At 45.1% G+C, this 222006-nt stretch overlaps 2 protein-coding genes and 1 long non-coding RNA gene across 14 annotated transcripts; 2 read left to right on the top strand and 1 right to left on the bottom strand.

Moving 5' to 3' along the window:
• Window positions 1-20967: 20967 nt before the first annotated feature.
• On the top strand, window positions 20968-175079 carry Tmcc1 (transmembrane and coiled-coil domain family 1). 7 transcript variants are annotated; one of them, XM_087196810.1, is made up of 7 exons: window positions 20968-21175; window positions 33978-34032; window positions 34315-34477; window positions 37730-38420; window positions 152242-153176; window positions 169863-169998; window positions 171355-175079. In XM_087196810.1, the coding sequence occupies exons 4-7, from the start codon at window positions 37857-37859 to the stop codon at window positions 171667-171669; spliced, it is 1950 nt and encodes a 649-aa protein (XP_087052936.1). In that variant the 5' UTR covers window positions 20968-21175; window positions 33978-34032; window positions 34315-34477; window positions 37730-37856; the 3' UTR covers window positions 171670-175079. The 7 variants fall into 7 exon arrangements, with proteins under 7 accessions (XP_087052936.1, XP_087052937.1, XP_004870520.1 ...); XM_087196811.1 differs by lacking the exon at window positions 34315-34477; XM_004870463.4 differs by lacking the exons at window positions 20968-21175; window positions 33978-34032; window positions 34315-34477; window positions 37730-38420 and adding an exon at window positions 68765-76038.
• A 9183-nt stretch (window positions 175080-184262) lies between these two features.
• On the bottom strand, window positions 184263-192461 carry LOC106008221 (uncharacterized). 5 transcript variants are annotated; one of them, XR_015445664.1, is made up of 4 exons: window positions 190558-192461; window positions 187743-187850; window positions 186337-186435; window positions 184263-185874 (listed from the first exon to the last, which is right to left on the bottom strand). It is a non-coding gene; the product is annotated as an uncharacterized LOC106008221 (long non-coding RNA). The 5 variants fall into 5 exon arrangements; XR_001182681.3 differs by having other exon boundaries at window positions 187743-192461; XR_015445662.1 differs by having other exon boundaries at window positions 186337-187850.
• A 500-nt stretch (window positions 192462-192961) lies between these two features.
• Plxnd1 (plexin D1) lies at window positions 192962-221118 on the top strand. Of its 2 annotated transcripts, XM_013067709.3 has the most exons (36): window positions 192966-194270; window positions 201960-202136; window positions 202549-202680; window positions 202806-202906; window positions 202976-203105; window positions 203834-204011; window positions 204092-204200; window positions 204483-204585; window positions 205547-205651; window positions 207558-207647; window positions 207799-207892; window positions 208643-208797; window positions 209446-209597; window positions 209874-209973; window positions 210047-210186; window positions 210715-210882; window positions 210971-211061; window positions 211173-211433; window positions 211528-211677; window positions 212259-212373; window positions 213667-213774; window positions 213866-213978; window positions 214655-214759; window positions 215059-215189; window positions 215253-215451; window positions 215824-215970; window positions 216202-216358; window positions 216918-217021; window positions 217113-217176; window positions 217436-217470; window positions 217652-217756; window positions 218019-218182; window positions 218847-218994; window positions 219720-219860; window positions 220025-220099; window positions 220225-221118. In XM_013067709.3, exons 1-36 carry the CDS (start codon window positions 192981-192983, stop codon window positions 220339-220341), a joined length of 5754 nt encoding a protein of 1917 aa, XP_012923163.3. In that variant the 5' UTR covers window positions 192966-192980; the 3' UTR covers window positions 220342-221118. The 2 variants fall into 2 exon arrangements, 1 of the variants encoding a protein (XP_012923163.3); XR_015445660.1 differs by lacking the exons at window positions 218019-218182; window positions 218847-218994; window positions 219720-219860; window positions 220025-220099; window positions 220225-221118 and having other exon boundaries at window positions 192962-194270; window positions 216202-216279; window positions 217652-217732.
• The last annotated feature ends 888 nt before the right edge of the window (window positions 221119-222006 follow it).

Genomic DNA, 222006 nt, shown 5'->3' with positions numbered 1-222006 from the left:
CTGTGGCGCAGCGTACCGGGGAGCCAAAGTCAGACAATATCCCAACAGCTCCTTCTAGTGGGAAGGCATTTGCTTTGAGGCAGTCTCCTATTAGAGCCATTTCCTGCCTGCTGCACAAGCGCAAGGACCCAAGTTCGATCCTGGTACAAAAAAAAAAACAACAAAGAGCCCTTTCCTGTACCAGAGTGTAGTGGTGCATGCCTGTAATCCTAGATACTTGCCTGTAATTCCAGTTACTCAGGAAGCTGAGGCAGGAGGGTCGAAAGTTCTAGGGCAGCCTGGGCAATATAGAGAGTCCCTGTCTCTAAATAAAAATTTTAAAAAGGGTGGGGATGTAGTTCATTGCTCCCTGTCTGGGTTCAATTCCCAGGACAGCAATAAACAACAAAACAAGGACCCCTTTTCTAAAATTTTCTCCCTCAATATCCAAGTTAGCACTTCCCTTCCAAGTGGAATCAGAGTCTGTGTTAAAAACTTTTTGACCAGAGGAGAACAACAACAGAGGTTTGGAAAGAGTGGTCTATGGCTGAGTTTGTCTGGAGTCCACAGCCACATTTAACAGGTGATAGCTGCTATCTTAATGGGCCATCATGGTAAAATTCTTGAAAGGTGCATTTTGAGGGGTGTATAATGCCCACATTTACTTTTAGGAGTATTTCTATAGATGAATTATTTAATTTTATGAGTTATATTAAACAATGTGTGCTTAACAGAAAAATAAAATGTCAGTGAAATACTACAATTTTAATACATGTTTAGGATAAACATCAACATTTCAACATCAACTGTTTACATGCTTACAAAATCTAAAAAATAACAGCAGAAATAAATTCCTATGTGAACTACAATGAAAATACAAACAAAACTCTACCACAGAAATAATCTTGGCTTCAATTATCACACCTAAGGCAGTCTTCACACATGACAACAGCATGTTTCATACACAAGTCTTGCTTACACTGACAACATGTGTGCTTGGCTCTCCTTTCCTGTTTGACAGGCTGTACTTGTTACCTCTCTTGTCAGAAGCTTCCTATTGTATAATGTGCACTTAGCAGGAAAATGAAATGTCAATAAAATAAAATATCAGATATGTACTGAGCGGTTAGAATAAACTTCAGCATTTTCTACATCAACTGTTTGCTTAGTAAATTTAAAAACCCCAGAAATTCCTATGTGAATTAACAATGAACACACAAAACTCTACTACAAAAATAATCTTTACTTCAATTATCACACCTAAGGCAATTTTCACGCATGAAAACAGCATGTTCCATACGCAAGTATCTCTTACACTGATAGCACGTGTTTTGTTTTCCTGTCTTTTTTGGAGGACATACTTGACATCTTGCTGGTCTTCCTGTTTTCTTAGGGGGTTCTTAATGATGTTTCACCTGGTCTGCTCCAGAATTCTTTTGTGAAGTTCTTTGGGCAGATACATATTGCTCTTCTGTTGTAATTGATCGTTTATCAATTCCAGACCCAGTCCTCTAAGAAAATTTCTCTAATATTTTGTGCTTGTTATTTTCTTTGAAAACTGTGCAACTATTTATGCCTGATATGTTTAGGATTGAGTAAAACACAACCATTGGCCAGTGCTTTGTGTTTTGAGTGACATCATAGTTGGTGCATAACTCATCAACAACATCTAGTCCACCTTTTGTTTTGTTATAAAATGTGGCCATTTCTGGCTTCATTTGTGTTGTGGATTCACTATGTTTTTGTTGTTGTTTTTTGTTGAGACAAAATCCCACTGTGTAATCCAGGGTAGCCTTGAACTCACTATGTAGCACAGGCTGACCTTGAACTCACAAAAATACTCCTGCCTCAAGCTTCCCAAAGTGCTGGGATTACAGGCTTGCACCACCACACTGGCTTCACTATCAGTCGTACTATCACAGTGTAATGTGACACGACCAATACTTATTACTTTGTTTTACTGTGCCATATAGGAGGCCAATGTTATGTCTTTTGGAAATCCAAAGATTGTACTATACATTTCTGTTGTGAACTTGGAACATTTTTTTCAGGAATCTCAGCTTTGTTCTTGCCAGGAGTTCCTGTGCTGGTCAACTGGCATTCTTTTAGCAAATGTAATATCAGTGGGGGTAACTAGTGAACCAATTGTCAAATGTGACCTTTGGGTTACTTTTTGAAATAGGTGCAACAAGTCTGTTCACAACTTCAAATGGTTTATTATGACTTGAGTAAAGTCCTGGTGGCTGACTTCCAGGATAAATTTCTAAATTCAAGGTGTGCATCTACCAGGGCATATATTTTTATACCATATTTGGGAGGTTTATTTAGCACATATTGCCAAAAACTTCAACAACCACGAAATGATGCAAGTTGTTCATTGATTGTCACATATTCGGCTGGTGTGTAAATTGCTTGACAGTTTGAAACAACGCTTTCCAAAAAATGAGTGAATAGCAGCCAATTACTGGATTTTTTTCTTTCTTGGTGGATCTCTTTGTCATCAAAGTGTAGGCAGTTTTCAGGGAAACCAAATCTCTTGTGTCATTGTTCTAAAAATCTCGATGCCACACCTTTCACTTCATAAGTCCTTTAGATTCTGACGATTAGAATGATAAGAGTCCAAGTATGAAGACTTTTAGTTCAGATAGGTGTTATGATAAATATATTTTTGAGTATTACTATTGATGAATATAGAATGTTTTACTTATACATTATTAGTGTATTTCACAACATCCTGTAGCATATTGTTCAGTTTGCAACATTGAATTGCAATGTTGGCATTCCATCCAAAAGGTTTCACCCCTGGCAAGAACCTAGTAACATTTTCTGACCTAGTTCTAATGTCAGACAGTTCAGGTAGACATGACCATTTTGAAGCATTTTGACTAGTCAAATATTTATTTACATTACTATTTTCTTCCTCATGTAAATCAAGGTCTTCACTCTGTACTTCTCTGTCATATCTGCTCCGTCTCACTATCACAACTTCTTTGGGTTACGTGGTCTAAGTCATCATTGATAGCTGAATCACCTGATGGCTCACTTTCAACCTCCTCCCAAAGTTGTAAAAGCAGATTTTTATGCGACATTATACTGAATTGGGCTAATTCTATAAGAAAAGTAAAAAGAAAACATTTAATAAAATAAATTATAAATGCACAAAAAATGGGCAAAACTCACCTGTTGACAATTTGACACACATGTATACACCTTGCTATTTGTAGTACCAAGTGGGTGAACACAAAGATTGCTTCCTGTATTCCCCCAGTGCAGCAACTGAGATACACAGCCGGCTACTGTTATGCTAAAGTATGGTCCAGGCATCTGTTACCCACCCATGATGCCCTTAATTAGGAGTTGTACAGTGTGTACAAAAACTAGTAACAGCAAAGTCAATCTAGTTTGTATAGTAGATTCAAACAAATACACACAGTCCTTTTTACTTCTACCAATATTTACTTGAGATAATGAAGAAAACCAATTTATCTGTAGAAGAATTTCAAGTTCTATCAGAGTTGCACTTAAGAATACTTGTTAAGAGTCTTTTTTTTTGGTAAAACGAAGTGGGTTATCATTTGGATAGAAAGCCCATCATAATGAATCAGTTTTTGTTAACAAATTGTTAAAAGCAAGTAGAATAGTTTGTTAGGGATCATCTCAAAAGATTGAAGTTAATTCTTTTTCTAGAATTTAATCCTCTGGGATATCAATCACATAGAATATCAGTAATTACATTTTAGTAATTTGGCTGGATTTGTCTGTTTTGTTTAGTGATGTGTTTAGAATTCCTTGGGCACACATTGTAGAACTACAAACATTTTGGGTACAGACGACAAGAATTAATGCTTATTTACCAACGAGTAACATATATCTATATGTATAAATCACTTCTTAAATGTAGTTTGCACTGTCTTAGTTTTGTTTTTGTTGTTATTTGTTTGTTTATTTTGACACAGGGTCTTGCTATGTAGTTCAGGCTGGCCTTGAGCTCACTATGTAGTCCAGGCTGGCCTTGAAGTTGCAAGGATCCTTCTGCCTCTGCCTCCGAGTGCTGAGATTCAAGTGTGTGCCACTATGCTCAGCTGATTTAGGTTTTTAAGGTGTTTGCAGACAGTACAATTGAGAAAACCTCTTTAAAATAGCCAGTCTCACATTAAAATCTTCAATTGTAAATTTTTTTTAGTCAAGGTCTCACTGTGTAGTTTAGGTGGGTTTTGACCTCCTGTGTAACACAGGCTACCCTCAGACTTGCATCTATCCTGCCTCAGCTTCCTCTTGAGTGCTGGGATTTCAGGCAGGCACAACCGCGCCCAGCAATAAATTCTTTTGAGATGAGGATAAAGCAAGATTGCCCCTTACCACAGAGACATGGCACATGCTGTCTAAAATGACTACAAACAGAATAGGAACTCAGCAGATCAGTTTAGACGTCTCCATAGCATGTGAAGACAATCATGATTGATAGTATTTTGCCGTGAGGCTTTTAAAATTTAAGAATATTTGTATCAATAAAGCAAATCATTGTAAAAATAGTAAATCATTTAACCAGAGTTATAAATTCAATTTCACTTGACTTTTTTTCATTTAAAAGAATTTTAAGACAGATGCTTAAGCCTATTGTCTCTTAAGATTTAGTTTAAGCAATCAAAAATGTAACAAAACAGGAAGTACAAGAAATTATTTTTATACAATATAAAATCTTTTTTTTTTTTTTGCAGTAATGATAGAATCCAGGGCCTTCACACTGAGGTATAATCCTCAGCCCTTTTTAATTTTTTATTTGGAAAAGGATCTCACTGAGTTGCTAAATTGTCTACTCCAGGCTTGAACTTGGGATCCTCCAGCCTCAGCCTCCCAGAGTGCTGGGATTACAGATGTGCACTACCATACCCAGCTCACTTAGTATTGTCTTATTTGTAGATTCAATATTTTTTTCACCAACAAATATTTATATACCAGACAAAATGTCTATGCCATATATAGACATAAACACTACGAATTCATCAAGAAAAGGAGCACAAGAACAACATTATTTGGGCTGTGAAAAGTCCAAGATTTGTGTTTCTCAATTTTGTAGGGTTTCTCTACAAAAACAGTACAAAAATCCCTCTACATTTTAAAGAATCTAATTTAAGCAAGAACCAATAGGAAGACAGCAGCAGCCCACTGATTGCAGAGAAGCGCAGGGTTTCTCAGTGCTGTTAGGACTTGGCATTAGGTCTCAGCCTTAGCAGCAGCCAGGTGGATCCAGCCAACTGTCAGCTGTTTGAAATAGTCTTCATTAGTGGGCCTCACAGCAAAACAAAAGATGTTTTTCCTAATACTGGCTGCTCTGGAAAATAGATGGTAGCCTTTTTTCTTTCTTTATTAACAATTTATTAGATGAGTTGTCCTTACACACATCATTTTCTTTAGGGTATTTTAAAATGGCAAACAAATACGACCCCTAGTCATCCTAAGAGTCACTGCTCAAAGCCTGTTCTCTCCAAATTATTGGCCTATGTTACATGAAAACATACTTTGATTAAAGTTTCATTTCTGGGTATGTATTGTTCCTCTGGAATAGTTGGTCTCAGACTTACCAGAAGATCAGCTATCTCGGTGGGGCATGGTGGCATACACTTTGTGTGTGTGTGTGTGTTTGTGTGTGTGTGTGTGTGTGTGTGTGTGTGTGTGTGTGTGTACCGGGGATCGAACTTGGGACCTTGCGTTTGCCAGGGCATACACTTTTGATTCCACTGGGAGGCTGAGGCAGGAGAATTACAAGTTCAAGACCGGCCTAGGCAACTTAGTGAGTTAGTGAGACTCAGAATACAAAAGGACTGGGGATTAAACTCAGGCTCTGGGTTGGTTCAGTCTTCAGTACTTTAAAAAAAAAACAAGAGCAGCTATCTCGATAGTATATCTCACAGTACAATCTTTGAGACACATTTAATAGATCCATGTACAGATCTTTCATAGATTTTAAGAAGCCAAGAGTACTTGAGTTTACACTTAGTAAATGATGTTTTAATACTTTGACCACTTACCAGTCCAGTTATGTAAATACAGGATGACCAAAAATTGCATTTTTTCCCGTTACTTTTTATAAGACAACAGGAAACATAAAAACAATTTTATCAAATGTATTCAATAATTTTTCTGTGTATGGTATATCTTAAAATATTCAATACACAGTGCAGTGTTACAATCTGGACAATAATATCTAGTCTCTGAATTCTTTTTGCATTATTGTCTTTTTTCAAACAACATAGCTTTACACTGTCGTGTTGGTCTTTCCTTTTTTTCTGTGGGTGGCATAATTTCATTAAAATGTCTGCCCCCTAAATGTAATGGTGAAGATGTCAATGATGGATGTCCTGGTTGGTGTTTCATCATCTGTATTTTTCAGTTATTTGGTCTGGTAGACCTAAATTGTAAATGACTTTTTGATTCCCCTTGTTTTGAATAAATAACAAATGAGTTCCATATTGTTTGTTCCAGAAGGTGCATAAATATTTTATAATAATATTTTTTCCTTGCTTTTTGATTACAGGATAGCTTGTTAGATGTTGGTTAACTCTGTCAACACTACCCATAGAATTATTATAATCATTGACCACTATTGGAATTTTTAGTTTCATTTCTTCTTTCAACTTCTGTCATTTCTGTACTCTGAATAGTGGACAATAAAGAGACATCTTTTTTGTCTTTAAATTTCATAACGTGACTTTTCCTCTCTGATATGCTTATATTTCCCCCTTTTTCATCTTTTTCTTTTGCAGATCTTTTGGCACTTTCTTCCTATTTGGTCTCAGTGTTCCAAATGTGTCTTATTTTATATTGTAAAAGAATATCACTGTGTTCTGGAGAAATATAAAAATTATGTGTAATGTACTTATAAGAGTTTTTATAGATTGTTAATACAAAATTATAGGTCATTTTCACAAACACAAATTAGTGAAACAGAATAACCAGAACTTACTAGATTTTACTAGAAACAAACATCAAAGGTGAATACAACGTTCTAAATAAAGAGTATGCAAAAAATAGTTGATATAAAACAGACATAAGACCCTGCCCGGCCATCTTGGCGGCTGCTTTTGGTTGGGGGCTGTCTCACTCCTACAGCAGGAAGATGGTGGCCGCAAAGAAGATGGAAATCTGAAATAGAGTACTATGCCATGTTGGCCAAAACTGGTGTCCATCACTACAGTGACAATAATATCGAATTGGGCACAGCATGTGGAAAATGCTACAGAGTATGCACATGGGTGATCATTGATCCAGCTGATTCTGGTATCATTAGAAGCATGCCAGAACAGACTGGTGAAAAATAAACCATGCAAAAAACTTTTTCATTAATAAAACTTGCCAGTTTGTTAAAAAAAAAAAAACCAGACATAATAGTGTATCTCAAACAAGAATCTATTGGTTGAAATGACACCTGCCGGAGGGATCCTTGAGATAATATGTAAACAAACACACTGTTCGAGTGACACTCAGGGTAAACTGTTAAGTAGTTAACTTATTTGTAAGTGAGTTGGATGTTCTACCTTTATTGTGTACCTTCATAAACATCCCATGGATATTTACCCATCTATTAACAGTTACTGCTCGATTACCCATGAAATTTGAGATAGTAAAGAGGCATAGTTGATATTTTGTTATTTTGCCAAAGAAAAATCCTGAAAGTTGCTACACTTAAAATATAGAAAGCAATAGATACTTGCTCTTAAATACCTAAAATGTAATCCTGATTGGTTAGCAATGTAGGCAAAATGTAATGTAAACTATTTGATCTACTTATGTTAAAATTTAAGTCATAAGACAAAACAACATGGTAATACAAATTTACTAGCTTTATAAATAGTTAAATGTGGCAAAATGAAACAGGTTAAAGACACCGGATTTTATATATATATATATATTTTTTTCTTTTTTCTTTTTCTTTTTCTTTTTCTTTTGTACTGGGGTTTGAACTGAGGGCATTTGCACTGGTCTTTATCCCCAGGCCTTTTGCTAAGTTGCCCAGGTAGATCTCAAACCTGCAATCTTTCAGCCTCCCAGAGTGCAGGGATTACAGGTATGCACCACTAGGCCTGGCATATTCTTATACAATCAAGATTTTTATATAACAGTAGCTTTTTGTTCCAGAACAGTCTGAAAGATAAGTGTTACCTGTATTCCAGTGAGGGCTGGCTGAAATAAGTAACCTTGAATAACCAGTTATCTTAGCAGAAAGAACCAAATAGCCAGAAACTTCCAGTCAAACAGGCAAATCAGACTGTATAATTTAAGCACACAGAACCAAAAAGTGAAGTTATCACAAAACTGTGAGCTCCAGAGGGCAAAAATAAAGCAGCCATGGTTTATCATTTTATCCACAGTTACTTCTAGGAATCTTGGGGGTGCTGTAGTTTACTTTGGTGGGTTTTATTGAATTTGCCCAGTATGTTAGAGGCTTGTCTGGTGACTGGAGCAAGTCAGTGTCCAACAGTGTCCTGGATCAGTGTGCTGGGTGTAGGCTTCTTTCACTGCCTCACCAGTGGGCCACCAGCCCCTGTGAAGTGTCTCAGAAAGCCTGGAACAGCAAAAGAGGGTGCTTACAGTGCAGGGTGACCACACCTGTGTGCACCTCATGGGTGAGATGTCATTGTTCCTCTCAACCCAGGAACAGTATGTTCTTCCAAAGTGTGATCCTAGTAGATGGACATCTCTGCTTTACCCTGATCACTTGGGGTTACACGGAGTGGGAGGAGTGAGCGTTGGTATTGGTTGTAGTCTGGGAGCTTTAAATACATTTTTAATAGGAGTTTTGCTACTGGCCATCAGGATTGTTTAACCTCTTGTTAAGCCAGTAGCCAAATTGAGATCACAAAAACTAGTTGTGTTAAATCAGAGTTCATTTCAGTTATTATATAGGCCGTGCTGTACTACAATAAAAACCAAAACAAAACGAGTCATAAGTAACCAAAATTCCTCTTGGGAGCTCTGAGATAGAATTAGTGGCTTTTCATTCTCATGTATATCATCACAGAAATTTCCAGACACATTCTAGTTCCCTGTGCCTCTTATGTCTCTTTGCATATTGGTGCCAGAGCACAAAGCATGAAGAACTCAAACTTTCCTGTCAGACAGTTCAGGAGCCTGGAATTGGCTTCCAAGGAGCCCCAAATTACAAGGAAAAGGAGGGTGAGGTCTGGTGTGCACTGCTGGACAGAACCTACCAAGGGTCTAACTTTGGGCCTGTAGGTTCCTAAAAATTCATTTTCCATTTTATGAAAAGTGGCAAGGTCAGTCAACACTGGCTAGAAGAGCAAGACAGGAGAGTCCTGAACAGGGGTCACCCCAAACTTCCGATTCCAGGGCCGACCAAGCCACAGGCACAGCCCTGGGCATCATATCCAGATGGCTCCATCAGAGCTCTGTCCTCCCAGAGTCTCTACGTTCTGTGACCAGAGGTTAAATCTATGTTCTGTCTGTGGAAGCACTTCCACTTAACAGGGAAGAACCAGCACTGCGAAGTGGGAAAGTTAAATTTCAACAGGCTGTGGGACCAAGTCACAGCAGGAGATTGATACATAGAAATTTGGGTTTTGTCAAAACCCTCTTGGTGCCACAGCGGGCAGGGGGTGGGGGGCAGTTTTTGCTTTCAGCATGAGAAGATTGCATGCAGGAAACTAGAGAAATAATTGAGCTTTAAAACCTTGGGCTGGGGATGTAGTTTAGTGGCACTGTGCCTGCCTTGCAAGTGTGAGGTCCTGAGTTTAGTCCCGGTACCAGAAAAAAAAAAAAACCTTCATTGTAAGGGGACCCTGTTCACACTAGTCCATAAAATTTGGAGTTGTCTTTGATTTCTTTTTTACTTCTGAAATATTTCTTCCCCAGTGAACCCTTGGAATGTTCATTTGTTCACTCATTCACTCTTTATTTCTTCTAACTTGTTGATTGAACCCTCTTGGTACCAGGAACCTGGCCAGAGGCCTGGAGCCAGGGCCCCAACTATCTGGATTCATTCGTCCACTTGCCATCAAGAGTACATGAATGCCCATACAAATGGAAAAACAAATTTCCTCACAACAAATTTCCAGGGCCAAACTGGAAAGGCAGCTAGTCAGCCCCCTGGAATGCATGGAAGAGCTTTGACTTACAGGAAGGCTGGAGCAACAGCAGGAACAATCCTACGTGGATTCAGCCAGGCTGTGGCCACCAATGGGCCTGACAAATGTTAAAGCCTGATTCTGTCAAGACTTCGTTGCTCCCAGGGCTGAGGCCACAGCTGTTGCCTGGAGCATGAGAAAGCTGGACAAACAGCTTTAAAAAAATCCTAATTTTTTACAGCTTTTTTTCAACTTCTGGGTTTCCGCACAAGGCGCTGGGATATATAGTGGTCACTAAAACAGACCGGTTTCCTGCCCCAAGTTTTTTGTTGTACTAGAATTGAACCCAGAGTCTTTGCAATTAACTACATCCCCAGTCCTTTTTTATTTTTAAGTTATCTAGGTCCTTACCTGTGTGGGGTTAATTGAGAAATCTTGGGCTGATAGCTCCCAGAAAGAAAGTGTTTGTTTAGGTTACCCAGGGGATTCTACTGCTGAGAAAAGAAGGTACTTACTGTCACCTGGTTGATAGGATTCTGACTATAAATTCATTAAAATATTAGTGCTGTAGGACAGATGGGTGTGAGATCTTGGAGAATATGGCCTGTGACAGTGGTAGTGAACCTATGGCACATGTGCCGCAGCAGGCTCTTTATACAGTGGAAAGCTCTAAACAGCTCGCTGTCACTGGTCTGTGATTTCCCAGTGTAATGGTCATTTTAGTAAGGCTGTATCTAGTTTCTAATTGGGTAATTTCCCTGAGTGAGTGAGTGTGTGTGTGTGTGTAATATATGAATTTTTTTTGTGTCTGCATATTCGTATTTGTGAATGAACATACTTAATGAACATACTTAGTTTCTCCAGGAGTGTTAGTGGCTTGCTCAGATCTAGTCACAGTTTGACTGTGAATGGCAGCTGTGTGTCTTCTTCAGCTCCTGTCCTGAATCTGAGGCTAGCCCAGGGTCAGGAGAGTGGAGAGGAGCAGATGGTCGTTAGGACCTTCAGGCAAAGCAGCACTGTGAGAACGTTAGAGGGAGTGCGTGCCCACCCAGGAACTGCTTCTGCACTCTTTCTAACTTCACCACTAGTTCTGGAGAAAAGCAGTTTTCTTGTTTGAAAACAGGAACAGGTGGGGGGTGTTGGGGATGAAGAGAATATTGATTTTATTTCTCTAGTTTTTAGCCTTATTCTGGGTGATTTGTTAAGTAATGATTGGTTCTGTCCTTTCCCCTTTATTCTTTGATTCTGTGCCTTTATCTTTTTTTCCCGTTTTCAGTAGAATAATCTCAAAATTCAGTCCCAAATCTAACAAAGGTTAGATTCTAGAACAGAATGGGAGATGTTTTTCTTTTTGACTTGTATCAGGTTTAGTTATTTTCTCTGTGCTTGACTCTTGTTACTTAACACAAAATCTGACTCTTCCATCATAATGAGGTAATTCTTTGGAAGTTTTTTTGAACATTTCATTATTGTAAATCAGTATATAATTTCTAGTAAATATACTAGTTAAGATGTATGTGTAGCTCAGTGCACTTTTAGATATACACAGAGCAATATATGTACACATCATCACAAGTCAGACCAAGATTTAGACATCTCATTCCCAGGAAAATTCCCTTAATGCTCTTACCTACTCAGCTCCCTCATTGGATACACTTTGAGTTCTTCCTTATTCACATGAAGCCAATGAAAACAAACCTTGACAGCTTTTGTTTTCTCAGACCTGAATCTTAAACACTGGTAATAAAGTCCAATGTGCAACAAGTAAGGAAGGTCTTAAGTCTTTCAGAAATAGAGTATAATTGGGTTAAAATCTCGTTCTAATAAAACCCTAATCCAGAGTGCAGAGGGAGTAGTTTTATGTTGGTTAAGTGGAATTAGTTTCTAGCATATGTATATTATCTCATAGACATTTTTTCTTGAAAGTGTTTGGGTTGTATGAAAGTACATTTTATTTAGGAGTTTGCGTCTAAGTAGGAAAAGGAGATTTGCTTGGTCAAACGAATGATGATCTTGTTTCAGTTCTCTAAATGCTGTTCTTCTTCCGCCTGTGATATGTGACCCTATGAATGAGGCTGAGTCTCATTTGCTTCCAACTGATACTCAGCATTTAAAAAAAATTTTATTTTATTGGTACATTTTAGGTATGCAATATAATGACGTTCATCATTGGAAATTTCCACCTTTACATAGTCTCTCTTGGTTCTTATTTTTCCCCCTTCCCCTGCCCTCCCTTCAACCCCTCCATCCCTCTCTATTTACAAAGACTTTGTTTCCATTTTTTCATTTTCTCATATTAATTCCATTCCCTGTTTTCCTTTCCCCTACCCCTCCCACTTTCCCTACCCCTTTACTCCTTTTCTTCCTATTTCACATTATCTATTATACCTTTTAGTCCTTACACTTTCAGTTTCTCACACCAGAGAAACTATTTGGTATTTACACGTGTCCTATTTATTTCACTTAAGTGTATCGCCTCAGTGTGCATCCATTTAGCTATAAATGTTTCTTAATTTCTCGTTCTTTATGGCTGAGTAGTACTCCATTTTATAAAAAACCCCACATTTTCTTTATCCAGTCTCCAGTTGATGGGCATTTAGACTGTTTCCAAGTTTTAGCTATTACAAACTGTGCTGTTAGGAACACGGGTGCACATATATCACTGTGGTATGATTCTTTTTATTCTTTGGGGAAGATACCCAGCAGGGGAATACCTGGGTCAAATGGGACTTCCAGTCCTAGTTCTTTGAGACATCGCCATACTGATTTCCACAGTGGTTGCACCAGTCTACACTCCCACCAGCAGTGGAGCAGGGTTCCTCTTTCCCCACAGCCCCGCCAGCATTTGTTATTAGTTGATTTCATGATAGCAGCCATTCTTTCTGGAGTGAGGTGGAATCTCAACATTGTTTTCATTTGCATCTCTCGAATGACGAGTGATGTTGAACATCTTTTCATAATGTTTATTTGCTGTTTCTACTTCTTTGTCTGAGAAATGTCTCTTCATTTCAGATGCCCATTTTCAGATTGGGTCTTTAAATTTGGGAGGTCTGATTTGTTTCAGTTCTTTATAGATTCGAGATAGTAGACTTTTGTCTGAGGAACAGCAGGTAAAGATTTTTTCCCACATTATGGGTTGTCTCTTCACACTGCTGGTGGTTTCTCTTGCTGTGCAGAAGCTTTTTAATAAGAAGAGATCCCACTTGTTGATTGTTTGTGCTAGTTCATGGGCAACTGAGGTTTTGTTCATAAAATCTTTTCCTACACCAATGCTTCAAGAGTTCTACGTAACCTCTGTTCCAGCCGATTCAGCGTTTCTATTTTAATATTTAGATCTTTAATCCATTTCTATTTTAGTTTAGTGCATGGTGAGAGATATAGGTCTAGTTTTAATCGTTGACAAGTTGAAATCCAGTTTTTCCAGCACCATTTATTAAAGAGGCGATCTTTCCTCCAGTGATGGTGTTTGACTCCTTTATCGAAGATGAGATGGCTGAGTGTGTCTGGAGTTGTATCTGCATCTTCTAATCTGTTCCACTGGTCCTCAGGTCTGTTTCTTTGCCAGTACCATGCTGTTTTTACTATATTTTTTATTTTTTGGGTACCGGGGATCCAACTCGGGTCCTTGCACTTGCACAGCAGGCAGTGAAACCACTGAGCTAAATCCCCGACTCAAAGATTGAAAATAATTTTTTTTTTTGGTACCGGGGATCGAACTCAGGTCCTTGCGCTTGTGCAGCAGGCGATGAAACCACTGAGCTAAATCCCTGGCCCTACCATGCTGTTTTTATCACAGTAGCTTTGTAGTATAGTTTCAAGTTGGGGGTTGTAATATCCCCTGGCATGTCTCTGTTACCTAGAATTGCTTTTGCTATTCTGAGTCTCTTCTTGTTCCAGATGAATTTTTGGATTGTTTTCTCAAGGCCCATGAAGTATGGTGCTGGGATTTCAATTGGGATTGCACTGAATCTGTTATAGCAGTTTTGGAAGTATGGCCATTTTCACTATGTTGATCCTTCCTACCCAGGAACAGGGGATGTCTTTCCATTTTCTGATATCATCTTCAATCTCTCTTTTCAGAGTGCTATAGTTTTTAGAGAAGAGGTCTTTGATTTCTTTTGTTAGGTTGATTCCTAGGTATTTCAGTGTTTTGGATGCTATTGTGAAAGGAATTGTTTGCCCTATTTCTGTCTCAGTGAGACTGTTGTTTGTGTAGAGGAAAGCTATTGATTTTTGTGTGTTGACCTTGTATCCAGCTACTCTACTGAATTTGGTTATTAAGTCTAGAAGACTTTTGGTGGAGTTCTTGGGGTCTTCTATATAGAGTATCATGTCATCTGCAAATAATGACAATTTGACTTCTTCATTTCCTGTCTTTATTCCTTTTATTCTCTTGTCTAAACGCCATGGCTAATGTTTCCAAAACTATATTGAACAGGAGTGGTGATAGTGGACATCCTTGTCTTGTTCCTGATTTGAGTGTGAAGGATTTCAGTTTTTGACCATTTAGTATGATATTGTCTGTTGGTTTTTCATAGATGGTTTATCAGATTGAGGTAGAGACCATCTATTCCAATTTTTTGTAGGGTTTTTATCATAAATGCATGTTGGATTTTGTCAAATGCTTTTTCTGCATCTATTGAGATGATCATATGGTTTTTGTCCTTGGCTTTATTGATATAGTGTATTACCTGGATGGATTTGCATATGTTGAACCATCCTTGCATCCCTGGGATGAATCTCACTTGGTCAGGGTGTATGATCTTCTTGATCTTCTGCATTCTATTTGCCATTATCTTATTAAGGATTTTTGCATCTATGTTCATTAGTGAGATTGGCCTATAGTTCTCTTTTTCAGTTGGGTCTTTCTCTGCTTTGGGGATCAAGGTGATGCTTGCTTCCAGGAATGAATTCAGGAGTATTGCTTCCCTTTCAATTTCACTGAAGAGTTTAAACAGTAGTGGCAGTAGTTCCTTTCTGAATGTCTTGTAGAATTCAGCAGTGAAGCCATCAGGACCTGGGCTTTTCTTAGTTGGTAAGTTTTTAATTACGTTTTCAATTTCATTGATTGATACTGGGTTGTTTAGAATTTCTAGGTTTTCTTTGTTCAACTTTGGTAATTCCTGGGTATCTAGGAATCTGTCCATTTCTTCTGTGTTTTCCATCTTATTGGCATATAGGTTCTGGAAGTAGGTATTGATGATCCTCTGGATTTCTGCTGGGTCCATTGTAATTTCATTCTTTTCATTCCTAATTGCATGGATTTGGGCCTTTTCTTTCTTTTTTCTGATAAGGTTGGCTATGGGTTTGTCAATTTTGTTTATTCTTTTGAAGAACCAACTCTTGGCTTCATTAAATTTTGTATCGTTCTCTTAGTCTCCATTAAATTGCTTTCTGCTCTGATCTTTATAATTTCCTCCCTTGTATGAGCTTTAGGTTTGTCCTGCTCTTCTTTTTCTAGAAGCTTGAGGTTCAGCATCAGGTTGTTTAATTGGGCTCACTCTGTTTTCCTAATATGAGTATTCACTGCTGTGAATTTCCTTCATAAGACTGCTTTCATTGTGTCCCATAGATTCTGATATGTTGTATTGTCAGTGTCATTTAATTGAAGGAATTGTCTGATTTCTTCTTTAATTTCCTCTGTGACCCATTGGTTATTCAGAAGTGTGTTGTTCAATTTCCATGTGTTTATGAAATTCTTAGTTTCTTTTGCTATTGATCTCCAATTTCATCCCACTATTTTCTGATAATATACGGGGGATAACTTCACTTCTTTTACACTTACTTAAACGTGTTCTATGAGCGAGTACATGGTCTGTTTTGGAGAATGACCCGTGTTCAGCTGAAAAGAATGTGTATTCTGATTTTACGGGGTGGAACACTCTGTAACATGTTAAGTTCATTTGTTCAAGAGTTCGATTGAGTTCTAGTATTTCATTATTTTTTGTCTGGTTTATCTATTTGTGACAGTGGGGTATTGAGGTCCCCCACTACTATTGTATTAGTGCCTATATGACTTTTCATGTCCGTTAGTATTTGTTTTATATAGTTGGGCGCACTAGCGTTTGGTGCATATATATTTATGATTGTCATCTCTTCCTGTTGGATTGTTTCCTTTACAAGGATGTAGTGTCCTTCTTTGTCTCTCTTAATCAGTGTTGGTTTGAAATCCACTTGATCTGCAAAGAGGATAGCTGTTCCTGCTTTGTTTTGGGTTCCTGTTGCATGGAGTATTGTTTTCTACCCTTTAACTTTCAGTCTGTGATTTTCTTTTAGAATTAAGTATGTTTCTTGTATGCAGCATATTGTTTTTTGGTTTTTTTTACTTCTTTAGTTCTTTTATTGGTACATTTTAGGTATACAATTCGTTTACATTTATCATTGGGTGTTTGTACCTGTACATGATGTATCTTGTTTCTTTTTTTTTTTTCCCCATTACCTGTGCACCCTTCACCCCCTCCGCCCTTCCCTATTTACATAGATTTCATTTCCATTTTTTTTCTTTTCTCATAGTTTTTCCTTTCCCTCTTTTCCTTTCCCCTTCCCCTCCCTTCACTCCTTTGTCTTTGGACCTTTTTTCCTATTTCAAATTATCAATTATTCATTTTAATCATTTTAACCCTTGTTTACACTATCAGTTTCTCACACTAGTGAAACTATTCGGTATTTACACGTGTGTCCTATTTATTTCAGTTAAGAGTATTGCCTCAATATGCATCCATTTAGCTATAAATGACTGTAGTTTTTCGTTCTTTATGGCTGAGTAGTACTCCATTTTATAAAAAACCACATTTTCTTTGTCCATTTTCCAGTTGATGGGCACTTAGGCTGCTTCCAAGCTTTAGCTATTACAAACTGTGCCGCTATGAACATGGGTGCATATGTATCACTGTGGTATGATTCTTTTAATTCTTTTGGGAAGATACCCAGCAGGGGAATAGCTGGGTCAAATGGGACCTCTAGTCCTAGTTCTTTGAGGTGTCTCCATACTGACTTCCACAGTGGTTGCACCAGTCTGCACTCCCACCAGCAATGGAGAAGGGTTCCTTTCTCCCCACAACCCCGCCAGCATTTGTTATTTGTTGATTTCTTGATAGCAGCCATTCTTTCTGGAGTGAGGTGGAATCTCAGCATTGTTTTCATCTGCATCTCTTGAATGACGAGTGATGTTGAACATTTTTTCATATATTTGTTTGCTCCTTTTACTTCCTTGTCTGAGAAATGTCTGTTCATTTCAGATGCCCATTTTTGGATTGGGTCTTTGAATTGGGAGGTCTGATTTTTTTCAGTTCTTTATATATTCTAGATAGTAGTCCTTTGTCTGAGGTACAGCTTATGCAGCATATTGTTGGATTTTGCTTCTTGACCCATTCTGCCAGTCTATTTCTTTTGATTGGTGAATTGAGACCATTCACATTGATGGTTATAATACATATTGACTTATCATTGTCATGACTTTTTCTTTTTGTTGGATTCTCCCTCTTTACATTTAATTTCTTTCTTTCTTTCTTTCTTTTTTTAAATGTTTGGTACCAGGGATTGAACTCAGGACCTTGTGCTTGCGAGGCAGGCACTGGTACCACTGAGCTAAATCCCTGGCCCTACATTTAATTTCTTGTCGTGCCCGATGGATTCATTATGCTGTGCTTCCTGGGGTTGTGATCCTCATTGTCTTTTCCTAGGATATTGTTTAAAATCTTTTGGAGTGGTGGTTTGGTATTCATGAAGTTCCTAAGGTGCTCTTTGTCATGAAAGTATCTTATTTCTCCATCAATTTTGAAAGATAGTTTTGCTGGGTACATCAATCTGGGTTGGAGGCTGATTTCCTTTAGGGCTTTGACTACGTCACTCCAAGCTCTTCTTGCCTTGAGGGTTTGTGATGAGAAGTCTGCTGTGATTCTGATGGGCTTTCCTTTGTATGTGATTTGTTTCTTTTCTCTAGCTGCTTGTAGAATTTTGTTCTTCTGTTGGCTTTCTGGAATCTAAACAATTATATGCCTATGTGTAGATTTTTTTTGATCAAGGCTAGTTGGAGTCCTATATGTCTGACTTATCTGTAGGTCAAGTTCTTTCCCCCTGCTTGGGAAGTTTTCTGCCATTACTTCGGCGAACAGTTTTTTTTATGTCATCTACACTCTCTCCTGTTTCTTCATTGACTCCAGTCAGTCTTATGTTATTCTTCTTTGCATTGTCTACCAGCTGATGTATTGATTTCTCATGGTCCCTTACTATTTTGAAGCAAGTTTTCTTTTCCTGGTCACTAATTCCAATCTTATCTTGTATATCTGAAATTCTGTCCTCACATTGGCTCATTCTGCTCTGTAGACTTTCAGTGGAGTTTTTAATCTCCTGGAAATCTGTTTGCATCTGTTTTATAGATTCAATTTGTTTCCTATGTTGGGATTCCATCATGTCCCTCAGCTCCTCTATTTTTTTATCTGTGTCTTCTCTAGATTTATTAATCATGTCTTGCACTATGGGCACAATCTCTGCTGTTATCTGAGAAATTATTTTTGATTTCATTTTTTCAGATCCTCTTTTGTTGCCAGTTCAGGGAGTCCAGGTGGTTGAGTATTAGAGTGTTTCATCTCATTTCCCTTTGGGGTTGCTGTAGGTGATCTGGAAGTCTGGTTTTGAGACTTGTTTACATGTTTTCTCAATTCAGTGGGGTGGGGGGTGCCATTGGTGCCAGCGTGGTTCACCTCCTCTGAGCTGGGAGTGGTGGAACAGCGGCCTGGAAGCCCCTTCTTGTGCTGTGGGAGTGCTGGAACAGCGGCCTGGAAACCCCTTCCTCCGTGCTGGGAACAATGGTATGGCGGCGGGAAAGTCCCTTCTTCTGTGCTGGGAGCAGTGCAATGGCGGCCCGGAAGCCCTTTTCTCTGGGCTGGGAGGGGTGGTACGGCGGCCCGGAAGCCCCTACCTCTGCGCTAGGAGTGGTGGAACCTATTCAGCATTTTTTGGTGAAGGCACTGTGTGTGAATCTTTTTACAGTTCTGTGATGCTGTTAATCCTTCCTTTCCTTTAGCTATTTATAAGATGTCTCGTTCCCTGATTGTGTGTGCATGTGTGTGTAAATATCTCGAAAGTTGTAAATTTACAGAAAAGTTGCAGAAGTAGTGCAAAGTTCCTGTATGCCATGTCCCCGTCTGTTAGACTATACTCCAGTGGTTTTTAGTGTCTTCAGAATGGCAGAACCACTGCCGCTATCTAATTTTAAGGATTTTCCTGTTCTAGTCACTTCATGTAATTAGAATCATGTGATATGTGATCTTTTGTCACTGGCTTCTTTCACTTCACATTCTTTTAAAGGCTGATCTGGGTTTTTTTTTTGAATCGGGGATCAAACTTGGGAGCTAAATCCCCAGCTCTTGATCTGTTTTTTTTTAAAGGCTGTTTGGTACCATGCTTTGGTAGCATGTTTGGTACTTTGTTTTTTATTCCAAATAATACACCGTCATATGGATATTTGATTATCCATTTATCATTTGATGGGCATTTAGATCAATTCCAGTTTTTGCTTGTTATGAATGATGCTGCCACGAACATTTGTGTGCAGGTTTTGATGCAGACTGCATGCATGTGCCTAGAAGTAGAATTGTTGGATCATAATGGCATCTGAGGAGCTTCCAGACCGGTTTCCAACGTGCCTGGGCCTTTTTACACTCCTGCCAGCAGTGTGTGAAGGTTCCAATTTCTCTACATTCTCTTCAACACTCTCTGTATTATTTGTATATATTGTACTGTATATATTTGTTCTCTTTTGATTTTAACTGTCCTAGTGGATGTGAAATAGGTAGCTTCATTATGGTTTTGATTTACATTTCCCTAATGACTAGTGAAGTGGGCATCTTTTCAGGTGTTTATGTTGGCCATTTGGATATCTTCTTTGGAGAAATGTTATTCAAGTCCTTTCTCTACCTTTTTTTTTTTTGGTATTGGAGAACAAACTCAGATCCTTGTGCTTGCAAGGCAGGCGCAGTGCCATTGAGCTAAATCCCCCAGCCCCCTTTCTCTACTTTCTAATTGTGTTCTTCTAATTATTCTTAAGACTTCCTATAACAGAATATAAGTCACTTGAAAGATTATAAATCACTTGAAAGGTTTTTGCTTTCAGTAGTAATTCTTTAAGTAATTATTTAGTATTTCTATTTACTTTCAACCCCCTCTACCCACACACACAACTTCTCAAAGCACTGGAAGAATGGTCTTAGTTCTGTAATAAATCCATTTAGTTTTTTCCTCCTTACCAACATGTAGAAACAGAGATGGTGGAAAAAGCAGGAGTGTTCACATTGTAATCTTGGGGTGTTTTTTTTTTTTGGTACCAGGGATCAAACTCGGGTCCTTCCGCTTGCGCAGCAGGTGGCAAAACCACTGAGCTAAATCCCCAGCCCCACATTGTAATCTTCACATTTGTAGGTTAGTGGAGTAAAGGTTTTTAAAATGATTTATTGTTTTCTTTTGATACTAAAGGTAATTATGTTTGTTATAGAAAATGTAGAAAAACTCAGATAAATATTAATCAGAATGTTTTTATTTCCATAATTTTCAGTGATAACCAGTGTCATTGTGATATATAAATGTATATGGTAGACTCAGGTGTAAACATACCTGTATACACATATAGATATTTGGATGATAGTGTATGTACTATTTTGTTATCTATCATTTCCTGGTACACTTCATAATGTATTGTGAACATATCTTATTCTTTTAATATTTTGTGAAGTTAAACATGACATCCAGATACAAAACATCTTTTTTATTTTTTGCAAGGGCTTGTGCATGGTAGGTCAAGGTCTTTACTGCTGAACTTCATCCCTGGGCCTTTTGTTTTATTTTTTATTTTGAGACAGAGTCTCACCTTGGTGTCCAGACTGACCTTGAATTTATAATCCCAGCTTCCCAAGTAGCTGGGATTATAGGCATTTTCCATCACACCTGGTTTGAAACATTTTTTTTTCTTTTTGCAGTGCTGGGAATGGAAACCAGAGCTTCAGGCATGCTAAGCAAGATCTCTACTGTTGAACTCCATCCTCAGCCCTTGAAACATCTACCTTCTACACATGGTTGATTTTTTTAAGAAAAATTGAACAGGGCTTTGGTCATGCTAGGTAAGCATTCTATCACTGCAGTACATCCCCAGGCCTTTTTAATTTTATTTTTTATTTTGAGACAGGGCATTGCTAAGTTGTCCAGGCTGGTCTTGAATTTATGATCTCTCTGCCTCAGCCTCTTTAAGTATTTGGAATTATAGGCCTGCTCCACTATGCTTGCCTGTACATGATTGAGCTTTTTTTTGTGTGTGTGTGTGATGAGGATGGAACTCAGGGCCTCTATACTGGCCTACATCCTCAGCCCTTTATTTTTTATTTTGAGACAAAGTCTTGCTAAGTTGCCCAGGCTGCGTTTCTTACATAAGAGAAACCATTTGATACTTGAGCTTATGTGTCAGAGTTACTTCACTTAAGGTTGTGTTCTCTAGTCGTATCCATTCACATAGGAATGCCTCAAGTTTGTCTTTCTTTATGGCAGCATAGTGTTCCATTGTGTGTAAGTAGCACGTTTTCCTATCTGTTCATCTGCTGATAGACATATACCGTTTCCAAGATCTAGCTGTTACAAATTGTGTTCTATAAACATGGGCATGCATGTATCTCTGTAATATAATTTTAACTGTTTTGGAAAGATACCTAGGAGGGGGATAGCTGGGTCAAATGGAATTTCTAGTTCTAGTTTTCTGAAGAATCTCCACACTGATTTCCATAGTGGTTGTACTAGTTTGTATTCTCACCAGCATTGTGGAAGAGTTCCTTTCCCCCCACATCCTTGCCAGCATTTATTATTAGATTTTTTTATGGTAGCCATTCTTTCTGGGGTAAGAAGGCATCGTGGTATAGTTTTAATTTCCATTTCTCTGATGGCCAGCAATGATGAGCATTTTCCCATGTATATTTATTGGCCATTTGTACTTCTGCAAAGTATTCCTTTCTGTTGCCCTTTTTGATTGGGTCTTTTATTTTGGGAGGGAGTCCAGTTTTTGGAGTTCTTTGTATGTTCTTGATGTTAGTCCTCTGAGGAGTAGCTGGCAAAAATATTTTTACCATTGTGTAGGTTGCCTCTTCACTCTGTTGATGGTTTCCTTTGCTGTACAGGAACTTTTTAATTTAATATAATCCAATTTGTTGATTCTTGGTATTATTTCTTGTGTCATTAGGGTTCTGTTCAGAACGTCCTTGCCTATGCCTATGTCTTCATGCATTGTAGGTTTGTTATTGAACTTTCATCCTAAGACATTTGGCCATTTTGGAATCAGAAGAAACAGCTTTTTTTCTCTTTAACTTTCATTATTTCTGTAGAAATGTTTGTCCTTTCCTAAATGGTTAATAATTTATGATACTACAGCTTATGTTTATTACAGGATCTTAAATTTTTTCATGAATTATAATACCCATTGTTTTTATAACTTTTAATTATTGAAACACTATCACAAACTCTTTGCTTACCAACAAAATAGGGAGTTCCTATAAGCAACCGTATCTACACTAAGGCTTTCCAGTAGTACCTTGAAATAGCGTGGGGTTTCCTCAGGCCAAGGACACTATCCCAGAATTTTGTGAGTAAGGTATATTTTTGGTAGATTTACTTTGAGTAATTTATGAGGGATATGGGTAGGGTGATGAAGAGGTTCAGATTTCAAGCCAAATCATGGATTTGTCTTTGCTTTGAGACTTGACAGCAAGGTACCAAAAAATACTAATTATTTTTTAATGAAAACTGTATTCAAACAAATTTAGCTTGTTTTCTTTTAGATTACTGAGTGGAGTTTGAGTTTTTGATGGTTTCTTCATGTAAGAAGCAATCAGAATAAGGCTTGTTGTAAATAAACTTCCTTAAAACAGCCCCAAAGACCTGGCTACAGGAAAGTGAGCATGTTTTTATGGAGCCAGGTAACAGTAACATTGAGGAGGGAACATGCATCTGGGTTCCCTTGTGGGACCTAGGGTGAGTGGGAGTGGGGCAGGAGAATGTTACATGGAATGTTCCATTGCAGCTGGGACCGTGGAGTAAGAGTAGGTGTGGAACAGTACTTGTGTTTGTGAGGTTGACCATTTTGCAAGAAATGATACTGTGACCTAAGGAAGAAAATGCTGTCTTCACAAAAAGAGGAAGGATGGTTGTGCAGACAGATGCTGGGAGGCTCCCAGGCCCTCTGGATGAGGACAGAACAGTGAAAGTGAGGGACTTTTAGGCTTGAGCATGGAAGTGAGCAAAGAAAGCTCATGGTTTGAGGTGGAAAAATAGATTTGTCCTTGCCAGTTTTTTTTTTTTTTTGGTTACCAAGGATCGAACTCGGGTCCTTACACTTGCGCGGCAGGCGGCGAGTTGCCAGGTTTTGCGAGTTGCCAGGTTTTTATGGGTTGTATTACGAAGTTTCTGCCGTTATCGTAAGAGGAATGAGGAGCCATTAAAGGGTTTTGAGCAAGAAAGGGCACCATAAGATGTAACTGTCTAACGAGAACACTTTAAGGTGCAGAATGAGTTGGAGGGGGCCAGAGTGGATGTCAGGTAAGAGATGGTGGTGGCTCAGTTGGACACAAGTGGTGTGGGTGGATGGGATAGAAAGGAGTGGATTCAAGAATATTGAGGAGGTATATCCAGCAGAGCCGGGTGATGAGTAGAATGGAAGTAGAGGAGAGGACTGGTAGGGCCGTGTTCTTCACTGAGAAAAAGGATCCTGAAGAAAGACAACTTGTTTTAGAGGAAGATCATGAGTTAGATTTTAGTTATATCAGTCTTGGGGTTTTTTGGTACTGGGGATCCAACTCGGGACCTTGTGCTTGCAAGGCAGACAGCGGAACCACTGAGCTAAATCCCCAGCCCTCGAAATACCTTTTTTTTTTTTTTTTTTTTGGTACCAGGGATCCAACTTCCTGTATAATTGTCCCTCAGTATCTGTGGGGCCTTGGCTTCAGAATCCTCCCCCTATCAAAATCTGCATGTGCTCAGGTCCTTTATATGAAATGGTGTAGTGGACAGGTGTGGTGCAGGGACACAAAGGTCACTGTGAGTTCAAGGCCAGCCTGGACTACACAGCGAGACGCTGTCTCAAAAAACCAAAATAAGGACATAAATGGCATAGTATTTGCATATAACCTACATGTATCCCTCTGTATGGTTTAAATCTTTTCAGGTTACTCATAATACCTAATATAACATAAATGCTAGGTAAGCATTGTACTATATTTTGCTATATTGTTGTACTATATTGTTAAGAAAATAATGACAAGAAAACACATGTATCCATAGTTGGTACAGACATTCTCATTGTTCCCAATGTATTCCATCCAGGGTTGGTTGACTCCCTCACCAGTGCAGACTGCTGTGAGGGGATAACTGTATGTGAAGGCTTTGTCATGTTTTATAACTAAGTTGCTTGCATTTATGCCAAGTAGAAGTTTGTTTAATAGGGTTTATGTAACAACCTTTCTCTTTTTGCCCTGCTGGAGTTTGAGCCTCTCAATTGGTAGCTTTCTTTTTCTTTCCTCAAAAGCTGGAGTGAGGCCCATAGGAATCGGAGGCGCATATGTGGAGCCAAAGCATGGTGCTGTGTAGGCCTGTGGGTGAGCGTGCTCAGGGACCATGTGATTGGTCGGCTTGGGTGTGTCAGCATGTGTGGATAGCTCAGAGTGTGCACTGATGTCGTTATACTTCAAGTCATGATCCTGGGCATGAATGTGTTGTGAGTATTGTTTGGAAAACTGTTACATGGACTACTGGGATAGGGGAACAGAAACACCAGTGCTGAACAGGTCTATGTTCGCTGACTTATTTGTAGGTGCTGTCAGTAATTAATCCTTTGGAGCAAATGCCAGTATTTCAGATGCAAGTTATTTCACAGAAGGGACGCTGGTAGGAAAACAAGATATGAAAATAAGTATCTGTGTCTTAGGTATGGCCTAAATGTATGCTGTTGTTGTTTTCTGAACCCAGGGCCTCCTGCATGCTAAGCACATGCTCTACCACTGAGGGACACCCCAGTCCCTACACAGATTTTTGCCTACACAGGTTTTTAATATCAGTGAGATGAGGATAAAATAAGCTCTCTCTTGTTTTCAGTAAATATGGGGGGGGGTAGAATTCCTTTCTAATTGCTTATTGATCCAGCTAGGGTATTATAGTGTCTTGCATTTTTAAGACACTCCAGTTGAATTATGTGAAAGGACAGATAAAATAACAGGACCATATTTGAACAGTGTAAGTAGAAGAACATTGATGAGGTAGTAGGATCCTTTCATATTTACTGTCATGATTTACACTTTGTTACAGATTTTCTATCCATCTTTAAGAAAGAAAGACAGACATTTTAATACTAAGTTTTCAGATATCTAATCTAATGTTAGTTGAAGTAATGGATATGTATATACATTCATGTCTGTACATATCAGTGTCTAAGAATATTGTATGTAGAATGCTGTCTAAATTCATTACGTGTAATCCTCAAGTCCTTTTCTGTTAAAGTTACTTTATGATCATGATGTTGTATATGTTTAGTAGTCGTAAAAAATTACAGTGACTATCACTTGTTTACTTTGTGCTTTTCACGCATACATTCCATTTATTTAAAATTAATACTATGGGATGGGAATTGTTTTATTTTTTGAGACAGGGTCTTGCTATGTAGTTCAGGCTGGCCTTGAACTCACTATGTAGCCCAGGCTGGCCTTGAACTCACAGCAGTCCTCCTGCCTCAGCCTCCTGAGTGCTAGGATTACAGGTGTGTGCCACCAGCCAGTGATGGGAAATATTTTTATCCTTACTTAGAAATCAAATTAATTTGTTCAAGAATAGTAGACAAGGGAGCTATAACAGCAGAATGTTTCAGGGATGTAATAAAGCAGGTCATTAGAAGAACGTGTCGAGAGAGGTATGAGTTTGAAGAGTTACGAAATGTGAAATAGGGCCAGGGATTTAGCTCAGTGGTTTCGCCGCCTACTGCGCAAGTGCAAGGACCCGAGTTCGAGCCCCAGTACCAAAAAAAAAAAAAAAAAAGTGAAATAATGTAAGAGACTAGGGAGTGAATAAACTAAGGAATGCAGTAGAGTTAGACAATAGCATCAGCCACTCAGGGGAGGTCAGCGGACATGATCTGAAGTGCTGTTTGTCAGCATGGGCTGTCCATTGACCTCACAAGGCCGTTTCACCATTCTGTAATTCTCCTGCATTTCTCTGGTCTCTTGGCTTCCCCTCACCCCCAGTCCTATGCCTATTTCCAGGAGCTAGGAAAATGTGCTCCGAGTATTATCTTATTTAATTCTCACAGCTCTAGGAAGCATGTCTTGTCGCTGTCTGCCAGTGAGGAAACAGCTCAGCATCTAAGACCTGGTCCCAAGACACTCAGCTGATGAGTGGCCATAAATAACTGGCTCATTTGGAAGCCTATGCTCTGAACCTCTGTGTTGAATGCCTCTTTGTCAATAGGTCAGCTGTCTGCAGGATTAAAGAGGGCCTTCCTCTTGAATGTCCATCAGCCCTGGAGAAGAAATAAGACACACGAACATCCTATCCCCTTCATTGCAGTGTTATTGTGTGCTATACCACGTGAGACACACACACAAATGCGCACTCTGTTCTTTTTGAGATATTCTTGGTTAGGAGAACCAGTGTCATACTAGGAATACTAGACAACACATAGAACTTGGGATTCTCCTGCCTCAGCTGGTCCTGACTATATCATTTCTATTTTTTTTAGTTTTCAAGGTTGTTTTGTGGCCCAAAACCTGGTGTCTTTGTGAATGTTCTGTGTGTACTTCAGGAGAATGTATTTTCAACTGTCATTAGGATGGCCTGTCCTGTAAATGTCACCTAGGTTAAAGGAAGGAGGTAGCGCTCAACTGTTGATCACCTATGTATATCCTTCATCATACTCCTCTTGCTTGTTTTATCACGTGTTGAAAGTCTACAATTACACTTGTGGATTTGTCTGTTCACTTGTTATATCTATCAGTTTTTGCCTTATGGATTTTGAAACTTTGACTGTGCATACATATTTAGGGTTTGTGGTTGTCAGCGTTCCACTATTATTACAGATACCTGAAGTAAACCACTCAGGAAAAAAGTGTCACTTCGGTTCATAGTTTTTGAGGGTGCAGTCCATGTCATGTGGCCCATTGCTTTTCAGGCCTGCCTGCAGCAAGGCAGCATGTGGTAGAGGGCAGTGAACAGCATAGCAGAGCTGTTCAGCTTGGCAAAGGGAGAAAGAGAAGGTGGTCCTAAAGCCCCTCTGGAGGGCTGCCCCAGTGACCTGAATGTCCCAGCAGGCCCACCTCTTAAGGTTTCCACCACCAGTGCAGAACTGGGACCCATGCTTCTACAGGATACAGACTAGCAGGATTGTGTAGCAAGTACTGTGTTTACGCTCTTCCCATTTACTGTTGATCACTAATGTAGCCAGATGAAAGCCTGCTCTTTTGCTGTTATTTATTGTGTTTGTTTCTTTTCTCTTACCTCCTCTGCTGCAAATTGCTTTTTCTTTGAAATTGTTTATTGACTTATGATTTATATTTCTTTAAAAAGGTATCTTAGTGGTTGTCTTTGGGCATACAGTATACATTTTTAAATAACCTGAGTTCACCTTCAATTATTTTATCACTCCACATGTAATGTTATCATTATGGGATGTTCACCCTTCTTCCTCTCTGCCCTGTGTTGTCATGCATTTTACTGTTATGTACATAGTACACACCCAATCTATTAGTACTGCTTTAAATAGTTACCTTTTAGAGCAGTGAAAAATAAGACATTATATTTCACCTTCATTTATTCTTCATTTTGTAGACCCATTCTCCTAACCTTTACAAATTTCTTCTGCCTGAAGAACTTCCTTTAGTATTCCTCATGGGGCAGATTTGCTGGCAGCAAGCTGTTTTTGTTAGTCTGGGAAAACCTTTATTTCTTCTCTACACATGCGGGCTATTTGCTCTAGATACAGAATACTGGGTGGACAGTTGTTTTCTTTCAACACTAAAGTCATGGCTCCACTGTCTTCTTACTTGCTAAGTTTCTAATAGTAGGTTTTTAAAATTTTTTTTGGTACCTGGGATCAAACTCAGGACTTTGCGCTTGCAAGGCGGGCGGCAGAACCGTTGAGCTAAAACCCTGGCCAGTAGGTTTTTTTAAACTCGTCACTCTTCCTCTGTACATAACACACTTTCTCTTTTCTAGCATCCTTAAGAGTTTTCTCTTTGGGTTTTGATCATTTGAGCATGATACTTGTCTTAGTTACTTTTCTTGTTGCTGAAACAAAATACCTGACACCCAAAGTTAAAGGAGGAAAGGTTTATTTGGCTCACAGTTTGTTCAAGTTTCAGTTCATAGTCAGCTGGCTCCAAGGCAGGGTGGCTTGGCAAACAGGCATTGCACAGGAGAAACAGTTCATGGCAGGCAGAAAGCAGCAAAGTAGCAGCAGCAAGTGACAGTAACAGCCCTCTTTCTATCCCTTATATTCTATCCTGGCTACACACCCAAGGTGGGCCTTCCCATTATCCATACCCAGAACTATGCCAAACTAATCAGAGAACTAATTTAGTAATCACACACCCTTGATCCCAGCATTAGATACATAATCCCAGCATCACACACTCTAGATCCAGCCACCTCTGAAAAGCCCTGCCTGTGACTGCATGAGGCTTTGGGGGGATATCTAGACACAAGCTATAACAATACTAGGCTGGTGTTTGGGGCCTTTATCCTGTTTAGTATGTATTTTCAGAGTTTCTTGATACATAGTTTGGTGATATATAGTTTATTAATTTTGGTAAGTTCTTGGCCATTCGAACATTTCTTCTCCTCTGTTCTCTCTCTTCTGCTCCTGGACCTTGAAGTATGAGTGTATAACAGTGTTTGATATTTTCTCCAAGTAGGAAAATTTCTTTTCCTTTTTACATTTCAGTTTGGGCAATTTTGCCAGCCTGTTTTCAACTGTTTGAAGTCTCCTATTTCAGTACATACATACTGCTTGTCAAAAACATTTGTTGTTACTGTGTTTTCTTTTCTAGGATTTATACTTAATTCTTGCTTATGACTTCCATTTATCTGTGAAATAACCTACCTGATCACACGTGTTGTCTGCCTTTTCCATTAGAACATTTACTACATTAATTATATTGTAAATTCTCTGATAGCTTCAAAATTTATGTCATATGTGAGTCTGGCTCTGATTGCTTTGTGTCCTCTCCATCACTGTCTTTAGCATGCTTTAGTCTGAGCTGTGTGTGTTATCTGTCGCAGGAGATACTAAGGTAAATATTTGATATGCTTTGAACTGTTTGGCTGCAGGTTTCCTGCAGGGCAGGGGTTAGGGTTCATAGATTCAGAGGCTTACTGTGTTTGAAGTTTATTACTGCTATGGTTACTGAAATTGACATTTGCTGTTGCCATGGGAACCAGAGGCTTCAAATTTCCCTGCTAATAATTTTTTCCTTGTCTCTGCTTGGTTTTGAATTTCCCTCTGTGCTCTTCCTCAGAGTGTCTCTCGAGGCTCTCCCAGCTGTGGCCCACTATTACTTTTCCTCAAAGATTGTTAATGGTAGTGGAGGCTGAGAGCAGTTCAGTGACATTTCAGGTTTTTTTAAAATTAATTTTATTGGTACATTTTAGATATACAATATAATGACATTCATCCTTGGAAATTTGCACCTTTACATAATCTCTCTTGGTTCTTATGTAAATAAGGACATTCCAATTTAACCTTGGATTTATGTTGGTACTGAAGTGCAGATTTGAGGCTGTGCCCTTCACATAATTCTGCATCTTTCCCCTTCTTTTTCCTTAACTGCAGTGAGTAATCAACAGAATCCTCAGGTTAAGGTTTTTTAAGCCTCTCTCCCTTGCGTATTAAGGCTGTTTTTACTTTACATAGTGATGACTAGGTGCTGGCCTGCTTTCCCTTCCCCTAGATGTAGTAGTATTCTACCAGTGTTCTCAGGGCACAGACTCTGGTGGTGGTACACAGAAAGATACAGTAAGTGGATCTGGAATGGCTTAATTGGCTGCTGTCCACCCCAGGTTCCAGGTGGTGGAAGTGATAAGCTCTCTCCCTGATTTCCAGCTGCGTTGGAGAGCCTTTGAAGGTTCCTGGAGGAAAGCCAGCTGATGGTGAAAAGTCTACTGTGATTGCAACCTCCACAGACTTCACACTCATGTTAGGCCATACTCAGACTATAGCAGTTCATCCCAGTTTCTGGCTTACTCTTCCTCTCTGCAGTGGGATTCTTAAATGCTTTAGGACTATTATTTCCTCTGGGGAGAGAGAGGCCCCAAGGTGCCTGTCCACCCTCAGCTAGGGCTTCGTTCCTGCCAAATTGCCTTCAAGCTCAGGCAGAAGAAAGTGGGAAAAGAAAAAGGGGAGAAGAGTAGGATTTTTTCCCCTCACTCTTGAAAGGATCCATACTATTAGAGAATATAAATGTTATGATCAAAAAGTACAGTGAACATTTGATTTTTAAACTTTTGTAACAGTGAAAGACATGTTGTCATTAATCCCCCTCAAAATAGTACCCCTTGTGGGCTTTTTTACTTGCTGTTTCCTTTTCTAGACTCAAGTGACCACATCATCTGGTATGCCCATGACCTTCCCCGTTTGAATGCTGGAAATCTTGCAACCTGGGTAGTCCTCAAGTTCCAGAAGAGCAAACAGCGCCCCCACACCAGATGTTGCCTGTAGCTTGTACTCTCACCCCTGTCACCTCCTCGAGCCATTGCCTAAGTGTCATACTACACTGAAGTCTCCTCTGCCCACTGTGTGTAATGTGGCAATGTGATTCTTGACTGTCCTGATTACCCTCCCAGATGCTATCTGTAAAGCTGGTTGCTATCTAATGGCTGGTACTTACTAATGTATTTGTCAATTCTTCTGAGAGTCCCACAAGAATTGGGATTATCAGGCCAGGGATTTAGCTCAGTGGTTTCACCCCGTGCTGTGCAAGTGCAAGGACCCAAGTTTGATCCCCAGTACAAAAAAAAAAGAATTGGGATTATTCTAGGGCCTGGTATGCAATAGGTGCTCTGTTTTGGGGTGAGAGATACTGGGGATTGAACTTGGGAGGTGCTCAATTTTTGATGAATGAGTGAATGAATGAATGAATCTCAGGAATGAGTTTGAGCTTTAACTCCAGCAGTAGAAAGCAGCAGGCCAGGTACACCATGATTTTGGTTAAGCCTTGTCCCCTGCCTTCATGAAGGGGAAGGACATATTCCAGGAAACCAGGAAGGAGGTGCCTGCTGTCTAGGATGTGAGGCTGGTGGCAGGGTGGTGGGAAGTGCTGAATAGACATTTACTCTCATTAAAACAAAACAAGGGCCGGGGATTTAGCTCAGTGGTTCTCCCACCTGCCTCGAAAGCACAAGATCCTGAGTTCAATCCCCAGTACCAAAGACAAAACAAAACAAAATATTATACCTCCCAACTTCAAACACACTTATCCCATCATTCTTGCTGCTTTCTGAACCAGTTCTGGGAGCCCCACTTTCCTCAGTGTTTTTAGTTGCACCATTGTGGCTGTCTCATCCTGAATTAATTCAAAACATTTATCTTTCATGATCATTTTGACTTTGGAGGAGAGCCTGAAGTCACATGATACCAGAATCAATGAGTAAGGTGGATGAGGACACACTGTAATTTTTTTTTTTTTGGCACCGGGGATCGAACTCGGGACCTTGTGCTTGTAAGGCAAGCAGCAGAACCACTGAGCTAAATCCCCAGCCCTATAATGTTTTTATTTGACAGAAATTGCTGTAAACATTTTGAGTTGATTTAGGACATCAAGACAGCCACTAAAAGATGTGAAAGAAGGTTTCAGAAAGGGAGGAATGGGGGATAGAAAAGAATAGGACCAAAGAAAGACCAGAACCTATCAGGGCAAACAATAAGTGATCTGGGTCCATGCTGGCATCCAGAGCCCATGGTGGTGAGATGTGAGCCCCAGAGGGTTTGGTGGGCCCATCTCTATGGGCTTTGCTGTTTGTAGCCCACATGGCCTCTCTCCACCTGGGCCAGCTCTCCTTGCAGCCTAAAGCTTTCGGGCAGACGTTCTTCCTTCCCAGATCCTGAGGTCTCTGTTGAAGCCTTGGTTCTACCCAGGTAGTTTCGAGGACTTTCTTCTCAGGGGCTCCTGGCAGGGACTCCAATCCTGCCACATATTTTTGCCTGGCCCCAGCCAGACCTTCCTTTGAAATCTAGGTGGAAGCCTGTTGGACCCTCATAACTTCATTCTGTGTGCCTGAAAAAACAACATCAGACAGTGCCACAGCCCTTGCTGCCAGTGCAAGCAGCAGCCGGGCCACCTTGAGCCACTGCTGTAGCAGCCTCTGGGTGCCTGGATGGCTGGCTGAGCATGGTGAAATGAATCCCGGGGAACCAATTCCCTAGGCAGCCCTGTCAGGCATCTGGGGTCTTTTCTTAAATGAAAAGTTGACACATTTGTACCCTTGAGCCTGCACTAGGTGAGGTTCTGCTGAATTCTGAGATGCCCATGAGGCATCTTTCTTCTTGTCCTGGTTCAGAGTACTTGGTTTCTTTTTGACTGTGCTAATCTCTTCAGCAGCCACACCTGTTTTGCTCTGCTCCCCAATTGTATGGGTGATTCTCTTTGGCCAGTTTTTCTTTAAATCTTTCTGCTCTGCATTTTGCTTCCACTTCACACTAAAACTCTGGCTAAAATCAGCCAGTGGTACTCAACCACAGCCTGAGGGTTATGCTGCCTTGAAATTTTCTCCATCAGATTAATCAGTCCATCGTCCTTAAGCCCAGTCTCACACAGTTTAGAGCATGGATAAAATCTAGACAAATTGTTTGCCAGAATGTAACATGCATGGCCTGTAGTGCAGTTCCCTAAAGAATTCCCGTGTTCCCATCTAAAACTGCATGAACTGGCCTTTACCGCTAGCATTCTGGTCATGTGAGCTCCAGCCAGAATCACCCATCAGATTCTGCTTGCAGCATTTTGAGCTTGCTCTAGCTCACTTCTCCAAACTTTTCCCACAAATGAGTTATAAAGACTTCTGAACCCCATGGTCAGGTATAGTCACAGCAATCACCCCATTTCTCTGGTACCTATTTTCTGTAGTGGTCAGCTTTCCAAAACTTAAAGGAAGAGAATCTAATTTGGCTCACAGTTTCAAAGGTTTCATTCCATGGCTGGCTGATCCAAGGCAGAAGTGTCATGGCGGAAGGGCATGGTGGAGCAAAGCTGCTCACATCACAAAAGCTGGGCGGAAGAGCACAGCGAAAAAGCCTCTTGAGCGGAAGGGGCTAGGGACCCAATAGAGTCCCCAAGGTGCTGCCTCCATGACCCCCTACAGCATACCCAGGAGTGTGCTTTACTGATCCCTGGAGGCTCTCAGTCCAGTCAAGGTGACAGTCAAGATTAATTGGCTCACCAAGACATTTGCCTCTTTCTCTCTGTTTTTTTTTTTGCTACCGGGGATCAAACTCCGGTCCTTGCGCTTGCGCAGCAGGCAGCGAAACCACTGAGCTAAATCCCCGGCCCCTCTTTCTCTTTTTTAAGTGCTGACAAGTTAATATTCATTCTTCCAAAACATCTTTTTATTTTTATTTTTTGGTACTGGGAATTGAACTCAGGACCTTGCATTTGCAAGGCAGGTGTGATACCACTGAACTAAATCCCTAGCTCAGTATCTTTTACCTTAATAATTTTTCTTGAATACGTTTTTACAAAATGAGAAAATATCGCAAAGCACTAGGAAAAAAATACTCTGTCCCTTCCTAACAATGGGAGATAAGGCTTGTTAACATACTTGCCTTTTTGGGTTTCAGGGTTTCTTTTCTGTGTGTCTGTAATAAATAAGTTTTCCTCCAAGTTGCTCACTGTATAATTCTTGATGCTTGTTTTTCAGCTTTTCCTAAAGAACTCCTGTACCACCTTAGAGGGCTTGAGGAGCCTCAGTGAAGGCAAGTATCCAGCTCTTTACAGTCAGTGGATGAATTTGGTTTGTGGCAAATCAAAAAGCTTTGGTTATCATACTGTCAAAACCAAAAAACTGGAAAGAACAATTTAAAGGAATAAAAAGATAGAAAAGGTATAATTTGGGATGATTTTGTAGAGCACCATTATGGATATCTGTCAGATTTTAAACATTTTTTTTACTTATTTCTGATATTAATTCAGAGCAACTTATTTCCCTTCTGTGAACTAATGGCATTTTTTTTTTTTTTTTTTTTTTTTGGTACCAGGCATCGAACTCGGGTCCTTGCGCTTGCACAGCAGGCGGCGAAACCACTGAGCTAAATCCCCGGCCCAACTAATGGCATATTTTTTACCAAAATTGTGACAGAAAAATTAGTTACTGAAAATTCTGAAAATATAACAAAATCATTTGAAACTCTTGGTCTACAGGTAGTTAGTTGCCTTTTCCTTGACTTTTCCCATCTTTCACTCCTTCCCTTTCTTCCCTCTTCTTGTGTCATTTTGCTGCCTTTTCTGTTCCTCTGCTTTTCCTGGTTTACTTATAAGAACTTCACCTTTTAGAGAAGCTGAGTTAACAAAAGAGAAGCCAACACCTTCTTAGCAAAATACAATGGGCTTTGCAGTTATACTTGTTTGCATTAAACCGAGGATCTAAATACAGTTAATTGGGAAATTTTTATAAACTGTGTACAGTTGTTATTATTTGAGCTTTATTTTCTTGGGGAAAAAATGGAGGAATCCTAAAAGCACTTTGAGATTATCCAGTTTCTTTAGTGTTTACATTCTTCCTATGAGCAGATTTATGGAGTTAATTACTAAGCATTACCATCTTTGGTATTTTTTATAAAGATTGCCTTAAAGATCTTTTGCACAGAAAATGGAACTTGGAAACCTCTGACTACATATCTTGTTGGTGCTAATATTACAGTAGTAATGTAGGTAATAGCTATAAGTATGCTACCAGATTATATTTTATAATCAACCTAATAGGTTGGTTGTAAAAATGCTTAAAGCTCGGTGTAGGTTTCTGTCAAGCTCCCTGCTATATGAGTCTATGCCAGTTAGTATAATTAAGATAAGTCCTGCATCCAGAAATCTTGGACTTCATTACATTCTGTTACTTAATCTTTACAGCTGTGAAGAGGGCTTTGGTTTAGAAGCCTTAGCTTAGAAATTCTAAAATCCTGTTTTAGATTTTCCTAGGGAATGCTAGCATTCTTTGTAATCGATCATCTTTTCAGAGTAGTTGAAAATAAATGATATGCAAATACTAGTGAAAGTATTAGTAGTAGTATTAACTACTAGGATGAAGTTATTGATACAGTATTTACAATGTGGCATATTCTCCACTTGTTAAAATAGGAAGCAAACAGATGGTCATTTGATTTGTTTAAGACTCTACCTAAAGAAATAGACTTGCTGAGTTACAAATTCTAATACCTTTGTATATGAGATAAGTAAGTTTCTCAACTAACCTTGACACCATTCTTTTATTCATGGTATCTTTTAATCTCATGGGATCAACTTATTTTATATATTTTACTTACAACAATAACAAAAAGTTAATTGTATGATTTAAGGCAGTGCAAATAAGGAAAAAACTTCTGCTGCTTCGACATAGCCTGTGTTCTCAGAGTCTAAACAGCTCAGTGCAGGAAGAGATTAGTTGAGTATCTTGCTTAAAATTCCTTTTCTCTCTGAGGACATTAGAAATAATTTAGTAATCATTAGTCTGCCAGACAAACTCGTGAGAAAGGAGGAGCATAATTAAACGCACTATTGGCAACATTTCTAACCACAGGGAGCTCACAGAAACTGCACTGTGGACCAATAAATCATTAGTAAAAGTTAAAGGTTTCTTTCCTGGCTTTCCCAAAGGACAGAGATAAAAAAAAAAAAAAAGCAAATATATAATCAGGAAAAGGATGAGAGGCCATAGTGGGACAGCATGATTTCAGCGGGACCACGAAGAATTTGAATGAAAGGAGTGAATTTTCCATTCTCATGGCTGCTCTTCATTTGCCTCATTTAGGAACAAAGAATTTTATAATATTTAGCAGTTGGAAGTACTGTTAAGAGTCAGGCATCTTTAACCTTGTTACCCTGTTTATGCTCCTAAGTCATGAACAAGTCAGAAGATGAAGGAGCAGGTATGAGGGGATATGTGAGATGGTAAGGTCTGAGAGTAGTCATCAGAAAGAAATCTCCAGTAGTTTCCATTTCTGTTCTCTGAACTCTAGCTAATTTATGCTTCTAGATAGCCAGTTGGTGGCGGGGTGCCCTCATATCCCCAGAACTTGATGATCATGGTGCTTCATTGGTTGTGATTTAAGTTGTTCAAAGTACTTTGTAGTGTAGGGAGTTTTAAAGTTTTTGTTTGTTTGTTTGCTTGTTTGTTTTTGAGACAGGGTCTTGCTAGGTAGCCCAGATTGCCCTCAAACTTGTGGTGATCTTCCTGTCTCAGCCTCCTGAGTACTGGGACTACAGGCATGCGCCACCATGTCTGGTCTGGGAGTTTTAAAGTTTTTAAACAAAAAGTTGAAGGAAAATATGGAAATAAAAACCCTCCTATATCATGTTTTATCTTAACAGCTTCTGTACATTTACACAATTTTGTTTTATATATGTGCACAAACTCAGTGAAAAAGACTTTCTATTAAGGAAGAATGTCATCCCCTACCAGCCATCTCTTTGTTTTTTTTAAATGCATGTGATCTCAGTAACCAAAGCTATTGTACTGACTACCTTAGTTTCAGCTTTCTTTTAACTGCCTGCATCTAGTAACTGGTGATATTGCTATTTGACTTTTAATTTTATCTACTTTTCCCTTGTACTCAGTTACTGTGCTGCTGGTTTGCATTTGAGTTTGTGTAGATACATGGGAACCTCTTTCAGGGATGATACTATTAAGAAGAGTATTTCTTTGAATCTCCTTTTTTTTGGTACCTGGGACTGAACTCAGGACCTTGTACTTGCAAGGTGAATCTCCTTTTTTGAATGCTGACACTGAGAAAAGGTCTGCTTTCTCTAAAGACTGGTTCTATCTGAACTGTACATTCCTAGGGTGCCAGCAAGGTCATTTGTGCCTCAGAGAATTCAGCTTACAGTTTTTATTTCCATTGTCTTCTCAGAAGAACAAACCTCTAATTACCAATGAGCTTGATAAATATGAGTGCTAACAAGAAATACTTGTGTTCCTTTAAAAATCACCTGCAGTTAGATTGGGATAGCCACTCCTGCTAGTCTTTGAATTTACTGTTTAATCATGTGCATTAAAAAATGGTGGTTTTGGATGAGAGGAGTTAAATTGCCTCAGCTGAACTTAAACACATGGATGGTCTATTCCCTTTCCTGAGCAATGGCTGTTCTGTCACCTTTTTCTACGGTGTCCACTCCAGGATGGCACCTGAATGTCACACTCTTTATGTATTTGAAATGTGTAGTGATTTTTCTCATTTTAGTATTGCTGTTTTCGTTTCCTGTGTAGTTGTTCTGGGCCTTTTCTTCTACTTTAGAAAATAATCATCCACTGTCTATAGAACTATCTTTCAATCTTCTGATTAAAGATTGCTTAATGATAGTACCTATTTATGGCTAGTGGCATGTTTTTCTTTAACACTGGAGTTTCTGCATGAATTTATAAGTTTCTTTTCTTTTTCTTTTTCTGTTTTGAAACATTAGATAGGCATGAAGTCTCCGTCTCACAGCTGCATGCATAGTCACTGTTGAAAGAAATGCCTACCTAATTTGACAGTCTTGCTGTGTTTAAGCATTTTTGAGTTTGCAAATAAGCCTGTTAAATCTGCTGATGGAGCCTTCAGGCAGTGAACAGTTATATGAGGACCCTGATCCTGGAGGCAGATCCCAAGATGCAGAGGCCAGGAAGCAGACAGAATCAGAACAAAAGTTATCTAAGATGACCCACAATGCTTTGGAGAACATTAATGTGATTGGCCAAGGCTTGAAGCACCTCTTCCAGCACCAGCGCAGGAGGTCGTCAGTGTCTCCACATGATGTTCAGCAGATTCAGGTCGATCCAGAACCTGACATCGATCTGGACAGCCAGAACGCAGGTGCTGAGATTGACGGTGTCCCCACCCACCCTACAGCTCTGAACCGAGTTCTGCAGCAGATCCGAGTACCACCCAAGATGAAGAGAGGGACCAGCTTGCATAGTAGGCGGGGTAAGCCAGAGGCCCCAAAGGGGAGTCCCCAAATCAACAGGAAATCTGGCCAGGAGATGGCAGCTGTGGCCCAGGCAGGCCGGCCCCGGTCTTCCTCCACAACCGACGCTCCCACAAGCTCCACAGTGATGGACATAGCCTGTGCAGCAGCAGCCTGCCTGCCAGGGGAGGAGGCACCCACGGAACGGGTGAGTCCACTGGCTTTTCTGTTTCTGTTGACTCACTGATCTTATGGACTTGTGTGGACTTGTGTTTGTATGTGCACACACAACTCTAAGACAGATGCTTGGCTGATTTTCCAGTGCGTCCCTTGTGTTCTAACCCTTCTCCTTCCGGGCTTTCTAAAGCCACCTATTGCCACCTTAGCTGTCCACCACACACCAGTCCAATTTGTGTGTGTGTGTCTTTCTTTTTTTCCAGTACTGGGAATTGACCCCAGGTGTACTCTTCAGCTGGTCTACAACCATAACCCATTGTTTGAGGCAAGCTCTTTCTAAATTGCCCAGGTTTGGAATCAAACTTAGGAACCTCCTGCCTCAGCCTCCCAAGTAGCTGGAATTACAGTTGTTGGTCACTGCATTATGCTTAGATCATTCTTTTTTTTTTTTTTAAGATATGTATTAGTAACTACTATGTTTTGGCACCATCTAGCTTCAAAGGCTGATTTTACCTACAGTATCATGTTATTTCTCCATTATTGTGTATTGGAAGTTGGTCTAGGTACTTGGGAGATGCAAAAAAGGTACAGGAATATCAGGGTTTACTTTCTGTACTTCTAAATGTTAACTCCATTTGTATATCTAATATGGTAGATACAGTCAGCTAATGACATTTAATTTATAAATGTTTAGGGATAGTGATTCATATATAAGATGGTCTTATCAGACCCTTCTGTCAGATTTTTTAGAATGCTTACATTAAAAAATTGATTCTTTAAAGTTCTTCAGGATGTCTTTGAAAACTTTCTGATCTTAAACTCAGTGAACTTACAGTGTAGCTGAACATGTGGCAAACAATATATAAAGCAGTGTCTGTATGATAATGGTATACAGGTATAGACAAGTTGGGAGAGAAAAATCATTTTGGGTTGAAGTGCATGAGAAACTTAATGGAGGAGGATGTGTGCTTGGATTGGAGATAGGAGAGATTGGATAGAAACACACTAAGTAGGAGAAGGGGTTATATCAGGTAGGAGAATAGTAGAAGCATGGTCAGTGGGATAGCAAATTGAGTCGTGTGGCCAAAGAAGCATGCCTGGCAGCAGCTGCCTGAGGTCCTGTTCAAAATGAGAGGGGTATAAACTTTTCTTTTCTTTAATATCATAGCCATTCAGCATATTTCATCAAACTTATCAGCCCCTGTTCATATACAAGGCATTCTGAGAAAGGCTGCATGGATATTTAGATGGTAACATTTAAGAAGGTATTTTAAACTAGCAGGAAGATAAGATATGTACATATAAGAGAGTAACTTTTGAACTTTGATAAAGCCATTTATCATGAATTATCTCACTTGATAATTTCAAGGTGCTAATGAAGGTATTGTTGTCACTTTTTCCCCCCACAGACTAGAAAAACAAAATGACTTGCTAAGGGCCATACAATTTGTAAATAAGGGGGTGCAGCTTTTGATGTCTGTAGGACAGTTGTTTTTTTTCTATGATGCCATTCTGTCTGTCCAAATATACCACAAAATAGAATGTGATAAGTGTCCTAAGTAGTATTAAAACATAATGGATTTTTGTGGGAGGCACACTTAGTTCTGTCCCAGGGACTCTGTGAAAGCTGGCCTTGGAAGGGTGGGCTCTGGGATATTCATGAGGGTAAGAGGCAAAAGGGTGTCCTGTAAGTTGCAGGCTTTGGGATAAAGCTAATTAGTTAGTGTTTTCTCTCAAGGTATTTCATGACTTTGGATAAGCCTGGGCCTTTTGACTCATATGTTGAGAAGATCCAGAGCTGCCCTTTGAACCTAGGACACCATCACATCTCAGCAGTGTGCTCCAGCCAGCACCTAAGGAGACAGCAGTGTTTACACAATACCTCAGCAAAAATAGCACTGTAGAGTCCTTACCACTAGTGATACATCCTCATCTCCTCCTGTACCTGGGTGTGAGTGCCCAAGGAGCCTAACCATGGCCCACACCACTCTTCACTCCTTTATAAGTGAGAGCTCACATACCTCCAGCCACGCCAAGGTTTGATCTCCAGCAAAACCAATCCCAGCATCTTCAGAGTGTCTAGCTGTCTGTCAGCTGTCTGTACAAGTAATTCAGCTCACCATTTTCAAATTCAGATTCTTCATCTCATAAAACTTTCTGTCATCCTGTATGTATTCCATATTTCCAAACTTGGATGAATACAATAGAAATCCTAAAGAAGCATTAGTTCCTAATAAGATTTCTATGCCTCACTTCCAAGTTTTATTTAGGAGGTTTGAGGTATAACCTGGACATCTGTATTTAGAACCAAGGGCTGAGGTGATTCTGGTGCAGCATTCAGCCATGAGCTTCAGAATCTTTGGATCTGACTTTTTGGAGTCGCCCATCACATCTGAGAGTCATGGCTCCCCTCCCAGCCCCCAGCCACAGGGACCCTAAGGTTGATCCTGTTCTTGGTTTCTAAAGTGCTGTCCTTCTTGGGCCTTCCTCCATCTCATTGCCCTTCAGATTCCTCCTCCAGGCAGTCAGCAGCTGGTGAGAGTAACTAAAGACGCAAAATAGATCACATCACTTCTCTCCATAGCAGTGCCACTGGCTCCATGTTGCCTGTTGGGTGATGAAAGTCCCTTAATATGACATGCAAGACCTTTTATGAGTTAGCCTACACTTCTCAGGCTTAACCCATGCCACTCTCTGCCTCATACAGCAGTCGGCACTCCTTTCTCATGCTCTGTATTCTTCCTGCAAAGCTTCTCATATGCACGGTTATTCATTTAACAATTGTGTATTAAGTATCTGACATGTGGTAGGCCCTGGGGTCACCAGAGGAAACAAAACCAGGTATGGCCCTTACCTGTGAAGTTAATCATCATATGGGGATACATGTTAAATAATCATTTGAATAGATAATAAACTTTCAACTGTGACAAGTGCAGCAAGAGCCTATTTTATAGGGAGATCTGATCTATTAAGGAAGTCAGGTAGGCTTTCTGAGGCAGTGACTAGGGTCTACAAGGTAAGCTGAGGTAATTAGGTAATAGGGAGTTGCAGGGACAAAGGCACTGGGATGGGAGAAAATTTGCTAAGAGTGTGAGTGGGTAGAGGAGTTGCTGGTTAAGGCTGGAAATTTGATAAGAACCAATCACGCAGAGGCTTGTGGACAGTATTAAGGAGCTTTTTGGAATTTCAAGAGGAGTAGCATCCTAGATTTTAAACCGTGAACATCATCAGTTTAGTGATTAGAAAAATGTTGCTGTGCTTACAGCATGGAGAATGGGTTGGAATGGGTTCAGATTAAGTGAAGGCAGATAATCCAAAAGGCTATCATGACAATCTAGTCCTGTTATCCTGAGAGGTGACAGCAGTCTGGCCCAACGAAGTGATGGTAGAGGTGGAAAGAAGAGTTACCTGAGGGCAGGGATTATCTTCATATTTGAATTTCCAAGCTCAATACTTCCGTCTTCAGTTTGTCCATTGAGTTAGTAGGATCAGACATAGGGGAGCAAGAAATGATATCTGTGATTACTGAGTTTGAGAATGTCCATGGGTAGATCTTTGAAATGGAACAAGCTGTCTCTCAGTCATTCAGTAGTAGTCATTAAATAACTTCTGTGTGCGGGGCAGTGTTCTAGGCAGTTAGGGTGCACCAGAGAACAAAGATGTCTGCCCATGTGAACTTGCTCAGCGTTGGAGGGGACAACATGCAGTAGATGTAGATGAATTCTGCACCATGTTGTCTCTGTTCCATGTGTACACCATGGGAAGATTTGGAGCAGGATGACCAAGACCAGGAGAATGTGTGTGTGTGGGGGTAAGTTACATCATGAAAGATGATGAGGGTAGGCCTTATGGGGAAGGTGACAGTGGGGCGCAGTCCTTTAGGATGATGGAGTCAGTCAGGCTGTAGGGGGACGAGTGCTCCAGGGAGATGAAGTAGAGGTGCCTGACTTGCTAGTGGAATAGTGGGGGCCAGTGTGTGGAGCCGAGTAGGCCAGGCGGGCAAACACTAGAGACAAGGGTGGGGAGGGGATGGGGAAAGGCCAGGGAGAGCTGTGCGGGCCCTGGAAGGACTTGGTGCTCTGGGTGATGGACACCAGTGAAGGGTTGAAACATGGGATGGATTTGGTCTGACTTTTATTTTTAACGGATTGCCCTGGATACTGTGAATAGAATGCAGCAGGTCAAGGGTGGAAGCTTGGAGACCTTTTGGGAGATTTTTCTAGAATCCAGGCAAGAAAGGGTGATGACTGAAACCAGGGTGTGAATAGAGCAGTTGGGCTGGGACTGTTGCTCAGTGGTACACTGGGTGCTTAGTCTGTGCAAGGCCCTAGGTTTGAGCCCCAGCACCAGACACTTGTGTGCCCACACATACCAACTAGAGAGATTGAGGCAAAAGAAATAAAAGGCTGAAAAAATTGTCCAGGTCCTGAGTAGGATTTCTCCAGAAGTCAAGTGGGATTGATCAGCAATGGACTGAAGGGTCCTCTGAAGAAGAGAATGATGAGCCTTAAGCTGGGAGGGGTGGTGCACGCCTGTAACCCAAGCACTCTGGGAGCCTGAGGTAGGATCATAAGTTGAACCCAGCCTAGACAACCTAGTGACTTAATGAGACCATATCTCAAAATTTAAAAACAGGACTAGGCATGTAGCTCAGTACAAAGGCCCTGGGTTCAATTCCTGGTACCCAGTACCAGTAAAAATGAATGAATGAATGAATGATGAGCCTAGATGTAGAGTTTGTCAACGACGTAAAACATCTTAGAAAAAATACTAAACTGTCACCACGGGAGGCCCAGTGAAAGAATTGAAACTTAAAGAGATAGCTTTTGAAAAAAAAAAAAAAGAGAGAGATAGCTTTGAATATATTTTCAAGACAATGCATTACAGAGGGGCCATGTTTCAAGCAATGGTAAGAGTCACAGTAGTGACAAGAAGTCAAGTATATATTTCATGGTGTAAATTGAGATTAAGAGTAAATGCTTTCAAATTTTTAATGTATTATATAAATGTGCCACAGCATTAGGATAATGTTCATGTTTAAGCTTGTTATCAAAAGAAGAAAAATTGGATTAGAGAGAAAGGAGGCCTGCACATTCAGAGTATGTTCAGTGGATTAGGTTCCTCAGGTGGTGGTGTCTATATTTTGTTTCTCCTTGAGACATGGTTTCCCTAAGCTGCATAAGCTGGCCTCTAACTTGGGATCCTCCTGCCTCAGCTTCTCAAGTAGCTGGGACAATAGTTGTACATCTCTTGTTCGGCCTCGAGAAGATAGGGGCCGAGAGTGGAGGGCCGCAAAGATACAGAAGTGGGACACAGGGGGTCCTGAAGACCAGCAGGACGTTTATTCTTGGTTCATACATCTCTTCTATAGTACTTACAGCGGTTATTTAAGCTGAATGCATAAACAGCAGGTGTTGTTTAATGTTTTCTTCTCTATGAATGCACTCTAATCTCTACAGAAACGGGCTGAGACACTTCTCAGGATGTTCCCATCCTTGAACTATTCCTTCAAGGGAACCAAGGCAAGACAAACAGGATTGCAGCTATGGGAAGTATGACAGGGGGCATGATCTCTTCTTGGAGCAGAGTCAGCAACACAAGCAAACTATCTCGGGAATGACCTCTCATCCCCTTCGGCCACAGCCTGCCGGGCCTGCAAGATTAGTAAGCTTGAATGCGCGACTCTTTACCAAGAGGATCTTCCCTTAACTCCATGTCATACATCCCTGCACCTGGCTTCCCTCAAGTTTTTCCTTATTGTTTTATATTAAGTCAAACTTTTAAACACTCTCATATGTAGCATCCTAAAGTTAAATTGTGTATCTCACCGTCATACATAAGATTAGAAAATAATTGTTTTAATTTAGCTTGATTAAAATGGAAAAAATTTAAAATAGGTTTTTGTGTAATCCCTTTTACTTGGGAGACTGAGACAAGAAGATCTTGAGGTTGAGGCCAGGCTAGACAACTTAGTGAAACCCGTGTCTCAAAAAAAAGGCAGGGGAGGGCTGGGGATTTAGCTCAGTGGTTTCACCACCTGCTTCACAAGCACAAGGACCTGAGTTCGATCCCCGGTACCAAAAAAAAAAAAAAAAGGCAGGGGAGGGGATTGTGTGCTGTATTTGCCATTTACGAGCCGAGTGTTTCAGCAAATCAGGCACTATAGTCTAATCTTTAGGGCCCTGCCAAATTTGTTCTTCCATTCTACAATGCACAGCAGATAGGGATACAGGTGAGAAGGCCAAGCTAGTTAAGCAGGCCAAAAGCTGGCCTACACTGTCTCAGCCTACATCGTCTTCTGTCACATCTTTCATAAAACACAGTGGGATGAACAGTGTTTCTACCAGTATTTGTTCGTTCATACATTCACTCCACAAACACTGTTTGACCTAGGACTATTGCAAGTTGAAGAGGCTGTGGCCTTCTGTATTAACACTGTGTCTGTGCAGGCCAGCTGGCATGTTTTGCACTGCAGAGTGAAAGCTGCTGGGAAAGGTGGAGGGGCGGCTCAATTGGCTGGGTATAGCCAATTGGCGTGTGGGTGGCATGTCTGGGTGGGTCATGGAGGCATTGCCATGGGGTGTGTCTAGTCCATAGCTCCTTCCTCAGCTCTGCTTCCTAGCTGCTGTGAACTAAGGAGCTTACAGTAGGTAAATGACAGTGGCCCAGGTGTGGCTGTGAGGGTAGCATGTGGGCTGGGGGCCTTTGGTTGCCTGCTCATACCTTGGGTGTTAATAGCATGTGCAAGTAAATAACCAGACAGGAGTCTTTGCCCTTACAGAGTTTACCGTGTCGAAGTGGGAGCTATATAAAAACAAGTAAAATGCAGCATATGAGAGTTGTGAAGAAAAGGAAGAACTCTGAGTTGAGTGGTGAGTGGAAGACCACCTGGGCATATGGCATCTGGCAGACCTCATGCATCTGGCACAAGCAGAGGAAGGGCAGCCTGTCATTGTCTAGAAGTTGTGCTTTCTTAGCATTCAGGGGAGAGGGGGAGAGGGCACATGAAGGCCATGGACCTGGCTCTGTGTGTGTGCCAGATGATTGAGGAGCAGTCCTTGGAGCAGTTCTTAACTAACAGGACTGACCCATGGTGTGTGCGAGTATGCACACATACGTACACTATTGAGACATTTCTGAATGCAGTATATAAGTCTTAACTGTCTTTTCCATTAAATTTCTTTACAACAATGATTTTATCCCATTGATACTATCTCTTAAGTAACCCTAAAGTGTAGGTTAGCACTTCGAGGTGTAAGAGATATGTAAGTCATGTTTCAGCCGTGTTCATAAAGACCACACAGCTCTCGTTGAAGAGGCCCATCACATAAGTGGCCATCTAGGAACCAGTGTGAGGGCTGGGGTGCAGCTCGATGGCGACTTCTTGCTCTTTGACCCCCAGGGCCTCAGAAAACAAAGAAAACAAAAACAATTAGAATCTGAACCTCCTGTCCTTGGAGCTTGATGACAGACACTGTCACCTTTGTTTCTTCTTCTTATTTTTGGGGGGTGGCTTGCTGGCAAGCCCTTCACTGCTGAGCCAAACCCCAGCCATCCCCTCCTCCCTTGATTCTCAGACAGTACCTGGCTACATTGTCCAGGATGGCAGCAAATTTGTGATCCTCCTGCCTCTGTATCTGTAGTAGCTGGGGTTACAGATGTGAGTCACCACACACACCACTCCAGTTTGTTTTTTGTTTTTAAAGATCATTGTGACCTTAAGGACATTAAACTCTAGGTTTCATTTCCTTCAGTTTCAAGATGTCATTTTACTAAATAATATTTAATGTTACTTCTAATTTGAAAATACTAAAAATTAAACTTGACTGTTTTTCCCAATTTTTCCATAGCTCAGAAAATTAAAACATCTTTAGAGAGCAGCGGGGTAAATTGATGAGCTGTTCAGAGCTGAGCAGTTTATCCTGTCAGTCCCAGCCCCACCAGTCCACCTGGAGAGCTGACTTGTGCCCCAGCTGCAGCACAGTCATCCTCTCTCAACCACTAGGACACTGGATGGGGTGCAGCGTGTTGGCAGATGGTACTGAAGTGGAGAAGGTGTCCAGAGGGGGCAGAGCTGCGGTGGGCCCATGGCAGGTGCTTTGTAGGCAGCAAGTGCCTCACGGGGCGTCTCAGGAGTTTGAGGCCAGTCAGTGTAGTCCTTTCCATCACAGGACAAGACAATATGCTGATAATCAGGCTATAAACTTGGAGGTGCAGACAGGAACACCCTATGGTGAGCCTTTGCTGACCACGACCATGCTGCTCTTAGTGACCCATGTGTCCCACCTGGATCCCCAGGGCCTAACCAGTCTGAGAGCTGATCAGACTTTAAGGGGTTGTAGAGATGAGACTTGGAAAATGGGTGGTTATAGGTAGCTGATTTTTTTTACACACATGTGTATCCTATTTATTTCACTTAAGAGTATGGCCTCAATGTGCATCCATTTAGCTCTAAATGTCTCTAGTTTCTCGTTCTATATGAGTAGTACTCCATTTTATTTAAAAAAAAAAAAAACAGTCTCCAGTTGATGAGCAATTGGGCTCTTTCCAAGTTTTAGCTATTACGAACTGGGGCAGCTGATTTTGAACATTTCAGTTTTGGTGGAGCTGGGGAGCATTCTGGGAAGAAAGGGTAATTCCAGGTGCTGACCACCAGATGGTACCCAAGGCCAAGGACGAGTAGGTGCTAGTGCAGAGTGACTGCTGCCGACAGGACATCGAGTAACTGCAGATAGTGTTTTGAGAAACAACCCCCTTCAGGAGGTCACTAGAATGTGGACTGAGCTGGACACGTGCACTCAGCACTTGTGTGAATATGGAAGTGATGGACAGTGGAGGAGTAGGCAGGATTTGACAGCATAAAAATTTTTAGAAATCAAAGGTTAAAAAAACCCACAAGCTTTGTTGGGAGAACCAGTAAGAAAATAATGTTCATTTTCTCAGTGAATAGTCAAAAGATTTGTTTTTGTTTTTGCAGTACTGGGGTTTGAACCCAGGAGCCACTAAGCTATATCACAGTGCTTTTTATATTTTGAGACAGGGTCTTGCCAAGTTGTCCAGGCTGAGCTCCACCTCAGGCTGTCCTCCTGCCTCAGCCTCCAGAGTAGCTGCGATAATGGATGTGTGATTGGCAGAAAAATTGTATTTTTTGATGAAAACCAACAGGGACTGTCTTGTGTATATATTTAGGGTCTGTGGGGTTGCTGACATTGTTGAGGGCATGTCTTACAGGCAGTTAATATGGGACTGGCAGAGTTGTCAGAGGTTGAAAATGAACTATATTTTGGCTTTTTAGTTCTCCCTGGAAGATTCTTTATACAGCAAAACTTTATTACCAAAGCAAGTGACTTCTAGGTTTATTGACTCAAGCTCTGAGAGCCTGAATGTATATGGCCACATCCTTTCTCTAACCCAGTTTCCTTTAGTGTAGTATAAATTGGAGTGTGGTAGTGTTGTGGCAAATCAGAACAGCTCAGTATTACAGCCAAGTGTTAAACAGCTCCGTGTTATAGCTCCAGCAATTTGAAGACTCAAGAATTCCAAGTTACTTGCAGAGCCTTTATTAGCCAGCTGACTCAGTTTATCCCCTCCAAATTCTGAGCCCAGAATTACAGTTTATATAAACTGACTTATATAATTCTAAGGAATTATAGTATTTTACTTTCATTACTATCCACCTGAAAAATGTAGCAGGAGTTGCTTAAAAATAATAACATAAGAAACCAAAGTGATCATAACAAACTGTTATCAGGAGTCAGTTTATATAAAGTTGGAGAAAGGAAGTTGAGAGGAACCTTTTAGGTGAAGTGGGAAAACTTAGGTAGAAACATCAGGTACTAATAGTTACATTATTTGACCGGTACACTTTTGATACATTGAGCCCATGCAGCACACTGGTTACATTTCTGGGACAGAACATCTTGTGGGGGAAAAAAAGAAAAAAAACATGGGGAGGGGGCGAGGCAAAGGCCTGTCTTATTGTGTACTATTGCTTCATCAGGAGCCCTAGAATAGTCTGATTATCCTTAATGTCTTACCTCACCTTTAAATGTGGTGGTTTCACACAGGGAAAAGAAGGTACATAGAAGGTGTTCTTGATCTTGGTAAAATCTGCTACTAAGCAGTTTAACATTAGTTTCATTTCTTTTTTTTTTTTTCTTAAGTTCTTTTATTGGTACATTTTAGGTATACAGCATGTTTACATTTATCATTGGGTCTTTATACCTGTACATGATGTATCTTGGTTCTTATTTTTTCCCCATTCGCTGTGCGCCCTTCACCCCCTCCACCCTTCCCTATTTACATAGACTTCATTTCCATTTTTTTTTCTTTTCTCATAGTTTTTCCTTTCTCTCCTTTCCTTTCCCCTTCCTCTCCCTTCACCCTTCGTCTTTGGACCTTTTTTCCTATTTCAAATTGTTAATTATTCATTTTAATCATTTTAACCCTTGTTTATACTATCTGTTTCTCACACTAGAGAAACTATTCGGTATTTACACATCTGTGTCCTATTTATTTCACTTAAGAGTATGGCCTCGTACAAAAACCCAATGATAAATGTAAACAAATTGTATACCTAAAATGTACCAATAAAAGAACTAAAAAAAAAAAAAAAAGAGTATGGCCTCGACATGCATCCATTTAGCTATAAATGTCTCTAGTTTTTCATTCTTTATGGCTGAGTAGTACTCCATTTTATAAAAAACCCACATCTTCTTTATCCAATTTCCAGTTGATGGGCACTTGGGCTGCTTCTAAGCTTTAGCTATTACAAACTGTGCCGCTATGAACATGGGTGCACATATATCGCTGTGATATGATTCTTTTAATTCTTTTGGGAAGATACCCAGCAGGGGAATAGCTGGGTCAAATGGGACCTCTAGTCCTAGTTCTTTAAGGTATCTCCACACTGATTTCCACAGTGGTTGCACCAGTGCACTCCCATCAGCAATGGAGAAGGGTTCCTTTCTCCCCACACCTCCGCCAGCATTTGTTATTGGTTGATTTCTTTTTCTTTTCCCCATTAACTTTACTGGTACATTTTAGGTATAAAATACAGTTACATTCATCATTGGGATCTTGTACCATTACATGAGTCTCTTGGTTCTTATTTTTTTTCCCCTTCCTTTGCCCTCCCTTCACCCCCTCCACCCTTCCCTATTTGCAAAGACCTTGTTTCCATTTTTTTCCTCTTTTCATATTTTTTCCTTTCCCTTTTCTCCCTTCCCCTACCCCTCCCAACTACCCTGCTCTTTTAGACCTTTTCTTCCTGTTACACAATATCAGTTATACATTTTTAAAATTACAATATTAAGATCTGGGAGACATTACCACAGATTTTATAGAATTTAAAAGGATATAGAAAGCATATTACAAAAATCATTTTTGAAATAAATTTGACAACTTCTAAGAAGTAACTTGGAAGACAAATTAATGAAACTAACTCTGGAGGAAATATAAAGTTTGAATAGCACCTATTAAAGAAAGTATATTCCTGGCTTGAAAACCTACCTATATGACAACAGCAGGCTCATAAATATTTTAACTGATACATTATATCAAACAATTAAAGCAGAAAAAAGGAACACTTCTCCCCTCATTTGAGGAACTCAACATTGTGCTAATCCTAAAACTGGATAAAGATAATAGAAGAAAAAAGTATGAACATAGATAGAAATTTGTTCAACAAAATAAACTATTAGAAGTCAGATCTGGCAGGATGTAGAAAGTGGTTTTGTTATAGGGATGGCAGTGTTGGTTCAGCATTGGAAGATCCACCTCCAAAAATCATCATTTTAACAGAGGAAAGGAAAAAGCCATATGATCCTGTCAGTAGTTGGAGCAAAAGTATTGGACTAAATTCTACAGCTGTTCATGGTAAAAGCTATCAGGAGCCTAGAAGTAGAACAGAAACTTCTCAACAGATTAAAGACATGTATTCCATACTTCCAGCGAGAACACCTTATATGAATGGAGAAGATACAATGCTTTCTCCTTAAGGTGGGGAACAAGGGCAGATATGCTTACTCTTTATCTGTCCATTAAACTTTGAAACCTAGTCCCCACCAAAATAGTCTGGCAATAAAATGACACAACTAGGATAGGATTGGCACGGCAGAAGCAAAATCTTTATATGTTGATGAAATGATCATCTACAGAGAAAATACTAAGAAGTCTCTAGGAGCCCCTAGAACTTGTACTTGAATTTAGCAGGATTAGAAAACACAAGGTATATATAAAAATTCAGGTCTGTGTATACTTGCTATAAATGAGGAATTGGATATTGAAATTTAAAAGTTATTTAGGAGTACAAAGGACCTAGAAAAGTTAAAAACAAAAACAAAAACAGTGTTGGAAGACGTTTAGTACCTAATTTTAAGACTTCTTCTAAAGCTACAGTAATCAAGGCAGTGTTGGTGAAAGGAAAGACATATATATCATTGGAATAAAACAGAGAATCTAGAAATAGAACCACACATATATGGTCGACTGAGTTTTGAAAGATCATTTAATATTAGCATTTTATAGAATATAAACTCAATTCAAGAGCCGAGGAAGAGATAGTATTTTCAGCAAACGGCACTAGAACACCTGGTATCTGTGTATAAAAAATTAACCTCAACCCTTTTTTTCCATACATGAAAATAACTTGAAGGGATCTATGAACCTAAATAAGAAAGCCTAAAAGTATGAAACTTTAAGAAGAAATTATAAGGGAAAATATTTATGAATTCATAAAGAACTAACTACGATACAAAAACATGATGTATAAAAGAAAAAAACTGATAAATGACATTCCATCAATATTTAGAACTTTAAATGACATCATTAAAATGAAAAGTAGTCCGTAAAGAGACCATATTTACAATGCATATAACCTATGACCAGAATATATAAAGAACTCTTACAGCTCATTAATAGACAACCCAATTAAAATGTAGACATAAGAAGATGATAAGTAGCCAGTATAGCACAAGGAATGGTGTGCAACTCTAGAATCAGAAAAATACTAATCAGTACAATAATAAGATTGAATTATACACTCATTAGGGAGATGAAGTTAAAAGTTTTAAAAGCCTTGTCATGACTTTTTCTTTTTATTGGATTCTCTCCCTTTGTTTTTAATTTGTCACGCCCAATGGATTCATTCTGCTAGGTTTCCTGGGGTTGTGATCCTCATTATCTTTTCCTAGGGTATTGTCTAAAATTTTTTGGAGTGCCGGTTTGGTATTCATGAAGTTCCTGAGGTGCTCTTTTATCATGAATGTATCTTATTTCTCCATCCATTTTGAAAGCTAGTTTTGCAGGGTACATGAATCTGGGTTGGAGGCTGTTTTCCTTTAGGGCTTGAAATACATCACTCCAAGCTCTTCTTGTCTTGACGGTTTGCGTTGAGAAGTCTGCTGTGATTCTGATGGGCTTTCCTTTGTATGTGATTTGTTTCTTTTCTCTCACTGCTTGTAGAATTTTGTTCTTCTGTTGGATTTCTGGAATCCTAACTATTATATGCCTGTGTGTAGATTTTTTTTGATTACGGCTAGCTGGAGTCCTATATGCCTCACTTATCTGTACATCAAGCTCTTTTCCCCTCCTTGGGAAGTTTTCTGCCATCACTTCTGTGAAGAGTTTTTTTATGTCATCTGCACTCTCTCCTCTTTCTTCATTGACTCCAATCAGTCTTATGTTATTCTTCTTTGGATCGTCTAGCAGCTGCTGGATTGATTTCTCGTGTTCCCTTACAATTTTAAAGCAATTTTTCTTTTCCTCCTCACTAATTGCAATCTTATCTTCCATATGTGAAATTCTATCCTCACGTTGGTTCATTCTGCTGTGCAGACTTTCGATGGAGTTTTTAATCTCTTGGAAATCTGTTTGTATCTGTTTTATGGATTCCATTTGTTTCCTATGTTGGGATTCCATCATGTTCCTCAGATCCTCTATTTTTTTATCTGTGTCCTCTCTAGGTTTATTAATCATGTCTTGCACCAGGAGCAAAATCTTTGCTGTTATCTGAGTAATTATTTCTGATTTTATTTTTCCCAGATCCTCTTTTGTTGCCAGTTCAGAGAGTCCAGGTGGTTGAGTATCAGAGTGTTCCATCTCGTTTCCCTTTGGTGTTGCTGTAGGTGATCTGGAAGTCTGTTTTTGAGGCTAGTTTATGTGTCTTCTCATTTCCACGGGGAGGGTGTGCTTCTGGCACCCACGCGGCTCACCTTCTCTGCCCAAGGAGCTTGGGATGGCAGCGGGGTAGCTTCCGTCCGGGTGCTGGGACCAGCTGAGGTTCTCTGCCCTAGGAGCCTGGGATGGAGGCGGGGAGCTTCCTTCTGGGTGCTGGGACCGGCTCATCTTCTCTGCCCTAGGAGCCTGGGATGGAGGCAGGGAGCTTCCTTCCGGGTGCTGGGACCAGCTGAGCTTCTCTCAGTTTCATTTCTTAAATTTGTTTGCTGGATGTGATGCTGCACACCTGTAATCCCAGCACGTGGGGTGCTGAGATGGGAGAATCATGAGTTCAAGGCCAAGTTGGACTACAGAGAGCTCCTGTCTCAAAGATTACCCCCCCACACACTGTGCCGCACACAAAGTTTTTCAATCTGAGTTATATTCATTCTCATCAGAAGCAGCAGCTTCTTGATGAAGACTCAACATAATACCAAGTAGAGTTCACTTTTTAAATTGAACCTGTTTTCCTTTGAAATAGTCACAGGCTCTGGGTAATGAGACCCCTAAAGGGTTATACCATGCGGCCTAAATTCTGCATTTCCCTTCTTTTCACAAGGAATGTGGATATTTTATCTCAAATCCTAGGGGCAGAGAGAGAATGTTGGCACCCAGAGCACACTGCTTTTGTTTACCCAGAACACAGAGAGGAAGTCCTGCTTTCAGAGTCTCACAGACAGACCAATGTTAGGTATAGATAGTCGCTAGAACAGATTGCTTTTTTTTTTTTCACACATCACAGTACAGCATTTTATCGCAAGATGCTTTGGCAAGTTAGCACATAATTGAGCTTAGTACATATTTGTTAAAAGTTGACTTATGTGGATGTTGTATCATCATGACCTATGATCCTTATAGTCAGTATGACCAGAGTAGATTTTGCTTTGAACTCTAACACTTTAGTATCACAATACACATTATGCATTAATTTGTGCCTCTCAAGTTTATGCATAGATAGAATTTAAAATAGCTTTTTCCTAAATAGAATTGTTTTAAAAAGTGAATGTTGACTTTTTGTTTTTTTGGTACTGAGGATCTCACTTGGGTCTTTGCACTTGCGAGGCAGGCAGTGGAACCACTGAGCTAAATCCCCAGCCCTGAATGTTTGACTTTTAAAATTAGCCTAGCAAATCTTTTGTAAATAGACTTAGCAAGGATTTATTGGTTTATATGTACTATAAAATACTCATTAGCTAAAGATCAAGTCAAATATTTATTAAGAACTAAGCAAGTACATTTTATCACAGTAACATCTTACTGGGATAAGAAGTCATGGCTCAGATTTTATAATTGTAATCATGAGGAAGCTAAACATTTAAAAAACTTGAGTTTCAAAATGAGTCCCTTGCAACACAAATGACTTTTGGCCAATAGACCACTTGCTGTTGCCAAGTGACTAACGAAGACTCAAAGCTGTTAAGTCTGAGAGAGGATCCTAATCAAAGCCCTTGTTTCACAGGCTTAGAGGTATGGAAACCTGCCCAGGGTTATGCAGCTAATTACTCTCCCTAGACTCCTCTGAGTCTGTGCCGAGCTCCATTTTACCCTGCTCTTCATGGTGGTGATGTAAAGAGCACTAGTTCTGTCAAGCTGGGGGCAAGAGAGGGGAAAGGTGGTTGTTCTTTTTAGATAGTGATTACTAGATCACCTCTTTTGATTGAAGGCAGAAACCTAAGAGCAGTGACAGTCTGTTATCATCACTTTGATTTCTTATGTTACTATTTTTAAGCAACTCCTGCCACATTTTTCAAATGGATACCAATGTAAGTAAAATACTATAATTCCTTAGAGTAATTTTTAATATTGTTTATCACTAAAATATGAGTGACAACATCCTCTTTCTTGGATGTCCAAACAAAATAATAAAAAGATTATTTACAGTCCCTGGAAAAATAAGGCTCTTGTTTGGTGAGATGGCCAATTAAACAGTTTTCTTGGAGCTACTTTTGCACTGTTAGGTTGAAGTTGGGGAGGGAAAGGAAGCCCGTTACTAGCAACTCATGAAAGGGGAATGAAGGCAAGAATCATTTCTCTGTTATCTTTCTGACTTGTGAAACCAAGAAATACTGAATTTCTTTTTTGTTGTTGTTGTTAAATTCTTTTATTGGTACATTTTAGGTATACAACACAATTACATTTCTCATTGGGAATTGTACCTTTACATAGTGCATCTTGGTTCTTATTTTTTCCCCATTCCTAGCCTTCCCTTTACCCCCTCCACCCTTCCCTATTTACAAAGACTTTATTTCCATTTTTTCCATTTCTCAGCAAGAAATACTGAATTTCAATGTACACTACAGAGCTGTGGAGTGTGGATGATCCTAGAAGGGCCACCATTGTCAAAAAGCTGGTAACCTCCCAACTAATTGTCCTAAAACAAAAAAAGTTAAACAGTTGGTCTTAACTAATTAAAGCAAGATTTGAACCTTGATGGTGTTAACACTTAAAGTAGAAATTTGGATAAAGGAAAAAGTTGTTTTCCATTGCTTTTTCTATCCACTGCCAAAAAACTACAATAAAACTGCTATCAGTCCCTACAGTCCCCTTCCACACAGTGCTTATAAGTAGGAAGTCAGGGTAAATGGCTTATTGTCTTTGCTCATGTCTGCTGTTACTGGCAGATTATGTTATCTGGTTATTAGTAGCAGTAATTACTTTTATTTTTTTTTTTTTCCCCTCTACCTGGTTGTTAGCCATCTGGGTGGGTTAGATAAGAGTGCTGGCCTGTTACCTAAGAAAGTTTGATTTTTTTTCCCTTTGAGCTGTTCATTAACACAAAAGTCATGCTTTTGACGCTACTTTCTGCTGTCATGGGTCTGAAAAGACTGATCTAGCCATCTATAAGGCCTTGTATAGACAGCGTAAGGCGAAGGCTCATCTGAGGAATAGTTTACATGTCTAATCTTAGGCCTGAGATCCTGGGATTCTTTGGGATGCTAAATAAATTTGACTTCCCTGGGTTCTACCAGAAAACTCCACATCAAGTAGATTCCTGGCATCAGTGTTTCACAAAGAACCCCAGCGGTCCATGGAAACCATGAATTGCTTCACATGTGTCCAGTGTCCTTGTGTGAGGCCATGATTACTCTTCTCTGTCTTCCTGTTCACATGTACATGCTGCTGAAGCGAGCCCTGAAGTGTCCTTCCACGTCAACATTGGCATAGTTACATTTGGCCACCAGCTCCATCTCAGTCGTGTAGTTTTCTTCCTGAATTGTGGTCTCAGAGCAACACACATGGTCCAGACTGGTCATACTGTTAACAGAAGTGGAGCCAGTGCTTTCCAGAGTCTACAGAGTCAGTAACTTGGTATACTTAGTTTGTCAATTACAGTATTTTTGTCTTCTCTTCATTTCCCTCTAAAAGTTGTCTTCAATGGTTGTTTGGCCGAGCCAGTGATTTCATGATTTTATTAAAATTCACAGATTTTTTTTTTAAAGGTAGTATTCTGAAGAACTGGTAGCTGTTAGAAAAATTTGAAGTTTTTAAGAAAACATTGATCTTATAGTGCAAAGTTGTTGTCTTGAAAGCATTAGTATTTGACATTTGCATGTTGCTTTTCTGTCTTCAGGAAGAATTTTTTATGTAGAAATGCCCATATTTGATTTTTAAGCTGGAGCCTTAATCAGATGCTGATAGTTTAATTTGAGATTAGACCTTTTTAGAAATTGACAGTGCCAGGGGGTATGAAAGATGTTTATGAGGGTTTAGTAATCATGGCTCCAGGGGGGCCCTCTGCTGGTGTCTTCAGGTACTGCTCATGGTGTCCTTTGATGTATCTGCCTGCAGTGTATTTTAAAACTGATTTTCTTGGTAAATCCTAATCCCAAATCTTATTTTTTAGCAACCAGATCTAGAATCAGTTCTTTTTTTTTTTTTTTTTTTTGGTACCGGAGATCGAACTCGGGTCCTTGTGCTTGTGAGGCAAGCAGCGGAGCCACTGAGCTAAATCCCCAGCCCTAGAATCAGTTCTTAATAAATGCTGGCCTAAATCCTGATCTTTACAGATACTCAGTGGTTAGTGAATAAATGAAGGGTTTTTACTTTTGGTCAATAAGGTTGTTTGGGCTCTAAATAATAGCAAGTTGACAATCTGACTTAGAAACTTGATTTAAGTGTGTTTACCTGTTAAAAATTTTAGATATTCCAACTTCACAGAGCCTCACTCTTCATTCCTTTGCTTGTTTTTAAGATATATCTTATGATAACATGAACTCAAAGCAGTTCTTATATCTGGCTATGTTAAAGCATTTTGGTAGTTTTAATATGGTCTAAACAATACCCTTGGAAAGTTGATTTCAGGTAAAGATATTACATTTTAAGTATTAGTTGAAGTAGATGTATCTTCTTGGGGTCACTTCCCATGTTACTCATTCTGAGGAGCCCTCGCACTGAACTTAGCGTTGTGATCCTCCTGCCTCAGCCTTTCAGAGTGCTGGGATTACAGGCCTGTATAGTCATACCTGGCTCAATTTAGACCTTTAAACCTTTAAATGTGGATAAATTCAGTCAAAGTAGGCTTAATTTTTATATTTCTTTGGGGAGGATAATGAAAGATCTCTTGAGATTTTACCCCTCGTGGTTGTATGTATGTGTACATACATGATTGCAGGTTACAAAAGCTCCATGTACATTGTGAGCATGACAGTCTGTTTCTCTTAGGAACTCTGAAACTGACTGTTCTAATGTTTTGAAAGATTACTGGGGCGCCACTAGTGCTTGTGTTAAACATTTACGTATACATTGTTGAGGGTTCACTGATGATTAGTATTTACCATTTGTTGGCTATCCTTTTTGGGTTTTTTGGGGGGGGAGCGGTATCAGGATCGAACTCGGGACCTTGCGCTTGCAAAGCAGGTGGCGGAACCACTGAGCTAAATCCCTGGCCCTGTTGGCTATCCTTAATCCCATGTGTAGACTCTTAGGACCTCATACTTAGAAAATGGAACAAAGGGCATTATTGTATGTCTAGATTCCATCTTCGAAGTTACTCAGTTCCCTGACCTCGTAAGCATGTGTCTAATATTGATATGTTTAGTTATAAATTACATGTTTAATCCACGTATGATTGTTCCTATATGTTATGTACAACAACAATAAAAATTAAAAGGATGAAATAAAAATATAAACGATGGGCCAGGGATTTAGCTCAGTGGTTTCACTGCCTACTGCGCAAGTGCAAGGACCAGAGTTTGATCCCCAGTACCAAAAAATATATATAGTACTTACAGTGTTTTCTTAGCATAACCCATTGGCTTGTTTTGTTGTACACTGTATTTAGACTAAGAAAGAAGTAATTTTCCACAAGGAACTTTTTTGTTTTGTTTTGCTTTTTTGAAACAGAGTCTCACTCTGTAACTTAGGCTGGCCTTGAACTTACTAGGTAGCCCCGGCTGGCCTTCAATTCTCAGCGATCTTCCTGCCTCAGCTCCCAAGTGCTGTGATTACAGGCATGTGCCACCATGCCCAGCTCCAGGAACTTCTGAATAGTACAAAAATCATTTGTATTTGACTTAGGATGTAACACCTTACTTAGTACAAGAACAGATTTTTCAACAGTATTTCCTGGCTTTCAGATAGGCTGACTGGAGTGGTTTCCTAGAGTTCATCAAACAAAGGCTGAGGAACCACACATCCACATACCCATGATTCCACGACAGCTAGACTTCTATAATGATGAAAAAACAGAAGAAAAAAGAATTTTGTTGTAGTAAATATGATTGTTCACTGCAAAACATTTTTAAATAAACTTTCTTCCATTTTACATGTCCCTTGGGGATCATACATTACCTTTACATAATTTGTGATGAAGTACACCAAACATAGAATTAGTAAATATTAGAATTAGATAAATGTTTAAGCAGATAAATATTTGTACTATTAGTGTGTTCTTTAGGAGCTTCATATAGGCTGAACTTGCTCAAGTTTCTCAGGCTGTTTGTGCAGGCACAAGTTTAGTGTATGAGAAGGGTAACAGGCTTTCTGACCCGAGGGCAGCTCAGAAGCACTGAGGCCACAGTGTCAGGTACCTACACTGGGTCTGCACTTGCTTGCGCCTATGCATCACTTTCTGTTGTATCAGGGCACAGAGGTTTCTGGAGTAGACTGCTTTGACTTTTATAGCTTATTTTCATAATTATGAGGATTTATAGCTCTAGTGTTGAAATGAAATCAGTGATTAAAGTAAAATCTACTTTTGTATTTAGATGTATCACTCTTACATGTAGCCTGTCTTTACTGCGTAGAGTTAATTTTTTACTATTTTAATGGGATTCCCTTTAAAATTAGGTTAAAAAAATTAGCTACCAATGAAACTGGCAAAAAAAATCTAAGAGGTGTAAATGTTTATAGAGTAAAAAATATTGTCATCCCTTTTGTGTAATTTTGGATGTTTCAAACACATATGAATACTTTTCTGTAAATACTGTCATTCTCTTTCACAGATTATATCCAGTAATTCTTTTCTTCTTGTCAATTGTATCTTGTGTCATTCAATGTGGCTTCACAATTCTATATTGTGCTAGTACCATTTAGGAAATTACAACTGGAAACTATGAGCAGTATTCTGACAAAGGAAGACTGAACTGAGACCTTAGATCAGTGATGAGACTACAGTAGTAACACATGAAAGCAAGAAATTCTTATTTTTTCAGATATGTATCTATATCCTGAATCTTTTAGAGGATTGTTGAAAGCAAGAATTTAAAAATCATCTCTTTGCTTTTTGACACTAGGAATATGAAACATTTTACTTGCTTGTGAATCTGTTATTTTAAATTTTATATTTTGGGAAGGAGTTTCCATAAATTTATATACTACTATCTTCCAGTTTTCAAAACTCTCACAAACAGGTATTTTCATCAACATATCTAACCCAAGGAAAATTTATTTTCACTTTATGTTTATTGCACAGTAGAAAATATTTAAAAAGGAAAAAAGCCTGGTTTTAATAACTAGAATTCCCCATCCTGTTTCCCACTTTCCTCAGGCACCACTTTTTGATCTTTTTAATTTTGTATTGTGGAATTTGTCTAAATAACATCCTCATACTGCTATTATTGTCATTTTACATATGTTGATTTCCCACCATGAAGATGGTAATTTAGCTCTCTTAACCTCTCTTTTGCCCAAACCTTTAATTAAATTTAATTGAAATTTAGTTAAATTTCAATATGCTGTTAACATTATGCCACTGTAAATATTTCCAATCTGAGCTTTAGGGATGTTTCCCTCTCACACAGTTTCTTCTTGTCCTTGCAGTCGCTGCTTTAATTTTTATTTGTAGCTATTGGTCAACTCCAAATTCTGAAGAATCGCAAATCTCTCAATATTTTCAGGACATCGAATCGTCTTCTCAGGTTATTCTTTTCCTTAGGGATGTCTTTCTGAGGCTTTCACTTCTCCCATCTAAACCAGTTACTCAAGGCTTGTACACACCTTTTGTCCTGGTACCCTCATTGGTTAATAAATAACGGATTTATTTCCTCTTTATTCCTTTATCTCTCTTTTTATGAAGCACATTCTCCAAAAATCTTTATAGAAAGAGGGGCAAAAATTACGCCTATTTCAGAATTTCTTTGTTTTACCTTAATACTTCATTGGTAGCTAAACTGGGTGTTGAGTTTAATTGCACATAATTTCCCCACAGAATTTGGTAAAAGCAGTGTGCTGTTGTTGTCTTGCATCTGGTATTGATGTTGGAAAGTCTGGTGCCATTCTGATTTGTGATCGTCTTGGGACTCCTTGTTTCTCTCTGGAATTTAAAGTGTTCTCTTCCTCTCTGTCACCCTGAGGTTGTACAATGCCATGACTTAGTGTGGGCCTTTTTGGCATTTGTAAGGCTAGGAACTTGTCTGCCCTTTGGACCTGGAAGACTCAAGCGGAATCCAGAAACATTAATTTTAGACATTTGTCTTATTTATTTATTACTATATATTTAAATTCTTTATTATGTAATAATTTGGTCATATAAAAATAAATGCGTGTAAGCTATGACATGCAGTAATAAACTACCTGTAAAGCCAAGTGTGATGGCACACACCTATCATCCCAGCACTAGAGGGACCAAGGCAGGAGGATCACTGTGAGTTCAAGGCCAGCCTGGGCTACTGTAAAGCAAGAGCCTGTCTCAAAAAATAAACAAACAAACAAATTACATTATCTGTGAAACTACTTACTACACAACCTAACAGAACATTAATATCACCATGCTCTTATAAATATGTTTCTTTCTGTCACTGTCTTAAACTTTGTATTTTATGTCCTTTACTTTAAAAGATAATTATAGAATAAAACTTTGGATTGCGAGTAACTTGTTCTGCAAGGCGAGCAAACATTTCTAATACATTTTAACTTGATAAATTAGCGATATCTTGTGATACGAGTAATATGTGATGCTAAAGGATTCACAGAGTGAGAAAGGATGGTGAGAAATTAAGAAACTTAAAGAATAAGACAAAGAAGACAAAGACAACAGTAAAGCTTACATAGCTGAGGCTAGGTGGAAACTCTTTGTCCTAAGGTGACAAAAAGTTTGGCTCGCATCCTCAGCACCTTTATTTATAGTGTAGATAAGGAAACCAAAAGGGGATGCCTGATTGGAACAGGGAGAATGACTAGAGTTTGCAGGAGATAATGCTTGATGTTTCTCTGGCGAATGGGTGGGAAGGAAGATAGTCCTCTTCTAGGCCAGGCCTTGCTCCACCACATCCTCCTTGTGTTAGGCCTGGCCATAGTGATCTACAGCCCATCACTCCCAGCACCAGTGGTTCTTTCTGTCTTTCACACTGCCAGATTATGGGTATTGTCTCCAAATAGCAAGAGGTTGTGGAGGAGATCTCATTTGCAGAAGAAGAGGAGAAAAAGGCAGAGGAGTCTTTCACTTCAAATGAGATTAGGGAGATGTGTAAAATGTTGGAAACAGGGCAAAATAGCCAGGGATATAACCTAACTATCAAAAAGAAAACAAATAAAGATGGGGGAGAAATTAAATAATGCAAATGAGCTACAGTTATTTGTCACAGCACAGATCAATCTTAGAAACATATTTTTTGCATAAAAAGCAAATCCTAGAAGACTAAGATATGATACTATTTATAATGTTCCCAAATAGGCATAACTAAACAATAGTTTGTTTAATGTAAAATATATATATATATAGTAAAACCTTGGTTTTTGAGCATAATTCATTCCAGAAACATGCTTGTAAATCCAAAGCACTTGTATATCAAAGTGAATTTCTCCATTAGAAATAATGGAAACTCAAGATGATTCATTCCACAACTCAAAAATATTTGTATAAAAATGATTACAATATTGTAATACAACACAAAATAATAAAATACAAAATATAAAGAAAAATCTCCCTAATCTCATTTGAAGTGACCCACTGGGTCTCTAGGTAACACTGACAAGAGTGAGTAACGTGCTGAGTCGTCCTGAGCCAGGCAGTTGTCCAAACTCAAGTCAGTGGAGGGTAGTAGTTTCACAGCCCCCACTGTGCTACCTGTACTGTTCTAGTCTGTTTTTATGTTAGAGACTTTCCTCAAATATCTGGTCAGTCATGGCTTTCTCTTTATACTCAGAGGAGGCATTGAAATAGTGTGGGAAGCTCTCTTTGTGAGGGTTTGTTCATGGATAGGTTTTCCTGTAGAGTACTGGGCCAAGGCCTTGTTTATTGTCAGGAGCCCAAATTTCTAATATTCAGAAATCTCTTCTTTAGTCAGGTTTTCCAGAGAAATAGTTCATACCTTTGCCTTTGGGTCAGTGATGGTGTTTGATAATGAGCCTAACTGCTTGTGTCCTGGAAGAGAGTACTAACATTTTTATCTATTGTGTTTTGCTTTTTGGTTTTTTGGGACAGGCTCTTGTTATGTAGTCCAGGTTGGGCTTGGACTTGGGACAGTCCTCCTGCTTCAGCCTCCCAAGTGCTGGCCTCATCTGTTGTTTCAGTGCCACTGTCCCCAAAGTGATGCCTCACCCCAGCCTTCAGCAGCACTAGAGCCTCTGTTTAGAGTTCCTCTTGTTCATTGTTTTAATCTTGTTAGAGTAGTTCCTTTAGAAATGGCCCGCCAATCAAAAATATTCCACATCCTTCTTGCCTGGAACAAAGAATTGGACAAGCCAAGCCAAATAAAGTGAGGAGTGAATGGTATGGAAGAAACCAGCTTTGCAGAGTGAACTTGGGCTGAACAAGAGAAAAAGAAGATAAAAACAAAAATAAAAAGTACACCCTGGATGTGGGAAACATAGCATGGGCTACTGTTGGAAGTCACAATAGTGAGCTCCCTGCACCCTCCAGTCTTCTTTTTTTTTTTTTTCCAGTCTTCTTTTATGCCTTCCATATTTTGTGGGAGCCTGCAAGAAGTTCCACATGTGGGATCCTGAGGATTATTTTACGGTGTCCTGGGATCTTGTAATTGACAGGTCCTGCTCATTTTCCCAGCCAGTTTTGCCATAGCCACCTCCCCTATAGTCTAATCAGGTAGAAACCATCTGGTACTCACTTTCATTTGTATTGGGAAAATGAACTGTTGGGCTATTTTTATAAATACTTATACTCAACCCTCCTGTTTTTGGGCCTATCCTGGGCCCCTGCTTTCAGAGCAACTGCTGATATTTATAAGCGCTAACCTTAGAACTAGTTTCCTATAAATTGGCTGGCTTCTTGTTGGTTTCCCACATCCCCTCACCAGTCACTTATTACCTAAGTGTGTGTTTTTCACCTTCCAAGGTTTTGTTGACATCTCTACTGCTGTCTGTTCTCATTCTCTTTGCCTTCGTGGGTTTATGGGTTTTATGATTCAATTTTAGTAAAGAGTCAAGATAAATCTATTCAGTCCTCCCCATTTAATCTGTTGCTTCCCTTCTAAGGAAGGATTCATTAGAAGAGAACTTTAAGAAACTTTGATGTAAGCTCACCCTTAAAGTCTTCTTTGTCCCCGAAATTAAAAAAAAAAAAATTTTTAAATTTCATTTCTACCAATTTTTAATGAAGATCAACCCTTTTATCGGTGCATACAATACCCTTTAAAATTGGGGAACTCCTGTTGTGAAGCAGAGAAGACAAAGGCTTGGAATCTTCTTATTTCTCCCTGTAACAACTGAGAGTATAATATTCCTAGTAAGGTCAGTTTGGTTAATCATCTTCTGTTTCACATTTATGTTATTAAATCCCTAGACATGAACTTCATTCTCCTTTCATTGGCCTCATGTGTCACAGACAGAATAATTTGGTTTTTTTTAATTTTTTATTTTTGGTACCGGGGATCGAACTCAGGTCCTTGCGCTTGTGAGGCAGACGGTGGAACCACTGATCTAAATCCCTGGCCCCAGAATAATGTTTTGTTTTTATTTTTTGTTGTTTTTTTTTTTGGTACCGGGGATCAAACTTGGGTCCTTGCGCTTGTGAGGCAGGCAGCGGAACCACTGAGCTAAATCCCCGGCCCGGTCTTATAACTCTTGATTTGGGTGAAGGAAATCTGGATTATGTGTATCATTTAGGTCTGGTTTTCATTAAGTTTTATACTTTGAACCATATGAAATTGCCTCCATTGAGCAGCATAGGCCTGGGAATAGTAACTTTGTATGACTCACCATCTTGAAGTTAAGGCACCTCAACAGCTTAGTTACAGATTCCTTTTGTCCAGTGTAGGAACTCATTCTTTAGCCTTCTTGGAAATATTTCAGTTGGAGGAAAGGATGGGATAAAATCATGATTCTTAATGCTAAGTAAAGGGGAGGAGTATTGAGGTCCCATTGAAGATAGAGCTTTATGGGTCCTCGAGCTGCATCAGGGCTCTTGTGGTGCTCCGCAGGACCTTCCTTCACCCCAGAAGCTGAAGGATATGCATTCCCTGGAATGCCAGCTGCAGACATAGTGCTATAGTGCTTGGATGCTGCCACATACTTTTGAAAACCTGCTGCTGACCTCTGGGCCTGTAAAAATTTCTGCAAATGGCAGCCAAGCCGTGGTATTACTTTGTTACTTTATTTTGTATACAAATCTTACCTGAATTTCCTTGAGTTAGCAGAGGAACTTTAAAATAATATGACTATTGCAAGATTTACTGTAGAAATAAAATATTCAAGAACAACAGGAAAGGGGCCGGGGATTTAGCTCAGTGTTTTCTGGTGCCTGCCTTGCAAGCACAAGGTCCCGAGTTCAATCACTGGTACAAAAAAAAAAGAACAATAGGAAAAAGAAGTGGTGGAGGGTTAATGGATTACATTATTTTAAAGGACTTAGTATGTGGAAAATTGCTAAGGTAAACTGTAATAAGGTAAAAATGTGTATTGTAATTTTCAGAATAACTACTCAAAGAATAACAAAAAACATCCAACAAACTAACAGAAAAAAATGGAATAAGTAAAAGCTACTTAATAGAAAAGAAGAAGAAAGAGGTAAAGAACAGATGCAACAAATACAAAACAAAGCAAAATAGAAGTAAAGCAATGGGAAGGTAGAATGCATTTGTTCCTGGTGTCCCTGGGATGGTCTCTGGCCCAACACTCCCCATGGACATCCAAATCCTGGATGCTCAGGTTCCTTCCATAACATAGTAGCATTTGCATATAACCATGGACATCCTCCTGCATACTTTAAATCATCACTAGATGATTACAACACCTAATACAATGTCAGTGCTATGTAAATGGCTATCATACTGTACTGTTTAGGTAATATTGCAAGAAAAATTACTGTTAAGAATTTTTAACCCTCAGTTAGTTGAACTCATGGATTCAGAGCTCACAGAGTAGGAGGGCCAACTCTACCATTCACACACTAACCAAAAAAAAATTGTTAGAACTCTGTTAATGTCAGGTAAGTTAGACCTTAAGACAAGAAGTATTACTAAAGATAAAGAACATTTTGTAATGCTAAAACAGTCCTCAAGGCAAAACATTTCTAAACAATCCTTTGTTGCTTGATTTGCTAACTGTTCTTATGTGGTCTTTGGAAATTTTTTCTTTGTCTTTCTTTGATTGAACCCAGGGTTTTCATGCTGAGCTACATCCCTAGCTTCTTTTTAATTCATTTTGAACAGATCTTGCTAAGTCACTAAGTTACCTATACTAAGCTCAAGTTTGCCATCCTTCAGCCTCAGCCTCCCAGAGAACTGGCATCACAGGTGACACCACCACCCCCAGAGTGAAAGACAGCTTTAGTGCATGAAAACCAAGTGTTGTGCGATTCCAAGGAGCAATGACAAGAGTGTAACAACTCCCTGTCCATAGGTCAGCTTTTCAGAGACTGAAGTGAGCTGAGAAGCCATGGGAATGACAAAGAGTGGAGTAGATGGGCTTCCACTAGTGAAAATGATTTGGACTGTACCTTGAGCATGGAGCATGTGAATTTCTAACCTAGAGAACTCACACCTGCAAAAGCAGGCGTCCTCAGGCAGCATTGTTTGTATAAGCAGAAATGTGGAAATAGCCTACAGGTCATCATGAGAATGGCTGCATCACTCTTTGTTCTGGGAAATATTCTGCAGCAATTAAAAATATATATGTAAAATAAGTAGGGTAAACCACATATACTGACAATAATATCTTTGTAAATTGTTGATTTTTAAAAAACTTTTATTTTAACTGAAAAAATTATAAATATGCATCATGTATATTGTGATGTTTTGAAATATATACATTGTAGAATAGCTAAGATGAGTTATTCATGTGGAAATTACCTTAGTTATTATTAGTTATTATATAGTTACTATTTTTATGATGGGAATACTTAAAATTTTACTCTTAGCATTTTTTAGGAATATAATATATTGTCATTAATTTTCGTCACAATAGAACTCTTGAACTTGTGCGTAGGATCTAACTGATCTATATCCTGTAATCAACATCTCATCAATTACCCACCCCACTGAATTGTTTTAAAAGGAGATTGCATATAATGCAGTATATTACATTAAAAACCAAACTAACCCCAACGTAATACTTATATACCTTTATAGTGCATAAGCCTGCAAGTTCATAGTAAAAAAGCATGTGCCAATGATAGCAGCAGTTACAACAGCTGAGTGAGTGTTCAAAAAGGACTTCCTGTTCGGCTTCGGCTAGGAAGTGGTCCCCAGAGGCCCATGTGTGTTGAAGGCTTGGCTGGTCCACAGTGCAGTAGTGTGGAGAGGGGGCTTTGTTACATGATCGGATCCCAAGGGCACTAACCCTCACTGAGTTTGCCCAGTGAAGGGTTCAGGACTGGATATTGCTACTCGGAGGGGATGAGACTCAGGAGGTGGGGCCTGAGTGAAGGGAGTAGGTGATGAGGATGAGTGTGGGCACTGCATCTTGTCCCCAGCCTGCCACACTCTCTGCTATGATATTTCTGCCTCACCACAGGTCTAATAGCAATGGAGCCAGCCAGGTGTGGTGGTGCATACCTGTCATCCCAGCACTTAGGAGACTACAGCAGAGGAGGGCAAGTTTGAAGCCAGCTTGAGCAACTTAGTGAGACCCTATCTCAAAATAAAAGATGAAAGGGCTATGGGTGTGGCTCATAGTAGAGTCTCCCTAGATTCAATTCTCAGTACTGAGTTGGAAAAACCACAGTGGAGCCAGCTATTGCCTGAAATTGTGAAATTTTGAGACAAAATAAACCCTTCCTCCTTTAAATGGCTTATGTCATACATTTTGTCATAGCAACCGAAAGTGAACACACTTATATAATTAAAAAATAAAACCAATGCTCACAGACTTATTCAGCTCAGAAAATAAGAAAAAAATCATTGGACTGGAGTTTAGAAACTTGTTTTCTAGTCTTAGCTGACCCACAGATATAATGGTGGGGTATTCTTTTCACTTTTCTGAGGCTACTTCCTTGCTCTATAGCTGTCAACCTGTAATTAAGTGCCTCCCAGAAATCAAGATGACAGTACATGGCTTCAGATGCTGAAAGTCTGGAGAGATGAGGGAGTCTGGACTAAATAACCTTTAAATCTTCTGTTCCGAAGTTAGTATTCTATGATTTGAACAGGATTGGGCTCATATTCTGTGACCTGAGGTTAATATAACAAAGACTTTCAAATGACAGCAAAAAACTGTTGAAGTGAGCCAGGGATTTAGCTCAGTGGTTCTGGCACCTGCCTCAAAAGCGTAAGGTCCCAAGTTCGATCCCTGGTAGCAAAAAAACAAAACACAACCGTGAAGTATTAGTTTTCCCATGTGAACACTGGTAAAATAACTTAAAATCAGAAGCAAGTTTTATGTTTTCATTCAAAAGGTGATTCGATTATAGAAGGCTCTTTTAGCATTTTGCAATCCTATATTTAAACTTTTTCCTCAGCAATTTTTTTTATTGTAACTTTTAAAATCTTGTAGAGATTCTTTCATCTGAAGTTTTTCATGCATTCCGGTATTTTGCATGATGTCTGATATGCAACAATAAAGGTGGAAATGAAGTAGTAACTGTGATCATAACTCTTATAATCTAAAAACAAGGATTTTTTTTTTCTGTACAAGTAACAATGAGCATTGGTTTTTGGGATAAGTCTCTCATGAGACAGTAGTCCCTGACTTATGAACAAGTTCTATTTCAGGAGAACATTTGTAAATTGGATGTTTGCAAGTCCAACAAAATGAGTCTTACACACTTTTGATACAAATATACAATGTAAAGCATTATAAAAAACCTAACATACACAAATAACTGTAGATTATTTTTACTTTTACAGTTACCTTAAAATGGTAAGGTAGACACATGAGCTAAACTAGGAATGTTCCTAATGTGAGGTCGGTTCATCTGTGAAAATTTGTGACTCGAATATTCATAAGTCAGGGACTTGTTGTAATAAGATTCAATCTGAAATGGCTCAAGGAAACTGATATATTTTATATGTTACTGTAAATAAGTATTTTCCCTTAATCACAGACAGAAATTTAACTTGGTGAGCTCACCAAGAAAAGTAATTGGGTTTTTTTGGTAAATACTAAATAATGTTCCCATACAAATGTAATAGAAAAACTTTTGAAACATCATAGATTTGCTTTGGTAGCATATTTTTTTTCTGTCAAAGAGCACAAAGCTTTCTCATTTTAAACATTCAGTAAGAACTTATACTTAATGGTAATCAAAGACAAGAACATTAGATTGTTAAAGTTATAAAATTAGTACTGTTTTAATGTAAATATAGATAGTACAAAAATTAGTACAATTTAAATATCAGTAATCAAGATTGCGTCCTACAATAAACTACATACAAAATAATTCTAGTCTTCTGTCCTCTAAAAAGGAAGATCACAATTCATGAATTTTTTTGCTTGTTTATGAATAAAGGTTGTTTTGTTTTAAACAAGGAAAGAGCCCAGGTGGAAATTTATCAAAACACTAGTAATGATTATTTCTTCATGGTTATATTATAAATAAGTTCTGTCTTATTCTTTATATTCACTGTATTTTCTAAACTTTTATAGGGAACATATATTACTGGGAAGTGTTAAATATTAACCATTTATAAATGGGAGATAAATGATGAAAGGATAATAAAGTTAACTCTTATAATGGAAAAGAAGAACAAATAAAAATTAGGTTAAAAGATAAGAGAGTTACAGATAGGGGATGTAGATGAGGGAGAAAGGCAGAAATCCACTCTTTTAGAAGTTGTAAGTTTTGTAGAGCTGGGATGGGTATGGTAATCCCAGCACTTGGGAGACTGAGGCAGGAGAATCCTGTGAGTTGGAGGCCAGCTTGGGCTACATAGTGAGTTCAAGGCAACCTAAACTATACAGCAAGACCTTGTCTCAAAAAAAAAAAAACAAAAGTTTTATAGAGCATTGAACATTGCTTCATCATTCAGCGAATATCACTATGTGTCTGATGGGATCTCTGTTCCTAAAGAACTCACATTCTGATAAGCAGATGTGGACAGGCAAATTACAACATAGTGTAGGGAAGAAGAACGGACTGGTAAGTTAGGAAAGAAGTTGGTGAGGGTTAACAGAGAAGGCTTTCCTCCTGAAGGAGCAGGAACCTAAGCTGAGATTTTGGGGTTCAGTTGAGAATAATGTGAGCTGTATATAGAGGCAAAGTGGGGACCAGCCCATGAAAACCTTGTAAACTATATGAGGGACTTGATTTTACAGTGGTTAAATATTTCATAGGCATCCTGCTGGGTGTTTTTTGCTACATAAGAAGTGCTGTAATAATCACATAAATTGTTTGGCGCTTAGTAGGTGCATAAACACAAATATAATGAATGGTTATATACTTAGTCATGCTGAAAGGTTAAATAGCTATGTGGTAAGTTTACTAGAGGACAATGTTAATAGTCAAGGAGACTGGCATTGTATAGATACTTGGAAGGATATAGGAAACATGAGAGGCAACTTAAAGAGATTTAAAAAATAGCTTTGTCTAATGACAACAAAGTGCTAAGAAACTTCTTCAAAAGATAGGTGAGAGCTAAGGATGTAACTCATTTAGCATGCATAAGTCCCTGGGTTCCATGCCCAGCCCTGCGAATGTCTACATGCACACACACAGACACACACACACGACTACAGTGACATGCCCTGAATCATCCACCAAATTAAAACAAAAAAATACTACACGAAGATTGGCTAAGATGTAGAACAACTGGAACCATCCATATGTTACTATAGGAGTATAAATTGGTACAGCCGCAGTGAAAACTGTTTACTGATATCTGCTAAGCTTAAACAGTGTTTAGTCTATTAAGGATTTGTACAAAGAATTTTATAGCGAATTTATAATAGGAAAAAATCAATACAGCCCAGATCCAGAAGCAGAATGGACAAATTCAGTTCATAATAGTGGAATATTCATATAATGAAATACTATGTAACAATTTAAAGAAAAAGAACTTCTAGACACAACTGTGTACATAAATTCAAAGCTAAGATGAATAAAAGAGGGGGCCAGGGATTTAGCTTAGTAGTTCTGCCACCTGCCTCACAAGCTCAAGGACCCGAGTTTGATCCCTCGTACCAAAAAAAAACAAAAACAAAAAAAAGATAAACAAAAGAAACACAAAAGATTTTCTTTCTTTTTTGTTTTTTATTTGTTTGTTTTTTGAGACAGCATTGCACTAAGTCCTTTAGTTGTCCAGGCTGGGCTGGAACAACAGTCTTCCAGTCTTAGCCATCTGGATTCTTTTATATGAAATTTAAGGATAGGCAAATTTAATGCATGGCAATAGAAGTCATGGTTATGGTTACCTCTGGAGGAGAGAAAGCAGTAAGGAGATTAGGGGCTTTCTAGGGCTGGAAATATTCTGTATTTTAATGTGGACACTAAGCATTCTATATCTTCATATGGTTGTGTGTCAAGCACTATGTATAGATATGTATGTGTACAGTGAATGCATATATATATTTATTTCATTAATAAAATTGACTTCATACAATGCAATATCATGTTGCAGTAGAGAACTGTTACAACTATGTGGATGAATTATGAAAATATGAGCAAAAGCATATATGTGCTTCTACATGTATGTGTATTATAAATTTTTTTTTTTGGTACTGGGGATCGAGCTCAGGTCCTTGCACTTGCTCAGCAGTCAGCGAAACCACTGAGCTAAATCCTGGCCCTATTATAAATTTATTGCTGTACAGTTAAGATCTGTACTTAATTTCAAGGAACCATCTTCAGAGAGAAATTTAGTAAGAAAAAATATGTAAAATAAGTATATGTTTGGAAAATTAATTCTTGACTATCATCTGTGTAAGAGATGACAGAGGGGTGTGGAAATTCCATTTCTGAAAAATACCTTCATAGACTAGTCAATAACTGTATTCAGTGGGTTAGTAGGATAGGAATAAGGAGCTGATCAGAAGCCTCTTGAATGAGCCTTCTCCTCCTCTCCCTCTCCCTTTCTTCCTGTTATGCATTCACTGTAGGCAGTGTATGACATGAAGTTTTTTTAGGGAAAGGAATGTTTAGGTAGAACCCAAAATACTGCTTTTATAAAAGGAAGCAGACTTAACTTAGCATATTTGGAAGATCAATGTCCAGGTCACCAAGACGAAGAACTTACTTGGCAAACTCAGCTACTTTCTAAATTAATTGTTAAGATTAATTAGAGGATGTAATGTAGTTATGCACTCATTTTTTTATCAACATCTTTTAACTTTGTTTTTTGAGATAGTGTTGGTATAGGGCGCATGATATATGACCATTAAATAATCCAAATAATGTAAGGGAACTATGATAACTCCCAACGTGCTAGATACCCAAAACGCCAAGTTTGTGTTCTCTAAAATCAAAGAATAATCAAAGAATAAATTCTAGGAACAGTGGAGGTTAAGAGTAGGAAAAATTTAAGAGAAAGATAGCTTCTGTCTAAGAGAGACAGAAGGGGGACCAGAAAGTGGGTAGCCCCTTAACTTTTTACTGCCTAATAAATTGCACTACTTTCAAGGCAATTTATAGTGATAGACTTCTTGGAAATTTATGCTCTCCCTTCTGGCTTTAAAGGTAGACTGTAACTAAGATAGCCCTAACTTCTGAAAGATAGAACCTATCCCATTCTGCATGTTAACGTTGAGCCATTTCCATTGGGCACTTTGAAGGAAAGTCATTTACAATTGTGTACAATTAAAAAAAGAGAAATAATGAATTTTGTAATGATTTATATTCTTACTGTGTAAACAAGTAAAACTTGTGAAGGCATTGGCCTGGTAACACACTGCCTGGTTCATGTGGAAAAACTTGCTTACTGCTTGTTTCACCTTTGTGTCTTTCCTTGTGTATTTTCTCTATATCGATGCCTTTCCCTTATTTTTCCATTTGCAGAATTCCTATCCAGTCTCCAGACTCTACCTTTAAGGCTTGTCCTATCCCAAAGTTTATCACTCCTTTATGTTTTCCTTGTCCCTATTAAGTTATTGCTATAGCATTTACTATGCTCTATGTGAGTTTACTGTTTGCTTCCTAGATTTGACCTCCTTAAATGAGGCAGTGCTTCATTCCATACCTGTCCATGTCTGGTGTCCTACATGCTTGTTCTGAATTGCGGATATATTGCATAAGAAGAGCCTGTTAAATTTTTATAGTTTTATTGATTGGTAGCTGGAACAGTTACTTCTACTAGATTATCACAGGAAGCTGGTTAAAACTCACAGTAATATCTGACTAGTAAGATTTATTTCATATACTCTGTTCCAAGTCTGGGGCCCGCAGAGATAAGGGAGTACCTATAATCATACCACTGGAGGTGTGCCGGGAGGCTTCAGGTAAACTTAGCCATGACTAAGCCAGTTTACCAGAAAAGTATACTGACAGATGGCTTAAGCAGTATTCTAGCAGTATTCCTAGTGCATTTAAAATTGCTAAAATAAAAAAAAAAGGAAAGAGATGTAATAGAGCACTGTTGTGCAAAGTGAACATTTTGAGGTCCGGTTCTAACTCTCATGATTTGGGACAAGTTTGAAAATCTCTTTGAACTTTTTTGTTCTTTTCTCTGTAAGAGTAGTTTGTAGTATATTCAACTAATATTTATTTTTGAAAATAGTTTTTATATGACATTTCAAGAACAGGATTATGATGGAGGGTGGGACAATTGTTTTGAATATAAAAACAGCGAATTTGGATGAATATTTGAATTTCATAAGTATTTGTCCAAGGTACTCATGATACATATGTATGTGTTTTAGTTAAAAAGCAAATCACAGAATAGTCTTTGTATTTTTATGTATATATTTATACATGTGTAGAAAATATCTAGAAAGTTAAGTGTTAATATTGCCTCTAATGTGAGGTTACATGTACTGATTCAAAGAAAATAATTTTTCCTCTAAAGTGATAAGGAAGAAAAACCTGAAAGATTTTTCAAACAAGTTCAAAATGTACAGAAAGATGATTTTCCAATGCAAATAGATTATTTGATAAATAAGGGAAATATATTAGGAGGTGGGGCAAAGATGTAAAAGATAAGTGTTTTCTTGTTTGTTTTACTAAAAAGTGTTACCTGTGTGGAAAGCAGAAGACAAGATTTCTAAGTGTTTGACACTCAGTTCTTCAGTCCTGATGGCAACAAGGTCGTCAGATAAAGTCTGGAGACCCTGGGAACAATGTCCAAACTACGATGTACATTCACGAATTCCCTGTGTTGTTCTGCACCGAACCAATGGCTTCTAACTCATGGCGTATTGATCCAAAAAGATTAAGAGCCCATTTGTGGTTTTTGTCTGCTTCTACACAAGTCATAAAGTGTTGAGGATCTTGGTCACAGACAAATACATTGTTATTTGGGTCCTGGAGTAGTAAAGGAATGGCTGCAAAACTGTTGCATTTCTCTAGGCTTTTTATTTCTGTCTTTCCTTCTATTATTTTCATCCAAAAAGCTGCTAGACTCCTCAAAATAGACCAGATTTAGAGATTCTTAGTTTTTCCTCACAGTTCAGTTTACTGAGGATCTTTTCTGTTTTCAATGACTTAATGGCCATCATCTCATCATCTTTAACAGGATTAGTTGCAGCTAAGCCATTGGACTTTCATCTTTATTTTAATGGGCAGAAAATGAGTTTGTTCTCATAGAAAGGAGACACTGTCCTTTCTATCCTTACCATCCTTTGTGTGTATCTGGAAGTTTAAGGGTTTATACCCCTCTCAGTTCATGATTGATACTTGATGTATGCCTGGATCTGTATTCTTTTGACATGTTTTCCTCCCCCTCCTCTTCCTCCTCCTCCTCCTCCTCTCTCCTTCTTCCTCTTCCTCCTCCTCTTCGTTTTTCTTTTTTGAATACAAAGAATCATACAGCAATGATAAGAAATTCTAGTCTTATATCACAAACACATCATGTTTAAGAAAGTGTATCTTTTTGTAAGGAACTTCCACACCAGCTCCTCATTAATCCTTCCTGCTCTCTCAGGAGATTTCAGAGTACCCTGTTCAATTTTTCTATAAGGAAAAAAATGGAGGTGCTCATATTCTTACCATTTAAGAAGCAAATACAAACAAAAAACAACTCAGGTTCTCCACCTACTTTCCATGTGGAATTAAATGTTTAAGCCAGGCATGGTGGTACACACCTATAATCCCAACAATTGGGAGGCTGAGGCAGGAAGATTGCCATGAGTTTGAGGCCAGCCTGGATTAAACAGCAAGACCGTGTCTCACAAAACTTTAAAAAAAAAGTTAGTTCAAAAATTAGGTTATCTTAGGCATTAAAGTAATTTTGAGAGCCCTGCCATCTGATTATTTGAATTTGGTGCTTTTTCTCTGATCCTCTTGAGATATTATGAAGTATATGTGTCATTTTCTGGTGGATTTAGAAACATGTATCATTTATTGATAGCTGGGAACTAGCAACATGTGATGGGGCATAACTGAAAATAACCATTGTTCAGAGACCTGTCCTTTGTTTTAAAATCACTCTTTGCTTTTTCTTGCCTGAAGAAAAAGATTAGTGACACTGTACAATTTCCTTATATTAATACTGAGATTTAGAGAAGGGATTCCTGATGTACTTGCCTGAAGAGTCTAGATACTAATAGAACTTGAGAGTTGTTTTTGAGAAGTCAGTGGAAGAATGGGGAGAAATTCCTCGCAGAGGGCTGCACATAGTAGGCCCTTCCGACAGGCTGTGGTGTGGTGCAGGCACCAGTTCCTAGGAAGGTGACCCGCCTGGGCAGGAGAAGCACTGTGTTCCCACAGGCTCTGCCCAGTCTGCAGGGATGCGCCAGCTGAGGAGCACAGGGTGGGAAGTTTCCGTGGAGCACATCTTTTTTATTTTTATTTTTTACTAGTACGTGTTTGAGGTACTAATGATGTAATGATCGCACTCATCTGTTGAGGAGTGCAGCTCCACCCTGGGTCCTTGCGTTTACCTACATCACCCTGCCCTGGGGCTGTCATCTTAGCACCTCTGGGCTCGCACCAGTGTCCCCCAGCGGTTCCTCGTGTGCCTAAGTTACTTTGTCCCGACCACGATGAGAGGGGGCGGTCACCCTGGAGCCTCCGGGGAGTGTGGCTCAGGAGTTGCTGTGCTGGGCAGCCGTGGATGCACCTGCCTCGGGCCTCTCCTGGTCCCCGTTTCCAGGTCCCCGAGTCCCTGGTGGGACGGGGCAGGCCGAGCCCAGGCAGCCTGTGCCTGGGTGGCCGCTGGCGCTCAGACCTGACCAGCAGGTCCACCCGCCTGGTCTCAGGTGGCACCCTGGGCCCTGCACCCTGTGGCAGCGGCGGGGGCGGGGCACAGAGAAGGGGTGGTCCTAGCCGGACCCTCGCTGACTCACAGGAAGTGCAGGGCGGCTCTGCTCCGCCTGGGTCCCGCCTGCGCCCCGCCTGCCCCGTGCGCTTCAACCCTGTCGCCCAGTCTTCGACCTCTGGGACCTGGGCCGACGCGATGTCCCACTGGAGGTCCCGCGGGCGGTTCTCCCGGGACAGGGGCTCTGTGGGCTAGGAGCCGCCGTCGCCTGCCACCATGGTGCAGCGCTTCAGCCTGCGCCGGCAGCTCTCTAAGGTGGGTCCGCGCTCTGTCAGCCGGGAGGGAGGAGGGGGAGGAGAGGACGCGTTGCCTTTTGTTCTCCGCCGACTGTTGCCGCTGGACTGAATGCCGCTGTCACTGTGGACCCCGGCGGACAGGTCTGGAAGACAGCGGGCTGTGGAGATCGCGTCCCGACACGCATGCAGTTAGCCGTTGTCGAGCCGCTCGTGGAGGGAGGAGAAAGCTTCGGTGGTTCCGCAGTCTACTTGTACAGGGTCCACCAGCACGCTGGAGACTCGGGTGCACAATGAGCCCCAGCTCGGGCTGCGCAGAGGGTGGAAGGGGTCCGTCGCGTGGCTGTCCTGTGCCAATGAAGAAGTGTGTGAACACCAGTTCTTACCAGGAGCCACACAAAGCAGTGTTACAAAGTTCTGATCGAAAAGCAGGATTCATGTGTGCAGCGTTTGGAGAAAAGTTCTTTAAATCTGAGAAAAATCTGACTTCACATAAATAACAAGAGGACGCCCCTGTGGAAGAGGGGATGATGATTTTGTAGATGCTTTGGCGATCAGCCAGGCTGACCCAGTATTGAACACCCTTAGCTGGAGTAGAAGGAAGGGTGGAAAGAAGTGTGAGTGTTGAGCTGCTGTCAGTAACCATTGTGTTCTTGTGGCTGAATTGTGTCACAGTTCATGGTCTGCATGCAGAGGCATAACATAGTAAATCCGCAGGCATTCTTCACATCCTCGGCTCTGAGCCAGATGTGTTAGTCCTGAAATGTGTTGGAGTCTTAAGGGGAAGACGTTTAGCTTGGCCCAGTGTAGGCTGCACTCACACAGAAAGGAGAAGAGCTTGCCCCACCCCAGGTCCCCTTGCCTGTTTTGGAGGGCCCCACTCCTGACAGCGACTCGGGAGAGTATCACATTGTTTCCCTTAAACCCTTGTCAGGTGTGGGGGGGCAGGGCTTAGAAGCCTCCAGATTCCTCCTAGTGACCCAGATGGCCATGGTGCCAGCAGCCTTGCATCAGAAGAGCAGGAGCTTCGGAGGTTCTCAGGGCAGGGAGGGACACTTTTGCAGGAGATGTCTGGAAGTTAGTAAAGGGGAGGGGCCCAGGGGCATGCTACCAAGCCTTCTTTCCCAACTACAGTACTGTACTTTTTGAATTTCACTCTTTTCACCCATTACTATAATGTATGGCTGTAATTTACAAAAAGGACACTTTTGGAGGAACAGGAACACATCATCTCTAGAATGTGAAGAAATAAGAGATACATTATTATAAAAACACTCAAGGAAACAACTCTTTTAATTCCTTTTTCTAATACCCCCCCCATTTTAATGTGGTTTGTAAGTTCTATAATAGGTGGTTGGGGCTGAATCTAAGGATGTGTTTTCCAGCAAGTGCCTTTGACATAGTTTATGTTTCATTAGTGAACTGAAAAAAATACTTTGAATCATTTCATCTTGTAAGTCAGCTAAATATGAAGGAGAAACTGAATAGTTATTAGTGCATTTGCTGAGATTTTTTTTAAAAGTGCTCTATTTTATCCATTTCTGCTAACTCCACAGCTGACCCATGAACAGGGGCCGATCACCTTCAGGGGTGTGGTATTTCTGACACACTTCACTTTCCGTGAATTGCACAGTGGCAGTTTCAGATGGTTCGAACTTAAATAGCAAGTGCTTTTGCTGATAAAAGTAATCTTCCACAACAGTAAGATTTTATGATGACAGAGTTTATTTGCTGTGGTGCTCTACTACTGAGCTATGTCCCCAGCCGAGTCTCAGTTTTAGTTGTAATTTCCTGCTTTAATAAAAAATGTATCGATGTGATCATCTTTAAATTCTGTTGAAAATTTTCTGAAAGAAAATATTTGTAAATGCTTGCAGTGATTTTAAATCCAGTGTTTAGATGCTTTTTATCTTAAGTTTAGTAGTCATGTTTACTTATACTTAGATGTTTTCCTAGAATAACTCAGGGCCTACACTGAGTTGATGGTAGTTCACATCTGAATTAAGAAGGAAGGAGTAAGTGAAGACACAGGTGAAGTCAAACACTCGAGTGGTTAAGAAAGGCATCATGTGTTTGTGCTGACTGGACACTACCTACCTGCTCAGAGAGGGTCTCTGCTTTCCTTGCTGTTTTTTTTTTCTGTAGTGATACATTTTAATTATAAATTCATAGTTTTAGGGATAGGATTACTCAGCTTTTTCTTGAGTCACTTTATAATATTTGTTTATTTTTTTCATTAAGTTTATTGGTACATTTTAGGTATACAATACAGTTACATTCATCACTGGGATCTTGTACCTTTACATGATATATCTTGGTTCTTATTTTTTCCCCATTCTGTACCCTCCCTTCACCCCCTCCACCCTTTCCTATTTACAAACACTTTGTTTCAGTTTTTTCCTTTTCTCATATTTTTAATTTTCCCTTCTTTCCTTTCCCCTACCCTTCCTCCTTCCCTTACCCCTTTAGACCTTTTCTTCTATTTCACATTATCAATTATACATTTTGATCCTTATTTACACTTTCAATATTTCACACCAGAGAAATTTCCTTGCTATTTTAGATTGTTTTCTTACATTACCTCAAAAAATTTTTTTATTTTCCAGCTTTTTGAGACAGGATCTCGTGTAGTTCAGTTTGAACTTGAACTTACTATGTAGCCCAGGCTGGCCTCGAACTCTTAGCAGTTCTCTTGCCTTAGCTTCTTGAGTGCTGGGATTGCAGGTGTGTGCCACCACACCTGGCAACCTCAAAATATTCTGTAGGGAAATACTGTCCATTGTGGGAGTGACCGGCCCTTTCTCTTGAGTCAGCTATGGAGTTAGCTGAAATGGACAGAATAGAGCAGTTTTTAAAAATTTCAGCAAATGTACTAATAACTCTCTAACACATAACCACAATAGTCTGGAACCTGCCAGTGTGGACATTTAATTCTCCTAATGATTTCCAAGTAGTATAAGCTTTGTTTTATTGTTAAAGAAATTGAGTTTCAGAGAAGTTCAGTCATTTGCCAATATCGATAGTGCTGGTAGTAGTAAAATTAGATTCAGAAAAATCTCAGCACTCTGAGAAGGGAGACTGAGGCAGGAGGATCACAAGTTTGAGCACAGTCTGGGCAACTCAGTGAGACCCTGTCTCAAAAGGGCAGGGGCGTTAGGGGATGGGGATGTAGCTCAATCCCCAGTACTTTAAAAAAAAAAAAAAAAAGGTTTCAACCATCGGTTTTCACCCACACCGCTTAGCTCCCTAATGTCTGTCATATCAGTCATTCGTATTCTCCTGGTCTCTGGTGTTTCTTCATAGCTTTCTCCATGCCTATGGAAAACCGTACAGTACAATAACTTGAGAAGCACCTTGGAGCAGGCCTTTCCCAACAGGACTGGACTAAGTAGGTATTGGGGTTGGAACTCACCCAGCAAACCTGATGAAGCGCTTCCCATAATTAAAGTTGTTTTCTTTGACCAGAGATGTATTAATTTGAATAACATAACTAATTTAATAAAGCCATACTAAATGTGAAGTGATTACATGTAAGTAGAAGCACAACCACATGCATTTCTAGAGAGCTTAGACCTGTGCTGCTGCCTTGTCTGAGACTTCCTAAGAAGAAGGAGACTTCACTCTTGAGTTGCTGTGCTGATGTTTAAGGGAGGATGTGCAGAGGGCTCTACCTCTGACCAGAGGAAAATTTTCTTCAAAAATCTTTCATCAGTAGTTTCCCCCTCTTTTCTTAGAAGTTTATTTTTGAAAGACATAATAAAATTGGAGGAGAGTGCAGAAAATTTTTAAGATTGATAATTTTGGTAGTCTGTCTTTTTATTTTACTTTTGAATGGTAATTATTTTTGTAGTTCAAAAATGAAAATTAAATAACTGAAATCTTGCTTCTAACCATGTGTTTTCATATAGTGCATACCCCTGCTCTATAGGTAAATGGTTTTTCGTTTATTTTTCACTATTTGTTCATGCAAGTGTAGGTAAATATGAACATCTATTTTCTGGGCTTGCTAATATGAAAGACAAATACTGCACAGTTTGTTATAGAATAAGTAATAGCTTGAGGCAAGTATGGTGGTGCACTCCTGTAATCCCAATACCCTGGGAGGCTGAGGCAGGAGAATCACAAGTTCCAGTCCTGTTTGGCAACTTAGTGACTGAGACCCCGTGTCAGAATGAAAAATGAGAAGGGCTGAGATTGTGGCTCAGTGGAAAGGCCCTGGGTTCAGTCCCCATCACACACTCCCACCCCCACACACAGCTTGAACTTTACTTTTCCAGGTATGGATCTGAATAGTTAACTCAGTTTGGGTTTTGTGTTTATTTTCACATTTTGCTGTGAAGTGTGCTTTTTTTTTTGTACTGGGGATCAAACTCATGACCTTGCACTTGCAAGGCAGGCATGGTGCCACTGAGCTAAATCCCTGGCCCTGAAGCATGCTTTCTTTAGGGTCAGTGTGGCCACACAGAACCCACTGTCTTTATCAGTGATCATTGAAATAGTAATAGTAAACCAGTGATGACTTGATTCAGTTTCAGGCATACCACATTTCTTTCCCATTTCATTAAGAGCTTTCTTTTGGTACATTCAATTTTTTATAAGGTGAAAAACCATAGAAAATAAAAATCATACTGCTGTGTTCTGGGTTGGCCTGAAAAAAGAGTTATGGGAGAGAAATAAGAGTCATGGGATCTTTTTCCATTCTGCTATTGATTTGTTCAGATTTTTTAATCCAGACCTGTAAAGCAATTGAAAATATTTTAGTTAAAAAAATGTTATCTTTGCCCTATCCACATTTCATGGTGTCCTGTTATTTGCAACCATTTGGATATCAGCAAAAAAATTTAAGAATTAGAGAAATGTTGATAATTTGAATTTTCAATAAAACCGTCACTTTCTAGAAGGTAGTCTCTTGAATTTCTAATTTCTTTTGGGTTTATGACCTATGATGATATATGAATGACTTAATCTCTCTGTGAATGTATTTTCATCAGTAGAAAGAAGATAGGGAATTTCTTATTTCTATCTTTGTTTTGCTTTGTTTGAGACAAGGTCTCACTGTGTATGTAGCTCAGGCTGGCCTCAAATTCACAGCGATCCTCCTCCCTCAGCCTTCAGGGAGGTGCGTGCCACCACACTCTGCTCTTCTATCTCGAGTTGATTGATTAGTGTCGTTTAAAAATATTTTGATGATGAAATGTAAATTTTATAGTGATATAATTTACTATACTTTTTAAAAGTATGTTTAGCCTCTTCAGTGATAAACACTATGTATAGTATTGTATGTAATTAGCAAGCCCAAATACATAGGGAGTCAGTACTGGGTGGACGTGTTTAAATAATGGAAAACATATATATCTCTTTTTGTGCCCTATTTACTTTTCCTCTAAGTAAGCCAATTCATTGAGTAGATTCATACTTGGAATTTTGTTTTGTTTTGTTTTGTTTTTTGGTACCGGGGATCGAACTCGGGTCCTTGCACTTGCGCAGCAGGTGGAGAAGCCACTGAGCTAAATCCCCAGCCTGATACTTGGAATGTAATGTTTTCCATTTGTGTTTTCCTTTGGCAGTTAACAGTTAACATCACCTTGTCATTCATCAACCACCTTTTTGGAGGCTTCATGTAGTGTTCTAATTCACTGCTATGTATCTGTCGGTCTGCTTTCCACATTATCATCATGTTAGGGCCATTTCTGATATATGACAGAAGCAAAGTAGGAAAATGAAAGGAGACCCTCCTAAGATCAGTCCTTAGTTATTCTGCTTCTGGTGGGAATAGCAAATGGCCTTGCAACATGAATACGGTGGAGAATTAACAGGCTACATGGAAAGACTGATTTAGAAATATTTACATTACTACTCTGAAGTGCTTCTGTGATAGCAATACCAGTTTAAGCTTTTTAGAATAATAAATTATTGACCACTTAGAAGAATATACTCTCCTGAGAAGAAAGTGATAGTTAAATCTCCCTGGAAGTGTGCTTAGTTTTTTTGTTTTTTTAAGTACAGAATCATTATTTGGATTGATTTGAATATTAGTTTCCTAGAAGAAATGGATGCATATTAAATGACTTTATTAGGTGATTCTTTGAAGTTGGAGTATGTTTATAAAAGGTTGTTAGTTATGAAGATCAGTGAGCTGATATACTTGATAGTGCTTTGAAAACTAGTAAAGACTATATTAATTGATAAATTTAAGCTGGTGATATTTTCATTATTATGTCATTCTTTTGTGAAAAGGTGTGATTGGAGAAGCAGTGCTGGGCCCTGGCATTGGTTTGTCCTCTCATTTTGTGGACAGGTAGGCTCTTTGGACAGGGCACAGTGATGACCTCTGGCGAGAGGACCTCCATCTCACCGAAGTAAAAGTAAATCTGATTCACTGATTTTCAGGGAAAACCATTGCTTACACTAGTCATTTACTTATAAAGTAGTAATGGCTAAGAAATGAGAACTTTTCCCCCAACCATCCATGTCAGTCACAGATTGAAGGTAACCTCTGTGTGTGACATATAAGTTTGTAGTATAGAATTACTAGCTCTGGAAAAATTGTTTAAATCTCTTTTAGGTAAATTAACTGTACTAGTCTGTGAATTGTAAATAAAAACAGGAACATATTTGTTACATCTATACAGAAGCTGCATGTAATACTAGTGTAAAAGATTCTGATTTTTTTCTTAATCATTTAGTGAAAAGAAGAATGTGCCCTTTTAGATACCCTGGAGTTAGTTAGGACTTAACCATGACAGAATCCTACTGCAAAACATGTTAAATGAGAAGAAAACCACCTGGGCACGGTGGTACACACCTGTAATGCGAGCACTCTGGGAGTCTGAGGCAGAAGGGTCACATGGGCAACTTAGCCATTTAATCAGACCCTGTCTCAAAAAAGGGCTTGGGGATATAGGTCAGTGTGAAGAGGGTTCAGTCCCTACTGTGTGATTAAGATGGAGGTGGGGGTGGGAAGATGACTTGCCTTGTGGTAGCACAGGAAATCTCTCACATTTTAGTCTGTCTCATATTTTCTAAGAAGCAGATTGGAGAATTTAGCTTTTGAGAAGACTCCATCTTAAAGCCAGTAGTATCTGAACTCCGAAGGTACATGTGTCATGAAAAAACACATCACAGCTTTCCTTTTCAGTTAATAATATTTTCCATGAGGTTTTGTCACTGAAGTTGTGTCAGCCATGGCTGGCTGTGTGACTTTGGACAGGTTGTTTGGCCTCTCTGAAGGTTCCCTTTGTGTGAAGAGAATCATCTTGCCTCTTAGAGTGATGTACACAATGTGATGTTTTTTCTGGAGTGTGCTGGCCATGCTCTATGCTCAGTAGCAAACACCCAGGAAGACACACAGCTTTGTGCCAGAAGGCATCCGACTTTATACAGCAGTTCTTAGTGAAAGCAAAGGAATGAATTCATTACTTCAGGGTCAGTCCTAGTGTACAGTCTGGTTGCTAGCCAGCTCTGGGTAATTTACATCTGACAAAGTCAGTGGAATTGTTTTTTTATTTTTGTTTTTTTCTAATAGGGTTTCTAGAGTTGGCTTTAAGAAGATACATATTTCTTCTGTCTCCCTTCTCTGGAGAAAATTTGAAATTTATTTATGAAAACAAATGTTCTTTGTGATGGAAATCTTTTTTCCCTTATGTAACTTTTCTTCATGTGATGGTATATTGAAACACAACTACCTTTTCTTGGACCAGGTACTCTGAATCTTAAGGAAAAGTTTGTCATTGTGCTCGCTTCAGCAGCACATATACTAAAATAGGGGGCCGGGGATTTAGCTCAGTGGTTCCGCCGCCTGCCTCACAAGCGCAAGGTCCCGAGTTCGATCCTTGGTACCAAAAAAAAATGGTGTTCAGGCCTGATGTGCAGTTCAGTAGCAGAGCACTTGCCTAGCATGTGAAAGATCCTGGCTTTAATCATGAGCACCAGAGTCATACCACTCTGCTTCTATAACCTTGAAGACTGAAATACATAACTTTGGTGTTGGTATTGGCTGTAATTTCACCTCTGCCACTTCTCCAGATATGCTTTTGCCAAGGTTCCCACTGTATCCAGTGGTAAAGTCTTGGTTTTAATCTTGATTTTTGACATCCTTTTATACTTTGAACAAGACCGCCTCCTCAATGAAACACTTTTTGCATTTAGCTTCTACTATATCCCTAGTTTTCCCCACACCACTCTATTCAGTCTCAGTCACCTTTCCTGATTATTCTTCAGCATCGTTACCTAGACTAGTTGAGTTTACTGCTTTCTTGATAATTTCATTCAATTCTAAATACTACGTACATGTTGACAACTCTCAGTCTTGTTCTTTCCCTTAAATTCTATACCTGTGTATTCGTATGCCTTTTTTTTTTGGTACCGGGGATCGAACTTGGGTCCTAGTGCTTGCAAGGCAGGCGGCGGAACCACTGAGCTAAATCCCCAGCCCCAAAGATATTGTGGCCTCAGCATGTCCCAAATTTGATGATGTTATCCTCTGTCCCCCCTAGCTCTCCTGGTTTTCCCCATCTCAGTTGTGCACCTCTGTCCTTCAAGCCCAAAATCTTTTAAGTCATGATGCCCAAGTCTTATTCCTAATACATCAGGCAGTCTTCTAAACATTTCCAAAGTTTAGCTGTTTCTTACCACCCACCCTGCTGGAATCTTGTCTCTGCATCCTCTTCCTCCTGACTAGCCTGCCAGCATCCATCCTCTCCTAGTAAGACTGATCTTTCACACAAGAGCCAGAGTGAGCTGAATGAAGCCCTCCAGTGTCTTCCTTGCTTGCTTGTTATGTGGCCTTGTGCTTGCTTCGGCAGCACATATACTAAAATTGTTCTTATGTGGCCTTTAAGGTTCTCCCCAGTCTTTCTCTCTATTAACATCATAATCTGTCATTCCCTTGCTCCCTCTACTCCAGTGCAGGGGCCCTGCTGTTCCTTGCAAAATTCCACAAGTAACTTAGGTTCTAGTTGGGAAGACAGTGTGAAAGAAAGTACAAGTACCTTCTGTCTGACTGTACAAATGTAGACTGCATACAAGTGTTCTGGAGATGATGGAGGGAAAAGTCAGCTGGGGAGCTTGAAGAGATTGGCTTTGGCAGGTAGAGGGACAAAAGGACATTGATAAGCAGGGGAGCAAAGCATGACAACCACATCAGTGCAAACATTATTGTCTGCTTTCTTCTCTTTAGTAGCTCAACCTATAAGTATAGTATACATCAGTTTGTTTATGGAATGAAATAATGAATGTGCCAATGAAAGCATACTGGCCTATAGGGTCAGTGAAAACAGCTTGGCCAACAGAGTATGTCTTAGCAGAGACAATGTATAAAGATGTTTGGTAGAGACAGACCTGGAGGGTTTTGAATACTAGCGTTTTGATTGGCTCGTGTGAGTGTTAAAAAACCAGTCCACATTCTTGGTTAGAAAAAAACCTGTGTTGCAGATAGTGTGCTAAGAGGTTTTGTCTGCAAAACAGAACAGAGCCTTCCTTGACAGAACTTTCTGTCTGTGCAGGCCAGTGGAGCAACCACCCACCATGTGGGACTGGTGAGCGCGTGACATGTCACTCTTGTGACTGAGGAGTCAAATTCACATTTAATGTTAATGTAAGTAGCCAGCTGCAGTCAATGGCTACCATGATGAACAGCACAAGAGAATACTGTTTTTTTCTGGAGCACGAACAGACTAGGATTGAGAGGACAGGTAGTAAGCTTTTATAGTAACTTGTCCATGAATAATGACATTTAAAAATGAAAGTTTCCTTTATTTAGAAGGAAAGATCAACAGATGTCAAAGAAAATGAGTTATAGGAAGGAAAGAAGAAAGATGTAAAGTTTTCCATTTTAATTTCAAACTCTGAGTAATGAGGAATCTCATTGTGAAGGACATGGGTTGAGGGCAAGCTGAAGGATGACTTGTTGGTTCTGAATATAAGGTCAAATTTGGGTATACTGTGTCTTTATTGAAGGTAGAACTGCTGAGTGAGGGGTTTTGCACATGCAAATAGACTTTGGGGTTAGGTAGTGGTGATGCTACGTTAACAGTTAAAATTGTGTTGGGTGGGTTTTAAGCATATTACAGAGGAGCAAAGGTCATGATTAATGTCAGGTGCCAAAGAAGACCTATGGAATATATCAGTAGTGAAGCCAGAAATGGTCTTTAGGACTTCTGTTCAGTGAGGAGACTTCTGATTGTGTGTATACAGCAAAAGAGCACTACCTGAGTGCACATTGTTGTTTCTGTTGAAGATGTAGATTGTTGATGTGTTTAGCACTTACTTGGAAAAATATGACTTCATAGTGTTGCCCGTTCCCTAGGCCTTCTAATCTACTAAGGTCTAAGAAGAATTCAAGAGGCAAATCTTTTATGTGAAGTTATGAAGGCAAATCTTTTATGTGAAGTTCTTTCAGTAACTTTTATTTCCCTAATTACCACTTTGAAAATATTTCCCATGATACTGAAGGACCAAGTGCTGTGTAAGTTAAATACAGCACTAATGGAACTTGTTTACCTCTTTAAAATGAGATGCCATACTGGACAGAGAACTTTAGTGGAATAATGGATAGATGGTGAGCATGCCACCTGGACAGAGAGAGTTTAAGATTGTTGAAGAACCAGGAAATTGTTTTATGTTATAGTTGTGTTAAGAAAAATGATCTTAAGAGAGTTCCTTGGCTTTAACTCTTTGTGGAAATTTAAGTGTTTAAATATAGGGGATCTTTTAATTTTGCAGTGATGGCTAGATGTTTTAGAAGTAAAATCTAACAAGGAAATTTGAAGCTGGAAATTACATGTTGGCGTTTAATTTCAGCAACCAACTTTCTTGAGACCACAGGCCCGTTCTTAATTGATTTGCTGCTGCTAGTAAATCTCTGTATATTATAGGACGGAGAACATTGAGTTCCTGCTGTATATCATTGAACTCTGAATGAATTGTCAAATCAAGACACAGTTGTTTGATGCCAGATCTCAGAAAAAAAGAACATCCACAAAAAGCAAACTATAAATCAAAAACTCTGCTAGGATGGAGTTAGCCATTTTAGTAATTCCTTTAAAGAAAATGTATTGCCTTAAAAGATAGTGAGAAGACAACACAGGAACAATCTGCCTACTGATAAAATCATGAGTAGGATTCCTATCTCTGCTTTCCAATTTCATTTTCTTTAGGCTTTAATATTAAAGGGAAATTTTGCTCTGGATTTAAATTGATTAGTTTTTATTGCAGACCTCAGTCTATCAGTATATTTGAGTAAACAGGCTTTTACCTGTGAGGTGTTTATTTTGCTTTGTTTTATTTTTTTGGTACCGGGGATGGAATTCAGGTCCTTGTGCTTGCAAGACAGGCATGGTGCCACTGAGCTAAATCCCAGGCCCTCATACCTGTGAGTTTTCAGAATCCTAAATGCTATAGTTTGCTTTTAGAACATTTCAGCTTAGAAGAATGTATTTTGTTTCCTTTTCGCTTGCTAAGCATGTACCACTGGGCAGAGGCCTTTAGCCTTGTTGCCCACATGGTCAGGACAAAAGAACCAGCAGTCTGTTAGAGAAGAACAAAGGAGAAGCAAGGAAAATAATTTTCCTTCGGCTGGAAGATATCACTGGAGCCTTGCTGGCTGGAATTGAGGCAGCAGTCGCAGCAGAGGCCAATGAATGGGCAGTAGTGTGTACTGGTGGGAAGGAGGCATCTTGCTGGGGGGTTGGTTTGCATGGCATGCAGGAGAAGGGCTCCTATTGGTCAGTGCTGTTGCACCCTCATGTTCCCACTTAGAAGTTAAGTGAGAATATTATGGCATTTTTCTCTTGTCTAATGTTTCTGAGGTCTCTCTTTTTTCAGCTAAGTTTGCTTTTTCTTTACTAGAAAACAGGCAAGCTTCTCGATCCTGAGAGGAATAACCCAAAAATATAATTTTAACAAAATAAAAACATCAAAAAATGAGAGCTAATTGGTCTGTAACACTATACTTTTCCTTCTAATGTGGCTAGTTTTAGAGAAGTCAAGAGGTCATGTTCTAGAATAAATTAAGCCCAAGAATCTTGTGTTAAATCACTGAAATGCTTTTGTGCAGTTGCTAAAACCAAACTGGAATCTTGGAGGAAACATTTGGATGGTGCCTGTGTAGTTCCCCATAAGGAATCCCATCCTCTTGCTTATTTTAGTATTCTCAAAATAGACACAGATTTTCAAATCAGATTATTCCCTAGGAGAATTATTGTACATTGCTCTAGTGTGCGGTTATCTTCAGTGTTATTTTTTCTTCAATTGCAGGATCATTACCCTTATAGTAGTGAATGTGATGTGCTAGGAGCCTGGTATATTGCAAATAATATACTGTGTACTTTAGGAAGATCACATTTAATCTTCCCAGCGGTTGTGATCATTGAGATTCAGATGGAGACTTGCCCCAAGTCACACTTAGAGAAGGTTGTAGCATTCTTTGGATGTCATGAAATAGTCCTTTACCTTTTTTCTAGTTTAATTTTTTATCCCAGCTTCTAGCATAATTCTGGCACATGGTGGGCATTTAATAAGTATGCTAATTACATGGTCATGTATCTGACTCCATGACTCCATCCTTTTCCTTAATACCAAGCTGCCTTTCTAATAACACTCTTCTATAGCATTCTGTACTTTGAGATAATTCTCTTGTTTTTCTTTTTTTTTCTTCTGGTCTTTTCATTTTGGGCGTTCCCCTTCTGCTCATCGTTTGAATGTTCACATTGCTTAGGACTCTGTTTTAGACTTTCTTTTATTCTCTCTATATACTTCCAATAAATATCAGTCAGCTTTCTAAAAGTCATATTTCTTGTCACTGAGATACAATACCCAACACCCACAACTTAAAGAATGAGAAGTTTAAATTGCTCATGGTGTCAGACCATAACCAGCTGGCTCCAAGGCAGAGTCATCATGGTGAAGGGTGTAGTCAAGCAAAGCTACTTAGTTCTTGGCAGCCAGTAAGCAGTGCAGGGAAGAGTGCCAGAGAGGAACAGGCAAGGGATCATGTATAGTACCAAGGTCTACTGTCAGTAGAAGCAGTTGCTGGGGCCTCCTTGGACCTTGGCTATAGTGGCTGGATGGGTGAGCACAGTGAAATGAATCCCAAAGAACCAGTTCCTTCTTGAGCAGGAGACCCAAGGATGCTCTTCCCAAATAAAAGGTTGACACTTTTGTACCCTTGAGCCTGGGATGGTTAATTGTTATTCCTGGCTAATGGTAAAAATGTAAAACATACAAATTTATATCATTTCCAGATAGAATAAAAACATAAATGGATAAGATCTAACCTGGACTGCTTGGAAGATTAGATTTGATAGAGAGACGTGAAGGGCTGGAAGCACAGCTTCCTACCTTCACACCTCCCCTCCTGCACCTGTGCACCTCTGCACCTCTCCGCCAGGACTTCACTCCCCCTGTCCTTTCCCTTGTGGCTGAGGCTGCCACAGCTGCATGTCCCCAGTGAGAGCAGCAAAGAATCAGGATCAGTGTAGCTATGCCGACATGGTCACGTGCAGCCTCAGGCTCTTTCTGACTGTCTCAAAAGGGTTAAAGAGACAGCCATCTTCTCTTGCAGATGGGAGAAAACTTCAAGATTGCATGATTGAGCCCTTGATTTCATTGAATAGACCCCACCCACATGGAATGTGAGAACTACTTTGAACTAAATAAATAGCAGTGGTATATTCTACCCTTGTTTTCTCTCACAGATACTAATTTCATTGGGACTTTGATGTATTCCTGAATTAGGAAAGGAATGAATGGCTTAGGTTTCTCAAGGAAGAAAACAGTGAGAGTGGGAAACAAACATGGCCAGTGGGGTTTACAGTAAATGAAAACAAAACACCTAGGTCTAGTTACTTTATTCATTTTTTACTAGGTACTGACCACTAAACTTATTTTTTATTTTATAATAAACTCATGGATACATTAATGTCCTTATGTCTGAAAATACGGCCTTTAAAAAATGATTTTCAAAAATTGTTTGGATTTAGGGACTTTCACATTTTATTTTATAATAAAACATCTTCATTCTAAATTATGAGGGAAGGGCCAGGGATTTTAGCTCGGTGGTGCTGCCACCAGCCTTGAAAGCGCAAGGTCCTAAGTTCAATCCCCCATCCCTGGTACCAAAAAAAAAAAAAAATTAAATGCATGAGGGAGACCTATGTCCTAGAATCTATTACAAGCATAGCATACTTCAAGAAAACTGAAATATATATATATATATTTTTTTTTTTAAGATAGGGAGTGAAACTTAATGGAATAAAAAAGAAGATAGGGAGTGAGTTTTTGCTTTGCCAAAGAGTATTTCACTAATAAATCATTGATGGCTGGGGCGTAGCTCAGTATGAGAGCGCTCACCTAACATGCATGAGACCCTGGACTCAATACCAGCACCACAGTCCATCAAATAATATACTGATACATAGTCTCTTGCTATGTAGTCCAGGTTGGCCTTGAACTCACTGTGTAGCCTAGGTGGCCTCAAACTGCAGGTTCTCCTGCCTCAGCCTCTTAAGTGCTGGGATTACAGGGGTGTACCACCATACCTAACCCTAAAATCGCATATTTTTAGGTCATCATTTGACTAAAAAATGAAAATCTCAGTCTGCCTCTCCTGTCTTCCCCCCTTTCTCTTCTACTCCCTCTCCCCTCCAGCCTTTGCACTGAGCTACATTTCTAGTCCCTTTATTTTTTTGAGTTAATATCTTGCTAAATTGCCCAGGCTAGACTAGATTTTGTGATTCTCCTGCCTCAGCTTCCCAGAGTGCTGGGATTCTAAGTGAGCTCCACCATGCCTGGTTTTTTCTCATCTTTTTAAAGGTCATACTTGGCAATTATAAGTGTGTTGTGGGTGCCTTATTCTTTTAAATTGATTTTTTTTCTTATTTAGATGTGTAGGCCTTACTGTTTTAATGGGTTAAATTTACTTCTTAACAAACCTTTCACTCACTCATGACTTCCAGGTAGCCAGGGAATTGTGCTGCATGTAACCCAGAATGGAAGTGTTGAGGAGTGACTTCCCAAGAAGAAAATGATTCTGATCCAGGCTCTGGTGGTGAGAGGCTTTTTAGGTGCTTTGGTTTTAAAACTTCAGCAGGAATCCGCATAGCCTGAGGGGCATAACACAAATTTTGTCATAGAGGTGCAGAAATGTGAGTGTATGATACCCACGTTTATTCTTTAGAATATTTCTATTGATGAATTATTAATTTTATGAGTTTTATTATATTAAATAATGGGTACTTAACAGAAAACATTTTAAAAGTATTGAATTTTTAATATTTCTGAATGTTTATAAAAAAGCATCAAATTTTTCAACATTGACTTTTTTCATGTACAAAGTTTGAAAAAGAACAACAAATAAATTTCTATATGAACTACAATGAAAATACCAATAGCACTCTACAAAAAAAATTCTTTACTTTGGTTTCACACCTAAAGCAGTCTTCACACACATGACAGCGGCACATTCCATACACACATATCATTTACACTGACAGCACATGTGTTATTTTTCTGGCCTATTTTTAGGACATACTTGACAGCTCGCTGGTCTTGCTGTTTTGTCAAGAGGTTCTTATATTATGCAATATGTAGTTAATAGGAACATAAAATGTCAATAAAATGAAGTATTAAATTCTTAATATGTATTGTATGTTTAGAATAAACATCAGCACTTTCACATCAGCTATGTACTTACAAAGCCTAAAAGATAACATGAGAAATAAATTCCTATATTAACTACAAAGAAGATACCAATAGAACTTGTTATGGTTTGTGTTTAGATGTCCCCCCAAAGCCTCATGCGGTCTTAGGTGGGGCTTTTTCAAAGTGGCTGAATCCAGAGTATGTGATTGATTCATGGTGCAATGCTAGGCTGGAGAGCACTAGGATTAAGGGTGTGAGTGCTACTCACCCTAGGTAGTCTGAATAAGATAAAAAGGGCAGGAAGATGACCCCCCTTAAGGCCTCTTGTTACTTTTGCTATCTTCCACCACCATAAACTGTTGCCCCTCTACCACCCTGCCTTGGAGCCAGCTGATTATGGACTGAAACCTCTACAAACTGTAAGCCAGATAAACCTTTCCCCCTTTTAACTTTGGGTGTCAGGCATTTTATTTCAGCAATGAGAAAAGTAAGTGAGAGAAAACTCTACAACGAAAATAATCTTTGCTTCAATTGTCACACCCAAGGCAGTCTTCATACATGACAACTGCACGTTCCATGCACATGTCTCACACTGACGGCATATCTGCTTAGCTTTCTTTTCCTATGTGGCAGGCCATTCTTGTCACCTCTCTTGTCTTCCTGTTTTGTCAGGACCTTCCTACTGTATTGTACAATGTGCACTTAGTGAGAAAATAAAATATCAGTAAAATAAAATATCAAATATGAATGAATGCTTAGAATAGACAGTGTTTTCACATCAGCTGTTTACTTGCTTACAAAACCTAAAAGATAACATCAGAAATAAAAACCTATATGAACTCCAATGTAAATACAAAAGTCTATCACAGAAATAATCTTTGCTTCAACTCTCTCACCCAAGGAAGTCTTCACACATGCAAACTGCATGTTCCATTCACAAGTATTGCTTTGTTTTCCTGTCCTTTCTTGTAGCGCACAGTTGACATCTTTTTGGTTTTCCTATTGTTGTAGTAGCAGGTCTTTGTGATGCTCTACCTGCCTGTTCACCTGTCACCTCACCAGTGTGCTCCACAATTGTGTGTGTGTGTGTGTGTGTGTGTGTGTGTGTGTGTGTTTCCCTGGGCAGAAACATTTCATTTTTCCTGTACTGTGAATGATCCAGTCCCAGTCTTCTAAGAAAATTCTTTGTGGTCTTTTGCATTTGTTATTTTCTTTGTAAACTGTCAAATCATTTATGCCACACATGCTTAGGATCAAGTAAAACAACCAATGGCCAACACTTTGTGTTTCAAGTGACATCATAGTTGCCGCATAACTCATCAACAATATCTACTCTGCCTTTGGTTTTGTTGTAGAAAGTTTCCATCTCAGGCTTCTATTTTGTTGAGTTTCTCTATCAATATTTCCATCATGGTGCATTGTTGATGTCAGCAGTACTAGTTTGTTTTTCTTTGCCATGTACAAGGGAAATGTAAATATTTCTGAAAGCCAAAGATTGTACTATACTATTATGTTTTAAAATTGCAACATTTCATTTGGAATTTCTCCTTTGTTCCTGGCACTGGTCAACTTGTACTCATACAAATGTAACATCAGTTGGAAGCTCGTAAACCAACTGTTGAATGTCACATTCCTGTTAGTTTGGGAGATGGCAGCAACAAGTCTGTTCACAACATCATATGGTTTATTACTATACGAATAGACCTCGTGCCTGAGCTCCAGGATAAAGTTCTAAATTGAAAGGATCACATCTACAAGGGCATAAATTTTTATGCCATATTTTGAAGGTTCTTTTGGCATATACTGCCTGAAGCTTGTGTGACCATTTTGTAACATTTCAACTAGTCAGATATGTACTCATATTGCTGCTTTCTTCGTCATCTGAATCAAAGAGGTCTGCATTCCCTGTGTCTGTATCAGTCGATTCTTGCTCCATTTCACTGTCACAGGAACTTTGGCTCACATGGCCAGTGTCAAAGTCATTATCATCTTCATTAGCCATGCTTGAGTAATCAAATGATTCACTTTTGACCTCCTCCAAAACTTGCCAAACTGGTTTTTCATGTGCCATTGTATTGAATTGGGCTATTTCTACGAGAAAAATCAAGAGAAAACTTTGAAAAAAAAAAAAAAAATTCTAAATGCACAAAAATTTAGCAGTGAGCATTTCATGGGTAAAACTCACCTGTTGCTGCTTTGGCGCTCCTGTACACACCTTGCCATTTGTTTGCCAAGTGGGTTTTTGCTTTCCCCAGTGGGTTTTTACTTTCCCCAGGTGCAGCAACATTCCATTATGGTAAAATACATGTTCTCTCTTAAAAAGTACATAAAAATTTTAAAATAGTAAAATACATGTTCTCATAATAGAAGAGTAGTGTGGGTGTATTTTATCCTGTGATGCTCAGTAAACATACAAAACCTGTTAGAAGGAACATTATGTGGGTAAAAATCCCAGTTTGACACTTTTGCACACATGCACACACTTTGCCATTCAGCATACCAAGTGGGTAAACACAAAGATTGCTTCCTGTATCCCCTAGGCACAGCTACTGAGATGCACAGCCTGCTACTATTATGCTAAAGTACAAATTTACAGTGGAAAAGTATGAGATGGATTGTTAGAACCCAGTATTACGTCCTTAATGAATCACAGATAGTTCTATGCCAGTGAACTGGGGATGTTAAGGTTGTGAGTGATGGCTTAGCCAAGATCCAGGCATAGGGAGGCAGGATTGTCCGCGCACAGCAGGGAGATGCCAGGCATTGCTGGTGTGCCAGTCCAATATAGAACATGGCTGATAGAGGATAGGGTGTAAGCATGCACCTCTCTCAATCTGTGCAAACTTGCAGGTGATGCATAAATTCATATTTGCTAGCCTCTTCCATATGTGTGAAGGCAGTTAGGTTCTAGGACCAAGGAACAATAAAAGGCTCACCATCCTAACTATAAATAGAAAGCAGCTTGAAATCTTACAGAGAATTCAACATGAATGTTGGGGTTAGAAAAGATAAGTTATGATGTTTTGGTATTTTTTCTAATTATTCACACGTGACCTTAGCCAAAAGGCTGAGAAGTTAATTTATTTCCATAGGATAGCTTCTAGAAACTAGATTGCACTGATTGAAAAGACAATAAAGATTTTTGAGATAAGTGAAACATTCTTTTACCCAAAATACAATAATTCTTTACGTCAGTGATATGTGCAAGAATCTGTACCTGTTATAGGTCCATTAAACTGAAACTACCCCTCCCTATTTGCAGGGTCCTCGATGTGATGAGAAAAGGGAGTTTCAAATCTCATCTTTTTTGTTGTTGTTTTTGGTACTGGGGATTGAACTGAAGACCTTGTGCTTGCGAGACAGGTGTGGTACCACTGAGCTAAATCCCCAGCCCCTCAAATCTGGAAATGAGGAAGACTATAATGAACCATGTGCTGTTGGATTAAAATAATATGGTTGGTTCAATTTTTATGTATTTTAAATGATTAAAATTGTCAAGCATGGTGGTGCATGCCTGTATTCTCACTTGGGATGCTGAAGCAGGAGCATTGCTGGAACTCGTAGGCCAGCCTGGGGTACATAGTTCAAGGCAAGCCTGAACTACATAGTAAGACGTTGTCTCAAAAACATAATAATAAAATAAAGTAATTCACATTACTTTTAAACTATTTTTAATTTAAAAACTTAAAATATTAGAATTAAATAATGAATAGAGCTTAAAATATAGCTTAAAAGTATAGGATATAAGTTTATAAATGGAATCAAACATTACATACATACCCCTTAAAAACGTTGCCAAACTTTGCTAAGCTTTGTAAAGAACCATATGGTTTATAAGCCAATCCTAGAAGCTTAAGGAAGAACTGTTTTCTAAACTTTCAACGTTATGAAATAAATTGGACATACATGTGTAAATACCACATTGTTTCTCTGGTATGAGAAACTGAAAGTGTAAATTAGGACCAAAATATATAATAGATAATGTTTTTTGTTTTGTTTTTTGGTACTGGGGATCAAACTCGGGTCCTTGTGCTTTCGAGGCAGGTGGTGGAACCACTGAGCTAAATCCCTGGCCCAATGCCATAAAGTGTAAAATAAAATCTTGTGAATAGGTCTATTGTAAACAAATTCCTTTGAGTGTGTAGTGAAAGTTTTTAAAGAAAGGACAGGGAGAACATAGATATGTAGCCCATTGGGGCCTACTTGATAAAGCTGAATTACAGTTTTAGTCCTCAGCTTCTAGGACTATATATAAATTTATGTGTATGCACATTTTTTCCTGGAGCAAGAGTAGTTTTTATCAACTTCACAAAGGAGTAGGTGATCCAAAAAATGTTGAACCTTTTGAGTTTGTTGTTTGTTTATTTGGGCTTTGTTGTTATTGTTGTTTTGGGTAATACTGGGTGTGGAACCCAGGGCCACTCTACCACTGAGTTGCATCCCTGCCCTTTGTTAAAATTCTGAGGCAGTGTCTTGCTAAATTACCCAAGCAGAACTTGAACTTGAGATCCTCCTTTCTCCTCTCCCATGGTACTAGGATTACAGGTACCTACAGTGGTGGGGAACTGAGAGGGTCTCCATGAGTTCATTTTTAGAAATCCCTCTGCTACCTACATTAATGGAGCATGTGTTAGAATCACATGTAGGTTTTAGACTAGAGGGCAAATATTTGGGGAATGAGCATTGTATTGAATGTCTTTATGTGCCAAGAAGAAAAAGTGTGCTTATATATTGACTTACTTCATTCTGGTAACAGAGATAGAAAGTAAATATTATTCCTCTTGTACTGATGAGGAAACTGAAACTCAAATTTAAAAGCTTACCAAGGTCACAGGGTACCAAGAGGCCACCTAGGCTGCAGAGTTTCTCTCTGGACTTCCACACGTTTGTCCTGAGTTAAGCACCTGAGTTGATCAAAGCAGAGCCTGGCCCCTACTCTCCAGAAAGGGGGTGGGAGGCAAGTAGTGGTGAATGCCTGTCATCCCAGCACTCAGGAGGCTGAGGCAGGAGGATCACCATGAGTTTGAGGTAAGCCTGGGCTACACAGTAAGACCTTGTCTCCAAAAGCCAAAAATAGGGGCCGGAGATTTAGCTCAGTGGTTCCGCCACCTGCCTCACAAGCGCAAGGTCCCAAGTTCGATCCCCAGTACCAAAAATAAAGCCAAAAAAAAAAATAACATAAAATGCTAGTGATGCTGGGGCAGGGGTGCAGCTCAGTGGGAGAGCACTTGTCTAGCATGTGTGAGGCCTCAGGTTCCATCCTCAGCTCTGTGGCCATTGTCATCATCACTCAGTCTCCCAGCATCTGTATGGGAAGACACCTGTTACACAGATGGACAGGTGAGGCAGAGTGTAAGTAGGGTTTGGCTTCTTTCAAGTCCACTTGCAGGATCAAATTTTAGAACCAGGTTGGTAATACCTGCTATTACACATAATCACAAGTCTACATATTTTTAACATTTTCAACAGGTCCTCAGAGCTTGGCCAACCTCAAATGCAAAATCAAAACCCAAAGGCGAGGCTTTCTTGTAATCTGTAACCCTGAAGGGAGGTAACTACCTTGCTAGTTCCATAACCACACTGTGATGGCAGGCCAGCAGAACTGGGTGGCCCATGTCACTGTGTAATAGTCACAGGCCATCAGCCCCAAGGCTTGGCCTTCCCCGCTCTTCTGCCCAGAACACTCTTCCTGCTTATCCAGGACCATGCTGACGTTGGCAGTGTAATTACCACTGCTGTCTCTTCCCCCACTTCCTAACTCCAAGAACATTTCATGAGGGAATCATGAAATACCTACGCTAAGGCAGATACTCAGATGGGTATTAAGTTACTCACAAAGATTTACTCTTGGTTGAGTGTAGTGTGCATGCCTATAATTTCAACTATTCAGGACACTGAGGCAAGAGGATCTCAAGTTCAAGGGAACCATAGCAAGATGCTGTCTCAAAAAAAATAAAAAATAAAAAGATGTCTCTTTTACTATATGTTATACACCAAGGAACTTAACTGTATGTATGTTATAGTTAGTGTGCAAAAACTGGCAAACAGGTCAATTTGCCTGCAAAATGTCCTTTTAGATAATGTAAAAAAATCTTGACCTGGGAGTATCGCTCAGTGATAGAGTACTTGCCTAGCGTATATGAGGCCTTGGGTTGACCCCTAGTACCAAAAAAATCTTGACTGATAGCATCAAAAATCAATTTGACTGATGATCAGAGGCATCTTCAGTTCATTTTATAGACTAAGAAAACCTTAAAACTCACAATCTGCTTCCTATTTAATAACTTATTATCCAATTTGATAAAAAATTACCTTCAATGTTTCATCCAAAACAAAGCTTTTCTCTCCATTTTGGTGGATTTCATTTGCCAGGTCTCACTTGTTTTAAAAAAAGCAATTATACTCATAATAACACTATATCTTGTGAAGAACATCCAAAATTACAGCAATACCAAAGAATGAGTTTAAAAGAATTTTTTAAAAATTATCCAAGACTTTAGACGAGTTAATTTTGACTGGTATTCTGTTCTGTGTATCAAGTTAGATACAAAATGGATGCATACAGTGCTGATACAACACTATGAACTTACAGCTTTCCCTTGTAACCCTATACTCAAAAGTACTGGTAGCAAGTTTTTAAAGTAAAAAATTCTAGGGGAAAAAGCAAGAGTGGCAAAGAAGTTGGTTTGTTGTAAAGAGTTTTTAGAGAATCAAGTATTTTAAAATAGGGACAACTTATTTATCTTCACCATTTTCTAAAGAAAATAAGAAGTGTATATGTACCTTTCATTCATGTTCAATATCTAATCCCATCATACTGCTATATATAGAAAGAGTTTTACATGTATTTTGGTAACAATCCTTCCACCCTCAACTCAGAAATGAAGCTGAGAGGATTAGGAACTTGCTCCACCTAACAGAGCTGACAGGTAATGAAGACAGAATTGGGCCAGGGATTTAGTTCAGTGGTGCTGCCACCTGCCCCAGAAGGGCAAGGACCCAAGTTTGATCCCCGGTAGCAAAAAAAGAAAACAAAAACAAAAATAAAGACAGAATTAAAATCTAGGTTTTTCAGCTTATAAAGCCTAACTGTGCTTTTAATTACTGTGAGAATTTTGTTATCCTTCAAAGTGCATCAAGAAATCTTATTTTATAGAAGGGAAAATTCACTTTTCATGAAGTTCAAGAGACTTCACTATTACATAATGAAGGGAATAAGGCTTCATGGAAGATGCAACATGTTAATCATGTCTAAGAAAAATCAAGCTACATTTCCAGGTACCAGCTACCAATGCTGGAGGCGCCACAATCTAGTAGGAAGATTCTTTTATTCAGGAGTACAAAAACCAAACCAAAGAAAAACAAGAGAGGAAAGATGCCTTCAGTTGCAAAAATGTCTCCAGTTTTGAACTCACTCCTCTCCTTGGCCTGTATGCTGTGGTTAGGAAACATTTCATCATCATGTCCTCACCACTCTACACCTTCTGTAAGTAGTCAGATACCAGCAGCAACCTCCCAGCCATGGTACTGGAGCCACTGTGGAGTTCAGAGCTTGGACCTTGTCCATGATGGCTTCTAAGCCAGCTGTTCCCAGGGGAACCAGCTGCATCCACAGGAGTGACACTGCCAGACACTCTCGATCCTGAGGGCTTCAGCCTTGCATATGTGAGTGTGAATGTGACTGTGTATGTCTCTCTCTCCCCTTTTAGGCAGCACAAAGTACACATTTGCCACCAAAGGAGAGACAGAAGCCTTTAACTAGACATGGCTGAACAGTTTTTTAGATTCCTAAAAGGGAGTATAGGAAATTAAGTACACCTATAGAAGACTGAATAAATAACACATGTAGCTTTAAAAACTGTTGAAAATGTTAAAAATATGTAGACTTGTGATTATGTGTAATAGCAGGTATTACCAACCTGGTTCTAAAATTTGATCCTGCAAGTGGACTTGAAAGAAGCCAAACCCTACTTACACTCTGCCTCACCTGTCCATCTGTGTAACAGGTGTCTTCCCATACAGATGCTGGGAGACTGAGTGATGATGACAATGGCCACAGAGCTGAGGATGGAACCTGAGGCCTCACACATGCTAGACAAGTGCTCTCCCACTGAGCTGCACCCCTGCCCCAGCATCACTAGCATTTTATGTTATTTTTTTTTTTGGCTTTATTTTTGGTACTGGGGATCGAACTTGGGACCTTGCGCTTGTGAGGCAGGTGGCGGAACCACTGAGCTAAATCTCCGGCCCCTATTTTTGGCTTTTGGAGACAAGGTCTTACTGTGTAGCCCAGGCTTACCTCAAACTCATGGTGATCCTCCTGCCTCAGCCTCCTGAGTGCTGGGATGACAGGCATTCACCACTACTTGCCTCCCACCCCCTTTCTGGAGAGTAGGGGCCAGGCTCTGCTTTGATCAACTCAGGTGCTTAACTCAGGACAAACGTGTGGAAGTCCAGAGAGAAACTCTGCAGCCTAGGTGGCCTCTTGGTACCCTGTGACCTTATTGTTGAGTGGCACATTAGGACTTAAGCAACCAACTTTCTCTTAGCCTTAGTTTTCTCATCTTTAAAAGGACATCAATAACAAGATGCTCAGTGTGAAGGCCCTGGGTTCTGTGCCCAGTACTAAAAAAAAAAAGAAAAGGTTGGAATGGCTGAGAGAGTAAGTCCTGTTAGGAAATATTTCCTAGCAGAATGACTTTTTAATAGAAAAAAACCACTTTTGGAAGTATAACTCACCTACTAAGCAGGCTATTCGTATGTTCACTAGTTTTGCAACTATCAGCAATTAATTTAGAACATTTTTCCTTTTTGTTGGTAACAGATTAATGGAATTCATTTTGGCAGTCTTGTACATGCACATAACATACTCTGATCATTTTCACAGACACATGTACATTGCTCTTTTGATCACTTATACACACTTATCCACGTCACCCCTTGCCCCCTCCCACCTTATTTCACATTGGGTGCTCACTATATATAATATATTGTGCTCATATCCATGCCCCATTACCTGCCCTTATTCTCCCCTCCCTCCCCCTTCTTGTCTGATAACAGTCTCCCTTCTACTTTCTTGTCATCTTTTTTACTCTCCACATGTTAGGGAGAACATTCAATATTTGTCTAAGTCTGGCTTATTTAACTCAACATGATAGTCTCCAGATCCATCCATTTTCTTGCAAATGACAGAATTTTGTTCTTCCTGCTGGCCAAATAATGCTCCATTGTGTGTACGTACCACTCTTTCTTTATCCCTTCATCTGTTGAGGGCATCTAGGCTGGTTGCATATCTTGGCTATTGTGAATTGTACAGTAGAAGACAAGAGTATGAGGTGTCCCTGTGGTGTGATGGCTTTTATTGCTTTGGGTATATACCAAGGAGTGGTACAGCTAGATCCAGTAGTAACTCTATTCTTAATTTTTTGTGGAAGTGATTACTCATTTACATTTCCCCCAGCAGTGCAGTTTTCCTCCCCACCCCGACTCCTCATTCTCAACAGTATGTGTTGTTTTTCTTTTTTTTTTTTTGGTACAAGGGATTGAACTAGGGACCTTGCACTTTCAGGGCAGGCAGTGGCACCACTGAGCTAAATCCCTGGTTCTTTTTCTGTATTCTTGGTGGTAGCCATTCTGACTAGGGCACGGTGAGATCTCAGTGTAGTTTTGATGTGCATTTCCCTAGAACACTTTTATTAGCCCAGACAAACCCCATATCCCTTAGTCATCTCTGTCCCCCACCCCCACCCCTAGACAATTACTAATCTTGTTTTTGTCTGTATGGATTTGCTTGTTCTGGACATTTTCTGCAAGTGAAATCATACAATATATGGTCCTTTGTGAGTGAGGTCCTCCACGTAGTACAGTTTTCATGGTTCAGCTATGTTGTAGTGTGCTTCTTTTCTTCTTACTGCCAGATATTTTCTATTATGCAGCTATGTCACACTCCACCTGTTTATCAATTGATGAATGCTAAATTATTTCTACTCCTTGGATATTATGAATAATACTGCTGTGAATGCATGGATATTGGTTTTTGTGTGGAACTATGCTTTTGTTTCTCTTGGGTGTATGTGTGGGAGCAGAGTTGCTGGATCATAGTGACTCTCCAGTCATTTGAGGAACTGATACAGTACCTTCCAGTGGACCAGCTGCACCAGTCTTTTTGTTGTTGTTGTTGTTGTTGTTGGTACTGGGAATCGAACTCAGGACCTTGCACTTGCGAGGAAGGCAGTGGAACCACTGAGCCAAGTCCCTGGCCCTCTTATTGTTTATCTTTAAAAAAAAAAATTACTATAGACATCCTAGTGGGTGTGAATTGGTATCATAGTTTTGATAATTTGATATTTTTTTCCTGGTGCTGGGGCTCAAACCCAGGGCCATACACATGCTCTGCTGCTAGGCCATACCCCCAGTCCTCACATTTTGATTTTGATTTATATTTTCTTGAGAGCTAATGATGATGTTGATCATCTTCACTGTATTTATTGACTATTTATGTATCTTCTCAGGAAAAATATCTATTCAGGCCCTTTGTCCATTTTTAATTGGATCATTGTTTTAATATTGACTTGTAGCAGTTCTTTATATCTTTTGTAGAAGTCCCTTAGGTGTATATTTGCAAGATTTTTTTCCCATTCTGTAGATTACCTTTTCATTTTCTTAAGTGTTGTCCTTTGAAACGTAAGTTTTAAATTTTGATCAATTTTTCTGGTGTGTGGGGGAGTACCAGGGATTGAACTCAGGACCTTGTGCTTATGAGGCAGACGGCAGCACCACTGAGCTAAATCCCCAGCCATATTTTAATTTTTAACACGTTCCAAAGAACACCATAGGCATCAGTATACATCCCCCAAATGGTTGGGATATTTGTTTGTGGTTGTTTTTCTTTTGATATAACATTCACATACAGAGGAATGTACAAATCTTAAGTGTGTGTTTATTGAATCTGTGTCAAATCCAAACTTACATGTAATGCAAACCCCAGTCAGTGTATAGAACAGAATGTCCCCTCATAGTTTTTCCCAGGAAATCCTTAACTTTTCTTGTGCTAGGATTTCATATAGATTAGATAGAATGATATCATGTGGATTGTTCTTTCACTCAGTAGAGTTCTAGTTTAAGGCATTTGAGTCTTTGATCCATTCTGTATATGGTGTGAGGTAGGGTCTGATTTTGTTTTTTGGTAACCCTGTCTTGATGATAAGCAAATGCTCGATGAGTATGGAAGTTATCTTGTCAGTAATTGGTAGAGCAGTGACCCCAGTCCAGTTCTGCCTGGTCGCTTTACACCACCATATCTGTGGACAGAGGACTGGGAGGGAAATGAGGTATTAGCAGTGAGAGCAAGAATATTAGACGCATGAAAGTTTAGAGATTTCATTCTGAAAAGGTGAAGAGTCTTGAGAATGATTATTGCAGGGGTGCAGTGGAACGATGCCCTCTGGTTGTAAGGTCAGAGGGTACCCAGTTGACTAGCTGTCCCAGAAGAGGCAGGTACTAGGAAGGACAGTGATGAACTGCCTTGTCCATTGCATGCTGGAACCCTTGAGACTTATCCAGGATGGAGGAGAGAAGGAAAACCAGCCAAGGAAATGTGAAGCTTGGTGCCAAGCAGGGGTAAGTGCAGGAGCCTGAGGAAGACAGCTAGCAGAGACAGGTGGATGTAGCTTTGCTAGGAAGAGTGCATCTCTGAAGATCAGTTCTCATAATCCATCCTCCTTGAAGACCCACTCAACCTGCTAAAGGGCCTGGGCTGAGTTGCCAAATGTCTTGGAGCTGTGTCTCTCTTGAATCCTTTATAATGAAGCTCTGGTCTCTGAGCACTTTGCACACTACATTTCATTTTTTTTTTGGTACCGGGGATCAAACTCGGGTCCTTGTGCTTGTGCAGTAGGCGGTGAAACCAGTGAGCTAAATCCCAGGCCCTACATTTCATTTTGTTTGGTTTGTGGCACTACGAACTGAATGAAGGACCTTCACAATGAGTATATCCCGTGTGTGTGTGTGTGTGCGCGCGCGCGTAATTTTGTTTTTATTATTATTATTTTTGTTGGTGGTGGTGGTGGTACCAGGGATCGAACTCAGGACCTTATGCTTGTGAGGCAGGCGGTAGCACCACTGAATCCCCGGCCCAGTTTTGTTTTTAATTTTGTGTCAGGGTCTTGCAAAGTTACTGGATTACCCAGGTTGGGCCGAAACTTGTGATCCTCCTTCCTTGGCTTCTCAGAGTGCTGGGATCACAGGTGAGTGCCACTATGCTTGGTTTATTTTCATTTTGGAAAGTTCTTTTTTTTTTTGGTACCAGGGATCGAACTAAGGACCTTGTGCTTTCGAGCCAGACGGCAGCACCACTGAGCTAAATCCCTGGCCCGCATTTTTTAAATTGATCCAGTCTGGGAGTAATTTCTATTGGCATTTTAATTTTTGTTTTAGTTAATACATAATTGTGGATATTTATGGGCTCTTACGATAATTCAGTACAGTATACAGTGTGTAATGGTCCTTTGCATGCTCTGCCTCCCGGGGACAAGCTGAGAACTCTCAGGACTTGAAAAATTGTTGAGAATATAAGTCAGTAGTTATACCAGAAAAAGAGCACATGCAAGAACAGAGCAGAAAGACCTACCAGTGCTGTTGCCTTTTTGAGAAAAAGTACAAAGTTCAAGCTATGTCACTCTCCTGCCATCACTGTGGCTACCAATCTGTCAGGCATTGAACATGCTTCTTTTGGATGGAGGTTAGCTGTTGGAGATGTTGTCAGCTAGCACAGAGAGAGCAAAAGACTTTGCACCCCAGTTCTGATCAACAGCCTCTGGATGTCTGCAGGAGCTCCTTGGTGATTGGTGTCTAGGAAAATGGATATGGGATGTGGGGATAGAGGTGTGAGGAGGAAGGTGCCTGCCTAGTGTGTGCTGAGATCATAGCGACCTGAGCTGTGTGTCATGTACACCACTCTGCTTCTTAGAAATAGTTGAGAAAATTGAGCACTGTGTACTAAGTGTGTATGTGTGTGTCTGTGTTTAATAAAGGTACAGGAGTAGTAGTATGGCTTTTCATCCAATTTCCCCCTCTCCTAGGTGGTATTTAGGATAAGGACACTGAAACTAGTTTGCCTAGGTTTCCAGAATCCTTCCTGTGTGCATCACTATCAGGGCATCAAACTTGGTTGTTGGGAAGGGAAATTAAAATTCAGGAAAAAATTCTTAGGCTATTACTATATGGAAGTTATAAGCTCATGGGCAGACCACTTGCCATGAACTCAACCCAACCCAGACTGGACCCCTGACATTTGGCAACACTTTACAGAGGGCACGCTGCTGTCACTTGGACTGCCCTTCTCTAGAGTCAGGTTGGGTTGCCAGGGAGCTGCAGGCCTGACCTGTTTTCCTTTGGCCCAGGTAGAGACTCACTCAGTGAACTGTGATTTCTATAATCTGCTCCTGGGCTTTTAAAATAGTTGTCTGTAAAAATCATCTATGAAGGAGGTAATGCGACCTTTTATAAAATCATTACAAAAACTTTTAATTGGACTGGGGTATAGCTCAGTGATAGAGTGCTTGCCTCACGTGCTTTGGCTTCCATCCTCAGCATTGGCAGGTGTGTGTGTGTGTGTGTGTGTGTGTATGTGTGTTAGTTTTTCTTATATCTAAATCTATATGAAAATTTGTTCTCCAGTTAAGTGTGCTGACAAATTCTTAAGCACTTTTTTAATGCCTAATGAAAAACTACAGTAAAACCATCATGGCTCCATTTTTGCTTTGGTTACCAGAAAAATCAAGTACTGTATTTAATTGCAGTGACTAGTCTTAGTTAATGTGATTATCTGTCTTCTATCATTCAATATATATGTATCTTTTGTTCTTTAATTGTAGTTTTCATTGAGTGTTAAAAACTTTACACATCATCTCAGGCTTCTTTTAGGAGGTGAAGTAGGTTATGAGTTAGTAACTCAATGGCAAAATTGCATGATAAATGCAAAGATCCACTCTTGGCCACTCACTGTGCTAATAATGTCGCTCCTGGGCAGAGATGGACCTTTTGAAACATACATCATTAGAACTGAGGAGCCAAATGTAAAAATTGAACTCTTTCTCTTAAAAAAGAAGTATAATTCTGGACCTTATATATTTTTTTCTTTGCCTGAGACACAGGGCTCACAGATCAGTGGCCCCAGCCCGTGGGTGTAGACACTTGGAGCGCTGGGTCCATGTGTCCCGTGTGTGTTTTTCCATGTGTGCGTTCACTGAAACTGTAACCTCTATCATTTGGCAGTTTGCATATTTCCAGATCTTTTCAGTATCACTGAGTATTCAACAATACTAGGAAACTGAGGTAAATTTATGAAGTATGATAAGGTTATTGTAGTTATTTAAGAAGATGGCCTTCTGCTTTGGAGATACATACTGAAGTATGGGTTTGGTGTTTGTCTTAGTTGGTAGAGCTACAATAATAAATTTCTTATACCGGGTAACTTATAGACAACAGAAATTTATTTCTCACAGTTCCAGTACCTGAGAAGTCCAAAGTCAAAACCAGCAGACTCAGGATCTGAGGGCCTGTTCTTCATGGATGGCGCCTTCCTTCCTACTCCACACATTTACATACTCAGAGGGGACAGAATAGCTCCTGGACCGTCTCTTAAGGCACTAATACTGCTTGGGGGGGTTTTCACTTAATTACTTACCAAAAGCTTAATAACCAACAGCATGGGTTTTTTGTTTTTTGTTGTTGTGGTGGTGGTGGTGGTATTGGGGATTGAACCCAAGGCCTTTGCACTGAGCTGTATCCCCAGACTTTTTTTCTTTTTCCTTTTTTTTTGAGCCAGAATCTAGATAAGTCACATTGCCCCGGCTGGGCTCAAACCTGCAATCCCAGAGTGCTGGGATTACACCAGAGGCGCTTAATACTAAAACACTGGGTATTAGTCTCCAGCATGTAAATTGAGGGAGAGAAGATGGTTCACCAGCATTTAGACCATGGAAATGTGGAGTATCATATGTAATTTACTTTTAGTGGTTTAGCTGTACGTATGTGTGTGTTTAGTTAATGCATAATCAGAATATTAATATTCATCAAACAGTTGACTTTTAGCAATATAACTGTATATATGTTCTCACAGAGCTCTATTATAAAATATTTCAAACAGAAGAATAAAGAGAATAACATAATTAACACCAGGCTTTTTCAAATTTAATGTTTTGCTGTCCTAGCCTCAGATAGTTTATCTTTGTGTACCATGCCTCAATTTGATTCCCTTCTCTAGAGACAACTATCCTGAACTTAGGCCTTTTTGGTTTTTTTGGGTTTTTGGTTATTTTTGATACCAGGGATCAACCTCAAGTCCTTGAGCTTATGCAGTGAAACCACTGAGCTAAATCCCCAGCCCGTTAGGGCTTTTCATTAGCTCATATTTGTTCATCTATCTGTATTACAGATGTAAATCATTCATCAATTCCAGATAGGGTTGCTTTCTAAGAAATGAGATTTTGTTGTTGCACGAACATCTTATTGTTACCCAAACCTGGACTGTGGAACAGCCTGCACTCCTGGGCTGCAGGCCTGGACAGTGTCCTGAATGCTGTGAGCAATGTACCACAGTGGTGTCTGTGTATCTAAGCATATCAAACATAGGTAGATATGCTTGGAATTGGATAAGCTGTGAAGGATAGAGAATAGCTGCCTGCATGGGAGCTGGCCAAGAGCAGAGCTTGTGGGACTGGATGTGCACAGGGCAAGTCTGGAGTGAGTGGGTGAATGTGAAGGCCAGGTCATTCGGTACATTGCTGTAGACTACAAACACTGTGTGCTCAGGCTACATGAGATGTATGTATAAAAGAGTCCTCTTCAGTGATAAATTAACTTATTGTGACTTATTTTACTTATAAACTTCTAAAATTTTTATTATTATTTTGTAATAAGAGTTTAAAACACATTTTATAAATAGACAAAAATATTTTCTTTATACCCTTATTCTATAACCATTTGTCTATTAAATTCTTTTAAAACTTTTTTGTTAAAAAAGCGAGATACAAACACTAACATTAGTCTAGGCCCAAACAAGGTCAGGATCATCAGTATTTCTGTCTTCTCCTTCACCATCATGTCCCCTGGAATGTCTACAGGGGCAGTAAGACATGAAGCCGTTACCTCCTGGGGGACAGTGCCTTCCTCTGGGATCCTCCTGAAGAACCTGCCTGGTGCTGGTTGACAGTTGATTTTTTTAAAACGAAAGAAGTACACCCTAATGATAAAGAGTATATTAAGTTCATAAACCAATGACAAACATAGTTACTTATCGTTATCAACTATTATGCACCAAACATAATCATATGAACAGTACTTTGGGGGGGGGGTACTGGAGATTGAACCCAAGGCCTTGGCATACTAAGCAAACACTCTGCCTCTGAAATATATCCCCAGCCCTGTGCTATAGTTTTACAGGACTGGCAGCGGCAGCACAGTAGACGTGTGTACCCCACCATCACCATAAACACATACATAGTGTGTTACACTGCAGTGTTAAGTCAGCAGCACTGTAACTAGGCAGGAGGGACTTTTTACCACCATTGTATGTACAGTATCTGTTGAAGAGAGTGTCACTATGCAACACATGACTGGACATGTATCCGTATGTACTATACAGAATTCTCATTCTACATGGTTTTAAATTTTATAATAAATCTATGTATAGGCACTTAATTTCTATAACTCTTTCAAACATCATGCTATTGAAATTTAGTTATATTGATACATATCTGACCTATTTATTTTAACTGTTTGCAATATCTGTCTTAGGGCTAGATCACAATTATAGATTGATTCTGATGTTAGGGTTGCATTAATTGTTTCCAGTGTCTTGTTAACACTTCTGCAATGAATACCTTTGGACATACCTCCTTCTGCAAGCACATGAGAGCATCTCTAGTGTACACACCTAAGAGTGGAGTTACTGGCTGTGCAGCATATTCATCTTGGGTTAATCAGATACTGGCAAAATGCTATCCAGGATGACCATGCCAGTTGCAGTTCTCATTGCTAATACCTAAAAGTTTCTGTTGACCCATCTTTACACACACTTCAGTTTTTTTTCATGAAGTGGTATCTTCCCTGTTAGCTTCTTCACAGCGATTTTGTTATGTTGGATAAAGCTTATGAAAGCCAGTGTTGCTGACTGACATCTCAGATTTTTCCCTGAGGAAGAATCAGTCTTTAATTATGCAGATTGGTAGGCTACTCTGAATGAAATGCAGCTTGCCAGTGAAACAGTGTTTTCAAGAGCATAGTAAACCTTCTTGTAGGACTTCTATACAAGAATAACTTGGAGGAACATTTTTCCCCATGGGGCATTTTCATTTTCTAAATTTATCTTGTCATTCCAGTTGTCTTGAATGATTCCCTTAGCAATTCTGGCTGGTGATCAGTCAGGACACGGAGGAGTGAAGTGTCAGAGTCTTTACTGACAAATTGTAACTGACAGCAGAGAAAAGCCCACATCCACTAAATAAGAGGCTTCTACAGTTTCCATAGCTGTGGTTTGGATTACTCCAGTAATGAAATTGAATCTGTTTCTTAGGAGCCAAGGGAAGAAACCAGAGAATACTCCACCACTGAACTGGTAACAGCTGTCTTATAATTATCTGGTGACTTTGGTAGAGAAAGAGTATTAAAATGTGGTATTTTGTGTGCACAGCTCCTTGAGTTAAATTGTGTCCCGGGTGTCTGTTGCTGTGTAGCAAGCCAACTCCAAATTTAGCAGCGTGCTTCAGATTCCAATTTCGGGCAAGTGCACCTCACCCTGCCTCTCCTGCAGAGTTCAGCCGTAACACCTGGCCTAGAGCAGCTGTTTGAAGACTCTAAAAGTACATCATAGAAGGTGGGTTGAGAAAGAGCAGAGTTTGAGGTCATACTGATCTGGGATTGAATTTGTCGTTCTTTCTGGCTCTTGTGTCCCTAGGCCTGAGTTCTGCACAGCCTTGAAACCCAGAAGTGGGCGTGACTGTGGCTAAAGAGCTGTAGGAGAAGCCCTCAGTTCTGGCTCAGGAATGGAAAGGGAAGGGGTATTACCAAACTCAGAAACTTCTTGTTTTGCTTTTTCTCTTTCTTTTCTCTGTTCTCTCACACTGAAACTCAAAAAATACCATGATGACAAGTAGACTAGAGTCTAACAGGGCAGAGACCCACTCTGTGATCAGCGGAGTGGATTCATTAGCTCCTTCAACTCCTGGCCTCCAAGCACTGGCATGGAAATTGTATGTCGGAAAGCAAAATAAATACAGGCCCAGCTTTCCAACAAGATAATAGAAAAGAACCACCCCATTGACCTAGAAAGTACAGTACTGAGGCTGAGTGTGGTGGTGCACGCCTGTAATATCAGCACTCAGGAGGCTGAAGCAGAAGGATCACTGCAAGTTTGAGGCCAGCCTGGGGTACATTTTCAAGACCTGCATGAACTACATAGCAAGATCCTGTCTCAGAAAAAAGCAAAATGAAAGTACAGTACTGGGGAAAGTACTTGCAGAAGGAAAGAATAGGGAGTGGTAGTGATAACTGATTTGAAGAAATAATGCCTGGAAGCTTTCAGAATTTAGCAAAAAGATATAAATCTATAGATTCAAAACCTAAATAGGATAGAGACCAAAACCCACACCTAGACATATCATAATTAAAATTACATTAACATCGGTAGTTCCGCCACCTGTCCCACAAGTGGAAAGACCCGAGTTGGATCCCTGGTACCAAAAAAAAAAAAAAAAAAAAAAAATACATTAACATCAAAACTAAAGTCAAAGCTGGATGTGGTGGTACACACCTGTAATCCCAGCTAGCTCTCTGGGAGGCTGAGGCTGTAGGATTGCAAGTTCAAGCCCAGCCTGGGACAGTTTAGTAATTTAGCAGGACCCTGTCTCAAAATTTAAAAAAAAAAAAAAGAAAATTTTAAAGGGCTGAGGATACAGCTCAGAGCAAAAGTCCTGAGTTCAATCCTGGTACAAGAAAAGAAAAGAAAAAACCTACAGACGTAAATTTGAAAAGCAGAGAAAATGTTGCTACACCCTACTTTCCAGGGAACGACCATTCAAATGACTACAGATATCAGAGATGGTGAAGGTCAGAAGGAAGTGAAATTGCATTTTTAATGTGCTGGGGGGAAAAAATTCAGAACTTTATACCCTGCAAAAATATGCTTTAGGAATAAGGTGAAATAAAGACATCTCAGATGAAGCAAACTGAAAGGAAGTTCTTAGGACAGAAGGAAATTGGAGCATTTGGAGTAAAGACAGCAATAGAAATGGCTGATGTATGGGCAGATGCACAGCTCTCCTCTTGAAAGTCTCCCTCAAAAGTTGTAATACTGTGTGATGGGATTTTCAGTGTGTATAGATGGATGCCTAATGGAGAGAGTGAAAGAGCTTATCATGATAGTAGTTTTCACATCCCACTGGCAGTAGTAAAATACTAAGCCTAAGAAGACTGAAAAGTTACAAGACATGTGCATTGTGATACCTAGGGCAACCACTTAACTATAAAAATTAAAGTAGGAAACACAATATAGTAAAATGAAATGCTAAGAAACATTCAAATAACCCAGAAGAAGGCAGGAAAAGAGGAAAATCAGAGCAGACAAAAATAAATAAAATGGGAGTCCTTAATCCAAATTTATCAGTAATCTCCATTAAATATAAATGGTCTAAACTTGGCAGGGAGGCACATGCCTGCATTCTCAGATGTCCAGGCAGCCAGACAAGAAAACTAATTGAGCCCAGGAGTTCAAAGCCAAGCTAGGCAACACAGCAAGACTGGATGGATGGATGGATGGATGGATGGACCAACAGAAGGACATGCAGGTGGGCAGGCAGACGAAACAGTGAAATGGCAGTGATTGTCAGAATGAATTTAGAAAAAAAACATGATTTTGTTTGTAAACAAAAACATCTCACTTCAAATACAGTGACATAAGTAAATTACAAGGATCAAAAAGGTTATATCATGAAAACACTAATCAAAAGAAAACTGGGGACCAGGGATTTAGCTCAGTGGTTTCGCCACCTGCTGCACAAGTGCAAGGACCCAAGTTTGATCCCTGGTACCAAAAAAGAAAAAGGAAAACTGGGGTGGGCCGAGGATTTAGCTCAGTGGTACCGCTGCCAGCCTTGCAAGTGCAAGGTCCTGAGTTCGATCCCCAGTACCAAAAAAAAAAAAAAAAGGAACTGGGATATCTTATATTAATATCAGACAAAGTAGAGCATAATAGTTCTAAGCTGTAGCAATCGTAAAATTGTATGTATATATATATGTATGTGTGTGTGTGTGTGTGTAGCATTAAGTGTTGTACTAACAATAAAGCTTTAAAATCCTTAAAAAACTGAAATGAAATTTCAGAATGAAAATTTAAATCCTCCATGATAGTTGGAGACATCAGTATTACTCTATCAGTGATTCAGAGAGCCCAATACAGAAAAAACTTAGCAAAGATCCACCTTCCATGAACTGGATTATGGGGCACTTGGAACAAACACAGAATGTATCTGGGCAGGAGGGGTCCTCCTGCCTCCTCCTCCCATGTAGCTGGACTGCAGGTATACGCCCCAACACTGGCAGTTTCATCTCTCTTGATCTGTCTCCACTGACTTCTCAGATGCGCAGATAAACATAACAGTGCTGATTCAGGGCTCACTTTGTGTGGCTGTCAACCCTGCGGCCTAGCCAGGTACCTCTGAGCAGGTTCTTAACCTTTTTGTTACTCGGAGTCTCTGCCTGTAAAATGCCAGTAATGGGTGTGGAATCCCCAGAATCAAGTGCTCATGTAGAAGAGAGGAAATGGAGACAGACCTCGCTGACCATCATTATCTTGGTATGGCATACCTGGGTGTTTAGATTTTCCATATAAGTAACAAGAGACCTTTAATGAATGCTTTTATTTATTGTTTTGTTTTGTTTTGTTTTTAATCAACATCCTGATTTAGGGTAGGTCTTTAGTTTATTTAAAATGCAACCTACCAGTTCTGACACCAGTGGTAGAGCCTAGCATGTGCAAGGCCCTGGGTTTGATCTCCAGCCGCACTGAAAAAAAGAAAAAAGAAAAAAAACAACCAACAAACAAAAAGTAAAATACTAACTTTATTCAATCTATACTAACACTGGGGCTGGGGATATAGCTCAGTGGCGCTGTGCCTGCCTGGCAAGCACAAGGTCCTGAGTTCAATCCCGAGTACCAAAAAAAAAAAAAAAAAAAAAAAAATAGAGCAAAATCTATACTAACACTGAACTATTGAACTTCTTAGATTTACCTTCCTGTGATGTTTATCTCTGTTCTGTATTCACTTCTGTTTTCAGCTAAATTTTACTTGTTGAAAACCTAGTGATCAGTTTTAATCTAGACTACAACTTTTGTCATGGAAAAGCAACCATAAAATTTAAAAGAGTATTGGGCTGGGGATTTAGCTCAGTGGTTCCGTCACCTGCCTCTCAAGCACAAGGTCCCAAGTTCAATCCCCGGTACCAAAAAACAATTCTTTTTAAAGAATATCTGTATTGCCCCATTTTCTCCTGACAGAAATTCTGCATTGTGACTCCCTTTCTTACTTTAGGTCTTTTCTCATTTTGAGGAAGTATTTCCAAGGGCATACATTCTTGGTGAAATAAAAAGAAAATATGGACATGATGTTTGCCTTTTGGGTACAAGTGAAAAATGAAGTTGTCTGCCACATTTTCAGTTCTGACATCCATCTATTACCAAAAATACATTTTCAGAATATTCTGCCTGTTTCACAGTCACAGAGCAGGTCGTGGGGCCCCTTCACTAGCACACAGTGTCCCAGAGCAGAGGCTGGCCCCCCACCTTCTCTTGGTTCAGAATCAGACACAAATCAAGTTAACCAGTGGTTCTTCAGATTGCATATTTCCTGTTCATTTTCTGCAGACACAAAAGAAGCTCAAGGAGAAAATTCTTTCTGACCTTTTAATGTTTTGAGAGAGATGTGCTTGGGACTGACTGTATTTTTGGTGCTCATTGCTTAACTGGGCTGGAGATCATCTCATGTGACAGCACAGACCCCTTGTTTGGAATTGCCATTACTTTCTAGAGCAGCATTCTGTACAGCTGCCAGCATGCCCTGGTCCTCTTGCTTCATATTACAGTGAACTGCTTCGTCAGGGCAGAATTCAGCCTCGCAGGGCTGGAGTTGGTCTCTGCTGACCTCATGCCACAGTACAGCATGTTCAAATCTGGACAAAACCCGAGGGTTCTCCAGCATATTCCTCCTCCTCCTCCTGCTCCTCCTCCTCCTCCTCCCTTGCAAGCATGGAGCCCTCACTCTCCTCGGAAACCGTATGTTGTATATGTGTGTGTATCTGTCCTTTTTTTCTAAAACTCTTCCTCATTCCTATAGTTTGGCAGCTTTAAGTGGGGCTGGTTGAAGAGACAGACACAGAAAATGGCCTGGGTTGCTGAAACTTTGCATTTTTCAGCAATGGATCTTAGACAAGGGCATGTGCTATTTTAAGACTGAAGTTGGAAGAGTGGGAAATCATACTGTTTCCTGGTGGTTTGCTCTCGTAGCTGTTGGGGAGAAGCAGAGGTGCTGGGGCTGCACAACGTGCTCAGACGCCCTGGAGTGTTCAGATTCTGGGCAAGGGCTGCTTCAGGGCAGAGCGGATGCCACCCCTCCTTTCTTGGTGACAGCTACGGAAATTCACAATTCTTTCCATGGACGGGAGAGTTCTGTCTGCCTTTGGCAGTTTGGGGGAAAGCTTGGGTTAAGTTTGAAGATGCCAGGCATGCATACCAACAAATTTAAGTCAAAGCCAATGGGAAATGTTTCTGACATTTAAAAAAAGAAAGGTTATTCAACTGCTTGTTTTTAAAGTACTTTTCCCAAGAACCTGCCGATTTTGTGATTTATAAAGCAGTGTACAGTATACCAGTGCTGAATTTGTGTCTTTAGATCAGCAGAGCAGTCCCTGAGATTCAGCACGGCTGTAAGATGATCCCGCTTTCTGCAGCACAGCCAGCATTCTCACATTTCATCCAGACTTGGCCAGTTGCTAGGTTTTCACCCTGAATTTTCAGTCGATTTTATAAGTGAAACACAGATATTTTCTAAGAGATAAATGCTAAATCATAGCAGATTCTTTATAAAGTTTTCCCAATTCTGAATTTATTACACATTAACATTGTTTGCTGTTGAGCAGTTGGATTTAAGATCTGAATGTATTTTTCACTCTGAAGTTTGATACTGACTCATACCTCTGGTTGGTAATTTAAATGCCAGCTTTGTTAACAGATTTGTGTCTGGTCTGTACCCTCTTGTTCTGTTTGTTCTGAATCTTGGAATCAAAAACCCTGAAACATCTCTTATTTGTTTCAAGATAATAAGAGGTAAGTTTACTTACCTGTATTTGATTAAGAGTGCAAGCCCGGGGTAAATGGGGTGATCAGAAGGAAAGAATTCATAGGAGAGTTCTAAAACAGTGGGGGTGGAGATTAACAAAAAGAAATTAACTCTTTTTTTCCCTCCATTAATAGAGTCAGGGGAAAGGCGAACATAAAACTACATATTTGTAGTTGATTTTATTTTCTCCAGTGATTGCATTAACTGATAACAGTAGAGTGTTTCTAAAACACACAGTACCTGAGGGAATGATTACACATAAAACTGTCTCCTTGGTCCCTACCTGTGATTCTTACTTGGACTCATGATCAACTCTGGTAAACTAAACTATTCCCATCAAAATAGCAATGAGAATTTTCAGAAATGAGGTACTTGCCGCCACCACCTGACCTTCCTAATATAATTATCTAGATATATCATAGTGCTGTATAGATTGGGATTTATGTTATATCACAACCTGGGTGGTTTTGTTGGGTTGGTTGGGTTGGGTTTTTCGTTTTTGTTTTTGTTTTTGTTGGGTTTTTTGTTTTTGTTTTCTCAATACTAAGGGCTGACCCTAGGGTCATGCTAGGAAAGTTCTCTACCACGACACTACATCCCTTCCCTTCCTAATTTTAATTTTAGACAGCCTCTCACTAAGCTGCCCAGGCTTTCCTGGAATTTGAGATCTTCTTGCTTCAACCTCCCTAATAGCTAAGGTTAGAGGCATATACCCCCATGCCCAGCATGTATGTGACCTTGCTTGAGATTGCAAAATACTTTGTGAAGGTTTCTTTCTGAACTCCAGAATGAGGGCTGCATTGTAGCTCCATGGTTAAGTTCTTGCCTAGCATATAAGAAGTCTTGGGTTTGATCCCCACCACCCACATGAGCTTGCACACACATGCTACACATTGAATATTTTGAAGAAATACTTGAGAAGGGAAATTGTAGCTGACTGTAGAAAAGAATTGTTGAGCTCATCTACATTTCAACATATTAAGCCATAATATTTCTAGATGCTAATTAGTTCTAGATGAACAATTCCCCTTACCCTTTCTCAGTACCATTGAAGTGCCAGTATCTGTGTGCTTATGTTAAAGATGTGCTGGCACAGACAGCCCAGACAAGTCCTCACAGTGCCACCTGAGTTTTCGGTACACATGCTCAGAAGTACCCAGCTTAGCAGTGCATACCTGTAACCCCAGCTACTGGGGAGGGTGAGGCAAGAGGAGTACAAGCCTACAGCCTGCCTGGGCAACTTATTTGGCAAGAACTTGGCTTAAAATTTTAAGAGAGCTAGGGATGTAGCTCAGTGGAAGAGAGCTTGCCTAGCATGTATAAGGCCCTAGGTTCAATCTTTAGTACCAAAAAAAGGTATGTAAGGGGGAAACTCAGAATTTGTGCTGGCTGTTTAGAATATACATACATGATCACTTAGTCATATTGAATGGTATAACTTTTAAATAATATGTATATTTGTTCCAACTGTATTAAAATATGAATTCTTGAAAGATAGAGTAAAACTCCCCTTACATCTAAACCTTTGAACTGCAGCTTGACCTCATTCTCATCATTCATAGGTCTCTTGGTTTCACATAGAGGTCAGATCCTGTAAGAACAATTCGAAGGTCTGCCCACATAATTTTGTAATTGTAGAATTTCTTTTTAATTGTATACAGTTCAAAAAAATACTTCGATAATCAGGTAGTGCCTGGTGGGTGAGAGGCATCCAGCACTAGGAGAGGGGTTACAGCAGCTGTTCCTATGCACAAGATACCTTCCATCTCCCCTCAGAAGCTGGTGAACTAATATGATGCACTACGTCCCTTCAGACTGTCAGAGAAAAATAAGGTCAAGAACTCTGATTTAAAGCTTGAAGATATTTGTCACCAACAGTTCATACTAGAAGTTAACAGCTGTCAGCTCTAGTATACCCTGTATGAAACAGTCTAGTTATTTCTAAAGTAAGTATTGAGAATCTGCTATGTACTAGGCCAGTGGTGGTGAACCTATGGTACACATGCCACAGTGGGCTGTTTATCATTGAAAGCTCTAAGAGGTTCGCCATCACCGTTCTCCATTTTAGGGTTTGAGATGAGCTTGAGGTATATCAGTGAGCAAGACAAGCAAATCTTCAGCCTCCGGTGGCTTGCGTGGGGATGTGGTTAGTTCCATGGTAGAGTCCTTGCCTAACAGGGACTCTGGCTTCAACTCCTGGCCTCACAAAAAAGAGAAAAATCATCACATTCAACTTGGAAAAAATGATGACAAATACCTAACAAGTGAATTTCGGAGCCTGTTCCAGAGGGGTGGGCTGTAACATCAGTGAAGCAGGCAAAGGGAAGTTGGAAGTGCTGTGGCCCAAGGTGGACTACCATTTTTAACAGGGTAGGATGTGCAAGCTTCATTGAAAAGCAGACATCTAAGTGAGGCTGGAAAAAGGCGAGCAGGTCAGGCACTCAGCTGAGGAGGGAGCGTTCCAGGCAGGAGGTCAGCAGAGCATGGACACAAGTGTCTCTGATGTGTGCAAGGAACAGGTGAGAGTTCACCAGGTCTAGAAGAGTGAGAGAAGAAGCAGCTGGTGCAGCATGGAGCTAACAGAAAGTCTAGTGACCTGTTGGCTGTGTAACAGACCTCTGAGACTTAGTTGCCGAAAAGCACCATTCTGTTTGCTATGAACTCTTAGTCCACTTGGGCACTGGGCTCAGTGGCTGGTTCTTGTGCTCACCGTGCCCCAGGTCACTGTAGCTTTTAGGGGTCTGATGTGGCCCACCCTGCCCAAATGTCTGCCAAGTAGCACTGGCTGTGGACTGGGCCTGTCCCTCCACGTGGTATCAGCCTGTGAAGCAGAAAGGATGGGGGGTCATTAGCTGACAGGGAGCGTGTGCCAGAGGTCAGCATAGGAGAGCACCAGTTCCCATGCAGCCTCTGCTGCTCACCCTTCAGCTGGCCCAGGCTAGTTTCACCTTTTGGTGGAAAGACTAGGAAATCACTTTATGAAGGGAAGCATATACTCCAATGAATGTGACTCTTACTCTACCGCACCAAGAGCCAGACTAAGCATGTCCTTGAAACCCATCTTGAAATACTGGCCTCCTCTGTAAGTGTAAAGGAAATTCAGTAACAAATTTTAAGCTGAAGAATGGCATGACTTGACTTAGGTTTTTTAAAGATCACTGTAGCTGTAATATTAAGAATAGGCTAGCTGGGCATTGGTGGAATACACCGTAATCCCTGCACTTTGCCTGGTGTGCAAGTGAGGCAGGAGAATCACCAGTTCAAGCCCAGCCTGGGTGATTTAACAAACCCTGTCTCAAAAAAAAAAAGAACTAGAGGTGCAGCTTAGGGCAGAAGCCCTGGGTTCAATTTCAATCCCTGATACCACCAAAAAAAGGTGAGCATGAGATGGACCCATGAAAAGGCCATTTTAGTAGCCTAAACAAGGTATGCTCATGGCAAGGACCAAAGTGGAAATGAAAATGATGAGAAGTGGTGGGTTCTTGGATGTGTTTTGAAGGTCACATCAACAGGATGCTCTAGTGGATTGGATATAAGATGTGAAAAAGAGGAATCAATTAACTGTAAGGATTTTAACCTGAACACTAGGAGGATCAGTTTGTCACTCCCTGAGATGGAAAGTTCGCCATGGAACAGGTTTTGTGGGAAGGAGCAGAAGTTCCATTTGAGAACATTTAAGTGGGAATGTTGAATGTACAGTTGGCTGTATGAATCTAGAGACTCTTAGGAGACTGAAGAGAGATGTAATTTAAGAAGAAACTGGATTTAAGAAGACAGCACACTTGCATATGGTATTTAAAGCCATGGCATAAGGTGAAGTCATTGAGAGAATGAATGTAGGCAGAGAAGAGGAGGAAGACTAAACCCTACTTGCTGCAGTCCAGGAGGAAGAAGAGTGGGTGCCTGTGAGGGCAAGGGAACTCTGGAAGAACCTGGTGTACTGGACACTTAGTAGGGAACCACCAAAGGAAGAGGACCAAGAACCATCTTTGAGCTGGGTGTGGTGGTGGACTTCTGTGATCACAGCTACTTGGGGCGCTGAGGCAGAAGGCCTGCCTGGGCAACTTAACAAGACCCTATTTCAAAATAAAATGTAAAAAGGACTGGAGTGTAGCTCTGTGGTAGAGTGCTTGCCTAGCATGCATGAAGCCCTAAGTTCAGTCCCCAGTATGGGGGTCATCTTTGAGTTTAGTAGGTCAGGAATATTGCCTGCTGAGAGAAAAGCATGGTGTGCAGGTGAGAATGGAAGAAGGAAACATGAAGACAGTGAGTCTAGAGAGTGTTCGTAGTAGAGAGCAGAGAATTGGGGAGTAGCTGGTATCAAAGTGGGATGCAAGAGCCTGTTTCAGATGGGAGAAGTAACATGAATAGGTTCCATGCAACTCAGAGACAACTTGGCGTGCAGATGCTGTCCAATGCACTTCACAAATATGAACTCATTACTGTAACAGTGAGGTAGTGACTGCTGCTCTGGCCATACTGTGGGGTACTGTGGGAAGTGTTCAGGGGTGCATTGACAGTCTCATTTAAGGACTCAGCCTCAAGTGTAAAAGCTACAAATTAACTATGATCAGTTGATCATGGACATATGTTCTTATTAGAGTTTTCACCTCAATGTGTTCAGATTAGAGGCATGTGCCACTGAACCTGCTTTGCTTCTTAGTCTTAAATGGGAAATTTTAGTGCTGATTTTAATTTTGAATGAATTTTTCTATCTCAGACATTTCTAATACAATTTACTTAATCATGGAGAAGACTATTTGTTAAGGTCTCCTTGTGACTCAAATTTGGGATTTTGTAACTTTGTTTTTTGTGTCTCTACCTTCTATGTAGTTGTAGAATCTCCAAGATTAACTGAAATCCTAAAAGATTGAAAATAAATGAACAAACACTGAAACATTGAACCAAAAAAAAAAAAAGATTGAAGAGTCCCATGCAGAAACCAGCCACAATTGTCTACAGCCATACCACCCTGAATGCACCTGATTCCATCAGATCTTGGAAGCTAAGCAGGGTTGGCCTGGTTAGTACTTGAAAGGGAGAAACCAGCCACAGTTAACTACTGACTTAAATAGCAGAAGCATGTGTTTGGGGTGGTACAATTTATCTTTTTTCTTACTGATTTAGCAAGCATTCATTGAGCCCATATTGACAGCTGGCGCTGGGGAGCCAGAAGTGAACACAGGGCCAAGGGCCACCAGGGGAGGAGTGCACTGTGCAGGGAGGAACCAGCTATAAACAGGACCATGGAGTGTAGCTCAGGCTTTCTGTCGTCAATTGTTAGAGCTGACTTTGCCCCATAATTCCTATCAGGTCCTTCTTTATCTAACTTCACCCTCTTTATTCATGTATTATGTGTTTGTTTATTTATTTATTTTACAGTTAGACATTTAGTCTTATTATGGGAACTTTATATTGAGGGTAGTTTCAGTACTTGAGATTTGATTGCTGACCTATGGCCGGACGTCCTGATTTTGTCTTATTGTTCGTGTGTGGTACTGGAGATTTCACATTGAGCTGCACCTCCAATCTTTTTTTTTTTAGTTTTTGCGACAGGAGCTTGCTAAGATGCCCAGGCTGCCTCCAACTTGTCATCTTCCTGCCCTTATTTTAAGAGTTTAGTGATCTGTGTTAATTTACCCAGGCAAGTCTTACACACTCTAGGGAAATACAGAAACCTGACAACAAGGTTTCCTCATTCTTCCTCTTTGGAATGAATCATTTTATTGTTGTATTTTTAGATTTTTTAAGAGTATTTCCAATAGGTTGAGCCTAAGAAAACCAGCCCATTACACATTGCCTGACAGATGACATCAAGAGTGAAGGGCTGCAGGTGTTTAGAGAGGGGGAACTCGGGAACTGTAAAACGCAATCAGTACTCCTCAACCGTCATCTTACCCCTTAGCTTTCAGAAATCGGAGAGAACACTGTGGTCATCACAGATTTAAAGAGAAGAGACCACGGATATCACAGTGGCTCTCGTTGAGAGAAGAGCCTCCAGGCACATCCCATCCCATCGTCCTCTGCTCACTGGAAGGAGAAGCCCAGCCATACAGCTGGCTGTCAGGGGCGGCCAAAGTGCCTGCCGACCCGGTGCCCCTGTGCAGCCACCCCTGCTGCCATCTCCCCAGGAGCACTGCTGCCTAACTTTGGGGGGGGGGGTTGTTTTTTTTTGGTACCGGGGATCAAACTTGGATCCTTGAGCTTGCAAGGCAGGCAGCAGAACCACTGATCTAAATCCCCAGCCTGCTGCTGCCTAACTTAAAGGAGACTGGGTTCCTGGGCTGTTTGGACGTGTTCACAGACCCAGAGAAGAGCCGTGTCATCTTCCTGCTCTTCCTCATCTATGATATATACAGAAGTCCAGTTCAGTCAAGCTATAGGAATGAGCTGCTTCTTGTCTCTAGCTTCATAGTGAATCTGTGCTTGTGCTATTTTTCAGATCAGTACAGATTCTCCTTCTGCCATTGTGGTTACTGGAATTCAGGAGAATTAGTTGCTTGGACCTAGCAGAGTTGGCTTCCATATACACAGTCTTCCCATTTAATATAAGCACAAGTACTAGGCCAAAGAACATGTGGATGTAGATATGGCTTTGAAGTCTTCATCTTTTTTTTTTTTTTTTTTTGGTACTGGGGATCGAACTCGGGTCCTTGCACTTGCGGAGCAGGCCTCAGAAACACTGAGCTAAATCCCCCGGTCCCTTGTAGTTTTCATCTTGCATTCAATACTGACCCTTTATAGAAGAATATCCCTAGGTGTTCCTTTTCTTTGGATCAAAATTTTAGCTTCTTTACTTACCTTTTTCCTAAACATTGCTAAGGGACTGTTTTTCCTTTACTGCATTCAGAATATCTAAATTTGAAATTACAATTTTCTTTCCCAAAACTAATCCTGTTTTTATTTCTCTTTTGAATATTGTCACCATTCTCTCAGGCAGGAAATAAAGGTGTCATCTTTCATTCATTCTTCTTCTACAGTATCAAAACCTACAGATTCCTTTTTCAGAACAATCATTGGGCCTTTTTTTTTTTCAATTTTTTTTTTTTTTTTGGTACTGGGGATCGAGCTTGGGTTCTTGCGCTTGCGCAGCAGGTGACAAAACCACTGAGCTAAATCCCCGGCCCCTTTTTTTCAATTTTTTTACTTCTGCCACTCCTCTACTTTAATCCTTACCATGTTTTTGTAATCTTCCCTTTAATCTCACCTCTCCAAGCCTTTGACCCTTCAGAGTAAAACCACCAAAGTAGAAGAAAGACTGTTTTCAAACATAACGTCTGAGGAAGCAATGGGAGGTTTGTTAGTATTAACTCTGAGATCATCCAGTATGAAACAGTAAAATTTTTCTTCATTTTTTTCTTTTAAACTTCAACTAATCTCAAAGATTCACTTACAGGGCTGGGGATTTAGCTCAGTGGTTCTGCTGCCTGCCTCACAAGCGCAAGGTCCTGAGTTCGATCCCTGGTACCAAAAAAAAAAAAAAGATTCACTTACATATTCCTTCAACGGCATTTACTATGTATAAGCTCTGTTCTAGTATTAATAACTTTTGTACTTACCTCCTCACTATCCTTTGACAACTTATCTTTCCTATTTATGCTTTCTCTAGTTGTTCATCTCTAGTCTCAGCCTCACAGGTTCCCTTCCTACTGCTTACAAACTAAACCTTAATTCATTTTAAGCTCCATAAACCACACAGGTCTCACAGCTGATCATTGTGAAAGCAGAGTCTCAATTCTGTCTCCTGTGCAGACCACCACACTTCTAACCTGTCTTTAATATAAGTCCTTGCAAGTGTAGTGGTACCTGTAATCCCACCACTCCGGGAGGTTGAAATAGGAGGATCGCAAGTTTAAACCCAACCTGGGTGACTTGGTAGGGACTTGTCTCAAAATTAAAGATAAAAAAAGGCGCTGGGGATGTAGCTCAGTGCAAAGGCCCTTGCTTCAATCTCCAGTACCATAGATGGATTGATTGGTGGATAGATAGGCTATTATCTAAGCTTAATATCCTCAAACAGGGCTGAGGTGTTTCTGCCGTCTGCCTGGAAAGCACAAGGTCCCAAGTTCAATCCCCAGTACCAAAAAAAAAAAAAAAAATCCTCAAACAATAGAGTACTGTAATGTGATGGTATCTCAAGAGAAAGAAAAGAATGAGGAAGGATGAGAAATTGACCATTTGGTTACTTTTTTTTTTTGGTACTGGAGATGGAACTCAGGTCCTTGCACTTGCACAGCAGGCGGCGAAACCACTGAGCTAAATCCCTGGCCCCACTTTTTTTTTTTAATAAACCTTAAGAAGTATGGAAACAGTTTCCACCTTGCTTCCTATTCTTTGTTAATTATATCTATTTTGAGTCAGATGGCTATCCTTGAAGAGTATTTAGAAGCAAGTTTTTAAGCCAATTTGGGTTCTGTGCAGTTCAGCTGCAAATTAGGTGACAGGTTGTTGAACAGTGTAAGGACTTTGTTGTACCTGTTTGTTTTCTAAACCATCTTTGACTAGCAAGTTTTTGGAAAGAACTGGTTAAGATAAATTGTTTTCATATGGACTTGAAATAGCCCACCAAATGCCGTTTTTATTTTAGCAAATTTTCATATACTTGCTTAACAACCTGCCTATTTAACAACTGGTCAGACTTAGGACCATGGTATTTGGACTTATGAGACCCCCCTTTCTTTTTTTTTTTGTACAATTCTGTACATCTTGTTTATAGAACCTCAGTGTCTTTTTTGTACAGTGTACCTTGTTTATACAGTACTGTAATTCTTGCTGATTTTACTGTACAGTATTGTAGTTTTATGTTGTTATATATTACTACATGTAAGAGTTAGCAAATAAAAAGCAAAGTTGGAGTTTCCTTTTGACTATTTCTTTGTTCTGAATATTATAATGTACATACTGTATGCACTTCCTCATTTAGCAACCAATTCATTTAACAACCCAGTTGTTAAATGAGGAAAAATATAACATATTTTCAGAATACAGCTAACTATTAAAAAATCATTCAGTGACTTGCTAAAGCACAGTAAAGAAGATGTTCTTCAGGACTGTAATGATAGGTGGTAAGGACCACATCAAGGAGGACATGGATTCGGGCTCAACCCTGAATACAGCATGGGCGAGTGGGACAGAGAGCCAGGGCCTGTGTGGGCACCCACTGGTGGAAAGGAGTAAGAGAAAGCCTGTGCTGCTGACCCAGCTGGGTTCTTACTAGACACAGGACAGGGTGACCAAACTCCACCTGGGGGCAGCCAAGGGTGAGGGGTCTGATCAGATGGCAAGGGTGGGGGTTCTGGCTAAACCATAGGGTTCTTTTGCTAAAAGTGGATCTTACAGGGAAGGCTGGGGGAAGGCTGGCTGTAGTTTGGCCAGCAGAAACTCAGTGCCTGTCCTGTTGTTCACCTGAGATTTGGGAGTGATAAAATAGCTATCAAAGTAATGATTTTCAATAGAGTGGTTGTGATGGTTGAGTGATTGTGTCAACTTGAGAAGTTTGGCTAAGAGAAGCTAGCTAAATCAGCTTGACAATTCCATGCCCTAGGGTATGGAAGATCCACCCTAGGGTGGCTCCTTGCCTGGATGTTATAAAGGGAAAATGAGGACGGCCACAACTATTTCTGTTCCTTTGGAGAAGCTTCTATCTTCATCTTGGACGTCATCTCCTGTCTTGCAGCACAGACTTTTTGGCTTCCGAGGCAGATCATTTAGCCTTCCTTCCGGTGTAGACACTTCAGCCTTCCATTACAGACCCATTGGCCTCCTGATATGGACTTGCATAGGATGCTGCAGTGAACTCTAGACCTTTGACAAAATGCTTTGGTCTCCAGTGTGCAGACAGACTCTCTAGACTCTTCCTCATCTGACTCTGGGTGGTCATTGTGAGCCAATCTTGTAAATTCTTATGTATTTATATATCTTGTGTTATATCTGTTTCTCTACTAAATACTGACTGATGCAGTGGTTCATGTACCTCTGACAGTCATGGCATGCAGCATGAAAAAGCTCTTCAGGAGGTGAAATAGCAGTTTTTAAAACAACTTAGCTAACCTGCATATTACTTTCAGGTAGTTTGCCAGTAGTGCAGACAGGACATATTTTAATAACTTACCTTATGCTTTTCAAATTTGTGCATGTCTTGTTTATGTAATATCGGCATGGCCTCCCTTGGGAAGTTGAATTTAAATCAATCTAGTCTTCCCCAAAGATTGTGTGTGTGTGTGTGTGTGTATGTGTGTGTGCATATGTGCACACGTGCACTAGTAATCAAACCCAGATCCTCCCCCAAGAACCATGAACTCTTCCACTGTGCCATTCCCCAGCTCAAAGATGCTTTTTATGTTTTTCTTCCTCTTGAGTTTGCCATTTGGAAAATGTTCATTTAAAACAACATATTTTCCCTTTAGAAAAAAAAAAGTAGGGACTCACAGACAGTCACCATTTCTGAACAGCTCTGTTACAGTAATCCCACCAGGAGTAATTGTACTTCCAGACGATGTTAGATATTTGTCATTTTAATTTCCCTGCACACATTTGCTAAGGGTGCTGTACTCTGCATTGGATCTTTGGAGATCCTCAAAACAACCAAATCTTTGTGGACCTCAGTGCTATTCTGTGCCATGTCTCAGGACACCAAAATATAATACACTTTGATGTTAGGACAGTGTCATTCATTTACTCTGTATCCTCTGCAGTTGCTTTGCAGGTGGTCTTTGGGCATTCCCTAGCCCACCCTTGAGTGAGGGCTGCTGTCTCCAGCAGGCTAATGTTACGTGACTTGAAATGGTAAAACCAGGCCCTGCCCTTACATAGTGGCAGTGGTTTGAATGTGTACGTCAAACACTCACAGGTTTGGGGCCCTGGGAGACGATTAGGGTCAGGTGAATCGTGAGGTTGGACACTGCTCTGTCTCCCTATGTGATGCCCTCTACCTTCCTGTGGTGAAGTGGGAGGCCCTCATCAGACACAGAGCAGAAATTGGCATGGTACTCTTGGATCTCCCAGAACCATGAACCGAACGAAACCTGTTTTGTTTGTAAATGACTCAGTGTTGGGTATTTTGTTACAGAAATAGAAAGCAGGCTAGACCCCCTTAGATGACATTGTGGAGTATGATTCTTTTGAGGTAGGCAGCACCTAAATAAGCAATCTTGACTGCTTTATCGTACTACTTCAGTTAAGTGTCATGAGAAGCAAGCCAAGTGATTTAGCCAGAGTCTGAAGGTCAGTGCCAGGGTTCTTTCCTGAAATCTCATATTCTGCCACTGAGAAAAAGCTTACAGTGTCCTCCTTTCTGAACTAATTTGTCCTGAGTAGTAAGAGAGTACTTGCCTTATTTAGATGTTCATATGACTAGAGTAATCTCAAGAGAGTTAAGCTCCTTTCCAGCTCTTCTGTTGTTGGTTTCTTGCGCTCCCGCCTGCTGGAGGTTATGGGGTGAGCATGTTAATGGAGACAACTGCCTAAGGTGGCCAGGAGCCTCCCTCTTACCAGGTCTCGGTGGGAGAGAGCACAGCCAGGGATTCCATGCACCTGGGGGAGGGGGTCACGCAGTGGACTCCTTGCGGCTGCACAGTCAGTCTGTTCACTGCATTTTTTCTGTAGTGCCCTCCTTGCAGGTGTGTTCTCTGCTATCTGTGCTGTCTGTGATTTCAGATAATAATTGTTGGGGTTTTTTTATCCTTGACCTAACTTCTGTCTTTTGCTAGTTTTAGAAATACACAAACCAGGAAAGTCAGTGAAAGGGAACAGAACAAGTTCAGTGGATCCTTCACAAGTGAAATACAGTGAAGAGTGGAAAGACGAGGAAGGGGAAAACATTAGGCTTCTTACCTGGAAAAGAAAGTGGCATTCATGAGGTATGACAGCTGAGATAAGCTTTACTAATAATACAGGCAAGTCTCTAGAACCAGACTTGGCTTTCATAAAAACTTCTTTTGTCTAGGATTTGCTTCCAAATAATGAGGAGGTGCAGTTTTGTGGATCTCATTGAGTTAATAATTAAAGCTGCTTTTGTGTGTTTCAAACAAATGTTATATAGAAGAGATTTTTTTTTTTTTTTGAAACAGTCTTGCTATGTATTTCAGGCTGGCCTCAAACTGGTAGCAATCCTCCTGCCTCAGCCTCCCTAGTTCTGGGATTATAAGTATGGGCCACTACACCCAGCTAGAAGAGATTTTTTATTAAAAGATAAAAATCTTTTTCCCCGCCTGCTGCGCAAGCGCCAAGGACCCGAGTTCGATCCCCAGTACCCCCCAAAAAAACAATCTTTGCCCCAGGAATTTTGGAAGGCTAAAATCTATTTCCCTATGAAATTTCCAGCATCCTCTAACATTTAACAGTGTTAAACATAATAAAAATGACTAATAGTAGGTTTTTGTTACTGAGGGAAAAAAATATGTTCTTGGATACCAGAGCTGATTCTGGTATCCATAGGTTATATTGTGTCTATTATTACCTAGGTTATATTGTATTTCTTCCAGATGTGTATTTCACGAGTTAGAGTCTAATGAAATTTTTATTCAGTTTTTTTTTCTGTCCAAAGACTTATTCAGTATATTGCAGTCATTGTTGAGGAATCTGAAAAATACTCAATGAAAAACAATAGTGATGAATAGGGTTGGTTTTTTTAAAGAACATTAATTAAAAGTTTTCTTTTTATTAAGGAAACCTTTGTGTCATCAAATAAAATACTCTTTATAACATCTCTAGATAGTATTTTGGTTGAGGATCCTCTCTTCTCAGCACAGGTCTTAGCCTGAGGTTGTTGCTGAATGTTGGCTTAGTCCTCATTTCTGTCTGTATTAAATCGATTGCTCCTTTTAGACTATCTGAGCCAGTTGAGATGCTGTCTGTAACTTTGCTTTAAAGCAGAGATTGGCAAACAACTTTTAGGGCCAGGTAACAGAATAAACATTTTAGATTTTGAGCCTGCTAATGCTTTCTGTCACACAATTTTTGTTTTTCTGTTTTATACAACCTCTTAAAGCAATAAAAATGGTTCTTAACTCTTTTTTAATAACCTTACAAAAACAGGCAAAGGGTAACTGACTAAACTCCTTTTTTTTTTTTTTTTTTGGTACTGGGGATCAAACTCGGGACCTTGCACTTGCAAGGCAGGCCGTGGAACCACTGAGCTAAATCCCCAGCCCACTAAACTCCTTTTTAATTAGCTGTTTAAAGAAATAAAAGGATCCAAATGTTAGGATCTTTTAAAAGTAAAATTATGATTCATATAAACTTAACTCATACATCAGTTCATTCAATCCTGTATGGTCAAAGGTTTCATTTAACATAGTAATTAATGAAGGAGCCAGTAAGATGCTAAAATGAGAATTGACCTCAAGGAAATTTATATTATCTCCTAGACAAAATTCATTTCCATTGTATCCAAGAGGTAATTTCCATTTCTATGGAGTTGTGAAATAATCTAACCAAAGACAAAGATAGAGACCTTTATAGAATCAGAACCACAGAGTCCAGGGCTGGGCATGGTGGTGCATGCCTGTCTGTAATCCCAGCACTGGGGTGGCTAAAGCAGAAGGATCATCAGGAGTTCAAGGTCAGCTTGGACTACATAGTGAGACCCTGTCTCAAAAAAACAAAACAAAGAAAAGAACTCCAGAGTCCAATAAACAACACACAGCATTCCCTGGTAAGAACATTTAACTCTTACCACTTTAGTCTTTCATAAATTTTGCTTATGATTTCTTATCCCCCTTGTGATCATTAATAATTTCCAAAGATTATTCTTGATCACAAAATTATTGGTCTCATTAGATTTGACCTGATTGTTCATTCTCCCTCCTTCCCTTACTTCCTCTCTTTGTGTGTGTGTGTGTGTGTGTGTGTTGCCATGGAGTGAACCCAGAGCCTTTGCACTGAGCTACATCCCCAGCCCTTTTTTTTGTTTTGAGATAGGGTTTTACTAAGTTTTACCTTCAGTGCCACAAATTTGGATGAATTAATCTCATCTTCAAGTCCCTTGTTATTTGCTAAAATTTACCAAAAACTGCCCTTCCTTACCACTTGTGAGGCTAGGCTGTTGAGCCAGGGCTCAGGCCAGTTGATTTGGGAGGATTTTCAGGGTAGGGACAGCCTCCATATTATTGTCAACTGTTTTGTTTTTTTTTAAGTGATTTCTCATTTGATTCCATAAGAATCATTGTCAAATATGACATGCATTCATATAAGACATTCCGAGTATAAGTGAAAATAGAATCCAATTATATTCTGATAAAGATGAGATTGATATTGATTGTCTGCAAATAACTATTGCTATTAAAAGTAAAACAAGGGCCAGGGATTTAACTCAGTGGTTCCGGTGCCTGCCTTGCAGGTGCAAGGTCCCGAGTTCGAAAACGCAGTAACTTTTTGAATGCTGAGGATTCAATGAAAATCAAATACTACTTACTGTTTTATTCAGATCACAAGCACAAAATCTATGAAAATGTAGATTAGCATTCATTTTTTTAAAACCACAAAATTTATTGCATGCCCTAGGAATGAAAATATTAGACTCTAAAATAATTTGAGGAGAAACTCAGAGGGCTTGTTCACACACACAGACAGACAGGCGGGCAATCAGGCATGCGCACGCATGTGCACACACACAGAACATCAAGGTGACATTAAGATATTCTGAACAAATAACCACAATCATGGTCTGTCCTCAGGAGTAGCCATAGACAGAGAGCCAGACACAGTCTTCCACTGCTGTGTGGATGGCAGTGTAACACAGAAGCTCTCGGTGATGGTGGAGAGATGGTTAGTTTACTACAGACACCAACAATACCAGAATGGAAGAGAGTAAATTTCTTGATTATTTTGTCAAAATGTGAATTATTTTACCTGTGTGGGTAAAAATATGCTGTTGATAGTGAAGGTGTTGACAGACCTCCAGCACTGTCCAGGAAAGCTACATGTATGAATTCTGGTATGTTAACACTTTTATACAAACTTATCCACAGGAAAAGTGGATCTGGTTAAGAACTATGGAACACTACAAACAAGCCTAATTATTTTGAGCATATATTATTTCTAGTAATTCTTTTTTTATGATGTGAACAAAAAGCACTTTCATGATCTTTTTTGGGACACACTGGAAATCTAAAAGGTAGTTTTAGGACTAGAAGTCATCCTGAAAGGTGGTCAATTGTTTTTTCCTATATTTAGGACTCAGTACTGGGAAGTGCAAGATGAAAGAATTAAGGAAGGAGACTTGGGCCTTTGATTAGGATAGGGCAGAGGGTGAGGTGAGGAAGGGTGCTTGATTATTTAATCAGAATAGCAGTAGACATAAGAGAAACTGATAAGGGAATGTAGTTGTAAAGGTTTTTGGCTCCCTCACAGAGAACCTTTGTTCTTTTTGAATTGTTTTGCTGCTATTGTTCATGGTTCTGGGAATCGAACCCAGGACCAAGCATGCCTTCTACCACTCAGCTACATCCCTCGCCCATGTTTTGTTTATTTTTGTGGGTTTTGTTTTTCCTTTTTTTAAACTGGCATATAATAATTATACATGTTTGTGTACACTGTAATCATGTTTTACAGGTATACAACATGAAAGTCAAATCAGTGTCCTTAGCATTTGTAACTCCTTGAATACTTATAATGTCTTTATGTTAGGGGCCTTCATACTCCTCTCTTCTAGTTCTTATATTTAAATTGTTGTGAACTGTGATCACCCTATTGTACTGTAGAACTTTTGCTTAATTTTCTGATCACCCAGATGTAATATATTCAACATAAAGCCAGAAAATTACTGTTATCTATTATCTAGGAAAATTACACAGAACATAAAAAAGAATATTTCATATCAATCAATAGACCAGGGAAGCAAGCCCATCAAAACTGGTTGAATTTTGCCAAAATATTCAGCTAGTTGGAAACGGATTGAATTTTGCCAGTGTGTTAAAATATTTCATAGCTTCTCTTCAAGTCCCAGTAGTGTATTTTTCAGAGCAACCCAAATTATCTTTTTTTCTTCTTTCAAGTTCTAAAACAAACTTTCACTTTATTGTGGGACAAGAATGCTCTTTTTTAGTCCAGTGTGATGGTGTGACCTTATAATTCTAGCTACTTGCAAGGACAAGCAGAGGGAGTACGAGTTCAAGGCAATTTAGTGAGACACTGTTTCAAAATATTTTTAAAAGACTGAGGAGTCAAGTTTGGTGGGACAGGCCTATAATCCTCAGCCTCAGCACTTGGCGGGGGGGGGGGGGGGTCAGGGGGAGGCTGAGGCAGAAGGATAATGATGAGTTCAAGACCAGCCTGGACTACCTAGCAAGACTGAAAGAAGTGGGGCAGGGGTGATGGTAGTGGTGCTGAGGATGTAGCTCAGTGCTAGTGGATTTAATGCCAGCTACTGCCAAAAGAGAAAAAAAAAACCCTCTTTTCCTTGAAAATTCAAAAGACCTACTACCTTGTGTTTCTCTGTCTCTTGAGAGTGCAGGAGTATAGCTCAGTGGTGCAGCACCTGTTTAGCAGGTTCACAATCCTGAGTCAGTCCCCACCTACCACCTCACCAACACCCCCAAAATCTTCTGTATCACTGTCACTGTTGCTTTTTATTTTTATTTGAAGGGAGGATGACAGGGTCTCACTGTGTAGCCCAAGCTGTCCTTAAACTCTCAGTCCTCCTGCTTCAGCCTCCCAAGTGCGATTACAGGCATCTGTGCTGCACTGTTGCTCCTAATATAGTTCCAAACACCTTTATCATTTATAACTTTTACTTCACAAAGACAACTGGGTGGAACAGTGGATGCCAAGAAATACCTTTTATATCCAAGCACATGAGCAGACTATTAAAGCTCAGGAATACACATAACAAACTTCCTACAACACACACATCTCCTGTACCTCCATTTTTTTTTTTTGGTACCAGAGATTGAATGCAGGACCTTCAGCTTGCATGGCAAGCGTGGCGCCACTGCGCTAAATCCCCGGCCCTCCTATACATTCTTTATGGGGCAAAAGTGAACCCATTTGACATGACTTCTAAAGATACAGCCACTCTGATGGCATATAGGAATAAGAAAAGCATGTGAACTTAAAATCATATTTAATAATCAATGTGTTAGTATTCTGTTTTGCTCAAATTATCTAGTATCCAAGAATTATTTATTAACAAGCTCCCTTTAACATTTGACTAGGATTTTAAATTACCAGAACTTACGGTATTTAATACTTAAGCTGGTACATAATTACCATTGATATAAAAAGTTTGTCAGCACTCTCATCAGGTTAGCAATGTTAGCTTTTTTGATCAATAACCCAATATAAATTTGAGAAATTCATATTACTTTTCTCTGAGAAATCAAACCCAAGGAAATTAAATGTACGGTATTATATTTAACTCTGACAACACTAGTCTTGATTTGTCAGATATTTACCTTAAGTATGTGAATTTGAGTGGGGTTTTTATTGTTTTATTTTGGAAGGTGGCTGGGGACAACTCAGTGCATGATAAGCAGTCACTCTACCACTGGTTAACCCCCAAGCCCTGTGAGTATGGAATCTTAAAATGGTTTTGGTTTTTTTTTTTATACCAGCGATCAAACTCAGGACCTTGCGTTTGCGAGGCAGGCAGCGGAACCACTGAGCTAAATCCTCGGGCCCTCTTAAAATGTTTTTGAACAATGAAGTGTTTATTTTTCCTTTATCTGATGTGTTTAAATATTAGATGCTCACTTTTTGGTGTTTGAGAAATATTTGACATAAAAGTTTTTATTTAGTGCTGAGAAAATAAGAACTGCTTTATGAGACATTATATTTACTAATACTCTATAAAGATAGGAAAACATTTCACACTTACAAAATGAAAGATCTAGGTCTTTCCAAATTACTGGTACAGACGCATGGAAACCCAGGGCTTCAGTTCTATAATTTTTCAGCCACAAATCAAAAGTAAACACAAGGGCCGGGGATTTAGCTCAGTGGTTCCACTGTCTGCCTCGCAAGCAGAAGGACCAGAGTTCGATCCCTGGTACCAAAAAAAAAAAAAAACTAAACACAAAATCCAAAAATCCCACCAGTCTAGGATCTCAGAGAGCTATTCTTCACAGTCCATACAGAGTTGTTAGTTGGGGCCAAGGGTGCAGCTCAGTGGGAGAGCACTTGCCTAGCATGTGCAAGGCCTTGGGTTCCATCCCAAGGACTAGGGAGTGGGGGGATTCTTAATTGAATTGCTCTCAACACAATTAGATAGACTGACAAAAAAGAAGTCTGACACACAGACTCATCCCTTGGTTTCTCATCCAACAGAGACTAGATAGGTGTCACTTTTCTACAGAGACCATCAAGTGAACAAACCATAAAACAAAATTCGCAGTGCTCCTATCAGTGGGGAATAATTTATCAACTGTACATAAAGCAGAAACAAAAACAGAATCAGCAAGAGAATTAGTCTTAGTGAACCAGGAAGGCAGCAAAATTAAAGTGCCATTTACCTTGATGGCCAAGAAGAAATGTACCCAGGCTTAGGCAGCCAGAGAAGGTGCTGCTCTGGAGAGCACTTTGCTTTGGTCTGTCAGATCCACCAGTAACTCCTAGAACCCCTAGAACTGTTAAAGGACATTGTTTTAAAAGATTAAGACAATGACTTTCATAAAAATCTACAGTGAACATTTCTTACACAAGGTCTGCTTTAGTACTATGAGGAGGGGTGACTACCTTCGTTATGTTGGCTCAGCCAGCCAAGGTGGTTTTGGGCTACGGCACCCATCTCAACACACGCTCAGAGATCTCAGTGGTAAGGAGGGAGGATCAGAGAGCCTCCCATTCACCTTCAAAGGTGCTGACCTAAGTGACACTTCCCTTCCTTCACAACGCAGTGGTCAGAATTAACCTCGTGGCCCTGGCCCTAACTGTAAGGGGTGTGGGAAACTCTGCAGCATGTATCCAGGAAGAGAAGGAGCACTGGAAATGGTTAGGAGGAGGAGCAGTTTACCTGTAATTATGGAATTGTATAGGTGTTAGCCTAACAAAAGGTCAATATTGTACCTACTCAAAGGAAAAGACAGCCTCCAACATTCAGTTGTATCACTGTGAACAAAATGTGTACTTACTAAATTTTGTATTAGGCTAAACACAATACACAAGGTCAGTTCCTGTTTAAAAGCCCACATCAGATGTGTTAGGTATAAGGATACACAAAGTGATTATTAAGAAGGAAGGAAAAAATACAGCTTCTCTTATGGAACTTTTCAAATGGAAGTCATGAGAAATATTGATTTGAATAACAGAAAATACTTGTGCATTTTTTTAAAACCAAACAAATAAAAATCACAGTAACAGTGGTTTGTTGGCCTTGTGTGAGTGGTGAGATTACAGGTAATTTTTGTTTTCTTTTATGCCCACTTGCACTTTCAAATTTTTCTACACTGAACGTGATGGTCTTAGCAGAAGATACTGAAAGTGCAAGGCTAGACGTGTGGCTCTGCGCAGAGGAGGGCCTTAGCCTTTGTGAAGCCTAGGTTCAATCCCAGCACCAAATAAGAAAAAGGGAAAAAAAAGAGAGATTGAGAATGCTAATAAACACAGTTAAGTAAACAAATAGCTGGTGTTGATGCTAGTGGTACAAGTTGGTTTGTTTGATTTTTTGAAACATCTGTAGAGATGGAAGAGGGGTTTTCCAGGACCATGGTTCCAACCTAGAATCTGATCACTCAAGGTGCTCTGGCCCCCGTTCGGAGGGCCTCCTGTGGTGTAAGGGAAAGAATGCTGGAAGCTGTGGCACTGGTTATCGAAGGAAGACCTTGCCCCCTTGCCACTGTGCTGCCCTGAGCTCCTAGGCCCGTGTGGACCAGCAGTACCGAAGTTACCACAGGCCTAAGCTCATAAAAAGATGCACTCCACTAAATTGTCTTCCTGTCTGATTCCTTTCTGGGTTTTTTTTTTGGTACCGGGGATTGAACTTGGGTCCTTCCGCTTTCGAGGCAGGCGCCGGAACCACTGAGCTAAATCCCGGGCCCCGTCTGATTCCTTTCTAATATTAGCCTCAGAGAAACATTCCTAGGAATAATGCTTTATATATGCTGTATTTTATAATCATTAGAACTCCTATGTACCTTTCCCAACTGTTTTTTTTTTTTTTTTGGTATCGGGGATCGAACTCAGGTCCTTGCGCTTGTGCAGCAGGCAGTGAAAACCACTGAGCTAAATCCCCGGCCTTCCCAACTGCTTTTAACAAATAAGGAAAGTAAGTTCAGACCTATAGCTTGCCCAGATCCACAGTGACTCTCTTGGGGCAGGAGCAGTTTCTTTCTTTCTTTTTTTTTTTGGTACTGGGGATTGAACTCAGGACCTTGCGCTTGCAAGTCAGGCGTGGTACCACTGAGCTAAATCCCTGGCCTGGGACAGGAACAGTTTCCCTGAGGTGTCAGATTGTTCTGGGTGGTGCTGTAGGCACTTGATGAACAGTGTGTGCTGATGCAGTGTCTGCTTGTGATGTCACCTGATACTCAGTTGCAGTGTTCTTGATGCAGAACATTTTTTTTCCTTGGGTATTGAGTTAGATTTTAGAGCCTCCTCCTCAGTTTTCTGTTTCTTGCTCAATTTTCTTATTGCTCAAATTTATATAGTTTTATGAACCTCAGATGAAAAGAAAAGAAACTAAGGAAGATATGGAAATCTGTTCTAGCAATCATCTGTTTCTTTATCAACACATAGGTAGATTTCTTTTTCTTTGTATTTATTGAACCAAGCTACCTAAACTGTACTATTTTATTGAGAATATATTTAATCTTTAAGCTCCTCTTTCAACTTTATCTAATTTAAATAGAAGACAAATGTGAATGTTGAATTAATGCCCTGTGGCTTTAAGTCCAACCAGTTGGAAGCTTTTGTCTTTTGTAAAAGACTCTCACAGCTAAAGCAGAGAGGCACATACAGCCTGTGATCTCTATTCTCCGAGCCAAACTATTCATTTGCATCAGCAGCACCAGGCACTAGCGCACGCACTTGTGCACGCGCACCCGCACACACACACACATACACACAGGCACAGATGCTTGTTTTGCAGAAGCTTTCTGTCTATTCAGCACAGTCCTCCCAGGCACTCAGATATAAAAGCTCCACAAATTGATGCTGGAGACAGAACCGGAACTGTCCCCTGGATGAAGCAGGTGCTGCAAAGGATGGCTCTGCGGGATGTTGGTGTGGTGCGGCTGCACCTGCCTTTTCTGGGAAAGGCCCCTCTCGGAGACTGTGAAGGTGAGAAGCCAGGGATCCACTAGAAGCGTGGCTGCCGGTGGCTCTTGGTGAGGAAGGGCGTTCCCAGTGGTAGCTGCCCTCATTTACGGTGGTATTCTCGGAAATCCGGTATGTGCAGCAGCGACAGCCTGCCACAGCTCCTCTGCAGTTTGGAAGTGGAAACAGATGGAAAGAGCTTGTAGTCGAGTGATCTGTTTGCATGACCCAAGCTTGCTCTGCAGCACACAGATAAAGGATGAGCTGTGAGGCCAGCACAGTCAACAGCTTGCCTGACAGGGGGTTTTGGTAAGATAAATGTGTTATGATATTTTTTCTCTTTTAACTTTCCTGTGTCTTCTACATAGAATTGCATCTCAGTGATGAGCAACACATTTTGCAGAGTCATGTGTGATGGGAAAGGATAGCCAACAGAGCAGGCCGGCAAACATCATTTCTGGTGCTTGGGTTGTGACCTTCAGACAATCACCAGGTTTTTCTCAGGTGGCCCAGCGCAGGCAGAGGCTAGGGGTTTTTACAGCAAGGAATGCTGACTCTTAATTAGGTCTCTTCTTCCTTCTTTGCATAGGCATAATTATCCTTCTTATCCAGCTTTACTCTGGCCTGAAGTGGAGAAGGAAAAAATGAGGCTTCCTCCTCCTCTTGGCTGCTGCTGCTGGAGCAGCAGGGCTGAGGACATTGTGTGGAGGTAGGGAGGCAGTAAGGAGTCTGCTATTTTCAGAGCTGTGCGGGGGTGGGTGTCTGTCTCAGGCTCTTTGTCACTGCTGTTCCATATCAAGTGGTTGTAAATGCTCTTCCTACTTGTCCTCTACTATAATTGAATCTCTTTTAGGTTCTCTGTACGTTTTTCTTTGCCAGACCCAATTCTGGCATTATAAAGCCTTTTCTGTTGCTGGGTACCACATTGTTGCCTTCAGTAGAGAAAAGATAGTTATAGAAAGTACCCCTGAATATTTATGAACTCCAAAAAAGATAAGGGCATTTTCTCTTTGAAATCTAGGTTTCTCTTTTAGCAGATTTGGTAGTCTTAATTTTGGAGCATTGGAGCTCACTCTTTGGTGAGCATTGTATTACAAGTTAAAGAAATGGCTTTTAATAGATCTGTGAAATACTACCAGAATCACCTGCCTCTATAATCTACTTTAAATTGGATCCTGCTGCTTTTTTATATGCATAAAGATTGACTTTTCCGGGCCGGGGATTTAGCTCAGTGGTTCCACTGCCTGCCTCACAAGCTCAAGGTCCTGAGTTCAATCCCCAGTACCAAAAAAAAAAAAGATGTACTTTTCCTCATCCTAGTGTGGTGCATATTGCTGGAAGGTGTGTGCCTGTTTTGTTAGCCTGCCTCAGGTCTTGTCTTGGGCCTCTTCTCCCTAGTAGGAAGAGGCAGATTTCTTAGTGGCTTGGAGTGGGCACAGACGAGATCCATTGACACCTGACTTCCTGCTGACTCACTGCTTATATAAGCAGTGGTAGAGCCAGGGATCCCTGGCCCTAGTGTTTACTTTCAGCATCCCTTAGCTCCTCCCAAAAGGCTTCTGAGTAACAAGGGCTGACCTTTTACCAAGGCAGTTTAAGAAGCAGTGAATAAATGAACCTTTTTTCTTTTTCTCCTTTTGAAGTGCCTCATTCTTTAACTCACTTTTCATCTTAACTATGCTCAAATACCAAATTCTCTTCTATAGAAATAATGCTTTTCCTTTTTTATGGCCTGGTTAAAGTAACAACTTCCTTTTCTATCATTGAGGGCTCAATTCAAAGACCTCTATTAAAAGAGGCCTTCTGTGACCTCCCTTACCCTATTTCTCTTCTTAGAACCCTCTGTTCTTTTCCTTCATAGTAATTTCACAAAATAGATTGTTTGGTTATTGATCACTTTTTTTTTTTTTTCCCGATACCGGGGATCATACTCGAGAATTTGCACTTTCGAATATTGACCACTTTTTGCCACTCAGCTGCAAGCCTGGTGAAGGCAGAGACTTTGTTTTGTTCATAAGTGTATACCCAGCACCTAGCAAAATGGCCTAGACAGGCAGCGAATAATGCAGTGTGCACTGTAGTGAGAAGACTGGACTAGCAACAGGGTCAAATAGAGCCATTGTGGCTCTTGTGAGGGAAGGAAGGAGAAGTGTGAAGATGCAGCTCTAGAGAGAAGTTAGATCCATGGAGGCCTTCATAAACTATGTCTGATTCTTGCCCTTTATTGTAAAAGTTACAGGAAGCTACTAAAAATTTTAAGCATTGAGTGATTTAGAATTTTTTTTTTTAATTTCTTCAGCTTGAGAGAGTAAAATGCAGGTAGATAGTCAGGATGTGTAGTCCAGGAAAGAGAGTGAGAGTTTGGGTTAAAGTGGCGCAGACTGTAGAGATTGACAGAGAATCTTGTGTATTATGATGAATTCAGAAAGTAAACTGGTAGAATAGCTTTGGATTGGCTGTAGCTGGGATACAGATGTCCAGGGTGGTTTCTGAACTTTGGTTGGGTTTGGTTCTGGCTTGTGGAACTTCCTGGGTCATGCTGCTTGTCTTGAAGGAAAGCACACTGTGAGAAGATCAGGTCTAGGAGTGAATTCTGTTGATTGGTCCGGGATGTGTACTTTGATATAATCAAGTATCCTTCTGGGTCTCCAAGTCTAGGTTCCATAAGAGATTATACTCCTCTTGTCATTGAGAAACCTTGAGCGATAGCCATACAGAGACAGAGTCTAGAGCAGTAGTTCCAGCCCATGGCTGCAGCTCAGCCTGCCACAGCCTTCTCCTGTGCTGTACTCTCACAGACTTGGGAACCATGACTTTATCTTGAAGGTTACATTCCTTCTTCTGGACCCTGGCTCATTCTGGCTTTCCTCACTTCCACTTCTTTTTCTATTCGGAACATCTTCCTTCAAGGCTCATGCGGTCACCACCTCCAAGAAGACTTCTCTGTTCTCTTTCCCTTTTTTTTTTTTTTTTTGGTGCAGGGATTGAACTCAGGCAGGCCCACTGAGCTAAATCGCCCGCCCTCTTTCCCTTCTTTTGAATATATAGCTCTTCTTGTATTCAAGGACTGCATTGCCTTCATATCTATAGTCATATCTTACAGGACTTACTGGAATGCATATTCAGTCAATAATTTCTGTGTTTCACAATTAGATCGTGTTGTGTTAACGATCACAATGCCAGAATTCCTGAGAGAAGTCCCATAAAGAAGAAAGGTGTGTTTAACTCACTCTTCCAGAGGGTTCAGGCCCTAGTCTCTGGTCCCATGGCTTTGGGGTGCAGTGGTGGGAGCATGTGACAGAGCAGCCCTGACCTCTGGAGGCAGCCAGGACACAGAGAGGAAGGGACTGGGGATGACTGGTATACACCCTGACTGCACACCCCAGTGACCTCCTCCCTCCAGCAAGTCTCTACCTCCTGGTTTCCATCACCACTGTTTGGCTTGGACTGTGTCCAGATGTCCCCCAAAGCCTCATGTATTATATGTGGGGCTTTTTGGAAGTGGCTGGATCTAGGGTGTGTGATACTGGAATTAACTGTGCAAGGCTGAGATTGTGTGATGCTGGGATTAAGTGTGTGATGTTGGGATTAAGCATGTGATGCAAGGATTAAGGACGTGATGCGGTTAAGGGTGCCCCACCCTAGGTGGTAGAACACATGTTTAGGGTGTGTAAAGCCTTGGGTTCAATTCCCAGCACAATAAATAAGTAAATGAATAGCATCAAATTTTATATTTCCTCCAGAGTTATTTTCATTAATTTGTCTTCCAAGTTACTTCTTAGAAGTTGTCAAATTTATTTCAAAAAAGATTTTTGTAATATGCTTTCTATATCCTTTTAAATTCTGTAAAATCTGTGGTAATGTCTCCTAGATCTTAATATTGTAATTTTAAAAATGTATAACTGATACTGTGTAACAGGAAGAAAAGGTCTAAAAGAGCAGGGTAATTGGGAGGGGTAGGGGAAGGGAAAAAAGGGAAAGGAAAAAATATGAGAAGAGGAAAAAAATGGAAACAAAGTCTTTGCAAATAGGGAAGGGAGGAGGGGGTGAAGGGAGGGCAAGGGAAGGGGAAAAAAAGAAAAAGAACCAACATACTCATGTAAAGGTACAAGATCCCAATGATGAATGAACTGTATTTTATACCTAAAATGTAACAATAAACTTAATGGGGAAAAAAATAAAAAAATAAATGAATAGCAAACTGGAGTATATCCTCTATGTTCCATTTGTGAAAGTTGGCTTAGAGATTGTACTTTGTCATCGATCTTAATTGGGAAAAATCTGAACATCATATTGCAGATGAATGAGGTACAGGCAAAAAATACAATTTAACATTTCTGTGTTCTTAAAATCTGATGACTCCTTAAGACATTGGAGATAAAAAACAGGAGGCGTTCACAACATTACAGGTGTATTTGCTTTATCCCACTATACAGAAAAGCAACTGTGTTCTCTGTCAAAGGATAATATGACAACTGTTTAAAGATCTTAATGGCTTTGTTTTTCATTCTAGAATTAGACAGCACTTCATTCCATGTAATAGAATAAATGTGCCAGTGAGCCAAGCAGAAGAAAGTGGTTTTAAGACAGAAAAAGCTGAAGAAAGCAGAACAACAACAAAGTAGATTGGTCATTTCAGTGTTACTTGTCTTGCTTGGTGTGGTGGCACATACCTGTAATCCCAGCACTCAGGAAGCTGAGGCAGGACAATCACAAAGCCAGCCTGGACTACATAGTAAGACCCTCTCTCAAAAAAAAGGGTTACTTCTGATCACTTCAGATTACCTTTTCTTTGTATGAATTAAGCCAAAAAAGCAGGCATTGTGCACACCTGTAATCCCAGCACTATGAGAGGCTGAGGCAGCAGGGTTAGAAGTTTCAAGCCTAATCTCGGCAATTTAGCAATTTAGTGAAACCCTCTCTCAGAATTTAAAAAAATTTAAAGGGCTGGGAATGTAGCAAAGGCCCTGGGCTCAATCCCTAGTACCACCAAAAAAAAATTTTTTAAGGCAAAAGAAACTTGATTATCATGCCAGTTGAAACTGGCTTGTTTGGGAAATGAAGCTGTTACCATTCTGATCCTGATTTCTAGAAAGGTCAGCAAAACATCTTAGTATCAGTGTGGTGACATGGAACTTTTTAGCATGAGTGACTCCGTTTTGATTTTTAGCATCTGTGTTGAGATCTAATTCAAGAGTTTAGTTTAAAACAGTGGTCTCATATACTAAAAATAAAAAGGAAAAACTTGAGATTTAAAAAATAAAACAGTAGTCTCCTATAATTTTTGTTTGGTTGGTTGTTTAATTGAGACAGGGTCTAGTTCTGTTGCCCATAAACTTGACCTGTTGTGATATTTAACATCTCAAAATTAAGTGCAGGATCTAAGAAAATAGCCTGGGGTACCCTTGCCAATATTTATTCTTTAATGGCACGGAAACTTGATCTGTTGACAAAATTTTATAAGCAGTGCAAGAGTGATCGATCCCCACTGTTTATCTCAAAATAATTTTTATTCGATTGTAGGTAATCAAGTAACCTAAAACTGTAAAACTACAATCTCTTGAAGACTTAGCGTGGGTGTGCAATAGAACATAGAGCTCCAGGTTTGAAGAAAGGCCTGCATTTGCCTCTCAGGCAGTTTTCTCACACAGAAAATGTGCTGGTCTCCCGGGGTTGTACAGTAAATGGGGCTGGGCACCAACATGCAGTAGCACCTACCTGCAGCCTGCCTGGAGCTCTCCTCCCTCTCCCTGCTGGGGGTGACTCGAGAGTGCCTGGAGGCTTCACCTCGGGTTACCCCTCTCAGGTTGGGCAGACAGCTGCCTTCTTATGCAGACTGATAGTAGGAAGAGTGGGCCACATTTCTTAGTAATGACCAGGGTTTTGATCTAAGCATCTGAGTTGCAAGGGACAGAGAGGGAGGGGTATAGCTTGCATTCAGAGGACAGAGCCACACTTGGGCCACACAAAGGACAGGACCCATAGTGAGGGATACCAGCCGAGAGCCACTTCTAGGGTCAGGAGGCACAGCTCACTGTGGGGCATGCGGTTTTGTTTTTTTCTTTTCATGCTGAGAAATGGGGAATTCCACCAAGGTTATCCCTCTACCAGCATTACATTTAAAAGAATTCTCAGATCGTTAGAGCATAAAAGTAACAATCTAATGTATTTCCTTTCCAAAAAGGAAATGGCATCATTTTTGAAAATTTTTAAATTCAGTGAGGTTACTAGGTTTTGCGAATTTGGTCTTTTTAACTTGGAAAGTACCTGTGCTCTTTATCTAGTTAAATTAGTTTTTTTCAGCAACTGATAACAAGCAGTGTAGGAAGAAATATTGGGAATATTTCAATATTGAGAAGGAATTAAATGAAATACTCTTCTAGTCATTGGCCATGTTTCCAGTAGACAAAGCTGTACTGTGTGGGGGGGCTTTTACTGTGTTTTGTTAGGTAAAGATTTGCTGTCTGTACCAGTCTCAAAATGTCTCAGAGTACTTGAGGAAATTTTGTGTTACTCTTGCTGCAAAGCTTTGGCCTAATACCACATAGAGTTCTTCAGAGAAATATTTGTTAAAACCTACATGGTGCTTTAAAAAAATTTAATGTTAGTGTACTTTGGGGACCTTTCAGATTTCAAGCATATTCTAAAGAATACATGTATCATTTGACCCTGCAAGGGAAGTACTCTTCATACTGAGAGACAGAGGACCAGGTGTGGTAGCAAACACCTGTTGTAATCTCAGACCTTGGGAAGCTGAAGCAGAAGGATTGCAAGTTCAAGGCCAACCTTAGCAATTTAGTGATACCCTCTTTGGAAATAAAAGAGCTGAGTATGTACCTGAGTGGTAGAGTCCTTGCCTAGCATGTGTGAGGCCCCCACACAGTAAAGAATAAAATAAAAAGCATTAAAAAGTTGTTGATAGTCTCTGAAAAGCAAAGGTAGAACTGGAAAGCTACCATTTACAATAATATTTGAGGAAGTGTAATGAATCTAACCATTCACTTAGCAGATGTTTAACATTTGTGTGCTAGAGATACGAGGGAAAAGTAGTTAGAAAGGGCTGGGGATTTAGCTCAGTGGTTCTGCCACCTACCTCAAAAGCACAAAGTCCTGAGTTCGATCCCCGGTACCAAAAAAAAAAAAGAAAAGTAGTTAGAAAAAGATGAGAAATTTGCCCTTGATGTAGTCACAGAACAGTGAGGTACAAGGTGGATTGGGGGAAAGCAGCTGTTGGGATTATACTCTGGCTGTGGAATTATCTATGGTTAAAGAGATTGTAGATTGTTGTCATGAAAAGAATTGCCATTTAATGTCTATAAAAGTAAAATTGGCAGGACTTGGGAGCTGCCTAATAACTTCAGAGAGATGGGGAAAAGATCAAGAAGGAGATTGTATCCGAAGTTACTGGAAGGTTGAAAATGAAGTATTTTTGAAGGAGAGGGAAGGAAAGGACACACTTAGAGATGTTCAGCTTCAACCTTGCCAGGGGAAGAGCAGAAGGGCATCCATGGAAAGAGCCTGGGATGGTTGGGAATTATGCTGGAGAGAGTATTAGGGAGTCAGTCACCCACAAATATTCTAGCAGCTGTGAAGCAGTATGCATCATTTTAGTTGTTGGAGAAGCAAAAGTGGACAAAACATAAACACCCCTACCTTCATGAATCTTACATTCCAGTTTTTTTATTATAAAGTTTTAAAAAAGTTCTCCGTACACAGATGAAGTTAGGAAGGAGAACGGGGAGTTCACAGTGGAAGAGAACGTTGCAGTTTTAGTAGGGCAGCCATAGGGGATTTTGCTACCAAGGTGCTGTTGAAGCAAAGACTGAAGGACAGGTGGAGCAAGTCACAGGAGTATGTGAAGGAAGAGCACTCCCACTGAAAGGAGTGCTGGAGGACACTTGCAGGCCAGAACAGTAGGCCAATATTGTGGTCAGTGACTATGGAGTTGGCCAGGTGGTAATGGGATATGATGTGGGTGTCACTCAAGCCATCTCATTTGATTCTTGTTTTTTTTTTTTTTTTTTTTGGTGCTGGGGATTGAACTCAGGACCTTGTGCTTGCGAGGCAGACGCAGTGCCTCTGAGCTAAATCCCCAGTCCTCAGGCCATCTCATGACTGGCTTTTACTCTGGCAAATAGAGCCACTGAAAGTTAAGGTGTAAAAGAGGGTTACAATCTGACTTAATTTAAAACAGACTACTCTGGCTACTCTGCAGAGAATTGATCATAAAAAAATATTATAATATTGCAATAATAGGAGACTCTTGGCATAATCCAGGTGAAAGCTGTAGTGGCCTGGGCCAGGGAAGCAGCAGTGGAAATTCTGTGATCAGAGGTCCGTTCTGCACCTCTTTACCAAGTAGCTCCCAGACATTTGCTAAGCAATGTAGTGTACATAGGGAGCGTCTCGATAGCCTGCAGTCAGATGGAGTTCAAACATTGGCCCTGCCACCTCTTAACTCTGTGATCTTCGACATCTTAAGTTCTCGAACTTTTTTTTTTGAATGGGGAATTGAACTCATGGCCTCACAGTTGCCAGCCAGGCAGGCACTGTACCAATGAGCTGCATCCTCGGGCCCTGGACATCTTAAATTTCCTATGCTTGGATTTTCTTAGCTAAAATGGGGTAAATGATTCCCATCTAATAGTGTTTTTGAAAGTATTAATTGGCTGACCATGCAAAGGGTTTCAAACAGTGCTTAGTACTCGTCAGAAGTACACCACTCTGTGTGTTAGCTGCCACAATGATTAGTGGTGTTTTACTGGATTAGGGTAGATGACAGCAAGGGTTTGGATCTGAGTTAAGTGGGTCGGTGGTGTAGCTGCCTCCTGAGAGTGCAGAGGACAGGAGGAGCAGGTTTAAAGCAATCAGGACAGAAATGTGTAGTGTCTGATAGACACCCAAGTTACCCATGTTGAGGAGGCTTTGGGGTATAGGAGAAAGCCTTTAGACACCTTTAGATGGTTTTATGGGCAAGATGCTTACTTGGGCCCTGAATGGGATTGGTGGGCGGGGGGTGATTTGGCCAGTGTCCTCACACCTTATGAGTCTCAACAGCCAGCTCAAGGAGGGCCAGGATCACAGATCCCAGTGGGCTTTTCAGATTTCTCATTGTTTTAGAAGTTCGTTTTATCAAAATTGCTTGAAATAAATACTATTAAGCTAGGGCAGGGAAATCTTTTGTTTTAGGGAGACTCGTGTCATAAAAGTATTATTGTATTTGTAGTAGGAATTAACTTATAAAGGGGAATTTATTGGTGGCAGTTCTTAAAATCAGATTGACTTATCTGCACTTGCATTTTATATGTATCTTTACATTCTTAGCAGGGAAAGCCGTTTCTGTGTCATCCTCTTTATAATCAGCACATGCTCAGAAAATCGATTGATTGATTGATTGATTTTGGTGCTAGTGATTGGACAGGGCTTTGTGTGTGCTAAACATGTACTCTACCCTCAGCTCCAGAAAATCATTGAACCCAGGCCCTCACTTACACTAGGCAAGCTTTCTCCCACTGGGGTACATCCCTAGCTTTTTTTTTTGGTACCGGGGATCAAACTCTGGTTCTTGTGCTTGCGCAGCAGGCAGTGAAACCACTGAGCTAAATCCCTGCCCCTCCCTAGCCCTTTTTACTTTTTAATTTTATTTATTAAGTTGCTCACCAGGGCCTTGAATTTGCAGTCCTCCTGTCTCAGTCTAAGTAGCCGAGACTACCCGCATGTGCCAACATACCCAGCCCTTTGTGTGACATTCCTAACATGCTGGTGTGCTTCTGCTTGGATGTTCCTGGTGGCACATGACTGATGAGCTGGTATTTGAAGCCACCCCACCACCCCATCCCCTTTTCTTGTGAGGCTGAACAGTTCACCTCTCTGTATCTTCAGTATGTGTTACCTACTTTTTCTTTAGTTGTCAAGGAGTGACCTTTCTCTTAAGCCTGTTAGTCATCTATAAAATAAACTGTATAAACCAGAAGACCTCCTAGGTTCCTTCCCAGCTGAGTCATAGGAAATAGCACCCATACCAAGCCACCCTAATTCTCCTATTTATGTCATGACTACCAGGTTGCTGGTTCATCGGAACTGTGCATAGTTTGTGTACCCAGTGTCCAGTGTGTAGCATCAGTCCTGTACACAGGTGCATTCAGTAAAGTTTGGTTAAAACAGGATTAAACCAGGCCAGGAATGTAGCTCAGTGGCACCACACCTGCCTTGCGAGCTCAAGGTCTTGAGTTCAATCCCCCCGTACCAAAAAAACCCAGGATTAAACCATCTGGCCAGGCTAGTGTGGCTCAATTAACTCTATAAACAGTAGGCTCTGGAGCACACCTGGCAGTGCTAATCCCTAACGATGTCTGTTCCATACACATCAGAGACTCATTCCCAGCACCAGCCCTAGGTCCTGACATGGCTGTTTAGCAGGTACACTTGGACAGTTAGGCAACTAGGATCTTAATAGTCTCAACTTTTACATCAACCCAGTCAGTGATTTTTCCTCAGCAGCCTTGGAAGGAAGAATCAGCTGGGAAATTTCTTCCCTTCAGAAGCTCTGGAGTTTGTTCCATTTGTAGTAATGCAGACACAGCCTCTGTGAGGAGATTGTGGCAAGCAGCTTGGTAAACATTTACTGGGTGTTCTTTGTATGAGGCGTTGTGTTAGTGTCATGGCATCTACAGGTGCATGACAGGATCCTGCCCTCAGAAATGCAAGTCAGTGGGGGAGGGGACCAGTCATTTCAGTATAATATGACGAGCCTGGTGATAGAGATGTGTGCAGGGATACAGGAATGTAAAGGAAGGCTTGTGATATTTGCAAGAGAAGGAGGTTGTCAGGAAGACTTCCTGGAGGAGGTACACTAAGCTGAGTGTTGAAGGCTGATGTGGAGGAGAACATTCCCTGAGTGAGGAGTGAGACAGCAGGCCATCAGCAGAGCCAGACTACAGCTGTTCCCTTGCATATAGGGATTCAAGGGGAAGATTCCTTCCATTCCTAGGCCATCAGGGAAACTGTTGCTGTGTCATTTTGCTCAGACACGTGTAGGATCTTCAACTATAAAACTGTCTTAGTTGCTTCCTCCTCACTGGGAAAAAGTACCCAGCATCCTCCCCTTATAAGAGGGGTATGTTTTGGCTCATGTTTTTAGTCTGCAGCCAGCTGGCCCCAAGGCACAAGGGCATGATGGAAGAATCTGGCAGAGGAAGGCTTCTCACATTAGAGAGGCCAGGAAGCACTAAGAGAAGGGGGGAACAGACAGGGTATGTACCCTTCCAGGTCAAGTCTGGGGACCAGTGACTGCCTCTTCCAGCCAGACTCTGCCTCCTCACAGCAAATCAGCTATATTGCCCCCAAGACTTGGTCACCTTCCGAAAGCCCTGCCTATGCATGTGTGGGGGGCACCTGGATAAAAACCATCATGAAAAAAAAAGAAAGAAAAGAAACCATCACAAAAACTTGCAGGCAAACCAGCCAAGAATTCACATCTCGAGACTGGAGCATGCCCTCTCCTCCACCTTGCATGTCAGCAGAAAATGACTATTAAACTCTATTCTCTATGGAAAATGGACCTGAAGAGTGCCAGTGGTAGAAAGGGCCCTGAAGTAGCTCTGACCACAATTACTGTCATGCATACTACAGTATTTATGTATTAATGATTTTTAAATTTTAAAAAATTAATAAGTCACCTTTGTCTTTTCTTTTTCTAAGCAAACTTTATCCAGAACATTGATAAAATAGGTGCAAGCAGGGTTCAGAAGGCTGCAGCTTGGCTTCCCTCTTCCCTCTGGGGTGGCTCAGATGCATCTCAGTGCAGCTGAGGTTGCTCTGCACCAAATACCCAGAAAACTCTGGAAAGTGGTTCCTGGAACTTGTGAAAAACCTCTAGTCTGCATAAGATTATTGAAGTCAGGGAAACGTTCTCTTTCTCTTCTTTTCTTTGTGTGTGTGTGTGTGTGTGTTCTTGTTTTCTTTTTAAGTGGGGGAATTTTTTGTGATAATTTTTAAAAATACCTTTTAAGCAGAATATTGACTTTAGCTCCAGAACAGAGAGGTAGAATACTTAGAGAAGAGCAGGATGGCTGTGGGGTAGTGGAGCTGAGCCCATTTTCATTTTCTTCTAATCCCCTTTCCTTGAGATCCCTCTCCATTTGCAGTGCCCAGATAGTGACATCATGTGATGTAATGGCAAACAGCTGGTGAAACCAGCCAGAGCACATCCGCATTCCCTATTGATTAGATGCCAGATTGCTGAGTGGTTCTCAGGGCCAAGGTGGTTATAAATCTCTAGGGATTACAGTTTGTAAATTTGTTCATGGGGGCACTCTACCAAAATCACACATGCGTACTATCTACCTGATACCCTGTGAGTGCTGGAACTGACCCACATGCTCCAATTTTGGTCGGAGCATGAGGTGAAAGTGTTGGCAGGTGCCCTAGCATCGACTCACAGAAACAAGCATACATCCTTCCCATAAACTTGCTTGGAAAAGAATAGCTCCCAGGGAAAAAAAAAATACTCAGGCATCTATTTGTTTCAGATTAATTATGAAGACTTCCCCACCTTTCACTTCCTTCTCTGTTTGCCTTATTTCCTCAAAAGTGAAGGGCAGCATTTAATTATGTAGAATGTGTAGTCTGCTAAAGAGAGCCCAGATGGGACTGTCCTTGAAGATAATGATGTGAAGTCAGGATTTTGTAATGTTTTAATTACAAATATGTAGTTGTATTTGGGCAGCAAACCTAACTGTCCTGGCCAGAAGGTTAATTTCAAGTACTTTTGCACCCCCTCATTCCCAGTACTGAGGATTGAACCCAGAGCCTTTGCACTGACTGACATCCCCAGGTCTTTTTAATTTTATTTATTTATTTATTTATTTTTGAGACAGGGCCTCACTAAAGTGCTGAATTGCACAGGCTGACCTGGAACTTCCAGTCTCCTTTGCCTCAGCCTCCCACAGTGCTGGGATTACAGGCAGGCCACCACTACGCCCAATTTGAATACTATTGTTGAAGGACAAAACTGAAAGTTTAGTCAAATAATCTTAATTGGCTTTCTCATTCTAGAATTGGACATCATTTTATTTCATAAAATAACTGTCCCAGTGAACCAAGCAGAGGAGGTGTTTTTTGTTGTTGTTGTTTTTTGGTACTGGAAATCAAACTCGGGTAAACCACTGAGGTAAATCCCTGGCCCCAGAGGAGGTTTTAAAGACAGAAAAGGCTGAAGCTGGGCATGGTGGCACACTGAGGCAAGAGGATCACAGGTTTGAGCCCACCTGGACAAATTAGTGGCTTAAAGAGACTCTGTCTCAAAATAAAACATAAAAATAGGTCCTGGTATGTAAGTCAGTGGGAAGGCCCTACTGATTCAATCCCAAGTACTGAAAAGAAAAAAGCTGAAGAAAGCAGAAACAAAAGGTAAAGGGTCATTTCAGAGTTGTTTTCCTTGTAAGACATGATAGGAAAAGAGAACAATAGAAAACAGTCTAACTGGGTAACATCAGGTTACCTTAGGTTGGTTTTGTTGCATAAGCATTAAAGCAGAGGGACTTGGTGATCACACCAATTGAAACTAGCCTGTAGGGAGATTTGTCTGTGACCTCTAATCCTGATTGAAGGTCAGATGATGCAAGTTAATGATGTGGACTCTGTTTTGATTTTTAGTGTGATCTTTTGGGGCCCCATGTGGGAGTTTAATCCAAAACAGTGACATGTAATTTCTATTTAATACTATGTTTGTTGGGTATAATCTGATTTAACACTTTTTTTTTTTTTTTTTTTTTTTGCTTTTGGGGTGGTAGCATTCTTTGACAGTGTCAGAAATCAAACCCAAGGCCTCTCACCTGCTAGGCAAACACTCTATAGCTGAACTACACACCCCTAGCCCCTGATTAGACATGTTTAGCATCTTTTGAAAAAAAATCTTATGGAAAGATAATAGCCGTATCATATAGGAGAAGCAACGCAGGCTCAACTCAAGCAAACGGGTGGCCTGGTGAGCCTGGTGGAGTCAGTCTGAGCCTAGGGTCTTGGACCTTGTGGGTGCTCATCCTCTCTACTGGTTGCTGGTGGACCCTGAGGGGAAGCAGGCAGTGGTATTGCACGCTGGTGTTTGGGCCCTGGATGTCTTCCATCACCCCCTGAGGGGTCGTTGTTTTCAGGTACTGGCTTGATCCCCATCAATTAATTCATGTCAGTTAATAGGTAATTTAAGTCTGGCAAACGAGTTCTTAATAGTAAGAAACAAAAGTGCAGGCAAAACACTGTAACCTGCTTGTTACAGTGATAGAACAGAACTGGTGGCCACGTGGTTCCTGTCGCCACTGAAGGAAGACAGGATTATCAGAAATGACAGCCCCTTGGGACATGGTCAGGAGAGACACCATCAGTAGATGTCTTTGTCCTGCCTGCCGGAGTGAGGTGTAAACTGGGGTGGCAGTGTGGATTACGTAGGCTTGTTGTGAGAGACAGAGGTTAGCTGGCCAGATCCCAATCAGTGAATTAAGCCTGCTGTCTGGAAAGGTGACATTCTGAAGCAGGGACAGTTACAGCTGGCTGCAGCACTAGTGCCATAGGTTCACCACTATGGTCCTGTAGTGTCAAAGGACAGTGTTCCTTCAGTTCAGCTTTATAGTTTCCTTGTTTGTGTGTGAAATGTGAAAGGTCTTAGGAGGGAGTCTGTTCCAGAATCTTTTAATATTTGAATTTTTGGAAAGAACTACTCAGATGGTACAAAAATAATAGCCAGTGCTCACAGCCTCTTCTGTGGTCACAGCTTTTGTGGTTGTGGACACAGTCCACCCTCATAGCAGTCTCCTGAGTGAAGTGTTACCTCCATCTTACAGCTGGTGAGATTGTGTAGGGTGACCACTTTTCAGCTGATAACTCACACTTTTAGGGCCAAGTGTGTACCCCAGAACACGGACTGCCCCAAGGACTGTTTGCAGCTCAAAAAGAGGCATTCACCTCTGCTGCCCTGTGTTTCTTCACTCTGCTCCCCGCTCCCACTCCATTTTTCAGTGTCTCCTTCCTAACACCAGTGCCTGCCAAAATCCAGAGGAGTTACTGGGTCATCATTCCTGCTTGTGGTGTTGCTGTGGCTGTGTGGGTTGGTTTTCTCTGGAGGCTGAGGCCCTGGGTTCTGTCCACTGTCCTCTGGAAGGCGTGTGGATGACTCTGAGTTGGAGTCCTGCCCAGGTTGGGCACATATGGGGACAGAAAGCAGACCAGAGACAGTCTGGCTTTCTTCATAGTTACTATGTACAGAAATAAAAATCACATCTAAAATCTGATCATTTGTAAATAATACTTAATTGAAAGTTTGTTTTTATTTTAAAGATATAACCAAACCTTGATCCTAGCCCCTAAACCATCTTTTCACTAGTATCATCCATTTTGATCTTCCCAGGTTAATAGTTGAACTTGATTTCTGTATCTACATTGTCTTAGTCAACTGATTATATGTAAATTAATATTCACGGCAATATGAGAACCTAAGAGAGAAAACTAGAGCAGCTGGAGCCGGAACCCAGGGCCTTGCCGCACTAGACCATACGTGTGCTTACCAGCATTTTCTGCTGACTAATCTGTGAGCGTGGACCAGAATTAATAGTGATTAATGTCTGAACACTGAAGTGGTTTTCATCCAGTTATATTGAAAAGCAAATGTAGCTTTGTCTTGCATAGATTTTGCTTCTGAACAAAATGTGAATCGGTTCATGCTTTAACCCTACTTAGAGAGCTTTGTCATTTAAAGAAATACTGTGAAGATTACCTTCAGTTGACTGTCTCTGGCAGATCTTTTTCATGTACCATATCTGTGTCGCTTAGAGTGTGCATATATTAGGACAGGATTCACGTGGAGACGGCCTGCTCAGGATAGGAGGGTCCCTGTAGGTCAGCTGTCTGCACTGGGAGTTGAGAGCAGGCAAATGTCCAGTGCATGCTAGCTCATTGAGTCAGGAGATAAGTCCCGTTGGGCTCCTTGTAATGTCCCCCTCTTGCTTTTGTGCTAGCTCGAGCGGTTGGAAGTAAGCAGCCTCGCCCAAGCTTCCAGTGCAGTGGCCTCCAGCGCTGATGGCAGCATCCATACCGAGCCTGCGGATGGCATCCCTGACCCTCAGCGCACAAAGGCAGCCATCGCCCACCTGCAGCAGAAGATCCTGAAGCTCACAGAGCAGATCAAGATTGCACAGACAGCCCGGGATGACAATGTTGCTGAGTACTTGAAGCTCGCCAACAGTGCCGACAAGCAGCAGGCTGCACGAATCAAGCAGGTCTTCGAGAAGAAGAACCAGAAGTCTGCCCAGACCATCCTCCAGCTGCAGAAGAAGCTTGAACACTACCACCGGAAGCTCCGAGAGGTGGAACAGAATGGGATCCCCCGGCAGCCAAAGGATGTCTTCAGGGACATGCACCAGGGCCTGAAGGACGTGGGAGCCAAGGTGACTGGCTTCAGCGAAGGTGTGGTGGACAGTGTCAAAGGTGGCTTCTCCAGCTTCTCCCAGGCCACCCACTCGGCAGCAGGGGCCGTGGTCTCCAAGCCCAGGGAGATTGCCTCGCTGATTCGGAATAAATTTGGCAGTGCAGACAACATCCCTAACCTGAAGGACTCTCTGGAGGAAGGCCAAGTGGAGGATGGGGCCAAGGTTTTGGGAGTGATTTCAAACTTTCAGTCCAGTCCAAAATATGGTAGTGAGGAAGACTGCTCTAGTGCCACATCAGGCTCTGTGGGGGCCAACAGTACCACGGGGGGCATAGCTGTGGGGGCATCTAGCTCCAAGACCAACACCCTCGACATGCAGAGCTCGGGGTTTGACGCACTGCTCCATGAGATCCAGGAGATCCGTGAGACCCAGGCCAGACTGGAGGAGTCCTTCGAGACCCTCAAGGAGCACTACCAGAGGGACTACTCCTTAATAATGCAGACCCTGCAGGAGGAGCGCTACAGGTGAGTGCTGTGGGTGAACCCCTGAATGTGTGGGTTCCCTTCCCTTTGGACATAGGGACATGGCTTTAGAAGGTTTTATCTTTCTCTGGAGTGTGCAGAGCACTTCAATTATGTTGTATGACATCCACGTTCAGTTCCTGTTTCATAAACAGCAAAGCAGAGGCATACCAACCAAATGACTCTGAGACCCACACACCGATGAACTCTCAACCCTCCTATCTCCATTCTGCTTTAAAACTATAAAATGAAGCCCAGGCTTTCTAAGGTGTCCCTCTACTTACTTACCACAGAACCACACAGTCACTGCAGCCTGTAACTGTGCTGCACAGAGTTCAGAAGATATTATCAGAAATGTGTATCAGAAGCTGGGAGTAGTGACACATGCCTGTAATCCCAGCTGCTTGGGTAGCAGAGGCTGAAGGATGGAGAGTTCACATCCAGCCTAGGCAACATAGCAAGACCCCATCTCCTCCCTCCCCCCTCAAAAAATAAAATTCTATAGATATCAAAGATTCAGCCAGCCAAAATGTAATGAACCCTGTAGATATTTGGTCTATACTTATCTGGGCAATTGGTGTAGAAAGATTAGACTGCAAATAAATCCAGATAAGTATCTGTTACCTTTAGTGTGCATTGGCAAATGTTTGAATGGGGAGGAGACCTGAGCATGAAATGGCTCTGCAGAGCTGGAGAATTCTCAAAGGGTTGAATGCTCTGAGTCACCATCTGTGCCAAAGGTAGGAGCTGGCCTTTTGGGAGGGTTTTCTTTCCTATGCTGTGGATCAAACTTAGGGCCTCAGTGTGATGACCACATGCTCTGTGCTGAGCCACATCCCCAGCCTGGTAGCTTTGTCTGTGTTTCACATCACACTCCGTATTCACACGATACCACTCCTAGCTGCTCTCCAAATGTGTGTTCTTCCCCTTGTTCCTTCATGGGCAGACAGAAGTAATGTCACACCCAGACTTTGTGATGCAGACCAGGCAGCAGTCTCTGCAGGAGCCACAGACCTGCAGACTGGGCTTGGAGGGCTTGGAGAGACTGGGTCTGGCCCTGTCCGTGTTGTGAACCAGAAGGGACCCTTGTACTTCTGCTGTGCTGTCACAAGCTGACAATCTCTTAGGGTCCCTTTCACCTCTTAAAATAAGCTGTTTTGTTTTGTTTTGTTTTGTTTTGTTTTGTTCTGTTTTGAAGTTCTGGGGACTGAACCCAGATAATCCCTCTACCACTAAGCTACACCTTTTTATTTATGTTTTGAGACAGGCAGAGTCTCGTTAAATTGTCCAGGCTGGCCATGAACTTGTGATCCTCCTGTCTCAGCCTACCTAGTAGTTTGGATTACCAGCATGTGCCACCATACCCTGTGAAAAAGTGGTATTTTTAGAAGTCTGCTTTTGTGACATAACCAAAGGGCCCAAAATAAGTTGTTGCTCCTGTATCAGACAATTCTGAGGAGAGTTAGAACAGTGCATGCTCTTCAGGTGGCGAAAATGCCGATCAGTAGTCAGTCCTTACCCCTTCCATGCCAGCTTATGACTTTAAGGGAAAAGAGAACCGAGTGTAGAACAAATAATGTTCTGAGACAGATAGGGAGGGTACTGTGGGTACTCATTTTCTTTCAGTGTTTCATTTACTTTCTAATACACTTAGAAGGCAATGTCCAGAGCAGTGAGTGGACTCAAACACGTGGGCCTTTGTACCATATTGACCTAATGCCCAGGTTCAAGTGTCTGTTATGTTGCTTACTAACCTTGAAATCCAGGCAAGTCTCTTAGCATGTAGAGCAGTGATGGGAAATCTTTTAGAGCTTTTAATAATACAGACAGCTGGCTGTAGCACGAGTGCCATGGGTTCACAACCACTGCCCTAGAGTCTTGGTTTCCTCATCTCTAACATAGGTACACTAATGATCCTGCACAGGACTTGACAGTAGGTGAAATAGTTTACACACAATGCCTGCCTGCCCCTGTAGTGCTCCATTGATAACAAGGGGCAGCTATTATTTCCCTTTTCCCTCTCAACTTGAAGACGTGGGTGGACCTCAGTCAGTTGCTTTAAAAATTAAAAAATAGAGAACCTACTGGGTGTGGTGGTGCATGCCTATAATCCCAGCACTTAGGAGGCCGAACCAGGAGGATCCCCAAAGTTTGAGGCCAGCCTGGGCTACATAGTGAGTTCAAGGCCAACCTGAACTACATAGCAAGACCCTGTCTCCAAAAAAAAATTTTTTTTAAACTGCCCTCTTTCACTTATTTTGAGTAAATAGCAAAACATTCCAGTTTTTAACTTCCCTGCAGAGCTTAAAATTAATATAAAAGTTATCTTCAAGACAGACATGGGCTAATGTGAGACAGTGAGAAAAAACACATCTCCCAGGGCTGACCTTTGGGTTCACTTCAGACCAGCTAGAGACAGGATGGGACTTGAGCTCCTCCCTGTCGCTGCATCGCCAGAGCCAGTCCAAGCAAGGCTCTCTGTCCATTGCCCTTGGAGCTCTCTCTTGTGGATAATGACTAATACATGGGATAAAGGGAGATTTTTTTTTTTGAAACCTCTGAATTTTATTATTTTCTTTTCTTTTCTTTTCCTTTCTTTTCCCATATACTGCTCACCTCTGAATTTTCTAAACAAGAAGTAAAACTCTTGGGCAAGAGGAGGACATACTATGCAGTCTCTCATCTTGCCCTGTTTCAGTCTTCAAATGGCTTTTCCTTGAAACAAAATCACCAAGAATGCAAGCCTTTCTTTCCTCCAAGGAAAATGGTGGAAAAGTCTTAACTCTTAAACTCATTTTTTGCATCAAGAATTTTTTGTAAAAAAAGTAGTTGAGGGCCAGGGATTTAGCTCAGTGGTTCCATCACCTCCCTCGCAAGTGCAAGGTCCTGAGTTCAATCCCTGGTACCAACCCCCCCCAAAAAAAAAAGTAGTTAAGAGATTTCCCCTCTGTTAGATGCCATATGTCTTTACACAGCAAGTACATTTGTCTGACTTTATTGATCTTTGAACAGTTTCATGTAAGCGAAATTTTTCCACTTTTTTTTTCTTTTTTGCAGTACTGGGGATTGAACCAGGGCCTTTGCACTGAGCTACATCGCCAGCATTTTTTTTTTAGACAGGGTTCCACTGAGTTGCCCAAGCTAGGGCTCCAGTTTGCAGTTCTGCCTCAGCCACTGGAGTGCTGGAATTACAGGCCACACACCCAGCTTTTTTTCCCACAAATTGAAGGCTTTTAAGCACCAAAAGACCAAATTTTAAGCATTTTTGGAGAATTTTTCTGCTGCCTTTTTTTTTGTTTGCTTTGTTTTTTGAAATAGGGTCTCAATGTGACGGCCTCGAATTCTTGGTGTTCCTCCTGCCTCAGCCTCCTGAGTGCTGGGATTACAAGCATGCACCACCATGCCCACCTCTGCTGCCTTTTAACAGTATACGCTGGATCTGACCCGATAGAAGTAGGTCAGAACAGTAGAGTGCTATCCTAGAGGAACTCTCTGAGATAGTCAGAAAGTGGGCCTAGGCTTTTTATAGTTCTTTTTCCTCCTTTTTTGTAGTTTGTTTTTTCTCCTTTCCATGTCACTTCTACACTATTAGTGAGCTGCCTACAGTACTCACTCTGTACTAATTCTTTCTTTTTCCTTTTTCCTTCTTTCTTTTCTTTGTGCTGGGGGTTAAATCTGGGGTCTCGTGCATGCTGGGCAGGTGCTCTGCCACCAAGCCACACCCCAGCACCCTCATCCCCTTCTCCTCTTTCAGGTGTTGCCTTTTGGCTAGGAAAGACATAGGCCTGGGAGGCAGGGATTTAGCTCAGTGGTTTGGCTGCCTGCTGCTCAAGGGCAAGGACCCGAGTTCGATCCCCAGTACGAAAAAAAAAAACTTAGGCCTGGGATGAGTGCTGAGCCAGTCAGTGCATTGTGACTGCTCTGGAGTCGTCATTTTTAACTCTCACTTTCGTTCATTTCCCTCCTCTCTGAGCTGCCAAGGGACCATGCACAGGTCGCTGCTTGTTGTGTGACACCAGCACGGTGGCACTCACAGATCCCATGAGAGCCTTCATGTTTGTTTGCTCATTCTCATGATCACCCCACTTTACAGAGGGTACACTGCGGCCCATGCAGGTCACTCAACAGGAAGTAGTAAGTGAAGCTTCATACTCGACTCTCCTGACTCCCCACCCAGTGTTCCTTTTATACCAAGACCAGTGGGGTGGTTGAAACGATGAGTAACTCCTGAGACTAACTGCCCTGGCAGTGGGTCTGGGCCTTTCCCAGGTCCAAGTATGTGCTTACTAAAAGTTGAATCACTGTGCTTAAAGTATTTCTAAAATTGTGTGAATGTGCGATCTCTGGAAAGGCTTTCCAGCTAGTCCCCCAATATAGGCAGTGGGTGAAACTCCCTTGAAGACGTCCCACTTCGTCTACTGTCTCTGCAGAGCCCTTTCTCCAGGATCCCTGCCCCTCTCCAGATGCCTCAGCTGCTGTGGCCAGAATCATCTGCTGGCTCAGGTGGTGGGACATGTGCTGAGGTCTGGGCCATGGGCTCTCTGAACCCCACACTGTGCTATGGCCACTGCCACATTTCTTCAGCACCCAGCTGGCACGCAAAGCTCAGTTTAGACCTGCTTCAGCACTCCGGTAGAAACTGGGTGGTCAGTCTTTGAGCTGCATGGGGCTCTGGATTAGGGGGAGCTGTGTCAGGGGATCTAGGAGACAGGATTAGAAGTTGTTTAGTGATGGATCTGTGCTGACCTCGAAAGGGTCTTTGTCCCACCCAAGTGCTGCCACAGGTTGCTAGTGGCAGTTTGCTTCACAGTGCTTCAAAGAGGAAGGGACCCTGGAGTATCTAGTCTCATCTCATTTATAGATAACCACACTGAAGCCCAGAAAGGTGAAGTGACTTTCACCAGGTCACATTGGAAGCTCGTTTCACATGCAATTTGCTAATAAAAATTGAAGACCAGTCCTGTTCTCCGTGGGTGTAGTTAGAATACTCCCTGCACCCAGGCACCCTGGAAGACACCAGTGGAGGGCCTGAGCGGCTACTGTGCTGCTCCTGCAGCAAGTCTGCAACTGCTGCCAGTGTGCAGCAGTGCCGGGAAGGCAGCTGAAGCCCTCACAGCTCTGAGGAACAGCGATGTCATCCCAAAAGCCTCTGTGTCGGGGGAACTGTTGTCCTTCAGGAGTCAGCACCTGAGTGTTTGTATTGCAAACCCCAGGAATCCTGCAGCCCACACTGACCCCCACAAGCACAGTGCAGTTGGACACCCCCATTGTGAGTGGTCTGCACATGTGTGGGGAGCAGGCCACAGCTGGTGACCCAGTTAGGCCAGGGAGGTGGTGTCTGGCATCATCGTACTTGATTGCATGTCACAAAGCATAAGTCAGAAATATGGTCAGAGGCAGCTCTCTTATCCTGGGTGTAAGACTTGTCCACTAAAAATGGATCCAGGACTCTCGAAGAATAGGCAAAATCCTGGCCGGGAGATGCTCTTACAAAGAAAAAAATCTTTATAGAGATTTACAGGTGAGCTCTTTCCCGTTTAGTCCCTAAACCGAAAATCAGTTTATGTATAACTCTCATTAACTCATCGGGCCTGGACAAGCTTGAATATGCTTTTTATTCCAGCACTACTTGTGCTGTGTGGCCTTGGGTAGATCAGGGAACTCATGTGAGCCTCAGCATCTCCCTCTGTGAAAACAAGGCAGTGGTGTTCATTTCACAGAAGCGTAGTCATCAGTGAATGCAGTCACTGCAGGTTCAGTCTTCATTGCCACACAACACTGCACTGAATGAAGTAGAAGCTCAGGACAGGGTGCAGTGCAGTGGTAGAACGCATGCTTCCACGTGTGGGGCTCTGGACTCAGCCCCCAGGGAGACAAAGAGAAACTGTGGAGTAGAAGCTCGATAAGTGCCCTGTCTTCACGCTCTCTGGGATGTGCCGGATGCTGGAGAGAGCTGACGCTCCTAGGTCTCCGGCTCGCCCAGAGTCCCGTGTAGGTTTTATTTATTCCCTGTATTCCTTGGTTTTCTGTTGCTTCTTGTCTTCAGGATCCTGCACCTGCCTACCCTTAAGGTCTTGAGAACACTGATCCTGAGGTTTTTCACTTTTCAGTGAAAGGTATGTTCAGTGTTGCCTCTCCTGTTTTCAGGCTTTAACACAAACAAGGTAATAAGAAGCCAAGGGAAAAGCCATTTTCCCTAGGTCAGCCAGGAGTCGATTCCAGATCCCACCGCATGTCCTGTCCCCATTCCATCACACTCTGGCGGAGACCCTGCAGGCCTACACACATGGTTGGGACATGGCACACTCGTCTGCTCCTGTAGCTGCCTGTGTCAGCCCTAGGATTGGTTCTTCTTGCTGTGCCCAAGCCTCGTCCTGCAGGTTTCTCAAGCCTGTCCTGTACTGGTGAGGTGACCTGCCACTGACCTATTGCCTGGCAAGGGAAGTGCTGTGCAGCCACGCCCACAAAGTGCTGCAGGTGGGCGCATTCCCAGCATGTGCCCTTGCCTGGCTGCTCATGCAGCAGGAATTCAATCAGGAGCCCTTGGCTTATCTTCCATTAAGGAAGGTGACTGAATAACTTTACCAAGATCAGTGGTTGTTGGGGACAGAGCCTGAAAATGTTCACTGCTTTGTGAATGGAAATGTTTTCTTGCCAGTAGAGAGGATGCTGTAACCTGCTGGGGGGAGGGGAGATGTGGAATTTTAAGTCTTTCTTTCTGCTAACAGTTAATGCTCAAGTCACCTTTGTGGTTTGTATTCTGGGTAGAATTGCATACATATGATTACAGTGTGCCAGCCAAAATCATACACAGTACAAGAGCCTAGCCTCATCCCTACCCTGCATATCTAGAGAACTCCAGTTGGCATCTGTGAAGAGGCTGAAGTTCCTTAAAGGGGAGTTCTTGGCTTTAAAAACTCAACATGTTGCCAGGCATGGTGGCACATGCCTGTAATCTCAGCACTCGGGAGGCTGAAGCAAGAGAATCACTGCAAATTCCAGGTCAGCCTGGGCTATATAGTGAGTTGAAGACCAGCCTGAACTACAGGGAAAGCCTGTCTCAAAAAAAGCTCACATGTAGGGCCGGGGATATCACTCAGCAGCACCAGTGCCTGCCTGGCAAGCGAAAAGTCCTGAGTTCAATCCCCAGTACCAAAAAAACACATATGGAGCAGGCATGGTGACTGACACTTAAAATCCCAACACTCTGGGCTGGGAGGCTGAGGCAGGAGGATCGATCACAAGTTTAAGTCCAGTCTGGGCAACTTAGTGACTTGGTGACACCTTGTCTCAAAGTAAAAAGAGCTCATCAAGAAGGCCCTGTTTGGGCCGGGGATTTAGCTCAGTGGCACTGCACCTGCCTTGCAAGTGCAAGGTCCTGAGTTCCATCCCCTGTACCAAAAAAAAAAAAAAAAAAGGAGGCCCTGTTTTCAGTCCCCAGTACCACATAAATACATACATACATACATACGCACAAGTGAAAGGCTGTACACAATTTACCTTCCCTTCTTCCTCAACCCTCTGGCTTGGTGTTAATATTTAATAGAATACCTGGTTTCTCCATTTCAGAATTTAGACAGGAAGTGAACACTGTCAAGTGAAGTAAGCAAAAGAGAGTCTAATATTAGTAATGGGTGGTGAGAGTAGATGGGAGCTAGAGTATAATATTCTCTTCCCTTTGTTCAGATTTTGTTTTATTAATAGTGCAGAAAAAATTTTAAGACAACAGTAAACAAATCTAAAACCAGGAGGCATGAATCAAGTGGTTCACATCCTTAGTACAGGGAATTGTGGCATCTTTCTGGGCCTCATAGGGTGTGTGAATGTGAATGTGTGTTGTATTGGGAATGGAACCCAGGGCCTTCACCCTGAGCTATAGCCCCAGCCTGGTTTTATTTTTTAAAACAGTCTCAGTCACTAGGTTACCCAGGCTGAGCCCAACTTGCCATTCTCCTGCCTCAGCCTCCCAGAGTGCTGGAATTACAGCCACAACATCTGACTTTTGTTTGTTTCTTTTTTCCAGCACCGGGGATTGGTCCCAGGGCCTTTTCACTGAACTACATCCCCAGCCCTTTTTTAAATTTTGAGACAGGGTCTCACTAAATTACTCAGGCTGAACTTCCCAGAGTACTAGGATTGTAGGCATTCACTACCACACCTCTTATTTTTTTTCTTTCCCCTATTTCTTTAAAATTGAAGCACCTCCCAGGGAAGAATGAGATGTGGATTCATGTAGAAATAGCTTCGTAAATCTGCCTCCTTCTTTGGAAGGAGGCACAGAAAGGCATAGAAGGAGGGTGGTTATCCTTGTTACTGTTATTAGTGGTACACTGTTTTGATGTTTTGAAGCTTGTGATAATTAAGTAAATTAGATGGAACCCTACACTTCTCCCCTACACATTCTCCTCCACCTAAACACATGTTCCTACTGAGCTCTGTGTGCCAGGCAGCCTGCTTTCAGACCAGAGTTTCACATGTGGATTACCTAAGCCCTTCTGAGCCTGCAGCCCTGAACAAATGCTAGTGCCAAGTGTGATCAGGTTTGTGCTTTCCACCTGTGGCTTGTGTGGTTGTAAAGATAGCTGAGAAACAAGCTGCTGAGGCCTGGTGAATAGAGAAGGGAAAATGTCTTTGTAATGGCAGGCAGTGAAGTTCTTCAGGGTACACAGGCCAGCCCAGAAGATCTGCATTCCAAGACGACCAGGGCCTTTGCCCAAACCCTGACTTGTCTTCTGCTTGCTCAGGCTCCTCACCAATGCTTCCTGCAGATTGGAAACACTCAGTGAGTCTGGTAACCCAGACAGCTGTTGGTGTTAGTATCATAGGATTTCAGCTACATAGTAACAGCGGTACCCAGGCATGATGGTGTGCACCTGAAATCCCAGCACTCAAGAGGCTGGGGCAGGAAGATTGCCGGTTCAAGGTCACCCCTGCACTACATAGTGAATTTAACTACATAGTGAACTACACAGCAAGACCCTGTCTCAGAAAAGCAAAAAAATAATAACAGCTGCAACTTTTCTGTTCTCTCAGAAAGGCCTCATTTTCCAGGTAATTCTTATGGCTTGAAGAGAGAAACAAAGGCTGGTAGTTACTAGTTGATGAATGAATGGGGACCACACCACCTGGACCTATAGTGGGTCTTGCTTCCCCTTGAGTTCTGCAGCTTTGCATATTACTTTAGGCAGTCTCTTAACCTGCTTACTTCGTGTGCTGAGAAATGGAGTTCATACAACTCACCCAGATGCAACTATGCTTTTTAACTGCTTGCTAATGCATTGTTATGTCTGGAAACACTAGCTGTATTTCCTCATTTGAGAAGTCTCTCAGCTGGAAGAGATTATTCTGTTAATTTCTCATGGACTTGATTTTCTACATGCGCACGGAGAAGAGGAGCAGATTCTACCCAGCTCGTTTTGGGGAGTTTCAGAGATGAGATAAGGTTGACTGAGGGCAGGTGTTGTGACACACACCTGTCTTCCCAGCTGTGGCAAGTGAAGCAGCAGCACCGTAAGTGTGAGGCCAGCCTGAGCAATTAATGAAGACCTTGTCGAAAAATTGTTAAAAGATTTGGGAACATAGCCCGGTGGTAAAACAACTGGGGTTCAATTCGCAATACCACCATCTCCCAAAAAAGACTTGTGATACCTTCCCTCACATATACAGATGACATCCCTGGAAAGAAGAAGGTAGATAACACAGTTTTGTGGGTACAGAGGCCAGAGTTGAGTGCTACGGCACACTCGAGCCAGAGTTGAGTGCTACGGCACACTCGAGCCAGAGAGAGGCAGGAACCTGGCTGTAGGCAATGTTGCCTGCCCAATGGAATAAGGAGGGGCTTCAGTGGAACAGTGTGTGTCCAGTAAGCCCACCGTGTGATGGTCACAGGGAGAAACTGTGTGTTTAAACATGAAGCTTCCCAGTCAGAAGTGGGAATCCCTACCGGGCACATGATCGGTGATGATGGTACATACCCAGAATGCCCACATTCGGGAGGCTGAGGCAGGAGAGCTGTGAGTTTAAGGCCAGGCTGGGCTTCACTGCGAGACCCTACCTACAAAAAAAAAGAAGTGGGCCGGGGATTTAGCTCAGTGGTTCTGCTGCTTGCCTCAAAAGCATAAGGACCCGAGTTCGATCCCTGGTACCAAAACAAAAACAAAAAACAAAAAATAGGAATCAGTGAAGAGTGGAGCCATAGAGCACTTGAGACTTGGTGGCAGTCACCAGGAAGGCTGCTTGAACCACCTCAGTAGGAAATGTGAGGGTGCAGTTAGGGTCTCCAGGAAGCAGTGACTCACTATGCCAGGCATTCCTATTGAAGCTTCCACTGCCTCATTCAGTCTTCACAGTGGACCTCTGGAGACAGGAGATTCCCTCACAAGTTAATGGGGTCACCCATGATAGTGAGCTGCAGAGCCCAGCCTTGAATACAAACCTGGGCCAAGCTGTCATCAGGAGACAGACCATAGTGAAAGCACCTCTGCATGCAGATGAGTGCAGGCTAGGAGTGAGGGCAGAAAGACTTTTATACATGAGATGGGCAGACCAAAGCCAGACTACAAATGACCTGCATGACCTTGACATGCTCATGCCCTGTATCTCATCACCACTGGCTGCCCCAATCCTCCTATCTGTCTTTTGCTGGGTATGGAACAGGCCCTTACACGTGCTAGCCAAGTGCTCTGCCACTCTACACCCCAGCCCTTTTTAATTCTATTTGGGACAGGGTCCTGGTAGGTTGCCCAGGCTGGTTTTGAACTTGTGATCTTCCTGCCTCAGCCTCTCAAGTAGCTGGATTATAAGTGTGTGCCACTATGCCAGTCACTATTGCCTTAGAATAAGATTCACCAACCCTGGAACAAGTGCCAAGTGCTTTTTCAAATGGCCTGTGATTTATGTACATCCATCATTAGTCCGTATCTCTGGGTTCATAGGCCCTGGTGTTTCACAGCCTGCTTTGCATATCTTTTACATGATCACTGCTTCATATACTTCCCTATCCCTTCAGAGTTGTTAAAATTAGTATGTTGTACAGCTCTTTGATCTTTGACGAAGAAGCCAAAAACACACTGGAGGAAAGAGCCTCTTTAGTTAACAGTGCTGGGGAAACTGGCTGTCCACATGCAGAAGATTGAGTCTGCACCCATATCTTTCACCATGTACTAAATTGAAATCAAAATGGATCAAAGATCTAAATATTAAAACAGAAACAATCTGCTGGAAGATAAAATAGGTACAACTCTTGAAGACATAGGCATAGGCAAGGACAGAGCCCCAGTGGCACAAGAAATAATACTAAAAGTCAACAAATAGGATTATATCAAATTAAAAAGCTCCTGCACAGCAAAGGAAACCATCAACAGAGTGAAGAGACAGCCTACGGAATGGGAAAAATATTTTTGCCAGCTACTCAGAGGACTGACATCAAAAATACATAAAGAACTCCAAAAAACTTGCCCCCCCAAAAAAGTAAAAGACCCAATCAAAAAAGGGCAATGGAAATGAATACTTTGTAGAAGAAGTACAAACATGGCCAATAAATACATGAAAAAATGCTCATCATTGCTGGCCATCAGAGAAGTGCATATTAAAACTACACTGCAATATCTTCTTACCCCCGAAAGAATGGCTGTCATCCAAAAATTTAATAATAACAAATGCTGGCAAGGATGTGAGGGAAAAAGAGCTCTTCCACATTGTCGGTGGGAATATAAAACTAGTACAACCACTATAGAAATCAGTGTGGAGATTCCTCAAAAACCTAGAAGTAGAAATTCCATTTGACCCAGCTATCCCCCTCCTAGGTATCTTCCCAGAAGAGTTAAAAATCATCATATTACAGGGATACATGCATAACCATGTTTATAGCAGCACAATTTGTGATACTAGATCTTGGAAACAGTGTATATTCCCCTTACCAGGTGAATGGATAAGGAAAATGTGCTACTTACACATAATGGAGTATTATGCTGCCATAAAGAAAGATAAACTTGAGGCATTCATATGTGAACTAGAGAACACAGTGTTAAGTGAAATAGGTTAGATACACAAGCTCAAGTATCACATGGTTTCTCTTATATGAGAAACTGTGTGTGTGTGTGTGTGTGTGTATACATATACCTTTATACGGTTGTTATCTGATTTGGGAGAGTTTGTTGGTTTGTTTGTTTGTTTGTGACAGGATCTCATTTCGTAGCCCAGGCTAACCTCAAACTCATGGCAATCCTGCCTCAATGCTGGGAATTACAGGCGTGCATCACCACACCCAGCCTGTTGGTTTCTTTTTGTTTCTTTTTGTAGAATTTTTTTTCATAAAATTCAAGAATTAGTATGTTATGAAAAGAAATTACACACATTTGGCTGACATTTCCCTGCGTGCTCCCGGGGAATGGATCCCTCCCTGGTTAAGTCTTGGCTGACTGTGTGCCTGTGGTTATCACCTGGAACTCAGTCTGCAGCAGGGCTTTAGCTCTCTGGCCTTGTGTGTGTGTAAAGTAAAGATAAGCTGCCTGCAATCGCAGCACTCCTAGCGACTGAGGCAGGAGGATCACAAGTTCAATCCTACCCTGAGGAATTTAGTGACTCTATTAAGAAATATGGGGCCAGGGATTTAGCTCAGTGGTTCCAGCACCTGTCTCGAAAGCACAAGGTCCCGAGTTCGATCTCTGTACCAAAAAAAATATATATATATGAAAAGGCCTGGGCATGTAGTTCAGTGAAATGACCCTGAGTTCAGTCCCTGTTGCCACCCAAAAAAGATAAGCTGCTTTCTGTTCTCTCTTCTGTTGTCATCATCTTGGGTATGGACACAGGAACCAGACAGATAAACACCAAGGCTCAGCCAGAGCTAATAGCTGCTGCAGCTGTAGTCATGGGCACTGTCCTGGCTAGGTTGACAGACATCTTCTGTGTGTTAGCTATGGTGAGAAGAGGAGGAGAGGAACCCCTGCACTAGGAAGACCATGTTGGAGTAGGGGTGAAGAAACCATCCTTGCCTGTTTGTACATTTGCCTAGGGCCCTGGAGTTTCATGTACATACAAGGGATAATCAAAATGTGTGATCAGTATTGGCATTTTTTAAAATGTACTATAGCAAAAGACACATTTCCATTAATCCCTTGCTTTAAACACACTTATTTCACAGTTCTTGCCATAAATCCCCCTTGCCCATCCCCCTGTTCTTGACACTTTCTGCAGCAGTTCTGGAAGTCCTCTTTCATGAGTGTCTGTACAGTATGTGATCAAAAATACAGTGAAGGCTGCTGCCAGGCACCAGTGAAAAGGCAGGCTCGTAAAAGCTGTGTCCGCATCCGCCTTATTCACCAGATCTGGCACCATGCGGCTTCTGGCTCTTCCCCAAAGTAAAAATGGCCGTGAAAGAGAACCATTTCAAATGGATTCAGAACACCAGGGAAGCCACTACAGTGCAGCTGAAGATACTTAGGACAGAGGATTACAGAAAGTGGCAAGGACACTGGGATGTATGTTTGAAGGAAAGGGGGTTAATCAAAATATATCTTTTGCTGTAATACATTCTCTATATATTTTGATCACACCTTGTACATCTAGTTGAAAAGCAAAATTGGTTAGTTTTTCCAGTACTAGGATTGAACCCTGAGCCTTTGCATTGAGCTATATCCTCAGCCCTTTTTTATTTTTTATTTTGAGACGAGGTCTTGCTAAATTGCCAGGCTGAACTCAAGCTTCTTGCCTGCTTCAGCTTCCCAGAGTGCTGAGATTACAGGCATGCCCTGCTGCACCCAGTGCAAATTGTATTTACATTTGTGTTTTATATTCTGATCTTTCTGTCAGTGTCCATCAGTGAAAGGGGAAAAGAATAAACAGAAACTTGCTAAGTAGCAAGTGACAAGCAGATTCAGGTATAAAACTTTGGTACTTCATTGTGAACAACCAAAATGATTTACTGTTACATGGTGAACTTACACACCTGAGTGGTTTCCACTTTTTGTCTCTTACAAATAATGCTGTTACAAACACTCATGTGCACATTTTCATGTGGAAGTGGGTTTTCATTTCCCTTCAGAACCGCTGGCCATGTGTAACTCTGGCTTTACCCTTGAGCTGCCAGACTGTTTCCAGAGCAGCCCCCACCCCCCTTCCCACCAACAGTGTGCGGTATCACCTACATGGGTGTTATTTTCCTGTCCTGTGGTCCCTAACCTTTTTGTCTCACCCTCTCCCTCCTGTCATCAGGCATCCGGCTTCTTCCATCAGCCAGTGTAGTGCTACCCCGTTCCCTTGGTGGCCATGGAAGTGAATTGTTTGATCTGGGCCAGGTCACTGTGGAACTTTCCCAAGTTTTAGTTCCTCCATGTGAGATGAAGTTTACACCTCTGCCCTCCTGGGGCTGCAGAAGTGAGCCAGGTGGAACATCAAGTGAGATCTGCAGCATTTGAAAGGCCTGAGAGATTGGACAGGTTGCAGGCCCAGCAGGTGGTGTGGTGGCCCATGGGACACACACCAGCAAGGCCACCTGTGTCTGTGTAATCCCCTGCCTGCCCCCAGCCCCTGCCCCTCAGCTGAAGAGAGCTACTTGCTGCCAGACAGCTGTCCCTTAAATCCCAAGAGCCACAGCTGTGTTGCTTTGCTTTTTGCTTTTGTTTACTTTTTGGTGCAAGGTGCTCAGATACTGCCAAACACTACAGCACATGGCGCTAAAGTGGGGCACTTGCAGAAGTACAGTGTGATAGTGCAGTCTCCTGGCACCTGGTGGAGATGAGATCGAGAGATGGCATCTGGGTAGTGGGCACAAGAAGGCAGAGGTACAGGGAGCATTGTCCTGGGCACCAGGGAAGGTGGCAGGAAGCAAGAGAAAGCGTGTGAAGGTCAAGGGACTCAGGTTCCCACCAAGGATAGCAGAGAATCGAATAGGATTCAATAACATACCCTGTGCTAGGGACCAAAGCCAGGGTCTTGACACTGAGCTACACTCCCAACCTTTTTTTAAAATGTTTATATTAAGGCAGTCTCACCAAGTCTCTGAGCAGGCTCTGCTCAAACTTGAAACCCTCCTGACTCAGCCTGCCAGAGTGTACTACCATACCTGCTGACTTTTTAGGTTTTTAAATCCTCGTTTCATAGAGTGGAGTTAGCTGGGCACTGTGAGCCTCTAGTCACAGCACTCTAGTCTCAAAAAAAGGGGGGAGCTGGGAATGCAGCTCAGAATGAAGCCCCTGAGTTCATCCCCCATTACCACAAAAAAGGGGGGGGGAGTTTAGGATAGAGCATTAACGCTGTAATACAAAAATTACCTTAAAGAAAGAAATTCTTTGTATTACTTAACAGTTTGTATACTATAGGTGTGATCGAAAACAAGAGGAAAGGACAGGCTAGTGCTAACCGTGTACATGTGTCATGCCTCTGTGTTGTGTTGAGCTTGTGGGGCACGCTCAGAGCCACGTGCTGTGCTGCCGTGGCAGTGACAGTCACCCAGGGGAGGGGAGCCTTGCCAGCCACCCTGACCAACTCAAAAGCTCTTGTTTCGGGCCCCTGCAGCAGGACGTAGTTTCCTCTCCCCTCGCCTTACCTTCCTTGTGTCCCCTGTCTTTAGCTTGCTGCTGCCTGCTAAACTTCGGTCCTTAGAACTCCACACACCACCTGTCAGGCTGGCCTGAGTTCCGCCACCAGACAGTTCACTTGGCCAGCTCTGATCTGCACTCCCGTCCCCTCGAGCCCTGCATGGGCCCACTGTGGCCCGTCCTGGCTCCAGTCTACCTCCCTTAGGAGGGCTTCACTCTGCTTCCTTTGTGACTTTCCCACCCTCTCTGATCTTGTCCTGCAAAACTGTTCAGACCACTGGGTCTCAGACACCCAGTCCAAGTTCCAGCTCACACAGAGTCAGACTTCCTGGGTGTGGGCTCAGTGCCAGACATACAAAACGAGTGGAGCTCCCTGCTCCTGGGAAACCTGTGTGGTCCCCCCCCACCCTGTCTTCCTGTCTGCACTTGGCCACAGCCAGTTGGGCCTCTATCCTGTCCTCAAACATGCTGGCTGGCCCCATCTTGAGAGCTTACACAGCTTCCCTTCTGTGTACAATTCTCCTTCTTCCACGCCTTTGTGTTCCTCCATCCTCCTAGCCTCTATTGCTGCCACTGGAGTCCCAGCCATTGTTGCTGAGGGTCAAGCAGGAAAATCACCTTCCTTGCCCATCCCAGGAGCACCATGTCCAGGCGTTGATCTTCCTGTTGGACTTTCCTGTACCTGGAGTTGTCCTGTTTTCTACATCTCCTTCCTCTCTCTCTTTCTCTCTCTCTCTCTCTGCGTGTGTGTGTGGGGGGGGTGATCATGATCATGGTATCTGGGGCACAGACACTTGGTGAGTGACCAGCCAGGGTTGGAGGGGCCACTGGGGAGTGCAGGAGGTCAGTTTCCACCTGTGTGAGGTTTGCATTCCCCAGCTTGTGCCTATCCTGTGCGCCTCAGCGCCAAGACAGGACTGCCTCAGGATCTGGGTAGCAGAAAGCTAAGTGGAGCTCCAGATGTCACTGCAAATGCTGCAAACTGGGAAGACTGGAGAGGCCGTGCTGCTGTGTGACTGGCTTTGTGACAAGCATGCTCTGTCACCCAGGGTTCTTCTAGTCCTCCTTTACAGAATAGACTTGCAGGTTGAATACAAATTGCACTAGAAAAAATACAGAGTGGATCAAATTGTGACCTCTCCCTTTGTAGATGTGAACGATTAGAAGAACAACTAAATGACCTAACAGAACTCCACCAGAATGAAATCTTGAACTTGAAGCAGGAGTTAGCCAGCATGGAAGAGAAAATTGCCTATCAGTCCTATGAACGGGCCCGAGATATCCAGGTAAGTGTAAAGAGTAAGGTTTTATAAAAGCAAATGCTAGAGGATTAGAAAAGGAAAGGACAACAAGGGGAAAGTCAGGAAGGAGTAGTCTCTAGAAAACCTTGTGCTAGCTGTGATATGCCTGCCTTCCCGATGACTGAGACACGTTTTTCAGATGTCTGTGCAGCTCTAGAGAGGTTCACCTGGCTGGGAGATGTGTCTGAATCTCAGAAAACCAGAGTTCCATCCACTGGTTCCTGTTTCCAGAGCTGCTCTGACCTGAAGTCGTCTCACCTCTGCCCTTATATGGGAGATGGGGCTTCTGTCCCACCTGCCACCAAATCTCCGTCTCTGAAGGCCCCATCGCCATGAGGCAGTAATGTTTTGGATAAACAGCCTGTCTTATCCCATGGAGAAATAGAAAGTTTAGTTTTGTTTCTACCAAGAGGTCCATCTGAGGGGACAGGTCTCAGTGGTTTCCTACAAAGGCCCCTTGAAAGAAGCTAGTCCAAGAGAAGGGCAGCAGCCTCAAAGCTCAGTACAGCCACCACCAGTAGCTTGAGGACACCTTTTTGCACTTCACATTGGCTCACATTACCTGCACATCACCCTGGGGAAAGCATGGCCATTGAAACCCAGGGCCACGTACTGCCAAACTCAGCTAGGGACACAGGTTCTGGTCCCTGGGTAAACTCGGTGAAGGTCTTGGCTGTGAGGGGAACAGATCCATCGTGATGCTTGGTCTTATGTGTGAGAGCCACTGAAGGGAAGTATTTCCTCATTGGGGAGGTCAGTTCCTTCCCACTGATGTCAGGCACTGTCAGACTTAGAAAACACAAGGCAGAGTATGCAGAGGGGCATGTTCAGAAGATGCCTATAGCCGCAGTAATAGGTTAAAGAAGTTGGAAACAACCTAAAGTCCCCAAGAAGGAACTGACTGAAACACTGGGACATACCCAGACTGCAGTGTGCTGGGTGTTGCCCTGGATCGGGCTCAGAGACCCACTGTACAGTGAAAAGTAAGTTGTGGGTGGCTTCCTGCAGAACACCGTTCCACAGTGTCAATCCCTAACCTGTCTGTGTCCCTAGCTGCAAGGATGGGCACTTGCCAGGGTGTGTTTCCAAATAAAAATGTATGTTTATGTTAAACAACTCTGAGTATCCTGGGTAACTTAGATTAATAATTTTTAAGGGAAACAAATCAAATAGCTGAAATCTTATTAAAATGTGCTAGATAGAATAAATGAGGGTGGCCAGCTTCCTGGGAGTGCCCAGGGTGTGGGAGCAGGTGGTGCCCACCTTGGGGAGTCCTGGCTGGGTGTGTGCTGGGCAGCAGGCCTAACCTCCCATCCTATCCTGTCCCATCTCATCCTGTAGGAGGCCTTGGAGGCATGCCAGACCCGCATCTCTAAGATGGAGCTGCAGCAGCAGCAGCAGCAGGTGGTGCAGCTGGAGGGGCTGGAGAGCGCCACCGCACGCAACCTGCTGGGCAAGCTCATCAACATCCTCCTGGCCGTCATGGCAGTGCTCCTAGTCTTTGTGTCCACAGTAGCAAACTGCGTGGTCCCGCTCATGAAGACACGCAACAGGACGTTCAGCACTTTATTCCTCGTGGTTTTTGTTGCCTTTCTCTGGAAGCACTGGGACGCCCTCTTCAGCTACATGGAGCGGTTCTTCTCGCCCCCTAGATGATGCTGCCTGACACAGTGCTCCTGCTGCAGTGCATGCGGAGAGCAAGACAGCAGCCAGCCTGCTCGGGAGTCCCTGCAGCAGCAGAAGAATTGAGTGAATCTGTTTACATTTAGAATAATGTTTTTTCTTCAAGAGACACAATTGCAATAGTATTTTTTAGATTTTATCCAAGAAGTTTTTTTGGGCAAAAATCTTGGATCATTTTTATGTAGCATGATTTCCTTGGGATGCAAATCTTAAACAGTCCTTTAACATGAACCCACAGTCAGGGCACACTGAAGGGCATTCAGAATCGTGGCTTGAAGGACTACACTCAGACCCCTGAACAGACACGGAGCTGGGTAGGACAGCAGTTAATGACACCCTCCCTGCCTGGGTCCACTCCGAGCCTGGCCTGACTACTGTGAAATCCGACCACATTCCAGGCCTGAATGCTTGGATCCAGGGTGGAAGGACACACGCGTTCCCTAGCTTCTCACCCCAGTTGGCCACTGGTGTGAGCCCTGGACACCCACTCCCTGGTGAACACGGGCACTGACCCTGCCAGGAGTGACAGTGTTGTGTCCAGAGGGGCCCTACGCAGTCCTGCAGCATTGTGAAGCAGCCCTCCAAATCCTTCATTTTAAGCAAAATCCCTTGGCCACAATTTTAAGGGTTTTTTTTTTATATGTGTATAGTTACCAACTTAAAAACAAAAAAACCCGAACTGCATACTTGAAGAATGTAATACTCAAACTCTCAGTGCTTCCTTATGGTTTCTAATAGGATTTTTATTATTGTTATTATTATTATTATTGGGTTTTTTTGGACGGGGTTGGGAGGGTCTTTTATTTTGCCTTTGAAATAAAGAAGTGCTGTTTTTAAATGAAGACGTGTGGGTATGTAAGTGTGCTGCCCCTCCTGTCTGGAACAGTTCAGGGAGAGCCTTGCTGTCCACACTGCCCTCTGCCGCCCCTGGCTCGGGATGCAGCTTGTGCTTCCTTGTCTGGCCGCTGCTGCTTTCTGGGGTCCGCTGCCCCCACACCGCCACTTCCTGGGCGTGGCTTCTTTGGGAGGCAGGGGATGTTCAGGGGGAGGGGGCTCTTTCCACAGGCCAGTGTGGTAGGACTGGGACTGTGCTGCCCAGGTAAATGTTCCTCCAGTGACCTTGGGCTGGGAGTATCTTTTGGAGAAATCGAGACTGTTAGGAGAGTCCTAAGTAATTCCTAGTATGCCCTTAATTTATTGTTTAACACCCCGAGTTACTGAAACCAAAGTGACATGGAGTCTTCTGTCTGCATTCTGGCCCCAGCACCCTTAATCACAAAGCTTTATTCTGTTTGCCTAAGAGGATCAACTGAAGGGGATTCTCCTGAAGAACAGAAAAGGAAACGTCAGGTTAGAAGGACCCGATTGTGAGTGTGAAGTGTTGCCAGCTCCTCCTCATCAAAGACAAACTTACTAACCGAGCCCTGCTCAGTGGACTTTTTATAGGCAGTTTAGGAAATGAGCTGAGCTTTCTTCCCCGCCCTGTAGCCAGCTCTATCGTCTTGGTGGAACTTGAACTTTTTGAACTTAATCTAGAGACCCTGATTGGTCTTTCCTATTATCCACAGTCTTGGGTCACAAATGCTGTTCTCTCGCAGCCTTGTTGTGTGCAGCCATGTGACATGCAGGAGCACGTACTCTGCCTGCAGAGAGAAGCCAAGAGCGCTTTGCCTGTTCCTCATGCCGAGACGGCTCTGGGACCAGGTCAGCCCTGGTCTAAAGGACAGCTGACATGTCAGCTCCAGCCGCCTTGTGCTGTGGCACGCTGGCCTTCTTGGCCGCCTCTGTCGTCCGCATAACTACATTGACGCTTAACTCAGGTACCCCAGTCCTCACCCATCACCTCACAGCACCCAGAGCAGGGACCAAAGGGGTATGATTTCTCTTTTTCAAAAGATGTTTATGCCAAAACCAAATTGTTCCCACGCCTGTTAACATGTTAACTTTACCTGTAGATATTGCAGTGACTAGCACGAGTGCCAGAGGACACCCTGACCCTGTCTAGCAGTTTCTGCTTTAGCTTAATTGCTCAGAGTAGAGTCGGAAAGATGCTGTAACTCCAGTCATGGTTTTCCCAATGCAGCACCTTTGAGGCTTCTGCTTCCCAGAGCTCCTGAACTCACAGGCACTGCACAGGAGTCGCTGTTATATCAGGGTGATGTGGTTCCCACTGCTGAAGGAGTTTCTCTCGAAGGAATGTTTCACCTCTAGAAAGCCTCCGAGAATTGCGCCTGACAGGCCAGGCTGATTCCCTTTCTTCCTCAGGCTGTCTTGGGAAGGATGTCGGTGCAAGTCAAGCACATAGTGGCTTTCTCGCTCTGCTGTGCCCTGATCATTCATGAGGCCCAACTGTGGTCTGTGTTTGCTGCTCTCTAAAACCCTGTGTCTGTTTCCATGCCTGCCCAGCCCAGTTGCCTTTGAGTTTCTCTGCATCATGGCTGTTCTTGAATTCTCCTACCTGTTCAGACCCCTTTGATAACCTCACACTATGGTCCCATATCTGCTCTGAGTGGAACTTCTCCTCACTTCATGCTTCTCTTAAAAAAGACGATGTACGCCCCTTTGAAATGACACATTCCCTGACTGTGCGTCTGTGCAGTGCCGAGCCATTTGAGCAAGGCTGGCCATGTTGGGCCAGCTGGCTGGGCAGGCTGCAGTTGCGCTGCGTGGTGACAGGATCGCTCAGTGCACTCCACCAGCAAGGAAGGCTTCCTACTCAATTGGTTCCTCACCATCCAGATGGAGGCAAAACCTTCCACGTCTCAGAGTAGATCTCTCCCCTGCCCCGGCAGTGTGAGGTTGACACCAAGAGGAGCATGAGAATCAAGCCTTCCTTGCTGGCTGTGCCTAGTGGGGAGCGAACCACGGTGTGGTCCTGACGGCCTGTGGTTCTGTGTCTGAACCCATGCTCCACTGTGGTGCAGCCAGAAGAATGCGGGGCTCTACATGGGTCCTCACAGGGAGCTGCCTGCCCTTCAGCTTTGGGAAATACACACCTAGAACCAAAACCAACATTAGAATTGACAAACGGGCACAGACAAAAGCATAGTTCCCACACCACCACGCTCAGTGAAACCTGGGATTTCGAATGTGGCTCTGGCAGTTAACGTTTCTGTGTGTTGTGTATGCTAGGGCACCCCTCCACAGGGACTGAGTACTAGACTGTGTGTTTTATCCAAGTATGTAAGAATAAAAACTCACATGCACGAATTGAGAGTAAAGAAATGACACTTGTGAATGCGTGAACGTTAACACTATAGTTGATAGATCTTAAGCTGCTAATTGTTGAGAGAGAATTAAACTTTTGTTCTGTCTGGTTGCTGCTGGTTGTCAGCAGTGCATTTACTGTACATACAATTGGAAATAAAGACCTCAGCTATTAACCTGGTGGTCAGACTCAGGTTTATTTTGCTGTTTATTTTTGTACATTCAGTGTCCAGTGGCAAGTATTTCATTCTGAAAACTTTCCACTAGTTTACACATTAAAAAGTGTGAGAGTGGGGCCGGGGATGTAGCTCAGTGGCACCGCACCTGCCTGGCAAGTGCAAGGTCCTGAGTTCGATCCCTGGTACCGGGGAAAAAAAGTGTGAGAGGGTGTGTGCATGTGTGTGTGCGTGTGCATGTACACTCCTGTGCGTGCACAGAATCCAGGAGCTATAACTGCCAACTGGGCAGCTATCACAGCATTCTGGGCTGACACTCTGCTGTCATCAGACCCCACTCAGGTCTCTGGAGAAGTACTCAAGCAGCGTCACCCAAATCCAGTATCTGCGACCCAGACGGGGCGTAACACTTGTCCATCCTTCGGGAACTGCAAAAACTGTTATACTGCGTAGAAACACACCTGATGAACCATTTAACATTTCAAGGTACACACACATGAATAAGTTATTATCCAGCCTAATTCTACCTATGGTTTTGCAGAAGTAGTAAACAGTGGTGTTTTATTTTGTTTTAATTGGTGCTAAGTTTGAAGCCCAGTCTTGCACACAGTAGGCAGCTGCTCTGCCACTGAGCTGCATCCCAACCATTTTGTTTTTTTACTTCGTCTTACTAAGCTTCCCAGGCTGGGTTCACACTTGCCTTCCTCCTGCCTCAGCCTCCTGAGTACTGAGATTACAGGTATGTGCCACTACGGTTGACCCCAGAAATATGACATCTAGTAGGACTTCTTGATGAACTCAGAGCTCTAAACCTGCCTGTGACAGGGACTACATGGGCCCCGATGACTTCGTTCTTCACAGCCCCAACATGAGTGCAAGGAAGGCCCAGCCGGCACACTCCCTCTTGTCTCTTACCGACAACTAGTGAGATCACAGTCTGATCTGACTAATGGGTGTTGTGAGAGCAGGCACATCTCTAGTGAAAGCTTTAAAAATTGCTGTGGGAATGAGAGTCCTTCAGCTTCTTAAAGTAATAAGTCAGGTCACCGTGTACAGACGTTGAGGCTGTGTACTGCCCAGGCCTGAGGGCCTTCGCGGGCCACACTATGAACACCACATGCTAGGGTTGTGCAGTGCACATTGCAGCCCTGAAGATGGGATGTATTGTTGAAAGGTTGCATTAAAAACTGGGGGAGGGCTGGGGATTTAGCTCAGTGGTTTCCCCTCCTGCTGCACAAGTGCAAGGACCCAAGTTCGATCCCCAGTACCAAAAAAAAAAAAAAAAAAAGCTGCTACTTACTGAATCCTATGCTGTACAGAGCCCACTGTTGTCTCCTCACTTCTGGACCCTCCAGCTGCCCTGGGGAGGGGAAGCGTCATTTCCACCCTGCAGATGGAAACAAAAGCCGGGAAGGGTCTGGGTTTCCCACTGAGGACAGGTCCTTCCCCAGGACATCAGTCAGGGCTGCTCCCCCTTCCCACACGTCGCTCCCCAGGACTTGAGACAGCAGAGCACTTGGCTGAGTGTGCGAGGCCCTGGCCAGCACCCCCTGCACCCAAACAAAAAGCGGGCCTTGGACTTTATGTGATCTTGAGAAACCAAGCCATCTGCTCTCTGCACCTCCGTGACCTCGTGCCCAGTGCCCACTCAGCGACAAGCCCAGGCCACAGCGGGGGCTCCAGCTAGTACATTTACAGTACTGCACAACTACCTCTTTCCTGGTTCGAAAGCATTCTCACCGCCCTAAAAGGAAAGCCCATCCCTGCCTTCAACCAGCCCCTCATAGCGACCATGCGCTTTCTGTCCCTTAGCTTCACCTCTTCTCAGCGTTGCATACAATGAGTCATCCACTGTGGCTGTTTACGTCTGGCTTCTTTTGACTCAGCTAAGGTTTCTGAGGCTCCTCCATGTTGTATGGTAACACACATCAGAACTTCCTTTGATGGCTAAATACTGTTCCACCATATGGAGAGAACATGTTTTGTTCATCCCTGGTGGATGAATCCCTTGGTGATTCAACCCAGTGGTGGAACACTGGGTTACTTCCATTTGTTGCTGCATGGGTACTTTCCTGTTTGAATCCCTGCTTGTAATTCTTGCAGGTAACACCTAGGAGTGACATTTCTGGGTCATGTAACAATTCCATGGCAAACTTCATAAAGATTTATGGCCTCCCTCTGGGACACCTGTCCTGATTTCCCCTCACATATGCTACTCACTCCCAGCACCGATTCACAGAGTAGCTGCTGTTGGCTTCTGGGTAGTTTTACACGCTGCATCCTTCAGGAAAACCACTCTCCTCTTTCCGCTTCCTCATTTCCCACAGCACTGACACCCACACAAGCCCCAGCTTGAGCAATGCCAAGTGGAGAGCCAGGATGTGGCTGGGGTTCCAGCCCAGCACCACAGAAAGAGAAAAGAAACAATATTGTCTTAGCCGCTTTCCCATGGCTGGGACAAATACCTGGCACCCCCAGTGTAGAGGAGGAGAGATTTGTTTTGGCTCACAGTCTCAGTCCATGGTCAGCCAGCTCCAGGCAGAAACAGGATGGCAGAGGGGCCTCACAGAAGAGAGGGTGCTCAACCCACCACAGCCAGGAAGCAGAGAGAGAGAGAAGGGAGTGGCAGGGATGAGAACACAGCCCCAGTGACCACCTCCTAATAGCACACTCAGCTGCAAACTCATCATGGATGAATCTTCAGGTGCATATGGCACCCCCATGATCAAATCACACTCTAAATACATGAAACTTTTGGGGGGTGTTTTAGATCCAAACCATAACATTCCACCCTTGGCCCCCAAAACCTCATCTCCATCTCATTATGCAGAATGCATTTAGTTATCTCTAAGAATTGTAAAGTCCCAACAGTTCCACCATTGCTGAAAAGTCCAAGTCCAAAGTCTCCTCTGAGACTCAAGGCAAACTCTTAGCTATAAGAACCTGTAAAAATAAAAAAAGAAAGTTAAACACTTCCAACATACAATGGCACAGGTAAACATTCCTATTCCCAAAGGGAGAACTATTAAACCACAGCAAGACTGAAATCCAGCAGGCAAACATAAAATCCTATAGTTCTGTGTCCAGCCCTAGGGCAGGTTGTGGGGAGATGTGTGCTCCAAAGGACTTGGGTGGCTCCACCCTGTGGCGCTGCTGGTTGCAGCCCTCGGGCTGGATTCACTCACTTCCTGCTGATGATCCGTGTCCCTGGCATCTCTGACATTCTGAGGTATCTACTGCAGTTTTCACTTCATTCTCACAACTTCACAAACTGCCTCTCAGGGGTTCACTGTCTGGCCTCCCAGGCCTTCCTTTAAATTTGGGTGGAAGTCAACTCTTGCATTCTGCATGCCCATAAAATCAGCACCACATGGATGACACCAAGGTCTGGCACAGGCTCCAGCAGTAGCCAGGCCCCCTAGGATCATGGCTGCAATGGCCTCTGAGTGCCTGGGTGGCTGAGCCCTATGAAATAAATCCCAGGGAACCAATTTCTTAGGAGCCCTTCTCAATCAGGGGACCCATAGACTCTCTTCTCAAAGAAAAGCTTTACAGTTTTGAGCACTTGGCTTTTTATTTTTTGTATTTGGCTTCTTTTTAGTGCTACTCTTTTCAGCAATCATGCTCTCCATGGGCCCAAATTTGCATGTGCTTTCTTTCTGATGAATCTACACACTTTTCATATCTGCTTTTTGCTCATAATTTTCACTTAGATCTGGATAAAAGCAGCCAGCAGTACCCATGCCCAGCCTATACATTGGGCTATGTATTAGTTATTTTTCTCATTGCTGAGACAAATATACCCAACACCCACAAATTAACGGAGGAAAGGTTTATTTCAGCACACAGTCTGTAGAGGTTTCAGTCCATAGTCACCTGGCTCCAAGGCAGGGTGGCATGGCAGGGGAGCATCACAGAGGAGAAACAGACTAGCATGACAAGCAAAACAGCAGCCTGCTTCCCACCCCTCTCTCTTTATATTCCATTCAGGTATAAGCCTATTTATTGGTGCCATCCACATCCAGGGTGGGGCTTCCACTATCCAGACCCAGAACTATGCTAAACCATTTAGTTATCACACACACTTAATCCCAGTATCATACACCCTAGATCCAGCCACCTCCAAGAAACCCCATCTATGAGCACAGTAGGCTTTGGGGAAACATCTAGATACAAGGCATATCAGGATACTTTAAATTTCTTCCACCAATTTAATTAGTCCACTGCCCTTAATCTCAGTCTTTCACAAAGTCTCAGGCCATGGACAAAATGTAGACACATTTTCTCCCAGAGTGTAACACATATAGTCCAGCTGCCAATGGAGTTCTCATTCCCAGTTGAAACCTCCTGAGCCTGGCTCTGACTGTTCATATTCCTATTAGCATCTGGTCTTCTGAGCTTCAATCAGAATCTTCCACCAAGCTCTCTGCTTACAGTATTCTAAGGTTTCTCCAACCTGCATTTCCAAACTTTTCCAAACTCTTCCTGCAAACCAGCTCCAAAGGCTTCTGAACCACATTGCCAGGTATGGTCACAGCAGCATCCCTGCTCTCAGTACCAGTATGTCATAGCCACTTTCCTATCACTACAACAAAATACTCAACACCCACAATTTAAACGAGGAGAGGTTTATTTTCCCTCACAGTTTCCGTCCATGGTCCTGACCCTAACAGAGGTGAACAAATGATCTGAGTCAGGCCATCAGGGTCAGTCCTGAGACTCTTGCTGGCTGTGTTGGGAGACAGGAGCTCTTCTCCCTAGAGTCACTACCTACACCCAGAGCCTCCAGGACCACATCCTCTGAGGCATGAAGTCACCAAGGAGGGAGGCAAAGGCAAGACACAGAGAAGGGAATCTGGGTCCTGATAAAGGCAGGCCAGCTCCTGGATGCAGCTGTGCCTGAAGTCAGAGTTCGTCTCTTGAGCCCCTGGTATCATGAGCCAGTGAACTCTCTTTTCAGTTGTTTTTTTTTTTTTTGGTTTTTTTTTTGGTACTGGGGATCAAACTCAGGACCTTGCGCTTTCGAGGCAGGCGCCGGAACCACTGAGCTAAATCCCCAGCCCTAAGTGAACTCTCTTTATTGCCACAGCTAGTTTGTCACATGCCCCTGGGGACATGTGCAATGGTAGACATGTAAGCTACTGTTTAGATCTCAATGTCCCCCAAAGTCTCATGTGTTTAGAGGTGGGGATTTCGGGAGGGGATTGGATCATGGGGTGCTGTGCTTGTCTGTGAATCCATCCAATCATGAGTTCATGGCTGAGTGTTGTGAGGAGGTGGCGCTGGTCGGAAGCAGAACCCTGGGGTTGACCTGAACAGTGTGCTCTTGGCCCCTGCTCCTCCCTTCCTGCTCTGCTTCCCAGCAGCCAGGAGGTGAGCAGCTGTCCTCCGCCAGCCCTTCCCCATGCCTTCAAGCCGGCCGACCATGGACTGAAACCCAGGACTGTGAGTCACCAGGAGGGGAAGGGGACCCTGGAACACAGCTGCAGGGCCCCTCCCTTGGGGACCAGGTTGGCCCTCACTTCCACCACTTTTGTGCTTGGGGCTGTGGAGCTGGAGACCAGATCGAGTTGGTGTGAGCAGGTGACTGTGCAGTGGGTAAATGAGCAAGGTCAGCAGAGAAAGGCACAGGCAGGCAGGAGCCAAGAGGCCTGCACACGCAGCCCTGGGTTGGGTGTTCAGCCCTGGTCATGGAAGAGCAGGGGCCGCTAAGCAGTGGCCCTCTGGCCTGATTACCTCAGGCTGTCCTCTGGGACCTGTGTGCGTGTCCCTGAGAGCTGCCAGTCATTAACCTCCTGGGACTTGTGCCGTGTCCTTGCCCCACACAGAGCCCAGGGCCCTGACTGCTGCTGCGGCAGGGAGGCCCCCCAAGTGCTGGGGACAGCTTAGCCATGGGGGGTGCCCCACCCCCATCCCCAAGTACCTGTTGGATCCCATCAGGCTGAGCTTTTCATCGCTGTCCACGACACCTGGGCTGTTCTGACTCTCAGTCTCAGAGGTGTCCGTCCACAGTCACTTGGCTGCCAGGGACGCCCAGGCAGGCGGGACAAGAAGGGCAAGGGCCTTGAGCCAGCAGGCTCTGAGAGGCGTCCATCGTACTCGCCTCATGTCTCATGGAGCCTGGTCTGTACCCACGAAGGTGAACAGGTGTTGCCCCCGACCCCACACCCCCAGGCCGGGCCCCTGCCGCAGCCTTGGCACCGTGTCACCACCCCACACCCCCGCCAGCTCCATCCAAGCCCATGTGCCCGTGGCCTGGCCCCCACTGCCCAGGACCCCTCCTCCTCCAAGAGCCATCTTCTCACCATGTCCCCCAACCACCCCCAAATACACCAGGGGCTTTGGCTGTGACAGCGCACTGGCAGCCCCACTGGACTCTGAGGGGACCTCCGAGGTATCGCACTGGCAGTGGGTGGGCCCCTGGACACATCCCAGGAGGGAAGAAAGAGAGGACGCCCTCTGTGACATTGACCCGAACATCGAACATCGCAGCTCCAGGATCCTCTGCAGGCACCCCGCTGCTCACCGGGTCAGACTGAAACCTTACTGAATAAACCTCAGCTAAACAAAGGTGAAAACAAAAATACGAAAAATAAAGGGGAGGGGCCAGGGGCAGCGAGTGGTGACCACTTGCTACCAGACGTTAGACCCTGGCTTTTGTTCCAGCACTGCAAATATAAAATGGAAACAATTAAAAAGATGCCGGACACAGTGGTGGATGCCTGTGATCCCCAGGGACTCCTGAGACTGAGGCAGGAGGATCCCCGAGAGTCTCCCTTGGGCAACAAGTAATAAACAAATTTTTTAAATAAATAAACAAATAAATAAAGGTGAAAAAATAAATAAGGGTGTCAGGCACTGTGGCGCAGGCCTGTGATGCCAACTACTCAGGAAGCTAAGGCAGGAGGATTGCAAGCTGGTGCACAGCCTGGGCCGCTCAGCGAGACTGTCTCCAAATCACAGAGAAAAGGACAGGGTGTGGGGTGGTGGCAGGCGTCCTGGTTCGATCCCCATCCCTGAAAGTGAGTAAGGTGACTAGGGAGCCAGGTGTGGTGGCACACCCCTCAGCACTCGGAAGGCTGAGGCAGGAGGGTCGCCACAAGTTCCAGACCAGCCTGTGCTACATAGTTCAGAGCCAGCCTGAACTACAAAGCCAGGCCTAGTCTCAAAAAAAAAAAAAAAGAGAGAGAAAGCAAGGTGATGAAGGACAGGCAGGCCGCGCATGCCACCTCCCCTCCAGGGACGGCAGCGCAGACTCGCCTGGGTCAGCGCTGGGGCGCTGCCCTGACTCAGTCCCTGGTCCCATGACCCAGTCCCCGCAAACCCGAAGGCGGCTCCGGTTTGTGGACTCGCACAGGTACCGCGCGGTCTCTGTCGCCGCCTGGCGGTCATGCCGAAAAGCGTACTCATGCCCGGGCCCCGCCCTCCACGTGGGTGACCTGAGGCCCTGCAGCTTCTCAGGCTGCAGCTCCCACCTTGAGCCCTCGCATCCTCCTACCCCAGACTCGACCCCCCTGCGAGGGGCAGCAGTGTCCCCAGCAGTGTCCCCAGGGGCCTGGGGGCATCTGGACCACAGGGGAAGCAGAGGCTGAGTCCTCCCTGGAGGCAGGGACTGTGGGAGGGATGGGCTCCTGTCCTCTCTGGGTCCCCCACACTCCGCCCGACAGACCAGGAGCCCCAGGACCCAGCTCTGTCCCCTGTTGCTGCCAGAGGCCTGGCACAGCCAGGCTAGCCTGAAGGATGTTGCATTGCCTTCTGTTTGGAGATTGAACCCAGAGCCTTTGTACAGAGCTACATCCCCAGTCGTTTTTAAAAACTATTATTTGCTGTAAGACAGGGTCTTGCTAGATCACTAAGTTGCTCAGGTTGGGTTCCAACTCGGGATCCTCCTGCCTCACCCTCCCAGAATGCTGAGATTGAAAGCCTGGGCTACTGTCCAGCTGGGATGGATGCATTTTACACACAGAGGGAACTGGACAGCTCTCAAACATGAAGTCTGCTGGATTGTTTCACGATCACGCCCCATAAAGTTTCCAGAAGATGAGGCTTTCCCAGCTCCCGGGAAGAGCCAATGCCCAGTGCCCAGCTCAGCCCAGGCCACCGCATTTCCTGTCCTCTGGACTTTGCCTTTCCCAGGGGTCCCACGAGTGGCCAACACAGGACATGTCCAGGAGAGGGGGCCGCACCCAGCAGGGCGTGTAGCTGTCGGGTTCTGGGCCGCCTGCGTCTGTGTTAGGCTTCTGTAAAAGAAGCCAAGTGGTTTTCCAGAATGGCTTCCCAGCCTCGGCATGGCGAGTCCCCATGTCCCACATCCCACATTCTTGCCGGCCTCAGCCAAGTCCCCTTTATCTCAGCCACGTGTCCAGTGTGGATTCCGGAGCGCCCGTCCAGGGACCACCAGTGTCCTGAGTCTCCCTGCCTCCAGCTGAGGTACAGGGGGCCCCAGTCCAGAGCCCACCTGAGTCCGAGATGCACACATGACATGGGAGTTCCAAGCAGAGCTCTGCTCTGGGTCACAAGTGACCACACCCGACCAGGAAGCACCAAGATGAAGGTCGGGTAGAGGCCAAGGTCTGTCTGCTCAGCCGCCACCAGGACCTGACAGCAAAGGGGACAGAGGCAGGGGTGGCGGTGACCACTGGCAGGGTTGGGGCCCTAGTCCAGTGCTGATCTGATTGACAGGTGTCTCAGCACCACTCTGTCCGGGCCCAGTGCCAGCATCACCCACGGGACCCCTCCTGATGGCACCTCATTGTGGGTGCTCTGATCTGAGGGGCCATGGTTTGGGCTTGCTGGGGCCCTGTCACAGAGGCTGATCCCCTCCGACCTGCAAGGAGGGGATATCACAGGGTGGGCAGGGTCACTGCCACCCTCCCCGGCCCCACCCCTGGTTCCCCTGCCTCAGTTCCTCCTTCGCTGCCAGCCCTTCGTCCCCAGGTCAGAAGCTGTGGGCTGGGTTCCCCGGGTGCCGCCTGTATGGCCACCCAGCCTCCCTACTAGACTGGGGCTGCAGAGGCCACCCCCTGCCTCAGGCAAGTCTTTCCTGCCCAACTACTGTTGCCACTCTGGCCCCAGGCGCTGCCCCACTGGGGCATGATGACACCTGGGTGACGCCTTGGCCAGGGAGGGCCTGTTTCTGTTTCACGTGGGCAGGGGCCCCAGGGCCTTCGCCTGAGAGCTACGTCACAGCATTTTATTTTATTTTGAGACAAGTTTTGCCAAGTTGCTAAGTTGCCCAGGCTGGGTTCGCACTTCCAATCCTCCTGCCTCAGCCTCCCAGAGGGCTGGAGCTGCAGGCTAGTGCCACCACCCCAGGCCCAGACCTGGGTGCTGAGAGGCAGCGCCCTGAGGAGAAGAAATGGGCTCTGTTGGGGGCGGGTGCCGGCCACTCTCACTGCAGGCAGAGAGGTTCTGGGGTCAGGTGGCTGCCGTGACAAATTCCACTGGCTAGCGGCATAGCAACAGAGAACTATTTTCTCCCCGCTCCAGAGCTGCTCCCTCTAGGTGCCCACAGGTGTCCGTCCGCCTTCCCACGTCTGCACACCTCTGTGCAGGCCAGGTCCCCACACAGCACAGTCCTGTTGTTCAGCAGGTGCGATGTGGCCCACAGGCGCTGCCTGCCTCTGGAGGTGTGGAGGGCGAGGCCAGCTGCTGACTGGGCTTCTGCCCGCTCTGGCCCTTCCTCCCCTTCCTCCTTCCTCCAGGCCCAGCCAAGCGCCTGGACAAACATCTTGTGCCTGTTTCCAGCCAGCCTGCCTGGAGCCCAGAGGCCTGAACAACACTCGGGCTGGCACTTTCAGCTTGGTAGGGGTCAGAGGGAAGGAAGGGGATAGAGGAGGGGCCTCACCCTGCAGGGTGGTCCTGGGGTCCTGGGGTCCTGCCCCCTCAAGCTGCCAGCACAGCACCTTCAGCTCAGGTCCCCATCGGATTCCACCCTGCACCCTGGGAGCAGGCAGGGCTTAGGCAGTAAGGTGCTCTGGACCCCAAAGGGGGCCCGGTGCAGGGGCCAAGGTGGATGCAGCATGGCAGGCCCCTCAAGACATGGATCTCAGATGCCATGTCAGGTTCACAGCCACCAGGTGCCCCAGGGATTGGAGCAGGACAGAAACCCCCGAGGGCCTCCTCCCAGCCCACGGGCCACCCCCACCCCATCCCCCACACTCTGTGCCTCCTGTCCCCCTTGCCCGGGCCCTGGGGTGGATCCAGGAGTGGACACAGCCAGCTGCGGGGGAGGAGAGAGGTGGGTTGAAATTTGAGAGCCGCACACAGCTGTCCAGGAGTGGGCAGAAGTCGCCAGATGTTCAGGGGGCGCCGCCTACCGTCCTCCTCCCCAGCCGCCTCTGCAGCCCTTGGCGGCAGCTGCCGGGCTTGTGGGGTACACGGGAGTCTCCACTGCAGGTGCTGACCCCTTTGCCTCCCTGCGGGTCTGCGCCGCCCTGACCAGGCTGCCGGGCTGAGGCTTTGCCAGGGAATCCCCGGCTGCAGTGGGGCTGGCTTTGTTTTTCAGGCAGGATTTGGAGCCGGGACAATGGCACTGATGTTATTTTCCTTCTGAGCGAGTTCTCCTCATCTGGGAGCTGAGGGCCAGACTCCCGCCTGGGCTTCCTTCCGGCCTGCAGAGGATGAGGAGAGGGGTGGGGGATGCAGGGGCTCTGTGTTCTCCCCTCCTGACTGCCCGCCAGGGTTCTCGCTCCGGCCTGGCCCTGTGTGGGGCTGTGCCAGGCTCTGCTCTCGACGTCCATGGAGAATTCAGAGGCTTCTGTCACCCTAGGCTTGCAATTTGAGGCAGGGGTTGCTGAGGAGAGAAAGCAAAGGGTGAGTCAGACTCAGAAGAGGCCCTGGTGAGGACACAGGCACAGCGGGGCCGGAGTCCACCGTATATGACCCCAGGCAGGGAGTCTGCTTCTCTGGGCCTCAGTGCCCCCTTCTGTGAGATGTGGACCGCAGTGCTGCCCAGCTGAGCTACCTCGAGCATCCCCAGTGAGGGCTGAGGCAGGAACCCCAGCCCACAGTCCTCACTTCCCAGCAGCCCCTCTGGGCCCCCCAGTCTCACTGCCCAGAATGGGTAGACGCTGTGACGCCCACAGGTCTGGGCCCCATTGTGGCGTCCCAAGCCCAGCCCATGGTAGCTGAGGGCTAGTGAGGACACGGACAGACAGCAGGCCCACCGCCCAGGCCCTGTGTCCCTGCCCTGCCCCTGACCCCAGGTGCACGTGTCCCCAACACCAGCGTTCACCATACACCAGCTGATACTCACATGGTCCTCAGCAATGCCTCCCAACCCCCAGAGAAACTGAGGCACAGGCCACAGCAGAGGGACTTGGGGGGCTGGGTTTCACCAGTGTCATCCCGGGAGCTGTAACAATGGAAGGTTTGGGGCAAACAGACAGGGGGTGCCTCCTCTGGCTCCCTTCCCATCTGTCCCTCAGGTGAGGGGAGGTGACAGGAGCTACAGCCCCAGTGGCCCCACTACTCAGGGCCCTGGCCCACTTTGTCCAGGCTGTCATAGCCGCACCTTAGCCTCTGTCCCCCTAGAAGTTCATATCCCAAGTGTGTAGCATCTCCCCCAGGCATGTGTGTTTATTTATTTTGAGAGGGGGTCTCACTATGTAGTCCAGTCTGGCCTTGGACTCCTGGTAATCCTCCTGCCTGTCTCCCAGGTGCCAGGACCCAGGGGTGAGCCACCATGCCTGGCTTCCAAGTTTATTTTTACTGCTTTTTTTTTTTTTTTTTTTGGTATGGGGGATCGATCGGGACCTTTCGCTTACAAGGCAGGCGGTGGAACCACTGAGCTAAACCCCTGGCCCCCAAGTTTATTTTTAACACCTATGATTCTTGGAGGGAAACAGAAAATTCACACAATCCCCCATCCAGAGGTCATGTATCTGGGGGTTCATGCTGTCTCTCCTGAGCCCCATGTCCTGCAGGTCCCCTCAAGGGTCCAGTGCCCACACCCTGGGGAGGCAGTGCCCAGCCCAGGCAAGGGGGAAGTGAGAAAGGGGAAGTGGAAATGCCTGCACCCTCCACCCTCTGCTCAGCTATCCACAGGGCCTGTGCTCTGGTACAGGATGGGCCAGGTGGACCCTGCCCAGCCACCCCAGGGTTTGCACCCCTTCTGGGAGCTCAGCCTGGCCAGCAGAATATTAACACTCCAGGGTGACTTTAGGGTCCTGCAGCCATCACCACCTGCATATGCTGGTGGCCCCAGCAGTTATGGGATCCAGGGACGTCTCTCCTGCTGTGTCCCTGTGATCCTGGCTGGCCCTGGCCTCTGCGGTGCGCCCAGGAGCTCCTCTGCTTGTGAGGGTCACAGTGACAACTGCAGGACCCAGGTGGGGAGGACAATGATGCTGACCTCACCAGCTCCCCCCCCCCCACTTCCTGCAGTGGTGTCACCTTCCAGGCGCATCTGTGGCTTGGTGGAACACTGCTTCCTGCTCACGGTGGGCTGGGTGGCAGGGACTGGGTGAGCTCAGGGCACCAGGAGCTGCCCCTGGCCACTATTCCCACCCTCACCCACGGGGCAGGACATAGCACCTTGACACCCTCTGCAGATATCAGTCACAGACCACACAGCAGGCATCACCCCCAGGCAGGGGCTGCACAACTCCTCAAGATCACAAGGCACTCGGAGCCTGGATGAGGGAGCACCACCCCCTTTACCCAAGTTGGCTTCAGGGTTGAGCTTGCAGAAAGTGGACAGGAGGGCTGGGGATTTAGCTCAGTGGTTCTGCCGCCTGCCTCTCAAGCACAAGGTCCGGAGTTCAATCCCTGGTACCAAAAAAAAAAACAAAGAAAGTAGACAGGAAAGGACCCTTGGGAAGTAGCATTGGCTGGAGGGACAGCAGGTGGGGGAAGGGACAGGACGTCTGGACTCCCTGGGTAGTGGGGACCTGGGTACAGAGATCATTGGGACAGCCAGCGTAGAGCTGTGGCCCTGCTGGTCAACCAGGGCACATAGCCACTCGGGTGGGGCGTGGGGCATGGGGCACTTTCACCTGGAAGAAGCCGGCAGGGACAGCAGAAGTCAGAGATGGGCCTGAAGCATCTGCCGAGGCGCCAAGACTCCCCAACTCTAACTCCTCCCCGCTTACTGAGAGCAGAGGCAAAGGGCCAGAGCCATGGCCATGAGGCCCCGGGACCTTTGCACTTGCTGCCCCCCTGTCACCCCCAGATGTTCCCACCCAGCACTGCATGGCCGGGACTTGCCCTTCACCCAGAGCCATATCTTCTTGCCCATGTGGCCACTCTGCACACACTGGTAGCTTCTATCCAGATGAAAGGGCTTTTCCAGCCCAATCCTGTAGGCCTGGCTCCTGCCATGTGCCAGGTACAGGTGCCCATCTCTGTGGCCTGTGTTGGGTACTGAGGGCACAAACTGCAGACACCACCAGCCAAGCTGCTGCCCACCAGGGGGCTGCAGAGGGGCTGAGGCCCTCCCTGCCAGAGGCGAGTGATGAGTGGGACCCAGAGAGGAGAGGGGATATCACCATTCATCCTCCCTGGTGAGCATGCCCAGCCCACTCCTGCCAGTGACAGGGGACACAGGGACCCTGCACAGCCCAGCTTGACATGAGCCTGGCTGGGGGAGGAGCTGTTGCAAAAACCGAGGTCCCCGCTGGAGCACCGGACAGCGAGAGTGTCTGGGGACAAGGGGTGGGGACTCAGGGACACCCGGGACCCAGCTGGGGGTCAGGGGCAGCTTCTCAGTAGGGATGGGGAAGTGTAGGGGGAAGTACAGGCTGAGGATGGTGGCTCATCCCAGGACAGCTGGCTGCGGTCAGCAGGGCCGCTTTTGAGTAAGGAGCAATGATGTCACCCAAAAGTCCCTGAAGAACCACTTCCAAGTTCCTCAGCAGACGGGGCTCGGCCAGGGAAAGGGAGGCTGAGCTGCAGAGCCTCAGGCCAGACCTGGACCATGCAAGGTCAGAGGTGGGCCATTTGGGGTCACAGGCTAGACCACCCAAGGCCAGAGGCTGGACCATCTGAGGCCAGAAGTAGACAACTCAAGGGCAGGGGTGAGACAATCCAAGGTCTTGCTGGGCCACCTGAGCTCAGGGGTTAAACCGTCCAGAGCCAAGGTCTGGAACTCCCAAGGCCAGCAGGAGTCACTACCCAAGGGCACACGGAACTCCCCTAAGCAGAGTTCAGGTGACTGACGGCCCCTAAAACCCTGGAGTTCTGGGATAGCAGGAGGGGCCAGGGCCTCGGGGAGACAGGCAGACCTGGGTCCTGCTGGTCCATGCCAGGCTCTCATCACCCCTGTGTGAGCATTCACCCCTCATCCTCCCTTTCCCTTTCCAGATTCAGAGCCCAAGTGGGTCCTTGCAGTATCTATGCTGTCACTAAGGGTGACCTGGTGGGGGAACAGCTCTGCCCTTGTGACCACCCAGGATGGGCTGGAGGAAGTGTGTGCCAGGCTAGGCCTCAGACACCCCACCTCAGTCCTTAGGCCTAGTGCTCAGTGCCTGCCAGCAAGCGCCAGGCCCCAGGTCCCCTCCCAGATGGCAAAAACAGAAAAGTAGGGCTCTGCCACCTGCCAGCTGCCGGCTGTGGAAAAGGCATGGCCCCTCCTCGGTTTCCCTACCTATAAATGGGTGGGATAACGTTACTTTCTTGGTAGGACTGTTGTAGGTTCAAATAAATTAACATGCACAAGGTGCTTGGGACTGGGCACCCACGGAAGGGCTGAGGGGCCTCTGCTACCGCTATTTATTCTTTCTGCAGCCTCAGTGTCCCCTCTGCAGAGGACTCAGTCCCTGCCTTGTGATAGGAGGGCCCTGTGCCCAGCTCAGGCTGCACTGTGCAATCACGGAGCCTCAGGTACAGCCACTGCTGGTCCCTGGGTTCCTGCCCAGCCAGGATACAGGCCCAGTGCCACACCTCTTGGCCTCAGCTTACCTGTCCAGCAGCCACTAGCCCTGGCTCTGTGCAAGGCCCAGCCGGGAAGCAGCTACACACAGTAGGACTGCACAGCCCATGCCTCCCTCCTGTCCTGTCTCAGGGCTGGGACGTGGGTGGGGCCCGTGCCCTCGCCGTGGCACTGGACAGAGGCCTCACTGTGAAGCCACGGCCCCAGCAGAGCGGCCCATGACAGGGCGTCTGAGAATGCCGCCCATTGTCCCCTCACAGAGCACAAAGGCCAAGCCCAGGCCAGGCGCCTGCCGTGGGCGCTCGTCCCCCAGCCACAGAGGGCAAGGACATGGGTGTCAGAGGGCACCACTCACACCCAGGAATGAGAACCATTTCCTGCACCCCAGGGTGGCAGGAGGGTGCTTTGGCAGTGGGAGCAGGTACAGAAGGGAAAGCCTGGCTTTCCCTGGAGCTGGGGCCTGCAGGGAATGTCTGACTTCACATGAGGGCCACGAGGAAGGGACAGGCACGGTGTGGCCTCGGGTGGCCCTGGGGCCTCTCAGAGCCTCTGCATCGCTCCAGCTCCAGCAGCCCTGTGGCATATATCACAGAAAGTGAGGCTCACAGAGAGGCGCCAGCGCGGTCACCCTGGGCTCGGTGCCATGGTGAGGGGCAGGGCTGGCCGAGCGGGTGGCATAGGCAGCAGCCCCGTCTGCAGGGAGCCTCGGTGGTCGTGTCCTGGCCTTGTCACCAGCAGCTTCCTGGCCACAAGGCGCAGGGAGGAACTGCGCGTCGGGAGCTTCCTGTGGGGAAACAGGCAGGGCTGGGGCGGAAGGCAGATGGGGACAGGGCGCAGGCAGGATCCCTCCTCCAGCCAGCTCGGCCCACTGTTGTTTTTTCTAGTTGAAGAAGAAAAACATTTCCACCTCCTCCCCTTCCTGGTATTGCTGTTGCCCTCCTCCTCCCTGTCCCAGACAGCCAGGGCAGCCGGAGCATGGAGGGGACAGGCAGCGCTGGAGACGGGTGTGGGGAAGGCCCAGCCACCAGCCTTGAGCCTGGACAGGGATGTGCCCCGCATTGCTGTCACCTTGGCCTCCCACTCGTCCCTGTGCCTGGCGCCTGGTTCTCAGGCAATTCCCACCGCTGTATGTGTGGCAAGAAGCAGGCGCTGGAAGCGGACTTGAGAAAGCCAGTGCCACTTTAGGGTTTGAGTCCTTCTTCCTACTGAGGAGGGACAGGGACAGACGCCAGCCACCACAGCCAGTTTCCACAGCCACGGGCACTCGCGTGCTTAGGGTTGGCACTGGCCACCCACCCTCTCCTCAAACCCCTTCAGGAGGGCACCCCGGCACCCAGCAGGCCAAGACCTGGGGTGCACTCCTCCCTCCTCTGTCACCCTGCCCCACCAGAAGCCCCAGGTCTGGCTTCGAGTTCTCCCCTGCTGGTGCTTCTAGGAAAGGGCTCAAGGACTCAGCCCTGCCGGGGTGGTGTGGAGGGGGTGGCCCTGCTGGCCTGGGCTTTGACCTCTAGTGGACCAGGGTTAGCCAAGTGCCCATGACGTGCAGGCCAGATGACCTCTGTTAGGGTCATTCCCTAGGTGTCACAGTCGACTTAGGGAGCCATCAGAATGGGCCTCATTTCTTTCTTTCCTTTTTTTTCTTTGAAACAGTCTCACTCCAGGCCTTGAACTCAGGGTGACCCTCCTGCCTCAGCCTCCCGAGTGCTGGGATGACAGGCACGCGTCACCTCACCTGGCAAGATGGTCCCTGTCTTACAGGCGAGGACACTGAGGCTCAGAGAGGGACGCCCCTGCCTGCCGAAGCACAGCACCTCCTCCCTGCAGTCTAGCCCCAGTCACCCCCACGGTGGCCCCAGTCCTGATCAGCGGCAGGAAGTCGTCCAGAGCTAGACAATGGCTGTGGTGAGCACAGCGCATTCTCCTCAGGGCTCTGTGGGGGGAGCTGCAGGATCGGAGGGAGAGGAAGGAAGGAAGGAGGCGGAGGAGGAGGGAAGAGGGCGGAGGAGATGGAGCTGGGGCGCAGAGACGAAGCAGGGGGAGAGGCGCAGGTGGCATCGCCCCCCACACATGGCGCAGGACCCCTCCCGGGCTGGCCGGTTGTGCAAGGGGCCTCAGTTTCCGGCCAGTGGAGGGAGCCTCGGGTGCTGGGCACAGGAGAGCTCGGCCCTTCCTTCCTACAGGGCGGGGCACACGACCCGGGCTGTCAGGGGGCTGGGGCCCTGCCCTCTACCCCCAGGACTCAGTTTCCCGATCTGCGAACTGGGAAGCAACAGCTCCGCCTTCGAGGGGGTCTGGGTGCCGCCTGTCCCCGTCGTGGGTCCTCTCAGAACATGGGTAGTGCCTGGCCGGTGCCGGCGGGGCGCAGCTCTGGGGATCCAGACGCGTCCTCACTGGCCCTTCTGGGTCCTTGGGCCCTGCTGCCTGCCAACCCGTCTAAAGGAGCTGGGGTCCCCGTCTGGTGGCTTTGGTGTGCTCTTCAGGGGCCAGGACGGGGGGTGGGGTGGAGTGGGGCGGGGGGGGGTAGCGAGGGGTGGAGACCGGGCGCGAAGAGGACTGGAAGGGGACAGGGACCACGCCTGGCGAGCTCGGGTGGGTGATAAGGAAGCGGGTGGGGAGCGGGCAGGGGGACCGCACGCAGCCTCCGTGGGGTGGGCGGGACAGGCGTGGGAGGGGCGGGGCCGGGGTACTGGGGGCGGAGCGGATGGGCGGGGAGGGACGGGAGTGGGATGGGGTGGGCGTGGTTCAAGGTGCTGGGGGCCAGGGGCGGGGACCAGTGGCTGGGCGGGCTCCTCGTGGAGGGGTGAGGGGCGTGCCCTCCTGCTCAGGGCCGCCCCTCCCCGCTCCGGGCCGAGCCGCGCGCGGACTCCGCAGCTCCCCGGGGCCGGGGGCGGCTGGCGCGGGCAGGAAGCGCGCCGCTGCCAGGCCCGCCCCCCGCCCCCGCCCCGCCCTGCCCCCCCTCGGGCCCGCCCCCGGCTCCGGCTTCGGGCCGCGCTGCGCCCGGCGCACTAGCCGTGCCGCTCGCGCTCCGGATGGCTCGCCGCGCCCGGGCGCCCGCGGCCCGCGCCCCGCCGCTCTCATCCTCTCCGCCGTCGTCGCGCGCGGGGCTCGCCCGGCCGGGGGCGCTGCTGCTCCTGCTCCTGCTCGCCGACCCGGCCCGCGGACTGGAGGTGCAGCGCCGCTTCGCCTCGCCCACGCCCACCAACAACTTCGCGCTGGACGGTGCGTCGGGCACCGTGTACCTGGCGGCCGTGAACCGCCTGTACCAGCTGTCGGGCGGCGACCTGAGCCTACAGGATGAGGCGGCCGTGGGCCCCGTGCGCGACAGCCCGCTGTGCCACGCGCCGCAGCTGCCGCAGGCCTCGTGCGAGCACCCGCGGCGCCTCACCGACAACCACAACAAGATCCTGCAGCTGGACGAGCGCCAGGGCCTGGTGGTGGCATGCGGCTCGGTATTCCAGGGCTTCTGTCAGCTGCGGCGCCGGGGCAACATCTCAGCGCTGGCCGTGCGCTTCCCGCCCGCCGCGCCGCCCGCCGCGCCCGTAGCCGTGTTCCCCAGCATGCTCAATGTGGCTGCCAACCACGCCGACGCCTCCACCGTGGCACTCGTGCTGCCGCCAGCCGCGGGCGCGCGGGGCAGTCGGCTGCTCGTGGGCGCCACATACACGGGCTTCGGCAGCGCCTTCTTCCCGCGCAACCGCAGCCTAGAGGACCACCGCTTCGAGAACACTCCCGAGGTGGCCATCCGCTCCCTGGACGCGCAAGGCGACCCGGCGCGGCTCTTCACCTTCGACTTGAACCCGTCGGACGACAATGTGCTTAAGATCAAGCAGGGCGCCAAGGAGCGGCACCGGCTGCGCTTCGTGCGCGCCTTCCTGCATCCGCCGGGTGTGCAGCCCTACGCCTACTTGGCGTTCACTAGCGAAGCGCGAGCGGGCGACAAGGACGGCCAGGCGCGGAGCCTGCTGGCGCGCATCTGCCTGCCGCGCGGCGACGCCAAGAAGCTCACTGAGTCCTACATTGAGCTAGGCCTGCAGTGCGCGGGAGGCGCGGGCCGCGGTGACCTCTACAGCCGCCTGGTGTCCGTGTTCCCCGCGCGAGAGCGCCTCTTCGGTGTCTTCGAGCGGCCCCCGGCGATCCCCGCGCCCCGCACCGCGCCTGCTCCCGCCGCACTCTGCGCCTTCCTCTTCGCCGACGTGCAGGCTGCTATCCGCTCCGCACGCGCCGCCTGCTTCGTGGAGCCGGCGGCCGGGGTGGTGGCGGTGCTGGACAGCGTGGTGCAGGGCACGGGCCCGGCCTGCGAGCGCAAGCGCAACCTCCAGGTGCGTCCAGGGCAAGGGGCGCAGGGGGAGAGGTGCAGAGATGCGCAAACCGAGTGCAGGAGGGGGTGGCACAGGTGTGCGTTGGGTACGATCTAGGGGGCAGTGGCGGACAGGTGCCGGTGTGGCAGGCGTGCCAGAGGCCACGGCTGCACTGATGGCCCTGCAGTTGAGGGAGAGTGGTGACAGGTCTGTGTGCTACTGGCCAGGGGCCTGCAGTGGGTGGAGTGTGGCAGAGAAAGTGGGTTTGAAGTAAACTCGGGAGGAGGCCATGGTTGGCAAAGTGAGTGCCAAAGCTAACTTTACTTATTTTATAGATAAGATCTTGCTGTGTAGTTCAGGTTGGCCTTGAACTCACTATGTAGCCCAGGCTGCCCTCGAACTCCCAGTGATCCTCCTGCCTCAGCCTCCTGAGCGCTAGGATTATGGGTGTGTGCCACCACGCCTGGCTAAGGCCAGCTTTCATTCACTCCTTCAGCAAATATTTGCTGGTATTTAGTCTTTGATACGCATGGCAGAGGTGGGGTAAACAGTAGTACCCGTGGAGTGCCTGCCACACACAGGACATGTCACAGGTCTCAGTGCCCACAGCTGCCTTCCATCCCCATCCCAGGCACAGAGGGTAAGTTCCTCATCCAAGATCACACAGCCGGCAAGGCAGACAGGGGGATTTGGAGGCAGCTATCCTGCCTCAGCTTCTGAGTTGTGCTGAGATTGCCTTGCTGAGGCTGTGGTGTGGTGTGTTGGGGCGGGGTGTGTGCTGGGGAGGGGGCAGCTGGTGGCAGTCAGGGAAATTGCAGGATCCCAGTGGGTGAGGGGTGTAGCTGTCTCAGGCTGAGTTGAATATGAGCAGGAGGCCCGTTATGGGTCATATGTGTTGGCCTTGGGCACTGTGACAGAGGGGTGCCGGAGGGGCCTTGTGGGAGTCCCCTATGGAGTCCCCAGCCTGAGGTCACTCCTCCCTGCGGCCTGTGGATCCCCATGTTTTTCCCTGAGCCCCAGATGATACCCAGACAGTGGAATGTGGAGCCCAGCCCAACCTTCTCTGAGGTCCCCGAAGGTCCCCGAGGCTCCCGGTTAATTCCTGCCATGGGCGTGCCCACCTCGGGCTCACACATTCCTTCTCTCCAGCGGCCTGTGGGCCCCTGAAAATAAAGGTCCAGTGGGTGATGAGCAGACGTCCAGGGAGCACTCCTCCCCCTGGGCGAGGGTCAAGGCTGTGTGTGAGAAGAAGGGACAGGGCCAGCCCCCAGGAGGCCAGGTTGGGGGTCTGGGGCTGGAGACATGGATGAGAGGAGGGGAGGCTGGGTTGAGGCCACCCCAGGGGGCTGCAGCAAGCCTGAGCCTGGAGAGCCCTCCTTGTCTGCTGCCTCCCCTCCCCCTCTGGCAAGAGCTGTCTTGATTCCCACGGTCTGTCCCCTCCCATCCATCCTCTCCCACCCCTGCAGTGACTCACACTGCCAAAGGCGGCAGGCCAGGCCGTGCTTTCTCCTCTTCTCCCGGGGCAGGGCCTCTCCAGGGACACGGCCCAGGATGGCAGCCAAGGCCTCCTCACCCCAAGGCCACACAGATGTGGCCTCACTCTCCCTGAGTGCCGCCCCCCTGTGGGCCCGAAGCTGTGCTTCTGGTATGCTTGGGTGGAGATCCCACTGGGGGTGACAGCTGCCATCCCTAGCTGCAGGCTAAAGGCTCAGACTTTGCCCCGGTTCAGATCCCAGCCCCACTTCCTGTCTGTGACCACAGGCCAGCAACAGGACTTCTCTGCGCCTCAGTTTTCTCATCTGTAAAATGAGGACAGTAGAGCCACCCTTATTGCTCGGGGTCGCCCAGCACCGTGGGGGCAGGCTGCATGTGATGCCCATCCCCCAGCGTCCTCAGTCTTCAAATGACCACATTGTTGTGTGTTTAGATTAGAAGGAGCAGGGGCACAGACGCTGCGACACCCTGCAAGGTGTCTTTTTATAGTGAAAGTGGAAAGCTCTGTGGCAGCTCTCTGGCGTGCGGTGGGTAGGTGGGTTGGCGCATGATGGGAAGGTGTTTTCTATACCAGTTTAGGGTCTGAAATGCCAGGTGGGAGTGGAGGGGGCACTTGCAGAATGGCTTTGTATTGAACCCTGGCCTGGGGCCAGGAGAAATCTTCCTGGAGCTGAGCATGCTGGCAGAGACCCCTGGGATTTCGGGACAATCAGGGCTGATCCACACCCCATGGTGGGGAAACTGAGGCCCAAGAGGACAACAGGCATGCCCAGGGCCACACAGCTGTATAAGGGAAGTCAGGATCCAGACTGGCTGGAGTCTACTGGCAGGCCCTGGAGGTTGATCACTGGCTAGTTGTGACCCTGGGCTCCTGCTCTTTGAGTGCACTCAGGCAGGGACATGGAGACTTGGAGCCCCTTCAGGTTGGGCTGGGCCAATGCAGCCTCCTGAGGATGTTGGAGGCCAGAAGAGCCATATGGCCGTCATTTCTGAGCTCCCAGGGAGGAGTGAGTGCTTTGGCCCTTTGGGTGTGCAAGTGTCAGGTCCTTTTGCACACCCACAGCAGAGTCCTGACCACCCAAGGTCTGCAGCTCCCCTTAACCCTGGGATGGGTGGCCGTCACCCATGGACACCTGACAGCTTCCCCCACCCCAGGCTTTCCTAGCTGAGACCTCGGCAGCTCACATACCCCCAGGCCTCTGTGTCCTGTCTGTGTTCTGGGTCTTGGTGGGCTTCAGGGGAACAGAGTGGAGGGCCCTGGCCACCAGCAGGCCACTGCCCATATCACCACTGTCTGATCTGTGTGCCCCATGAAGCTCTGTACTTGCAGTCTGTCCTTCCATCCCCTGGACACCAAGTGACTTGCACGGCAGAGGCACAGGGAGTTAAGGGACTTGCTGGGGTCACACAAGGAACAAAGGTGGACCAGGCAGGAGGCTCCACCTGTCACCTTTACTCCCTGGGTCCTGACACCACTGCCCGGGGGCCAGGAGGAGGCAATGGGTTCATCTTGGACTTGGACAGAGCCCCAGGCAGGCCTGGGCCTGCGCCACCACACTGACACCATAAATCAGTCCTGCGGGAGGAGGACACTCCAGCTCCATTAGGACGCTGAGCACTGTGCTCTGATCAGATGAATAATGAGGCAGCCGCCTTGGGGTGGAAGCCAGGCTGGGAGCCAGCTGAGGTTCCCCCACTCATGGCCCAGGTCTCTTCGGCGTGGGTGCCTGAGCCCCAGGCAGGGTGGTGGCCCTGGCATGGCCAGGCAAGTGCCTTGGCTTCCTGTACTGTGGAGCAGCACCCTGGAGAGAACAGGACCTGTGTGCCACCTCCTATCCCTGTACCCAGAGAGCTCCAGACTGCTGGGTCCCCTTGGCTGTGCCCATAAGGTTGTAGGTGGCCCTGGGCCCCTGAGTGTGGTAGATAGGCCTGGGAGAAGGTGTGAGTCCGCCGGGAGAGGATTGTAGTATCCCTGAGTTGTCACCTGTAGGGGAGGAGGGGGGACAGCACGTCCCGGGCAGGAGCTGGGGAGGGAGGGACGGGGACAGAAGCCTGTTGGGCACCCCAGGAGGTGCTGCTTACCCCTGGTATGTGGCCCCAGAGCTGAGCCCATTCTGCCCCCTCCAAGGTGGCACACAGTAGGACCCAGTTCCCCCGTGCCTCAGTTTACCCTCAGTGGAGCCGAGGTGCTCCGGAAGCAGCATGTGCTGAGGTGGGAGGCAGATCTTATGGGTGGAGGTTCTAAGGCATTTCACCTCTGACCTGACCCTGCCCTGCCCAGTCCCTGCCTGCTCCCTGGTTCTGGCCCAGTGGAGGAGGAGCTGAGTTCCCTCAGGTCTTGGTCCCAGTCAGGAGCCCATCTTGATGGAACATTGGGCCTGGACAAGGGTCCTGAGACAGACCCAGAGGTCAGGGCCGGCTGGGCACAGGCCCGGGAGCCAAGACTGGGCTTCTGTGGAGAGCACTAGGGAGCAATTGAAGGCTGTTGAGCTGCAGAGGGGCCACGACCTACTTTGCAAAGTGGTTTTTTTTAATAAACATTTTTATTTGGGGATAATTTTAGATTTACAGGAAAGTTATAAAGATAGCACAGGCAGTTCCTGGGTACCCTCCCCCAGCTCCCCTGCCCCCATCTCGTTACCACATGCCAAAATGAAGAGACCAGCTTTAAACATGACTCCCCACTAACTCACATTGACGTTACATAGTCCTCATTCCTTCCTGGGGGCTACATTACCTTCTGTGCACCCTCTGGGAGCAGGGGAGCAGCCCAGGCCCTGTGCCTGCCCAGTGGCTTCATGCCCGCAGCAGACACCAGAAGAACCCCGTGGAGCTGCGGCCGTGCTGGTCCTGCTCTGGGTGCTGGGCTGTGGCGGAAACAAGAGCTCTGCCTGAGCTGGCTCCCTGGGAGAGAAAGCCGGTGCAGTTTCGGTCTCGGGATTGATAGTCCTCAGTCTAATGGAGGCCCAGACCCGGAGCCTGGCAGCCCCTGGAAGAGGACGCTCAGGAAGGAGCCAAAACCTGGCCATTGAGTGTCCCACTCTGGGGGACTGGGGTTCTAAGGAGTTGGAACCTGTGTCGCTGTGCGCAGTCTTCGTGCAGTTGAGTCACACACCTCCCTCAGCTACCCGGCACCAGCACAGCTGTGTTGTTCTCAGTCATTCTGCTTGTAAAGGAAGCCGCTGAATACAGTCATTCACACTTCAGTCAAAATTAGTCCCCCTTCCTTAGTAAACATTCGCCTCAGAGCTCAGCCTCCATGCCGGGAGGGCTCAGGCTTATGCGGCCAGCACCATGGCGTCACAGAGCAGGGAAGTGTCTCTGTACAGCAGCATCCTGGAGGCCAGCTGGCAGCTGGCTGGCTCCCCTGGGAAGAAGGCAGTGTGGGTCTGGATAGGGTGATGTGCCGGGGACTCATGTGCGCGCCTGGACCGTGTGTGTGTGTGTGTGTGTGTGTGTGTGTGTGTGTGTGTGTGTGTGTGTGTGTGTGTGTGTGTGTGTGTAGCGCGGCCTGGACCCTGGCTATGGAGGGCCATTTGCAACGGTTCAGGCACAGTGGGAGGTGTTTGAGGGACTGTGGGGACCAACGGGGTGGAACAGGGTCAAGGCGGCCTGGGGTGCCCAGCTGGGGCTGCAGGGGTGTGTGGGGGCCCTGTCCCCACCAGCCTGGGACCAGTACCATCTCTCAGAGCAGCTGGCGGCTTCTCCTTTAAAAAAATTTTTTTTGGATTTTATTTTTAGGATAAGAAAAAAAAAGTTAGGGGAAGGCTTTTAGAAAATTCCTTCGGTGCAGAATTAATGGCTTGTGAACGTCAGGGCGGGTGGCAGAGCTGGGTCCCACCCTGTGCCTCTTGGGGCCCACAGGTCACCCCTGGGCCAGCCTCAGCTCAGCGCTGGGCGCACAGAACCCCACTGGTGTCATCTGGGCCCCCTCCCCCAGGGCTAGCAGTTTTCATTTGCACACAGCCCATTTCTTAATGCCCGAGTGATCCATATTCATGAACAGTTACATAACTGCCGCCCACCCACAGCCCAGCGCAGGGGGAGAAGGAGGCTGCAGGGCCGCCCCATCTGCGGTCCACTCCCGGGTGCCAGCTCCCCTCGGTCAGCCGAGGCCCTGAGTGTTCAGTGGAAAATTCCAGAAGCCAGCAGTCCACCCATTTTCAATTGCTCTCTTCTGGGTCCCCTCGAGGACAACCCAATGGGAGCCTTCGCCTGCCGGCACATCCTTACGGAGCCACCACTCCAAGTGTCCCTGGGTGCAGGATGGGGTCCAGGTCACCTCGGATTCAGCCATTCATGGCCCCCAAAGCCCAGGAGCAGTGACTCTGGAGAAACAGACCCAGCAGAGAGGAGCCTACAGCACTTCCTATGAGCACACGATGATGTTTTTGGAGTTTTTTTTGGTACCGGGGATCGAACTTGGGTCTTTGCACTTGCGCAGCAGGCAGTGAAACCACTGAGCTAAATCCCTGGCCCATGGTGATGTTCTTGACATCATAAAGTGAACAGAAATTGTATGCTGAGGTCGCCGAGGTGAGAGGGAGAGAGAACATTCACCCAACTTTCTGAACCACACTTTGTCTCAGTTGTGTTATTATCATTCTCTTCCGGTGCTTTGTATATAAATTCTTTTCCGGTGCTTTGTATCTCCTCCCTATGCGCTGGGAGGAAACTATATAGGGTTCAGCATGGGCCCTGATTTCAGGTGTCCTCAGAGGTTCCAGAATATCCCCAGCAACAGGGGGCTGCCATCTGGGAATGGCACCCAGGCAGAGAAAGAAGCAAAGGCAAAGGCCCTGCGGCCCTGCCCAGCAGGAGCCCATGAAGGGCTTAGCATGGAGGGTGAAGGGGCTCAGTAGGGCGGACTTCAGATTCAGGGTTGTTCTGGGAGTTCTGGGAACCGTGGGAGGGCTGAGTAAGGGACCTCTTCCTTGTTCTGGAAGTGGGTCCTGCCGCGCACTCACCACCAGGCTGCAGCCCCAGTTTCGTTTTACGATAATGATAGCAACACCCATGTCAGAAGCCAGGCGTGTTGTTGGCTGATATGTCACCCGGTGGCTGCTGTGCCCACTTGCACTGGGTAAACTGAGGGCCAGAGAAGCAAGGTGGCTGGCCCAGGTCACCCGCAGGCTCAAGAGCACTCACGCCTGGGCTTCAGTGGCCTGGCCTGGATGCCCACTGTGCCGACACCTCATGGGCACACAGCAGGGGCTCGGGCTCGAAGACAGCACCGCAGGGCACCTAGCAAGCCCTTCAGAGCAGCACCCTTAAGACAGCCGGGATGCTGCACTCTGGGGACCCCAGAGCCCCATGTGGCGGCAGTGGGGGCCATATGCTGGCATGTGTGGGGGTGATACGACATTGCACTGGCAGTCTTCTGTACCTCAGTTTCCGTGTCTGTGAGATTGGACCTTACAGGGCCACAGGATTCAGGGTGACAGTGCCAGGGCTGGCACAGGCCAGCCCAGTGAGCATGATGTCCTCGGGTCTCTGCAGGGGATCTATGGATGCAGTATGTGTAGGGCCATTTTCCTATCAGACCCTGGAGGACCCAGCTCTCCTGAACCACCGCCTTGTGCCAGCACCCTTGGGAGCCCCCATGAGGCCCGGGGCAGGGGTGGCCTGGGCCGGGTGCCCTCTGCTGCTGCCTGGCTCCTGTGAGGAAGGGCCTAAGTGACACAATGGGCTCAGCTCGGGGTCAGCCGAGCTCCTGGGGCCTGGGTCCCTGGCCAAACTGGGGGCCATGTGGGAGGAGGTGGAGCCAGCCAAGGGTCAGGGAGGAGACCCCTTGGGTCACTGGGTAAACTGAGGCAGACGTGATGTGATGTCTGCCAGGCCAGGAGTGGTGGCCTGAGGGCAGGGTGTTGGTCCTGTTCTGTCCCAGCCTCTCTCGAAGTCCCTAGGGACTGGCCCCAGGGTTGCTCTACTGAGTCACACCCAGCCCTCTTCAGTCTTTATTTCTAGGAAGAGTCTCTCTAAATTACCTGGACTTAGCCCTCCTGCCTCAGCCTCCTGGGTGGCTGGGACCACAGTGTTCTCCCTCAGCTTCCAAAATCAGACTGATCTGGTCCCCATGAGCCTGAACCACCCTGGGATAGGGACAGGTCCTGCTGGCATCTGGACCTGGGGCAGTGAGTCTTGAGACCCCGTCCTGTGGGGCAGCCAGGATGGTGGAAGGTTCTGGAGCTGAGCCAACCTGTGTATCTCTTGCAGCTGCAGCCAGAGCAGCTGGACTGTGGTGCGGCCCACCTGCAACACCCACTGACCATCCTGCAGCCTCTGAAGGCCACCCCTGTGTTCCGCGCCCCGGGCCTCACCGCAGTGGCTGTGGCCAGTGCCAACAACTACATGGCTGTCTTCCTGGGCACGGCCACTGGGCGGCTCCTAAAGGTAGGATGGTCACGTGGGGCTCTGAAGCTGGGTAGACCTCCACTTGGATCTCTGGGCTGTGCCCCAGACTCAGTTTCCCCATCTGTGAAGGGCTGGAAGCTGCTGTGGAGCTTTGATGGGGCAGGGCCACAGCCTGGCAAATATGGGTCTCTCTGGGCCTCAGTTTCCCCTGTGTGAAGTGGGTGAGCTAGGAGGCATGAGGAAGGTAGCCAGTAGCCTCTCTCTGGCCCTCGGTCCTGTAGGGCTAGAGAGAAGGCAGCTTGTATGACACAAACATTTGCACAGAATTCAGACTCAGGTCTTCACTCCTGGCCATGAGGCCTCCAGGCCCAGAGCGGTTTGGCACACATGGGGTACAGGGGCAGGATGGGCAGGAGCTGCTGGGCACTACCTGACACTCCTGCCCCCCCAGCTCAGCCTTAACGAGAGCATGCAAGTGGTCAGCCGGCGCATGGTGACAGTGGCCTATGGGGAGCCTGTGCATCCCATCATGCAGTTCGACCCCACAGACCCCAGCTACCTCTACCTGATGACTTCCCATCAGGTAAGGCCGAGCCCCCACCCAGGGGCCTGCAGACCCCGGCCTGTGCACATCTGGACTCCTTCCCTCCCCAGAGAGCATCAGGCCTGTTTCCCTGGCCCCTGCTCAGTACTCGCCTCTGCCCCCAGATGGCCCGTGTGAAGGTTGCAGCCTGTGAGGCACATGCCACCTGTGGGGACTGCGTGGGCGCGGCCGATGCCTACTGTGGCTGGTGTGTGCTGGAGACACGGTGAGGCCCAGGGCTGCGGGGGGGGGGGGGAGGCAGCAACCACTGGGAACTGACCTGTGCCACCCCCAGGTGCACCATGCAGCAGGACTGCGACAACTCCAGCCAGCCGCACTTCTGGACCAGCGCCAGTGAGGGCCCCAGCCGCTGCCCCGCCATGGCTGTGCTGCCCGCAGAGATTGACGTGCACCTGGAGCACCCAGTGAGTCAGCACAGGGTCCCTTTGGTTAGGTGTGCACGGCACAGCCAGATTCACAGAAGGGGAAAGCCCAGCCCAGGGAGATGGCAGGTCCCCCGCCCACTTGAGCACCTGCCATGTGCCAGGCACATTCTTGACTCTGGGGACACAGCCGTGAACAAGACCCCAATAAGATGTGAGAGAGCCGGGTTGGTGTTTCACGCCTGTCATCCTAGCACTTGGGAGGCTGAGATGGGAGAATCGCTGAGAGTTCCAAGCCAGCGTGGGCTATGTAGCAAGACCCTGTCTCAATCAATCAATCAATCAATCAAGTTGATGGTGCAGAGGGCGAGCAAAGAGAAAGTGCCCAGTGTGGGAGGATGGAAGGGTAGACATTTCAGACTGGTCAGGACAGGGAAGTGGTGGAAGTGACATTTGAGCAAGTACAGGGAGATGAGTCGGGTGGCCATGGCAGGGCATTCGGGGCACAGGAAGTGTGGGGATGAAGTGCCAGGGCTCAGGGGATGAAGAGGTCTCCTGCCCAGATAACAGTGGGCCTTCTTGACAGTGGGAGCACAGTGCATTTCGGCCTGGGAAACTGAGGCCCAGAGGTCACATGGGACATGCAACCCTTTGGTCTTGAGTGCTGGTTGCTGCCACCCTTCCTGCCACCCTTCCCCCGGAGCACGCTCAGGCAGGTTGGCTCCAGGGTGCTGAGCTGTCCATCACGCACTGAGGTCCCCCGCCCCCAGGGCATGATCCTGCAGGTCTCTGGCAGCCTGCCCAGCCTCAGTGGCCTGGAGATGGCCTGTGACTATGGCAATGGCATCCACACGGTAGCTCGAGTCCCGGGCCCCGCCGATGGCCACCAGATCACCTACTGCAACCTTCTGCCCCGGGACCACTTCCCAGCCTTCCCACCTCAGCAAGGTGAGTGAAGGGTAGAGGGCTGAGGTCTTGGGGTGGGTCCTTGACCTTCGGCCTCTGAGGTCCGCGCCTGTGACCTCCAGACCACGTGACCGTGGAGATGTCCCTGAGGGTCCACGGGCGCGCCATCGTCTCAGCCAACTTCACCATCTATGACTGCAGCCGTGTTGCCCACGTGGCCCCCAGCACTGCGTGAGTGGCTGGGTGTCCTGTGGGTGTCAGGGGACAGGGACCCCAGGGAGGCCCTTGGGGGTATTCACAGCTCCTGCCTCTCGCCTGCCCACCAGGCCTCTGCAGACCCCCAGAGAGAATCCTTGACTGCATATGGTGGCCACCTATAGGCCCCTTGCATACATCTGGTGGTGGGGAGCTCACTCCTTACAGGGAGGGTGCCCTGTGCCCCTTCCCTTCTGGGCCCAGGTCCCGAGGCAGGGTGAGGTGAGAGCGGGAGCAATCTGAGGGCTTATCTTCCAGCTGTACCAGCTGCCTGTCTGCACGCTGGCCCTGCTTCTGGTGTACAGAGCAGCACATCTGTATCTCCAACCAGTCCCAGTGCCAGGCCTCATCCAACCCCAAGGTAAGCCAGTGGGGCAGGGCCTCACCACCATGCTCTATCCTATTTTATGAAAACTTTAACACGTTGAAAATCTTTCCAAGCCCTTACATCTTCTTCCTAAACACTAAAGAACCAGTCAGGTGTGGTCCTGCTATCCCATTGAAGACCAAAATCCTTGGGTGTGATTCGTGGCTATGAGAGCCCTGGCAGACTCCTAACCCTCTCTGGGCCTGTTTCTCTACCTGTCAAATGGGCCACCTGGAGGCCTGGGAAATCTAGAATTAACACCTGTCACGAAGTAGGCTCCGACTGATGGCCACTGTGCACCTAGGAACCAGAGACGACTTGTCTTGAGGGGACTTTTGTGCTGGGTTTTGACAGAGGTGTAGGAGCTCACAGCTAGGAGGGGTTTCCAAGGCTGCATCCAGTCAGAATCCCTGCCCCAGATTCTCCGGGCAAAAGCAGCAGGGCGTGGTGGGGGAGCTGTCTTTAAGGGTCACTGTCATTGGCCAGAGAAGAGGCAGCTTCCGCCCAGCCTGCATAACTAGGCAATTCACCAAGTGCCAGGTGGCTGTGGAGGCCTGGGCTCACACAGACCTGGCAGTGGTCTGCACATCAGCCCACCAGAGCAGGGAGGAGTCACCTGCCTGCCCCCACTGTCCCCATCCCCATGTGTACAAGCAGAGGGCCTGCGAAGAGGGAGGATGTGGTTCCCAGCTGGCTGTGCCAAGAGAGCAGGACTGGACAGGACAGGGCCTCATGGGAAACCCAGGACAGGGTGATCTGGGGGGCGGGCCAATGGGCAGAGGGCCCAAAGGTTGGGGGGTGGCCTGGCCCATTAGACACAGGTCTCACTCCTGAGCCTGGGGGGCAGGCGTGTGACAGCAGCCTGGCCTGGGGGACCGCTGCCATCTACCCAGTGTCACCCAGCAGGGAGGGCCGGTGACCAACGCTCTGTATCGTATTGTCTTATCGTCCCCAGAGCCCCCGGGACTGTCCCCAGACCCTGCCCTCTCCTCTGGCACCTGCGCCCACGGGCGGAGCCCAGGACATCCTCGTCCCTCTGGCCAACGCTGCCTCCTTCCACGTGAGTAACCGCGTGGTCACTTGGCCCTTCCCAGGGCTGGGCTCCATCCAGACTGCCGCACAGGACAGAGGAGGGGACGGGGGACAGTGGGGACCTGGACCAAGGGCACAAAACCTCCTGGCCCTTTTTGCCCCGGCAGCGGGTGGGCGTGGTCCGCGCGGCAGGGGTAGGGGAGGTGGGCGGGGCCAGCGTGGGTGGGCGGGGCAGCTCGGGTGGCCTTAGTCTGGTGTGGGCGTGACCGGAGTTTGGCCAAGGGGTGGGCGGGACCGTTTGGTGGGCAGGGCCCGGTCAATTTTAGGGTGGGTGTGACGAGTCTAGTCTGAGTGTGTGTCGCCTGGGTGAGCGGGGCCTGGGATGTCTGTGGTCAGGGTGGCCCTGGCTCACTCGGTGGGGGTGGTCCTCGCTCATCCCCTGGCATCCACCTTGCCCGGAGCCCATATCTCCCCTACGGCTGGAGCGGCCCCTCTGTCCAGCGGGGAAACTGAGGCCGGAGCAGATGGCTGAGTTCTTGCTTCCCCCGCGCCCGCCCTCCCTCCCGCGGCGTCCTGGGTGGGAAGCGTTGACAAGTCCTGGCCGGGAGCCAGCTGTCCCGCTCCTGGGACGCCATCTGCTGCTCCCACGAGGAGCCGCCATGACGGCTGTCACACGTGGGGCTGCGTGCTGGGCATCGGGAAGTGTGGGGAGGGGTGCCCTGGTCCCTGTCCCCAGGTTATCTGTCCCTCTGGGACACCCAGGCCATGTGTGCCCCCAGCTCAGCTCTGCAGGGGACAGATGGGCACTCTGCCCTGTCATCAGCCAGTTGCCTGTGTTGCTCCCAGCTGGGACCCCAAAAGAGGAGCCTGACCTGCTGTCTATCGGGGTGTCCCCTCTCCAACAACAGGAGGAGCATAGACAGGATGTCCTGGCACATGGCCAGCAGGGGGCTCATCCTTACCCAAGGGACCCCAGCTTGCTCCCTCAGCCAGTGTGTGCAGCTGCTGCTGCTGGGAGAACAGGATGAGCCCCTGGCCCTGGCCCTGCCTTCTCCATCAGCAGACACTTTCTAAGCACCTCCCACATGCCCTGTCCTACTTACCGAATTTTAGGCACCCAGGATTTGCAAACCTGTAAGATATGCAAGCTCCAATTTCCAACAACTCTGTAAGGAAGGGGAAACGATTCCTGATTCCTTTTATACATTGTTCACTAAAAAAGCTGCTGGCTGTGGTGGTGAATGCCTGTAATTCCAGTACTCGGGAGGTTGAGGCAGGAGCATGGCTGTGGGTCTGAAGCCAGCCTGGGCTACAATAGTGAGTTCAATGCCAGCCTGTAGTCCGTAGTGAGACCCTGTCTCGGAAAGCCAAAAAGTAAAATAAGTGAAGGCTCTGCAAAGAGGGGTGATTTGATAAGGCCATGCAGCTTAGGAAGGAACAGAGGAGGGACTCGAACCTGACTTGAGCTCTTCTAGCTGCTTTGTGGTGTCGAGGGGCTGGGCTCAGCTCCAACCCCCTGCAGTAGGTGGGAGATGGGGCAGGAGGTTATTGACACCCACTTCCAAGTGGGTGGATGCAGGATCCCATGGGTGCGCCCTTCCGACTGGGGGGTGTCAGGAGCTTTGGGGCAGGGGATGTCTGAGCTGAAGTCAGGACTGCAGTGTGTCTTGGCAGAGGCAGAAAGGGGACCAGCTGTCCTCAGGGAGAAGGAGGGACCCTGGGGCAGAGCATTGCAGGCATCCTAGGGCAGAGGTAGGGAGCTGGCACTTTGAGCCAAGTCCAGGCCTGGTTTAGGCCACTAGGGAGGTTGGGACATCTCTGCCTTCCCAAATTCGGGACATGGCCGCCGGGAAGGGGCTCAATGGAGGGGGGGGCCCGAGGGTGTTGGAATGGTGCTGCCCGCCTCTCCCACTCCCTCCATCCATACCCCACAGGGAGCAGTGCTCCAGTGCAGCTTCGGGCTGGAGGACAACTTTGAGGCCGTGTGGGTGAATGAGTCTGCCATCCGCTGCAGCCACGTGGTGGTAAGTAGGGTGACTTCTGAGGGAAAGGCTAGATGCTGCGCCCCATCCTCCCTCCTCTGTACCCTCCTCTACCTCCTGCCCCTCCCCCATGGCCCTACTCCTACCAGAGACCCAGACCCACGGGCTCATCCCACCCTCCTGTCCTCTGCAGCTGCACACGGCCCAGAAGAGCCAGATGTTTCTGCTCAGCCTCCAGCTGCAGGGGCAGCCACCCCGGTTCCTGGACAGCCCTGACCCCATGACAGGTGGGTGCCCCTCCATCCCTGTCACTTGTGGCCCGGGGACCCCACCTTTACAGGCCCATGGTCCCTTCATTGTTCTCCTGTGCCCTGCCAAGCATCAGGCTCTGCAGCATCTCCTGCCAATGGCTCTGCAACTTCCAGCACCCCATGTACCCTCTCTGAGCCCCACCATTCCCAGTGAAAGAGGTCTTGGTCCCTGTACAGATTTGGGCCAGTGTTGAACAGCTGCAGTGTGGAAGCCTGAAACCATTACTGCTTTTTTTTAAAAGCAGTACTGGGGACTGAATCCAGGGCCTTTGTACTGAGCTACAGCCTCAGCCCTCTATAGTTTTTTAGTCAGGGTCTCATAAGGTGCCCAGGAGGGGTTTGAACTTGCGATTCTTCTGCCTCAGCCTCCCAGAGTACTGAGATAACAGGTGTGCGCCTCCGTACCCAATGATCATTGCATCTTACACGTACTGAATCAACACACCAAGGAGCTAGACCTGGGCTCCATGTGTGAACCATGATGGCCCCAGACCCTCCCTGTCCCTCCAGGGTCTGTTCCAGGGTTTGAGTTCGCTGACAGGAACCCATTTGGGCCTAGTGCAGTCCAGCCCTGCTGCTTTGGGCTCTGGCTCTGGGGGCCTCAGCCTCTCCCTGTGTGGCCCATGGCTGTGCTGTGGACCCCTGAGGAGGGTGACAGTGACAGGGCCCAGGTTAGAGAATGTGCTGCGTGCCCCGGGTCTGACCATGCTGCACATGTCTCCCCAGTCGTGGTCTACAACTGCGCCATGGGCAGCCCCGACTGCTCCCAGTGCCTGGGCCGAGAGGACTTGGGCCATCTCTGCATGTGGAGCGATGGCTGCCGCTCACGGGGACCCCTGCCACCCCCGCCTGGCACCTGCCCAGCCCCCGAGATCCACACGGTGAGCACCCAGACACAGGCAGAGCACCTGCCCTGCGTGGTGGGGAGCAGAGAATAACAGTGGAGATGTGGGGTTGGGGGTGCAGGGCTTCGCATCACCAGTGCACGGTGAGATCCCAGCCACGCCCATCTGGTGAGCACCCAGGCTCCCTCACCAGCCTGCATTCTAAGAAAAGCAACTCACCGGGTATGGGGGTGCACACCTGTCATCCCAGCACTCTGGGAAGCTGAGGCAGGAGGATCCCACGTTGGAGCCCAGACTGGGGAACTGAGTGATACAGTAAGACCCTATCTCAAACAGGGCTGGGGATGTAGTTCAGTGTGAGGGTGGTGTGTTCAATCCCAGTAAAGAAAGAAATAAGCAAAATCAAAACAACAGAAAAGCACCACTCGGGGAAGGGATTGGGTTGGCTTAGCTGGAGTCAGATGCCCACCCTGGGCACTGTTGACTTCAGGCTGAGGTGCAGAGCATGCAGTCACCAGGTGGGCTCAGTGACTGCCACCTGCACGTCTCTGGGCAGCCCCCTCGCCCCATCTCCTGCCCCTCCTCCTCTGAGTCTGGGTCCGGGTGGCCCGTGGGACATGGGAGACAGTTCCTGCCCCCCCACCCCGGCCTCACAGCCCACCTGCCTTCTCCGGCCGCTGGCAGATTGAGCCCCTGAGTGGCCCCCTGGACGGAGGGACCCTGCTGACCATCCGTGGCCGGGACCTGGGCCGGCGGCTCAGCGATGTGGCCCACAGCGTGTGGATCGGCAGCGTGGCCTGCGAGTTGCTGGCCAACAGATACATCGTGTCCGAGGAGTGAGTGGTAGCAGAGCCCCTTAGCTCTGGCCCCCAGCCTCACCCTTCCGCCATGAAGCCTGGCTCTGGTGACAGTGAACAGCAGTTGGGAAAGTAGAGGCGTGGGTTGCACTGTCAGGGAGAGTGGAGGAGCTGGGTACCTCGGCCACCAGCCCAGCAGGTGTCCAGAGCCCATGTGGCCCCTGTCTCAGAGCTGCAGAAACTTGGGTGGGGATGACCCCAGTGGGTAGTGCTGCCGCCCATCAGCTGTGACCCTGTGACCCGGTGTCCCCCCAGGATCGTGTGTGTCACAGGGCCAGCCACAGCAGCGTTCTCAGATGTGGTGACTGTGAACATGTCCAAGGAGGGGACGTCCCGGGAGCGCTTCTCCTATGTGGTGAGTGCCCTGTCCACTGTGCCCCCACCCTGCCTGCCCAGTGCCCAGCCTGAGCACGCGCCTCCCTTCCCAGCTGCCCCAGGTTCACTCCCTGGAGCCAGCCGTGGGCCCCACAGCGGGTGGCACCCGGATCACCATCCACGGGAGCGACCTCCATGTGGGCTCCAAGCTGCAGGTCCTGGTGAACGACACTGACCCCTGCACCGAGCTTGTGTGAGCCCTGGGGACCACAGGCTGGGGGTCTCCCCCCAGGTCTGCCGGCCCCCTCTCCTCCCTGACTCTGTTTCCCCACCCCGTGAGGACAGAGCAGTTAGTGGTGGGCGTCCTGTGGGGGCAAATACAGCAGGCGCTCCATGAGAGATGCCGCAGTGCACGCGGTCAGTGCCCAGTGAGCTCAGATCCTCGCACAGCCCCAGGCTGTGGCCCGCAAGTGTGGTCTGGAGCCTTGTGGGAAATGCCTGTTCTGCACCTGTTGTGTACCAAGCCCCATCAGTACGCATGTCCAGGTCTAGCACAGCCTGCAAGGGCGAGGCAGACACACCCACAGGAAATAGGACTGGGATTGTGAGAAACGCTGCTGGGAAGAGTTGGCAGGGAGATCCAGGAAGGCTTCTGGGGGGAGATGGGTGGTCAGGAAGAACAGGCCCAGTGTGGGGCAGCCGGAGGGAGGACCTGGGTAGCACTAAGGGACTTGGGTGGGGGGCACAGTACCAAGGTCGCCATGCCGTCCTGCTGCCCCAGGCGCTCAGACACCAGCATTGCTTGCACCATGCCCGCCGGGGCCCTGCCCGCCCCGGTGCCTGTGTGTGTGCGCTTTGAGCGCCGGGGCTGCGCACACGGGAACCTCAGCTTCACCTACATGCGGAACCCGGTCATCATGGCCATCAGCCCGCGCCGCAGCCCCGTCAGGTGAGACCAAGTTCCCCACTGCCCTGCCCTGGCCCTAGCCCTGCCCTCCCCACCCAACTGTGGGTGGTGATGGCCTGGCTGTCCCCAGTGGCGGCAGAACCATCACGGTGGCCGGTGAGCGCTTCCACATGGTTCAGAACGTATCCATGGCTGTGCACCGCATCGGCCGGGAGCCCACGGTGAGCTCCTGGCGGGGGCAGTGGGACAGGTGGGGTGGCCCTGACTGCACACCAGTCCTCCCTCCGCCCCTTGTCTCCTCTGCCCCTCCACATCCACCCCTCCATCCCCAGCTGTGCAAGGTCCTCAATGCCACACTCATCACCTGCCCGTCACCTGGGGCCCTGCACAACGCCTCAGCACCTGTGGCCTTCTTCATCAATGGCCGGGTCTACGTGGACGAGGCACCCTATGAGCCCCTGCCTGACCCGGAGGAGATGCCACGTGGGGGCCGCTTCCATCTGGACTACCTGCCCAACCCGCAGTTCTCCACAGCACGGCGTGAGCGTTGGATCCGCCACCACCCCGGGGAGCCGCTCACCCTCGTCATCCACGTGAGCACCTCGTCCCGTCCTCCTCACTCCTTCCCCACTGTCCTATTTCTGTCCCCATCCCTATCCCATTCCCTCCCCACGCCTGTCTCTGCAGAAGGAGCAGGATGGCCTGGGGCTTGAGAGCCACGAGTACCAGGTCAAGATCGGCCAGGTGGCCTGCGACATCCAGATCGTCTCTGACAGAGTCATCCACTGCTCAGTCAATGACTCTCTGGATGCTGCGGAGGGACAGCTGCCCATCACAGTGAGTGGGTGGGCCCTGGAGGCTGTGATGGGTGTGGCCATCTGAATGGGTGGTCCTGGAGGCTTGGTGGGTGTGGCCACCACTTGAGTGGCCAGTGCTGGGCTACAGTGAGTGTGGCCCAGTCCCTCTGAGGAGCACTTGGCCCTCCCTGGAGCTCAGCAGCCTAGGCCAGCAAAGCAAGGCAGAGCTTTACACCCCTACTTGACAGCTGAGGAAATTGAGGTCTAAGAACCTAGTTACCTCTTGCTCAAGGTTAGTGAGTGGGCCATCTGGGCCTAAAGGGGCTGGACTTTCAGAAGCAGTACACTGATGCGCCCTCTCGGTGTCCCATCTAGAGCAGGCTGCCAGGCGGGGCACTGCCCGCCTCTGGCTCCTCCCCGCTCCTCTCACGGTCCTGACCATGGCAGCCCCTGCTCTGTGTGTGGCTGCTCAGCCAGGCATCATGTCTGTCCGGGTCTCCGGCTTAGACATGGTCCTCTTGTGTTGTGGTCAGAGGTTGGCAACCTGCCCATGGCCACGCAGTAGGCCCAGAAGAGCCGCAGCGTTTCCTTGGAACCGAAAACTCTTCCTGCCTCTGCCAGGTCCAGGTGGGGAACTTCAACCAGACCATCGCCACGCTGCAACTAGGGGGCAGCGAGACGACCATCGTGGCCTCCATCGTCATCTTCAGTGTGCTGTTGCTGCTGTCCGTGGTCGGTACGGAGCCCCTCCCTGGGAGGCCTCAAGACAGGCAGGGATAGGGGCAGGAGGGCAGGGGCAGCGTGCCAGATGCTGCACAGTGGGCGGAAGGTGAACGGTGAACGCCAGGCAGGGGAATTTGGAATCCTGTTCTCCAATCACTGAGGAGCTACAGAAGGTCCTGGAGAGAGGGCTGTCCAGGGAAGGGGAACCTGCGAGTTATAACTGTGTTTATACAGCGAGTGAGCAGGGAACGGAGTTCTCCTGCCCCACTGGGAGTATAGAGTGGGCACCTGCTTGCAAAATGCTTGGCAGTGCCTCAGAATGGTGCCACAGAGCTGCCAACTGGCCCAGTAATTCCACTCCTAGGTATCTGCCCAGGAGAAATAACAACCTGTATACACACACACAGAAACCCTTGTACACAAATGCTGTTGCATTACATACAATAATCAAGAGATCAGAACAACTCAAATGACCATCAGATGATAAATGGATGAACAAAAGACAATCTGTCTGTCCCTACAGTGGAATATTACTCAGCCACAAAAAAGCGCAGCTTTGACAGGTGCTGTGATATACAGGCACCTTGAGATTATTATGGTAATAAAAGAAACTGGGGAGAAAAGGCTGCATGCTGTGCAATTCCATTAGACTAAGTGTCCGAAAGAGGTTGACTATAGAAAGAAGAAGTAGATTCATGGCTGCCAGCTGAGAAGGAGAGGGGAGGACTGCTTTACGGGTGCAGGGCATGTCCAGGCAAGAAATACGTTCTAAGATTAGTGCTGATGGTGTCCCTCACTAGGAAACACCAAGCTAGACTTGACACGGGCAGATTATATACTATGGCCTCTGTGTCTCAGTACAGCTACTATATCTTAGTTTTAAAAAACTGCTCATAGGCAATGTAAAAAAAATACATGGGAAACCAGAGGAAGATGAAAGGAGGCAAATACCCATCCTGCCCCCAGTACCTCCTGTGTGCTGCACACCTCCTTCTAGCTCTTCCTCCTCGAGGAACACCGTATATCCCTCTGTCACCTCACTCCCAGCCCTCGGAAGGGTTGCAGTGTAACTGCTGTGAAGGCACTGTTAACCGTGACATCTGGTCATTGTAAAAGGAGTGGAAAACCTAGAAAGAAAGAAAGCAGAAGTCACCCGGCATTCCTGCCCCGGGTCCTCCCTCCTCCACACTCCTTTGCTAAGGAGGGGACAGCAGGCGCTGCCTGGTCCCCAAGCCCTGGGCCTCAGGGGGGGGGGCGGGACCTGGCGCCTGACGCCTGACACCCTGCCCGCTGCCTGCACCCACAGCCCTGTTCTTCTTCTGCACCAAGAGCCGCCGCGCCGAGCGCTACTGGCAGAAGACGCTGCTGCAGATGGAGGAGATGGAGTCTCAGATCCGCGAGGAGATCCGCAAAGGTAGCAGGTGGGGATGTTGGCATGGACAGGGCAGTGGCTTCCCATCTGGGACCAGCTGGCCATCCGCCCACGCTGCCCACCTGGCCCCCAGGCTTTGCCGAGCTGCAGACAGACATGACGGACCTGACTAAGGAGCTGAACCGCAGCCAGGGCATCCCCTTCCTGGAATACAAGCACTTTGTGACCCGCACTTTCTTTCCCAAGGTCAGCCTGGGCCCCCTCGGACCCACTCTGGGTGCCTTGAGCATCTGGGCCCATGGCACCTTGATGCAGCACAGGCCCCTTGAGTAGAGCAAAACCTACGCTGTCATCCACAGCAGTCCTGGCTGCCTGCCGAGCCCGAGGCCCAGTTTCTCCCCCACTTTCCTCTCTGCTCACTGGATGTTTTGCTGTCCATACAGAAGCCGGCTCTCAGCCCCACTCGCCAGCCGTGCTGGGCCCACCACCCCCGGACTGGCTTCTCGGTCTCCATGTCCCCTCTCCTGTCCACTGAATCCCACCCAACCCTTCCATGCCTCCCTTACTTCCTCTTGCCCTTCCTGGCGCCACTGCCCTGTCCCCACTTTCCCACGATGACAGTGGCCAGCGCCCTCCTTATTCCCTAAGCAGCAGCTGAGGGAAGCAGCCTTGCTTGCTCAGGCTCCACCACTGCACACCAAGCTGTTTCTGCTCCCTCTGAAGCTTCTTCCCTCTTGCATTGCACACCTTGGCTCATGCTGCTTCCAATGCCTGTGACCTCAGAGGACACCCCTCCCTGGTACCCCTGGCATCCCCAGCCCTGGGCATGGCCATGGCTCTCCCTCTGTAGTAGGGCTGTTTCTGTGTCCCTGGGCCAGTTGTGCATGCCAGGCGGCCCTGCTGAGGCTGGGCTCCTCCACAGTGCTCGTCCCTGTATGAAGAGCGCTACATGCTCCCGTTGCAGTCCCTGGGCTCAAAAGGGGGCCTACCAGTGCAGGAGACCCACCCACTGCTGGGAGAGTGGAATGTGAGTGTCCTGGACCCCTGCGTGCCCTTCCCACTCACCTAACCCACAGTCCCACCCAGAGAGGGAAGGCATCTGCCACTGAAAGGTAGTAAGCCCCCCATCCCGTGTGCCCCTCATCCCTGCTGCCTAGAGCATGGAAACCAGAGACCCCACCCTGGGTTGCTGGGTCACCTCCGGGCCCCACTGTTCCCAGGCAGGGGGGAACAGGAGGCACCCATGGTGGGAAGGTGGTGAGCTCTGCCCCATCCCAGGAGGCGTGAGAGGTGGCTGGGGCGTCATGGTGCCCCTCCCACCCACAGGTCCCTGAGAACTGCCGGCCCAGCATGGAGGAGGGCATCAGCCTGTTCTCCTCGCTGCTCAGCAACAAGCACTTCCTCATCATCTTTGTGCATGCGCTAGAGCAGCAGAAGGACTTCGCAGTGCGTGACAGGTGAGGCCGGGCCTGGCCTGGGCAGCCCCTCCCAGTGCCTGTGCTGACTCCTTGTCCCTGCAGGTGCAGCCTGGCATCACTGCTGACCATTGCACTGCATGGCAAGCTTGAGTACTATACCAGCATCATGAAGGAGCTGCTAGTGGACCTCATTGACGCCTCTGCTGCCAAGAACCCCAAGCTCATGCTGCGGCGCACCGAGTCGGTGGTAGAGAAGATGCTGACCAACTGGATGTCCATCTGCATGTACAGCTGCCTGCGGGTGAGCCCAGGGACTGAGCCCTGGGATAGGGACCAGCTCAGGCACACCCAGTGACCGGCGAGAGGACTCACTTTGTGTCCTGTCCACCCCACGGTCCCCAAGATCTGGGAGGAGGGTGGAGGCTTTGTGTCCCCGTGTGATGTGGTCTGTGCCATGGCTCAGTGGGGCCCCTGGTGTGGTCCTCCTGGGGAACTGAGTGTTGTGTTCTCAGTCCTTCCTGTCTGCTTACACAGTACCTCAGCACCACAGGGGAGCACCAGAGGCCAATGAGCTCAAGGGCCACCAGCTGTGACCCATGAGGCCTCTGGTCCCACAGTGGCGAGGAGGGCGGGTGCAGGCGGGGGTCCCACTGGCTCACTGCCCGGCCCCCAGGAGACCGTCGGGGAGCCGTTCTTCCTGCTGCTGTGCGCCATCAAGCAACAGATCAACAAGGGCTCCATCGATGCCATCACCGGCAAAGCGCGTTACACGCTCAATGAGGAGTGGCTGCTTCGTGAGAACATCGAGGCCAAGCCCAGGGTGAGGGGGCTGGGGTACGGTGGACGGGGCTCACTCTATGGTGGTGGGCATGGCCACATGGGATAGGGCAGTTCTCTGGGTCTGGGGCGACCCTGGGCTTCGGTTTCTGCTCTTTGGTGCTAGGCGAGAACCCAGGCCTTGCACTTGCCCCACCTCACCTTCCACTGCGACCGCCCACCCAGGCCCTGCAAGGCTGGTGCTGCCAATTGACGCCCCCTCTCTCCTCCGCAGAACCTGAACGTGTCCTTCCAGGGCTGCGGCATGGACTCCCTGAGTGTGCGCGCCATGGACACGGACACACTGACGCAGGTGAAGGAGAAGATCTTGGAGGCCTTCTGCAAGAACGTGCCCTATTCGCAGTGGCCGAGAGCCGAGGACGTGGATCTGGGTGGGCACCTGGCACAGAGCTCACTGCATCAGGAGGGCCCCCAGGGACAGGAGAATGGGTCCCAGGCCAGCAGAGAGTGCAGTGTGCTGTGCGGGAGACCCAGTGTGCACAGTGTTGGGTGAGGCTTCTTAGCCTTTCAGGGAAATGGATTTAGAAGGATGCCTAGGAGTCTCAGATTTGTGCTGAAACCTCAGGTCTTCCCGGAGCTGTAGGCCATTCCAGTGAACAGTGCTCTCTGCGCAGGGCAGCACACTCAGGTGGCCCCCGGGGCTGGGGCACAGTGGCAGGACACTGAGCAGGCTGCGAGGGCAGAGCTGGCACTCACTGTCGGGTCAGTGGGAGTCATGGAGGGCATGTGGGCTCTCTTCACATGTGGGGCTTTCACTCACTTCCTCGGCAGTTTTAACATTAACACCCCAGGTGAGGGACACTGGCTCCCTCGCTCTGCACCCTAACCTGCCTTGTCACAGGAGTCAGAGAGTTTCAGAGTTGGGGCCCCTCCTTTCTAGCCCCAGCCATGTCTGCTCATCCTGATGAGCCTCCCATCCTGCACCCCCAGAATGGTTTGCTACTAGCACGCAGAGCTACATCCTGCGGGACCTGGATGACACCTCGGTGGTAGAGGATGGGCGCAAGAAGCTGAACACCCTGGCCCACTACAAGGTGTGTCCCGCCCTCCACCCCATCCTCTGCCCTCCACCCTCCACCCTCCATCCTGTCCCCTCACCTCTGACCTCTGCCTCCCTCCTGGTAGATCCCAGAAGGCGCTTCTTTGGCCATGAGCCTAACAGACAAGAAAGACAACACTCTGGGCCGAGGTACTCTGGGGCATTTAGGATGCAGCTGGGGGAAACAGGCTGGGAGCAGGCTGGGAGCTGCGTGCTCTGGGGTCTCCCGTGGCTCACCTGCGGGCCCTCGGTAGGGATGGGGCCGTCCCTGGTCCTGTGGCTGTTTCCTGTCCCCTTTTGTGTCTTCTCTGCCTTCTGCATCTCCATCTCTCTCCCCGCTGCCTTTGTCTGTTTCTATCACTCTTGCCCTCTCCTCCCTGTTTGTTCATTTTGTGTTTTCCTCCCACAGTAAAAGACTTGGACACGGAGAAGTATTTCCACTTGGTGAGTGCTCAGCTTGGCCCCTGGGGCCCAGCCCTATGGGCGTGGCCTGGCTTCCTGCCCCCAGGCATGCGGGAAAAGCTCTTAGGCCTAGGAGGCTGGAGCAGTGGGAACTGCAGGACAGACCCCACCAGACAGCTGGGGACAGCGCATGCACAGGCCCTGACCACTGCCTGGCCCCCAGGTGCTGCCCACCGATGAGCTGGCAGAGCCCAAGAAATCGCACCGGCAGAGCCACCGCAAGAAGGTGCTGCCCGAGATCTACCTGACCCGCCTGCTGTCCACCAAGGTGGGCCCAGCCTCAGTCTCCCCTGGGCAGTGGTCAGCTGTGCATGAGCCTGGCGGGGAGAGGGGGCCTGGGCAGCAGGGAGGGTTCAGTAGTGGCCCCAAGGTCACAGGGCCCGGTTGCCACCATCAACCCCCAGAGCCTGCGTTCTCAGCCCCTGGCCACCACTGACTCAATTCCCAGATAGAAACCTGAAGCATAGGAGGTCAGGTGCCTGGCCTGGCTCTGCAAGGGCCCTGGCTGATGGTGGCCACTGCTCCCACAGGGCACGTTGCAGAAGTTCCTGGACGACCTATTCAAGGCCATTCTGAGCATTCGTGAAGACAAGCCCCCCCTGGCTGTCAAGTACTTCTTCGATTTCCTGGAGGAGCAGGCGGAGAAGAGGGGCATCTCAGACCCAGACACGCTGCACATCTGGAAGACCAACAGGTCCGGGCAGGGAGCCTGGCCCCTCATGATGCCCACCAGGTTCCAGCCCTGTGATCTGGGGCGAGAACTTCACCTCCCTGGGCTTCAGTTTCCCTCAGTAAACCCAAGGCCTCGATAGGAGCCACCTTAACTGTGGAAGCTTTGACCCCTGCCACTGTCCCTCTGCCCTGGGGTGGTGGAGCCCGGCTCAGCCCTCAATGCTCTGGGGCCCATGGCCTGTTCTCAGCTCTCCCTTGAGTCACATACATCTCAGCTTCAGGGGTTGAAATCCTCCACCCGATCCCCAGAACACCAGCACCCAGGGTTTCTGAGTGGTTCAGGAGCTTCTCAGCTCTGGGGGTCCTATGGCCCCAGGCTGCCATGTCACCTGGTGGCCCTGTGTTGGGGTTGGATTGTCAGCAGCCCCCCAAGCCTCTAGAGGACAAGGCCTAGAGTCCAGACCCACCGCCCTGTCCTGCTAACACTGGCTGCTGGCTGCTGGCTGCATGCGGAGCAGAATAGGCAGGCGGGCAGGGCTCTAATGAGAACCAGAACCCAGCGAGGCTCCTGCTGAGAGCTGGGGACCATGGAGACTGTGGGGGAGCTGGGGCCCAGCTGGCCAGAAAGAGAAGGCCGGGGGTTCCAGGGGTCCCCAGGGCTCACGCAGCCCATTCCCCTACCCCAGCCTGCCCCTCCGCTTTTGGGTGAACATCCTGAAGAACCCCCAGTTTGTGTTCGACATCGAGAAGACAGACCACATTGATGCCTGCCTGACGGTCATCGCACAGGCCTTCATTGATGCCTGCTCCATCTCTGACCTGCAGCTGGGCAAGGTGGGCTTCCTGGGTGGGACAGTGGAGTGGGGTGGAAGCCATAGGGTAAGTGGGATCTGTAGGCAGGGGTACCCAGCAACCCACCCTGCTGCCTAAGGTGAGCCAGGCTGGCCTGAGTGTGGGGTCCAGGCAGCAGCCCTTGAAGGTCATGAGCCACTGCACAGGGTCAGGGGTGGGTGGGACTGGGACATCAGAGCAACACGCAGGAAGGCGGCACAAGGCTCCACCTGAGCCAGGGCACCCGACTGGCTTTGGAGCTGAATAGGCAGAGGGGGCTTCCAGGCCAAGACAGGAGAGACTCAGCACCCCAGGGTGGGGAGGACCACCAGATGGCAGAGATGGAAAGACCAGGAGGGCAAAAGATGCCATCTGTTGTGAGGACGTCCCCAGAGGGACACAGAGGCGGCAGTCTTAGCTGGGTGGCTTCCAGGTGTCAGACACGTGGTGGAAAATGTTCAACTGAGCCAGGAACTGGGCCTCCAGCAGTCCCTATGACTCCTAACCCCATGGGGCTGGCATGGCACTCCTGCACTTTGCCCCCAGAGTAGGCCACAGGTTGTGATCCTGAGCTGGGGACATAGGAGAGCTGGAAGCCAGCACCATGGGGACACAGGGATGGCCCAGCAAGCCCACATCTGTGGCAGTGGGGCCAGGGTTCATGATACACGGCACCCTCACCCCCTCCCTCCACCTCTACCACTACCCTCCACCCCTCTCCTGGCCAGGACTCACCCACCAACAAGCTGCTGTATGCGAAGGAGATCCCCGAGTACCGCAAGGTCGTGCAGCGCTACTACAAGCAGATCCAGGACATGGCGCCGCTCAGTGAGCAGGAGATGAACGCCCATCTGGCTGAGGAGTCTCGGGTGGGCACAAAGGGGACTTGGGCATGGGTGGAGTGCTCCATGGGGGGAGAGGAGATGGATCCTGGGGCCTCTGAGGGGCCTGCTTGCTTGCCTGAAGGCTGAGCAGGGCAGCGTGAGTCCCTTTGGTGACCAAGACCATGCCCTCCTCCTCCGTGTCCCTGCAGAAGTACCAGAATGAGTTCAACACTAATGTGGCGCTGGCAGAGGTCTATAAATATGCCAAGCGGTACCGCCCACAGGTGAGCACCCCACACCTGGCAGTCTAAGACTCTGGGGTGGTGACGTTTTCCAGTCAAGGCTCCTGGGTGGGCACCAGGCAGCCTGTTCTGAGAGCTGAGGCCCAGCTGTCCTGGTCACCCCACAGATCGTGACAGCGCTGGAGGCCAACCCCACGGCCCGGAGGACGCAGCTGCAGCACAAGTTCGAGCAGGTGGTGGCCCTGATGGAAGACAACATCTATGAGTGTTACAGCGAGGCCTGAGCCCAGCACCAGCCACTCTGTGTGTGGCAAGACCACGTCCTGGAGCCTCGGATTGCACAAACTCTTGGGAATGGAGGGGCTCTGTCCCCTCTGCCTGCCCCCTCAAATGCCACAGCCAGACCTTTGGGAGCTCCCCTTGCACCCTGCTGCCCTGGCAGCTGCTAAGATGCTGGCCACAAGTGCCAGCATGGATGGGACACGGACGGGGCCTCGGCTGCACCTTGGAAGCACTACCTCAGCCATATGCAAAGGGCCCTCGTGGGTTCTGCTTCAGTCACCAAACGCTGTCTCCCTCCTGCCACCTGGACAGGACTCGCTATGGACAAGGAGCAGGGCCCGACTTCCGAGGCTCTGGGCCCAGCATGGGCAGCACCCATGCATACCCACGGGGATGCTGGGACAGGCAGGGATCCTGGTCCCCTGGAAGGGAGCAGGACTAGCATGTACCGAGGCTGTAGCTGGGCTACTCCGTCCTTCTGGAAGTGTTCCTAAAGATAGCACCGCTTTCTTCTTTTTTCTTTTTTTTTTAAGCTTTTATATATTAAAAAACTTACCTTGTGCTGACTGTGAATGGCTGCCACCTGTGCAGAGGCCCAAGGGGGCCTCCGTGCAACACTGGAAGTGACTGTCCCCAGGATGGGCCTGACCAGGCTCCTCTGTGCATGGAGAATTCACCTAGTTTTGTCCCCCATAGCTGGGATGGTGCAGAGCTGGGCCAGCTGCAGGGGCCGGGAGTCCCTAGAACCGTCTTTGTAATAAAAGTTGCCGGGAAACCTACCATGGCTCGGCCTTTGTCCTGGGGGGTGGAGGATGTGAGGGCATTAACTCCCCAGTGTGCAGTGGAGTGGAGGCGACACCTGGCTCTGGGTCCCTCGGGCCCTCCAGGAAGCTGTCATGGCTGTGCGGCCCCCTGGATGGGCCCTGCTGAGCACTCGTGTGCAGTGCAGTGCTGGGGATGGAAGCTGAGGCCGTGTGCCAGGCCTGGCTCACACTCGGCCACACCCAGCCCTTACGTTCTTTATAACAAGCTCAGGTGGAGAAACAGAAACTTCTCAGGCTGCCACTGTCAGGGGGAGACTTGCCCCCTGCTTCCAGGCCAGGTCTCTACCCTCACCCTGAAACGTGTACAGGGCACGGGTGTCTGCTGGGTGGAGGAGCTGCCTGTCAGGTGCTTGCTCTGGATTTCTCATCTTCAAAGTCGTGTCATTAGCCACACGTTTCTGACAAGGACACAGATGGCTCCCCAGCAGGACAGGCTGCCCCATACACCGGCGCTGAGCAGTGACTGACGAGTCAGACACAGGCCACCACTGTGTCTAGGACTCAGCAGCCCCAGGGACAGGTCACCACAGGGCCCTCCTACTTCGAAACAAGGCCACAAAAATGTCCCCCTCAGCAAGAGTAAGAGCTGATACTTGGGCGTGGTGGTGCCTGCCTGTCATCCCAGCACTCAGGAGGCTGAGGCAGGAGGATCACCAAGTTTTCAAGACCAGCCTGGACTAGAGTGAGACCCTGTCTCAGGAAACCAAAACAAGGAATAACAGCTGGGGCCAAAACTCCATAATACAGAAACAAAATCCCGTGGATTCCAACTCTAGAGTTAAAGAGAGTGCACAAGTCAGGGGAAAAGTAAATAATCTTTTGTTTTAAAAACCTCTCCTCACC

This window comes from Heterocephalus glaber, unplaced genomic scaffold, assembly GCF_053883595.1.
Source record: "Heterocephalus glaber isolate CG9 unplaced genomic scaffold, H.glaber_assembly_v1.0 deba00001614, whole genome shotgun sequence".
In the NCBI taxonomy this organism is placed as follows: domain Eukaryota; kingdom Metazoa; phylum Chordata; class Mammalia; order Rodentia; family Bathyergidae; genus Heterocephalus; species Heterocephalus glaber.
Note: the sequence above shows the minus strand (reverse complement) of the source record. Positions and strands in the feature narration are given on the sequence as shown.

What these genes read in the sequence shown, in the direction of transcription:
- Tmcc1 (XM_087196811.1), top strand. Translation starts at nt 37,857, where the DNA reads ATGGAGCCTTCAGGCAGTGAACAGTTATATGAGGACCCTGATCCTGGA. An exon ending in AGGAGGCACCCACGGAACGG is followed by an intron (nt 38,421 to 152,241) that starts GTGAGTCCACTG and finishes CTTTTGTGCTAG; the next exon opens with CTCGAGCGGTTGGAAGTAAG. An exon ending in CTGCAGGAGGAGCGCTACAG is followed by an intron (nt 153,177 to 169,862) that starts GTGAGTGCTGTG and finishes CTCCCTTTGTAG; the next exon opens with ATGTGAACGATTAGAAGAAC.
- Plxnd1 (XM_013067709.3), top strand. Translation starts at nt 192,981, where the DNA reads ATGGCTCGCCGCGCCCGGGCGCCCGCGGCCCGCGCCCCGCCGCTCTCA. An exon ending in ACCTGATGACTTCCCATCAG is followed by an intron (nt 202,681 to 202,805) that starts GTAAGGCCGAGC and finishes CTCTGCCCCCAG; the next exon opens with ATGGCCCGTGTGAAGGTTGC. An exon ending in CCCGCACTTTCTTTCCCAAG is followed by an intron (nt 213,979 to 214,654) that starts GTCAGCCTGGGC and finishes GCTCCTCCACAG; the next exon opens with TGCTCGTCCCTGTATGAAGA.